Source organism: Rana temporaria, chromosome 3 (assembly GCF_905171775.1).
Source record: "Rana temporaria chromosome 3, aRanTem1.1, whole genome shotgun sequence".
Taxonomy (NCBI): domain Eukaryota; kingdom Metazoa; phylum Chordata; class Amphibia; order Anura; family Ranidae; genus Rana; species Rana temporaria.
Window position 1 is genome coordinate 112,950,901 of NC_053491.1, and position 288,358 is coordinate 113,239,258.

The 288,358-nt window shown below is 44.9% G+C and overlaps 2 protein-coding genes and 1 pseudogene across 9 annotated transcripts in view; 1 reads left to right on the forward strand and 2 right to left on the reverse strand.

Moving 5' to 3' along the window:
* Positions 1 to 109,143: 109,143 nt before the first annotated feature.
* Positions 109,144 to 228,705, reverse strand: PFKFB3 (6-phosphofructo-2-kinase/fructose-2,6-biphosphatase 3). Of its 5 annotated transcripts, none has more exons than XM_040343265.1 (16): positions 130,812 to 131,138; positions 122,454 to 122,579; positions 119,988 to 120,084; positions 119,802 to 119,868; positions 119,642 to 119,716; positions 118,481 to 118,537; positions 118,252 to 118,376; positions 117,157 to 117,364; positions 116,918 to 117,064; positions 115,634 to 115,738; positions 115,398 to 115,527; positions 114,983 to 115,045; positions 114,735 to 114,799; positions 113,756 to 113,914; positions 113,469 to 113,491; positions 109,144 to 111,530 (listed from the first exon to the last, which is right to left on the reverse strand). In XM_040343265.1, exons 1-16 carry the CDS (start codon positions 130,888 to 130,890, stop codon positions 111,524 to 111,526), a joined length of 1,533 nt encoding a protein of 510 aa, XP_040199199.1. In that variant the 5' UTR covers positions 130,891 to 131,138; the 3' UTR covers positions 109,144 to 111,523. The 5 variants fall into 5 exon arrangements, with proteins under 5 accessions (XP_040199199.1, XP_040199200.1, XP_040199202.1 ...); XM_040343268.1 differs by lacking the exons at positions 109,144 to 111,530; positions 130,812 to 131,138 and adding exons at positions 112,442 to 112,728; positions 228,588 to 228,705; XM_040343264.1 differs by lacking the exon at positions 109,144 to 111,530 and adding an exon at positions 112,442 to 112,728 and having other exon boundaries at positions 130,812 to 131,139.
* LOC120933972 lies at positions 219,957 to 220,092 on the forward strand (annotated as a pseudogene).
* A 25,958-nt stretch (positions 228,706 to 254,663) lies between the features above and the next one.
* Positions 254,664 to 288,358, reverse strand: part of RBM17 (RNA binding motif protein 17) — a 59,497-nt gene continuing 25,802 nt past the window's right edge. For all 4 annotated transcript variants that reach the window (XM_040343270.1, XM_040343269.1, XM_040343273.1 and 1 more), the window contains 6 exons: positions 283,473 to 283,611; positions 281,351 to 281,502; positions 279,789 to 279,868; positions 279,582 to 279,680; positions 261,954 to 262,026; positions 254,664 to 255,181 (listed from right to left, as the gene is read on the reverse strand). In XM_040343270.1, coding sequence (XP_040199204.1) covers positions 255,084 to 255,181; positions 261,954 to 262,026; positions 279,582 to 279,680; positions 279,789 to 279,868; positions 281,351 to 281,502; positions 283,473 to 283,611 — 641 coding nt within the window. In that variant the 3' untranslated portion in view covers positions 254,664 to 255,083. The remainder of the gene's footprint in view (positions 255,182 to 261,953; positions 262,027 to 279,581; positions 279,681 to 279,788; positions 279,869 to 281,350; positions 281,503 to 283,472; positions 283,612 to 288,358) is intronic.

The window sequence follows — 288,358 nt, forward strand, 5'->3', positions numbered from 1 at the left end:
GCCAGTGCCATATTGTATCCCTGGACATCCAGGTTTTCATGTCTTAAAGTAATTCTACCTCCCCTAGTCTACCTACGGCTTTATAGTTATAAAGGCCACCCCACGGCTCCTGTCTGACATTCCTCCAATAACTGTACACTGACGTTCTCCTTTCTCCTTTTGTATTCATACATGACTGTCTGGAGGCCCACCCAACCACCACCTGAAGAAACAACGACAACCAAGTCATTTTTTTTTTAAGACAAACGTGCCATGAATAAGACACTCTGAAACCCTTCTTCATCATGCTGAAAAAGTGCGGTCTCGCAGTCCGATCCAATGGTGAAAATCAGAACACCATCTTTCCAAGATACAGGACTAAATATATAAGGATCCCGCCATCAATGTTGGAATTCCACTCCTCCAATGCAGAGGGGCGATGAAACATTGCAGTACAGACACTCAGGGTTCGGATCGGAAGTCTCAAAGGCACCAGGACTGTCTCAAGTCTACCTTGATGAGTTACGGCGAGTTCAAGAAAGGAAGAGGCCGCAGTGGTGGTGGGGGAAGGGTCGGGGCTTCTGGGCCGTTGTGGGTGGGTACCGAATCATTGAAGAAGGACATAAGTTCAAGGATGAACTTCAGGGGGAACTGTGGTAGAGATTTTTCATATCCATATTTCTAAGATTTGTATGAAGAGGTATATGTCGTTCGGTTACAAGATCTTTTATTAATATGACTGGGACAGGTTTCTTTGTCAACAGCGTGACCCAGTGTTAAAGTTCACCAAACAACAGGCTTTTGAACCTACGTTAGCATAAGGATGTTATCTCAATGGGGGGGGGGGGAATCTGATAGGAATTGTCCCTCATTGAATTAAGAGAATTTCCTGCAACCTCCTGATTGAAGACCACATTTAGTTGGACTGTGTTAATTAGATAATAATACCAGGTGTGTGTATATATTAAATGAGGTTCCTTTCATCTCTGGTCCGATCAAAAGCCACAATAGGCCCTGTGTTAGGTAAAGGGCTGGGCCAACCAGGAACTATCCAGGTGTTGTATAAGATACTAATTGTAGGAACTAGATGTCAGCAAATTACCCCCCATGAGGTCCTTAAGTGTCATTTCAAAGGACACATATTCAACCAATCATATTAGAGAGGTTTTTTTTAATTCTTAGAGGGTATAAAAAAACAGTGCTAGCTTGACTGAGAGGCAGACTGGATCATGAGCTGATTGGGAAAACTTGGTGAAGTACTCTGTAAATATATTTTCTCTTTCTCTCTCTCTCTCTCTCTCTCTCTCTCTCTCTCTGTCTCTCTCTCTCTCTGTCTCTCTGTCTCTCTGTCTCTCTGTCTCTCTGTCTCTCTCTCCCTCCCCCTTAGCTTAATCTCTGTAACTTTTCCTTTCCTATGAATTGTCTTGAGATACTGATTTAGCCATCTTATTGTTTGTATAATTGTGTGCCTGGGATATCATCTTGGTTTATGTTATAGTTGTAAATATTAGAGTAATACAAGTTTCTTCTCTGTATCAATAAATGTAATACTTTTCTCTTCTTAGCAGAGCTATACTTTGTTATAATTTTTATATAGACAAAAAGGTTTTCATAGCTTACTTTAATTAGTTACGTGCGATATTAATATTTTTATGAATCGCTGATTATTAATTATGTACGTGCGTTATTAATTTTTCTATGACAAGGGGTAGTGGCAAAGTGGCCGGGATAAATTGTACTACTAAATTATAACAGCACCGCATATGTGGCCAGGATAAATTGTACTACTAAATTATAACAGCACCGATGTGTGTTCCTCTGTACTGGGAACACACATCGGTCTCCTCACCTGACAGGACCGTGGATCTGTGTGTTTACACACACAGATCCACAGACCTGTCGAGATTGCGGGCAATCGCGGGTGCCCGGAGGACTAGATGGCCGGGAAGCCCAGGACGTCATATGACGTCCACCCACAGATGGGATTTCCCATCCTGGACGTCATATGTCTATTGGCGGTAGGGAAGTGATTAATATGCTTCACAATACAGTGCTCATTTCCATCTGACTTTTTTATTGACAAAATCGGAAAGATTCGGGCAACAATTCAACAGAAAAAAAACACAAACCCCATTCAGATGAAGCAAGAAGAAGCAACTAACACAAAAAGTCCACAATCAACAAATTTTGCGCTGGTCCCAATTACCATCGACACCACAAAAAACATCATCAGAAGCCTCCGAGACAACACATCTCCGAATGACATCATTCCTACAAAACTCTTGAAAGAATGCACCGACATCTTGGCACCCACCATAACGCACATCATAAACCAATCGTTCAGGGAAGGGATTGTCCTGATCACCCTCAAGCAAGGCATAATTAAACCCCTCTTAAAAAAACACAACCTCGACCCCAAAGACCCCAACCATCGCAGACCGGTAACAAGCCTGAACACCATCTCCAAGATCATGGAGAAAGCAGTAGTACAACAACTACAGCCCCATCTGGACAACCACAAACTCCTAGATCCACTACAATTGGGTTTTCGCCCATGCCACGGGACAGAAACCGCTCTTCTGAAGATATGGGATGATGCCCTCGAAGCAGCAGATGACGGAGAATCCTGTCTCCTAGTGCTGCTGGACCTCAGTGCAGCCTTCGACACGGTAGACCACAACACATTGCTCACGCGACTCAAAGAAGTAGCCGGAGTCTCAGACTCGGCCCTACCATGGTTCACATCTTTTCAAGAAAATCGCACTCATACCGTGAAACTTGGAGGCCTCACGTCAGAAACACGGACCATTAAATGTGGAGTCCCGCAAGGATCACCCCTTTCACCTGCACTCTTCAACATCTACATCCGCCCGCTACTCAAAATCATCAGCAAACAGGACCTGCGCTACCATTCCTATGCTGACGACACGCAGCTTTACTTTCGAATCACCAACAAAAAAGACCAATATCATGAACTAGGAAAATGCCTCACTCTGATCGATAATTGGATGACTGAAAGCTCCCTCAAACTCAACGGATCCAAAACGGAACTACTCATCCTTCACGCAAATCGGAAATCTAATTCTAGGACCACTTGGACACCACCCACCATCCTCGGACAAACCATCACGCCAAGCAACAAAGTCAAAAGTCTTGGAGTCGTCTTTGACTCAGACATGACTATGAATGCACAAATAGGATCAGTCATCAGCGGTTCTCATCATCTTCTCCGTATGCTAGGTAGACTCATCACATTGAATGAATGAAAAACTTATATAGCGCAGCACATGCGAACTAAATCGCCTCTGCTTTGTCCGGAAGAGGACAAAGCAGTAGTGGTTAAAACCACCATCAACTCACGACTCGACTACGCAAACTCCCTCTACTTAGGACTACCGAAATACCAGATTTCACGTCTACAAGTCGTCCAGAACACGGCAGCCAGACTGGTAACAGGTAAAAAAAACGTGGGAATCTATCTCTCCGGGTCCCTCCATTGGCTGCCCGTACAGGACCGGGTGACTTTCAAGAAGCTCTTCCTCACCCACAAATGTACATAAGGAAACGCTCCTCAATACTTAAGCGAGAAAATAAAACCTTACGTCACCAAGCGCGTGCTCCGGTCAACCAACCAAAACCTTCTCCAAATCCCTAAATCACGCTACAAATCTAAGGGAGAACGTAGATTTGCAGTTCAAGGACCCCGGCTTTGGAATGCTCTACCCATGACCATCCGCTTGGAAGAAAACCATTGGGCTTTTAGGAAAAAACTAAAGACCCACCTCTTCTAATGGATCAGGACAACACTGGATGCAAAGCGCCTTGAGGCGATTAAGTTCGCATTTGTTGCGCTATACAAGTTTCTCACTCATAAGTCCCATAAACTAAAATAAAGTGCTACAGTGCATTAATTACAACACATAATTAGATTGCAAAGTGCATTCACCATACTATGATAACACTATCCAATCATGTGCTAAAAAACTGTGCTTCAAAGAATGTCCATTCAAAAAAAATATTATACTCCGAAACAGACCATATCAGTATAATGTGTGGGTTCCACTCTATAAAGTGCTCAGTGCTTCATGTGCAAGAATAGTCCCTAAAATAATGACTCCTTCTATGCTTCATACCAACCACCGTGAATCATCACCACCACCACACTGGAGAACTACCAGATAGCCATGACCTCTCATTTAGGAGTAAGGTCTCAATGCACTTTATCCTTCAAGGATAGGGGTGAGCCGAACACCCCCCCGTTCGGTTCGCACCAGAACCTTCGAACCCCATTAACGTCAATGGGACTCGAACGTTCGAATTCAAAAGTGCTAATTTTAAAGCCTAATATGCAAGTTATTGTCAGAAAACGGGTTTGGGGACCCGGGTCTTGCCCCAGGGAACATCAATGGATGTTCCCTGGGGATGTATCAATGGAAAACAAAGTTTTAAAAACGGTCCTTTTTTCTGGAGCAGAGATTTTAATGATGCTTAAAGTGAAAAAAAAAATGAAAAATTCCTTTAAATATCGTACCTGCTGGGTGTCTATAGTAGTGGCACGTGTTTAGAACTGTCCCTGCACAAAATGAGATTACAATAAGAAAAAAGTAATTTAAGACTGCTTGCGGCTTTAATGTAATGTTTGGTCCCTGTAATATGGATGAAAATCACTGAGAAAAATAGCATGGGTTTCCCCCCACTCCCCCCAGGTCATTACAAGCCCCTTTGGCCCTATATATTTTAAACAGCAGTATACAGGCGGTCAGGGCTGGACCGGGACAAAAATTTGGCCCTGGACTTCATCCAGACTGGCCCACTTCACCCACCACCCAGGCCACCCAAGCCCCCTCTCCCCCTTCACTAGCTACTAGCCATTCTACTTTATTAGAGTAGACCAGCTGGTACTGGTACTCTTATAGGCAGTACCATTGGGGAAGCTAGACATTATTTCACCCAGGGCAAAGAATCAGTTCGGTGCCCCCCCTTATGGGACAGGATTAGGCAGAAGTGAGAAACTCCCAGGCCATAACTGTTGAGTCAGCTGTCTGTCCCCTCCCCCATGCTCCTCTGTCGTCCCCCCTGCTCCTCTGGTCCTCCCCAGGCTTCTCTGTTCCCCCCAGGTGAGCGCTGCGGGAAGGGAGAGACAGAGGAGTGGAGGGAATAGGTGGTCCACTGTCACTGAAGCCGGCCCACTGAGCCATCGGCCCACCGGGAAACTCCCTGTAGTCTCAATGGCCAGTCCATCCCTGCAGGCGGTGCAAACAAGACAGGGACTGTAGGTTTGTTGTTAAGTAGAATCTGTTTGTAATATTCAACTGGTACTTCTTTAAAGTGTAGCTTCAGCCATAAAATCTTTTTTTAAGCTTTTCTGAAAACATAGAGAAGGGTTATCACCCCTGTAACATTTGTTTTGCTGTCTGTGTGCATCTGTTCAGAAGATTGCACCTCACTGTCTGTCCCAATGACAAATGATTTTTTGAAAATTCGTTTTTTTTTTGTGAAACAAGGATTGTGATAAAGCATCAGTGGACAGGAGACACCTTTTACAGAAGAGAATTTCCCTTCCTAGGGGTGGATTTCCTCTCACTTCCTGTTGTCTCCTTCCGTTTGCAAGTAGGAGTCGTTTGTAAGTTGGATGTTTGAAAGTAGGGGCCTGCCGTATATACTCTGCATAAATTTGGGCCCTAGGTGTTGGTGTTGCCACAACACTGTAAGCCCTCACAGTTAGTCTTGGTGGGCACTGGAACGCCCTGCTGTGAAATATTAGATCAAGAATTGTAATTACATGCCCCTGTTAAACAGGGGCAGAAAAATTGGGCCTTAGGCACTGGTGCTGGTGCCACAACACTGCAACCCTTCACAGATACTCTAGTTGGAGCGCAGCAATGAGCCCGCTGCAAAGTATTGCATCAAAAATTGTAATTACACGCCCCTGTTAAACAGGGGCAGAAAAATTGGGCCTTGAACCAACAATGTTCTTACAAGCTATCAGCAGGATCATTGAGGAGGAAAAGGATATTCACTCAGCAGAACAGGATAGTCACTCAGCATCAGCATAGGCAGTCTTGAAGGGATCTGACATTTAAAAAAAAAAAAATCTCAGTTACATCAGCATCAGGTACTTGGTAGCTGGTGGTGATCCAAGCCTGATTCATTTTTATGAAGGTCAGTCGATCGACCGAGTCGGTGGAGAGGCGCACCCTGTGATCGGTTACAAAGCCTCCAGCAGCACTAAATGTGCGTTCTGAAAGAACGCTGGATGCAGGACAAGCCAGTAGCTCAATTGCATACTGTGCAAGCTCTGGCCAATGATCCATCCTCAAGACCCAGTAAGCCAGAGGATTTTCGGTGGGAAAGGTGTCCAAGTCTGATCTTGCCCCTAGGTATTCCGGCACCATGTAAAACAGACGCTGGCGATGGTTGCTGGAACCGGTCATACCTTGGGGCTGCGGACTAAAAAATTGTCTGAACGCATCAGTCAGACGGCCACCTTCTCCACCGCTCCTTCTCTGACTGACCGAGGCCTCAGCAACATGTTGTCCAGGACCAGAAATTTGTAACCCCCAGTCTCTGGGAACGCGTTGCACAGACCTTTCTGCAAGGCCTCCCGAAGATGTTTCATCTTCTGCTCCCTCTGCGCCGGCAAGATAAGGTCCGCAACCTTATTCTTGTAACGTGGATCAAGGAGAGTTGCCAGCCAATAATGATCCCTCTCCTTGATAGCACGAATATGAGGATCCTTCCGCAGGCTTTGCAGGATCTGGGAGGCCATGCAGTGTAGGTTTGCTGAGGCATTCGGTGTGGAGTTGTCACGTACCTGGTACAGAGCAGAGCCTGGCGTGCAGGGAATGGCAACTCTTGCTCCTCTGACTCCGGAACCCCTGGTAGAGCAGACAGGGAGCGCTAGAGTTCAGAGTCGCACAAGCGCCAGGAAGGTGCCGTGCAGGTCTGCGGTGGTCTCCTGAAGACTCCACAGATGCTGTGCAGGAACTGCAGAGATGCTGGAGGGAGACAGCAGACAACAGGAGCTTGGTGCAGATGGCTGGAACAGGCAGCAGGTGGGAGGTGTGTTGTAGTACAGATGCTGGCAGAGTCAGGCAGGCCGGGTCAAACACAGGCAGGCGGATCAGGTACAGGGGGAAGCCAAAGCAGAGTCGTAGTTCAAGCCGGATCAGTAACAGGCGGGCAGCAGGCCGTTTGGAAGGAGCAGGCGGAAGCGAAGTCAGACAAGCCAGGGATCAGGGCAGGCGGAGAACAGCAGGGTCAATGGTAAGCCAAGGTCACAGGTAACAGGAGCCAATCAGGTAACAGGTGTCAGGTAGGGTAAACAGGAACGCTGTTGACTGAGCAGCAGGGAGCTATGGGGAGAGCCCCATTAAATAGCCTAAGTGGCGCCAAAATGGCGTCAGCACGTGCCCGCGCGCGCCGCTATTGCGCGTGCGCGCGCGCGCCGCTATTGCGCGCACCCGTGCGCGCCGACGTGCCGCGAGCGCGCGCTCCCGTGCGCGCTAATGCGCTATTGCCGCTATTGCGCGCCGGTGCGCGATTAGCGCCACCTAGTGGTCGACCAAGTCCATGACATTGCCCCCCCCCAATGGGCAGCCTCCGGATGCCCAACTGAGACATCTTGAGTGGATGAGCGTTCTTGAAGGACCGAATCAAGCTTTTAGCATGGATGTTGCGTTCAGGTTCCCAGGAGTTTTCCTCAGGGCCATAGCCCTTCCACTTCACCAGGAACTGAACCTGATTGCGCCTTTTTCTGCAGTCAAGGATAGACTCAATCTCGAATTCCTCCTCACCGTTAACCAAGACCGGTTCGGGTGGATCAGTGCTTCGCCCAGGAAAGGGATTAGCAACGTCAGGCTTCAGGAGGGTGACATGAAAGACCGGATGGATGCGGAAAGACTCTGGTAATTCGAGTTCATAGGCCACACTGTTGATCTTCCTTCTGATTGGAAATGGCCCCATAAACTTAGGCCCCAGTTTCTTAGACGGACAGGCAAGTCTCAGGTTCACAGTAGACAACCATACCAGATCCCCAGGTTCCAGGTTCAGTTCTCCTCTTCGCCTTTTATCAAATACCTCCTTATTATGCTCCTGAGTCTTTGCCATAGTTTCCTGGAGAAGCCTGTTGTTAACGCTGAAGAAGTCTAATGTCTCTTGGACGGCGGGCACCGTACATTCCGGGACACGATTAGACAAAAATAGCGGGTGGTAGCCGTAATTCGCAAAGAAAGGGGTTTGTTTGGTAGCAGAGTGAATTGAATTATTATATGCGAATTCAGCCAGTGGAAGTAGAGAGACCCAATCTTCCTGGGAGAACGACGAGAAACAGCGTAGGTATTGTTCTAATGTTTGGTTTGTCCTCTCAGTTTGGCCATTTGATTGTGGGTGATAAGCAGATGAGAACGACAGCTCAATCTTGAGGGACTCGCAGAGCGTTCTCCAGAACCTGGAAGTAAACTGTACTCCACGATCCGACACGATATTTGCGGGGATGCCGTGTAACCGCACAATTTCCTTAATGAAGATTTTAGCCGTTTCGGGAGCAGAAGGCGTACCCCTCATGGGCAGAAAGTGTGCCATCTTGGATAGTCTGTCCACTGTCACAAAAATGGTGGTGAAACCCTCAGAAGGAGGGAGCTCAACAATAAAATCCATGGAGATCATTCTCCATGGTCTCTCTGGTACGGGCAAAGGCTTCAACAGTCCCCAGGCTCTGGATTTGCTCCCTTTACTTCGGATGCACGTGGTGCACGACTCCACATAACTCTTACAGTCTTTCATAAGCTGGGGCCACCAAAATGTGCGCTGCAAGAGTTCCGAGGTCTTCTGTACCCCAAAATGGCCAGCCAGCTCATGGTCATGACAGAGACTCAGGACACTGACCCGTAAGTCTTCCGGCACAAAAATCCTGTCCTCATGCCACAACAAGCCATCTCTGAGTTGCAAATTTGTATCCGAAGAGGAGGCCAATCCTGCAGAGGCCTGTTTGATCCGTGACAATAGGTCATCCTGAAGCAGCAGAAAATTTCCCGGAGATAAGATAGTGTCCGGAGGAGCAGGGTTTTCAGAGTCGCTGTACATCCGGGAAAGAGCATCGGGCTTGGTATTCTTGGACCCTGGCCTGTACGTTATGTGGAAAGTGAACCTGGTAAAAAAAAGCGCCCATCTGGCTTGACGTGGTCTTAGTCTCTTGGCTACTCTCAGGTATTCTAAGTTCTTGTGATCTGTATAGATCAAAATTGGGTGCGCTGCACCTTCCAATAAGTACCGCCACTCCTCCAGCGCTGCCTTGATCGCTAAAAGTTCTCGGTCACCCACATCATAGTTCCGTTCCGCGTCAGATAATTTGCGGGAAAAAAAAGCAACCGGGTGGAGAAGGGCCTTTGGCCCCTGTCTTTGGGAAAGCACCGCCCCGACTGCCGTCTCCGAAGCGTCCACCTCCAAGATATAGGGCAGGCTGGCATCTGGGTGTCTAAGGACCGGTGCAGACGTAAACAGTTTCTTCAACGCCTCAAAAGCTCCTTGGGCTTCAGGGGACCAACGGAACCGGACAGTTTGTTTGGTTAGGCCGGTTATGGGAGCGATGATGTTGGAAAACCCCCTAATGAACTTTCTGTAGAAATTGGCGAACCCGATAAAGCGTTGGATGCCCTTTTTATCTGTGGGCGCAGGCCACTCAAGGATTGCCGTAACTTTCTGCGGGTCCATCTCAATGCCGTTGACTGAAATAACAAGTCCCAGGAACTGTATGCTTTCACATTCAAACTCACATTTTTCAGGTTTGGCGTATAATCCGTGTATTCGGAGTCGCTTAAGTACGCTTTTGACGTGTTCCCGATGTTTGACAACAGAAGGGGAAAAAATGAGGATGTCGTCAAGGTAGACCACGACAAAGAGGTCAAGGTAGTCTTTAAAGATGTCATTCACGAAGTGCTGGAATGTGGCAGGCGCGTTGCAGAGCCCGAAGGGCATCACCAAGTACTCGAAGTGGCCGAAGCGGGTGCGGAAGGCAGTCTTCCATTCGTCGCCGTCCCGTATTCGTACCAAGTTATAGGCCCCCCGTAAGTCCAGTTTCGTGAAAATGACCGCTGCTCCCAGTCTTTGGAATAGTTCCGGCACCAGCGGGAGAGGGTATCGATTTTTTATTGTTACCTTATTAAGCTCGCGGTAATCCACGCAGGGGCGGAGAGAATGGTCCTTCTTCTCGACGAAGAAAATTCCTGCCCCTGCTGGTGAGGTAGAGGGGCGGATAAACCCCTTCTTGAGGTTATCGTCGACATAAGTCTTTAGATTTCCAAGTTCTAGTTCAGTTAGGGGAAAAATTCTTCCGAAAGGGATTTCGGCCCCGGGGAGGAGCTCAATCGGGCAGTCGTATGGTCGGTGAGGGGGAAGGGTGTCAGCCCCCTTTTTGCTGAAGACGTCCAGGAACTCGTGGTACACCTCGGGGACAGATTGGCGGATTTCAATGTCGGAGTCCATGCAAAGCAAAGAGGGGGGAGATGAGATTGCCTGCAAGCAGTGTTGTTGACAGTAGGTGGAACAAAAGCAAATCTCACCGGTAGTCCAGTTTATCTGAGGGTTGTGAGCCTGGAGCCAGGGTATGCCCAGGATTATAGGGAACAGAGGGGATTCAATAACATCCAGGCATAAAAGTTCTCGATGACTGTCCGAGATGGTAGTGGCAATGGGCAGGGTTTCTTGGGTGACTGGCCCGGATTTCAAGATAGACCCATCGGCCAAGTGTACAGACAGTCCAACAGCCCTTGGGCGTAACGGAATATGGTGATGAGTGGCAAAGGCAGAGTCCAGAAAACAGCTGCAGGCCCCGGAATCAAGTATGGCGCTGGTCCGTATATCCCTTCCTGGAAGCTGCAATAAAACGGGGACAGCCAGATGAGCAGATTTGTTGAAGACAATGGGTGAGGGGACAGATGACATGAAGGTGCACTTACGGAATTTTGCTGGGCAGGTCCTCACGTAATGGCCGGACTCTCCGCAGTAGAGGCAAAGGTTGTTTGTCCGGCGTCGAAGTCTTTCCTCAGCAGTGAGAGAAGGGCGGATCAAACCCAGCTGCATGGGTTCTGGAATGTCTCTAAAGGCAGTGGTCGGAGCTGGAGGAATCGGGTTAGGGTACGCGGGTACCCGGGGTAGCATCCATGTTGGGCGATTCAGACCGGTGGCACGTTCAGTCCTGCGTTCCCTCAAGCGTCTGTCAATCTGGATGGTTAGGTTGATAAGAGCCTCCAGAGTGTCAGGGACCCCTACACGTGCGAGTTCATCCTTAAGTGCTTCGGCGAGGCCCAAGCGGAACTGATAACAAAGGGCCGAATTGTTCCAGGTAGTGTCCGCACTCCACCTTCTGAACTCGGCTACATAGTCCTCAACGGGTCTGCGACCTTGCAGGAGGGCATGCAAAGCGGCTTCAGCGGTAGCGGCCTGATGAGGGTCCTCATACAACAAGGACATAGCCTGAAAGAACGTGTCCAACCGGTCAAGGGATAAGTCCTTTTGCTCCATCAGACGGTGGGCCCACGCCTGCGGTTCACCCGATAGGAGGGCCATAACAAAACCTACTTTGGTAGCTTCTAGTGAGAAAGTTCGTGGCTGAAGCGCAAAGTAGAGCTCACAAGCATTCCGGAACGCTCTAAACTTGCTTCGTTCTCCTGCAAATCTTTCAGGCATGGGCACTTTAGGTTCAGGGGGCAGCATAATAACTGAAGGTGACGCGGATGCGCCAGACGAAGAAGAAGTGGATGGAGTAGACAGTTCCTGGACACGATTTTCAAGTCGGGTATAGCCTTCCTGCAGGGCCCTGACTGCTTGGGTAAGGCCATCCAGATGGCGACAAAGTTCCGTCATAGGGTCCATTCCCTGCGCAGGCTCAGACATGGCTGCTCAGTACTGTCACGTACCTGGTACAGAGCAGAGCCTGGCGTGCAGGGAATGGCAACTCTTGCTCCTCTGACTCCGGAACCCCTGGTAGAGCAGACAGGGAGCGCTAGAGTTCAGAGTCGCACAAGCGCCAGGAAGGTGCCGTGCAGGTCTGCGGTGGTCTCCTGAAGACTCCACAGATGCTGTGCAGGAACTGCAGAGATGCTGGAGGGAGACAGCAGACAACAGGAGCTTGGTGCAGATGGCTGGAACAGGCAGCAGGTGGGAGGTGTGTTGTAGTACAGATGCTGGCAGAGTCAGGCAGGCCGGGTCAAACACAGGCAGGCGGATCAGGTACAGGGGGAAGCCAAAGCAGAGTCGTAGTTCAAGCCGGATCAGTAACAGGCGGGCAGCAGGCCGTTTGGAAGGAGCAGGCGGAAGCGAAGTCAGACAAGCCAGGGATCAGGGCAGGCGGAGAACAGCAGGGTCAATGGTAAGCCAAGGTCACAGGTAACAGGAGCCAATCAGGTAACAGGTGTCAGGTAGGGTAAACAGGAACGCTGTTGACTGAGCAGCAGGGAGCTATGGGGAGAGCCCCATTAAATAGCCTAAGTGGCGCCAAAATGGCGTCAGCACGTGCCCGCGCGCGCCGCTATTGCGCGTGCGCGCGCGCGCCGCTATTGCGCGCACCCGTGCGCGCCGACGTGCCGCGAGCGCGCGCTCCCGTGCGCGCTAATGCGCTATTGCCGCTATTGCGCGCCGGTGCGCGATTAGCGCCACCTAGTGGTCGACCAAGTCCATGACAGGAGTCCTCTGGGTCACCGAGGACGACATGATCCGCAGCCACCTCATCCCAGCCACGTACAAGTCCATGGGTTCCTTGGGACTGTAATTGATCCCTTGAGGACTGCTGCTGATGCTGAGTGCTAGGCTCCACCTCCATGCTGACACAATCCTCCTCCTCGTCCTCTTCCTGTGTGATAGGCGGGCAAGCAGGAACACTGTCTGGATAAAGGGGGCCTTGAGAGGTAAGGAAGTCCTCCTCTTCCTCCCTCTGTTCTGCCTCAAGGGCCCTGTCCATTATTCCACGCAGCGTGTGCTACAACATCTGAATAAGAGGGACAGTCTCACTGATGCATGCACTGTCACTGCTCACCATCCTCGTGGCCTCCTCAAATGGTGACAGGACAGTGCATGCATCGCTGATCAAGGCCCACTGGCGTGGGGAAAAAAACAAGCTCCCCTGACCCAGTTCTGCTGCCATATTGGCACAGATACTCATTGATGGCCCTCTTCTGCGTGTGAAGCCGCTGCAGCATGGCCAACGTAGAGTTCCACCTGGTGGGCATGTCACAGATTAGGCGGTTCTTGGGCAGGTTGTATTCCCTTTGGAGGTCTGCCAGCTGAGCACTGGCATTATATGACCGTCGGAAATGCACATAGACTTTCCTGGCCTGCTTCAGGACATCCTGTAAGCCCGGGTACCTGCCAAGAACCGCTGCACCACCAAATTAGGGACATGAGCAAAACAGGGCACATGGGTCAGTTGTCCCTGTCGCAGGGCGAAGAGGAGGTTGGTGCCATTGTCGCAAACCACCATTCCTGGCTTAAGCTGGCGTGGCGTCAACCACCTCTGAGCCTGTAGAGCTGACAGAACCTCTGCCCCAGTGTGGCTCCTGTCTCCCAAGCACACCAGCTCAAGCACCGCATGGCATCTCTTTGCCTGCGTACCTGCGTAGCCCCTTGAACGCCTACGGAGCACCGCTGGTTCCGAGGACACATCAGGAAGAGGCCACAGAGGAAGAAGAAGAGGAGGGGGTGGAGGAGAGAGGTGTGTCACAACCAGTAGTAGCATTTTGGAGGCGTGGTGGCGGAACAACCTCCAACACTACTGTACCTTGTCCTGCGTCCTTCCCAGCTGCCAGCAGTCACCTAATGCGCCGTGAAAGATAGGTAACGTCCCTGTCCATGCCTGCTGGACCATGAGTCAGCGGTAATATGCACCTTACCACTGACTGCCCTGTCCAGCGAGGCATGGACATTGCCTTCCACATGGCGGTAGAGAGCCGAAATCACCTTCCGTGAGAAAAAGTGGCATTTGGGAACTTGCCACTGAGGTACCGCACATTCCACAAACTCACGGAAGGGGGCAGAATCTACCAACTGAAAAGGCAGCAGTTGAAGTGCTAGCAATTTAGCTAAGCTAGCATTCAACCGCTGGGCATGTGGATGGCTGGGAGAGAACTTCTTTCGGCGCTGCAGCAGCTGGGGCAGGTAAATTTGCCTGGTACAATCTGCCATCAGTGTACCGATAGAAGATTGCCCGCATGTACTAGGCTGTGACACACCTATTTCTACACCTTCAGTCCCATCAGTGCAAGCTTCAGAGAGGACTGAGGGTATAGTGGGGGTTGGAGATTCCAGCTGATGAGGAGCAAGGGGAGGTCCACTTTGTTCTTTGGTGTGGGTCTTTGAGGTACGCTTGCCAACGAACTGCATGGCAGGTCGACATATGTCTGGTCAAGCATGTGGTGCCCAAGCGGGTGATGTTTTGGCCACGCGAGATACGCTTGAGACATATGTTGCAAATAGCAGCGGTGCGATCTGATGCACTCGTCTCAAAAAAGGCCCACACCAAAGAACTTTTGGAATAACGCTGAGACACAGCAGCACCCTGCACATGTGTAGCTCTACGTTGTGATGCAGTCGGTGTGCTGCCCTTAAGCTGTCCCCTGGAGGGCATCCTGCCTCATTGTAGATGTGTCTGTGCCTCCTCCTCCTCTCTCCTATCAGACACCCATGTAGAGTCAGTGACCTCATCATCCCCTCCCTCCTCATCACTGTAGAAAACCTGGCAGTATGCTGCAGCTGGGGGAACATGACTGCCAGATTGCTGTCCTTCTTGGACACCCCCTCTCTCTGGGCTCACGTTACTGCCTTCCTCTGTGTACCATCATCGGAGCCTTCAAAACGCTGCGCATCCTCATGCAGCATGTACCTAACACTGTGGTCAAACAGTTCAGGGGACTCCTCAGGAGGACATGGTGGGGCCAGGGAAGGAGTGAGTGATGCCATTGAGCAGAGGACGCCTTGGCAGCTACTTTACCAGACAAAGTACCCTGAGCCTGAGTGAGAGAGGATGAGGAGGATGAGGACGGCTTGGTCATCCACTCTATCAAGTCTTCGGCATGTTGCGGCTCAACACGGCCAGCTGCCGAAACCAAGGACGAGCGTGTCCAACGGCCACGTGCTGATGAGGATGCACCGTGTCCATGACCAGCACTGTTGCCTCTAGACGCAGAGCCTGCTTGCCCTCATGACTCTCTGCCTCTCCTTGTTGTCCTTCCAGACATACTAATGGCCTGCAGAGGACAAAGGCAGTACACACACCTCGTAGCTTTAGGTGCAAACTGCAGAGGACACGGGCAGTACACACCAAGTAGCTTTAGGTGCAAACTACAGAGGACACGTGCAGTACACACCAAATAGTTTCAGGTGCAAACTACAGAGGACACGTGCAGTACACACCAAGTAGCTTTAGGTGCAAACTACAGAGGACACGGGCAATACACACCAAGTAGCTTTAGGTGCAAACTACAGAGGACACGGCCAGTACACACCAAGTAGCTTTAGGTGCAAACTACAGAGGACACGGCCAGAACACACCAAGTAGCTTTAGGTGCAAACTATAGAGGACACGTGCAGTACACACAAAGTAGCTTTAGGTGCAAACTACAGAGGACATGGGCAATACACCACGTGAGAATACTGCAGCTAGCACAATCAACTGCCTGGCAGTAAATTAGGAAGAACTGATCTAGCTAAAGTACTATACAGTGTATAAATATATGTACAACGCCTGGGATGTATATACAGTTGTGTTCAAAATTATTCAACCCCCCAATGCTGTAAAGGGTTTTAGGGAATTTAGTGTACATTTGTAATTGTATTCAGAATGAAATCCTACAAGGACTTCTTAAAGAAGCATATGCAACTAAAATGACATCAATCGGTTTTGTAATACAGTAGTAAATATTTATTTTGTGACTTCTTCATTTACACAATTATTCAACCCCTTAAAGACTACCACTCTGAGGAACAGAGGTTCATTGAAGTTCAATTTCAATCAGGTATTGAAAACACCTGTGGATGTCAGGGAGCAGCAATAAAGCCTAATAAGCATTAATTAGGCAGCTTTAAAATGACTGTGATACTCAGCTCCTTCTAGACATTTACTGGTGTGGTTACAAACATGGTGAGGTCAAGGGAATGGTCCAGGAAGACAAGAGAAGAGGTGATTACTCTTCACAGGAAGGGCAATGGCTATAAGAAGATTGCAAAGATGTTAAACATACCAAAAGACACCATAGGAAGCATCATTCACAAATTCAAGGCAAAGGGCACTGTTGAAACGCTACCTGGTCGTGGCAGAAAGAAGATGCTGACTTCGACTGCTGTGCGCTACCTGAAGCGTAGAGTGGAGAAAAGTCCCCGTGTGACTGCTGAGGAACTGAGAAAATATTTGTCAGATGTGGGTACTGAAGTTTCTGCTCAGACAATACGGCGCACACTGCGTAATGAAGGCCTCCATGCCAGAACTCCCAGGCGCACCCCCTTGCTGTCTCTAAAGAATAAGAAGAGTCGACTGCAGTATGCCAAAAGTCATGTGGACAAACCACAGAAGTTTTGGGATTGTGTTCTGTGGACTGATGAAACTGTTTGGGCCCATGGATCAACGCTATGTTTGGAGGAGGAAGAACAAGGCCTATGATGAAAAGAACACCTTGCCTACTGTGAAGCATGGCGGGGGTTCAATCATGCTTTGTGGCTGTTTTGCTTCTGCAGGTACAGGGAAGCTTCAGCGTGTGCAAGGTACCATGAATTCTCTTCAGTACCAGGAGATAGTGGATAACAATGTGATGCAGTCCGTCACAAACCTGAGGCTTGGGAGACGTTGGACCTTTCAACAGGACAATGATCCCAAGCATACCTCCAAGTCCACTAGAGCATGGTTGCAGATTAAAGGCTGGAACATTTTGGAGTGGCCATCGCAGTCACCAGACTTAAATCCGATTGAGAACCTCTGGTGGGACTTAAAGAAAGCAGTTGCAGTGCGCAAGCCTAAGAATGTGACTGAACTGGAGGCTTTTGCCCATGACGAACGGGCGAAGATACCCGTAGATCGCTGCAAGACACTTGTCTCAAGCTATGCTTCAAGTTTAAAAGCTGTTCTAACTGTAAAAGGATGTTGTACTAAGTACTAAGATTGAATGTCACTTGGGGGTTGAATAAAACTGATAATGATGTAAGCACAGAAAAGACATTTGTGGTTATTTTATTATAAATGTTATGTTATATGTATCTGACCTACACGTGCCTCTTTGATTTAATTGTAAGCAGGATGACTGAATGATCAAAATCAATGTCAAACTGGCCAAAACAATCAATTTCAGTGGGGGGTTGAATAATTTTGAACACAACTGTATATCCTCTACACACTGTGGGCCAGATTCACATAGGTTAGTGGATCTTTAGATCCGCGTAACCTATCTGATTTAGGATCCGCCACCGCAAGTTTTTGAGGCAAGTGGGTAATTCACAAAGCACTTACCTCAAAACATGCGGCGGCGTATCGTAAATCCCCCGGCGGAATTCAAATTCCGCGGCTAGGGGGAGTGTACTATTCAAATCAGGCGCGTTCCCGCGCCGATCGAATAGCGCATGCCCCGTCCGCAAATTTACCCAGTGTGCATTGCGCTAAATGACGTCGCAAGGACGTCATTGGTTTCGGCGTCCAGCCCCATTCACGGACGAGTTACGCAAACGACGTAACATTTTTAAATCGCGACATGGGAACGACGGCCATACTTAACATTGGCTGCGCCTCATAGACCCAGGGGTAACTATCCGCCGGAAAAAGCCGAACGCAAACGACGTAAAAAAAAGCACCGGGCGGTCGTTCGTTTCTGAATCGGCGTATATCCTCATTTGCATATTAGTCGCGTAAATAAACCGAAACCCCACCTAGCGGCCGGCCTGGAAATTGCAGCCTAAGATCCGACGGTGTAACACAGTTACACCTGTCGGATCTTAGGCATATCTATGCGTAACTGATTCTATGAATCAGTGGCATAGATAGCCTGCCTGCTCTATCTACCTAGAAAAAAAGACACTCTCTCTCTCAGACAGATCTCTAACCACCGCCGCAACACACTACACAAGGCCAACCTGCAGGTGGCCTTTTATAGTGTGGGGCGTGTACTAAACCCCCTGAGCCATAATTGGCAAAGCCACCCTGGCTTTGGCCAATTATGGCTCTCCGTTTTTTGCACCTTGTGATTGGCAATGCCGCAGTGAATTATGGGCCGTGACGCACCACTTGAATTTGGAGCGAACGGCCCGTAACGTTCAAATTTCGACGAATGGTCGAACATACGATGTTCGAGTCGAACATGGGTTTGACTCGAACACGAAGCTCATCCCTATTCAAGGGGGTATGACATCAAAGGTGTTACCCTTTCTCATTTTCTATTTCAAAGCGTGGTAGCCAGTACCAAGTGGAGAAAGACTCTGATAGTGTAAAACCTTTTATTACTTCAATGGGTTACATAAAACATAAATAAATGCGCTCACATTGTACTGTGCATTCTGCCCTGCGCTTGGGTTGAATAGCTGTTCATTATTGCCGGCGAGCTTCACTATACACAGTGCAAGCATGGTCCATAATCCGTGCTTAATACCTCAACGCTTCCGGGTGTCTCCACACAAAAGGAAAGACTCTGCTTCCTGTAGCTCTGCCCCGACATACGTTTTGTAGTAATGACACGTTCAGGAGGTGTTACAGGACTTCCTGTAACACCTCCTGAAGACGTCATTATGACTTTCTGTAACGCTTCCTGAAGATGTCATTATGACAAAACGTACGTTGAGGTGGAGACACCTGGAAGCGGTGAGGTATCAAGCATGGACCACGCTTACATCATCTTGCGTCATCAGTAGGCACGCCGATTGAACCCAAAACAGTCGGTAACCTATCAATTACATCACAGGAAAACATGATGGCGTGAGACTGAACGCTGCGAGAAGAGAAGAGGATATCAACTGGACAACTCTGGATCCACTGGATGGGTGAGTATCTAAAATGTGTTGATCTCAACACCAGGTAAGCAGCAGTTTAAAAGAAAAATATGGGTGGGAGGACGAAACTCTGCATTAAGTATCTTAATACTGCCCACTGAAAGTAACCCATTCAACTCAATAGCGCTGCACAGCAACCATGTGGTGCAGGTTTTTAGGGTTTGAAACAGGTAGTGAGGAGGCGACATAACACCTCCTCACCTACCCTGTAACTGTCTAAAGCCCTCTTCAGAGGGAAACACAAGTGTAAACAAGCCCTACCTCAGCTAAACACTCTTTACTTCTGTTGTGTGCAGTCTCAGAATGCATAGGGCATGAAACGTCGAGGCAGATGCGATACAACAGCAGAATACCACATCAAGTTCCACACCTGTTGGCTAAGAACAGAAATCTGAGGCTGCAGTAGGCACTGGCTCACCAAAATGGACAGTTGTAGACTGGAAAAAGGTAGCCTGGTCTGATCCGATTTCTGTAAAAGCATGCAGATGGCAGCTTTAGAATTGGTCAACGGCATAGATCTTTTGACCCAACCTACTTTTTGTCAACAGTCCAGGCTGGTGGTATAATGGTATGGAATGTTCTCTTATATATTTGATCCATTAAAACCAATCATTTCTCAGTATTATTGCTTACCACATGTACGCCTTTATGGACAAAATGTAGTATACTTTAGCATTCCTAATAAGTATTTTGTCAGTGTATGTTTATCTGCTAAAGCACTGTAAAGTGCAAAGAAGATGTACAAAGCGCCTATTGCAACCAATCATGTATAGTGCACATTCCAAGTGATGGGACTTCAGGTTCCGTGCTTCCCACTGAATGGGCCCATTTATGCTTTTTTATACACCATAAAAATGGATCGGCAGAAGACACGCATACTTTTTGTTAATGTATTTTGGGTGTTTAAAACCAGTAATCCTTGTCGGATTCTAAGCAAAAACTAAGATGTTAGACATGCTAGAAGCTTGGCAATTCAAATTTGGAATTTAAAATGCACACTTCCATCCAAAACCACATACACAGCTAAATTCCAGCAGACAGATAGTCCTATTGGAGTAGAATGAACGAAGTACGTGTCTTCTGTCACATCACCATTGGAGAGCTCACAGAGAATGCTGAGTAGTGCTGCCCTATGTTTATTAAATCAGACCTGGCCGGTGCTTCTGAAGAGAGTCTGTGGGGGAATGTGAGAGATTTACTGCAGTCAGACATTTGGCTTTATATACGTATACAGTTCAGTGGGTATTCTGGAACTCAGCAGCGATGCTGTTTTAGTATTGAGAGGAATGATGGAATGAAAGATCCCATATTAATCCTCATTTAATAAGCCGTATTGTGGTTGATTTCAACAAGATCTCTGATGTGTTGTATTGTAGTTGGAATGATAAGGCCTGACATTGTAATGCGTGGCGTATTTGAAGATACTGATAGAAGTTGCTATTTGATAGTTGGAAGCGCTCGCTCAGTTTATTAAAGGGCAATAGGATGTCCCCTTCAAATAACTGGTAGAGACAAGTTAGCCCAGCTTTTTTCCATTCCCATAATTCTGGTATTTTTTTCAACTCGGGTAGACAATAATTGTCCCATATTGGCATATGTCTTGTATAGCCCTTATGATGAGTAATAATACGTGTTGTTTCCCATAATTTATGGATTTTTTTGTGCTGAAAAATTATTTGCATCAGGTGCAGTGGCGGCCTGTCCATACAGGGCGCAGGGGCCTGAGGCTCCAATTGGCTTCCAAAAAGGGTGTGCTTAGGGTGCAGAGCACTGCGCCATGAACCCACCCAGTTGTGGGACAATAGCTAATTAATATTCGCTATTGTCTTCCTGACTCTCCTCCCGGCCAATCAGGAAGTGGGTCCTGAGACCCAATAGGGTCTCAGGACCCACTTCCTATTCAGCCGGGAGGAGAAGCAATGCCCCGGCTCTTCCTTCCCCCTGCCTCCTAAGGTAAGGTCTATCTCCCGTGGAGGGGAGGGAGTGGTGGTGGATCGCCACCACCTTCTCGTCCATCTAACGCCGGGGGGTGCTTGTGACAATCGCCACCGTCCGTCTCCCACTGTGCTTTCGGCAATTGCTGCCTTCCTATCCGTCTCCCTCCGCGGGGGGGTTGCATTCGTTTGCCGCCGCCCCCCCCCCCCCAAATATTTAGCGCCAGCCACCACTGATCAGGTGTCAAACTCAACGGGCTAGATTCACAAAGACTTTACGCTGGCGTATCTATTGATACGCCGCGTAAGTTAAAAGATGCGCCGTCATATCTATGCGCGCTATTCAGGGAACAAGATACACCTGAATTTCTGCTTCATCCGACCCCATTAGTACGCCATCGTATCAAGGGTGCATATTTACGCTGGCCGCTAGGGGCGCTTCCGTAGATTTACACGTAGAATATGTAAATGAGCTAGATACGCAGATTCACGTACGTACTTGCGCCCCTACGCCGTTTACGTAAGGCTTACGTCCGGCGTAAAGTTATCCCTGCTATATCTGGCGCAGCCAATTTTAAGGTATGGACGTCTGAACAGCCGTCGAATTTTACGTCATTTACGTAAGTCGTACGTGAATGGGGCTGTGCGTAGGTTACGTTCACGTCGAAAGCATTGAGCCGACGTATCTTAGGGAGTATATGCAACGTGATTCTGAGCATGCGCGCGCATGCGCCGTTCGTTGTTGAAGTCATTTACATGGGGTCACGGCTATTTTTTAATACAACATGCCCACTACCTTCCGAATTTGAATTAAGCGGGCTTACGCCGGCACATTTACACTACGCCGGCGCAACGTACGGCGCAAGATCTTTCAGAATACTGTTCTGGGCTCCCTGTTTTAAGATGCCAAAAGATGCGCCAAACCACCTGAATCTAGCCCAACATGTCTGCAAATACTGTGTATTCTACAATTGTCCTGTCAATGCTTTGCTTTCCCTGGATTCTCATTTGCAAGCTCAGCAGTGTTACATACATACATATTCTAAGGAATACTAATAATCTGTTGCACATAAACGGATGTAGGGTTTTGAAAAGTCAGTAAAATCTGTACTATGTCTGCTAATAGAAAAAGAAACTCAATTTGCATAAGCATTAGTCAGTGCTGGAACACATGTTCAGGAATAGTACACAGGGCCGCTGATAGAATTCATGGGGCCCCGTACAGCCTACCTGACGGGGCCCCCTTCAACTCCACCCCTGGTCCCGCCTTTAGCTCCACCCCTGGCCCCGCCTTGAAACTGTCTCTGCAGCACGTTACGGGATTGGCGGCATTGGTAGGCATATATATATACACACATATATAAAGGAATAAAAAGACAAAAAAAATTAAATAAAATATGAAAAAAAAAGGATTTATAAAAAAAGGGGAATTGCCATCCGGGGCCCTGGGGACCTTTAATAATAATAATAATAATAATAATAATAATAATAATAATTATATATATATATATATATATATATATATATATATATATATATATATATATATATATAAATAATAAAAAAATATATAAAAATGTATTTATTTTTTTATAAAAAAAAGGGGTGTTTTCATCCCGGGCCCCTGGGGACCCCCGTACCCCTAAGAAAAATTTTTTTTCCCTTTAATAAAAAATAAAAAAAATATATATATTAGAAAAAATATAGTTTTTTTTATAAAAAATAAATAAAAAAAAGGGGGGTTGCCATCCAGGGCCCCGGGGGCCTTCGGACCCCTGGGGACCCCCGGACCTCTAAAAAAAAAATAAAAAAAAATGGCCCTTTAATAAAAATTAAAATAAAAATATATTAAAAAAAATATATATTTTTTTTTATAAAAAATAAATAAAAAAAAGGGGAGTTGTCATCTGGGACCCTGTGGGCCTCTGGGCCCCTGGGGACCTCCGGACCCCTAAAAAAAAAAAAATGTTTTTTTTTTTTTTAAAGGGGGTTGCCATCCGGGCCCCTGCTGGCCCGGGGCCCCCTACAACAGGGCCAGTTGTACTGGCTTATCAGCGGCCCTGATAGTACATGTGTTGTGTATAATATTGGTACTATCTGCAATCAGTTCAGCAAGTATATAGTATATTTTGGCTTTGTATTACCTTGATAGGTGAGTGACAGTCTGAGAGCAGTGGGTGTTCCTAGGCAGACTGCCTTTATGGTGCAGAGCGCCCTGGGTAGTGCCCACATGCGATGCTGAACCTCAATGATTGAAAAAACAGGAATCCAATGCACAGTTAGGTTGGGGAGAAAAGAACTGGATGACACTGGGCATCCCCGAGCCAGGAAGGAATACTGGCTCTGTATGACTTAGTGCAGCTTCTGAAGAAGCTTACAGTGTTTAGTAAAATGAGAAATTTGCCAGGTACACATAATGGCCCGGATTCACAAAGCACTTGCGCTGACGTATCTCGAGATACGCCGCGTAAGTGCAAATATGCGCCGTCGTATCTATGCGCCGTGCCCACAAACTGAGATACGCCTAAAAATAGGCTTCATCCGACCAACGTAACTTGCCTACGCCGGCGTATCGTGGGCGCAAATTTACGCTGGACGCATGTGGCGCTCCCATTGATTTCCTATTCAAATATGGAAATGAGGGAGCTACGTCGATTCACGAACGTACTTGCGCCCGGCGCATAATATACACGGTTTGCGTAAGTCGTAGGTCCGGCGTAAAGTTATTCCCCATATATGAGGCGCAACCCATGCAAAGTTATGGACCAGGGAACACAAGCCGTCGTATCTTTTGTCGTTTACGTTGTACGTGAATATGACTAGGCATAGGTTACGTTCGCGTCGTAGGCAGTGATCCGGCGTATCTTAGGGAGTAGTTCTGACGTGATTCTGAGCATGTGCACTGGGATGCGTCCACGGGACGGCACATGCGCCGTTCGTTATTCGTATCTTTATGGCGCTCGGCCCATCATTTGCATGGGGTCACGCCTCATTTGCATGGCTCACGCCAACTTCCACTTACGACGACTTAGTGCTTTGGGAATTCGGTGCTTGCCTCTCTGCGCTGCGTCGGTGTAGCGTAAAGAAGATACGATACGGCGGCATAAATATGCGCCGATGTATGTGAATCCGGGCCTATGAGTTTATCGGACGAATGATCATCCGTTTTTTTTTTGCATGCTAATCTCATATCGAAAATGAAGCATTTACTAAAGTTCTGAAATTTTCGCACGACAGAATAAAAATTTGGAAATTATGTAATGTGTTCTAGTGTATTTGTATTGTATTATTGAACGACAACTGTACTGATTAAATGAAAAATCGTATGATCTGGAATGTTACGAGAAAAATATTTGTGCTTGTCCCATCGGATAATTTCGGATGAACTGTTTCTAGATTGTAAGCTCTAACGAGCAGGGCCCTCTGATCGCTTCTGTATTGATCTGTATTGTGACTGTACTGTCTTCCCTGATGTAAAGCGCTGCGCAAACTGTTGGCGCTATATAAATCCTGTATAATAATAATAATAATATTGGCTCTTGAAAGCTGTGTACTAATGATCACATTATCGTACGATCGCTTCGAAAGCAGTATTTTTTGTACGATTTTCTGATCATGTGTATGGGCCATAAGCATTTCAGTACAGGCGATGAGCCTATGTAACCATGGAAGGCTAAAAGTAGGGCCAGGCTCTAAAACAGTGGTCTCAAAGTACCGGCCCGCGGGCCATTTGCGGCCCGCGGACCAGTTATAAATGGCCCGCAGGCAGGGTGGAAGTGGGGGGAGCAAAGAGTAAAAAAAAAAAAAAAAATTTTTTTTTTTTTTTTTTTGAGCTGGTGCTATCTGGTGATGAGCCGTTGGTATTACAAGTTATTACCACCAGATGTGAGCTGGCGCCATCTGGTGGTGGCCGTTGGTATTACAAGTTAAGCATTACAAGTTAAAGCGGGGGTTCACCCTTAGAGGGCACTTTTCCCCCTTAGATTCCTGCTCGTTTTTACTAGGGGAATCGGCTATTTATTTTAAAATATGTGCAGTACTTACCCGTTTACGAGATGCATCCTCTCCGTCGCTTCCGGGTATGGGCTTCGGGAATGGGCGTTCCTTCTTGATTGACAGTCTTCCGAGAGGCTTCCGACGGTCGCATCCATCGCGTCACGATTTTCCGAAAGAAGCCGAACGTCGGTGCGCAGGCGCAGTATAGAGCCGCACCGACGTTCGGCTTCTTTCGGCTACGAGTGACGCGATGGATGCGACCGTCGGAAGCCTCTCGGAAGGCTGTCACTCAAGAAGGAACGCCCGCTCCCGAAGACCCATACCCGGAAGCGACGGAAGAAGATGCAGCTCGAAAACGGGTAAGTACTGCTCATATTTTAATACAAATAGCCGATTCCCCTAGACAAAACGAGCAGGAAGCTAAGGGGAGAAATTTTTTTTTTTTACAAATGGGTGAACTCCCGCTTTAAACAGCAATTCTAATGTCATTTTACACTATTTTCACTGCCATCTTCTTCCCTCTAATTAGAACCCCCAAACATTATATATATTTTTTATCCTAACACCCCAGAGAATAAAATGGCGATCGTTGCAATACTTTCTGTTATGCCATATTTGCGCAGCGGTCTTACAAGCGCACTTTTTTGGGAAAAATTTACACTTTTTTAAATTAAAAAATAAGACAACAGTAAAGTTATCCCCATTTTTTTTTTAATATTTTGAAAGATAATGTTACCCTGAGTAAATTCATACCCAACATGTCACGCTTCAAAATTGCGTCCGCTTGTGGAATGCCGACAAACTTTTTTACCCTTTAAAATCTTCATAGGTGACGTTTAAAAAAATCTACAGGTTGCATGTTTTAAGTTACAGAGGAGGTCTAGTGCTAGAATTATTGCTCTCACTCTACCAATCGCAGCGATACCTCACATGTGTGGTTTGAACACTGTTTACATATGCAGGCGCTGCTCGCGTATGTGTTCGCTTCTGCGCGCAAGCCCGTCGGGACGGGGTGCGTTTGCTGGCTCCTAGATTCCAAGCAAATTTGTCAAACCCTGCCTTACACCAGTGCTGGTGGTAATAATGCGCTCGCTGACACCAGTGCTGGGGGTTAATAATGTGTTCGCTGACACCAGTACTGTTGTTTTTGAAGTTTGAAAGTTTGCATGCGGCCCCCCATGGCATATGAAAACTTGTCTTGTGGCCCTCAGGTAATTTGAGTTTGAGACCCCTGCTCTAAAATGTATCTATCAATTACTGAAACGTCAAAGATATTTAGCAGTGTGGTATCTTCCAAATTTCACAATTCAAAATATACACCTGGTCAACGGTGGACAGACCTTGGACATTCTATTCAAAACTGTCACATGATACTAATCTGTCCTCATATTATCATGCGGATCACGCTGCTCATACAAGAACTGAATTATGCAATCATTATTCTAGTTTACATTTTGCAATGTGCAGATCACATGGATTTGTTTTGAAATAAGTATAGTGAGAAGCGACTACAAAATCTGGTGGCAGAAAAATGGTCATTGGACACAGGGGCACAATCTGACCTTCAATTCGTTTTTTTTTTTTTTTTATGCAAACAGTAATGAACTCAGTGTCTGAATGCCCATTTGTAAATAATATCGTGGATGACTGACAATCTGAAAGCCAACACTTCAGTTGCTCTCTATTTCTATTTCTCTTTCTTTCTTTCTCTCTCTCTCTCTCTCTCTCTCTCTCTGTCTATTTGCACACTAAACATAAAATAAATAAATAACCCATCAGTACTATGCTGCAAACGCGTCTATGCTAATGTACCGTATATATATATTGTAAGGGGTTAGCTTGGTAGCGGGGTGTGTGACCCCCTGGATGGGTTCACTACACACTGAAATTATACAGCCAGGCAGTCAAAGACGGTTGAAAACAAAGATTTTGGTTTATTCTTCCATCTTGCTGGAAACAAGTGCAAGCATCCAAACAGCATAAACAAAATCAAACATAAAATAAACCCTGGCCACTTGGGGAGTCTATCTTCACCACACAGGAACCTATCTATGGAGTCTGGCACAGCCTAGTGCTGGGCAGACACTGCTGGTCATACAGCAGAAAAACAATAGTGTTTTGATTTTTATCACACAGAAAAATCAATCCTCTCCTCACCTCCTCAGAAGACTTTCAGTACACTGCTCTCCTTCCTCACAAAGCCTCAGGATGCAGCAAATCAGTGGTAATCCTCTGGATTTCTTTTAGAGGCCTTAATTGCCTCATTCTGAACAGCTGAAGTTTTCCAACGCCCTTAGACCTTTTCTGGCTACTGTTGCAGCCGAAGCCTAATAACAATTGGTGTATTGTCTAAACAAGGCAGAAATGTATGTCCCGTCTGTGACAACACCCACAGATTTACCTGACTTCTTGTCACAATATATATTACCAGTGGCGACCCCTCATGTGGAGCGCAAGGGCGCTGCCCCCCTAATCCATGGGCCTGCCCCCTAATATACATGCAGGTCGCCGGACACATGGATTCTTACGTTTTTTTTTAAAAGGCACATGATTAGAGCCTGAGCCTTCAAAAAGCCCCGAGCCCACCCAGTTGTGTGACATTAGTGAATTAATATTCGCTAATATCTTCCTGTTTCCCCTCCCAGACAATCAGGGAGCGGGTCTGTTAGGTATAGCGCGTACCTGGTAGTAGAGCCTGACTTGCAGGAGGAGACCTCTCTTACAGCCCTGACTCAGGAGTCACTGGAGTGGGGACAGTGAGCTCAGGAGTGCCTGGGGTAGTTGGAGTAGCCTGGCACAGTGGCAGGATGAGGATCCTCCAGAGATGTCTGGGAAATGTAGGCAGCAGTAGAGATGGTTGTAGGTCAGCGACCCAGGAGCTGGCGAGTACAGAAACAGCAGGAAGCTGGAGCAGGGTGAGACAAGCCCGGTTAGATGTAACAGAGAGCAGCAGACAGTAGCAGGGTCAGACAGGCCAGGTCGGAGCAGGTAATCAGACGGTTGGAAACAGGAGACTAAGCGTAGTCAGAGGTACAGGCAAGGTCTGGCAGCAGGTAGGCAAATGGAAGACTGAGCAGGGTCTTCTATTTGTGTGCAATTGGCGCGAGCATTGGACGCGCCGGCGCACGTCTCATGCTCATTACAAAACAGTACCAGGGATTTTGATTCATGAATATCTGCAATGACCTCTCATGGCCCAATAGTAAAATCAGCATACATGCTTTGCCTGCTACTAGTGAATGACCATGGGTCAGAAGATCAAAAGTTATGAAAACAGACACGTTAATGGGGTGAAAGACAATTAACCCCTTGAGCTTCATAATACCAGCTGGTCTCCCACAATGGTGTCCATTACTGTGTTCCTGCGGTGGGCAGTGATCCCTAAAGCCCTGTACACACGATAGATAGATAGATAGATAGATAGATAGATAGATATATAGATAGATAGATAGATAGATAGATAGATAGATAGATAGATAGATAGATAGATAGATAGACCGATTTCATTGGTTAACCGATGAAGCTGACTGATGGTCCGTCACGCCTACACACCATCAGTTAAAAAAACGATCGTGTCAGAACGCGGTGATGTAAAACATAACGACGTGCTGAAAAAAACGAAGTTCAATGCTTCCAAGCATGCGTCGACTTGATTCTGAGCATGCGTGGATTTTTAACCGATGGACGTGCCTACAAACGATCGTTTTTTTTCTATCGGTTAGGTATCCATCGGTTAAATTTAAAACAAGATTGCTTTTTTTTAACCTATGGATAAATAACCGATGGCGCCCACACACGATCGGTTTGGTCCGATGAAAACGGTCCATCAGACCATTGTCTTCGGTTTAACCGATCGTGTGTACGCGGCCTTATTATTTGCTCTGCCATTTTTTTTCAGGGTAAATAATAAAAACATTGAGCCAGATTGCTAGTCTATCCTTTCTCAGAAAACGGTCTGTTGGGTGTGCTGGTGCATCGATATAATTGTTGCCTGATGTGACCAAAATAATCCAAACACCTACAGGTACATTTACAATGTGATGTTTCTTTTTTATTGCTCATAAATACATGACTCACGCCGCAACACACAGAGCTGCCTTTTTTTTTTTTACACTGAGCTGTCGTCATTGAGAAAAGAAGATTGAAAAATAATTCCGGGCTTAGCCAAGGGTGAAATATACATTTTCATGAGCATGCTGGAAATATAAGCTTTCAAAACGAATTCGAATTTTTCATCGTGACTCAACAAGTAACCTTGCACTTGTTAAAGCATTTATTTTCATTATTTTAAAGAATTGTGCTTGTAGCGGTTGTCTCTCTTGACTTTTGTGAGTATCTGATGTTATTTAACCACTTATTTACTGGGCACATATACCCCCTTCCTGCCCAGGCGAAATTTCTGCTTTCAGCACTGTCGCGCTTTGAATGACAATTGCGCAGTTGTGCGACGTGGCTCCCAAACAAAATTGATGTCCTTTTTTTCCCACAAATAGAGCTTTCTTTTGGTGGTATTTTATCATCTCTGCGGTTTTTATTTTTTGTGCTATAAACAAAAAAAGACCGACAATTTTGAAAAAGAACACAATATTTTTAACTTTTTGTTATAATAAATATCCCATTATTTTTTTTAAAAACTATTTTTTTTCTCAGTTTAGGCCGATGCATATTCTTCTACATATTTTTGGTTAAAAAAAAATTGCAAGAGGTGTATAGTGATTGGTTTGCGCAAACGTTATAGCGCCTACAAAATAGGGGATAGAATTATGAAATTTGTTTTAGTATAATTTTTTTTTACTAGTAATGGCGGCGATCTGCGATTTTTGTCAGGACTGCGATATTACGGCGGACACTTTTCACACATTTTTGGGACCATTCACATTTATACAGCGAACAGTGCTATAAATATGCACTGATTACTGTATAAATGTGACTGGCAGAGAAGGGGTTAACACTAGGGGGCGATCGAGGGGTTAAATGTGTTCCCTGCTAGGCGATTCTTACTGTGGGGGGAGGGGACTGACTGGGGGAGGTGGTCTCCGCTCCCTGACAGGATGTGGATCTCTGTGTTTACAGAGATCCACGTCCCTGGGCTCTGTGACTGCCGATCGCGGGTGCCTGGTGGACATCGCGGCCGCCAGGCATGCGCGCACCCCCCAGCGTCGGGAGGCCAGAGGTTGTATATTGATGGCCTCCCGGCGTTGTAGAGCCACCTTGTGGCCGTCAATTGTCGATGGCCAGATACGAAGTGGTTAAATAAACAGTACACTATTGTGACATTTTTATCTTCTTTTTTATGTAGCACTGTGGATTGATTTTTGTCATCTGTTAAGTACATCCCCATTGTCAGTGATTTCAACCCGGATGCTAATACATTACAATGCGCTGTTGCCCTCTTATGATAAGGGGGTATTAGAGTCCGGTATGGGAAAACATTTGGTGGCCTTATATTCAAAAGATAGTTTGGGCACCTACATTTTTGCAGTTGGACTTTGGCACTTTATATTTATGGACTATATTTTTACTTTAACGTTACAACATATTTTTTATAATATTTCTTTTTATTACAGGTACTGTAATAGCACCGTCAATTTACACAGCACTTTACATATACAGTGCCTTGAAAAAGCATTCATACCCCTTGAAATTATACACATCTTGTCATGTTACAACTAAAAACTTAAATGTATTTTATTGGAATTTTATGTGCTAGCTAGACCAACACAAAGTGGCACATAATTGTGAAGTGGAATGGAAATGATAAATGGTTTTCCAATTTTTTTACAATTAAATATCTGATGTTGTGATTAGACATGTGCACAGCAAAAATTTTCGTTTATTTCTGTTTCGTTTCTGTTCGTTTATCGTGATTCGTAACGAGTCGTAATTTCGTAAGACGTTGGTTATCGTATTCGTACTCTTTAGTATTTTCGTAACACTCTTTTTTCCGTTTCCGTTTTTTTCTGTTAGTTTATTTTTCGTTGAATCGAGATTCGTATTTTCGTTATATTTTGTAATCTGCCGCATTCGTATTTTTAAAATGATTTTATTTGTTCCTTCGTTTTTACGTTAGTTTAATTTTCGTTGTTTTGCTATTCGTATTTACATTATATTTTCCATCATGCCGCATTCGTATTTTCGTAAGAAATATATTTTCGTTGCTTTATGATCATTCGTATTTTCGTGTCTAATTTCCTTTGATTGTAAAAACGTACTTTTGTAGATTTTATTGCATTCGTAATTCTGTTAGAATACATTTTACGTTTATTCGACACACTACTCGTCGTAATTTTGTAATTCGTACTTTACTGTGATTGACTTGACTGTCTTAGTTAGCACACACACCCTGTGTAGAATGAAGTCTGACGTAGAAGAAAACTAAAATATGTCAGATATTACAAATACAAATCTAGAAATTAGATGCACTGCAGTCTAACACAGAAAAAGACACAAGGAGCCAGGAGGTAATGAGAAAGAAGCTCATTGGGGGAAGGAACAAACCTCTTCAGAGGAAAGGGACAGCGCTCAGTGGCTATTGGTCAATGTCCAGAAATATTTCAGTACTAACGAAAGCTAATTTACATTATTTCGTATTTTCGTTGTTTTCATTTCCGTTTTCCGAAGATTCGTAATTTAAGTTAGTTTTGATTTTCGTTTTTTATTCTTTGTTCGGCATTTCGGTTGTTTTTGAGTCGACTGTATTTATAGCGCCGAGTAATTCGCTTCGCCCGCCCTCCGCATGACGTCAGCTATACTCTCGATGTATCGTAAGGGGCTCCGTGTGTCAACTGCAACAGCTGATAGGACGTAGTAAACAAACCGTCCACAGCTGTTTGATCACGCTGCACGGTCATCCATAGTCCATCGCAGTTAGACAATGGATGACCGTGCAGCGTGATCAAACAGCTGTGGACGGTTTGTTTACTACGTCCTATCAGCTGTTGCAGTTGACACACGGAGCCCCTTACGATACATCGAGAGTATAGCTGACGTCATGCGGAGGGCGGGCGAAGCGAATTACTCGGCGCTATAAATACAGTCGACTCACGATACGTGGCCACGCCCTCTGAAGACGTGACATCCAATCACGAAACGCGTCAGGGCGTGGCCACGTGATCCGACTGTCCAATCAGGCGAGCGGTTTCCCGGGACTCACGGCGTCAGGAGGAGGAATCCCCAGGCAGCAGCAAAGAGTGAGAGCCAGCAAGCTTTTTGATTGTGACACAAGCGACATATTTGAAAGTTTTAAATGTAAGCACAACATTGAAGAGTTCTTCACCTTTTGGTAATAAACAGTTATACACTATGTGGAGTCTCTTTATGTCATTTCATGATTGCATCCATCTGAGCACTACCTGAACCCACCAGACGGCAGCAGAAGGAAGGGGAGAGATCCAGCTGAACCATCATACACTCCAGTCATAGAGCCAGCATTCCATGCCTGTTTTGACATCCATCTGATGAGTGAGGTTTTAAGGGGGATCCCTACGTGTCAATGTATGCAACAGCACAGCCATAACAGAATTATCTTTGAAAGATTTAGCCTGGTTTTTGGATTTAGGGCTGTCAAGAGTTGCTGCAAGTTCTAGAGCTGCAGAGTGAAATTAACTACCATTTTTTAAAGGACTATAGAAGCAATTCTTTTCTATCTTAATTTATTTTGCATCTTTTTCTGTTACGATTAATTTAATCTTAATAAAGACTATTGAGAGGGTTTTAACCCTTGGAGGTTTTATTTGAGGTGCATTGTTGTGGTGGTTCATACAAGTGTTACTCCAATAGAAACCATTACTGAGCAGGATGTGGTAACACATTCATATTCTAGCACGTTCAGCTTGAATCAAGCGCTGTTAATGTTTATACTTTTTAATGTAAGAGATCATTGAAAAAATAGGCATATTTGAATAAGTATCGACTAAAATAACGAAAGTTGACGGAAAACGTATTCGTAACTTAAAAAATTGAACATGCCTAGTTGTGATGTTCATTTGTGTTCAGCCCCCTTTACTCTGTCACTCCTCACTAAAATCGAGTGGAACCAATTGCCTTCAGAAGTCACCTAATTAGTAGATGAAGTCCACCTCTGTGTAATTTAATTTCAGTATAAATACAGCTGTTCTGTGAAGCCCTCATAGGTTTGTTAGAAAACCTTAGTGAACAAACAGAATCATGAAGGCCAAGGAACATACCAGACAGGCCAGGGATAATGTCATGGAGAAGTTTAAAGCAGGGTTAGGTTATAAACAACATCCCAAGCTTTAAACATCTCACAGAGCACTGTTCAATCCATCACCTGAAAATGGAAAGAGTATGGCACAACTGCAACCCTACCAAGACATGACCGTCTACCTAAACTGACAGGCCGGGCAAGGGGAGCATTAATCAGAGAAGCAGTCAAGAGGCCCATGGTAACTCTGGAGGTGCCGCAGAGATCCACAGCTCAGGTGGGAGAATCTGTCCACAGGACATCTATTAGTCATGTACTCCACAAATCTCCACTTAATGGAAGGGTGGGAAGAAGTTGCAGTTTGTGAGAAGCCATGTGGGGGAAACAACAAACATGTGGAAGAAGGTGCTCTGGTCAAAGCAGACAAAAATTTCGATTTTTGCCCCAAAAGCAAAAGTTATGTGTGGTGGAAAACTAACACTGCACATCACCCCGAATACACTATCCCCACTGTGAAACATGGTGGTGGCAGCATCATGTTGTGGGGGTGCTGGCCTTCCCAGTGAATGATTTGAGGGGGTGGTGTCAGCACAAGTCTGATCATTGGAGGCGAGCAGACTGAGAACTGACCATGATGTGCTGTCTTGCCTAGTGTGGTCAGTTTTTCATAGGAAAGCAGAGGGCCTGGCAGGACCTACTAGCACGTTATGAAATACTCAACTTGGAACAAAGCCCATCAAAGCGCTGTAAAGTCACTGCTGAGAAGGCTGACATGTTCCCCCTGTCTGTCTTCTGGGTTTGTGCGCTCCAGCTATGTGATTGGCCGTGAGCAACAATGACGTCACTCTCGCGCTTGAGTGTGGGAACTGCCATTTCTGGCACTGTAAGCCAGACCTTCAGAGCGCATGCGCCGATCATGTCATCAGCTGCGTGCAGTCTGAATATCTCTTGACCTGGTCCGAAGCTCCGCGGCCGCGGAACCCGTGGACCCAATCGCCGCCGGTGTCCCGTGATCGGTCACAGGAGCTGAAGAACGGGGAGAGGTGTGTATAAACACACCTTCCCCGTTCTTCACAGTGGCAGTGTCACTGATCGTCTGTTCCCTAACATAGGGAAAGACGATCAATGACGTCACAAGTGCAGCCCCGCCCCCTACAGTTAGAAACACATATGAGGTCCCACTTAACCCCTACAGCGCCCCCTAGTGGTTAACTCCTAAACTGCAATTGTCATTTTCACAGTAATCAATGCATTTTTATAGCACTTTTTGCTGTGAAAATGACAATGGTCCCAAAAATGTGTAAAAATTGTCCACCATAATGTCGCAGTCACGAAAAAAAACGCTGATCGCCGCCATTAGTAGTAAGAAAAAAAATATTAATAAAAATGCCATAAAACTATCCCCTATTTTGTAAACGCTATAACTTTTGCGCAAACCAATCGTTAAAAGCTTATTGCGATTTTTTTTTACCAAAAATAGGTAGAAGAATAGGTATCGGCCTAAACTGAGGAAAAAAACATTTTTTTATATATTTTTTGGGGATATTTATTATAGCAAAAAGTAAAAAATATTGAATTTTTTTCAGAAATGTCGCTCTATTTTTGTTCATAGCGCAAAAAATAAAGACCGCAGAGATGATCAAATACCACCAAAAGAAAGCTCTATTTGTGGGGAAAAAAGGACGCCAATTTTGTTTGGGAGCCACGTCACACGACCGCGCAATCATCAGTTAAAGCGACGTAGTGCCGATTTGCAAAAAGGGACAAGGTCCTTTAGCTGCATATTGGTCTGGGTCTTAAGTGGTTAAATAGTGCAAGTTTCGGAGCTATTCACAGTACCTACAGGTAATCCTTATTATAGGCTTACCTTATTATAGGCTTACCTGTAGTTACAAGTGGTAGTACAGAGTTTACTACCACTTTAAGGGCAGATAGATTCCAGGAAGTAAATGCTACGTGAATCATCTGCCCTTACTCAACAAGGTGGTAGCTAAAAATGCTAGGGGTATTCTTCAAAGTGATTTCTCAACAATATAAAACATGGAGACATGAATGGATGGGTGAGTTTGCTATGACTATTCAAAATTAAATATCATTTTTAGTTTGTGCTGCTCTGATACAGTTAATTTCCACTTTAAACTACCCGATATTATGCAATAAGCAACAAAGTCATATTAGAGAATAACGTGTATGACTAGTTTATACATCAGATTTACAACCGTCCATAACTTCAATATATTATTTTAAAATCTGTGAAATGTAATGAATAAAATAAATTATTTTAGCACCCTGATCAATTGTTAGAGATATATAGGTAGATTCAGGTAGAGTTAGGCCGGCTTATCAGTAGGTAAGCCGACCTAACTCAGAATCTACGCCGACTTATGTTTAAGCGTATGCTCAGAGATACGCTTAAACATATCTAAGATAAGACGGCTAGTGCCGTCCTATCTTAGGTTGCAATTTTTCAGATGGCCGCTAGGTGGCGCTTCCATTGCGGTCGGCGTAGAATATGTAAATTAGGTGATACGCCGATTCACTAACGTACGCCCGGCCGCCGCAGTCGATTTACGCCATTTCCGTAAGGCATTTACAGGCCTAAAGTTATTCCATCTATTAGGTGGAATAACAATGTTAAAGTATGGCCGCCGTTCCCGCCGCGAGATTCAAATTTTTTACGTCGTTTGCGTAAGTCGTCCGCGAATCGGGATTTACGTTGTTTACGTCCACGTCAAAATCAATAGGCCCGTGCGGCATACTTAGCCGCAATGCACACTGGGAAATGTAGGCGCCCGGCGCATGCGCAGTTAAAAAAAACGTCAAAAACTTGAGGTCAAGCCTCATTACCATAAAACACGCCCCTCTCCAACACATTTGAATTAGGCGCCCTTACGCCCGCCGCATTTACGCTACGCCGCCCTAAGTAAGGAAGCAAGTACTTTGAGAATACAGTACTTGCCTCTCTTACTTAAGGCGGCGTAGCGTAAACACGCTAGGCTACGCCGCCTTACATTTGCGCTCCCGTACCTGAATCTACCTAATATTAATTTCTCCCTAAGCTTGGCCTGGTTGTGCTTTTCTTTTTTACCACTAGGTGGCTGGGCACTTGGTGGTACTAGATATGAGAAGGACAACTTAAGGTCAAGTTATGGGTATATGGGTTATCTCAGCCAATGGGCAGGGATTTTCTTAAATGCCGGGAGAGCCTAAATATTCGGGTGGCGTCAGATGATCTATGTTCTGTGCCACTCGGATGGTTGTCTGGGTGGACATGTGTCGTGTGCCCCAGGCTGCTATGCCAGAGATTGGGCCTTTTCCGGGGGCATCTGGCTGCTAGGCTGTGTGAGGGCCTGCCGGAGAACCTGTCAGTGGTCGAAGGTAGAAGGTAAGCTGTCGCCACAAAGGGACAGACCCAGGGCTGTCTTTTCCATTGGGCACGCTGGGAAGTTGCCCGGGGGCCCCACTTGCCTGGGGGGCCCCCATCGGCTGCCCAGCAACCCCAGTAAAAAAATGGTGGAGAGCAGCGGGTCAGAACTGTAGAACTGTATCGTGTCTACAGTCTCTGAGGAAGAGTCTGAAGAGGAGTCAAGAGTGGGAGCGCCTCCGGGATGGGGGTCACGGGAGAAGTCAGAGATGAGGAGACAGTAGGATAAAACCAGAGCAGCCAAGCTGGAGCCATCTGGCTGAGCCGTGCATGTTGCACCTGAGAGATCAGTGATAGCGCCGCCAGGCCAGTCTAAGGGGCAGGTGGTTGCTGATGTAAGGGGGGAGTGAATACAAAAATATTAGTGACCCCCCCTTACCTTAGTGTATTTACTCTTCAGAAGGTGGTCTCTGGTCACCAGAGTGCCCCACACATCAGAGTTCCTGGTGTTCCCCTTTACATCAGAGTCTGCATGATTCCCCCTTACAGTGCAAGGACCCTGATGTAAGTGGAAACTCTGATGTAAAGAGAAAGCAGTGAACTCTGATATAAGGTAGTCTCTGGTCACCAGAATCCCCCTCCACATCAGAGTTCCCCCTTACATCAAGATCTGCATGATCTTTACATAAGAGTTCCCTTTCACTGTAAGGGGGAATCCTGCAGACTCTGATGTAAGAGGAAACTCTGAGAAGGCTGGGTTAAAGTGACCTAACCTTCAAGTTAATGAAGAAATTTGTAAAACTGTAATTTTAGGCACTTTTTTTTGCAGATAAATAAATGTGATTCTGCCAGTAAATTTCATGATTTTTGTCAGTAAATTCTCGTGCACGATTGTGTAGACAAGGCCCCAGTGCACTGTATTGCCCGGGGGCCTATAATTCTCTTAAGATGCCACTGGACAGACCACCTTATTTCCAGGGACCACAGTGAGTAACTGAAGCAAGTACCGGAGCTGCATTCTCACTGAACAGGCACGGTGGAGAATCAGGAAACTTCAGGCGGTGATCAAGTCAGGGACCCAACCAGTGGAGGTGACTCTTACAGAGAAGCTTTGTGTGTCAAGCCAGGGACCGAGCCGGTCAGCAGGGGTTAAGCTTGAGAAGTATCTGGAGTGCCAAGCTAGGGACATGGCAGGGAAGCATGGGTGATGCTTGAGGGAGATACCACCGCAAAGATTGGAGGACCTCAAGGGATTCAATGTCAGTGAATCAGTGGGTCTAGTGAGAGACCGGGAGCTCAGTGTTGAGGCAGTTGTAGTGAAGCTGAAGGAACTGTTATGTTTGAGTTAGGAACTGTTGTGTTTGAGTTAGGAACTGTGATGTTTGAGTTAGGAACTGTTGTGTTTGAGTTAGGAACTGTGATGTTTGAGTTAGGAACTGTTAAAGACTGTTGCCATAGGAGACATAATTCCTGCATGTGCAGATGTGGCACCTTGCTGGGGCCTTTCCCTGCACGGCTGTCCCCCTATTGAAGTTTCAGTGTCTGCCAATTGAATCTACAACTACTTAAGGGTGTCCTGGCCCTAACCCTCTTTCCCCCAAAAATATAAAAAGGACTGTTAAGAGAAATAAAAGCTCTTTTACATCCAAGAAGTGTCTGGCGCCCAATAACTTTGTCCACCTTGCACCCACTATGCCTCACAGCCCACCACATACAGAAGGATGTCAGCTATCTTTGGCCTGGAAAGTTCTCATTGGACTGGACAAGGCCAGAGACCTTGCTACATTATAAAGGAAGATATTCAAGAATTGATATACTAAAGCAGCAATGAAATGAAATAAGGAGGCTTGAGCTGATAATGCAGACTCCATTCCACAGCCTGATCTGGCAGCACTAATGTAATAAACTCCGTTCATTGTTTCAATCAGGTCAATTGTTAAAGCTAATTTCTGAAATGAATAGTCTAGACGGCTGCTGCTGTAAATGCCAAGTGCTATTCCTTCTCCCTTGCTGCAAGTGTCTGTGTTTTCTGAAATAATTCATATCGTATATAATGACTTTACAGTGCAAAAAAAATTACACAATCATCTCTGTATAATTAGAGATCGCTATAGATATGAGAGGGGCAGACATCGGGGCATAAATTAAAAATTTCAGATGTGTTCAAGAACATGCATGCTAATTTTTATCAAAATGTGGATGTTTATGCGATTTCCACCACAATCACTTTTTGGCCCCCAGAAGCAACTTTAAAGTCCGAGTACAGGCAAAATAATAATTTTCATTTGTGATACATTCTGTCAGTAGCATTAGGACAGCCATTTCCCCAGGGGCGTTGCTTGGTGGCAAAAAGACCAGGGGCTTCAGCCCGAAGTCGGAGTCTGGCACCGGGGGGTGTTACCTGCCTGACCTACACCTGACATACACTGACCTACACTGACCTACACTGACCCACACTGACCTACACTGACCCACCTGACATACACTGACCCACACTGACCTACCTGACCAGATATCAGGTGACGTGACCTCCTCCTGCAGCTCAGCCATAGTGTGCGGCGCGCCCATCACAGTAGAGTAGACAGCAGGGCCTGCCGAGCAGGCAGCTTCAGTCAGAGCCAGAGCCATGACAGGACACAGGACAGTAGAGGACAGCCGTGCCCATGACAGGACAGGAGAGCCTTCTCACAGTGACGCGGCGTGGCAGCCGCATTGTAATTCCCACCTTCTGAAACCTGCAGCGCCTATGATGGACGTCCCGCGGTCCCGGCACGGGGTCCCCCTTACAGTACACCTGTAAGGGGTCCGGAGGTCCCCAGGGGCCCAGATTTTTTTTTTATATATTTATATTTAATTTTTTTATTAAAGGGCCAATTTATTTTTTATTTATTTTAGAGGTCCCCAGGGGCCCGAAGGCCCCCAGGGCCTTTTTTTTATTTATTTTTTAAAAAAAATATATATTTTTTCTAATATATTTTTATTTTATTTTTTATTAAAGGGCCAATTTTTTTTTAGGGGTACGGGGGTCCCCAGGGGCCCGGAGAACCCCAGGGCCCCCGGATGACAACCCCCCTATTTTTATACAAATAAAAAAAAATTATGTTATTGTATTTATATATATATATATATATATATATATATATTTTTAAAGGGCATTGCTTTTCTTATTGTCCAAACAGGAAGTGGGTCCTGAGACCCGATTGGCCAGGAGTCCCCCCACAGTTAGAACATACAGGGAGGGAACACATTTAACCCCTTGATCTCCACCCTAGTGTTAACCCCTTCCCTGCCACTGACGTTTATACAGTAATCAGTGGCTATTTTTTAGCTCTGATCGCTGTATAAATATCACTGATTCCAAAAGAGAATCAAAAGTGTCTAATCTGTTCACCGCAATGTTGCAGTCCCAATAAAAATCACAGATTGCCGCCATTACTAGTAAAAAAAAAAAAATAGTAAAAATAAATGCCATAAATAAATCCCCTATTTTGTAGACGCTATAATTTTTGCGCAAACCAATCAATATACGCTTATTGCGATTTTTTTTTACCAAAAATATGTAGAAGGATCAGCCTAAACGGATGAATACATTTTATTTCTTCTTTTTTTTTGTGGGATATTTATTATAGCAAAAAGTACAAAATATATATATTTTTTTGAAATTTACGCTTTTTTTTTTGTTTATAGCGCAAAAAATAAAAAAACACAGAGGTGATCAAATACCACCAAAAGAAAGCTCTATTTGTGGGGAAAAAAGGACATAAATTTTGTTTGGGTGCAACGTCGCACAACCGCGCAATTGTCAGTTAAAGCGATGCCGTGCCGTATCGCAAAAAATGGCCTGGTCATTTAAATCCTTCCGGGGCTGAAGTGGTTAAACCCCACTAAAACACACTGCACTTTATTTATCTTTATTTTATTTTATTTTATTTATTTTACACTTTTTTGTTTACAATCTTCCCCTTCAGCAAGGAGAAAAGGCTACACTGTATCTTTTTCTCCTTTTAAGAGAAGAAAGATTGCAGGGGTGGACTGTACAGTGACCATTGTGGTAGACAACCACAGCAGTCATGTGATCAAGACTACACCTGACTTCCAATTGTTAATATGAAAACAGGAGCTGTCAGTGACAGCTTTGTAGCTCTCCTGAGTCCACTAACACACAGCTCCTTTCTCTATCTGCAACGTAGACTGAGCGTCCTGACCCTCCTGTATTCCAAGGCAGGGGGCACGACACTCCACACCAGGGAGAAAGCCTCACATTACTGTGTGGAGTTACAGACAGAAGAACAGGAAGTGAGGATTTCTCAGAAGAAATAAGGACATTTAAAAGCAAAATGGAAGGATGAGGTAAGTGAAGGAGGACTGCACTAAGGTAAAGGAGAAAACAAATTGTACCTTTACAACCCCTTAATGAAAGCTGTAAATTTAAAAAGATTGAAAACATCATATGAAATTACATTAGCATGTTATTAAAGTGCAGCGCTACCCCCGAAGGAGCCGCTGGTTAGTTTGGGATCGGCTTACTGAGTTACCTTCTTTGCTTGGTTTAGGGGTGACATCCATGAGTGTAGATGAAGAGCAAGTGTCCAGACACAAAATTAGTTTTCAATGCTTTATTCCAAGGCCCCAACATGGCCAACATCAACATGGCACACAATAGAGAAAGGTTGATGAGCGTAGAGAAACTTTAGTATCAGGCCTTGGATATGAAAACGAGCAAGACTGCTCTTAGCAATAGTGTAACTCGATTCTTCGCCACCCCGATCAGGGTGGGTAAAGTGCCCCCGGACAGGCGACTATCAAATGCCTGGCAGCCGGAGCGCCACTTAAAGATCACTGGGAGGAACAGGCCTGTAGCACCGGCCTGACTCAGAGCCTCTGATACAGGCTTTATCAATTGGAGGCATGTGAGATCAGGATGAGAGAATCCTCCCAGTCAATTCAGATTTTTGTGTCACCAACTGACAGCTTAAGCATACCTGTCATGCGGTGTGGTGACCGGATCCCCGATGGTTCATCTAGGCCTCCTGGCCTCCTGGACTTGAGCCTATCCCCCATCGCACAGCTCCCAGCTTAGGATCCTTACAGCAGAAGGTTGGGACCCAGTAAGTCGCTGGGGCCCCTCTCAATATTAGGGTGAGGCTCCGCATGGTGTGTAACCTCAGTGAAGCAGGCCACGGTGGCGGGGCCCATGGATGCGCGTACCCTGAAGGTGGATACCGCACCTGGAACTGGGGCCCCGCACAGAACAGAAAACAACGGCGGTTGCCACAGATATATCTCCCCCCAGCATGCCCAATGAGTGCAGAACTCCTCTGATTGGCTGCTGGGGAAGGTGGGTCTGTCAGAACCCCTCTAGCGCCACATGCCGCCCGGGGGTAATAACGCACCCCCGGAGCGCAGACTGACCTACAGGACAGATTCTGAAATTGGCAACAACCCAAATGTCCACAAATTATGAATAGGAGTAAACTAATCGTCCCATTCCCCACTAATTTTAGCGTAACACCCATACTGAAAGTAAGGGGGCGCTACAAAAGGTTATATGAAATTTTAATGATTGGGTTTATCTACATTAACAATAAATTGTTTGATGAAACTGCACACCAGACTCAACACTGGAAGAAATACCAGTAAATACAGAAGTGCAATAGCACTACACCTGATAGATGGCAAACATAAAATAAACATAGTCTAATGTCTAATTTGGCTGACCTGCAGCGTGCATGACCTGATTTCATTTCACCTCATGTCATGTGTCAGGCTGTTTGTAGAAATGCAATCCAATAAATCAATTATGGCAAATTTGCTGAAGGCCATGTGATTCAGGACAATCTGTCTGAACAAAGATTATATCGCAACACAGTCCACTGCACTTTTGTCCCATGACTAGATGAAGATTGGTAGAATCTGGTTTATACGGGGAGAAAAGTGTAGCAGTCTGTCTCACAAGATATACACATAATTATAGTATTATGCATGAGGCCTTACATACCACATTTTTCAGTTCAGCTCTTATGTAACCATTTCAGCCCCGGAGGATTTGGCTGCCCAATGACGGGCCATTTTTTGCGATTCAGCACTGCTTTACTTTAACTGAAAATTGCGCGGTCGTGCGACGTTGTACCCAAACAAAATTGACGTCCTTTTTTTCCCACAAATAGACCTCTGCGGTTTTTATTTTTTGCGCTATAAACCAAAAAAGAGCGCCAATTTTGAAAAAAAGCAATATTTTTTAATTTTTGCTATAATAAATATCCCCAAAAATATATATATATATAAAACAAATTTTAGGCCGATATGTATTCTTCTACATATTTTTTGTAAAAAAAAAAAATCGCAATAAGCATATATTGATTGGTTTGCGCAAAAGTTATAGCGTCTACAAAATAGGGGATAGATTTATGGCATTTTTATTAATTTAAAATTTTTTACTTACTAGTAATGGCGGCGATCTGTGATTTTTATCGTGACTGCGACATTATGACAGACACATCGGACACTTTTGATGCTACTTTGCGACCATTGTCATTTATACAGCCATCAGTGCTATAACATATACTGATTACTGTGTAAATGACACTGGCATTAAAGGGGTTAACCACTAGGGAGCGAGGAAGGGGTTAAGTGTGTCCTAAGGAGTGATTCTAACTGTAGGGGGGCTGGGCTACAAGTGACAGGATAGTGATCACTGCTCCCGATGACAGGGAGCAGTAGATCACTGTCCTGTCACTAGGCAGAACAGGGAAATCCCTTATTTACATAGGCATCTCCCTGTTCTGTAGCTCTGTGACACGAGTCAGCGGACACGGTCACTGAACTCACGGCAGGGGCATGCGCGCACGGCCCAAATTTAAAGCAATGTACAGATATGTTGCTTTGCGCAGCCATGCCATTCTACCGACGTATATCTACAGGCGGCGATCGGCAAGCGGTTAACAATTAACCCATGGAAGATTTGTTTAGATGGTTTACATTTAACATTTTCTAAGGCCTTCATTTATATCCAACATGCAACCTGAATAATAGTGAAGAAAGCAGAGTACATGTAGGCAATAATATATGGCCATATTCAACATCCATCAGACACATTGTGGGGGAAACCAGCAATTTTCTGTGCTGGATCATTTCAACGGATTGCTATTTTTTTCCCTGAGATAAACTGGACTCTTGTTGAGTCTACTCTTCTGTCTTCATAAGCCAATATATGCACCTACGAATCCAACCCCCTCTACTTAATATGACCAGCATTCCTGCCAGCAGTTCTGGAATTAGAGCGGAACTAAACCCTTCAATTCTTTACAGCCAAGGAGGCTGCCATCTTGGCTTCTAATCTGCAATTGCCATGGTGCTGCACATTTGATCAGCTAAGACACGAGGCACACTAGTAACTGTAACAGTTATCATTGAAGGCCTGCCTTGAATTTAAAGTGATGTCTAATAATAACAAACATGTTGTCACGGAAGCATGAATCAGACGTACAACAACAGATAAATGAAATAGGAAGGCTTTATTAAAAACCAAACAGCAAGGTTAAAGTCCAAACGGATGATCAAACAGTCAGCAGAGTTTTCCACCGGAGCCAGGGTCGATAGCCAGGAATGGGAGTCAGCCAAGCCGGAGTCCGTAGTCAGAGAGCCGCAGGGTGTGGGAAGTTATAAGAACCCCAAGAAGCAAGATGGCTGCCAGCACATGTCAGTGATAAGAAGCCTGCAAGGAGGTAAGACCATGACATTACCTCCCCCTCAAGGGCCCCTCCTCTGCTGCGCAAAAAACGGTTTCTGGGGGAAGCGCGCGTGGAAGGCTCGGAGCAAGACAGGAGCATGGACATCTGCGGAGGGAACCCAGGAACGCTCCTCTGGACCATAACCGCGCCAGTGGACCAAAAAATGCACCCGACCGCGGACCAAGCGTGCGTCCAGGATATCGCTCACCTCATATTCTTCATGATCGCCCACCTGGACCGGACAAGGCCGAGGAACCGAGGAGGTGAAGCGATTGCACACCAGTGGTTTCAACAGGGAAACGTGAAACACATTGGAGACCCGCATACCAGGTGGGAGTGCAAGGGCATAGGCAACCGGGTTTACCCTGCAGAGCACTCGGAAGGGACCAACAAAGCGAGGAGCCAGCTTAGGAGTGGGCACTCAAAGGTTAAGGTTGTGAGTGGACAACCATACACGGTCTCCGACCTGGTAGGAAGGAGCAGGCGCCCCCGTCTGCGATCAGCCTGGAGTTTCTGGCGCTGCGCAGAGACCTCGAGGGACCTCTGGATCTGTACCCAAGAAGCACGTAGAGCGGAAAGGTGATCCTCCACAGCCGGAATATCTTGGGGAGAGAATGACTCGGTAACACGGCAGGTTGGAACCCATAATTGGCCATGAAGGGAGACGTCCCAGAGGAAGAGTTAACCGCCGTGTTCCTGGCAAACTCAGCCCATGGCAGAAGGTCAACCCAATTGTCCTGATGATCGGAGTCATAGCAACGAAGAAACTGCACCAGGGCCTGATTGGATTGTTCTTCGGCCCCATTGGACTGAGGGTGGTAGGCAGAGGAGAAGGAGAGTCGAATCCCCAACTGGGAGCAAAAGGCGCGCCAGAACCTGGACACAAACTGACTTCCCCGATCCGACACTATCTCTTTGGGCAAACCGTGCAACCGGAAGACCTCCCTGGCGAAAACCGTGGCCAACTCTTGTGCAGAAGGTAATTTCTTGAGTGGAACACAGTGGCACATTTTGGAAAACCGATCCACAATCATGAGAATGACCGTATGGCCTTGGGACGCAGGAAGGTCCACAATGAAGTCCATCCCAAGGTGTGACCATGGGCACTCCCCAGTGGTAATGGGTTGTAGAAGGCCCAACGGAAGGTGCCGAGGGGACTTATTCTGGGCACAAACAGAGCATGCCGCTACATATGCGGCAATGTCAGAACGTAGAGAAGGCCACCAGAACAAATGTGAAACAGCCCAGGACAGCTGATTCTTTCCCGGATGCCCCGCGGTTTTGGAGTTATGGTAGGTTCGCAACAACTGAGTGCGCAACTTTTCAGGCACGAAACATCTGCCGTTGGGTCTCCCAGAGGGAGCACCAGATTGGGCCGCCAAAATCTGCTCTCCAAGGGGAGAGGTCAGGCTGGTGCGAATGGCGGCCAGGATCTGATTTGGAGGTATGACCGAAGTCGGTAACGATTCCTCCCTGGACAGCTCAGAGTATTGACGTGATAAGACATCCGCCCTGACGTTCTTGGAACCGGGTAAATAGGAGACCACATAATTAAAACGTGATAGGAACAGAGACCATCTGGCCTGACGGGGTGTCAATCTCTTAGCCTCCGAAAGGTAAGTCAGATTCTTGTGGTCCGTCAGGATGAGAACCGGAACCACCGAACCCTCGAGCAAGTGCCTCCACTCTTTGAGAGCCTGCACGATGGCCAACAACTCTCTGCTACCAATCTGGTAGTTGCACTCTGCGGGAGACAGTTTCCTGGAGAAAAACCCACAGGGAAGCAGAGGACCCTCTGGTGTCCGACGCTGAGACAGAAGGGCGCCTACTCCCGTCTCAGACGCGTCCACCTCGAGAACAAAGGGCAACCCAGGGTTGGGATGAGACAGTATTGGAGCCGACACAAAAGCAGATTTTAGAGCCTCAAAAGCCCGGGTGGCCTCGGCCGGCCAGACATGGGAATTACTGCCCTTCCTGGTCAGATCTGTGAGAGGCTTGGCCAGCATGGAGAAGTCCCTGATGACCTTTAGATAATAATTGGCGAAGCCCAAAAAGCGCTGCAGGGAACGAAGACCACTGGGCTGGGGCCACTGTAAAACTTCTAAGGGTCCATGGAGAACCCCTCCGCGGAAATGATGTAACCTAAGAAGGTTACCTGGGACCGGTGAAATTCGCATTTCTCAAGCTTACCGAAAAGCTTGTTCTCTCGTAACCGTTGCAACACTCGCTTGATATCCAGAATGTGGGCCTCCATGGATTCAGAGTATACCAAGATATCATCCAAATAGACCACCACACACTGCTGCAGCAGGTCACGGAAAACATTGTTGATAAATTCCTGAAAGACTGCGGGTGCATTGCACAACCCAAAGGGCATAACCAGGGATTCATAATGACCGGTCCTGGTGTTGAACGCGGTCTTCCACTCGTCACCAGCCTTGATCCTTACAAAGTTATATGCCGCCCTCAGGTCGAGTTTGGTAAAGACCGTGGCCCCCTTGAGGCGGTCGAACAACTCGGAAATCAACGGAATCGGGTATGCATTCTTAATCGTGATGCGATTTAGGCCCCTATAGTCGATGCAAGGCCTCAATTCTCCGCCCTTCTTTTTTACAAAGAAAAATCCAGCACCTGCCGGGGAAGAGGATTTGCGAATGTGCCCCCGGGAAAGCGCCTCCATCACGTACTCCTCCATGGCCTCATTCTCCGCAACCGACAGTGGATAGACCCTGCCACGAGGAGGAATGGCACCAGGTTGTAAATCTATGGCACAATCGTATGGGCGGTGCGGAGGTAGGAACCCAGCGCGCACCTTATCGAATACATCCCAGTACCCCTCCTATTCAGGAGGCAACACAGAGTCTGATGAGGTACACAACAACTTGACAGGCCCATGGATGCAACTAGCCCCACACTGTGGTGACCATGAGAGGATCTCGGCCGATCTCCAATCGGATTATGCTTCTGGAGCCAGGGGTACCCCAAGACCACCGAGTAGTGTGGAGACGAAATGACCTGAAGACAGGCCGACTCCCTGTGAATGGCCCCAATGGCTATCTCCACTGGAAGGGTCTCATGAGTCACCTGAGACGGCTGGAGGGGTCTGCCGTCTATCGCCTCGAGAACCAGCGGGGAAACTCGAGCCTGCAGAGGAATGGAGTTAGCGGCAGCAAATTTACTATCGATGAAAAATCCACCAGCACCAGAGTCCACCAACGCCTGGGTCGTCACCGAGCCCCCGACCCAGGAGAGAACAACGGTGATCAGTGGTTTATCAGCACGGGAAACCGGGGACGATGAGACTCCACCCAAGATCTGCCCCCGACAGGATCTCAGGTGCGAGCGTTTCCCGGACGGTTCGGACATGACAACCGAAAATGCCCGCTGAGACCACAGTACATGCATCGGCCCTCGCGTCTCCGGGATGCCCTCTCCCCCTCGGACAGGCGAGCAAACCCCAGCTGCATGGGCTCACCTCCAGGCAAGTCAACCCCAGGAGGCATGGGAGGAGAGGGAGGCACGGGTGGGACAGCAAACGTAGGCGCCAATCTGTTAGGAGGCCTCCGCAGGCTCTCCTTAAAGGAAGGTCTCTCCCTGAGTCTGGTGTCAATCAATATCAGGAAAGAAATAGGAGCCTCGAGCTCCACTGGTAGGTCCTTAGCCGCAACCTCATCTTTTAAGGCATCCGAGAGACCATGGGAGAAAGCAGCGATCAGAGCCTCATTATTCCAGCCCACCTCTGCTGCCAGGGTACGAAACTCAATGGTGTATTCGGCTACCGTCTTGAACCCTGTCTGACGGACATAAGGAGCTTCGCAGCAGAGGCAGAGCGAGCCGGTACATCGAACATCTTCCGAAGAGAAGCAACAAAACCGGAAAACTCGGCAACCACCAGATTGTTGTTCTCCCATAAGGGGCTTGCCCAGGCCAAGGCCTTGTCCGAGAGCAGCGAGATCAGGAAGCCCACCTTCGATCTCTCAGTGAGAAAGGCATGTGGCAGCAACTCAAAATAAATGCCCACTTGGTTAAGGAAACCTCGGCACTGAGTTGGTTCTCCCCCAAAGCGCTGCGGGAGGGGGGCAGAGCCAGTCATACCCCGAGACACCGCAGGCACAACAACAGGTGTCGGGGTAGACTCTGGCGCAACAACCGGAGCGGCAGTAGGAGCGGACCCAGGAGCGACAACCGGCCTATCGGCAATGGGAGCGAGATGATCCGTGCGTGCAAGCAGAGTTTGCAACGCCTGAGCGAACTGACCCAGCAGGTGATCCTGCTGATCCAGTCTGGCAACCAGCATGGGTATCGAAGTTGGCCCTGTACCGTCAGAATTCATGGCTTGGGCCTAATGTCACGGAAGCATGAATCAGACGTACAACAACAGATAAATGAAATAGGAAGGCTTTATTAAAAACCAAACAGCAAGGTTAAAGTCCAAACGGATGATCAAACAGTCAGCAGAGTCTTCCACCGGAGCCAGGGTCGATAGCCAGGAATGGGAGTCAGCCAAGCCGGAGTCCGTAGTCAGAGAGAGGTGGTGAAACGAAGCCGGGGATCAGGAGCCAAAAGGATAGTCCGAACGAAGCCGGGGATCAGGAGCCAGAAGGATAGTCCGTGGAAGCCGGGTTGGTAACCAAGAGCAAGCAGCACAATCACAGGAGAGTGTAGACGAGAGGCCCAAGCAAGGGAATGCTGCAGCAGCCCTCATATATATATGCTGAGCATCCAGCTCCTCCCAGTGGGAAGGAGGAGCCGCAGGGTGTGGTAAGTTATAAGAACCCCAAGAAGCAAGATGGCTGCCAGCACATGTCAGTAATAAGAAGCCTGCAGGGAGGTAAGACCATGACACATGTTATACTTGCCTGCTCTGTGTAGTAGTTTTGCACAGAGCAGCCCAGATTCTCCTTTTCTTGGGTCCCTCTTCGGTGCTCCTGGCCCCACCCTCCTGTGGAGTGCCCCCACAGCAAGCAGCTTGCTATGGGGGCACCCGAGCTGAGTCACAGCTCCTTATGTCCATTCAGACACAAAACTGTAGCCCAGCCCCACCTAGCCCCGCCCCCTCTCTCTCCTGATTGGCTGACTGACTTTGACAGCAGCGGGAGTCAATCGCGCTGCTATGTCTCAGCCAATCAGGAGGGAGAGTCTCGGATGGCAGAGAGATTCGTGGACATCGCTGGACAGAGATGGGGCTCAGGTAAATATTAGGGGCGCCGAGGGGGGCTGCTGTACACAGAAGGCTTTTTATCTTAAGGCATAGAATCCTTAAGATAAAAAAAAACTTCTGATGTTACAACTCCTTTAACTGGTATGGGAAAAGGGTCAAATCAGTGACATTAGTTGTGCTTAAAGTGGAACTAAACCTATGCTTTGTAAAACTGTGAGCAGGCAGCTTTTTTATTGCAGAAGAGACATGCTTTGTCTCTTCCAATAACACAAATGTACCTGCTTGCTCTCAGTTTTCTACTGAATGTACAATGAGCTAGCTGCACGTGCGCAGCTCAGCATGCATTCTGTGTGACGACATTATCCCCAAAGGACTGCCCAAAAAACTGGCGAAGATGACAGCAACCACCAAGGGATGTAACTGCTGCATTGCTGGATTTGGAGGTGAGTGTACTGCAGTGTTTAGTTCTTCTTTAAAAAAGAATTATGGGTTTCAGAAAAAAAAAGAATTATACTCACCTAGGTGGATGCAGCATCAATCAAAATGCTGCATCTTTCCCCCTGCTACTTCTACGACTGAGAACTAAGCGTTCAAAGACCACTGATTGCTCAGTTCTCACCCTTCAGTGAGCAGAGAGCCGGTGACTGTCAGTCACCGGCTCTCTTCTCTGCCCCTCTGCTCACTGGAGTGCTGGGCTGTGGAGGGGGCGGAAGCTACTGGCTCAGGTTCTCAGCACCTCACTGAGAGGCTGAGCCAGCTGCTGGTCCAGGCATCTGGGTGAATCCGGATTGTAAAGTTGGGATCTGTCCCAAGCATGGACTGGTTGGGCTTTAGTCTGCTGTCGGCTGAAAACGAACTGCACTCCTGTGACCTACAGGAGAAGTATAGCCAAAACAGCATCTCCTGTAAGTGTGGATAACCTATTGCACAGGTCACCATGCAATGGAGACCTGCCTACAAAACTATTATAATGATAGAAACCATGTTATCTCTGTAAAAACCATAGAAAACAGCTACCATGTATAGAAAATGATTTTTAAAAAGGTGACAGGTTTTCTTTAAGGAACTCTCAACAGAAGGAAAAAAGGATTGGTAAATCCCTCAGGGGGCACAGCGCACTTGTAATTTTTATTTCTGTCAGTGCTGGCTGTAGCTACACCCCAGGCAGAAACCCAATATATGGGCGTTCCCATGGGGGAGGTAACAGCAGCCAGGGCCAATCCTCGCTATAGGCTCACTATGCAAGCCGCTTAGGGCCCCGCAAAGCTGCAAAGGGCCCCCCAAATTACTAGAGGCCCCGCCTGGTGAGAAGTCATTTTCGCACCCTCACCCCGCTTCTAAACTCGCTGGCTAAATCATTTACGACAGCAGAACACCCCCTCCCCCCGCTTCTCAACTTTCTTTAATGTGACATGTCACTGTCATAAGCGCCCCCCGATTCTCATTTTTAATGTGCCATGTCATTGTGCCATTTTGCTTAGGGCCCCAGGGAGGTCAGGATCGGCACTGACAGCAGCACTGTGTCTGTTTGTAAGTTGAAATCATAAAAGTACATTAAGGAAAACAACAGACTCTGCTGTCTCTAATGATGTGAAACAACCACAATATTTCTGGAAGTCAAGACCATATGATTTGACCATATGGGGGCACTTAGGAAGAGGAAATACTTTAATATTTTTGATTGGGTCATGCTGACTTGCCCAATTTTATGTAATTTTAGTAATAGATCCACTTTAATAGTGTGTCTTTATTGACTATTATGGCTAAAATAAAGATCTAGTTTTGCTCTCACTACATATTACAAGCAGAAAAAAAAATCACAAAGCAATTAGGTCAAGTGATTTCAGTGAGTTACTTCAGAAATGTGTTGCATCAGCTGGAGGACTGAAAGGAAGGGCTGTTTGGAATTCCTTTGAGTGCACATGTCACACGGCCTTTATAGACATGAAAGCATGCTGTGGCTTTGTCACACTCACAATAAAGATAACTACCACCCACATTGCTGTGGTGTTAAACAGATGTGGAAGATACGTACAGACTGTATGAATGGCTGGGTTAATCAGTGAACCAGGGTTACTCCAATCACTTTAGTGGTTACCATTAGGGATGAGCCGAACATACCCGGGTTTGGTTCGCATCAGAACGTTCGAACAGACCGCGGGTTCGCGCGAACATTTAGAACCCCATTGAAGTCTATGGGACTCGAACGTTCGAATTCAAAAACGATCATTTTAAAGACCAATATTCAATTTAATGTTGGTAAACGTCTTTCAGAACCCGGGTCTTGCCCCAGGGAACATGTATCAATCGAAAAAAATATTTTAAAAACGGACGTTTTTGCGGAGCAGCGATTTTAATGATGTTTAAAGTGAAAAAAAAAAAATGAAAAATTCCTTCAAATATCAAACCTGCTGTGTGTCTCTAGTAGTGGCACATGTTTAGAAATGTCCCTGCACAACATTAAATTATTATAAGAACAAAGTAATTTAATACTGGTTGCGCACGTGCTGTGTGGGAACAATATCTCGATTATTTTAGGGGTGGTGGGGGGGTGGCATTATCTTTTTGGGAAAGCAAAATTGTAGAAAAAAGGGCACCCCTCAAACATACTGTAATTGTAGCGCAACAAAGAGCCACGTGCAAAGTATTGCATCAAAAATTGTTATTAGGCGCCCTTGTTACACAGGGGCATAAAAATGTGTCCGTAGGCGCAACATAACACTGCAACCCCTCCCAATATCTGTAATTGGAGCGCAACAAGGAGCCACGTGCAAAGTATTGCATCAAAAATTGTTATTAGGCGCCCTTGTTACACAGGGGCATAAAAATGTGTCCGTAGGCGCAACATAACACTGCAACCCCTCCCAATATCTGTAATTGGAGCGCAACAAGGAGCCACGTGCAAAGTATTGCATCAAAAATTGTTATTAGGTGCCCCTGTTACACAGGGGCATAAAAATGTGTCCATAGGCGCAACATAACACTGCAACCCCTCCCAATATCTGTAATTGGAGCGCAACAAGGAGCCACGTGCAAAGTATTGCATCAAAAATTGTTATTAGGTGCCCCTGTTACACAGGGGCATAAAAATGTGTCCATAGGCGCAACATAACACTGCAACCCCTCCCAATATCTGTAATTGGAGCGCAACAAGGAGCCACGTGCAAAGTATTGCATCAAAAATTGTTATTAGGTGCCCCTGTTACACAGGGGCATAAAAATGTGTCCATAGGCGCAACATAACACTGCAACCCCTCCCAATATCTGTAATTGGAGCGCAACAAGGAGCCACGTGCAAAGTATTGCATAAAAAATTGTTATTAGGTGCCCCTGTTACACAGGGGCATAAAAATGTGTCCATAGGCGCAACATAACACTGCAACCCCTCCCAATATCTGTAATTGGAGCGCAACAAGGAGCCACGTGCAAAGTATTGCATCAAAAATTGTTATTAGGTGCCCCTGTTACACAGGGGCATAAAAATGTGTCCGTAGGCGCAACATAACACTGCAACCCCTCCCAATATTTGTAATTGGAGCGCAACAAGGAGCCACGTGCAAAGTATTGCATCAAAAATTGTTATTAGGCGCCCCTGTTACACAGGGGCACAAAAATTGTGCCTTAGGCCACGTGCAAAGTATTGCATCAAAAATTGTTATTAGACGCCCCTGTTACACAGGGGCACAAAAATTGTGCCTTAGGCCTTAGGCCACATGCAAAGTATTGCATCAAAAATTGTTATTAGACGCCCCTGTTACACAGGGGCACAAAAATTGTGCCTTAGACCTTAGGCCACATGCAAAGTATTGCATCAAAAATTGTTATTAGACACCCCTGTTACACAGGGGCAGAAAAATTAGGCCTTAGGCCTTAGGCCACGTGCAAAGTATTGCATCCAAAATTGTTATTAGGCGCAACATAACACTGCAACCCCTCCCAATATCTGTAATTGGAGCGCAACAAGGAGCCACGTGCAAAGTATTGCATCAAAAATTGTTATTAGACACCCCTGTTACACAGGGGCAGAAAAATTAGGCCTTAGGCCACGTGCAAAGTATTGCATCCAAAATTGTTATTAGGCGCAACATAACACTGCAACCCCTCCCAATATCTGTAATTGGAGCACAACAAGGAGCCACGTGCAAAGTATTGCATCAAAAATTGTTATTAGGCGCCCCTGTTACACAGGGGCACAAAAATTAGGCCTTAGGCCACGTGCAAAGTATTGCATCAAAAATTGTTATTAGACGCCCCTGTTACACAGGGGCACAAAAATTAGGCCTTAGGCCACGTGCAAAGTATTGCATCAAAAATTGTTATTAGACGCCCCTGTTACACAGGGGCACAAAAATTAGGCCTTAGGCCACGTGCAAAGTATTGCATCAAAAATTGTTATTAGACGCCCCTGTTACACAGGGGCACAAAAATTAGGCCTTAGGCCACGTGCAAAGTATTGCATCAAAAATTGTTATTAGACGCCCCTGTTACACAGGGGCACAAAAATTAGGCCTTAGGCCACGTGCAAAGTATTGCATCAAAAATTGTTATTAGACGCCCCTGTTACACAGGGGCACAAAAATTAGGCCTTAGGCCACGTGCAAAGTATTGCATCAAAAATTGTTATTAGGCGCCCCTGTTAAACAGGGGCAGAAAAATTAGGCCTTAGGCACTGGTGGCGGAGCACAGAAAAACAAAATTTCTTACTAGCTAACAGCATGAAAAGTGAGGAGGAGAAGGATATTCCATCAGCAGCACAACAGGACAGTCACTCAGCATCAGCAGTCTCAAAGGGATCTGATATTTCAACACAAAATTCTTATTCAGTAACATCAGCATCAGGTGCTTGGTAGCCGGTGTTGATCCAAGCCTGATTCATTTTGATGAAGGTCAGTCGATCAACAGAGTCGGTGGAGAGGCGTACCCTGTGATCGGTCACAAAGCCTCCAGCAGCACTGAATGTACGTTCTGAAAGAACACTGGATGCAGGGCAAGCCAGTAGCTCAATTGCGTACTGTGCAAGCTCTGGCCAGTGATCCATCCTCAAGACCCAGTAAGCCAGAGGATTTTCCGTGGGGAAGGTGTCCAAGTCGGATCTTGCCGCTAGGTATTCCCGGACCATGTAAACCAGACGCTGGCGATGGTTGCTGGAACCGGTCAGACCTTGGGGCTGCGGACTAAAAAATTGTCTGAACGCATCGGTCAGACGGCCACCTTCTCCACCGCTCCTTCTCTGACTCACCGAAGCCTCAGCAAGACGTTGTCCAGGGCCAGGTTTTGGTAATCCCCCCGGTTCTGGGAACGCATTGCACAGACCCTTCTGCAAGGCCTCCCGCAGTAGTTTCATCTTCTGCTCCCTCTGCGATGGCAACATAAGATCCGTTACCTTACTCTTGTAACGTGGATCAAGGAGAGTTGCCAGCCAGTAATGATCCCTCTCCTTGATAGCACGTACACGAGGATCCTTACGCAGGCTTTGCAGAATCAGGGAGGCCATGCAGCGTAGGTTTGCAGAGGCATTCGGGGCACAGTCCTCTGGGTCACTGAGGACGACAGGATCCTCAGCCACCTCATCCCAGCCACGTAAAAGTCCACGTGTTCCTTGGGACTGTAAATGATCCCTTGAAGACTGCTGCTGTTGATGCTGAGTGCTAGGCTCCACCTCCATGCTGCTGATACAATCCTCCTCCTCCTCCTCTTCCTCATCCTCCTCCTCCTCTTCCTGTGTTCCAGGTGGGCAAGCAGGAACAGTGTCTGGATAAAGGGGGCCTTGAGAGGTAAGGAAGTCCTCCTCTTCCTCCCTCTGTTCTGCCTCAAGGGCCCTGTCCATTATTCCACGTAGGGTGTGCTCCAACATGTGAATAAGCGGGACAGTCTCACTGATGCATGCACTGTCACTGCTCACCATCCTCGTGGCCTCCTCAAATGGTGACAGGACAGTGCATGCATCCCTGATCAAGGCCCACTGGCGTGGTGAAAAAAACCCAAGCTCCCCTGAGCCAGTTCTGCTGCCATATTGGCACAGGTACTCATTGATGGCCCTCTGCTGCGTGTGCAGCCGCTGCAGCATGGCCAACGTAGAGTTCCATCTGGTGGGCATGTCACAGATTAGGCGGTTCTTGGGCAGGTTGTATTCCCTCTGGAGGTCTGTCAGCCGAGCAGTGGCATTATATGACCTCCGGAAATGCACACAGACTTTCCTGGCCTGCCTCAGGACATCCTGTAAGCCAGGGTACCTGCCCAAGAACCGCTGCACCACCAAATTGAGAACATGCGCAAAACAGGGCACATGGGTGAGTTTTCCACGTCGCAGGGCAGAGAGGAGGTTGGTGCCATTATCGCTGACCACCATTCCAGGCTTCAGCTGGCGTGGCGTCAACCACCTCTGAGCCTGCCCCTGCAGAGCTGAAAGAACCTCTTCCCCAGTGTGGCTCCTGTCTCCCAAGCACACCAGCTCTAGGACCGCATGGCATCTCTTGGCCTGCATTCCTGCGTAGCCCGTCGTACGCCTACGGAGCACGGCTGGTTCTGAGCCAACATCACCACAGGAAGAGGCCACAGAGGAAGAAGAAGACTAGGGGGTGGAGGAGAGAGGTGTGTCACAAGCAGTTGTAGTGTTTTGGAGGCGTGGTGGTGGAACAACCTCCAAAACTACTGTGCCTTGACCTGCGTCCTTCCCAGCTGCCAGCAGAGTCACCCAATGGGCCGTAAAAGACAGGTAACGTCCCTGTCCATGCCTGCTGGACCATGAGTCAGCGGTAAGATGCACCTTACCACTGACCGCCCTGTCCAGCGAGGTATGGACATTGCCTTCCACATGCCGGTAGAGAGCCGGAATCGCCTTCCGTGAAAAAAAGTGGCGTTTGGGTACTTGCCACTGAGGTACTGCACATTCCACAAACTCACGGAAGGGGGCAGAATCTACCAACTGAAAAGGTAGCAGTTGAAGTGCTAGCAATTTTGCTAAGCTAGCATTCAACCGCTGGGCATGTGGATGGCTGGGAGCGTACTTCTTTCGGCGCTGCAGCAGCTGGGGCAGGGAAATTTGTCTGGTAATATCAGTAGATTGGCCGGATGTACTACCACTACTACGTTGTGACACACCTATTTCTACACCTTCGGTGCAGGCTGCAGAGAGGACTAGGGGTCTAGTGGGGTTTGAGGTCACAGAAGGGCAAGGGGAGGACCGCTTTGGTCTTTGGTGTGGGTCTTTCTGGTATGCCTGCCAACGAGCTGCATGGCAGGTCGACATATGTCTGGACAAGCATGTGGTGCCCAAGCGGGTGATGTTTTGGCCACGCGAGATACGCTTGAGACATATGTTGCAAACAGCAAAGGTAGCATCTGATGGACAGGTTTCAAAAAAGGCCCACACCAAAGAACTTTTGCTGTACCGTTGAGACACAGCAGCGCCACGTAATGCAGTTGGTGTACTGCCCTTAAGCTGACCCCTGGAGGGCTTCCTGCCTCTTTGAAGATGTGCCTGTGCCTCGTCCTCTTCCTCCTCCTCCTCTCTCCTACCAGGCACCCAGGTAGAGTCAATGACCTCATCATCCCCTCCCTCCTCATCATCACTGGCGACAACCTGGCAGTATGCTCCAGCTGGGGGAACATCACTCCCAGATTGTTGTCCCTCTCGGCCACCCCCTCTCCCTGGGCTCACATCAATGCCTTCCTCTATCAGTGTTCCGTCATCGGAGTCTTCAAAACGCTGTGCATCTTCAGCTAGCATGTACCCAACACTGTGTTGAAACAGTTCGGGGGACTCCTCAGGAGGACACGGTGGGACTAGGGAAGGATTGTGTGATCCCATTGTGCAGAGGGTAGAGGACGCCTTGGCAGCTGCTTTGCCAGACAAACTATAATCAGTCTGTGTGAGAGAGGATGAGGAGGATGAGGACGGCTTGGTCATCCACTCAACTAATTTCTCAGCATGTTGAGGCTCAACACGGCCAGCTCCCGAAAAGAAGGACGAGCGGCCACGGCCACGTGCTGAAGAGGATGCACCACATCCATCACCAGCGTTACCTCTAGATGCAGAGCCTGCTTGCCCTCGTGACTCTCTGCCTCTCTTTGTCCTTCCAGCCATAGTTATGCGTTCAGGTGTTATGTAACAAAATAGTCGCTGTCACACCAACTGCGTTCAGATGGTATTAAACAGCAACCACACAGTAAGAGCGACTTGGCTCAAGTGTAAAGTAACAAAATAGTCGCTGTCACACCGACTGCGTTCAGATGGTATTAAACAGCAATCACACAGTAAGAGCGACTTGGTTCAAGTGTAAAGTAACAAAATAGTCGCTGTCACACCAACTGCTTTCAGATGGTATTAAACAGCAACCACACAGTAAGAGCGACTTGGCTCAAGTGTGAAGTAACAAAATAGTCGCTGTCACACCAACTGCGTTCAGATGGTATTAAACAGCAACCACACAGTAAGAGCGACTTGGCTCAAGTGTAAAGTAACAAAATAGTCGCTGTCACACCGACTGCGTTTAGATGGTATTAAACAGCAACCACACAGTAAGAGCGACTTGGCTCAAGTGTGAAGTAACAAAATAGTCGCTGTCACACCAACTGCGTTCAGATGGTATTAAACAGCAACCACACAGTAAGAGCGACTTGGCTCAAGTGTAAAGTAACAAAATAGTCGCTGTCACACCAACTGCTTTCAGATGGTATTAAACAGCAACCACACAGTAAGAGAGACTTGGCTCAAGTGTAAAGTAACAAAATAGCCGCAGTGACACCAACTGCCTTTAGTTGCTATTAAACAGCACGCACGCAGTAATAGCGACTGCGGTCAAATGCGATTTAACAGCACGCACGCAGTGACACCAACTGCCTTTAGTTGCTATTAAACAGCACGCACGCAGTAATAGCGACTGCGGTCAAATGCGATTTAACAGCACGCACGCAGTGACACCAACTGCCTTTAGTTGCTATTAAACAGCACGCACGCAGTAATAGCGACTGTGGTCAAATGCGATTTAACAGCACGCACGCAGTGACACCAACTGCCTTTAGTTGCTATTAAACAGCACGCACGCAGTAATAGCGACTGCGGTCAAATGCGATTTAACAGCACGCACGCAGTGACACCAACTGCCTTTAGTTGCTATTAAACAGCACGCACGCAGTAATAGCGACTGCGGTCAAATGCGATTTAACAGCACGCACGCAGTGACACCAACTGCCTTTAGTTGCTATTAAACAGCACGCACGCAGTAATAGCGACTGCGGTCAAATGCGATTTAACAGCACGCACGCAGTGACACCAACTGCCTTTAGTTGCTATTAAACAGCACGCACGCAGTAATAGCGACTGCGGTCAAATGCGATTTAACAGCACGCACGCAGTGACACCAACTGCCTTTAGTTGCTATTAAACAGCACGCACGCAGTAATAGCGACTGCGGTCAAATGCGATTTAACAGCACGCACGCAGTGACACCAACTGCCTTTAGTTGCTATTAAACAGCACGCACGCAGTAATAGCGACTGCGGTCAAATGCGATTTAACAGCACGGACGCAGTGACACCAACTGCCTTTAGTTGCTATTAAACAGCACGCACGCAGTAATAGCGACTGCGGTCAAATGCGATTTAACAGCACGCACGCAGTGACACCAACTGCCTTTAGTTGCTATTAAACAGCACGCACGCAGTAATAGCGACTGCGTTTCTGTGCAATTCAATAGCCCAGTTGCATTAACAGCGACTGCGCTTCTGTGCAAATAAATTGCACACGTGCAGTAACAGGTAATGCGTCTGTGTGTGCAATTAACTAGCACACGTTAAATAACACAGAATAATTATATTTAAAGTAAATCCCTAATGCAGGCAATACAACACGTTAGAGCGCTGCATGTAGAACAATCTCCTGCCTGATAGATAAACTAGCTGAGCTGTACAGTTTATAAATATATTGACAACGCCTAAGGATGTGAATATATTCTCTACAAACTGTACTTTTAACTATACTGACTACACTTCCTACTCTATCTATCTTTCTATCTATCTATCTATCTATCTATCTAGTTAAGACACTGTGTCTCTATCTCTCTATCTCTCTCTGTCTGACTGACTGATCTTCTCTAGAACCGCCAACACACTACACTAGGCAGCCGTGCAGGCTGCCTTTTATAGTGGGGGGCGTGTCTAATCCCCCTGAGCCATAATTGGCCAAAGCCACCCTGGCTTTGGCCAATTATGGCTCTTCGTTTTTTGAGCGCTGTGATTGGCCAAGCATGCGGGACATACAGCATGCTTGGCCAATCATCAGCGCTCAACGCCCCAGTGAATTATGGGACGTTTTGCGTCACTCGAATTTGGCGCGAACGACCCGTTTTGTTCGAGTTTCGACGAACGATCGAACGACCGATGTTCGAGTCGAACATACGTTCGAATCGAACGCGGAGCTCATCCCTAGTTACCATCAAGGAATCCATAGACGTTACAATTGTCCCACACTAGTTATTTTAACAAGTTTGGTAAATAGGCAGTTTAGTGTATGATATAAACAAATACAAAAGATATTTTGCACCGGCTACCCGTCAGGTTTCACATAGACTTTAAGATCCTCTGCTCACCTATAAGGCCCCTTTCACACGGTCGGACCGTTCAGATCCGCCTGTCCGTTTTGACGGCGGACCTGAATAGCCACTCCATGCAATCCTATGGAGCGTCGGATGTCAGCGGCGACATGACGGCGCTGAAGACGGGGGGGTGCACCCCCCCGCAGAAACCGACGAAGCAAGGGACCCTCCCCCAAAGGCAAGGAGCCTCACTGGTGAAGGGGGTCCCGGTGAAAGATGGCGCTGAAGACAGGGGGTGCAGCCCCCCGCAGAAACCGACGAAGCCCGGGACCCTCCCCCAAAGGCAAGGAGCCTCACTGGTGAAGGGGGTCCCGGTGAAAGACGGCGCTGAAGACGGGGGGGTAGGTGAACCCCCCGCAGAAAGCGACGGAGCCCTCCCCCATAGGCAGGAGCCTCATGGTGAAGGGGGCTCCGGCAGAAGACGGCGAAGCCCGGGGCCTAATGGGGTGGTGGTGGGGGGCCCCGGCAGAAGACGGCGAAGCCCGGGGCCTAATGGGGTGGTGGTGGGGGGCCCCGGCAGAAGACCCCCGGCAGACTAATAAATTAATTTATTAATGTGTGTTGTGTTTTATTTCTTTACATTTTTTTTCCCCAGGTGAATGGGTAGGGGTACAATGTACCCCATACTCCTTTACATAGGGTGGGGGGCCGGAATCTGGGGGCCACCTTATTAAAGGGGCCTCTCAGATTCTGATAAGCCCCCCGCCCGCATACCCCGACAACCACGGCCAGGGTTGTCGGGAAGAGGCTCTTGTCCCTATCGACATGGGGACAAGAGTGCTTTGGGGTGGGGGGGCAGTGCCCCCCTCCCCCACAGCACACACTCCCCCATGTTGAGGGCATGCGGTCTGGTATGGCTCAGGAGGGGGGGGGGCGCTCGCTCGTCCCCGCCCCCATTCCTGTCCGGCCAGACTGCGTGCCTGGGATAAGGGCTTGGTCTGCATCTTGGGGGTAGACCCCACGCTGGTTTTCGGCGCGGGTTTAACCCCTTATGTTCCAGACCAAGCCTAAGAGCCTGGTATGCACCTGAAGGGGAACCCACATTTATTTATTTTTGGTCTGGAGTTCCCCTTCATGAACAGCGATCTGTAATTTACCCATGTCAGTCCCACCCCCCCTTCAGTTAGAACACACCCAGGGAACATATTTAACCCCTCCCTCGCACCTAGTGTTAACCCCTTCCCTGCCAGTGGCATTTTTATAGTAAGCAATGCATTTTTACAGCACTGATCGCTAGAAAAATGCCAATGGTTCCAAAAAAGTGTCCGATGTGTCCGCCATAATGTCGCAGTACCGATAAAAATCGCTGATCGCCGCAATAACTAGAGACTTTTGCCAAAACCAATCAATAAACGCTAATTGCGATTTTTTTGGAACCAAAAAGATGTAGAATATGTATCGGCCTAAACTGAGGGATTTATTTATTTTTTAGAATATATATTTTTGGGGATATTTATTATAGCAAAAAGTCAAAATTATTCTTTTTTTTTTTTTTAAATTGTCGCTCTATTTTTGGTTATAGCTCTAAAAATTCAAAAAACGCAGAGGTGATCAAATACCACCAAAATAAAGCTCTCTTTGTGGGAAAAAAAAGGTTGCCAATTTTGTTTGGGAGCCACGTCGCACGACTGCGCAATTGTCAGTTAAAGCGACGCCGTGCCGAATCACAAAAACTGGCCCGGTCATTGACCAGCAATATGGTCCGGGGCTCAAGTGGTTAAAAATTCACAAAACACTAAAGTTAGCCCAATTTTTGGTGATAATGTGAAAGATGATGTTACGCAGAGTAAATAGATACCTTACATGTCACGCTTTACTATTGAAAACACTCCTGGAATGGGGCCAAAATTCAGTAATTAAAATTCCCCATAGGCGACGTTTTTTTTTTTTCAGGTTACCAGTTTATAGCTACAGAGAAAGTCTAGTGCTAAAAGTATTACTCTCGCTCTAACGCACGCGACAATACCTCACATGTGTGGTTTGAACGGTGTTTACATATGTGGGCGGGACTTACGTAAGTCCCGCCCACATATATAAACATCGTTCAAACCACACATGTGAGGTATTGACGCGTGTGTTAGAGCTAGAGCAAGACTTTTAGCACTAGACCTTCTTTGTAACTATAAACTGGTAACCTGAAAAAAAAAAAGGTCGCCTATGGGGAATTTCAAGTACTGAATTTTGGCCCCATTGCAGGAGTGTTTTCAATAGTAAAGCGTGACATGTAAGGTATCTATTTACTCGGTGTAACATCATCTTTCACATTATCACCAAAAATTGGGCTAACTTTAGTGTTTTGTGAATTTTTAACCACTTGAGCCCGGACCATATTGCTGGTCAATGACCGGGCCAGTTTTTGTGATTCGGCACGGCGTCGCTTTAACTGACAATTGCGCAGTCGTGCGACGTGGCTCCCAAACAAAATTGGCAACCTTTTTTTTCCCACAAATAGATTATTAAATGTGCGTGTTCACTTCTGTCTTTAACACCTCCCCTTCAGGCTGGAAAGCATCAGATCAGGGGGAAAAAAAAAGCTCTCGTGCCATTGCAGCTTTGTTCCTACATGTGTGATGAACTGAGTCTGCTCAGACACTCAGAAAAAAATTATCCTTTCTTTTTAAAAGGTGAAAATCACTTGGATGCTCATAGAGCGTGGTTTGGGTTAATACCAGGTGTGCGCAATTACAAGCTCACCCAAACTAGAGACTGCAATTTGTTCATGTGATTTCAATTGCTTCATTACTAGCACTGTTATAAAAAGCATGGATCGATCATTCCTCAGCTGCCCTCAGAAGGGGCAGACTGGCAGAAATGCTGTTGCTAAACACAAATGTGGTTTGTTGCATTTTTTTTTATTTTGCCAATGGTTTTTGTTTATTTTTAAATGATGTTCACTTTGATGTATTTGTCTATGCGGCCTTATTTTATGAAAAATTTGTCAAGATGTTGTGACGTTAAAACTATGTTTATTTTGATTTTTGAAATGTATTTTTGTTTGTGTTTGTTTGTCTTTTTTTGCTTTCCTTGTTTTGTTGACCAATAAAAATTACTTTAAAATTTGGAAGTTTGTTTTTTGTTACTTTTTCATGCTATATTTTGACAGCTGCAGCTGAAATAGGTTTGGGCCTAACAAATTATGTGTGATTTTTGTCTAAGCTTCTTTCCTGGTGTGTAGGCATGAAATGTTTGCCATGTTTAATCTCGAGGAAATTAAAGACAAACTGGTAAGTATTTTCTTTTTTCTGCAGTGGTCCTCAGCCCTCAAGTACCCCCGACAGGACATGTTTTGTGGATTTCTCTTATCAAGAATTGCTGTCCAGACTGTCTTTTAAAGCACATGTGCAAGATGAAGTAAAACCTGCAAACATGGCCTGTGGGGGGGGGGGGGGGGTTTGCTATTGGTGGAGAGGCTTGACGTGCTGATTTACAGCACTGTGCTTAAATCTAGCGCAAGGCAATCCTATTCTAATTGTGGGTGTTTGAGGGAAGCCAAGTGAGTGTTAGAACCCCTGCTTTGTGTTTTTTTTTGGGTTGAGCTTTGTGTCCCTTTTCTTAAAATTGGCTTCACTTCCTGTCACACAGCTGAACAGGAAGTGAGGTTAAAACCCTACCAGTGTCTTTTCTTGGGGACACAGGTCAATCTAACTAGTGTCCCCATTAAGCAAATTGCACTCCAGCACTGCTGTGTACACCCCAAATCATGGGTCTTCAAACTATGGCCCTCCAGTTGTTCAGGAACTACAATTCCCATCATGCCTAGTCATGTCTGTGAATGTCAGTGCATTACAAGGCCTCATGGGATGTGTAGTTCTACAACAGCTGGAGGGCCGTAGTTTGAGGATCCCTGCCCCAAATGATTATTTAGTTTGGGGTTTAGTAAAGGCAAAGCCACTCTGCAGTACAAGCATAGTTGCTGAAAATCAGAGAGGAAGCACTGATGGTTTTAACATCCAATCCTGTAGAAGCAAAGTTGTTTTGTTTTCTTCCTTGCTTTGCACTTGTAGTGCAAAGTGGATTTGCCTTTAGTAAATGGACCCCAAAGTCCAAGATCCCTAATAATTTGGGGTGTACACAGCAAAATGCTAGAGTGCAATTTACATAATGGGAAACTATTTAGATTGATCTCTGTGTCCCCAAGAAAAGATATTAGTAAGGTTTTACCCTCACTTCCTGTTTGGCTATGTGACAGGAAGTGAATGAATTAGAAAGGGTGAAGACACCTCACAAATGTTGTCACTATCAGGGGTGCAGACATCCCCAAAAAAATGAGCAGATAATACTTATTTGCAAATTAATAATTTTTTAGTTAACATTGGGTGGGGTGCTCTAACACACACATTCATACATATTAGCCACGCTGTATCCTGGCCTATTGGCATGGTTATATTTTCTTAGGCCTCTCAATAAAACTCTATGAAATTTGTGCTTAAACTAGAACCAGGGGCGGACTGACAACTCATGGGGCCCCCGGGCAATAGAAAATTATTGGGGCCCCTCTGGCTTACAGATGGCCACCACGCCAGGAGGCAGTGCAGAGGCGGGGCAGCTAAAATCTTGGGATATTCACATTAAAAGCATGTCATTTTCGGACATATCAGGGACAGATCTAAAAAAATAAAAGATTTTTACATACTGTCCCTGGTTTTACTGAGCCTAGCAACCCTGATGGGGGCCCCCTAGTGGCATGTGGCCCTCGGGCAGTGCCCGAGTGACTCAATGGTCAGTTCGCCCCTGACTAGAACTATAATCAACACTTTTTATTTTCTTTAATTTTGGATAGTGAGGGAGGGTTATAGGCCCTGTCAGTTTATTTTGTATTATCTGTGTCCAATTGGGGAGATTTGCCTTCACTTCCTGCCCCATAGCCAAACAGGAAGTGAGAGAAAAACTATGCAAATTAAGGGAGTCCAGTAACCCCCCCCCAGAACTAGTGTGTGTGTGTGCCCTGAAAATTCCTGGGCGGGTGATACAAAAACAGGGTGTGGCTTTGACAGGAAGGGGTGGGTCATTTTTCTATTAGGAGGTGCAGAAATGTAGTCAGGCCTAGGGCAGCACAAAACCTAAATATACTACTGCATATTAGGGCTTATTTAGACCGGATCCGATGTACAGCATGTTTTTATATTGTGGGAGGAAACCCACACAGGCACAGGGAGAACATGCAAACTCCATGCAGATGCTGTCACGGGCGGGATTCGAACCAACGACTCTTTTGCTACTAGGTCAAAGTGCTATACACTACACCACTCTGCTGAACGAACATGATTGCAGCTGAAAGCATGAGATCTTTTTTTTTTCCCAATACCATGCTTTCCAGCCTTATTGACCCCGCCTCTCTCCATAAAGAGGACCTGTCACACACTAGTCCTATTACAAGGGATGTTTACATTCCTTGTAATAGGAAGAAAAGTGATCCGAAATAAAAAAAAGTGAAAAAAAAGTGAAAGAAGAAAAATAGGAGCTAAAAACACAAAAAAATAAACGGCCCTGTCCCTAGAAGCTCACACTCAGAAGCGAATATGCATGTAAGTCCCCACATATGTAAACACCATGTGAGGTATTGACGCATGCGTTAGAGCGAGAGCAATAATTCTAGCCCTAGACCTCCTCTGTAACTCTGAACTGGTCACCTGTAAAAAAAAAAACAAGCATCGCCTATGGATATTTTTATGTCCCGAAGTTTGGCGCCATTCCATGATTGTGTGACAAGTCGGTATCTATTTACTCGGTGTAACATCATCTTTCACATTATCCATAAAAATTTGGGCCAACTTTACTGTTTGGTTATTTTTAACGTGTTTTTTTTTTGGGCAAAAAAAAAAGGCGTTAGAATAATTATTGCGCAAATGCCGTTGGAAATCAAATAAAAAATGTCCGCCACTTTATTCCCTAGGGTGTCTGCTAAAAAATTATATATAATGTTTGGGGGTCCTGAGTAATTTCCCAGGAACAAAATATAATTTTTACATGAAGGAGAGAAGTGCCAGAATAGGCGCGGTATGGAAGTGGTTAAAGTGAAATAATAAAAGTGAAATATTCCTTTAAATTTCATACAGGGGGGAGGGGGTTTACACGCATGTTTCCCGTGCTTAGAACTGTCCCTGTACAAGATGTAATTTCTGAAGTGAAAAAAAAGTAAGTTTAAAGTACTCATGGCTATAAAGAATACAGTCATTGCTCATTAAAACAACAAAAAAAAATGTATGGGGGTCACCCCAAATATCCATACCAGGCCCTTCAGGTCTGGTGTGGATTTTAAGGGGAACTCCACCCCAAATTAAAAAAAAAAAAAATGGCGTGGAGTCCCCCTAAAAATCCACACCAGACCCTTATCCGAGCACGTTAACCTGGCCGGCCGCAGAAAAGAGGGGGGACAGAGTGCGGCCCCCCCCCTCTCCTGAACCGTACCAGGCCACATGCCCTCAACATGGGGAGGATGTCCCCATGTTGATGGGGACAAGGGCCTCATCCCCACAACCCTTGCCCGGTGGTTGTGGGGGTCTGCGGGCGGGGGGCTTATCAGAATCTGGAAGACCCCTTTAACAAAGGGGACCCCCAGATCCTGGCCCCCCCTGTGTGAAATGGTAATGAGGTACATTGTACCTCTACCATTTTACAAAAAAAAAGTGACAAAAGTGTGAAAAATGACAGTAGCCGGTTTTTGACAATTCCTTTAATAAAATCTTCTTTCCGCGGTTCCTTCTTCTTCTTTCATTCGGGTTTCTTCCTCTGCTTCTTTCTTGGGTCTTCTCGTCCACATCTTGCCGTCTTGCCGTCTTCTCCCATCTTCTTCTCTGTCCGTCGACCTTCTCGTCCCGCATCTTCTTCATCTTCTGGGCGCTGCGCTTGAAATTGTAGATCCCGCCGTGGGACCCGCCCCCCTCTGACGCCACAGGTTAACTCATCTGAAAGTCCGCGTGTGGCATATGTGCGTCAGAGGGGGGCGGGGTCACATGAGTGCGGGAACTTCAATTGGAAGCTGCGGCGGCTTCTTCTCCGGACAGCGCGCTTGAAATTGAATTCCCCCGCCGTGTGACGCTCTGTGACCCCGCCCCCCTCTGACGCACATGACCTTCTAAGGAGTTTACTTGTGGCGTCAGAGGGGGGCGGGTCCCAGGAGCGGAACACGGCGGCCAAATCAAATTCAAGCGCTGGGTCCGGGGAAGAAAAAGATGTGGACGAGAAGGCTGGCGGACGGACGGAGAAGAAGATGGGAGAAGACAGCGGGCAAGATGTGGACGAGAAGGCTGAAGGACGGACGGAGAAGATAGAAGAACACGTCGGGCAAGATGTGGACGAGAAGACCCAAGAAAGAAGCAGCGGAAGAAACCCGAATGGAAGAAGAAAAGAAGATTTTAATAAAAGATTTGTCAAAAACCGGCTACTGTCATTTTTAACACTTTTGACATTTTTTTGGGGTAAAATGGTAGAGGTACAATGTACCCCATTACCATTTCACATAGGGGGGGGCAGGATCTAGGGGTCCCCTTTGTTAAAGGGGTCTTCCAGATTCTGATAAGCCCCCCACCCGCAGACCCCCACAACCACCGGGCAAGGGTTGTGGGGATGAGGCCCTTGTCCCCATCAACATGGGGACATCCTCCCCATGTTGAGGGCATGTGGCCTGGTGCGGTTCAGGAGAGGGGGGGGGCGCACTCTGTCCCCCCCTCTTTTCTGCGGCCGGCCAGGTCAACGTGCTCGGATAAGGGTCTGGTGTGGATTTTTAGGGGGACTCCACGCCATTTTTTTTTTACATTTGGGGTGGAGTTCCCCTTAATATCCATTCCAGACCTGAAGGGCCTGGTAATTTAATTTGGGGGAACCCCTACACATTTTTTTTTTTGTTTTATGAATTAATCCTGTCAGAATTGTCAGAGCCGACAATTCATTATAGCCGCGTGTGAATTTTAAATGGCTTTTTTTCCTTCTGAATGTCACTTTGTGCAGGGGCAGTTCTAAGTGCGGGAAAAATGCGCTATTTCACATGCTGACATTACACCCCCCCTAGGTACGAAATTTAAAGGAATATTTCACTTTTATTGTTTCACTTTAAGAATTATTAATTTCACTGCTCCCGAAAAAACGGCCGTTTAAAAAAAAAAAAAAAAACATTGATACATGTCCCCTGGGGCAGGACTGAGGTCCCCAAACACTTTTTAGGACAAAACTTGCAGATTAGCCTTTAATAATAACACTTTTGATTTCTCCCATAGACTTCTATAGGGAGATCGGCGCGGCTTTACATATTACTTTCAATGCGCCGGCTTCTACGCTGGTTCATGCGCCTAATTAAGGCTTCACCCGGAGTACTAATTAACGCATGAACCAGCGCAACGCACAGAGCATAGTAAATCAGCCCCAAGGTGTCACCCCCCCCAGCAGGATAGGCAGTAGAGCATTACGTGCCTCTCATGCCGTCGTCCCCCAGCCTGCCGCAGTGCTAATTGATAGTGTCACCCAGGGCATTCTTCTCGGGGAAAAGGTGCAGGAATTCAACCTTACATAGTTACATAGTTAGTCAGGTTGAAAAAAAGACACAAGTCCATCCAGTTCAACCACAAAAAATAAAAAATAAAAATAAAAAACACAGTAAAATCCTATACACCCAACTCCATACCCACAGTTGATCCAGAGGAAGGCAAAAAAAACCAGCAGAGCATGATCCAATTTGCTACAGCAGGGGAAAAAATTCCTTCCTGATCCCCCGAGAGGCAATCGGATTTACCCTGGATCAACTTTACCTACAAATCTTAGTACTCAGTTATATTCTGTACATTTAGGAAAGAATCCAGGCCTTTCTTAAAGCAATCTACTGAGCTGGCCAGAACCACCTCTGGAGGGAGTCTGTTCCACATTTTCACAGCTCTTACTGTGAAAAAACCTTTCCATATTTGGAGGTGAAATCTCTTTTCCTCTAGACGTAAAGAGTGCCCCCTTGTCCTCAGTGTTGACCGTAAAGTGAATAACTCAACACCAAGTTCACCACACCTTCCCCCAAAGTAGGGGGGGGTGAGCGTGCCACAGCAACTGGGTGTGGGAGGGTCCTAAAGGGTCGTTAAATACCATGAGGATGCTACATACAGAGTGCAGAGTTCAGGTGGGTGCAGGGTACAGAGTGCAGGTAGGTGCAGGTGGGTACAGAGTGCCGGGTGCAGGTAGGTGCAGGGGGGTACAGAGGGCAGGGTGCAGGTTGCAGGTGTGGTACAGAGGACAGGGTTCAGGTGAGTGCAGGGTGCAGAGTGCAGGTGGGTACAGAGTGCAGGTAGGTGGTGGGTGCAGGGTGCAAGTGGGTGCAGGTGGGTAGAGAGTGCAGGGTGCAGGTGGGTACAGGGTGCAGGGTCAAGAATGCAGGTGGGTGCAGGAGGGTGCAGGGGGGTACAGAGGGATGGGTGCACAGTGCAGGTGGGTGGTAGATTCAGGTGGGTGGTGGGTGCATGAGGGTACAGAGGGATGGGTGCACATTGCAGGTGGGTGGTAGATGCAGGTGGGTGGTGGGTGCAGGGGGGTGCAGGTGGGTGCAGGGGGGTACAGAGGGATGGGTGCACAGTGCAGGGGGGTGCAGGTGGGTACAGAGTGCAGGTGGGTGGTGGGTTCAGGGTGCAAGTGGGTGCAGGTGGATACAGAGTGCAGGTGGGTTCAGGGTGCAGGTGGGTACAGGGTGCAGGGTGAAGAATGCAGGTGGGTGCAGAGGGGTACAGAGGGATGGGTGCACAGTGCAGGTGGGTGGTAGATGCAGGTGGTGGTGGGTGCAGGGGGGTACAGAGGGATGGGTGCACAGTGCAGGTGGGTGGTAGATGCAGGTGGGTGGTGGGTGCAGGTGGGTACAGAGTGCAGGTGGGTACAGAGTGCAGATGGGTACAGAGTGCAGGTGGGTACCGAGTGCAGGTGGGTTCAGGGTGCAGGTGGGTAGAGGGTGCAGGGTGAAGAATGCAGGTGGGTGCAGGGGGTACAGAGGGATGGGTGCACAGTGCAGGTGGGTGGTAGATGCAGGTGGGTGGTGGGTGCAGGTGGGTACAGAGTGCAGGTGGGTACAGAGTGCAGGTGGGTGGTGGGTTCAGGGTGCAAGTGGGTGCAGGTGGGTACAGAGTGCAGGTGGGTTCAGGGTGCAGGTGGGTACAGGGTGCAGGGTGAAGAATGCAGGTGGGTGCAGGGGGGTACAGAGGGATGGGTGCACAGTGCAGGTGGGTGAGAGGGGGTGAGACAGAGATGGAGGGGGTGGGGTGAGACAGAGAGGGGGTGACAGAGAGGGAGGGGGTGGGGGTGTGACAGAGAGGGAGGAAGTGGGGGTAAGACAGAGATGGAGGGGGTGGGGGTAAGACAGAGATGGAGGGGGTGGGGGTGTGACAGAGATGGAGGGGGTGGGGGTGTGACAGAGAGGGAGGAGGGGGTAAGACAGAGATGGAGGGGGTGGGGGTCTGACAGAGATGGAGGGGGTGGGGTGAGACAGAGAGAGGGGTGACAGAAAGGGAGGGGGTGGGGGTAAGACAGAGATGGAGGGGGTGGGGGTGTGACAGAGAGGGGGGGTGACAGAAAGGGAGGGGGTGAGGGTGTGACAGAGAGGGGGGTGACAAAGGAAGGGGGTGAGACAGAGATGGAGGGGGTGTGTGACAGAAGGGGGGGGTGACAGAGAGGGAGGGCGTGAGACAGAGAGAGAGGGGGTGGGGGGGTGAGACATTCTTCTCACTGGTGGCACACAGTGGATACCCCCCCCCGCACCTGTTCGTATTATGCCTGCCGCGGCCGGCGATGGACACCCCCCTCGCACCTGTTGTTACTCGGTGGACACGCACCTGTTTCTATGCCGCGCCCGATTCTGGAGACAGAGCGAGGACTGATGTGGGCATCAAGTCAGCAGGTCACAGGTGCAGAAGTTGAGCCGCGCCGCCCGCGCGGAGAAACTGAAAGTACTGTGTGTGACGTGACTGACGTCACATCATCACACAGTGCAGTGTGACAGGCACAGACTGAGCTCTGCTGAGGCTCGCTGCTCGCAGGTGGCTGGCTCAGTAGGGGAGCGGAGGAAGACACACACGTGGCGGCGCTGGGCATGTCGGCAAAAAAAAAAATTCTAAATTATTTTTATTTTTTTTAAATCCTTAATGTCGGGATGGTGTCACCCCTTTAGCGGGTGTCACCCTGGTGCAGACCGCACCCCCCGCACCACCCTAGCAACGCCTCTGCGTTCAGGCTCCAGAAGGCTGGGCCGTTCAGGCTCCAGAAGGGTGGGCCGTTCAGGCTCCAGAAGGTGGGCCTTTTAGGCTCCAGAAGGGTGGGCCTTTCAGGTTCCAGCAGAATGGGCCATTAAGGCTCCAGAAGGGTAAGCCATTCAGGCTCCAGAAGGGGGGCCGTTCATGCCCCAGAAGGGTGGGCTGTTCATGCCCCAGAAGGGTGGGCTGTTCAGGCTCCAGAAGGGTGGGCCATTCAGGCCCCAGAAGGGGGAGGTTGGAGGCTGATACTTTTTAGGCGTGTGTTGGACTGGCTATAAGGGGAGGTTGGAAGCCAGTTTTTTTTTATTATCTGGTACTGTCGAATCGGCAATAAAACAGTGGCTGGAATAATATGAAATTTTTTCACAATAAGTGGAAATAATGTTTTCGAGTGCTAGAGACTTTCTAAACCCAACGTTAGTATCCCTACGAGCATCCGAGACTTAGAGGGGTAACAGGCATGTACCTTGGAAACATTACATTAGAGGGACACAGAAATCCCAATCATACAAGGTCTCACTGTGACCAAGTACAAACTATAAGGAAGATCCAATGGGATCCCTGGGAGCTCTATGTAGCTTCACTTATGAATGCAAATATATGCAACAAAAACCTGTGTTTTAACATTTGTGGACTAGTTTAGACACTCAATTTATTTCTTGCTATATATTTCTCAATTTGGAAATTGCATTAGAGTAGAGTTAGGGACTTGCAGAGGGGCCTTGACATGGCAGTGCGGCTCCACATATATTTGCATTAGGACTGTGCAAATTAACTTTTAATTAATCGATTAATCTTTAATTTTTTTGATCGATCAAAATCTTTTTGATCGATTAAAATTCTTTTGATTAGTACTCACCTCTCCCCCGGCTTCTGGGCCTTCAGGGAGTTCCGTCGGAGATCCAGTAACGTCACGGACATCGGCAGGGTTTGCCGTGTCCATCTGAAGGGCTCCTTTGCTGTGCCTTCATATCTGCATGCCGGCGGGACCTTACTATCTGCCACACGCAAGGGGTGTTACACTTCCCTCTATCAACCTGGGATTCTACAACCATCCACTGGGAGTTGTGATAGTTCCCTTCACAGGACATCTACATGCCGACGGACTGATGTTAACTTCTCATCTGGATTCAGCAGTGGTATCGTTGTACACATTTTTATACCAGTATCATACTTAGCTACATGTTTTTATGACTGCTTTTTGGTACCGTTTGGTATTACTCGCACCATTTTTACAGTTTATGTAGCTACATCGATTTTATCTCCAGTGCAATATTTATTTTGTTACCTACTTGAAGACTATAAAAGTTTTAATGCTATTCCCATTGAGCGCTGCCTTTGTGTGTTTTTTGTATCCTGCTATCCATTTCTCCAGTGGTTGGTAGCTGTACTGGGAATCAGCCTGCACGGAGGAGATCAGCTAAAAGTAGTTGGATCTGTATGTGCGTTATAATTAATCGAAATTAGTCGATTAATCGATTTAAAAAAAAAAACGATTAATCGAACAAAAAATTTGTAACAGCCCTACTTTGCATCAAATGTAAATTGTGGAAACAGTTTAGACTTTGTTCTTTATATTATGCTGGCTAGCTGGTAAGTATGCTGTGTTTTGGATTGTTCTGTGAATTGCCATGCTTAGTGCCAAATCCCACCTTTGTGTTGTGGTAAATGTGGATTACTGCAACCTATGTTAATACACGTTACAAGCAGTGGCGGTGCGTCCATAGAGGGCGCCGGAGCGCCGCCCCCTCTGGCTCTCGCACCGCCACTGATACAATACATAGATTCATGCATTGCATGAATCTATGTATTGTTGCCGCTGCCGCCGACTATTCAGATGGCCGGCCCCCTGGCAAGCGCCGGCCATCTGAATTACGGCAGCTGGTTGGCTGTGGAAGTGCCTATCAGAGCCAGCGGCTGCGTTTGATGGCATGGCACAGTGGCTGCGTTTGATGGCATGGCACAGTGGCTGTGTTTGATGGCATGGCATAGTGGTGACAATTGCTGGGCACAGTGGTAACAATTGATGGCACAGTGGTAACAATTGATGGCACAGTGGCTGCGTTTGATGGCACAGTAGCTGCGTTTGATGGTATGGCACAGTGGCTGCGTTTGATGGCCCAGTGGCTGCGTTTGGCGTGGCACAGTTGTGACAAGTGATGGGCACAGTGGTGACTGATGGGCACAGTGGCGACAATTGATGGCACAGTGGTGACAATGGGCACAGTGGCGACAATTGATGGCACAGTGGCTGCGTTTGATGGCATGGCACAGTGGTGGCAATTGATGGGCACAGTGGCGATAAATGATGGCACAGTAGCTGCGTTTGATGGCATGGCACAGTGGTTGCATTTAATGGCACAGTGGTGACAATTGATGGCACAGTGGCTGCATTTGATGGGTACAGTGGCTGCATTTAATGGGCACAGTGGTTGCAATTGATGGGCACAGTAGCTGCATTTGATGGGCACAGTGAGACTGCAATTGTGTTTTTTTTTTTTTTCGTTTTTTTTTTGCGCCCCCCCCCCAAAAAAAAATTTGACCACCAGCCGCCACTGTTCACATCATAGCTTAAGTCTGCAAACAATAGGCTTTTGTCTTACATTTCTGACTTTTACTACCATGAAATATGGTTCCAGATCCTGGTTCGGCTATTCCCCAAGGCTATAAAAAAGCCGACTGTTGATTTTTGCCAGACATCAGTCAGTCTGCGTTTAAAAATAGTACAGGATTAGAAATCTTTTAATCTGAGTCAGAGAGGCTCACCTGAAGTATTTGTCTTTGCAGACGGTATGACATTAGGTGCTTTGCTGAGTACATGCCGAGAGTCACATACTCGCATACCAAGGGAAGCATGCTGACTATTACTATACAAACACAGATGCTTTCATTAGGAAGGGTCTGGAGGGAAGTGCCACCTTCTGTTTTTGGTGTGAGTTTATTGCAACAATTTGCACATTATTTGCACACTGCAACTCACCACTGGTGTGGCCTCATTCAATTGAAGTGATAGCATGGAGAATTTGTGCTGCAATGTAAAGAAACTTCAGAGTTGCATATCGACACCAGTCTGCTCCCGTTGCAGCTTAACCACTTCCATACCAGGCACTTACGCACCTTCCCACCCAAGCCAATTTTCAGCTTTCAGCACTGTCGCACTTTGAATGGCAATTGCGCGGTCGTGCGACATGGCTCCCAAACAAAATTGGCGTCCTTTTTTCCCCACAAATAGAGCTTTCTTTTGGTGGTATTTGATCACCTCTGCGATTTTTTTTTTGCGCAACAACTAAAAAAAGACTGAAAATTTTGAAAAAAAAATTACGTTTTTATTTTTTTCTGTTAATTTTTTTGTAAATAAGTAAGTTTTCTCTTTCAATTACGGGCACTGATATGGCGGCACTGATGGGCACCGATGAGATGGCACTGATGGACATCGATGAGGTAGTACTGATGGGCACAGATGAGGTGGCACTGATTGGTGGCGCTGGTATGCGGCACTGATGGGCACACATAGGTGGCACTGATGGGCACTCATGGGCGGCACTGATGGGCACTCATGGGCGGCACTTATGGGTGGCACTGATGGATACTTATGGGTGGCACAGATGGGCACTGATAGCTGGGCATGGATGGGCACTGTGGGGTGGCACTGATGGACACTGTGGGGTGGCACTGATGGACACTTGGGGTGGCACTGATGGACATTGTGGGGCAGCACTGATCTACCCATGTTGCCAGTCAGTGCCCATTTGTGGGCACTGATTGGCATCTTTTTTTTTTTTTAAAAAGCTTTTTTTTTTTTTTTTTCAATGCTTTTTTTTTTTTTTTTTGGCCCACCCTGGTGGTCCAGGGTGGGCTTACCTGGTGATCCAGTGTGGCGATCCGAGGGGGGGCTGCGCTGATAAACAATCAGCGCGAACCCCCCCTGTCAGGAGAGCCGCCGATCGGCTCTCCTATACTCGCGTCTGTCAGACGCGAGTGAGGAAGAGCCATCAACGGCTCTTCCTGTTTACATCGTGATCAGCCGTGATTGGACACGGCTGATCACGTGGTAAAGAGTCTCCGCCGGAGGCTCTTTACCGAGATCGGAGATGTGGGGTGTCAGACTGACACCCCGCATCACCGATCGCCGCGCTGCGCGGCATGAAATCCTGCAGGACGTCCATGGACGTCCTGTCAGGATTTCAGAACCACTTCCCGGACGTAAATCGGCCATAGGCCGGGCGGGAAGTGGTTAAGGAGGACCCGTAAAACTGTGGCTCAGCACTGAGTTTTTAAGCTGGCCAAAGATGCACTATATTGTCAAAAGTATTGGGACGCCCGCCTTTACACACACATGAACTTTAATGGCGTCCCAGTCTTAGTACGTAGAGTTCAATATTGAGTTGGCCCACCCTTTGCACCTATATAACATCTTCAGCTCTTCTGGGAAGGCTGTCCACAAGAACTTCCTGTTCTTCTGTCTGTAACTCCACACAGCAATGCAAGGCTTTCTCCCTGGTGTGGAGTGTTGTTCTCGCCCCCTCCCTTGAGGGGGAGGGCTCGAGCAGGAGGGTCAGGATGCTCTCTACGTTGCAGATAGAGAAAGGAGCTGTGTGTTAGTGGGCGTCCTGACTCTCCTGTAGTCCAAGGGAGGGGGCGGGCACGACACTCCACACCAGGGAGAAAGCCTTGCATTACTGTGTGGAGTTACAGACAGAAGAACAGGAAGTGAGGATTTCTCAGAAGAAATGAGGACATTTAAAAGCAAAATGGAAGGATGAGGTAAGTGAAGGAGGACTGCACTACGGTAAAGGAAGCTATTCAGGGGATTATTTTTGTACCTTTACATCCCCTTAAGGCCCCTTTCACACGGACAGATAGAATGGTGCTTTTAGCTGCGGATTTTCTAGTTTTCTACTTCAGCTAAAAGCACACAATGCTTTCCTATGGCCCCATTCACAAACAGCGTTTAGCTGCGATTTTGTTGCATGCGGTTTGGTGCGAATAGAAAGAATAGAATTGAATGCGTCCAGGTGTGATTTAGCGTAGCTATATGCACATAACCCCAGGTAATCGCAGTCTTTTGTGTCAACTGCGGGTCGCAGCATGAGAAAAAAAAAGGACAGGAAGCACATCATAATCAAAAAAAAAAGGGTTGCTATGGGAATGAGATTGACTACCGCAGCTAAACGCAGCCGCATGTAACCGCACGTAATCGCAATGTACAAATACAGCTAATCGCACTGCCTGGAGCCTTAAATTTCACAGAACATTAATACATGCTTTTAAATGCGGCAAAACAGCCGTCCGTGTAAAAGGCACCTAAGGCCGCGTACACACGGTCGGTCCAAACCGATGAAAACGGCCTTAAGTCCAGTGTGTAAGGCCCATCGGTCCGTTGTCCTTCAGTCCAAAATTTAAAACTTGCTTTAAAATCGAACCGATGGACCGCTGCCCGATCGGTCCAAACCGATGGTTAGTACAGAAAGCATCGGTTCAAAACCCGCGCATGCTTTAGAATCAAGTCGACGCATGCTTGGAAGCATTGAACTTTGTTTTTTTTTAGCACGTTGTGTGTTTTACGTCACCGCGTTGGACTCGATCGGATTTTGGAACGATGGTGTGTACGCACATCAGACAATCAGGCCACTTCAGCGGTGAACCGATGGAAATGGCCCTTCGGACCATTCTAATTGGTTTGGAAGTTTCCTTCACTATATCTAAGAGGCCAAGCCCAACCTCTGAAAAACAACCCTACACCATAAACCCCCCTCCACCAAATGATTTGGACCAGTGCACAAAGCAAGATCCATAAAGACATGGATGAGTGTGTTTGGGGTGGAGGAACTTGACTGGCCTGCACAGAGTCCTGACCTCAACCTGATAGAACACCTTTGGGATGAATTAGAGCGGAGACTGCAAGACAGGCTTTTTCATCCAACATAAGTGCCTGACCTCACAAATGCGCTTCTGGAAGAATGGTCAAACATTCCCATAGACACACTCCTAAACCTTGTGGACAGCCGTCCCAGAAGAGTTGAAGCTGTTATAGATGCAAAGGGTGGGCAAACTCAATATTCAACCCTACGGACTAAGACTGGAATGCCATTAAAGTTCATGTGCGTGTAAAGGCAGGTGTCCCAATACTTTTAAAAATATACTGTAGATCAAATCTCGGCCCGTTCAGCAGGGACCAGCCAAGATTCGATCCATCTATGGGCAGGCTAATTGTACCGTCGATCCATTGACCCCTGCTGGGAGAACACAATAGGTCAGTGGGAGGGATTCCATATAAACACTGTCAGTGATGGGGGAATCGAGCGATTTTTTTTCATGCAACCATAGGAAGAAAATTGCATAATCCTTAGTGTATATGAGGCCTATATGGTATGAGAAGCAGCTTATGAATGTTTGCTGCAACAATAAAATACTAAGGGTTAGATTTAGAAAGAATTTACGCCGGTGTATCTATAGATACGCCGCGTAAATTCAAAGCTGCGCCGGCGTATCATCTTTCTGTATTCAGAAAGCAAGATACGCCGAAATTAGGCTAAGATCTGACTGGCGTAAGTCTCTTACGCCGTCGTATCTTAGTTGCATATTTACGCTGGCCGCTAGGTGGCGCTGCCATAGATTTCAGTGTAGAATATGCAAATGAGCTGGATACGCTGATTCAGAAACGTACGTGCGCCCGGCGGATTTTTTACGTCGTTTGCGTAAGGCTTTTTCCGGCGTAACGTTACTCCTGCTATATGAGGCATAGCCAATGTTAAAGCGGGAGTTCACCCGAAATTTTTTTTTTAACATTAGATTGATGCTCATTTTGTCTAGGGGAATCGGGTGTTTTTTTTTAAAATCAAAGCAGTACTTACCGTTTTAGAGAGCGATCTTCTCCGCCGCTTCCGGGTATGGTCTTCGGGACTGGGCGTTCCTATTTGATTGACAGGCTTCCGACGGTCGCATACATCGCGTCACGAGTATCCGAAAGAAGCCGAACGTCCGTGCGGCTCTATACGGCACCTGCGCACCGATGTTCGGCTACTTTAGGAAAATCGTGACGCGATGTATGCGACCGTCGGAAACCTGTCAATCAAATAGGAATGCCCAGTCCCGCAGCCCATACCCGGAAGCGGCGGAGAAGATCGCTCTCTAAAACGGTAAGTACTGCTTCGATTTTAAAAAAACTACCCGATTACCCTGGACAAAATGAGCATCAATCTAATGTTAAAATTAACTTTTCGGGTGAACCTCCACTTTAAGTATGGACGTCGTTCCCGCGTCGATTTTTTTAAATTTTACGTCGTTTGCGTAAGTCGTTCGCGAATAGGGCTTTGCGTAAATTACGTTCATGTCGAAAGCATTGACTATTTGCGACGTGATTAGGAGCATGCGCACTGGGATACGTTCACGGCCGGCGCATGCGCCGTTCGTGAGAAACGTCATTTACGTGGGGTCATGTTTTATTTGCATAAAACACGCCCACCTCTTGACAATTTGATTTTGGCGCGCTTACGCCGGCAGATTTACGATACGCCGCCGCAACTTACGGAGCAAGTGCTTTGTGAATACTGCACTTGCCTCTGTAAATTGCGGCGGCGTAGCGTAAATAACATACGCTGCGCCCGCACAAACTTACGTGCCCCTACCTGAATCTAGCCCTAAAACTGCTGCCAACTACCAGAAATAGTTTTCTAAAATTGAACTGTAACTCCAGCCAACACTTTTTTTTGTTTTGGATAGATATGGGAATAAAACCTCAGTCATATCTGTACTGACATTTTTTGTCACTGCTGGTTAAATTTACCCCACCAGTGACAATGTTGTCACCTAGACAGGAAGTGATAAAATCTTCAACAGGATAATGTGGCTCAGATGCCACTGGTTTGTTTACACAGGACTACACAGAATGCTAATCTATTTCTTGGTTTCAGCCAGACACATCCTTATTTGGGCACAACGCTGTCACAAAGTAAATAGTGATCATATGTAAATTTGCATGTTATCTAATCACTAAATCCTGTCACAGTCACATGACCAGAATTGTCTGTAAATTGTCATCTAATCTCATTCTGTTTTATGATTTGCAACCTGTAATGAAATATGTCTGACGACTCCTGAGTCAGAGGTGTGAAGTGCAGGAAACTCTCAGCACACTTATGTAACATCTGAGAAACAGGATGATATGTTGTGTATGTTGCATTTCCATTTCACCTTCTTCTACTTGCAAATGAATGAGGCTAAATTCGTGTTTCTCAACCTTTTATCAGTCAAGGCACCCTTTACAATTACATTGCCTTGAAAAAGTATCCATACCCCTTGAAATTGTCCGCATGTTGTCAACTTACAACCTAAAAATTTAAATATTGGGAATGTGTATGTGATAGCAGGGGAGGGCTGGCAGCCTTAGGCCTGGGGGGCAAGTCCCGTCAAGTGGCCCATAGAGCGTGGAAAACAGTCTAAGATTTTTCATGATCACAAGAGTCCGCACAGAGTCTCCCCTTACATCAGAGTCCACACAGAGCCCCCCTTACATCAGAGTCCGCACAGAGGCCCCCCTTACATCAGAGTCCGCACAGATTCCCCCCTTTACATCAGAGTCTGCACAGAGGCCCCCTTTACATCAGAGTCTGCACAGAGGCCCCCCTTACATCAGAGTCCGCACAGACCCCATATACATCAGATCTGATGTAAGGGGTGTTCTGGGAAACTTGATTTAAAGCGGGAGTTCACCCATTTGTAAAAAAAAAAAAATTCTCCCCTTAGATTCCTGCTCGTTCGGTCTAGGGGAATCGGCTATTTGTATTAAAATATGAGCAGTACTTACCCGTTTTCGAGCTGCATCTTCTTCCGTCGCTTCCGGGTATGGGTCTTCGGGAGCGGGCGTTCCTTCTTGATTGACAGCCTTCCGAGAGGCTTCCGACGGTCGCATCCATCGCGTCACTCGTAGCCGAAAGAAGCCGAACGTCGGTGCGGCTCTATACTGCGCCTGCGCACCGACGTTCGGCTTCTTTCGGAAAATCGTGACGCGATGGATGCGACCGTCGGAAGCCTCTCGGAAGACTGTCAATCAAGAAGGAACGCCCATTCCCGAAGCCCATACCCGGAAGCGACGGAGAGGATGCATCTCGTAAACGGGTAAGTACTGCACATATTTTAAAATAAATAGCCGATTCCCCTAGTAAAAACGAGCAGGAATCTAAGGCGGAAAAGTGCCCTCTAAGGGTGAACCCCCGCTTTAAGGGTGCATGCTGTGGACTATTGTGTAAAGAGGGTCTCTGCTCACCAAAGCCTGCCCCCCCCTTTAACAAAGTCCACAGAGCACCCCTTTTTATTCACTGGGAGGCAGGAGAGACTAGAGAGGGTGAGCATACCAGGATGGAGGCTGAGGCGCAGGGAGGCTGTCTAATGCTTTTTTGGGTTCAAACTTCCTGTTCAGTGCCCACACATGCCCGGGGAGTGTGGGCAGGGCAGACTCAGAAGGAGGAGGAGCAGATGAGCTCTATCTCTCCTCTTGTCTGTGCAGAGAGAGAAGGGGATGTCAGCGCTGGTGTGCGCTGAGGCTGAGCTATGTGCGAGACGAGACATAGCTCAGCTCTGCAGCCATCTACCTCGGAGCTGACACAGGCACGTCTGCACAGTGGGAGGTGAGCATCGGCCGTGACCTGTGTTAACAGAGCTCCAGCAGGCATATTCCTGCTCTGCAAAAATAGCATTTGGAAGTGGCGGCTGGTGGCTGTGCATAGTGTCACCAGCCCGGGGGGAGATTTCCACCCTGCCCCCCTGCCAGCCCTCCCCTGTGTGATAGACTAACACAAAGTGGCACATAATTGTGAAGTGGAAGAAAAATTATAGATGGTTTTCCAATTTTTTTCCAAATAAATATGTGAAAAGTGTGGGGTGCGTTTGTATTCAGCCCCCTTTACCCTGATACCCATAACTAAAATCTAGTGGAACCAACTTCCTTCAGACGTCACCTAATTAGCCAATAGAGTCCACCTGTGTGTAATTTTATCTCAGTATAAATACAGTTGTTCTGTGAAGCCCTCAGAGGTTTGTTAGAGAAGCTTAGGCACCTTTCATATTGGAGCGGGAGCCGCGGTGTCAGTATAGCGCCGCTAAAAATAGCGGCGCTATACTGCCGGGATTGCCGCAGGAATCGGCCGCTAGTGGTGCGGTATTAATCCCCACTAGCGGCCGATAAATGGTATTGCCGCGGTTTTCCATTGTTTTAAATGGGAAGGAGCGGTGAAGGAGCGGTATACATGCCGCTCCTCTCACCACTCCAAAGATGCTGCTGACAGGAGATTTTTTTCTCTCCCGCCAGCGCATCGCCTCAGTGTGAAAGCCCTCGGGCTTTCACATTGAGTAGGCAGTGAAGGAGTATTTCAGGCGGTATAGCAGCGCTATTTTTAGCGCTGTACCGCCTGAAAACTCCTCAGTGTGAAAGGTGTCTAAGTGTGCAAACAGCATCACGAAGGCCAAGGAACACACCAGACAGGTCAGGGATAAAGTTGTGGAGAAGTTTAAAGCAGGGTTAGGTTATAAAAAAATATCTCAAGCTTTGAACATCTCACAGAGCACTGTTCAATCCATCATCTGAAAATGGAAAGAGTATGGCACAACTGCAAACCTACCAAGACATGGCCGTCCACCTAAACTGACAGGCTGGGCAAGGAGAACATTAATTAGGACATCTATTAGTCGTGCACTCCACAAATCTGGCCCTCATGGAAGAGTGGCAAGAAGAAAGCCATTGGTGAAAGAAAGCCATAAGAAGTCCCGTTTTCAAAAAGTAAAAAATATTGAATTTTTTTCAAAATTGTCGCTCTATTTATGTTTATAGCGCAAAAAATAAAAACCGCAGAGGTGATCAAATACCACCAAAAGAAAGCTCTATGTGTGGGAAAAAAAGGACGCCAATTTTGTTTTGGAGCCACATCGCACGTCCGCGCAATTGTCGGTTAAAGCGACGCAGTCCCGATTTGCAAAAAGGGGCTTGGTCCTTTAGCTGCATTTTGGTCCGGGGCTTAAGTGGTTAAAAAATCCTGACTCGGTTTGCGAGTGTTGTCTCGCAAAATTAGCAGGATTCAAGCCAAAGCAGTGTGCAATACCACGTTTGGCCTGAGGTGGGGGGTACCAGAGCCGAGCAGAGCCGAATGGCACCGTTCGTAAATGCTCGGAAAATCTCTGAAATACTCAGTTCCCGAGCCTTTCCGAAGTTTTCTGAGTTCAGCCGAGGTGACCATGGCCCTTTCCGAGTGTTTACGAGGCTCTCCGGTGCCCCCTCACCTCCGGCCGCATGCGGTATTGCATGTCATTCAAGTCAATGCGGAACTCATTTTTTTCTTTTCCATTGACTTCAATGGGGAAACTCACTTTGATATGCGAGTACTTTGGATTACGAGCATTCTCCTGGAATGGATTATGCTCGTAATCCAAGGTTCCACTGTATTTGGGGTTTCATTCGAGAGATTTACCCTTATTTTCTGCCCTGCCCTGCTAACAGTTTTATCAGAAAAGAAGTTAGGGGAAATAGCAATCGCAGCATAGAGGAAAAAAGAAGAGTAAAGGTTAGAATTCCATCTTTATTGTCATCTGCATCATTTTAGCAGGTTGTCCCTCACTTCCTGTCTGGTTAAACCATTGTCAACATGACAGGAAGTGAGGAGAAATCAAACGGAGACCCAGATAGTGGTATAAACCAGACAGAGGTTCTAGCTCTTCGCTCTATACAAAAGAAAAAACAGTTTTGGCCGGACATACATTTTAGCTTTGTTACAGGTGGTGTATTTGCATAGAAATTATTAAATCAATGTATTTTTTGAGAGAAGGCTTAGCCACATTTGGCTTTGAGATTTGCCTTCTTGTTCTGTTATGTGAACTACCATAGAGAGGAGTCAGTCACTTTGCTCTGTAGCTCTGGCTTTTTACTTCCTTTTAGTATGACTCATATAGTAAACTCCACTGGAAAGGTGTCTGGCTTGCTGCTTCCTCTTGGCATGGACAACTTTTTCTTTATTCCTTTGGAAAAGTATTAGACTTTTAAATTAGCTGGACTGGATAATCACAGTATATCTTAACTGATCCATACATCTTGTGAGATCTTAAACAGGATGAGAAACAGTGGCAGCTGGTGCTCAAAATTTTTGGGGGGCGAAAAAAACAAAACAAAAAAAAACATCAATCGCAGCCACTGTGCCTATCAAGCGCAGCCACTGTGCCCATCAAGCGCAGCCACTGTGCCCATCAAGCGCAGCCACTCAAACGTAGCCACTGTGCCCATAAATTGCTGCCACTGTGCCATTAAACGCAGCTACTGTACCCATTAATTGCTGCTAGTGTGCATATCAATTGCTGCCAGTGTGCCCCATCAATTGCCGCCAGTGTGCCCCATTAATTGCCACCAGTGTGCCCCATCAATTGCTACCAGTGTGCCCCATCAATTGCCATTACTGTGCCCCATCAAATGCTGCCAGTGTGCCCCCCTGCCCTGCAATTACCTGTCTCGGGGCTGCCCTCCACGCTCCGAGTCCTCCATGTCTTCTCCCATCCTCTTCCCGTCATCTCTGCTATGATTGGACGCCTGATAGGCATCCAATCACAGCGCCTGTCGCTTCAACCAATCAGTTGACAGGGTAACCAGACCCGAGCACCTGATTGGCTAAGAGGCGGGTCAGTGTTAGCGATTTATTCACTTCCCTAACACAACACTGTGTAAACAGCGAACGCACTGCATTGCGCCCGCTGTTTACCAATTTGGAAGCCTATAAGAGCCTAAAAAAGCTAGTAATGTTGCAATGCATGAATCTATCTATTGGTGATAGACAGGTGCAGGAGAGAGGGGGTAGCGCTCCTGCGCCCTTTATGGACGCACTGCCACTGATGAGAAAAGCACTGTATCCAGTGACCCTCCACTGCTGAAGTCATGATGGTGGTGAAGGTTGTGTTTAATGGGAAACTTCTGAATTGGGGATGGGTGGGAGTGATATTTTCAGGAGCACCACCTGTTAAGTATTAAGCCTGGCTATATGCAGATTGAAAGAACCATCTGAATTCCAATCCATCTATGGGCAAGCTGGCTGTACTGAAGTTGATCTTTCAATCAACTTTACTGAAACCACCCTGTTGTGTTTTTTTTTTTGTGCGATCACTGCTGGTGGCTATAGCTGCCAACAATGATCATTGTATTCTAATGGCAGGGAAACCTCCTGCTGTCAGAATACAATAGCAATTTCCTTCAACCTATGGCTGAAATCAAGAAAATTACATATTTTGTGGCCTTCTAGTATACACACTATTAGTTTTTTCCGTTCAACCCGTCGAACGAAATAAAACTGTCAGCTCCGGTCAGAGGCGCTATACTCACTTTGCAAAGTAAGTTCAGCGCTCCCCCCTGCTGGGCTGTTGTGTTCTATTGTGTGTCCCCCGCGCCAACAGAACACTGCGATCAGTGTTCTCTGCCATTGGCTGAAAGCATTGATTGGGAGTCGGTTGGCTGAAGGTCTTCCAGCAAGCTCGTCTGATGTACACACGGGCTGTATGCCCGCCATTGTTTTTTAAAGGTAAAAGTCTCCTGTCATTTGGCCCGTGTGTACCCGGCTTAAGGTAGATAAAGTGAGAAGTAGAAGAATAATGGGATGAAGGCTTGGGTACATTTCCAGGGAGGCTGTGCTACTGAACTTGCAATGGTTCTTTCAGGACAATGGAATTGTGATGAGGATACAGTGACTTTCAGGTGCCGCCTTACTGAGCCAGGATTGGAGGAACACAGAACTTTCCACTGTGGAGTTAAGTGGGAAAATGTAGAAGCGAAAAAAGTCCTACCAAAAAGCCAGTGATTATATATATCAGAGCTTTTTTTCTCATAAAATAGGTGCAGGAACTCAACCACGACCCCGTTCAGATTTCGCAAACAGTAGAAGGGTCTTAAAGGGGCAATAAATACCAGGATTGCATTACATACAGAGTGCAGAGTTCAGGGGGGTTACACACAGAGTGCAGAGCTGTCACTTGTAAACACAGAAACCAGACTTATGTGTTTACAAGTGATTGTGGTGAGCAGGCACCAAAGGGTCTCAGCCAAAGGTGGTGGAACTGAGTTCCCCCTGAAAAAAAGCCCTGATATATATATATATATATATATATATATATAAAACCAAAAATATATATGTGATTATTTGGTTATATGCAAGCACACTTTTGTTTGTTTCTTTCCTTTTACAGGTACATGCATTGGTCTACTAGTAGATTTAACTAGTGTAAAGGGGTTGTAAAGGTTTTTCTTTTTTCTAAATGGGTTCCTTTAAGCTAGTGCACCTTTTCCTTCTATTTCCATTCTAAATGTTTTTTTTCTTTGTGTGAATTTCTCACTTCCTGTTCCTCCTCAGTAAGCTTGCACCCATCATCCGAGCCGTTCTGGCTGGGGGTTAGTCAGCGTGCTCGCCCCCTCCCTTGGGACTACATCCCTGCGAGGAGACGCTGTGAACACTCAGAAATTCAGACAAAGAAAAAACATTTAGAAGGGAAATGGAAGGAAAAGGTAAGTGAACCAACAATGCACTAGCTTAACCACTTAAGGACCCCTTCGCGCCAATATATGTCGGCAGAATGGCACATCTGGGCACATCCACGTACATGTCCGTGGCTCTTTAAGCCCAGCCGTGCAATTGTCATTTTCACAGTAAACAATGCATTTTTAATGCATTTTTTGCTGTGAAAATGACAATGGTCCCAAAAATGTGTCAAAATTGTCCGAAGTGTCTGCCACGTCACGAAAAAAATCGCTGATCGCCGCCATTAGTAGTTAAAAAAAAATGCAATAAAACTATCCCCTTTTTTGTAAACGCTATAAATGTTGCGCAAATCAATCGATAAACGCTTATTGCGATTCTTTTTTCCAAAAATAGGTAGAAGAATACGTATCGGCCTAAACTGAGGAAAAAAAATAATGTTTTATATATTTTTGGGGGATATTTATTATAGAAAAAAGTAAAAGATATTGCATTTTTTTCAAAATTGTCGCTCTATTTTTGTTTATAGCGCAAAAAATAAAAACCGCAGAGGTGATCAAATACCACCAAAAGAAAGCTCTATTTGTGGGGAAAAAAGGACGCCAATTTTGTTTGGGAGCCACGTCGCACGACTGCGCAATTGTCAGTTAAAGCGACGCAGTGCCGAATCGCAAAAACTGTCCGGGTCCTTTAGCTGCCTAAAGGTCCGGGTCTTAAGTGGTTAAAGGAACCTATTTAGAAAATAAAAACAAACCTTTACAACCCCTTTAAATTGCCTATCCAAGCAGACATAGGGGGTGATTTACTAGGGGCAAAAAGCTGTTCACTTTGCAAGGGGATTTTCCCTTAGCTTATTGAATGCAGTGACGCTTTGCTAACTTCCATCTTTTAATCATGTGCGGCAAAAATATATATATTTTTTATTTCCCTTGCATGTGAAAAGATGTTCTTTGCAAAGTAAAATGTTACCACATTCAATAAGCTAAGGAATCATTCCCTTTGCAAAGTGAAAATTATCCTGCAAAGGCAACAGTCTGCTTGCCTTAAAGTTTAAACCAACCGCATACTGCTTTGGTACTGTGATCAGATCAAAAGGCCAAGCAAAGGGCTAAAAAGTGTAAATGTGACCAACGTAGAACATGATATTGTCAGTAAAAGTATTAAAAAATGAAATTCTTCCATAAAACAAGGCATTTGTAAGCCAAACCACACAATCTTATGTTGCGGCTAAATATTACAGCGGGTTTGGTCTCAGCAGAGTTAACGTCACGTCTCCAGTGTGAAGCCTGGACCACATTGCCAATAATGTAGCACAGCTGAGCTCACAAAAAAGGTGCAATTTATAGCCAAGGGTCTGTGTTTACCCAGTCACTTTGCTTCTAAAACCCTGATGTAATGTTATTCAGTGTTAAACCTGACTGCAGTCACATAGGCAATTTTCCACACTTTCCTAGCTGCCACATATGAAAGGGAAGAGGCAGGATGCCTTTTTTTTCTGGACTCAGTTTGGAAGATGTTGGCGTTACTGGACATTAAATGCCAGTTCATATTATGTTTACCGACATCAATTCTTGTTATTCCAGCTTTATTTTCTTTAACCACTTGCTTACAGGGCACATATACCCCCCTCCTGCCCAGGTGAAATTTCAGCTTCCGGCACTGCGTCGCTTTAACTAACAATTGCGCGGTCGTGCGACGTGGCTCCCGAACAAAATTTACGTCCTTTTTTCCCCACAAATAGAACTTTCTTTTGGTGGTATTTGATCGCCTGTGCGGTTTTTATTTTTTGCGCTATAAACAAAAAAGAGCGACAATTTTGAAAAAAATACAATATGTTTTACTTGTTGCTATAATAAATATCCCAATTTAAAAAAAAAAAACACATTTTTTTTCTCAGTTTAGGCCGATACGTATTCTTCTACATATTTTTGGTAAAAAAAAAAAAAATCACAATAAGCGACTGGTTTGCGCAAAAGTTATAGCGCCTACAAAATAGGGGACAGAATTATTATTTTTTATTATTATTTTTTTTTTTTTACTAGAAATGGCGTCGATCTGCGATTTTTATTGGGACTGCGACGTTATGGCGGACACATCAGACACTTTTGACACATTTTTGGCGCCATTCACATTTATACTGCGATCAGTGCTATAAATATGCACTAATTACAGTATAAATGTGACTGGCATTGAAGGGGTTAACACTAGGGGGTGAGGAAGGGGTTAAATGTATCCCTGCATTGTGTTCTAACTGTAGGTGGAGGGGGGGTGACCGATCTATGTCCCTATGTACAAGGGACACAGATCGGTCTCCTCTCCAGAGACAGCACCGCTGTCTCTGTGTAAAACGGCAATGAGAGATGATCTCATATGTTTACATATGAGATCATCTCTCATTGGCCGCACAGATCGCATCGCAAACGGCCACTCTGATTGGCCGTTCGCGGCGATCTGTAATTGGCTGTGTCCCTTGGACACGGCCAACACAGAGTTTCCCCGCTGCGCGTTCTGGAGCGCGCGCGGGGAACGCCCAAAGGGGCGGACGTCTATTGACGTCCTGTTGGATTTTGGGATCCGCGCTGTAGCCGTCATTTGACTATAGCACGGGTCCCAGGAGGTTAAGATGAGAATACAACATTTTCTGCCATTTTGAAATACTGCTATATTGCTAAACTCAGGCTGCAAAAGTAAGCCAACCCTACCCTAACTGGAACTATACTCCACTCAGTTCAGTTTACATGCTAGATACTAAATGATGGGTACCCCCTCCCCATCTCATAATAACTCCATTTGCAGAAAGCAGAAATTGTTATCTTGCATTTGTGGATTTCCCATATTAAAAGCTGCCCTACCCAGAATAAGACCCCTTTTACACTGGAGGCGTTTTTCAGGTGCTTTAGCGCCAAAAATACCGCCTGTAAAGCGCCTGAGAAATGCCTCCGCTGCAATCCCAGTGTGAAAGCCAGGGTGCTGGCCGGAGCGTCAAAAAAAGTCCTGCCAGCAGCTTCTTTGCAGCGCTTTAGGAGTGGTGAATACACCGCTCCTAAAGCGCCCCTGCCCATTGAAATCAATGGGCAAGGGCACTTTAGGAGTGGTGAAATCAATGGGCAGCGCCACCAAACCGCCGGCAACCCTTTTCTGGCTGCTAGCAGGGGTTAAAAGCGCCCTGCTTGCGGCCGAAAAGTGCCGCAAAAACTACGGTAAAGCGCCACTAAAAATAGCAGCGTTTTACCACCGATGCCCGGGCGCTTTCAGTGTGAAAGCACTCTAACATACTTACCTTATATACTATGATCCAATTTGTATTAACATAGAAAAAAACGCCATCTTGGAAGAAAGGGAGGAGAGTGACATAACCCAGAAGTAACAGGTATTGCATTTTTTTTTTAGGCAGGTGACAACAAGGAGGATTCCTCCATCCTCCGCGAATGTGTGGATGGGGGAATCCGTTCTTTCTTTTTTTGCTCAGCCGGCTCCATCTATGGCCAGTTTAGGTCTCTGCAGCGCACAATTGTACCCTAATTCATAACTGTTGAGTAGAGTGTCTGGCAGGGGCGGACTGACAACCTAATGGGGCCCCCGGGCAATAGAAGATTATGGGGCCCCTGGGCTTACAGATGGCCACCACGCCAGGAGGCAGTGCAGAGGTGGGGCAGCTAAAATCTCTGGATTTTCACATCAAAAGCATGTCGGTTTCAGACATATCAGGGACAGATGTAAAAAAAAACACACATTTTTACATAGTGTCTCTGGTTTTACTGAGCCTGGCAACCCTGATGGGGCCCCTTAGTGGCATGGGGCCCTCGGGCAGTGCCCGAGAGCCTCAATTGTCAGTCCACCCCTGGTGTCTGGGTATGATCATCAGGCATATGCATTAGTCAGTTTTTTTTGTTCAGCCAGTAGATTGAGCAAGAAATAAGAACTGACCTGATTCCTCTATCCACACTTTCGAGGTGGATGGAGGAATCCTCCCCACTGGACTATTGTATTCTGACAGCAGGGGGGCCTTGCCATCTGAATACACTGATTAGCACTGCAGGCTATAGCCTGCAGCTCTGATCATTTAACTAAAATCCTAAAGGGTGGTTGTACAGAAGTCGATTGGTAGATCAACTTCTGCCCATACATGGATCAAAATGCTATCCACAGCTTTAGTCTGTTTGCTCATGCCTTGAATAGAGGTCTTTGTGACTCTGACATCTGTCTGACTGTTCAGCTTCTTTGTGCTTATCTTGATTATCAGATGGTATCTCTGCTATTATCTCTCATGGCTTCATTGACTGGAACAGTCAACTGATTTAACCATCAACCTGCAAACTCTGCTACTGTTTGATGTCTGCTCTTATCATTGATCTAAGAACTTCTAACACATTGGTATCTATTCTACACATTAATCAGCTACTGATGACAAACACACACAACCTATCATCATTTAGGACCCTTGCTGATTTCAAAAAGTTATTTTTATTGGGTTTAAGACAAACCAACATACATAAGAAAAACAAAAACAAGATCAACTTGGTCACGCATTGGTATACAGCATCATACATTGTGCTTGTGTAAGAAAAGAAAAACAGACAGTATTGCAATGGTTATAAAGCAGTCACAGAGGAAAAAAATTTCAAGAATACTGCTGGGGCATAGCAAAAGTAGAGATCTTCGAGACACGGCCCATCGGTGGCCAGCAAAGGATGGTACATTTAGTGCGGAGAGAGGGTCAAGAGGCTTGCCAACCATCTACCCCAGATTTTGTGGAATGTTTTACTTTGTTTCCGTAGTTCAAAGGTAAGTTTGTATACTGGGATAGAATCATTAACGAGCTTTAACCAGAGGGATTTCAGAAAGGTCTGTACATCCTTCCAGGACAGCAAAATAGCTTTCTTGACATAGAAATAAACTATGCAGAGCAGTCTCTTAGCATGTGACGATATGTGCAGGTCATCAAAAATGCACAATAGACAATTCTTGGGGTGGACAATGTTTGGGAGGCCTAAAGCTGATGAGAGAAAAGCACCCACCTCCTCCCAGAAGTCTCAAACTATCGGGCATGACCAGAAGCAGTGCAGGAAATCGGCGTCTTGGCCATACCCGCGAAAACATCCAGCCGAAGGCAAGAGACCCATCTTGTGCAACCTAGCTAGGGTGAGATGGGATTGATGGAAAATTTTCACCTGTATGATACGGTCTCGTGAAGCAATAACTGATTTTTTGTATGTATCACTAAATTCAGACCAGTCCTCTTCTACAAGGGGAATGTCCATAGAGGTCCATTTCACCTGAGCCTTCTGAAATCTAGGGTTAAAGTCAGACATTAGGGCTACATAATAGGTAAAGACAAGTTTAGTGGGGTTGGGGTGTCTCAGCAGTTTCTCCAGTGGAGGCAGATCGGTGGGGTCATCTAGGGAGCCCAACTGGGCACGGATAGCATGCCTAAGCTGATAATAATAGAATAGGTACGATCGTGGCAGGTCAAAATCTAGGTGTAACTGATAGAAAGTTTTAAAGCCCTGAGCATTGTATAGATGACATAAATATTTAACCCCTTTGGAGAACCAGCGATTGGGGTCAGGTAAGTAGTACAATTCCAGCAGATTGGGGTTGAACCACAGCGGGTTATCGGGGGACTTGAGCCAGGTATGCTTGAATATCTTTGTGATAATATAGCGGAATAATGAAAGGGAGGTGGCCAGCAGGGAGGTTTCGGGGCGAACAGGGACCCGGTCTCTATAGATAATGTTATGAAAGGGTTTCCAGGGAAGAGGCAATGGCTCCCTCCGTAGAGGTAAAGGCATTTGCCGAAGCCGGGCATAGCCAATCGTGAATGTGCACCAACTGAGACGCTAAGTAATATAAGAAGGAGTTAAAAAACGCCAAGCCCGCCATATGTGTGGGCAGCCTTAGCGTTTCAAGTGGAACCCTGGGGTATCCACCCTTCCACAAAAAAGTGGTAGATAGTTGATTTCCCTTTTTGGCTACTTAGGGAGTTTAAACCTTTCTGAAAGATATTTTCAACAAACACTTTTGTTGACGTTACCTGGTGCAAAGGCATCCCCCTGTTCTGTCTTTGACGACCGCAATCACGGACCGCCCGGGAACATCGAGTTCCCAAGACCCGCGAGCACACTCGTGAGGCACGCAAATTTAACCCTTTCCCTACCGAGTCATTGTAAAATGACGTCGGCGGGAACCCTCCCTCCGGGTGGACGTCATATGACGTCCTTGGCCTCCCGGGTGGCTAGGGGGCGCGCCGGCGGCGGGACGCGCGCACCCCCGCCACATTGCTCGGGACCCGGCGCGTGTGCCCAGCAGCCGCGATGTTCGCCGGGCACCCGCGATTGCCTGCAATCATGGCAGGACCATGGATCTGTGTGTGTAAACACACAGATCCATGTCCTGTCACTGGTGTGGAGACCAATGTGTATTTCCAGTACAGAGGAACACACATCGCTCTCCTCCCCTTGTGAGTCCCCTCCCCCCTACAGTTAGAACTGGATGGGGTAAGTGTGGGGCTGGCAAGCAAGCGAGTGGGCGGGGGGTGGTTTAAAATTTCTGAAATTCAGAAAATCGATATTCAAAAATTTGAAAATCTGAAAATCCGTCAATTCGGAAATTCTAACATTCAGAAATTCTAACATTCAGAAATTCCGGAAATCTGAAAATCCGGAAATTCGAAAGTCCAGAAATTCGGAAATCCAAAAATAAGTATGAAAATCCAAAAAATTTGAAACAATAACTAAGAATAACTAAACTATTCTGTTAAAAAAAAAAGAATAACTAAACTATTACTAACTAATAAATTCTAGGTATTGAAATTTCCTTTAAAATTTTGTGAACGTAACAAATACAAATTTATCCTAAGTTACAAATTATTCGTAATAACGAATGCCGTATCTAAACGAATGGCCCATAACAAATTAATAACAATAATAAAAACGTATTTTTATTATTTATTATTATTTTGTTCCGTTCCATTTGTTTAGATGCAGCATTCTTTATTTTGGATAATTTGTAACTTCAGATGAATTTGTTACATTCACTAATAGCCTAATTAGAAAGGAAATTCCAATACCTATAATGTATTAGTTAGTTATTATTAGTTAGTTAGTTATTATTTAGAATTTTTGGATTTTCGTTCTTCCAAATTTTTGGATATTCCTTTGTTATTTTCAAATTTCCGCATTTCCGAATTTTCTAATTTCCGAATTTTTTAATTTCTGAATTTCAAAAGTTTTGAATTCCAAATTTTCTAATTTGCAAATTTTTTAATTTTCACATTTTCAAATTTCTGAATTTTCCGAATTCTTGAATTCCGAATAAAACGAAAAAGGAATGATACGAAAACAAACAAATTTTTCTGCGGTGCACATGTCTACTGGACATATCTATTAATGCACACATGGCATTATCAATAGTCTATTTGATCCAAAAGATTAAAAAATAAGTTTGACTTACTGTAAAATCTGTTTCTTGAAATACATTATGGGAAATTGGATGAGTATTCAGATAAATTGGGTTATGCTGCTGCTTTCAGGAGATTGGGCACTAGCAAAACAAAGCTGTAAGGAAAGCCCAGTATAATTTCTTCTACTCCCAGAATGCCTCAGTTTTGTTGGCAAGCAATTGTAGGAATAGATCATTATAAAAGGGGAAGGGCCTGTATTCTAAGAAAAGGATTTTATATCAAGTCAAAAATTCTATTGTCTTAAAGCAGAGCTCCACCAAGAAAAGAAAAAATGCTGCAAAAAAAAAAAAAGATTGTTCTGATCTGCCACTTCCTAATCCGCGGTCTGTCTTCTTTCTTCTCCTCCTCTGCTGTCTCCTGGGGAGTGGGGGAGCGGTGTCTTCTGGGACCTTGTGTGTGTCCCAGGAGACATCACCCATTCACGTCACGCAGCGCGGCTTGCGGATGCGCAGTAGGGAATCGGGCGGTGAAGCCGAAAGGAGATTGGGCACTAGCCACACCCTAATTTCCTCACCGAGGATGGCGGCGGGCAACCGAGACCCGAGCATTTGCTCGGCTTCGGCTGCCGTCATCGCGGGCCCCCTGGACAGGTAAGTTTCCTTATTCAGCAGCTACAGTGTTAGTAGCTGCTGACTTTTAATTTTTTTTTTTTTAAACCGGACCTCCGCTTTAATTGAACATTACAGAACACAGGATGAGCATTTAGGTACATTGGGATTTCCAAAAGCAGTTCAACTCAGGGGTGGGTAACAGAGACTAACCGACCTACGAAAAACGACTAATTAACAGAAGAAACATAACACAACAGAGCCACCTGCAGAACCTTACAACTGAAACCGGTATCAGGCCTGAACATCCACCTGGTAAAACTTAAAGTGTATGTAAACGCTAACAATAAATTGATTATTTCCTTCCTTGTGGTCTATTAACTATAACACTGAAAGCATGTTGCTATATCTGTTCGACAAGTGCAAAAATAAAAATAGCTGTTCATCCTGCCAACAGAGGACAGCAAGAGAACACTGTCGGGCAAGTCTCCAGGAGTTCCACAGAGGCAGCCAAGAGGGCTGGTGAGTGTTCACACCATCGGAAGGACTGGGATGCAGCAGAGTGGGATGGGCGCTGCAGCCAGGAGGGCTGGCAGTGCTTGAGGAGGTGGTATTAGGAGCAGTAGCCATAGGGACAGCTAGCACTGGGACTGTTCTACACATTTTTTGCTACACCATAGGGGTCAGCCATCCCTGCCTGTAAAGGGCACCTGCTTTCGGCCTGGCTGAGCCAGTGTCAGGCCTACCGAATCAGTGCTAGCCAGTCCGGAGAGTGCAAGAAAAGAAGTGATGTGCTGGAAGGGTGAGGAGTTTCAATCAGAAAGGAAGTGATGTTCTGGAGAAGAGAAGTGTATATACTGTGATCTATATAGGAGTCTTGTCTTTTGGGGTCCCTTTTCGGCTGCATTGGCTCCTGCCTGCAAGAGCTAACCCCTCTCTGGGAAGCGCTCTCCCAAGGGGGTTAGCTTGCAGGCGCGCTCCCGTGTGATACAGTCAGCAACCATAGCCGCCGAGTGTATCGCTCGGCCCTGCCCCCTCATTGATTTCATTGACAGCAGCGGGAGCCAACGGCTGCACTGCTATCAATCATCCAATGAAGAGCTGCCTCAAGCTGGGGGATAGCATCGCGGAATCATGCCCACGGAGATTTATGGCTCAGGTAAGTAAAATGGGGGGGCTGGGGGGCCAGAGAGTGCAAGGTGTTTTTTCACTTTAATGCATAGGATGCATTAAGGTGAAAAAACATGAAGCTTTACAACCCCTTTAACCACTTCCAGACCTTAGGTGTTTTTCAGATTCGGTGTTTGCAAGACTAAAACATTTTTTTCTGCTAGAAAATTACTTAAAACCCCCAAACATTATATATATTTTTTTCTAACACCCTAGAGAATAAAATAGTGGTCATTCCAATACTTTTTGTCACACCGTATTTGCGCAGCGGTCTTACAAGCGCACTTTTTTTGGAAAAAATTCACTTTTTTGAATTAAAAAATAAGACAACAATAAATTTGGCCCAATTGTTTTATATATTTTGAAAGATAATGTTACGCCGAGTAAAATGATGCCCAACATGTCACGCTTAAAAATTGCGCCCGCTCGTGGCATGGCGTCAAACTTTTACCCTTAAAAATCTTGATAGGCGACGTTTAAAAAATTCTACAGGTTGCATTTTTTGAGTTACAGAGTAGGCCTAAGGCTAAAATTATTGCTCTCGCTCTAACGATCGCGGCGATACCTCACTTGTGTGGTTTGAATACCGTTTTCATATGTCGGCGCTACACGCGTATGCGTTCGCTTCTACGCGCGAGCTCGTCGGGACGGGGCGCTTTAAAAAAATTTTTTTTTGCTTTTCGCATTTATTTTTATTTATTTTAGAATTTTTAACACTGAAAAAAAAAAAAAAAAAATTATCACTTTTATTCCTATTACAAGGAATGTAAACATCCCTTGTAATAGAAAAAAGCATGACAGGTCCTCTTAAATATGAGATCTGGGGTCAAAAAGACCTCAGATCTCATATTTGGGCTTAAATGCAAAAAATAGAAAAAAAATAAAAAATGTCATTTTTTCAAATGACCAAAAAAAAAATTTGTCTCTTTAAGAGGCTGGGCGGGACTGACGTTTTGACGTCACTTCCGCCCAGCCGAGCTATGGGGACGGCCGAAGGAGATTTTTCCTTCAGTCTCGTTCCCGCTCACCAGCCGACAGCATCCGATCGCCTCCGCCGCTACCGACGGCTCCGGTAAGTGGCGGAGGGCGCGGGAGAGCGGCGGGAGGGGGGGGGGCCCCTCTCCCGCCACCGATAACGGCGATCTCGCGGTGAATCCGCCGCGGAGACCGCCATTATCGGATTCCAGAACGCGCACACTAAAGATGGATACCTCGGTTGTGACAGCAGCTGCTGCCGTTACCGAGATATCCGTCTTTAAAAATAGGACGTACATCGTCGTGCGCAGGTCTGGAAGTGGTTAAGACCCCTTTCACACTGAGGCGCTTTGCAGGCGCTATAACGCTAAAAATAGCACCATGCAAAGTGCTTCTGCTGTCTCTCCAATCACACTGGAGCGGTGTGCTAGCAGAATGGTAAAAAAAGTCCTGCTAGCCGCATCTTTGGAGCAGTTAAGGAGCGGTGTGTGTATACCGCTCCTCCACCGCTCCTGCCAATTGAAATCAATGGGCACCGCGGCTATACTGCCAGCAAAGCGATGCTGCAGCGGCGCTTTGCTGTGGTTTTAACCCTTTCTCGGCACTAGCGGGGGATAAAAGCGCCCTGCTAGCGGCCGAATAGCGCCGTGAAATTGACAGAAAAGCGGCGCTAAAAACAGCAGCGCTTTACCGCCGACGCAGCCACCGCCCCAGTGTGAAAGGGGCCTAACTGTTAATTACCTGGGTATCTCATAAGTTTCCTATCCAAGTTGATATCCCCTCAATAAAAATACAAAAACAAGTGCAAGGACTTTTTCACTTCTCTTGATGCTTGAGATGTGTGTGCCTGGCTGGGCAGGGTAACAGTCGGACTACTACATTCAACAGCACCTACGGGGGTACCACTACACATATGCTGCAGCCTGATGCTGAAAAGCTGATGAAGCACTAAGGCTGGCCATACATGGGTCGAATTTCGAAATGATTTTCTTTTGAAAATCAGAAAATGTGTGCGTTTTGTGATCTGATGGTGCCACCATTGATTTCGAATGTCAACCAACCAAAACCTAATTTTCACCTCATGTTCCTACAGAAAATAATTTTTGTGTCTGGGAATCTTGTTTTCTTTCTGGGAATTTTATTTTCTCGCACATGCACATTTCTTTTTTCAATTACATTTCTCGCACAATTCTAAAATCATTGATTAGAAAATCGTTTGTTTTTCCAAAAATTTCCAACATGTCTGATTATTAAAATTCAATGGCCGCACGAAAATCGGCTGTTGCTGTAGCCCACTAATGGTGCGAAATATGAACGAAGATTCTTAGATACGATTTTTGTGGAAAAAAAATATTTCGAAATTTGACCCGTGTATGGCCTGCCTAAGTTTTCTAGCTCAGTGCACGAGAAAAAAAAGGAAATCTTGCTCTTGAAGTCATGACTAGCTTTTGAATCTTCCTAGCAATAGTGGAACAAGAAGCAGGCTGTTCACTACGGTGACCTTCAGGATTGAAAAAAATAGTTAAACTGTTGAAAGGGAGCTGTAGTGTAGAAATAAACTAGGACAGAACACACCACATCCAGACAATGGAGGGATTAGAATGCTCAGAATCAGGGCCAAAAAGATGGTAGAACAATGTCCTGGTTGAGTTGAAAGAAACCACTTTGGAAAGAAAAGAGGCCCTAGGTCTCAAAACAATCTTTTCCTTGTGCAGCACAACAAAAAGGTTCTGTACAGGTTAAAGCTGCCAACTCAGAAATTTGGCTTGCAGAAGTAAAGGGTAATGTGAAAAGCAACATTGCAAGTAAGGATTAACAGAGGGGGGATTTTTTCCGTGGATGGATGGTGGATGGATATAGGGCGAGGAAAATAGAACGAGCGGAGAGAAGGATGGGGGAAAGGGCAGTGATGTATTTAGGTTTTGTGCTGCCCTAGGCCTGACTTAACTCGTGCACCCCTAATTTAAATATGACCCACCCCTTCCTGTCAAGGCCACACCCCTTGCTGTTAAATACCTGCCCTTCCCTTACCCTTAGGCCCGGTACACACGAGCAAACATGTACGATGAAACCGGTCCGTCGGACCGTTTTCACCGTACATGCCTGCCTGAGGGCTTCTGTACGATGGTTGTACTAACCATCGTACAGATGTCCGCGCGTAAACAATACGCGGGGCGTGTCCGCGTCGTCGCCGCGACGATGACGCGGCGATGACGCAGAGACGTGGGCGGGCCTGCCATTTAAAGGCTTCCACGCATGCGTCGAAGTCATTCGACGCATGCGAGGGACGGCGGGCGCTCGGACATGTACGGTAGGTCTGTACTGACGACCGTACATGTCCGAGCGGGCAGGATTCCAGCGGACGGTTTTAAAACACGTCCAGGAATATTTGCCCGCTGGGAAAAGGCCCGGCGGGCAAATGTTTGCTGGAATTCGGCCCGCTCGCGACTACACACGACCGAACATGTATGCTAAAACTGGCCCGCGGACCAATTTCAGCATACATGTTTGGTCGTGTGTACGGGGCCTTACTCTATCCAAAATGGAAAACAAAAGTGTTCCTATAGTTCTACTTTAGGCACAGAATTCTGATAATTTTATGGAGAAGACTAAAAAGATATAACCATGCCAATGGTACAGCAGAAAATATGTAGCACAGTGAGGAAGGTTTGTGGTCCAGGATGATAGGACAGTCAAAATTAGAAGCTCCGCCCCCCCCACTTCAGTTACAGGATGCTTGCCTCTCTGCCCAGTCCGCCCCATAAGACTGGTGCTACACTAACAGTGCTACACTAATAGCGAAAACCCGCGGGGACTCTTTCCGTGCTGCCCCTCTGCAACGTGCTGCCCTAGGCCTAGTCCTTGTTGGCCTAGGCCAGGATACAGCCCCGGGAAAGGGACAAGTTATTTACATGAAAACTAGTGTTGATGTAATAAAGGCCGCAGAAGCGCATTGCCGGCGTCATAGCCGCGGTGTCCCATTGATTTCAATGGGCAGGGGCAGTGGAGGAGCGGTATACACACCACTCCTTCACCGCTCCAAAGATGCGGCTAGCAGGACTTTTTCTATCGTCCTGCTAGCTCACCACTCCAGTGTGAAAGCCCTCGGGCTTTCACACTGGAGACACAGCAGCAGCTGTTTAGGGTCGGTTTGCAGGGACTATTTTTTTATGTACTTAGTTGTTTTTGTTCCAAAAAAAAATAAAAAGGATAGACAGAGGACAATTCCTGGTAGGTTCAAAAGGTGGTCTTTGAAGAGTCAACAGAAGCAGACTGAGCCAGGGACGTACAGGAAAAATAGTGTGAGCAACAACTTCACTAAGGAGTGAGAGGCAAGTGGTCATAAACCGCTAAGGCAAAGATTTGAACCTTGATAGATTCCAATGGAAGGATTCGTCCCATAGAGAACTTCCTGGGATGAAATTTCGTTCTCTCGCACTGAGAGAGATACGCTTTCTAGGTGTGATGGTAGACTTTGCAAGAAGCCTATTTTTTTTAGCTTTCAAGAGTGTAGTGATGACTGAATCCTGTTCCTCAGGGCCTGGGCTTCAACAGCCAATTTGTTAAAGCCTGCAACCATGAAGGACAGAATATTCATACTATCTGGCAAGGCCAAAAGTCTGCCAGGAGTCTGCTATGGGATAAGTACCATGTCCTCCTGGGTCAGTTTGATGCTGTAAGAATCAGCAGAATGCCCTTTATCTTGATTCTGCAGCAGTAGCAGCCTGTCAATAGGGGGCACACGGACACACAGCAGTCCATGGGAAGCCTTCACAGCTTGCAATCACCTGAATGCAACTGGGAAGCTCATTTGCCCATGTTTAGGGAGTGTTCAGGGTGCAAGCGATGCGCCCGCGAACACCCACTCTACAATGATTTGTCTCTTTCTCCTGCCCTTTTTCTTTTATTGGCAGGGACTGGAGGACGACTGGGCGGTGCTTTTTGCGTTACAGCGGCGTCATTTCCAGTTTCCCGGCTGGCTCACCGTGCTGTGAAGCAGACTCTGAGACTGACTGTACGACCGACATGTGATGGAAGCTGGCCTGAGCTGAGTGACGTGGTGACAGTAGGTAAAGCTAATGCTAATGGTGCCGCAGGCCTCAGGCTCAGTCTCCTTCTCCTCTCCTCCTAGTCCTAGCTGAGTAAGCTGACTACTTGACTCTGCCCCACATACACTTCTCCCAGTCCATTCCCTGCACTTCTCTGCTCAATGAGGTCTCCGCACTCAATGAGTGCCGACTGGGCCCAGGCCAGGGAGGATATCCTGGCAGTGGTTACTGGATGAGGATAGCGATGATGCCCGGTGTATTATACAATGTGATGTGCCATAAAATATAAATTAAATAACATAAAAGATGAAATTAAACAATCACTCCAATAGTGGAATTGAGGTGCTCAGAAAAAGGGCATATCCACAACTGATGAAAGAAGATGGGTACTCTTACCAGAATAGTAGGACACACATACCATACAGCAGCGAGTCAAAAGGGCTTAGGATGACCGGTACCCATCTTCTTTCATCAGTTGTGGATATGCCCCCTTTCAGAACCTGTGAACCTGATTGGCTGAGACACCTGTCAGTGTTAACTAGGGAACGAACCCCCCGTGCGTCCCCTGGTTAACTCTTTGGAAGCAGGAACAAAAATTGTCTCTGGACAGCCGCACTCTGAACAAATTGTAGCCTTTATTAAAAGGACAGCACTACTAGTCACAGCAAAATAAAAACTTGACTGTTGACGCGTTTCGCACTGAAACTAGTGTTTAGTCATAGCCAATGTGACTAAGCACTAGTTTCAGTGCGAAACGCATCAGCAGTCGGATTTTTATTTTGCTGTGACTTGTAGTGCTGTCCTTTTAATAAAGGCTACAATTTGTTCAGAGTGTGGCCGTCCAGAGACAATTTTTGTTCCTGCTTCCAAAGAGTTAACCAGGGGACGCACGGGGTGCGTTCCCTAGTTAATACTGACAGGCGTCTCAGCCAATCAGGTTCACCGGTTCTGGTTACCTGTAACCCGATTGGCTGAAGCGTCATCGAGGGTGGGAGGAGACATCGAGGGACCGTGGAAGGAGGATGGCTGACCCCAGAAAGGTAAGTGCCGGGCGGGGGGGGGGCAATCTGGCAGCATTTTACAGGGCACAGTGGCGACAATTGATGGCATGGCATAGTGGTGACAATTCATGGGCACAGTGGCGACAATTGATGGCACAGTGGATGCGTTTGATGGGCACAGTTAGGCTGCAATATTTTTTTTTTCATTTGTTTGCACCCCCCAAACATTTTGAGCACCAGCTGCCACTGGTAACAGTGATCACAGTATAATGACGTTTGCTGTAAATTACAGGAAGTTAGAAACATGTAGATAAGGCTAGACACCAGCTAATCCAGTTTTTATATTCTTCATAGGGTGTACAGGACATTTGTGTGCTATAGGGTTAATACCTGTTCCAGATGTGGCAATTCAGGGTCTCCGATACACCTGGAGCAGTGCCACAATAGAGGTATTGGACGGAGGTTGTGGGCATGCTTAATGGACTTTTTAGATGTTAACCTTTTAATGGATCCACTTACATGGTTACATTGACTTTTCTGTGTTTAAGCCACCAGTGCGGGTCACTGTTCATGCGCTGTTCATGGGCCAAAGGTAAAATTGACCTTAAGTGAACTTTCCCACACCCTCCAACTGGATACTTGATCTCACTCAGGCCCCGTACACACGACCAAACATGTATGCTGTAACTGGTCCGCGGACCAGTTTCAGCATACATGTTTGGTCGTGTGTAGGCACGAGCGGGCCGAATTCCAGTAAACATTTGCCCGCCGGGCCTTTTCCCAGCAGACAAATATTCCTGGACGTGTTTTAAAACCGTCCGCTGGAATCCTGCCCGCTCGGACATGTACGGTCGTCAGTACAGACCTACCGTACATGTCCGAGTGCCCGCCGTCCCTCGCATGCGTCGAATGACTTCGACGCATGCGTGGAAGCCTTTAAATGGCAGGCCCGCCCACGTCTCCGCGTCATCGCCGCGGCGACGACGCGGACACCCCCTGCGTATTGTTTACCTGCGGACTTCTGTACGATGGTTAGTACAGCCATCGTACAGAAGCCCTCTGGCAGACATGTACGGTGAAAACGGTCCGACGGACCAGTTTCATCGTACATGTTTGCTCGTTAGTACCCGGCCTCAGTGTATTTCTTATGAGAGACATTCTCTCCCCCCCTAATTGAAGAGGTTTCATACAATTTGGTCACCTTGGTTAGATCATAAGAGATTGGATTCAAGTTAGTTTTCAAGCATTTGCTACCCCAACACTTCATATTCCCGATATGTGGCTGCTGTACCATGTACTGGTATGAAGAAGTCTACAGTTCTTTTTATATTGCTTCCTTTATGTGAAATCCCTGGTGTTCCTGCCAGCCCCTCTGCTTTCCTATTAATAACTGACACACTGTGGTCAGTTCCCTAGCTATGCTCTCCAATGAACAGTCTTGTCCTGACACACCGGCTGCACAGCCATTCACTGAGATCAGTGTGCTGCTATCTCCCCCCCCCCCCCCCCAGCTCATATACAGCCGAGAACAGAGGGATTGTGACCACTTATTTATGTTTTTTTCTTTTTTTATATCTATACAGAAAATATGTTTTGCCTTTCATTTCCATTTTAAACTGAATGGGTTGGTTTATAAGGTGATCGTTTACAATCACTTTAAGTATTGCTCTAAAAGAAGGCACATATATAGAAGTAGGCTTTTTTGTAAGCTTTTATTAAGCCATTAAACTTTGTGTTGTCATTTAGGTATGCCATGTACTGTATTTTGTCTGCTTTGTGCATGTTTTTAAAATATTATAAAAAAGGGGGCGTGTCACCATGTGAGCAGCGGGAGACATGCTTCAGGAGAGCTCCAGTGATCCTATCTCCATCCTGTGCCATCCGTGCATCTGCCAACTCAGGGAGCACCGCCACAGCCTTGGGATTGTTCCCATTCCTCTCCTGCCCTGGCCGAACATTGAGCGGAGGACCGTTCGCTGGAGGAGACATTTACCCGGCCTGTACTCGCGGCCGCCATCTTCCCGGCCAGAGCCTTCCACCATCCGGGTTCATCCTCGCTGCTGCCGTCTCGGGGGGCGCCGCCACAACACCAGGTGTGTTCCCCTACCGCTCTGCCCGGGCCGTGTATTGTACGGAGGAGCCGCTCACTGGAAAGGACGTCCGCCCTGCCATAGCCGGCCTGTAATCGCGGCCGGAGTTTCCCATCCATCGGGCCCTGACCATCTGCGGCTCCGGTGCTCTGTCAGGCCATCCTGGTGTCTCCCCCTTGCCTCCTTGCTTTCCTGCTCTGTGTCGGGGGGCCGCTGGGCTGACGATCCCAGTGGAGGCCTGCTGAGGCCTAGCTGACAGCGGCCATCTTGCCGGACCTGGGCCTCGCGGCTGTGAAATCCCCATCCAGGGCTCCGAAGTACGGACAGGCCTGCCATCCCAGTACATCCCATCCCTTCCTCATCTCCTGCTGGGATCTGGGCGGCTGCTGGGCCTGTCGGGGCCTGGTGACGGCTGCCATTTTCCCGGGCCCCATCCTGCTGACCTGCTGGGGCCTCCGCATATTCTGGGCCTGGGCGCACAGCTCCCACATCTCTGGCTTCCTCTTCTTCATGCTGGAGGATATTGCCTACCCCCTTGCAACCACCACCCAGGGCACGGGCGCTGTGGATTCCCCCTCTCTGTGCCTTCCCCTGCGCAGATGCCAACAAAAAAGGCACGTCTTAGGTCGGCTGGGTCCACTCCGCAGCAGAAACCGCTAGCCCCCCCTCGTCACGTCCAGACGCTGTTTTGGTCAGGAGGCTACAGGCCCTACTGGCCGATTTGGAGATGGAGCCCGGGGACGCTCCGGTGGCGACATCAGCTCCCATACCACAAGATAGTACCGCCACGATCCTTGCAGCCATTAAACAGAGCAGAACCTCATTGCTGATGCGCATAGATCACCTTGCTGAGGGATGCAACCTGATAAGGAACGACTTAGACAAAATCAGGGGGAGGATGACGGAGTCTGAATCCAGGATCTCGGCTACCGAGGATCTCACCGCTACCCACGTCACTTCCATTGCTTAGTTGCAGTGCACAGTGCAGGCCTTCGTTGCCAAGTCTGACGATGCTGAAAACCGGCTCAGGCGGAACAATATTAGAGTCCTTGGCCTACCTGAGGGGGAACATCCGGCGGAATTTGCGGAGGAGTTCTTTAAAGACCTGCTGGGTATTACCGCTGTTACTGCTATGTGGTTAAAAGAGCCCATCGCGTGCCCACGGGCCAAAACGTCCCAGGGAGCCTCCCCAGACCCTTCCTGGTCCGCTTTCTGAATTACCGAGACAAGGACAGGATTTTGGCTGAAGCTCGTAAACATCCCACACTTAAACACGGCAATACCTCTGTCCTCCTCTTCCCTGACTTCTCGGCTGAGTTGCAGAGGAAGAGAAAACCCTTCAACGATGTCCGTAAATGGCTTAGAGCAAAAAATATAAAATAAGGCATGCTTTACCCTAGCCGACTCCGGGTCCAACATGACAGCAAAGTTTGTTTTTTTGACACCCCTTCGGAGGCTGACGGCTGGCTGGCCACTCTGGGATGATGGTCTCCTTTTGCTTCAACATTATTTGATGCACGGTTCATACATATCCTGGACGGCCTATCCTATTATCCTCCTTTTCACACATGCCGGAGCTACAGCAAGCACACCCTTACGCTGGATACGCATTTACCCCTTGCAGCTTGACTCTGCTTAGATCACCAGACGTTCCCTGACCTGTTACTCCTACACCTGTTTGGAGAAACCTTATCATAGGGATGAGCCTGCAGCTTAGTTTAGTGCTGCAGAGGACTGTATTGTGGCCTAATTCTCAGGTTAGCTATACAGGTACTGTGTTTTTGTTTTTGTGTTAAGACCGCTTCCTGACCTCCATGATGTTCTGGGGGGATAGGTAGGATAAGCACCTGGTGCTTGGGAAGTTATAGTTTTGTTACTGTGATAGTTTACATGTGCGTTTTGTGTTTCACGTACAATGGCTCATGCTCCACTGCTGCTCACCAGGTGCCACCTGCTCGACGACTATTAGTCTCCTCTAATTATTTTGGCCGAAGCTCCTATGGCATCACGTGATCAGGATTCCTTTTCCGTGGTATCCTGGAACGTGCGTGGCCTTAACTCTATGTTTAAGAGGGTGCTTATTTTTCAATATATCAAACAATACAATCCAGCTGTCCTGGTCCTGCAGGAGACACACCTGGTGGGCAGTAAACTCATGGCTTTGAAAAGGCCCTGGGTACAGAAAGCCTTACATGCCTCCTACTCAACCTTTGCGAGGGGAGTTTCCATCTTGGTACATAAGTCTCTCCCATTTTTATAGAAGCGGTTCACATGGGCCCGCTGGGTAAATTTGTTATATTGGTACTTGCACTATGGCAGCAGAGGTATGTTCTTGCAGGTATATATGTGCCCCCACCCTTTAAATCTGAAGTTCTGTATACTATACTGGAGAGGATCACACCCTACTGTCCTGCACAATTTTTACTACTGGGCGACTTTAATGCCATCCTCTCCCCTGATTTGGATAGACCCTTGCCACCTAAGTCCTTCACCGGGGAGTTGTCTAATTGGGCATTATCTGCAGGTCTTACGGAAGTCTGGAGGTGGAAATTCCCATCCACTAAAATCTTTTCATGTTTTTCTACCACTTACAAAACCGCCTCCAGAATTGATTATGCTTTTGCTAAACCCTCCATGCTGATAGACGTTCTAGATGCATCTTATTTGTCCAGTGGTCTCGCTGAACACAGCCCCCTGCAGATCACCCTGCGCATCTCCTCCTCTCGTAGTGGCTCTATGTGGCGGCTTGGTGCGCAGTGGATTTCCCAACCTGATATAGCAGAACAGGTCCCCCTACCCCTACGTGCTTACTGGGGTTAGGGTACAGCAAACTGCTGCCACGGTGGCATTGGAGAATGGAGTGGAGTTGGCTTCCGCCCACTATGGATTGGATCCCTCCACCTCAAACTTTGATGCGTTGCAGGCATCTAAACACAGCCTTCACCTTCACGTAACAGAGGTTACCAGATTAGAACTGTTCGATACGAAGCAAACATTTTTCGAACAGGGGGACAGGAATGGCAGACTGTTGGCAACGATGTCCCACCATGACACCGAGTACAGTGATTCCTGAGCTCACCTCTCCCATGGGTAAGGCCATATTTCCCAAGGCCATTTTGCTAGCGTTCCGTGACTTTTACCAATCCCTATACGCCACATTGCCCACGGGTTTAGACCCAGAGGAACTGGAACTCCTCCTAGATCCAATAGCCCTTGGTTGGCTCTCCGATTCAGAGAGATCACATCTATTTGCCCCAATAACCGCCAAGGAGGTTCTTGCTGTGATTAATTCCCTGTCCACTGGCAAGGCTCCTGGCCCTTATGGTCTTCCGGTTGATTTTTATGTAACACATGCAGGCTTGTTGGCTCCCCGACTGGCTGCCCTGTTTTCTCATTGCCTGAAGCGGGGCTCTCTCCCACCTTCCATGGCGCACACGCATGTTGTTATTCTCATTCCCAAGTCTGATAAAGATCCCAAGTTATGTGCCTCCTATAGACACATAGCGCTTCTTAACAACAACCTCAAAATTCAAACTAAGCTCCTCACTGCTAGACTTAACATTTTACTTCCCTCCGTCATAGACTCGGATCAGACCGGTTTCATGACCCAAAAGTCCACAGATATTAACCTGCGTAGACTGTTCACTAATCTTTATGCACAACATGACAATCAGGGTACCAGAGTAGTTGCCTCTCTTGATATTGAGAAGGCATTTGTCTCAATAGAATGGCCATTCCTGTGGGAGATTCTACGGAGAATGGGATTCCCCCTGGTGTTTATACAATGATTGCAGACTATATATCACTCGCCGACGGCTGCCATTTGTTTAGGGGGCAGGCTATCTCCAATTTTTAAGCTTGCTAGGGGTACGCATCAGGGCTGTCCTCTCTCTCCAGCCCTCTTTGCCATTGCCATGGACCCAGTGGCTAAGGCACTGCGTGTCTCGCCACACATTAAAGGACTCAGTCTGGCCTGGCTGAAGGAGAGGGTGGCCCTGTACGCAGATGACCTCCTTTTTCTAAATGATGCCAGCCCTTCTCTACAAGGGGCACTGCAGGTCCTAGAGGTGACAGGGCTTAAAGTCAATTGGTCAAAGTCGCAATTGCTTGCTATAGATGAGAATGCTAGGAGGGGGGGGGGCTTCGACTTCTCTTCAGCTACAATGGGTGGATGAATTTACATACTTAGGGGTACGTATCTCGAGGAATGTGACTGACTTCATTCCACTGAACTTGACCCCAGTAGCCAACTCAGTCAGGGCCAAGCTGAAGGCATGGGAGAACCTTCCTCTATCCCTGTTGGGGCGTGTCAAATCTTATCAAAATGAAAATCCTTCCCAAGTTTACATATTTGTTTCGTAACTCCCCCATAGTGGATCCCCAAATCGTTTTTTTCCCCCACCTAAATCAAATTTTCTCCTCCTTCTATGGGGCCCACGCCCTCCCCGCTTCAAGTTAGCCACTCTCATGCGCCCTTGTTCGCAGGAGGGCCTAGCGTTCCCGGACTGCCACAAATATTTCATTGCGACTCAATTAGTCACTGCATTCTGGTGGCTTGTTCCGGATAGATCCAACTCGGCCTGGGCCACTGAAGCGGCGGCGTTACGGTCTGCGGAGGCATTGTCAAACCTCCTATTGCGGGGTCCGAAGGCTCCGTACAACCTGACCCCCTCTATGTGCACCACCCTTGGGGCCTGGCCTGTGAAAAATATCCTGACAGCAGTATCCCCGAACGCCCCCTCTGGAACAATCACACACTACGTCACTTTCTCAACATCCCAGATCCGGTGGTGTGAACAAAGTATCATATCAAAAAATTCTCTCGGATATCACCTCAGACCTCTCGATTTTCTCCTTTGATCATTTAATGTCTACTCACAATGCCCCGCCCTCACATGGATTCAGATATCTTCAGTTGTCCCATGCTTTCAGGGCCCAGTTTCCACCTGGCGAGGGACAGCTGGTGCAGTCCGACTTGCAAAACTGTGCAAACAAACCCACCTCCGTGTTATACGCACATCACCTCCGAGTCTCCTCTCCTGAGTTGTCCAGGCTTCGTCAGCAATGGGGCTGGGATGTTCCGGAGCTGGACTCTGAGGACTGGGTGGATGTATGGGACTTCCCATTTAAAATACTGGTCTCCCTGAGAGATCGCCTCATTCAATACAAGATTGTCCATAGAGCGTATCTCACTCCCGCCCGGGTGCACCGGATGAGGTCTTCCCTTTCCCCGGAGTGCTGGCTTTGTGACCATGCTCAGGGGGACTACATTCATATTCACTTCGTCATCAGTGCCGAAATGCTGACCGCCGAGAAATTCTTTATTTGCAATTTCACAACAGGTTATGTGTCGATTATCCAGTATCAGGTGTTCCACATGCTGAATGTTCACAGGAATGACGGCTGTGGGCTGGGATCGTCACTGATGGACATATGGCAAGGGTCCGGTGCGTCTCCGTTCAGTTTCAGGTCCAATTTCTGCCAGAATATTCAGCTGAATTCGGACCTGAAGACGCACAGGACTCCCGTGCAATTTGGATGCGGTGGAAACCTGCACCTAATTCGCAATAGCGTGAACCCAGCCTGAAATCCTTACACCTTTCAAATGTCTTACTGCATCCGAGCGTCTCATTACTGTACTGGAAGTCTTCTGTAGATATCTGCTATCCGTTTTACGCCTCAGACTTCATCACCACACCCTGTTCCATGCACGCACTAACACTGTTGTCTGCCGTCTTGATTAACAGTCTCTAGACTAGCCTGTGACATGTGCGTCACCTATCAGTAATAGGACACTTGCCACTTACTACTGCATGCATTACCGCCACACTAGTGTCCCCTTTTTATACCTGTACAATTAAAATTCCTGATTTGACTTCAATGCCCCTTGTATTTTTAAGTAGATTTTACATTTTTACAGTGTTCCAACTTTAGATTTGGGTTGCAAAATAATTAACTAGCTAGAAAAAAAAAAAAAAAAAACACAGCATGCCCATTTATCAGATCTCATCCGATCTACCAAGACGGATGGCAAACATATCACCATACATCCGTTTTGAGCGGATTGGACAGTAGACGGGTGTCAGACGACACATCTCTGCTGACATCCACCATGGGTCAATGGGTGGAAGAGGGGGAGGAAAAAAAAAAAAAAAAAAAAACACACACCACACACACACCACACAATACAAGCATAAATAGATACAAAAGATCAATTCTACAAGAATTTTTTTTATTGGTCCAGCAACTGCAAAATATACAATTTTTCAAAAGGCATATTATCCTGTATAAGCTGGTGAAGCTTTTACTTTAGGCAATTTTACCAGACAAATACACACATGAAAATACAATTAACAAGTCAAATGTAATGGAAAAAAAATTACACTGAACCTACAACATTAAATAAATAAATATGCACACCTAAAATAAAAACAATCCAGTCTTACAGACAAAAAAAATTAAAATAAACTATTGGCCTTTTTAGATCGTTTCACCAGTTAGGAAAGGTGCCATTCTAACCCATCCCAGTAAGACCAAACACAAGCTGTTACCAAGAGCACCCAAAAGCACAATAGTTTGCACCAACACAATAAATGATAACCTCTCTGAATAGCGATACTAAATATTTCACTTTTTAGTATGTTGGTTTGATTTTAGATACTGTGCACATGATTTTATTACATGACTATTCTGTTCCTATAGGGGGGGTGCGCTTGGTTCCAAACATGAATAGTGAGCATTGGACCCATATAAATCAAAGACTAAGGCAAGATACCTAGTGCAAAGGTAAAATGAATAAACCTTTATCAGCATCTCGAGCCAAAGTCTATATATGCATGCACATATATTACCCAACAATTTGTATGAAGCTTCTAAAGTGACAGAACTGATTTTTTTTTTATTATTATAATTACTATACAACATTAAAACAGCAGATTCAAAAAAAATTAAAACTATTCCAAAAACAAAATATAAAAAAAAACAAAGATCCAAAACATTGTTTCTTTCAAATACAATCACTCAAAAAATAATAATCACAAGCAATCTTAGTCTTCAAGTCTGCAACACTCAAATGTGGTTACCGGTATCTTAAATCCCACAGTGCCACCATGGGATAACCGTAGTCCCGCTGTGCAACCTGATGAACCCATCTCCACACAGCCGAAAATTGAGGTCGACTTGTTTAACCGTCAAATCCACATCCGATAACCACAAAGCTGCCCTCTCTATCCACACATCAGACACATCCAGACTTTTTGAATAAAATATAATCTCTTACACCTTTCTGGAGCTCATATCAGTCCATACCAAGAAATCTGAGCAAATCTGCTTCTCACAACCCTGCCCTAACCTTTGTATTAAAGTGCAAACATGCATCTTTGAGATAAAAAGTAAAATTATACAAAAATATATTCCCACCCACCCCAAGTATTAGGTTCCTCAGTTTATGAAAGTCACTGGAGGAACAACGAAATGGCCAATTTTTGCACATCACACCCATAAAGTGAATACGTGCTCAAGGAGATAATACGAGAAGGCGTTTACAGCAGAAGCAGCTTAAGAAAAATTCAAGTTACAGAAAGCAGGACAATACTGTTCTAGCAGCTTCTTGAAAAAAATAAGCAGAAGAGTCTGTTTTATCTACTGCACACAGAATGACAGTTACATTGCTGCATTTGAAGATACGGACAGGCTTTTTCAATACAGCAGTGCAAAGAGAAATGGTGTCATGCACAGTGCAGTTATCCACATCAGCTAGATGCCAATTAAGAATCAATAAAAAGGAAGAATTATCATAGCTTGATATTGGGTAAACACTTTAATTCCTGGTAAATGGACTTGATTAACCCCTTCTCAATGCCTCAACACCATGACGGGGGGGTTAACTTAGGATGCAGCCATGACACAAGAGACATTTTAGCATGTTGCACAACCAAGAGTAGACAGTCTGATGGAAGTTCAGAACAAATGTATACATGACAACCAGAGCCCACGAGAGACATTTAGATCTATGTACACATCAAACAAAGAAAAGCACCAAACCTAAACATATAAAAAACACCAGAAGTAGCATAGACCACAGTGTAAACATTACACCAAATTTTGTGGTGACAGACTGGCAAGTATACTCTAAACCTCAGCTTCAGGACTTGGTACCTTGGAGAAACAAAAGGTGTATGGGGGGGGAACATTGGAAGGTAGCATGTTATCTACATTAATTAGTCTTTTTTTGCCGTTTTGGTTAACACTTTCTAAAATAGAATAAAACAAACTGTACTAAGTCTACAAAAAATAGTAATAAAAAACAAAGTAAAATTAGGATTTGGCGGCGTACAATCAGCTCCAGCTGTGCACCCCACTGCTGAAATGACCGGAGGCTTCTTCATTTCCTAGAGATGTAGCAAATGCGCTTTGGTGTCTCTCCATTTCTGAATTTAAATTTAAATTTGTTCAGACATACAAGCAGCTACAGGCTCAAATATTCGAGTCCAGTGAAAAAGGAGAATGGAAAATGGAATGCAGCGGAAAGGGGAATCAGATGTTATTTGATCGTGGTTTTGTCCTTTAAGAACTGTCAGTGCTGCTCCGGAGGATTCACACCCTGCAATATAGAAAATATAGGCATGTTAAACATGGTGGTAAACCAATAGGTGCTAAATATGAGGAACGTGCGGGTGATGCATGAAGGCTTATAGCATGGCACAGGACAGAAACAGGCAAACACAAAACACAATTATGGACTAATGAGACTACAAGTAGCTAATATACTAGTTACTTAAACCAAATCATTGCTGGGAAATGTTATAACCCAAGTAAAAAAAACAAGGATATGATGCAACAAATAGACCCAAAATCAGAAACCAAAGGGTCTACCTGTCTCCCCATATGACTGTGTTCCATAAAAGATGAAAACAGCACCCACTTACTTCCCTGCGACACCAACCCCCCCCCCCCCCCCCCTCACAGGTGCAGTTTTTAGCATTACAAAAAACAGTCAGCATGGGAAGAGAGGTTAATCCCCAAGCCAATTTCCGACTTTAGGTCAGTTTTTACATAAATCGTGACAAGCGCTAAAAATACACACTGTACAAATGTTTAAACTTTTGCAAAGGTCGATTCAGTAGCCAATATTTGGGGGCATCCCGATACCAGGGGGCTTATAATGTGCCTTAGATAAAGACAAAAAAAAAAAAAAAAAAACACCCCACACAGCAATTACATGACTGGAAAGATACATAATCATCCAAAAAGTCATCAAAAGAATGCTACGCAACACATTGACAGCGTTTTATTCCTGCTAAACCTGTTGGGGGGAGGGGGAAACTGTACTTCAAAAAGACTGTCATTTTCCTGTTGCCTTAAATGTGATGATTGCAGACGTGACAAAAAAAAAGGATACTTCACATCTATCTATATCTCTCTCAGATATCTATCTCTATCTCTATCTCTATCTCTATCTATATATATATAGATATAAAAAATTCTATATCCATTGCTCTCCATCTATATTTTACACGCACAAGAGTGACCCTAAATTTCTTAATTCATATTTATCTGCACATCATTTCTTGGAAAATTATTAAAAACAACCTCTGCTGTGAACTGCACAAAGCATGCCAACTGTACATATAAAATGGTGATGACTGAAGTGGAAAACCCATACACCTGTGAAAGGGCACAATCTGCCATCCTTCATCATTGAGACAGAGGGAGGGGGCACAGAAGGAGTGACTGGCATGCACCTAAACAATTACCTTTGCAATAAAAACAAGGCACTGATGTAATGGACAATTGATAGCCTTTAAAAAGGAGGGGGAAGAGAAGGGAAATTTAATTCAGTGGGTGTGCCTTCACCCAAACAATTGTCCATGTATAATCAGTGAACTACAAGAACTCTTTGTACAGACATTAGACACACCTGGTGGCACCTATTCCACACAAAGCCCAACATATACCACCAATCAATAATGGAGACAACATAGACGTGCATCAACATTCCACTGGTTGCATGCACTTTTCTTAAAGAGGTTTTCTCCACTAACAGCAAGACAGAACGCTCCTCCAACTTTGAGCTGGAGCCACCAACTAGCTTCAAAAGCTCAAGCTATAGCGAGTGCTACCAAAAAGGTGCTCCAGCAGCCTTGTATCTCATTTTACATTATCAGATTTTTTTATCAAATTGTTTAATCAACAGTAGTTTTTAATTTCCCCCCCCCCAAAAAAACTGAGAACCCTTCCAGGTTATGGTAGTTACGGTGCCGCGTCATGAAAATGGTCTAAAAGAAAAAATGAGCACAACATTGGAACTGGTGCCCTTAGCATTCTTTCATTTTCTGCAAAAAAATACTCACAACAGCCCCATGCCCATTTTCTTTTTTATAAACCAGCTGCTGAATTTTATTATGGCTCACAAGACATTTGCACAGTGTTCTAAGAAATAAGGTTAGTAAGGACTCTCAAACTGGTGATTAATTGTATGGTCAACGCTTTAGTATTAACCATTAAAGCACAAAACAGAAGTAAAGGCAGAAATACTTACAGACAAGCCTTTCCTAGCAAAGGCTGTAAGGTAAAAGAAAAAAGCAGGGTAAGTGCAGATCAGAGGATAGAAGTATGAATAAACTTAAATTATGGCAGATTAACTGGAAAGAGAAATGTGAATAGATAGAACAGCAAGTCCAGAGAGATTTTTCTACATTCCCTGGGACTTGTGAAAATTAATACAGCGAGCAAAAGAAAGGCCTGCTATTCAAATTATAAACTTCCATTCTCAAATCACTTCTAAATTGGGTACCAAAAAGGAAACCAGTCCTAGAATGCACTGACCTGTGTAGCCTGTACAGTAGGAGGCTCCTGAGATGAACAACCCGAAAAAGAGCCAAGATCCTCAAAACTATTGATACGTGCTTTCTTGGTTGGTTCAGGACTGGTGAGAGGAGTAACGCTGTTGCGTCTCATCAGCGGGGCAGGGGCTTTCTTGCTCTCCTGTAAAAATGAAAGCGACAACAAAGGTGAATAAAAATTCTTATATTTAAAATTTTTAAAAAAAAATCTAAATTTTCTTCAAGACTTATTTTTCCAAAACAGATAATAGTGTCATACACAGGTTACATTTTAAGCTATATAACAAGAGCATCAAGTTACCGCACACAAGACTTTAATAGGTTTGAAAACATTTGAGATATATATATATATATATATATATATATATATATATATATATATATATATATATATATATATATATATATATATAAAAAATAAATAAATAAAAAAAGGGGGGGGGGGGTGTTCTAGTGCCCTGGGATTTGAACACAGTCACACTAATCTGTCACTGTCCCATTCGGTCAATGAAAAATCTGTCCCATTCATTACATGCTTCAGAGGAAAACACTACCCCAATACAAAAACGTTGACACGTTTCAGGCTTGGTAGACTGGTACACCTAGTTATTTCAGCCTTGGTATGACTAAAGCCTACCAAGGCTGAAACGCATCAACATTTTGTATTAGGGCAGTTTATTCCTCTGGAGCATGTAATAAAGAAGATTCTATTAAGCATAGCATGGAGTTTTTGATCCCTTTTTTGGATTTATCCTCTGCGAATATAAATGCCCATGGACAACTAGACCAACATAGGGAGAGGAAAAAAAAAAAAAAAAAAAAAACACCACACACAAAACACAGCCAAATGCCAATACAAGTATGTATATATAATTTTTTTTTTATGCATGAACCCAAAATTGTGGTTTGATTAGTCATCAGTACCCAAGAAGAAAATTGTTCGACAAAAATACACGACTTACTTCTGGTCTTTCAAAATGAGTGTTAACTGCATCCACACTGAATGTGACCGGCTCCACGTGGCAGCCTAAGGAAATAAAACAGCTGTGAGATAGATGCAAGTTTGTGCGTCCTATCAGTTCTGGTAGTGATGTATTGTATTACACACCAGTTTGGATTTTTTAGTTTCATGTTCATCAAAAAGGACTGATAAAGTCTTTATTACAAAAAATCTATATTAAAAAAAAAAAAAAAAAAAAAAAACATTTACCATAGGCATATGGAGTCAATTTAAGCAGTGTATGCAGCGGACATTCCAGATACGGCATTTCATCTGTGGAAAAAAAATATATATATATATTTTTTGGAAAAATAATAAAGAAGGAGTGATAATTGTAAAGTGTAAGGCTCTTTTCACACTAGCTGACTCCAAAGTTGCGCTGACTTCAGTGAAAATTTGAAGTGACTTTAATAAGACTTTTACACTCTCTGGCATTGAAGTTGTGTCAAGGCCAGATTAAAGTAAGTGCAAGAAACTTTTCTGAAGTAGCAGCGACTGCAGTAGTGTCAATTGGAACGTCTCTCAGACTTGTCCTGCGACTTGGGGTCTCACAAATTGCACAAGTGTGAAAGCAGCCCAATACAGTGTTTAATTTTATTACAGATAAAAATAGATGCTCCATTACCTGCAGATTTATCCAGAAAATAAGACAGAAGGCATCGCATAATAGCCTGATGACAAACAACTAGGATATTCCCCTGTCGCTCAAGTTCCATTATGACAGGTTCCAGGCGCTGGACAAGATCTTGATAAGACTAAAAATAAAAAACAAAACATTTATCAGTACTGTATTGCGATTCTTTTTTGCATCTCCAAAATAATATATTTTATTACACACACAAACACACAAAAGCCACTCACCTCGCCTGACGGGTAGCGATAATAGTATTTATCTTGTGCACGAAGTGCATATTCCTCAGGAAACTGTTCTTTGATTTCCTCATAGGTCTTATCTTCACACACTCCCTGTAAAGAGGATTAAATTCATTATCATTTACGAAAGAAACCATAAAATGATGAATCACACTATCCACCTCAAGCGTGTGCCTTGACTAAAAAGGTATGCAACTTAAAAGATACCATGACATACCAAAGCTGTAGGAGTTGCCACAAATCACTAAAAAGATGCAGAGGGATCACAGATCAAAAGGTCTGAAAGTAGAATGACTGGTGCTGTCGCATTGCAAATAACCAGATTTTATTCTACAGTGTCAATTAAAAAGTTGGAAGACAAAAAAAAATAAAAGTCAGCTGCTCTAAAGCAAAGGGAACACTTTCAGAGATTTGAGACTGCTTAACAAATAAAATTTCTATGGACAAAACAAAAGCCTATATTGGTTGTTGTATATTAAAAGGGTTTGCAAATTATAAATTACTGCCAGCCCCTCTATTAGTCAAGCACAGCACACTGTATATGTCCTTTATAAAAACGAGGCATGTGAATATCTTCAGGCCGGTCACGCGACTCGGACTTGCACCCACTTTACATCCGATACATGGCTTCTGCAGGAGGGGCCAAGATCAGCTTCCCACAGAAGCCATGTATCGGCTTCTGTGGGAAGACACACAGCATGGTATGCCTGCCTATAAAAGAGGGGCTGGCAGTGACCATTGAAAATTTATATTAGCTGTTGGGGACACAGAACATGGAGCCGACCGGCAGGAAGGAGGGGGCGAGGAGAGCAGTGGAGGACGGAGGGACGTACGTTGACCACGGTGGTCAGGGCTCAGCAGCCCTGATTATCATGGTCAGTGCAGAGAAGAATAAGAAGACACAGGAAGTGGCAGGACCAGGCATGTTTTTACATTTTAGAGAGGGGCAGATTACACAGCACAGGCCCTGTGCTTTTTAAATTTGCTTTAAAGGGAACAGGATTGATTTTTTTTATAAATATATATATATATATATATATATATATATATATATATTAATAAAACCCACACAACTTACAGAAGGATCTGCATTAAAAGATTTTAGCAACTGGACTTTTCATATGGTTGAACAAAACCCAATGCCCACCAAGTGTAACTCATTGCGATAGATACAGAGCTGTATATGCGATTATATAAATTTAACTGCTGTGTCATGTTTACAAGTTAATTATTAGGAGAAGCATTTGTAGAGAATTCAAATGGTCTACTTACTGAATCCAGTTCATTTAAAGCCTTCCACTGCTCATAAGGCACTTTTAGAGCTTCTGCAGTCTGGATGGTTCTCTTGAGTTGACTGGTCCACACTTTAAGCTCCTTTAGGTTCTGTTCCTCAATATATTTCTTGAGGGCAATGGAAAACTAAGACAAAATAAAATACCATTATAACCATCAGTTATACATTTTAATGGAATTGACACTTTTATTAGAAAAGCGATAGCTCCAATATTTACCTTTTTGCCTCGCTGGGACAACCCAGTATCCCCACCAATTTTCCCTTTGATGTTGCTCTCACTTTCTCCGGCTCGGCACAAATAGATGCAGCGAGGCTGGACATGAATGTTCATTAGATAATATACAATCTTGCTCTGGATATGATCCTGAACTTTGTTTGCCAAAAATCTTCGGCCAACATCAATGACAATGATCATAGAGAGATCCCTGCCAGAGAAAAACAAAGGAACGCATTAACCCTAATGAGTCATTTAGCATTACAGAACTAAGAGGTTGGTTTACTAGAACTGGAGAGTGCAACACGTGGTGCGGTGGTGCATGGAAACCAATCAGCTTGCAGGACTTTTGTCAAAGCTTAAAGGGGTTATAACGTTTTTATTTTCTAAATAGGTTCCTTTAAGCTAGTGCATTGTTGGTTCACTTACCATTTCCTTGGGATTTCTCTCCCCCCCCCCCCCCACCTTTTCCTTGGGATTTCTCTCCCCCCCTTTGTCTGAATTTCTCACTTCCCGTTTCTCAGTAAGCTTGCCCCCATTTTCTGGCTGGGGGTTAGTCAGCCAGAACAACTTACTGAGGAGGAACAGGAAGTGAGACATTTAGACAAAAAAAAAACATTTAGAAGGGAAATCGAAGGGAAAAGGTAAGTGAACCAACAAATGCACTAGCTTATTTAGAAAATAAAAACAAACCTTTACAACCCCTTTAATTGAAGAATCTGAATTTAGAAGCCAATTGGCTACCATACACAGTTGCATCAGATTTTGCACTCTCCAGTTGTGTGCATTACCTACAGCAACTCAGAATCAGTCTTGCACTATTCTGGCTTCAATATAGTGGATACTGTCTAGCTGCTATGGGCTGAAGCACTCACATTGGTTAAATAATCCAAGGTCATTTTCTTTATTGGGAAGTATTTTTTACAGTTTATATGACATTCCTACAAAGTGGAAAATGTATATTTAAAGTCGCTCTTATAAATCAGTGTGGCAAATGCAAGGAATCTTCTACGCGATTTATAGGTGAAGTTGTTTTTTGAATGAAGTATTGCATTATTGTGCCTCAGCTAATACAAGCAGGCAGGATTCAGGCCTTACCTGTCATGACCATCTGGATCAAGAGGCTCATACATGTTCTTGTAGCAGTTTATTCTCTTCATAAAGTCATCCAGTGCTTCTTTTGATGAACATCCTTTGTAGTCTGGGCTGGACAGTTTTACATCCTACAATTGTAACAAAGCATTACAGTTACAATAATCCCCAACACGCTTTAATAGGGCATCTAAGGAAACTGCTAGCTATCAGACAATATTAATTTGATACTTACCAAAACATTGCTGGCAACAACTGATGGATCATCGCAGACAGATTCAATAAAGAACACCTGAAAAATAAAATCAAAAAACTTACTTGCTTGGCAAATTACCATTTTTTTTTTTTTTTTTTTTTAATGGCAGGACTGTCAGTTGCTTCCCCCTGCCTTGCATCACTTTTTTCTATTACGCCAAGCCACGCACGTGCAGCACAGTGTACTGTCTTGTCACAATTCTGTACAGGGACGAAGTTACTCCTGTGCACATGATTGGATTATACAAGTCATCCAAGCCTAGCCAATCAAGAGGCCAATGACTCAGAACCCTAAAGACAAGAGGTAAAAAATGGAGGCGACTGAGGGGAGCATTGGAAGGAGTCACTTTGCTAGGCAGGTCTGCCTTAAATATGTAAATTAGGGCCCAAAATGCCAAATCTCGTCTGGAGGTTTACTGTAGCTTTAACAATTTAAAGGGTATCAGAATTTTTTTTTTTAAAGGGTTAAAAATCTATCAATTTCTTATTGTCGTGGTGAACATTGTCAGACAGCAATTGTTCTGATTCCAACTCTAAAGTTCTGCCATCACAACAGGAGGAGTGGAAAAATATAATGAGAATACCAGTTCTGGCAACACCAGTTTTAGAAGGAAATCTCCCTGCCCTCCCAACTTCCTGTTGTGTGATTGGAACAGGAAGTGAAGAAGAAAAAAAAAAAAAAAAACACACACAAAACCTTGACTAGGGCATGCAACTTCCCCCTCAGTCTCGCCCCTCCCCCCAAATACTTATCTAAGCCTGATCTCGAACCTCTCCCGGGTCTCTTCCTAGAAATTGACTGAGACACAGCAGCAGAAGCCATTGGCTCCCACTGCTGTCAATTACAGATAGCGTGGTTGTCCATTTCTTATGCTTGCAGAGAGTCAGCATTCAGCAAGGGGAGCGGCCCAGAGCACCAGCAAGGGGAGCGGCCCAGAGCACCAGGAAGGGGACCCCAGAAGAGGAAGATCGGGGCTGCTCTGTGCAAAAACCACCTTTACAGAGCAGGCAAGTATAACACGTTTGTTTTGATTTAAAAAAATAAAAAATTCTTTACAATGACTATAAAACAAAATCTCAGCAATGGCTCACTACTAGCAAGCATTAACAGAATTCCCATGATCCATTTCTGTCAACTAACCTTAAAGTCATTCTCTTTGGCGAAATCAACAATCAGTGATCTTCTGTCTCTGGTTGTATTTGTGGCATCAAAGACCTGGAACACACAAAGCCCAAATTTAGTCATGTGCCATTTCAAAACAGCTACACAGAGGGAAAGAATGAAGAGAACCAGAACTTACAGCAATCTGTCCACCTTCCTCTGTCAGGTAGGATTTCACATCTGCTAAAGCGGCTAAGGCACAATTTCTGGTAAAAAATAAATACAATTACATTTAAAAAAAAAGAACAAAAAAAAAGGAACAAGCAACACTGCTAGGGACAATCTCTTAACATACGCCCATTTAAAAAAAAAAAGTCCCACCAACCTTCTGACTTTCATGGCTTCTTGGTTGTCCGAGCGGAAAAAGTCAAAAGAACTAAATTCTCTTACACATTCACGTCTGTACTCCCCAACATTGAACACTGCAAAAATCAGAAGAAATTGGTATGCATTGTTAATAGATTCAGTACAGAGAAGGTTATAAGTGCTATAAATACAAAGTTTCAGATGCCCATATCATGCTGTCATTTTCATAAAGCAATAGTTAAATAAAATAAAATAAATGGTCAATGAGGAAAAAGATGAAAGTGACACAAAACACTAAGGGTCCTTTCACACGTGCGGACCGTTTTTTTAGATCAGTTTTTTATCATCAGTTGATCAGTTTTTTCATCCGTTTTTTTTTGGTTAGCTCATCCGCTAACGTACGCTATCCCATTGGAAAGCATTGCAGTCCGTAAACGGACGTATGAAAAAACAGGCAAACGGTCCGCACGTGTGAAAGGACCCTTACAGTGGTTTAAAAGTCCAACAAGTTAAAAATCAATAATTCCCATAACTTTTATTAACCCAACCTATGCTTTCCCCCCCCATTTAGTCCCCAATTCCTTCGCTCACCTGTTGCTGCATTCAACTGCCTGCAGCAAAGAAATATTTCTGCATCCAAAAATATATATATATATATATATATATATATATATATATATATATATATATATATATATATATATATACACACACACACACACACCTCTGTGCAAGCTACGGCCTGAGCAGCTCTAGCTTACACAGGGTGGCCATTCCTGTTCCAAGCCTGGGGGTGGAGTATGTGCTACTAGGGACTGGGAAAAATGCTGAATGTGTTGCCTTGGCAAAGTAAATGTTAATTTCTGTGTCATAAATTGGCTACAGTGAACTGTATTAGAATTGCAAAAAAAAATAATTTGCATAATGAGCTATTCAAAATCACCATTTATGCACTCCTGAGCATTTTTACTCATAATCATAGCATGCCTATGCAACTCATTACTAATGTTTGGGTCTGGTTCACACCACAATTTCTGTGTTCCTGGATGAGTTGCTGCATTACTTTTTTTGATGCATTCTGGTGCGTTATTTACCCTCATCTCAATTGAGGACAAGTGCGTTCTGGTGTGTTTTTAATGCATTTTGCTGCATTCCATATAAAAAGAAAAACATGTGCAAAATGTTCTAATTTTGAAGAATGCACTTGTAAACACTCTCCTTGTATTTTTAAAGCAGAAAAATAAAAATATAAAATTGATAAACACACTGGACTGCATCTGGTATGAACCAGCCCCTACTAGTAAATAGTTAAAGTCTCAAAAAAAAAAAAAAAAAAAAAACCCCACCACACAATTTTGTCTTAAGAGCTCATGCATATACAGTAAAACCTTGGTTTGCTAGCATAAGTCGTTCCATAAAATGATTTTAATCCAAAGCACTTGTATATCAAAGCACAGGGTATAAAAGAAGAGAGGCACCTCTAATGCCGCGTACACACCATCACTTTATGTGATGAAAAAAAACGACATTTTCTGTGAAGTAAAAAATGACGTTTTTGAAACTTCAATTTTCAAAGACGAAGTTGCCTACACACCTTCGTTTTTCTCACAATGTTCTAGCAAAGCGAGGTTACGTTCCACCACGTTTTACCATTGAAGCTTGCTTCATAAGTAGCTTCTGGGCATGCGCGGGTGAAAAAAACGTCGTTTTAAATGACGTTTTTGCTACACACGGTCAATTTCTGTGAAGTAAAAGTTGACGTTTTGAAAAACGACACATAAAATTGAAGCATGCTTCAATTTTTTTTGGTCGTTTTTTAGAAGACATAAAACGACGTTTTCCCCCACACACAGTCAATTAAAGTGACGTTTTTAAAAACGTCATTTTTTTTCATCACATAAAGTGATGGCGTGTACGGGGCATTAGTGTAGCAATAAGTTGCCAAATGTTGTACCTTCATTAAATGTAACCATATTGCTACACTTAGAGGCTCCTCTCTTATCTTTTATACTCAATTGTGACAGAACGCTACTCTTATATCAAGACATCGCAGGTATAGCAAAGCAAAATTTATTAAAACATATTGCTTGTCTTGCAAAATGCTATCAAACTAAGTTACTCTCAAACCAAGGTTTTACTGTAACCAATTGGGGTAGTTCACTGCACAGATCACCACATTTCTATGCCGCGTACAGCCAGGTGTTTTTGATCAACTACGGACAGAAGTCTGTAAAAACCAATGACAGGCTGATGATGTTTGCACATTGAGCGATGAGCTGCAGTAAGGAATGACTGTGCGACTCCTGGACGCAGACAGTTTGCACATCGGTACCCAAGGTAATCGATCCTTGTGGGATTACAGGCAAACAGCTGCCCTAATGTAGAAAATAAAAAAGGAGCCGCTAACTCTGCTATAGGCAAGTTAAGGATCTTTCCCCGAGATGAAGGAGCAGAGGAAGGTACATTGAAGAAAAACGCAGCTCACCTTTTGTAGGTACTCCACTCCAGTTGAGGTAACGCGTCAGCTTCTTGGATATGTAAGTCTTCCCCCGGGCTGGTAGTCCAACCATTACAATCACAGTAGGGGAGTTGGCAAGCTGAGGTCCACCAACTGAAAAAGAAGAAGTAGAAAAACATCCATAAGTTTCAGGTGCATCTAAATGTATATTTGCAATAACAGGGTGGTAACGTGCAAACATGAAGCCCATGATGGTAAAACTGATTGCTGCCAACTGTACAATAAGCTGCTCCACTGGGTTTGAGAATCAGCTGACTAAACTCCCTGGTAGGATATAAAAGAAACCAGAGAACCATTGACTTAGCTATTGGGACAGATAATTGGTTTATCCCAGACAGCACATATCGTCCATTCTATGCCAGGATGTTGGCACCAAATCAACATTCCTGGCGCATTTGATTAACACAAAACAAAAGAAGGCTGGTCAGCAACAAGTAGTGTTCAGGGAAACCGTTTCTACTACTTTTGTCTCCTAATTACATCGTTCACAGCTTCATGAGTCACTGGTTTTCATCAAGACGCGATTGCCATGTTAATAAATTCTAGTTCGGTTTGTAATTACGTGACCATTTCTATAAATAGGTCACACACCCATTTATAGAAACAGTCACATAATTACAAGCCAAACTAGGCCCTACAAGTAAATATAAAAAGTCTAATTTTACAACTTTACTCACAGATCTGTAAACCTCCCTGTTAAAAAAAAGGGGGGGGGGGGTACGGCACCAGTTTGGTGCAATTTGAACCATGCAAATCCATGGCACCACAGAGACACAGGAATGTATTGCAATTGCTGTGAAAAATACATCCAGTGTCTGCACCGCAGTAGTGTGAACCCGGGCTTTAAAGGGGCTATTGAGATTTACTTGGTAGTAAAATAAGTTTGTCTTATCTCAGGAACACAAAACATTAGGACTGAAGACAAAGAAACACACACTGATCCAACTTTTGGCTCTTCCTTTTGTTTGTTAATTAGATCTGTCCAGCTAATTACAATGAAAGAGTCTTCCAAGTATCTCACTCATAGCCCAAGGCATATAAACCTAGCAGGTGCAGACCATGAATCTCCATTAACCCACCCAACCGTAAACCACAAGCCAAACCTTCAATTGCAACCTAAAAAGGACACGTTAAGACTCCTTTCCTAGACAAATGGGCAATTACAGAAATTGCCAAAAAAGGGACACCCCCCCCCCCAATGACAAAAATTTCTTTTATTCCCCCCCCCCCCATACAACACAAAATTGTGTTGAAAATTTGAGAAAAATAATCGTTACCCAACTTACTATTGAGTAGCCCCTGCATTTCTTCCAATCTGGTCTGATGGCCAAGCGAGAAGGACGTCGGGCAGCTCAGACTAATATTTACTAGACTGGGACAGGATGATCATGCATATACAAGAATTAGCATGTAATCTGATAATAGGCTAGTGGATATAAGCCCGTCACCCATAACTCGTGTGAATGACAAAGAATAGGGGGGTTAAGTCGTTCTGCGAGCAGTAGACAGGCGTCATGGCTGCACGTGAACAACGAATGGGCATATTCTCAACGCAACTGTTGGGTCTATTGAACGTAAGAAAACTGTATGGGTGCAGCCAGATACAAAGTCATGCAAAAAAAGTGGAATGAAATGAGTAATTTAAGAGTCACGGGAGAAAGCTCTTCTTGATGACTCTTTGGATGGCCATAAGTGGATGGAGGTCTCACCAGGACAAGGCGTTTTAAGATATCAGCCCATCCTCCAATGAGTTGCGCATTGCTTAGACAAATAGCAACCTTCTTACTAATGCAACCATTCGAGATGATCATTTCCGGGCCGCTTTATGGCCCAATTACCAAACACTAATGCTAGAATCAGCCGATATGCAGAAATTTTGGGTTGCCCGCACTTCGTTATTACGGAAAGTATAATTTTCTTGGATAAAATCCATGCACAGATCCCAAGTATAGGCCAATAGCAGATACAAGGTAAATGCAGGAAGCGCTTAGTCATAAGGTTAGGACAACAAAAGTTTATACTTTACGTAATATCGGAGTGTGGTCAACCAAGTTGAGTGCCACGATCACGGATCGGACCAGCACCCGATTGGGTGGTGTGGAGCCTTAAATTGGAAGAGCTCATCTGGCACAATATTTGATCTACAACTTTGGATATTTCTAGAATCCGCGGCATCCCTTGCTTATATCCGGCCATTTTTTGGGAAGCACTTCTCCCATCTATGGGGAAGATTTACTAAAACTGGTGCAGCTGTGCATAGTAAGCAACCAGGTATTAAATGTTAGGGATACACCAATACCATTTTTGTTTTTTAATTTGCAAGTTCCGATACAAAATGAATGGGCTCAAATCACACATGATTTAAATAAAAATGGGAGTACGATTTCTGTCCAAATTGCATAAGGTTTCCTGCACCGCTCCTGTGTGAACCCAGGCTGAAGTCACTATAACAAGCCTAGGTTCACACAAGAGCGGTGGGGGAAACGATTCAGACAGGAATCGCACCCCATTCTGTTCAAATCCAAAAGCGATTACTTGCATTGGTGCAACCCTATTTGTTGCCAAATCTTAAAGTGGTTGTATACCCTCATATACTACTTGCACCTACAGGTAAGCCTACAATAAGGCTTACCTGTAGGTGCTTGCAATATCTCCTTAACCGATGTCTACGGCGCATGCACACCGTAGACAACGGCGCAGGTGCACTGAGTGCGCCGGGTCTTGAATGGAAGCCTGCCGGAAACGCGCAGGGATCGTGCCGGTTCCGCGCCCGGGAGTGACGTCAGCACCGCACGGAGTGGTGATACCCGGACGTCACTCCAGGTATCATGGCGGAGGAGAGGAACATGGGTCGGTGCGGGTTCTTTGATCTAAGGCAAGTAATTGATAATGAGCTAGTACGCTACTCATTATTTCTTTGCCTTGGAGTTTTTTTTTTTTTTTTTAGGGTATACAACCGCTTTAATTGGACAAGCTCAAGTAAGAAGCCAATTGGTTACTATGCACAGCTGCATTAGTGAAATCTCCCCCTATTTGTAGAAAAGGGAAACATTTGTCAATACAGGTACGGCCACGGCACACAATTCAGAATGGATTAATCTAGTCCATGGAGGATTCAGCCATCTGCTGAGTCACTCTCCATGCATGGACCATCGATTGTGTTGCCCCAAGGGACACAGCTGTCAGTGTCAGGAGAGTGGAATCCACATCCATTCTAATTACAGCTTTGCATTGATCACATCGAGAGTGATTTTTGTCCTCCATACTTCTGAAAAAGGTGCAAAGGCTTAAAAAAAAAAAAAAAAAAAATATATATATATATATATATATGTATATATAATTTCAAGCCCTGCCCATGTTCGATTACACATGACAAAATACAGTCATGGCACATTGGTATTGCATTGCTATGCAGAACAGCTGGTGTCCAGCACAAGCAGAAGAGTGCAATGTTTGTCCAATACCTCCAGCTTCCTTTCAGTGATAAAACAGCTAGCATCAAACAGAACACGCTAGCATGCTTAGTCACGGGACCTGTGGAGTGGATTGAAGAGAACAAATATCTGACGCAGCCATTTACATAGGTAAAATATGTAGCTGGAGGGAAGAAAGCCGGGGTTATGTAGGCAAAAACAAACAGGATACACCGCCGACATCTAAAGTCAACGTAGATCAGTTTCCATGCAAAGCAGTCCGAAGTGTTTATTTTATTACCTTGTAATAACCAAAATTAAAAATGAAAAGAAGTGGTGGCACGTTGGCAGGATGGTGAATGGAGTATAGACTTCCTAATCCCGAATAAACCTTTGCAGAGGACGCAGCCTAAACGACTTTAGGATTACTAATCTGGACAAAATGTCTACCTGCCAAATTTGACTTCTACGGGACATCATTCAGCTACACGTGATGGAGGCTTAGCTGGCCGTCTCACTACCTGACTTCTAAATTAAAAAAAAAAAAAAATTCTACCAAATATGCGCCTTCATTTACTGTTCGAGATCGTTGTGCTGACCCTTATTTTAAAAGAAACCTGCGAGTATAGAAATATGAACCAATGTTAAGAGTTCCAGATCCTGACTTTTATACTTTTATGGAGCGACCGAAAGAACAAATCAGCAGTGGCAGCTCCTAGAAGTCGATCCCAACAGGCTTTTTTTTTGGTGCCCCCACCACTCATTTTGGCCCAGGCATGAGACATCAGATATCTCTGGCTGTTGGCAGAAGCTGAACATTGCAGGGAGCAATGCCACATAATATGACATCACTACTCTACATTTCCCTGGTAGCCTTGTGAACATCTAAGGCCAAGGTCATGTCTGGGATGGACAGAGCCTATGCTCCCCAGGGGTGTACAGATCCTACACCCCCAGTTGTTGGGTATTTGACCCTTTGGTTTCATAGGAAGTGAAATGAACAATGCTGAGCAAGGAAGACTGGTGGTGGATAATCGAGCAGAAATATGTAGGGGACAACTTCAGATATTTGGGGAGAATTACAGCAACAGGTTTTTTTTTTTTTTTAAAGTTTGGGGGTTTGATATGTCTTGGGAGGCAGGTTTGAAACGCTGCTGGGTCTTTTTTTTATCAAATTTGTAAAGGACAAAGCCAACCTCCAAGTCACAGAAATATGCGACACAAAGTAATAAAAATACAAAGCAGAACTGATAAAGTCCAAATTCCAGTGCCGTAATCTATGTTAGAGGACTCTAATGCAAAGGCCAGGCTTTCCTGTCCAAGAACATAAGAGATTTAAGACCCCTTTCACACTGGGGCGATTTTCAGGCGCTTTGGCGTTAAAAAAAAAAAAAAAAAGCGCATGAAAAATCCTCATCTGCAATTCCTATGTGAAAGCCTGAGTGCTTTCAGAGCCCTTTCACACTGCCAGTGTCCAAAAAAACTCTGGTAAAGCTCCACTAAGACCCCTTTCACACTGGGGCGTTTTTCAGGCGTTAAATTGCCTCAATGGGAAAGGGCACTTTAGGAGCAGTGTATTCACCGCTCCTAAAGCGCTGCAAAGAAGCTGCTTGCAGGACTTTGACGCCTTGCCAGCGCAGCGCCCCAGTGTGAAAGCACTGCAGATGAGTCTTCTTTCAAGCGCTTTTTCTAACGCCAAGACCCCTTTCACACTGGGGCGTTTTTCAGGCGCTTAAAGGAACACTAAAAAGGCAAACTTTCTTTTTTTTTTTTAACAAACATGTTATACTTCTCTCCACTGTGCAGCTCGTTTTGCACAGAGTGTCCCCTAACCCGGTCTTCTGGGGTCCCTCTGCGGCTGTCTCGGCTCCTCCTCGCAAAAGCTTTCCACCCTTATGCGAGCAAGCTCGCATGGTGGAAAGCTTTAGCGAGCACGCACCCGTGATACAGCGGCGGGCATAGCCGCCGACTGTATCACTCGGCCCCGCCCCCCCGGCGTGCCGTGTCATCCGCTGTGATTGACAGCGGCGCCAGCCAATGGCTGCGCTGCTATCAATTCATCCAGCCTAGCCAATAAACGGCCAGGCACCGAAGAGGATCATGTGGACGCGCGCAGGACTTTCGAGGGGTCAGGTAAGTAAAACGGGGGTTCGGGGGGGGGATGCATTAAGGTGAAAAAACATTCCTTTACAACCCCTTTAAGTGTGAAAGCAGTCAGGCTTTCACATTGGGATTGCAGATGCAGCTTCTTTTTCAGGCAGCTAAAGCGCCTGAAAAACGCCCCAGTGTGAAAGGGGGTCTAAAAGAAATGTATAGAAGGCCTACTATAGAACCCCCCAGCCCCTGAAAAGGCAATGGAAACATAAGCAGTCATGCATCTAGGGCCGAAACAACTAATCGATTATGAAATTAATTGATTACAATTTTCATAATCGATTAATCGGCCAGTAACATAATGGGGTTAAAAAACTAAAATTACCCCTTTATAGTACAAAAAAGAGCAAATCACTACTGTAAATATTACTTTCACTGTCCCACAGTAAAAAAAATGACCCCTTACAGTAGCGATTATTTGCTCTTTTTGTACTTATTTGTTTTTTTAAACCCCATTATGTTACTAAACATCTCATGCCTGGGTCACACCTCCTGTTTTTTGGTGCTTTTTGCAGAAACACACTACAGTTCATTTACATGTTTTCCTATGGGAAACGTTCACATCCATGATTTTTTTTTTCAGCTGCTGCGTATTTGGAACGGGCAAGGACTTTTTAATGCAAAACGGTGCTATTTTGTTTTTTTTTTTGGTTCAATTTACTTCAATGGAGAAGCTGCAGAAAAGCATGCAATGTGTTTTTGCGGCAATTTGTGTTTTGTAATCTGCCCAATAAAAAAATTGGCCCCAAAAAAATTTAAAAATGCTATTTTTTTTTTTTAAGGCCATTATCCGATTAATCGAAACAATAATTGGCCAACTAATCGACTATGAAAATAATCTTTAGTTGCAGCTCTACATGCATCTGTCTGACCAATCGGAGGGAGATCCCAGGTAGGGAACCCTCTGCTGGGTCTTTATTGCCGTCTCTTACTCCTACCGTGACAGACCTTCCTGGTAGCTGAATGCTATAGACTGGCATCGCACTACATGGTATCACACGTGTGAACCGGCCCATATAATTTCCCTTTAATATCATAGTGCACAGATGTGAGGCAGACACAGGAAATTATCAAATTTCTGCTTGTAATGCGTTCCCATGCAGCAAAGCAGACAAGTGCCCCTTAAAGAATCTACAAGTCCCAGGACTGAAAGGGACATTAAAAATGATGGCGTCACCAAACCTCTCTGGATTTTTAGAACAGATGCGGATTACAAGCTCTCTGAACCAAGAGCTCCATCCCTAGCACAGCCACATATCAGGATCAGCAAAAAGAGAGAACTGGACATCGAATTCTCATTTTACACAAAATGTGAAAAAAAAAAAAATAAAAAAAAAATTCCAATACCTGAACCCATAAATAAGATTAATGAAGATTTGTAACATCAGTACTAGAGGGACAATCTGCTAAATAATCCCAAAATGACAAGACAGAGCGATCAATGTTTTATTACCCTCCGAAATGTCGTCATAGGAAAGTCACATAATCTTCACAATACGTCACCAGCAATTAAATCCAATGACCGCGGCACTGGCCAAACAATTACGTGGCTACATTTTCTGACAGATAAAACAGCAGCAAACCACGAAATTTATATATATATATATATATATATATATATATATATATATATATATATATATCTCTATCTATATATCCAAACTCCTTTTTTCTTGGATAAGGTATAGAAGGGTTAACCCCCGAAGTAAATTTTCTTTAGTGTGCAAATGTCTATTCACTCTCCTGAAAGGGAATTCCCCATCTCAGTGTCCCCATTGGAAGACTTCCCCCACCTCTTGTTCTGGGGACAACGCCAACGCTTTGGATTTCCGCTCACATACGGCAACAAAAGACCGCAAAAAAATAAATAGAGGGGTGAACCTCCTCAATGGGGGGACACAGACAGCAACAAAAAACCTGGCAGCAGATCGAACGCTACCACTCAATCCTTCGGCCCTTTGCACACGGGCATTAAAACCCCAATTTATTTGGGCATTTTTTCTTTACTGATCTAAATACAGCCCGTTGTTTTAAATAAACACATTTTTTTATCATCTATTAGACATCTGTGTTGCTGTGCAGAATTTGACAATTTTTTTTAAAATATTATTATTATCATTAATAATATTATTATATTATATATATATATATATATATATATATATATATATATATATATATATATATATATATATATATATTTTAAAAACAAACAAGAAAAGCCAGAAGAGTTTCTACGCATGCACATATATTATACAACTATTGTGCAGGAATAAGTAATCCTCCCCCTCCTGTGACATCTGCACCCCCTCCCCCCCCCCCTCTCTATAGTGAATGATGTTGGAATGTCTGAGTCACCAGCTGATCACTGCATTGATGCTTCCATCACCATCTCCTCCCCCAATCAGTATGGATGGGCTGAGGATGAGCACAGCTGATGTGACAACACAAAGCTCCCCATCCCCGAAATGTAACCCAGGGGGTCTCCCCTCCAATCATCCCTCCCGAAGCTCTATACAGGTGAACGAATGTCTTCGTCCTGCAGCGCACTGTGACGTAAATGAACGGCGGCCGCTGCGATGATCCTGCAGCTCGCTCTGTATGCCGGCTACGTACATCGCAATGACGACACCGGGCGGTGTGCTGCATCCTAATCCGCCCTGTCCTTCAGGATTATTGGGCGAATCTTGTCCGATCTCCTTCCCGGTACACCGATCTCCCCCTCCCTGGTACGCCGATCCCTCCCCGGTCCTCCTACCATTGATGGGCACGGTGGGCTCCTCATCCTTGGGCAGCCAAATTTTCTTCATCCGGTTCTGCATGAGCTCCATAGGCATAGTCCCGGTGTGGCGATAGACGATGGTGTATATGGGGTGATTAATCAGGACAAGGCGCACATGGCCGACACGGCTCTCCTATAGAAAATGATAATCTGTGTAGTGCGGGTGGCGATGGTGGCAGTCCCCTGTGATTGGTCAGTCGCGGAGTTCTCTCTCTCGGAGTCTCTTCCAGTAAATGATGAGGACACGGGCTCTGCTCGCTCTACAAAATCCCGGCCGGCAAAAGGAGAAACGTGATCCCCGTGACGTCACCCGCCCACTTTCTTCACCTGCTGCTCGGTGCTGCCTACTCGCGGCCAAATGCCGCAACTGCACGGCGGAGGTAGCGCTGCGCGCTGCACTCTGCACGTACCCATTAACCCCTTACAGGCGGAGGGGGGGAGGGGAAGGGGTTTCCCAAATTCTCTGCTTTCTCAAAAAGCACCGCTGTGTGTTCATGATTTCCTAGAACTTGCATGGACACAGGTTTCTTTATGATAACGAGGCGGGGCACTGTAGAAGAAATTCACTTCATTTCATCAAATATCCCAAAAATAAAAGGATAAAACCAATCAGAAAATCGGACAAAAAAAATACCGCTTTCAGAGCGATCGGACAATAATCTGATCCTTAGTACGCAACTTTCATGAGCTGATTACTAAGGTTTACCTGGAATTACGGCTACACAATCAGAAAATCGTACGACAAATACCGCTTCCAGAACGATTGTGCGATAATCTGATCATTAGTACGCAACTTTCATGAGCTGATTACAAAGGTTTATCTGGAATTACGGCTCATATACACAATCAGAAAATCGTACGAAAAATACCGCTTTCAGAACGATTGTGCGATAATCTGATCATTAGTACGCAACTTTCATGAGCTGATTACAAAGGTTTATCTGGAATTAGGGCTACACAATCAGAAAATCGTACGACAAATACCGCTTTCAGAACGATTGTGTGATAATCTGATCATTAGTAAGAATGAGCTCTGGCGTGTTCGCATGGCACACGTGCAGAGCCCGCCAGGAAGTGTGCACGGCGCTGCGCTAATCACAGCCAGGGAGACATTTCCTGATGTCTGCAGCCGAGCATCAGAACAATGTCTCCCTGGCTGTGATTAGCGCAGCGCCGTGCACACTTCCTGGCGGGCTCTGCACGTGCGCCATGCGAACACGCTGGAGCTCATCCTTAATCGTTAGTACACAGCTTTCGAGAGCCGATCACGACAATTCGTGCAATATTTTCCGATGGGACAAACACAAAAATGTTTTTCATACAATGTCAGATTGTACGATTTTCGTTTAGTCAGTACAGTTATCATTCAACATACAAAACAAAATACACTACAACACAACATCACTTCCCATTTTTATTTTGTGAATTTTCGTAAACTCATCATTTTCAATATGAAATTAGCATGCAAAAAAAAAAACGGGCGATCATTCGTTGTGTGTACCAGGCATTACCTGATAGGACAAACACGGAAATGTTTCTTGTGCAATTTCATATCATATGACGTCGCCCCAGAATGGCGCGCTCTGACAGAGTGCGTGGCGAGGAGAGCCGATCAGCGGCATCTGCTTGCAGGGGACACCAAGACAGTAAAGCTCCAGCAGAGCCCAATCAATGCCACCCATCAGTGCTGCCCATCAATGCCCACCAGTGCCACTTATCAGTGCAGCCTATCAGTACTCATCAGTGCCACCTATTAGTGCCCATAACTACTGCCTCACCAGTGACCATAAGTGCCACCTCATCAATGCCCATCAGTGAAGGAGAAAAATTACTTATTTACAAAATTTACTGACAGAAACTTAGAAAAACTAAAACCTTTTTTATTTTTCAAAATCTGAAATCTATGGTCTGCCTTATGCTGGCCATACACTATACCAGAGGTCTCCAAACTGCGGCCCGAGGGCCAGATGTGGCCCTTTGCTATTCTTTATCCAGCCCTTGGGGCACGATTCCTCCCACTGACATGAGGCACTATTCCTCCCATTGACACCAACAATGGGGCACTATATTATCCACTGATACCAATGATAGGATACTATTCCTCCATGTATGCTCAGAAACGAAAGAATACATTACAACACATTACATCACTTTAAAAGTTGTATTCTGTCACACGAGAATTTTCGTAACTTTAGTAGCCTCTTCATTTTCGATATGAGACTAGCATGCAAAAAAAAAAAAAACAGACGATCATTCGTCTGATAATCTCATTGGGGTAGATCCACGTACCTGCAACCTATTATTTTTTTTCGAATCCTGAAAGACTTCGCGCCTTAAGTTACGTTGGCGTAGTGTATCTTTGGCGGCGTAATGACGCGGAATTCAAATGGATGTAATGGGGGCATGTTTTATGTCAATACGTCGTGACCCGACGTAAACAAAGTTTTTTTTTAACTGCGCATGCGCCGTCCGTGGGGGTATCCCAGTGCGCATGCTCGAAATTAACCCGGAACAAGCCAATGCTCACGACGGTGACGTCATTCTACGCAAATCCCTATTCGCGAACGACTTACGCAAACAACGTAAAAAATTCAAAATTGGACGCGGGAACGCCGGCCATACTTAACATTGAGTACGCCTCATAACAGCAGCTTTAACTATACGCCGGAAAAAGCCGAACGCAAACGACGTAAAAAAATCCGCCGGACGTACGTTCGTGGATCGCCGTAACTAGCTAATTTACATACTCAACGTGGAATTTAACGGAAACGCCACCTTGCGGCCGCCGAAAAATTGCATCTAAGATCCGACGGCGTACTAAGTCGGATCGATCCCAGATGCCGTCGTATCTTGTTTTGTAGATACAAAACAAAGATACGACGCGGGAAATTTAAAATGACGCCGGCGTATCAATAGATACGCCGGCGTAATTCTTTTGTGGATCTGCCCCATTGTGTGTACCAGACTTTAGTCCTCATTTCAGGACAGGAGGCAGAGCCAGGAAAACCATTGTTACCTCCGCTGTGTAGAGCAGATCCAGTCTAATATAGATGGAATGTTCACAGTGCGATAATAATCAAATAATAATATAATAATATAATGATTAATTATTATTAATGATAATAATCAAATACTAATATAATAATAATAATAATAATAATAATAATAATAATAATAATAATAATATAATGATGAGCCACAAGGTTCTTGCTATGCCTTGTACCTAATACTACGTTACTATAGTCCCCTCTTCTGCAATTAGCGGACCTCCAGCTGTTGCAAAACTACAAGTCCCATCATGCCTCTGCCTCTGGGTGTCATGCTTGGGGCTGTCAGAGTCTTGCTATGCCTCATGGGACTTGTAGTTCTGCAACAGGCTGTATTGATGAATCTCTTCCTGTCTTCTATTCTAATTCAAAATGTATTAAAAAAATAAATAATAAAAAGCAATAAATAATAATGAGCCATCTAGAGAGGTGACTGTCAAACGTCACTTATAAATCCCAACCGCTGAGATGAAAGTGACTTTTATATTAGAAGAGCCCTAATGAGGTGTACAGATCAGTAGATGTGATCGATATCTTGTTCACGCATTTCACAGACAATTTGTAACCACAAATGTAAGCCGATATTACTCATTCACTGATCATCACTGATTGCTGTTATCGCTTTCAGCGCACCATTTGACAGGCGATATCACATGTCAAATCGCAGCCTATTGCCAGCAACGGCACTGTCCCAATCGGCGCACCCATTTTCAAAAGCAGTTTCTGCACTACTTTTGGCGACTTCGGGGACGATATCAATAGACACCCGTGCATGATCCCGCAGAGATGTCTTTCAAATCACCCCCGAAATCGCACTGAAATGCGGGTCTGAACCTGCGTTCAGTGTGAACGAGGGCTAAGCTGGCCATACACTGTACAATCTAATGCCGGCCATATGGTCAGTAGGGATTGGCGGAATTTCGATCCATTTATGGGCAGGGAGGTTGTACAGATCTCTGCAGAGCCTTGTCTGATATTCCCATCTCAATCATCACTAGCTATAGCCTGCAGCACTGATCAGTGTATTCTAATGGCGGGGGAAGTCTCTACAATAGCTCAGCGGGGAGGAGGATTCCCCAATTCACATTGTGTGTGGATCAGGGAATCGAGTCATTGTTTTTTGTTTTTCATTAAGCCTGCTGGTAGAACAAAAAAAAATGACCCATCTATGGTCTGCCTTAGAGCACTTTCACAGGGGTAGTTCCACAGAGCGAGTACGCCGGTGTATCTACTGATACGCCGGCGTACTTTCAAATTTCCCGCGCCGTATCGTTGTTTTAAATCCTCAAACCAAGATACGACGGCTTCTGGGTTAGATCCGACAGGTGTACGTGTTCGTACGCCTTCGGATCTAAGATGCAATACTTCGGCGTCCGCTGGGTGGCGTTCACGTCGTTTTCCGCGTCAGGTATGCAAATGAGCTATTTCCGACGATCCACGAACATACGCGCGGCCGTCGCATTCTCTTACGTCGTCTCTAGTCGGCTTTTTCCGGCGTATAGTTAAAGCTGCTTTTTTGCGGCGTATAGTTAGATTTGCCATGTTATGGCCGTCGTTCCCGCGTCGAAATTTGAATTTTTTCTATTTTTTGCGTAAGTCGTCCGTGAATCGGGATGGACGTAAGTCACGTCTAAGTTTAAAAAATGACGTCCTTGCGACGTCATTTTGCGCAATGCACGGCGGGAAATTTAGAAACGGAGCATGCGCAGTTCATTCGGCGCGGGGACGCGCTTCATTTAAATGAAACACGCCCCTTAATTGCCGATTTGAATTCCGCGCCGTTACGCCGCTTGAGATACACTACGCCGCCGTAACTTACGGCGCAAATTCTTTGGGGATTCGAACCAGCAAAAAGTAAGTTACAGCGGCGTAGCGTATCTCACATACAATGCGCCGATGTATTTGTATGTGGATCTACCGCACACTGTCTGCGCCCGGGTGTCGTCGATAAAGCGCCGCTATATTTATATATAGCAGCGCTTTACCGTCGTTTTTGTGGCAGGGTCGCTTTAGGAGCGATGTATTCACCACTTTTAAGGCTACTTTCAAACTGGGGCGCTTTGCAGGCGGTAAAGAGCTAAAAACAGCGCCTGTAATGCGCCCTGAAAGAGCCGCTCGTCTCACTCCAGTGTGAAAGCCCGAGGGCGGTATGCTGGCAGGACGGTCAAAAATGTCCCGCCAGCTGCATCTTTGAGGCGCTGTAGGAGCGTTATATACACCGTTCCTAAAGCGCCCCTGCCCGTTGAAATCAATGGGCAGGGCCGCTTAACCGATGGCAAAGCGCAGCTGCAACGGTGCTTTGCAGGTGGTTTTAACCCTTTTTTGGCCGTTAGCAGGGGTTAAAAAGAAAACGCTAACGGCCGAATAGCGCCGCAAAATTTCAATGGGCAGGGGCCCTCCAGGAGTGGCTGGCAGGAATTTTTTTAGCGTCAGCGCAACGCTCCTGTGTGAAAGCCCAGCCTTCACATTGGATAGAAATGAGCGTCTCTTTCAGGGCGCATTGCAGGCGCTATTTTTAGCGCAATAGCACCTGCAAAGCGCCTCAGTGTGAAAGCAGCCTTAAAGGAATTAAAGTCAATTGGAAGGGACATTTTTGGATCATTCTGATTAGATAATAAAATTGGAGTGTGTATGGCCACCATTAAGGCCGGATTCACATATTAGCAGTCCTGGGTCTGCTGCGTTTCTGTTCACTGGTTCAGGTGCGATTCAGGTCAGTGTCAATTTTTCCCTGAATTCACACCTGAACTGGACCCAAAAACGCACCGGGCGCTTTTTGAACCTGCACCACGGCCGCCCCACACGTGTGACTAAGCTCCATTGAAAGCCGGTCACATTCACGTCACGCAAATTGGTTGCAGTTTAAAATGCATTCCAATTCGCAAATATGTAAACCCAGCCTTAATGATTATTTCGATGATCTGAATGTATTTTTCCCCTGACAAGAAATCGATTGACAATATGAAATCGTTGTGTGTATGGTCAGTATATGGGGAGAATGTACAGTCTATGGCTGATCCCATCAGCACTGTCCTGGGCTTTGATGATATAACAGCAGAGTTGTGTCATCCCAGTGATGAGTGTGTGTAGTCTGTTACCATGATGATTGAGATTGCTCATTGATCCCATCACAGGGGATTGTCTCTTCTTCTATTGCAATGTACAGGAAGGGGGGAGGGGAGGGGGGATTCAGTTGGAAATTGTGGTGATGAGCTGTGATTGGTCGGAGAGGAGAGTATACAGCAGACAGGTGGTCAGCACCTGAGGACCCCTCCCTTCTCAGCCATACATATGCTGTGCTACTCTCTTCATTGTCTATGACAACTCCTCCTGAGTGCCCAGCATGATATTAACCCCTACCTCCCCGCCATGTGAAGTAGGCTGGCAGTGAGGAGGTCGGCTAACAGGAGGGGTCCTCCTCACCCCGGCCAGAGCTCTGCATGGTTCCTGCACGTCCCTCACGTTCCCCCCATAGAGAGAGAAAGGGGAGGGCTCCTCGGTGCTGCCCCTCCCCCTCATCACCCTGCCCGACTCCCTCAGCATCCTTCCCTCACACAGAGTACAGTCCCATCACTTCCCTCCCAACCCCCCCTCATACACCGCCCTGCATTGGTCTTAATGACTTCTCCCAGTTTGGGTGATAATAGTTCCTCCCAGCAGTGGGGGTCGTCCAGTATCAGGGGGGGGGTGCAATGTTTAAAGAGTTACTTTTACTAACCCCCCCCCCCCCCCCCCATGTCATTAGCATTTCGCTGCCTGTTAGGTGTTGCTAAGCAGTGAGGGAATGAAGTATGAGAGGAACTCACCACCATTTACCACCAATGTATCAAACTATCACTAATTATATATATCTACACACACATACACAAAGTGCATATTACCATATCCTATGTCCTATATATTCTATAGAAATTACACGCAAAATATACAAATACATGATATTATATGTGTTATATATTCTATAATATATGAAAATTATCCAACTACATTATACCACATATATACATTGTCTATACAAGATACATACAATATTCACACGCATTTTACCATATTATATGTGTTGCATATTCTACAGTATATGTACAATATAGAAATACTTTATCATATGGGTTGTATATTCTTTAAAATATATATAAAATATACAAATACATTATTCCTTATCATATGTGTTATATATTGTATACAAAATGCGTAAAATATCCAAATACATTACTATATCTTATGTGTAATATATTGTATACATATACAAATAGTATTTAGCATATCATACTGTATGTATTATATATTTTATACATAATATGTGTAAAATATCCAAATAAATGATACTATATCTTATGTGTTATGTATATTCTAAAATATATATACAATATACAAATACAATATACCATATCATATGTGTTATATATTCTGTAATATATATAAAATATACAATACAATATCACATGTGTTGTATATTCTATGATATACAGTATGTACAATATACAAATACACTATCATATGTGTTATATAATTTATAATATATGTGCAATATACAATACATTATTCTTTATTATATATTTTATACCATGTGTAAAATATCCAAATACATATACTATATCTTATGTGTTATATATTCTATACGTATACAAATAGATTCTAGCATATCATACCATATGTATTATATCTTTATACATAATATGTGTAAAATATCCAAATGCATTATACTATATCTTTTGTGTTACATATTCAATACCATATAGATAAGATATACAAAATCATATGTGTTATACTGTATACTGTATATTCCACATATAATATATACAAAATTTACAAATACATAATATCATATACCATATCGTATATATTATACACAGGAGCATGCAGTCACCTCAGACAGCTGTTTTTGCTGCTCACCCCTCCCTGTATGACCACCCCCCATGCCACCCCATTGTCACTGCCCCCCTTTGGTTGCCAGAATGCTGGCACAGCAAGCAATGATGATGTGTCCTTTCCACTATCCTAGCAACCGATGACTCTGCATCATTGGTTACTGGGACTCAGGTAATTTGGACATACATTATCACTTGTTATGGAGAGGGTCCTGGCAACCTGCTCAGTAACATTACTGAGTGTATACAGGGTGACATTACTGAGCTGCAGTGGGGATGAAGTGTCTGCTATGGATGGACCAGCCTCAGCGGGGCCACCCACCTCACTCGCCTTATTGGCAGTACGTTCCTGATTATATAACATATATCTAAAATATACAAGTGTATATTATGCGTCTCAGTTATTGTGCAGATTCGCTCTAATGACCATGTTCAGTGGTGGTGTGTCCATAAGGGCGCACGGGTGCCGCCCCCTCTCTCCAGCCACCCCTCTATCACCAATAGATAGATTCATGCATTTCATGAATCTATCTATTACCGCCGCTGCCATCCCCTACTCAGGCGCCCGCCCCCTTTTCGGGTGCTGCGCGCTTGAATTACAGTGGCAGTTTTTTTTTTTTTTTAGGCACCTGATTAGAGCCATAGGCTCTAATAAGCATTAAAAAAGGTGACCTGGGCGCTTGCAGGTCACTCAGCTGTGTTAGAAAAACAAATGAATATTCACTTTCCTAACACTAAACCGCCTCTCCGCCAATCAGGTGCTCGGATCTGTTACCCGTCACCTGATTGGCTGAAACGTCAGGTGCCGTGATTGGATGCCTATCAGGTGTCCAATCATAGGAGAGGATGGGAATAGAGAAGACATAGAGGAGCATCGAGGACATTGATCGCTGTCACCTGCTGCCCCATTGAGACAGGGAAAGTGCAGGCGGGGGGCACACTGGCAGCATTTGATATGGCACAGTATCTGCGTTTCATGGGGCACACTGGCAGCATTTGATAAGGCACAGTAGCTGTGTTTCATGGGGCACAGTGGGAGCATTTGATGGGGCACACTGTCAGAATTAAATGTGGCACAGTAGCTTTGTTTGATGGCACAGTGGCTGCGTTTGATGGGCACAATGGCTGCATTTGATGGCACAGTGGCGGCAATTTATGGGCACAGTGGCGGCATTTGATGGCACAGTGGCTGCGTTTGTTGGCATAGTGTCTGCATTTGATGGCACAGTGGCGGCAATTGATGGGCACAGTGGCTGCGTTTGATGGCACAGTGGCTGTGTTTGATGGCACAGTGCCAGTGGCGGCAATTGATGGGCACAGTGGCTGCGTTTGATGAGCACAATGGCTGCGTTTGAAGGCACAGTGGCGGCAATTTATGGGCACAGTGGTGGCATTTGATGGCACAGTGGCTGCGTTTGTTGGCACAGTGTCTGCATTTGATGGCACAGTGGCGGCAATTGATGGGCACAGTGGCTGCGTTTGATGGCACAGTGGCTGTGTTTGATGGCACAGTGCCAGTGGCGGCAATTGATGGGCACAGTGGCTGCCTTTGATGGCACAGTATCTGCGTTTGATAGCACAGTGGCGGCAATTGATGGGCACAGTGGTTGCGTTTGATGGTACAGTGAGGCTGCAATTAATGGGGTTTTTTTTTCAGAATTTTTCAGTTTGTTTGCACCTCCCCAAAAACTTTGAGCACCAGCAGCCACTGACCATGTTAGGTAATCAGAAATAATGCCTTCAGTTGATCTCCAGAGCAACATCTCGTCTAATAGCCCATACACACAATCAGAAAATCGTAGAAAAATATGTGGAAAAATAAAGAATTTATAAAAAAATTAGAATGGAGAAGATAAGAAAAATAAGGTATGCACAGAATGAAAGGGAAATAAAAGGGGAAAACGGGTTTTAAAGTGACACTAAACTCTGCATTGAAGAAGGTGTTTATAACTTTAAAACAAACAAAAAATTCCCAGCACACATAACATTTAAAAGTCCATTCTATTGCTTTAAGTCACCTCCAAATCTTGCTGTAATCTGACTTCCTGTTATGTAGGTCCTATGAACAAGAAACAGGGGCGTATGTATAGGGGTCGCTGGGGTTGCAATTGCGACCCAGACCCATGCTGCCCCCTGTACACCTGGATAGGAAGGGCAGCATGGGCGGCATATAGAGGAACTAATTCCCTTAATTTTCCTCCTGCAGCTGCTGAAAGGCAGCCGCTCCAGGGTCTGGAAGGATCCTGACAATAATGTTGGGATCTGCCCAGATGCCTGACAGCCAGCTGGCTCAGCCTCTCAGCACGCCTCTGAGAGCCTGAGCCAGCCGCTCCCACCCCCTCCACGGCCCAGTGCTCCAGTGAGCGCTGGAGGGGTAGAGCAAAGAGCTCTGACAGTGGTCATGTGATCACTCAGTTCTTGAGCTTAGAGCCGCGGGGGGACAGCTGCAGCATCAGACCGATACTACAGCCACATAAACGAGTATGGCCCGGATTCAGATACATTTTCGTATCTTTCGGTGGGCGTAGTGTATCTCAGATACACTACGCCGCCGTAACTTAGGGCGCAAGTTCCGTATTCAGAAAGAACTTGCGCCCTAAGTTACGGCGGCGTAGTGTATATGGGCGGGCGTAAGCCGGCGCATCCTAGAAGTTACGTGGAGTATCAATAGATACGCCAGCGTAACTTCTTTATGAATCCGGGCCTGTATGTTTTTTTAATATCCCACACTTCTCCTTTACCTGAATAGTTCTTAGTGTTTAATTTTAAACCAATTATAAACGGATATGGCCAATTACTATCCAGTAACAAGTTGTCTGTTATATTTATTTTCTGATTGCATATATTGTTTGTTGCCTACTGCCTACAATCCCATAAAAATACTGCAATTATCTATAAGTATCTGCTTGTTGCCAATACTAAACATTCCTAAGGCCAGATTCACACTTGAATTTCAGCTCTCTTATCTCTGCAGAGAGATAAGAGAACTGTTCAGCAGATCAGCTCAGTTTTAGTTGCGAATTTGGAGACATGGGAGAGGGGAGGGGGGGAAGTGTATTGAGTAAAATGAGAGAAATCCTGAAGAGAAATTAACACATCTGCTAACCAGATGCGTTCCCATAGAAGATAATGGGCCTGAATTCGCACCTGAGCCGCACCGCAATGCCTAGAAAACGCACACGTTTTTTCGGCAATGCGCAGTGCGAATGCATCGCACATATGTGAACCAGCCTCATTTGAAAAACAATGTATTTAGAAATGTTCTGCAAATTGGATGCGGTTTGAGCCGCACTCAATTCGCATAGGTGTGAACCTGGCCTCAAGGTGCCTTTGTTGTGATTGGGATTAGAGGAGGGCTCCACAAAACATCCTGGAAATGAGAGCAAAAGGAAAATGTAATCTGTTAATTACATGTATCTCTGTGCTTTCCTTCCCAAGCAGTGATAAGCTCGGGCGTGTTCAGTCTAGGATCTGAGCTCACATGTCAATTATCTATATGTGCCCCTTGTATACTGTACATGCAGCTACGATGCGGGGAGTGCCCCAGCTGCAGATGATTGGACCATACAGATGGCAGCTTCCTGGAGGCTTTAGACTCCATTCACACCTGAGCGACAGCCGCGTTCGGCGGTAGCGGCGTATTTTGCCGCGAGTGTGAAACTTTCAATTTTTTATTTTTTTTTCAAAGTCTTCCCATTGCTGTCAATGGGCAAACGCCAATGTCGCCTGAAAAAAAGGGTCCGGGACTTTTTTTCAGGCGACAGGCGTTCGGCGTCTATGAGATGTGAACCATCTCCATAGACAGCAATGGGAATTCTCCCCTCTAGCGGCAGAAGCGTCCGGCGTCGGGCGTTTTGTCGCTCAGGTGTGAATGCAGCCTGGGGGCTCTTTCACACGTCAGCTCAGTTTTTTAGATCAGTTTTTTTTTCATCAGTTGATCCGTTTTTCCATCAGTTTTTCGTCCGTTTTTCCATCAGTTTTTCCATCCGTTTTTTCATCCATTTTTTTTTTTTTTTTTTTTTTGGGGGGGCTTTTTACATATTTTGATGAAAAACGGATGTTAGCGGATCGGATGGTAAACGGATCATCCGCTAACGTCCGTTTTTCGTCCGTTCCTTTGACGGAAGAAAAATAGGGTTTTCTTCCGTCCAAAAAAATGGAACTTAACGCAGACGGATGCTAACGGACGTTAGCGGATGCTCATCCGCTAACGGACGTTAACCCATAGGGAAGCATTGCGGTCCGTTAACGGACGTCCAAAAAACGGACGAAAGGACGTGTGAAAGAGCCCTAACTGTGTGGGTTCGGATCCTAGTCCAAACACACCAGAGCTCATCAACCTTCCTAAGTTAGGCTGATACGACATGAAAGTCGTACGAATTCCGATCTGACTTTACCCTGCAACTTCATGTCCGACTTCCATGCGACATCAATGAACAGGATCCGACTTTGAGATGATTGTGACTTGTCCTTTGACCAATCAAAACAATTCATTTACTTCTGGAATGGAGTAAACCTCATGCCGGATTCATATATATATATATATATATATATATATATATATATATATATAAAAGCGACGTGGGGTCCCCCTTTGATTCATACCAGGAACCCCCACTTTTTTTTTTTTTATGTAGGGTTTTCCCTCAAAACCCATACCTAACTAAAGAGATTGGTATGGTCTTGGGGGGGGGGGCAGTGGACCCCCAGGCTGTTTTTTATTTCAATTTTGGCGTGGGGGTTCCCCCTCAAGATCTTCAGAGCACAAGTCACATCAGTTAAGATGATGATCCCAACTTCCATTCAAATCAATGGGCTGAAATCGTGCCCGAGTTGGACCAAAGTAGTGCAGGAAGCAATTTCAAAGTCAGACCCGCACAACTCGGACCAGTTAAGACGGCTCTCATAGAGAACCATTCATTTCTGACATGTCATGTGACTTGTGCTCTAGAAGTCAGGGCGTATGTGGGGCCCAGTGTGAACACTTACAGCTCTATGAAAATGAATGTTGCAGGTGTCTAGCAGTACCCTTTCCTCCACATGTACGGCTGGAATAAATTAATCACTGTAATTGAAGTTTAAAGTGATTGTAAAGCTTCCTTTTAAAAAAAAATAACAAACATGTCATACTTACCTCCACCGTGCAGCTCGTTTTGCACAGAGTGGCCCCAACCCTCGACTTCTGGGGTCCCTTAATGGCTCTCGTGGCTCCTCCCCACATCAGATAACCCCCCTAGGAGAAGCGCTTTACCAGGGGGTTACCTTGCGGGCACGCTCATGAGTCCAGCATTTGCGTCCATAGACACAAATGCCAGACTCAGCCCCAGTGCCCGCATCATTGGATTTGATTGACTGCAGCGGGAGCCAAGAGCCGAATGCAGTGCAGAGAGGGACAGCTCGTCCCCGCCAAAGGAAATATGGGACTAAGGTAACTAAAACGGGGGGGGGGGGGGCCGGTCACTACCAGAAGTTTTTCTTAATAGGCATTAAAGTGGATGTAAACCCACATTTTTTTTTCTGTCACAATGTACAGTATACGATTTCCTATCATCTTTGCCCAGTCTTGCCACACAGAGTTAAAGGGGTGGTTCCCCTAAAAATATTCTTTTAACATTGCATTTCCCACATTAATGACAATTAGAACCGGCTGGTTTTATAAAAAAAAAAACGTCCGTAAGTACCGTTTGCTGTAGGCGTTCTCACCGCCACTTCCGGGTACGATGGTGGGGATGGGCGTTCCTAATTGATGGACAGGCATCCGACCGACGCATACATCGCGTCACGAGATGCCGAAAGAAGCCGAACGTCGGTGCGCATGCGCCGTATAGAGCCGCACCGACGTTCGGCTTTTTTCGGCATCTCATGATGCGATGTATGCGTCGGTCGGATGCCTGGCAATCAATTAGGAACGCCCATCCCCACCATCGTACCCGGAAGTGGCGGTGAGAACGCCTATAGCAAACGGTACTTACGGACGTTTTTTTTTTAAATAAAACCAGCCGATTCTAATTGTCATTAATGTGGGAAATGCAATGTTAAAAGTTTATTTTTAGGGGAACCACCCCTTTAATCCAGCTCTGAGCAATCCTCTTTTATTGTTCAGTGAAATAAAACAGACTTACAGAGAAAAACCTTAGTCCGTTCCGCCCCCTTGCTGTGAGTGACAGGTTATTTACATATCTCATGCACTAGCCTGAAAACAGGCATTCTTTTTTAATTCCCACCCCACTCCTTTTCTGAAGTCATGTGGTTACTTTTCTGGATTTTGACTGGATGTTAGTGATCATAGCAGAATTTAGTGTAAGGAATACACAGGAAAAAAATGCATGTTGACAAGGTGAGTGTAGAGGAGGGCGGGGAGTCTACTGACATCACGACTCCACCCACAGAGCTCCAGACAACAGATCCACCCCCAGAATCTGCAGTTTTTCAGTTCTTATAACAGACAGTAGGGAGACATTTGACAGGTAAGGAGACATGTATATCCTTATAGATCAGCACTATGGCAGTAGTTTAGAAAGGATGAGAGTGGCTTTACATTCACTTTAAGGTGAAAAAACAGGAGGGTTTACAACCCCTTTGAGGTCAAGTAAGAAGACTAGAGAAGGCTGCTGGAAGCCTTGACTGTACACAAGTTGCCACACATGATGATATTGGATACATTGTCCAACTCACTGTTTGGCTAAACTGTTACTTTTTTGCTACTGAAATAAATTCCTGAATTGCAGACTGTATGACTGGAATGCTCACAGTCAGGACAGATCTTCCTAAGCCCTATTCACACTTTATTATTATTATTATTATTATTATTATTATTATTATTATAATACAGGATTTATATAGTGCCAACAGTTTGCAAAGCGCTTTACAATAGCATCTTGGAATGTGTTTTTGTGCAATTAAGATCCGCCAGTGTAAGTGACTTACAGATGGCGGATCTTAAGTGTATCTATGCGAAAATGATTCTAAGAATCAGTCGCATAGATACACTGGCCAAAAAAGGGAGATACGATGGAGTATCCTGAGATACTCCATCGTAACTTCTATGAGAATATGGCCCTATTTGTTTACAAGTTTAAATCAGTATTTTTTTGCTGGAAAATTACTTATAACCCCAAAACATTATATATATATATATATATATATATATATATATATATATATATATATATATATATATATATATATATATATATATATATATATATATTAGCAGAGACCCTAGGGAATAAAATGGTGATTGTTGAAATTTTTTATGTCACAGCAGTTTTTCAAATGCAATTTTTTGGGGAACATTTTTATTTGAATGAATTAAATAAAAACAAAATATACCCCAATTTTTTTGGGAGAATATGAAAGATGATGTTACGTTGAGTAAATAGATACCGAACATGTCACGCTTTAAAATTGTGCATGCTCGTGGAATGGCGACAAATTACGGTACTTAAAAAACGTAAAAATAGGCGACATTTTAAACGCCTTCACAGGTTACTTGTTTAGAGTTAAAGAGGAGGTCTAACACTAGAATTATTTCTCTCGCTCTAATGTTCGCGGTCATACTGTGTTGCGCACACCATTTACATATGCGTGCGTGATTTATGTATGTGTTCGCTTCTGTGCATGAGCATGGAGGGATGGAGGGGTGCTTTACATTTTTTTCTCATCTATTGTATTTTTTATTTGAACACTGTCCCTTAAATTTATTTATTTTTGATCACGTTTATTCCTAGTACAAGGAATGTAAACATCCCTCGTAATTGAAATAAGGATGACTTGTCTTCTTAATGAAGAGATCTGGGATTGAAAATACCCCAAATTTCTTCTTTACCTTAAAAAGCAACATTTTTTTTGATCCTTTACTTTCTTTTTTTTCTTTTTTTAATCGTTTACTTTCACCCTGAACCGGAAGTGACATCATGACGTTTTTCCAGTCCTCCAGGCCATAGAGGTGATCAAAGACGATCTACTCTTTATCACCTCTGTGTCCAGCTGGCAGCACTGTCAGATCGTTTCTCGAGCGAGCCGGCGGAAATGGAAAGCTCGAGAAACACCGGCAAGAGGCGGAAGGGGCTTCTGAAGGTGTTCCAGTGGCTCATGAGCCACTCTGAAAGCTTGCAAGAGAAAGCCAGCCACTGGCTGTAAAAAACAATACCAGGGTTATGCAGGGATGTATTTAGGTTTTGTGCTGCCCTAGGCCTGACTAAACTTGTGCACCTCCTAATTTAAATATGACCCACCCCTTCCTGTCAAGGCCACACCCCTTGCGGTTTAAGACCCACCCTGAAATTTTCAAGTGAGGACACTAGTTCTGATGGCCTGGGGGGTGGGGGTGGGGGGCAATGAATTCCCTTAATTTGCATAGATTTCCTCTCACTTCCTGTTTGGCTATGGGACAGGAAGTGAAGGGAAAACTCTGCAATGGGACAGGGATGGTAAAAAATTTGAAGCAACGCCCCCCCCCCCCCCACAGTTGCAGAATGCCAACCGCCCACATACTGGAAGCAGTGCGGCCGATTTATGGGGGCGCTAAACTAATTTGCCTAACAGTGTAGCGCAAGCCAGCGGATACACTGTCCGTGGTGCCCCCCTGCAAAGTGCTGCCCTAGGCCTTGGCCTTGTAGGCCTAGGCCAGGATACAGCATTGGGGTTATGACTGATATCGTCAGCCATAATCCTGGTAAACCACTTGTGGTCATCAAGTGGCTAGTGCTGCCAGGCATAAGTTCTAACCATGTAGTCACCATGCTGCCAAAAATGTACAAAAACGTGAAAAAAAAAGCTTCAAAGTTGCCTAAAATATACTCAGCTCCAGTGAATAAGGCCTAAAGACATAACTAGATTTATCCATTACAGTGGGGGCCTGGGGAGAAGACCAATAATCTCCTGTACAGCGGAGCTCTCTATGCCCCATCTGCCATGCACATACATACAGGGTTGTGAGTTTTTGGATCCACGTGTTTCTGCTCAATGCCTCCTAGAGAGCAAGTCTGAAAAGAGGCGATCCAGTGCAGCAACAGGATCTTCATCTGCTATGTATAGTTCTGTCAGCAGAATATAATACATGAGATGGGGACAACACATGCATGCTAACTGTTTCCCATTCAAAGTGAATTCTCATGCCGCGTACACACGATCAGTCCATCCGATGAGAACGGAACGATGGACCGTTTTCATCGGTTAACCGATGAAGCTGACTGATGGTCCGTCGCGCCTACACACCATCGGTTAAAAAAACGATCGTGTCCAACGCGGTGATGTAAAACACAATGACGTGCTGAGAAAAATGAAGTTCAATGCTTCCGAGCATGCGTCGACTTGATTCTGAGCATGCATGGATTTTTAACTGATGGTTGTGCCCAGAGCTTTTTTTCTCAGAAAATAGGTGCAGGAACTCAACCACGACCCGTTCAGATTTCACAAACAGTAGAAGGGTCTTAAAGGAGCATTAAATACCAGGATTGCATTACATACAGACTGCAGAGTTCATGGGGGTTACACACAGAGTGCAGGGCTGTCACTTGTAAACACTGAACCCAGACTTTGGTGTTTACAAGTGATTGTGGTGAGCAGGCACCAAAGGGTCTGAGCTAAAGGTGTTGGAACTGAGTTCCCCCAAGTTCCCCCTGAAAAAAAGCCCTGGTTGTGCCTACTAACGATCGTTTTTTTTACCATCGGTTAGGAATCCATCGGTTAAATTTAAAACAAGTTGGCTTTTTTTTAACCGATGGTTAAATAACCGATGGCGCCCACACACGATCGGTTTGGACCGATGAAAACGGTCCATCAGACCATTCTCATCAGTTTAACCGATCGTGTGTACGCGGCATTCTATTAACCCCCCTGACGGTAAACCCGAGCGTGACTCGGGGTTGGTTTTACATGTTAGGATCGGCAAACCCGAGTCACGCTCGGGCTGGACGGGCTTACCTTTCGCTGGATCCATAGGCTTGGTTTACTCACCTTGTCCCTGGATCCAGCGATGCCACCCGCTGTGTGAGCGAGCGGGACCTCCTCGCTCGATTCACAGTCCCCGTGTGACGCCGATCTCCGTTCCCTGCGACGTTACGACGCACGGGGACGGAGAACGGCGCCAAATTCAAAAAAGTAAACGAACACATTACATACAGTATACTGTAATCTTATAGATTACAGTACTGTATGTAAAAAATACACACCCCCCTTGTCCCTAGTGGTCTGCCCAGTGTCCTACATGTACTTTTATATAATAAAAAATGTAATTTCTGCCTAAAAACTGTAGATTGTCCAAAAGTGTCCCTTTATGTCAAAAATGGTTTTAGATCAGCTAGAAAACAGCGATAATAAATTATAATCACTTGCAGAAATGTGCGATAGCGATTTGCGGGGAAATTCGTCATAAAAAAAATAAAATAATGACAGCGACAATTCTGCAACTGCAAATTTCAGTGATTTTGAGTTGATTACATTATTGAATAATTTTTATTATAATTATATTATTATTTGTTATAATTATTTATAATTATTTATTATATTATAATTTATAGTTTTGTTTTAAAAAAAAAAATCATACCCGGGATGCCTACAAGACTCTTGCTTGGTCAGATTTAAGTGAGTTATTTCTAAAAATTACAGGCCTACAGTATAAAACGCCAATTTCCTTGCAAAATAAATGTACCGCTTTTGGTACATAATTCCAGACAGAATCATACCGCCAGGGAGGTTAAAAACGTTACCCTGATTTTCAGCTAGACCCACTTTAAAATATTAATATTGAATCATATGTTTAGAACATCTTTGATGTTGGTTACGTTATGTGACACTATGACAGCATGGCTTAATAAAGTGACTGTGATATCTAGAACACATTCTTAGTAACCTAAGTGGCACTGTTAGTTGTACTGTAATTGTGCGAATATCGTTTAATAAAATAGCCTGAGTCGATCCTGAGAAAGGAGGACATCCAGAGACAGAAGAAAGTCAAACACATTAGTCTTTGTAAGATTAGTGACAATACACAGGTCAGTGCTAAGTGATGTTGGCTAGCTAGGTGTATTCCAGAGAGTCATCTGATTGGAATACAATGGTATGCTAAGAATGAAACTCATCCTATGTCGATGAAACCAGTGCAAACTAGAAAATACTAAGCACTAATAAGTTTCTTATATAATCAAACAGAAACCTGAAGGAACCAAATCCCAGCTGCACCTTGTAGGTTATCAGTAATCATTTTATACTGGAGCAAATAGATGTATAGGGCCAGATTCACGTAGAATTCCGGCGGCGTAACGTATTGCATTTACGTTACACCGCCACAAGTTTTATGGGCAAGTGCTTGATTCACAAAGCACTTGCCTGTAAACTTGCGGCGGCGTAGCGTAAATCCATCCGGCGCAAGCCCGCCTAATTCAAATGGGGCGTGTATCATTTAAATTAGGCACGTTCCCGCGCCGAACGTACTGCGCATGCTCCGTTTTGAAATTTCCCGCCGTGCTTTGTGCGAAATGACGTCGCACCGACGTCATTTTTTGAACGTCGACGTGAGTTACGTCCTTTCCTATTCACGGACGACTTACGCAAAAAAAAATTGAAATTCGACGCGGGAACGACGGCCATACTTTAACATGGCAAGTCTAAAGATAGGCCACGAAATACCAGCTTTAACTATACGCCGGGAAAAGCCGACAAGCGACGACGTAAGAGAATGCGACGGCCGCGCGTACCTTCGTGAATCGCCTTAAACAGCTAATTAGCATACCCGATGAGGAAAACGACGCAAACTCCACCCAGCAGGCGCCGAAGTATTACACCTACGATCCGAAGGCGTACGAAGCCGTACGCCTGTCGGATCGAAGCCAGAAGCCATCGTATCTTGGTTTGAGGATTCAAACTAAAGATACGACGCAGCAAATTTGAAAGTACGCCGGAGTATCAGCAGATACTCTGGCGTACTTCTTCTCTGAATCTGGCCCATAGATTCTACCAAAAATTATTCAGATAAATAAAATGCCACAAGGAAGCTTTCAGGTAAAGCTTTCTCAACCAGGGTTCCTCCAACAGTTCATAGGGGTTCCCTGAGCAATGATGGCTCTCCCACCGACACTGACTATCAATGTACACTATAAGGCCCTTTTCACATGAGATGTCCGATCAGGTCCGCCTGTCAGTTTTTTAACTGAACCTGATCGGACACTCTATTCACCTCCATGGAGCTGCGAATGTCCATTTACACCCCTGCTATTCGATCCGATCCTCTCCGCCAAAACCAGAGGGATGGAAGTCCCGTTTTCCATCCATCTGGTGAATCGGATGGGATTGGTTGAAAATGGACATGCGGTCAGTTTTCATTCAATCTACCCATAGAGGAAAGCAGGACTCTGTCCATCTCTGCTCTGCTCAGTATTGCCCCGTGCACACGAGCGGTTTTCCCATCGGAAAAAGTCAGATGGGAGATTTTGGCCGGGAATCCCGACCGTGTGTATGCTCCATCGGACTTTTTTCAACAGAAAAAACTGCAGGAAAAAAAAAGAGAGAGCAGGATCTCTTTTTTCCCGTCAGGAAAAAATCCTAACGGGAAAACCGCTCGTGTGTACAGGGCATATGTGAAGATGGACCTGTCATCTGCCTGATCAGCAAGGACCAGCAGAGCGATCTTCTGCTGAGCAAGCGGATCTCGCAGAATGGAGGCGCCCATGTGAAAGGGGCCTGATTAGCAATAAACTGATTAATATTTGTCCGGTTCAGCAAGGACTGGCCGAATTCCGACCAGTGTGTGTCAGTCCTCGGTCAACAGAATTATTTGATCGTCTTCTGTCGAAGGGACATGCTGGAAAAACATTTGACAATCAGCGGATTCAGCCAACTGGTTGCAGCTGCTGATTAGTGTATTATTACAGCCGCGGTCTCCGTTGTCAGAATACAGTGTTCCAGAGGAGGGAATTCCTCCATCCAACCTGTTTGTGTGGATGAAGGAATCATTCACACTTGTGTGACTTGTCATGCGCCTGTGGACACTAAGGTCACACCCAATGTTTTTCAGGGACAACCATTCCTATATGCACGACTTATGCCTCGTACACACGGTCGGACTTTTAACCGTGCAAAAGTCTGCCGTGACCCCATCGGAAGTCCGACGGACAAAAAGAGGATAGGTTCTCTATCTAAGGTCCGTCGAACTTTCGACAAAAAAAGTCTGATGGAGGCTACACACGGCCGAACTTTCTGAGAAAAAAAGCCTGTCTGACTTTTTTTCTCAGAAAGTCCAGCCGTGTGTACAAGGCATTAAAGTCGCTTCAATATTAAAAAGGTTCCTGCACTACTTTGGTCCGACTTTCATGCGTTAGACTGCAATGTAAACCCTCAAAAGTCATTGTGCAACAGTTGTCCATTATCCTTGGTCAAAGTCGCATGCAAGTCGTATCTGTCCATGGCCAGCTTTCCATTGACATGCAATATAAGGAATGTATTTCTTCTTTAGATGAACTATAGGCTCCTGAGTCCTGAAGAAGCGACTAGGTCGCAAAACATGTAGAGCTAGAGCTATCCATGATTGTGTAGTGGAACCCCAGCACCTGGAGGAATCTGAATTAGACGTTTCGCATCCAGACATGCGCATAAGCATCCATATGTCCGGTATAAATTTACCTAGAGGAATCACACAATGCCTGCGATATGTAGTGCCTAGCAGCATTTTAGAAGTTTTACTATAGTTTTACTAAATGTCCTTTCTGCAGATTTATTAAAGCACGGCCCATAGTAAATAAATATAAAATAAATCTTATTTCATCCCTTTTTAATTTTTTTTCCTTTTTCTGGGAATCACGGGGCTGCTGAACTGATACAGGCTGGTGAATCATGTCAAATATCGTTTACAGTATGATGTATTACTAAAGCCCCGTACACACGATCGGACCTTTGTCCGATCAAAATCACATCGGAATTCCATTGGAGTAAAAGAGAACATGTTCTCTATGTAAACTCTGACGGAATTCATAGGAATTTCCGATGGAAATAATCCGATGGGGCACACACACGGTCGGAATTTCCGATGGAAAAAGTCCATCTGACTTTTTCCATCGGAAATTCCGATCGTGTGTACGGGGCATAACTGATAAGTAATTAATTAAATAAGTAACAAGCCTTCAGGTAAAATAATGAACTTGAGTCTAGACAACATGAAATACTGATAATGATTAAGACCCCTTTCACGCTGAAGCGTTGCTAAAACACAGTCGTTTTTGCGGTGCTTATCGGGCGCTAGCAGGTTGCTTTTTTAACCAATTGCTTACTGGGCACATATACCCCCTTCCTGCCCAGGCGAAATTTCAGCTTCCAGCACTGCGTCGCTTTAACTGACAATTGCGCAGTCGTGTGACGTGGCTCCCAAACAAAATTAACATCCTTTTTTTCCCACAAATAGAGCTTTCTTTTGGGGGTATTTGATCACCTCTGCGGTTTTTATTTTTTGTGCTATAAACAAAAAAAGAGCGACACTTTTGAAAAAAAAACACAATATTTTTTACTTTTTGCTATAATAAATATCCCAATTTAAAAAAAAAAAAAATCCTTTTTTTTTTCTCAGTTTAGGCCAATACGTATTCCTATACCTATTTTTGGTATACAAATTGCAATAAGCGTATAGTGACTGGTTTGCGTGAAAGTTATAGCGCCTACAAAATAGGGGACATAATTATGATTTTATTTTTTATTTTATTTTTTACTAGTAATGGCGGCGATCTGCAATTTTTTTTGGGACTGCAACATTATGGCAGACGCATCGGACACCTTTGGCACATTTTTGGGACCATTCACATTTATACAGTGATCAAATGCTATAAATATGCACTGATTACTGTATAAATGTGACTGGCAGTGAAGGGGTTAACACTAGGGGGCGAGGAAGGGGTTAAATGTGTAACCTGGGAGTGATTCTTACTGTGGGGGGAGGGGACTGACTGGGGGAGGTGACCGATTTGTGTCCCTATGTACAAGGGACACAGCATCGGTCTCCTCTCCCTGACAGGACGTGGAGCTCTGTATTTACACACAGAGCTCCACGTCCCTGCTCAGTTACTGGGCAATCGCGGCCGCCGGGCACGCGCATCGTGTTCCCAGTAACACTACGGGTGCCCCCTAGCGGCTGTGAAAGACAAGGACGTCATATGACGTCCTGTCAGAACAATAGGACTATCGTGCCGCCGTCAATTGACGGCGGCCGGTAGTGTAGTGGTTAAAGGTGACGTGACAACGTGACCTTAAAATAAAATACCCATTTTGCGGTGCTTTCAAGGCGCTTTGGAAGCGCTGCCCATTCATTTAAATGGGCAGGGGCATTTTTGGAACGCTTTTTACAGCGTTCCAAAGATGCTGCTTGCATCTATGGCCCCGCAAGCGCACCGCCCCAGTGTGAAAGCACCCATTCAAATGAATGGGAGGCAGTTTTCAGGTGCTAAAATTAGGGTTGTCCCGATACCACTTTTTTAGGACTGAGTACAAGTACCGATACTTTTTTTCAAGTAGTCGCCCGATACCGAATACCGATACTTTTTTTTAATGTCATGTGACCATTTTCAAACCACAATACAGACCAAAGATATTTTCTTTAGAATTATGAAGAACTGGTACATCATGGTGTGGGGCTGTTTTTTAGCATACGGTACTGGAAAACTACATATCATTGAAGGAGTGATCACTGTCAGTGCAGCTCATCGGTGCCAGTGCCCAAAAGTGCAGCTAGCCAGTGCCACCTATCAGTGCAGATCAGTGCCCATTAGTGCATCAGTGCAGGGAGGCAGCTTATTAGTGCATCTCATCAGTGCCACCCAATCAATGCCAGTGCCACCTATCAGTGCCATCCATTTATGAGTGCCATTCAATCAATGCCAGTGCCACCTATCAGTGCCATCCAATGGTGCCATCCAATTTGTGTTTGATGTCACAAAAAAAAAAAAAAAAAAAGTATTCTATTTTGGTATCGGGAGTATTTGCGCGAGTACGAGTACTAGCGCAAATACTCGGTATCGGTCCCGATACCGATACTGGTACCGGTATCTGGACAACCCTAGCTAAAATGCCTGAAAACGACCTCGGTGTGAAAGGGGTCTAATACACGTCAGTTCATGTTGTCACTCATGTACGCATGTAGTGAATAAGATCAATATATTTTGACTAGCAAAAGTGTGTCCAGTCAGTGAATGGGCTGAAATTCTGCCTTAATAGAAACATTTCTAGTGGTAATAATTGCACAAGATAGACCATGCTTAACAGTGAAAAAGTAAGTCCTTCCTTGCAGTGGCGCTGTGCCCATATGGCAAGGGTTAACTATTCATTTATGTCTAGGGGACTAGATAGAGCAGTTTTACTTAGCTGATCCTACCCTCCTGCAGGCTCCTTTGTGCTGCTAGACTGGTCCCTGCACTCTGCCAGTTGCATGCCATCAAGTTTGATGCCAGGACCATAGCCTTGCTTTGGACGTGAGGACGCTGAGTAGCAACTCACTGCAGGAGCAACATTGGGGGAATAGAGGATCAAGTAAGTTAAAGTTACTCTACTGTTACCCTAGTAGTGCAGTTGCAGCCCAACTGCAATGGGAACCTTTACTTTTCCCAGAGTTGAGAATTAACCCCCCCCCCCCCCCAGCAGAGCATATATGTGGCCTGAGGCCTCGTACAAACGATAGGTTAACCAGAGGACAACGGTCTGACGGCCCGTTTTCATCGGTCAAAACCGATCGTGTGTGGGCCCCATAGGTTACTTAACCTTCGTTTAAAAAAAGCCAACTTGCTTTCAAATTTAACCGATGAACTGCTAACCGATAGGTCAAAACCGATCGTTAGTATGCAAAACCATTTGTTAAAAACCTGCGCATGCTCAGAATCAAGTCGACGCATGCTTGGAAGCATTGAACTTGTTTTTTTTCAGCACGTCGTTGTGTTTTACGTCACCGCGTTCTGACACGATCGTTTTTTTTAACTGAGTGGGCTAGATTCAGATAGGTTAGCGGATCTTTAGATCCGCGTAATCTATCTGATTTACGATCCGCAAGTTTTTGAGGCAAGTGCTGTATACAGAAATCACTTGCCTCTAAAGTTGCGCCGGCGGATCGTAAATCCCCCGGCGGAATTCAAATTCTGCGGCTAGGGGGAGTTTACTATTTAAATCAGGCGCGTCCCCGCGCCGATCGAACTGAGCATGCGCCGCCGGCTAAATTTCCCAGCGTGCATTGCTCCAAATGACGTCATTGGTTTCGACGTGAACGTAAATGACGTCCATCCGTATTCGTGACCGACTTACGCAAACGACGTAAAAAATTAAAAATTCGACCCGGGAACAAAGGCCATACTTAACATAGGATACGCCGCATATGGCAGGGGTAACTATCCGAAAGCCGAACGCAAACAACGTAAAGAAAAAGCGCCGGGCGGGCGTTCGTTTCTGAATCGGCGGAACTCCTCATTTGCATATTCCTCGCGTACAAAAAACGAAACGCCACCTAGCGGCCAGCGTGAGATTGCAGCCTAAGATCCGACGGTGTAAGTCACTTACACCTGTCGGATCTTAGGGAGATCTATGCGGAACCTGATTCTATGAATCAGGCGCATAGATACGACGGACGGAACTCAGAGATACGACGGCGTATCAGGAGATACGACTGCGTATCAGGAGATACGCCGTTGTATCTCTGTCTGAATCCGGGCCATGGTGTGTAGGCACGACAGACCATCAGTCAGCTTCATCGGTTAACCTATGACAACGGTCCTTCAGACCTTTGTCCTCTGGTTAACCTATCGTGTGTACGAGGCCTTATGGAAATGGGGCTGCATGTATGTGCTGCTGTGTTTGTGCTCAGCACACTCCTAGCAAACAGACCGAGCTGTCAGTGTCCCCTCCAGGTCTCATACTAATGATTGAGAGCTGGGAGGCCAGATTCTCAATAATCTGATTGCTCTCTTCACAGTGATCGGTCATTGTACAGCCCACCCCGGTGTTGCTTTTCTCCTCTTGAATGTAGAAAAAGAAACATTGGCCCGGATTCACATACCTCGGCGCATATTTATGCCGGCGCAGCACACAGAGGCAAGTACTGGATTCACAAAGCACTCGCTCCCACTACCTTTTAAAGATACGCTGGGTTTCCTCGGCGTAAGCCAGCGTAGGTGGAAGTGGGCGTGAGCCATGCTAATGAGGCTTGATCCCATGCAAATGATGGGCCAAGCGTCATAGAAGTACTTAAAATGAACGGCGCATGCGCCGTCCCGTGGCCGCACCCCAGTGCGCATGCTCAGAATCACGTCGAAACAACTGCCTAAGATACGTCGAATCACTGCCTACGACGTGAACGTAACCTACGCCTAGTCATATTCACGTACAACGTAAACGACAAAAGATACGACGGCTTGTTTTCCTGGTCCATACCTTTGCATGAGTTGCGCCTCCTATACAGGGAATAACTTTACGCCGGACGTACGACTTACGCAAACCGCGTATATTATGCGCCGGGCGCAACTACGTTCGTGAATTGGCGTATCTCCCTCATTTGCATATGTGCATAGAAAATCAATGGGAGCGCCACCTGCGGCCAGCGTAAATATGCGCCCACGATACGCCGGCGTAGGAAAGTTACGTCGGTCGGATGAAGCCTATTTTCAGGCGTATCTAGTTTTGTGGGCACGGCGCATAGATACGACAGCACATATTTACACTTACGCGGCGTATCTCGAGATACGTCGGCGTAAGTGCTTTGTGAATCCGGCCCATTGTATCTTTTTCTCCTTTGTAGAGGAGAGCAGAGTAAACCAAAAATTGTGCGTGAAAAAACAAAAGGAACAAAAAGGGGCTTGATCCAGGTCAGGGCTAGGCTTAGGACCAAGTTTAGGGTCAAAGGTATAAACAAGCAGGAAACAATTGAACTTGCTCTGATTGCTATTCATCCCCATAAATGCCAGATCCTGGTCTGCTCCTTTTCATTGTCAAACCCAAAATCAAACCTCTTGCCAGGTCCAACAGCCACCTTTAAAATGTATGTAAAACCAATCACTAAAATCTCATATAATTAACACGTTTATCTAATTTTCAATGTCATTTTAATTCTGCAGGTTCCATTCAAATACCTGGTCATCCTGCTATACAGGTCTTTGTTTGGGCACTTCCTGTTATAAGGTGACAATGTGCTGTCCTTTTCTCACATATGTGCTCCTACATTGTCACCCTGCCACATGGGCTTCCAGCGGAGACAAGTGGCCATTCTAACACATATTGGGCCAGATTCAGGTAGGGCCGCGCACTCATACGGCGGCGCAGCGTATCATTTTTACGCTACGCCGCCATAAATTACAGGAGCAACGCTGTATTCACGAAGCACTTGCTCCGTAATTTGCGGCGGCGTTGCGTAAAAGGGGCCGGCGTAAGCGCGCGTAATTCAAATGATCCCGTAGGGGGCGTGGATCATTTAAATTAGGCGCGTTCCCGCGCCGAATGTACCGCGCATGCGCCGTCCCTAAATTTTCCCGATGTTCATTGCGGTAAATGACGTCGCAAGGACGTCATTGGCTTCGACGTGAACGTAAATGGCGTCCAGTGCCATTCACGGACGACTTACGCAAACAACGTAAAATTTGAAAATCGCGACGCGGGAACAACGTTCATACTTACCATTGGCTGCGCCTCCTAATAGCAGGAGCAGCCTTACGACGAAACCGACTTACGCAAACGATGTAAAAAACTACCGTCGGGCGCGCGTACGTTTGTGAATCGGCGTAAGTATGCAATTTGCATACTCTACGCTGACAACTACGGGAACGCCACCTAGCGGCCAGCGTCAGAATGCACCCTAAGATGCGACGGCATAAGAGACTTATGCCAGTCGTATCTTAGGCTAAAGTCGGCGTATCTAGCTTTCTGAATACAGAAAGTAGATACGCCGGCGCTACTTAGCAATTACGCTGCGTATCTATGGATACGCAGGTGTAATTGCTCTCTGAATCTACCCCATTATTAGGAATGGTTCACTGTTGTCACCATTAGAAAAATCCACTTCTGGAGTGCATGCATGCAGACAGGAAGCAGGGGAAAAAAGACTGTAGGAGATCAGCAGCACTCCATGCAACATATGATTATAAAAAGATGTAAGAAAAAGGTGTAATTTACTTAAATTTGAATCCGTACACACTAGTGTGATTTCAGATGTGACTTGAGTCCCAGAATCCCATGACAATGGCAATCCCATGACAATAGAAATCTCATTGCTTTCTGTCCTGCAATTACCCCATCAATACAGTGATAATGGGGCAATGCCTCCCATGGAGATAATTGTGTTCTCCTAGCTGGGGGGGATGGAAGCCGTTCCTGCAGAGAGAACACAGAGGTTATTGCTAGCGGCTATAGCCATTGGCAATATTTGCATCCTGAAAATCTGACATGCTGGTTGCGCCCAAGACAGTCAATGGGTACAAACAGCCTGCCCATACATGGTTTATAATCTCAGCCGGACTCTGCTGAACTGCCTGTGATTCGAACCGTTTATGGCCAACTTACACACCATACGATTGTTGGCAGGGGATTGTCTGTTGACAGACTGTTGTCCTAAAATCTGACCGTTAGTACGCTCCGTTTGACAATTGTTGTCCAAACTTTCTGACAACAAATGTTGGGTGACTTGCTAGTAAATTTTCTTTGTTTTATCAAAGTTCCTTATATGATGCAAATGGCTTAGCTGATGATTTGGTTAATAAAGACTGGTCCAAATTTGAAGCAACATCTCCGAAAGCTCCACTACTATACTGGGTATCTAATGGAGCCAAAACTACAATAGCCATTGTTTTGAGGGGCGGTCTCTATTTCATGACTCATTATTCTTTCCAATGAGTCAAATCAAATCTCCAAGAGGGTCAACAATGCCTATTTGCAGCTTCACTGTGCCCATTTGCACGCCTCACTGTGCCCATTGCATCCTCACTGTGCCCATTTGCACGCCTCACTGTGCCCAACCTCACTGTGCCCATTGCAACCTCATGTGCCCATTGTAACCTCAGTGCCCATTGTAACCTCACTGTGCCCATTGTAACCTCACTGTGCCCATTGTAACCTCACTGTGCCCAACTTCACTGTGCCCATTGCAGCCTCCCTGTGCCAGAATCAGTGTACCTGACAGGCTGCGAGCGTCCATTCATTGTTTAAAAGTCGCGGTCTTCATCCTCGGACAAGAGAACGTCCATGATTGGCGGAACACTGAACACGCTGGGCTAGATTCAGGTAGGGGCGCGCATAGTTACGGCGGTGCAGCGTATTGTATTTACGCTACGCCGACGCAACTTACAGGAGCTAGTGCAGTATTCACAAAGCACTTGCTCCGGAAGTTGCGGCGGCGTAGCGTAAAAGGGGCCGGCGTAAGCGAGCGTAATTCAAATGTGGAAGGGGGGGGCGTGTTTTATGTAAATCTATGATGACCTGACGTGATTGACGCATGCGCCGTCCGTGTACATATCCCAGTGTGCATTGCTCCCAAGTACGGCGCAACGACGTATTGGTTTCAACGTGAACGTAAATTACGTCCAGCCCTATTCGCGAACGACGTAAAAAATTCAAATTTTGAAGCGGGAACGACGTCCATACTTAACATTGGCCCCACCTCCTAATAGCAGGAACAACCTTACGCCGAAAAAGTCTAACGTAAACAACATAAATAAATTGCGCCGGCCGTACGTACGTTTGTGAATCGGCGTATATAGGTAATTTGCATATTCTACGCCGAAAACAACGGAAGCGCCCCTAGCGGCCAACGTAATATTGCACACAATTATACGCCGCCGCATTCAAGTTACATCGGCGGAGGAAGCCTATTTTTGGAGCGTATCTGCCTTTGAGAATCGGCGTAACGACACGCCGGCGCAGATTTGAAATTACGGCGGCGTATCTCCAGATGCTACATGAATCTAGCCCAGTGTCAGCTGGGAAACTGAGTCCGAGGATGAGAGAACGTCCTGATAGTCGAAACTGTGTCTGCTGGGAAACGCCTATCACGGAAGGGATCAGGAGGAGACCGCGACTTTTAAACAATGGACGCCCGCAGCCTGTCAAGAATTACAGATACACTGACTCAAGTATAAGCCGAGGGGGGTATTTTCAGCCTTAGAAAAAGGACTGAAAAACTTGGCTTATACTCGAGTATATACGGTAAGTTTTATACATGTCCAAGAGGCAACTGAGGAAATACCCCCCCCCCTCCCCCACACACACCCACCTCTTCCCTTCAATACGGTTTTATAACTTTGCATTTCTCCCTAATTTGAAGAAGAATGCCATCACAGACAATCAGATTATCAGCTGATTAAGGTTTCAGTTTGCAGGAAAACAGGAACCTCTTTTTTGTTTGTTTTTGCTGTTTTATCACGTGCTGCAGATTAGTTCTTTTATGAGCATACAGTAGGAAATGAGAGCCATTTTGGCCCTGCTGATACTACCCAGTGTTCTGTTGAGAAGTACCCCCCCATCAAATAGTGCCCGGGATGAACGGCACTGGACCATCAGCACACTGTAAAGCCGCCCCCGCTGTTTGTATAGGTTTCAATTGTGCCCATGAAATGGTATCTCCCATCGAGAGATACTTCCTACGATGTGCGCTTGCGCCCTGGTCACGTCACTCCAGCTGATCGGCAACTCAGCTGGAGTGCGGCTCCGTCCTGCGGGTGTGCGGGCACTATTCTATGGGGGGCACTTCTCGACAGAACACCAGCTTAACAAACTTCACTTGAGAAATTGAAGGAAATAGGCAGACAAAAAGTCTGAAAAGTCACTGCAGCCAATCAGATGCAGTCACTGTTGGGGTATTCTGACAGCTGTAGGTGATGGCTGTCAGAATGCAATCGCTTGCAGCGGGAGATTCATCCATCCACAGTTTTTGGCGTGGTTGGGGAATCTATGGATCTTTATGTATGTATTTATGGATGTATGGGCAGATTAAAGCGGTAGTAAACTGCAGACAATTTATTTTTATTTTTGCAAGGCAAAGTTATAATGTGCTAGTATGCATCATTACCTTAGAACGAAGCCCTTCAGCAGCGAGCGGTCACCGCCAGGGCCGGCCCTAGGTGTTCAGGCGCCCTGTGCGAGATAATTCTGTGGCGCCCCCCCAAATGGCCCCTGTAAATTAAAGTATAGGGTGGTATTGGGACGGCTGGGGCGATATAGGGCAGGTTGGGGTAATATAAGGCAGGTTGGGGTGATATAGGGCAGGCTGGGGTGGCATAGGGCAGGATGGGGTGGTATGGAGCAGGGTGTGGTGGCATAGGACAGGTTGCGGTAGCATAGGGCAGGTTGGGGTGGTATAGAGCAGGTTGCGGTGGCATAGGGCAGGTTGCAGTGGCATATGGAAGGTTGCGGTGGCATAGGGAAGGTTGGGGTGGTATATGGCAGGCTGGGGTGTTATAGAGCAGATTGCGGTGGTATAGGGCAGGCTGGGGTGGTAAAGGGCAGGTTGCGGTGGTATAGGGCAGGCTGAGGTGGTATAGGGCAGGTTGTGGTGATATAGGGCAGGCTGGGGTGGTATAGGGCAGGTTGCGGTGGCATAGGGCAGGTTGGGGTGATATAGGGCAGACTGATGTGGCATAGGGCAGGCTGAGGTAGCATAGGCCACCTCTGTGGCGCCTGGGTGAACTGCACCCCATCTAGGATCGGCCCTGATGTGACTCACATTCTGTGAGCTGTGTGTGCCGCACGGCGCCCCCTGTTGCCCATGGCACCCTGTGCAGCCGCACGGCTCACACACCCCCAAAGGCCGGCCCTGGTCACCGCTAACAGGGCTTCCATCTTCACCTGTCTTCCTTCCTGGTTTGCAGACTCCGGCTGTGAGTGGCCAGAGTCGCTATGACATCACTCCCGCGCATGCAGGTGGCTGTTCCTTCAGAGCGCATGCGCTGGTGATGTCACCGGCTGCATGTATAGTAAATATCTTCTAAATGGTGCAAGTTTAAGAGATATTTACATTACCCATAAGTAAGCCTTATTATAAGCTTATCTATAGGTGAAATTCATGTATGGGAGTTTACTCCCACTTTAATCCCACTTTTTTCCGTTCAACCCAAGGCTGAATGAGAAAAAAAACGTACAGATCGCCGTAAGGTCGGCCATAAACGGAGCAACTTTATTTCCCAATGGGTGGGCGAGGGAAGCCATCCATACCGGGGGAACACAGTGATTATTGCCAGCATCTATAACAGCCGCTAGAAATAATCGCATGTAAAATCTAGCTGGCTGGTTGTACCCAAGTTGATCAATCGATCAACTTGGTTACATTCAGCCTGCCCATACATGGTTCGAATCAGCGGGAACCGGCCAAGATTGGACGGTTTAACACATCAGATGTTAGTGTGTCAATCTCCCCACTGAACTATTGTGTTCTGACAGGGGACTGCCCCCGTCGGAACACAGTGATCGGCTGAATGTCGGCCAGTAACTACCAAAAAACGGACTGTTTTTGGCGTGTGTACCTAGCTTAAGTGTGCAATTTGTCCAAGATGTGTTCTATGCATGTTTCAATATAAATGCAGTGTACACTATGGATTTGATTTAGGCTCATTTCACAAATGTCAGTTATTGCATGTGATTCGCACCGCATTGCTGTGCAGATCACATGCAATGTCTGTGCGATGCGAATTCAGACATACAGATTGTATGGCTGAATTTGCATCGCACCCTTTTTTTGGTCCGCACTGCAATTGGATCGCATGGGTGTGAACTAGGGTTGCCACCTCATCCCTTTAACCCTCCTAGCGGTATTCCCGAGTCTGACTCTGGGTGAGATTTTTTGGCTACGATCGGTAACCCCGAGTCAGACTCGGGCTCGCCTCGCTGCAGCCACAGGCTTGGTTTACTTACCTTGTCCCTGGATCCAGCGATGCCACCGCGCTGTGTGAGCGAGCAGGACCTTGCTCGATTCACACAGTGTCCTCCTGTGCCGCCGATCTCCATTCCCTGCAACGTTACGACGCACAGGGGGCGGAGAACGGCGCCAAATTCAAAAAGGTAAACAAACACCTTACATACAGTATACTGTAATCTTAGAAATTACAGTACTGTATGTAAAAAATACACACACCCCTTGTCCCTAGTGGTCTGCCCAGTGTCCTACATGTACTTTTATATAATAAAAACTCTTCTTTCTCCCTGCAAACTGTAGATTGTCCATAGCAACCAAAAGTGTCCCTTTATGTCAAAAATGGTTTTAGAGCCGCTAGAAAACAGCGATAATAAATTATAATCACTTGCAGAATTGTGCGATAGCGATTTGTGGGGAAATTCGTCATATAAAAATAAAAGTAATGACAGCGACAATTCTGCAACTGAGCAAATTTCAGTGATTTTGATTTGATTACATTATTGAATAATTTTTATTATAATTATATTATTATTTGTTATAATTATTTATTATATTATAATTTATCATTTTGTTTTTAAAAAAATGTCATACCCGGGATGCCTACTAGACTCTTGTTTGGTCAGATTTAAGTGAGTTATTCCTAAAAATTACAGGCCTACAGTATAAAACGCCAAATTTCCTTGCAAATAATGGTACCGCTTTCAGCACCTTTTTTCTGAAATAATCATACCGCCAGGGAGGTTACAGTAAACCCCAACACATATTAATTACACAGGTTCTGGGGCTAATTTAATGCAAATAAGTGAGTTTAAATACCACCTTAATCAGCCACAGAACCTGTGTAAGTGTTTGCATGTTCTCCCTGTGTCTGCGTGGGCTTCCTCTGAGTACTCCGGTTTCCTCTCACACTCCAAAGACATGCTGATAGGTTAATTGGATCCTGTGCAAATTGGCCCAGTATATCTGTATACGTCTGTGTGTCCCAAGCGTGTCGAGATCCTACGGGGTAAATGACCGCACCAGCCAGGAAGACACTGGCTGCAAAAAGTGCCTAGAGGCAATTCAGTTTGCATGTGTAGCGCTATACAAGTCACTCACTCATTCATTCAATATGTGTTCGGTTTTAAAGGGATGAGGTGGTAACCCTAGTGCGAACACCCATGCAATCTGATTCCTGCACCATTTCATAGTTCACATTGTGAACCGATCTGGGGGTGTCATTAACTTTGTATTGACAACCGCAGTGGTTCGCATAGGGCAGTGTGAACCGCCTGTGAGAGACATGAGATGCGGGAACCCGCACAGAAATTGCGCTGGTTCCTGCAGCATTGCATATTTGTGAACCCAGCCTTACTAAAACTGGAGAGTGCAAAATCTGGTGCAGCTCTGCATAGAAACCAATCAGCTTCCAGTTTTTTTTTTGTTGTCAAAGCTTAATTGAACAAGCAGAAATTAGAAGCCGATTGGCTACCAACAGCTACTATGGCTGCATCAGATTTTGTACTCTCCAGTTTTGGTAAATCAACCCCTATATGTCCTCTGCCATTATATAGAATCCATGTTAGGTGAAAGTATAATGTATTTGGAGTAAATTAACATTTTAAACTTTTTTTTTATGTATTTTTTTACACGCTTGCTCTTCAATATTTTTGTCAGTGTATTAAATATATATTTTTAAATGGGCTTTCTTAAAGCGGAGTTCCACCTAAAAATGGAACTTCCGCTTTATCCACTCCTTGCCCCCTTACATGCCACATTTGGCATGTAATTTTTTTTGGGGGGGAGTGGGGGCTTCAGGAGAAGGGGACTTACTGTCCCACTTCCTCCTTCCGCCGAGGGGCTGGTAAGGCGAATAGCTTAATCGCCTTATTGCAGCCCCTCCCTGTAGGCGAGCGCCTGTCCAATCGGACGGCGCCACGCCGCTCGCGTATGCGCAGTGCCGCTCGCGCATGCGCAGTGGGTGCCCAGCCGTGAAGCCGAAAGCTGTCACTGCCGGGTGCCCACACTAGGACTGAAGACGTGGGGGGGCGAGGAGCGGAGCCCCAGCCGGCGCGTCGCTGGAACCGTGGAGCAGGTAAGTGTCTGTTTATTAAAAGCCAGCAGCTACACTTTTTGTAGCTGCTGACTTTTAAAAAACTTAAAAAAAGGCTGGAACACCCCTTTAAGCTGGCCATAGATGGATCGAAATTGGTTTAGCATGGACTGGCCAAATATTAGTCCATTTATGGCTGTTTACATTGGAAAGGAGCTTACCTAGTGATCAACTCCTTCTGAACAGGAGTGCGATCAGCACGTGTAGCCAATTGGATCAGTATATTCTGACAGTGGAAGAATCCCACTTTCAGAATACAATAGCATAGTGGGCAGTGGTGGCCCGCAATGCAGAGCGCAGGGGTGCCACCCCCCCTAATCCATGCGTCTGGCCCCCTTATTTAAATGCGGGGCGCCAGACGCATGGATTCCAATGGGGAATTTTTTTTTTGAGCATGTGATTAGAGCCAGAGGCTCTGATAGGCTTAAAAAAAGGGTGGGATTGTGGCGCAGAGCACTGCGCCCCAAGCCAACCCAGTTGTGTGGCAATAGCGAATCAATATTTGCTATTGTCTTGCTGATTCTCCTCCCAGCCAATCAGGAAGCAGGTCCCGAGACCCATCACCTGATTGGCCAAGAGGAGATAAGCCACCGATTAGGAGAAGATAGGGGAAGCCCCCGTGAAGCACAAGGAGGGGGGAGATGCCGCCAGGGGGAAGCAATGTCTGTGACCTAGATGGGTTAAGTGCGGGGCTGGTGGCCAACCGACTGACCGGGGGATTGTTTGCCACCCCCTACCCCAAAAAAATATATCACCAGCCGCCACTGGTAGCGGGGAAGATTTCCCCATCCACCTTCATTGTGTGGATTAGGCAATCCACTGGCTGATTAAACACGGCTGAATAACACATGGCCGACTTTAGCTGCAATCTACATTTGTTGGGTAAGAAAATCCAGAAATCAGCCCGGGAAAATCTGGCCCAGTCAATCATTTTGTCCTCCAAGCCTGTTGAGCGAGGCTCAGTGAGGACATGTAGGTAATGGAATACGGATATATAAACGTTTCATGATCTGATTATTAACAGGTATGTCTGGGGCAGCAATTATACATCATCTGATGTGTTATGGATTGGGCAGGATTCATCCAGCTCTTCATTAACTGATTTCTCATCTCATTGCCTGTTGAAAGAAAAGTAAATATTTACTATTTACTGTTTAATTGAATGGCTTTCGGCGTACCACTTAACACCACCCTATAGCATTTAACACAAATAAGACAAATAAACATTGTGGCACGGAGGTTAGATTTCCTTTGAGGAGGTGAATGGGATTGTGTAAGATTAGAATGTTAATGTCTTTATGTGTCATTGCTTCCTGTTGGATCCAGAGCTTCACATTGACGTCGCATAGAGAGTGCTTTGCTAGGTCAATCTGTGACTTCATTGTACTACTTGTCTTAACACTTTGTACAATGCCAAGTGATTTAAGATGCTACACAAGATTCCACTTTTAGGAACATTCAAGTCAACCTTGAAGAAGACACTCACAGAGATCTAACTCATGATTGACTGACAATTAGTTGTTTCCCTATTGGCCCATACACACAATGAGATTATCGAACAAATGATCGTACGTTTTTTTTTTTTGCATGCTAATCTCAGATCGAAACTGAAGAGTTTACTAAAGTGCCAAAAATTTGCGTACGACAGAATACAAATTTGGGAGTGATGTAATGTGTTGCAGTGTATTTGTATTGTATTTTCAGATGACAACTGTACTGATTAACCCCTTCTTGACCGCCCCACGCAGGTATACTGCAGCAGGGCGGCTCTCCTGTATGAAATCACATACCTGTACGTGATTTTGTGCACTGGGTCTGGGGCGTGCACCGCCGGTTACCCGCTCCCAGGGCCGGATTCCAGACAAGGCCACCGAGGCCAGGCCTTGGGGCGGCAGTGGGTGCAGGGGTGGCGCCGCAGCAACAGGGGGTGAAAAAATCCTGTCATCCCGGCCTATTATTGTCTAAGCTAAGGAACCAACCGCACACTTCTTAGGGGCAGAGTTTTACTCTTACGAACGTCCATCCAATCACATAGTAAAAACACATTAGGCTCCACCGGGGAGAGAGATTGGCTGCTGCGTGCGGCGGGCATTTCGAATATTGCATTATGGAAGTGTGATCAGAGCGGAGCTGAGCTGTGTGTCCGGAGAGAGCGAGGTGAGCCCAGGGAAATATATATCACCCCGATCATCAGAGGACCGACCTATCAGGGAGAAAGAGAGGGGGGGGGCACACTTGGAATGGGAAGGACATTGTATGGAGGAGATAGTGCTGGAGGAGGAGGACATGACATGGAGGAGAGGGGGAGGAGATGGGACTGAAGGAGGGGAGGAGAACATGACATGGAGGAGATGGGACTGGAGGAGGAGGACATGACATGGAGGAGATGGGACTGGAGGAGGAGGACATGACATTGAGGAGGACATGACATGGAGGAGATGGGACTGGAGGGAGCAGGAGGTGGACATGACATGGAGGAGATGGGACTGGAGGGAGGAGGAGGACATGACATGGAGGAGATGGGACTGGAGGTAGTAGGAGAAGGAGGACATGACATGGAGGAGATGGGACTGGAGGGAGGAGGAGAAGGAAGACATGACATGGAGGAGATGGGACTGGAGGAAGGAGGAGGAGGAAGACATGACATGGAGGAGATGGGATTGGAGGGAGGAGGAGGACATGACATGGAGGAGATGGGACTGGAGGAGGAGGACATGACATGGAGGAGATGGGACTGGAGGGAGCAGAAGGTGGACATGACATGGAGGAGATGGGACTGGAGGGAGGAGGAGGAGGACATGACATGGAGGATATGGGACTGGAGGGAGGAGGAGAAGGAGGACATGACATGGAGGAGATGGGATTGGAGGGAGGAGGAGGAGGAGGACATGGCATGGAGGAGATGGGACTGGAGGGAGGAGGAGGACATGACATGGAGGAGATGGGACTGGAGGGAGGAGGAGAAGGAGGACATGACATGGAGGAGATGGGATTGGAGGGAGGAGGAGGAGGAGGACATGGCATGGAGGAGATGGGACTGGAGGGAGGAGGAGAAGGAGGACTTGACATGGAGGAGATGGGACTGGAGGGAGGAGGACATGACTTGGAGGAGATGGGACTGTAGGGGAAGGAGGAGGAAATGCAGAGCTGATAACTTGGCCGTGCTTTTAGTCCAATTTTCATCTCCACATCTTCCAGGCAGCTATGATTCTCCCATCACCACTGCTCTGCCTCTGGGCCCCCTCCAGGACAAGATTACAGTGCCAAGCAGAATATTTTACTCAAAGGTATTTAATTCCTTGCTGTGTATGCTGCATAATGCATATATTTATAGTTATTATTGTATAAAAACAGTGCACAAATACACATGTCTTCAATAACACAATATGCAAATCACAAGTACTTTCAGTTTAATTTGGCGGTGGGGGGGGGGGGGGGGGGGCGACGGCATTGAAGGACCCGGCCTTGGGGCGGCAAAGGGAGTAAATCTGGGCCTGCCCGCTCCCGGTGTGATTGGACACAACAAGAGCCAAGCAGGGGTGCCTCAGGAGAGGCAGAACAGCAGTCTGCCTATGTAAAAAAGGCAGACCGCCGTTCTGGGAAAGGGGAAGATGGAGATCTTGTGTTTCTGCTAGGCAGGGACACAGATCCCTGTCTTCCCCCAGTCAAAGCCATCCCTAGGAGCACATTTAACCCTTTGATCGCCCCTGATGTTAACCCCTTCCCTGCCAGTTTCATTAGTACGGTGACAGCACTGATCACTGTATTGGTGTCACTGGTCCCCAAAAAGTGTCACTTAGGCCCCTTTCACACTGGGGCGGGAGGTGCAGTGGCGGTAAAGCGCCGCTATTTTTAGTGGAGCTTTACCGCTAATTTTGCGGCGCTATTCGGCCGCTAGCGGGCGGTTTTACCCCAGTCAATCATTTTGTCCTCCAAGCCTGTTGAGCGAGGCTCAGTGAGGACATGTAGGTAATGGAATACAGATATATAAACGTTCCAAGATCTGATTATTAACAGGTATGTCTGGGGCAGCAATTATACATCATCTGATGTGTTATGGATTGGGCTGGATTCATCCAGCTCTTCATTAACTGATTTCTCATCTCATTGCCTGTTGAAAGAAAAGTAAACTATTTACTGTTTAATTGAATGGCTTTCGGCATGCCACTTAACCCCTCCCTTTACCCCCCCTCCCCCCCGCTAGTGGCCGAAAAAGGGTTAAAAACCACTGCAAAGCACTTCTGCAGAGGCGCTTTTCCGGCCAGATAGCCGCTGTGTCCCATTGCTTTCAATGGGCAGGAGCCGTGGAGGAGCGGTGGAGGAGCGGTATACACACTGCTCCTTCACCGCTCCAAAGATGAGGCTAGCAGGACTTTTTTTTTCGTCCTGCCACTGCACCGCTCCAGTGTGAAAGCCCTCAGGCTTTCATACTGGAGAAACAGCAGCCGTTGTTTCAGGTCGGTTTGCAGGTGCTATTTTTAGCACAATAGCGCCTGCAAACCGCACCAGTGTGAAAGGGGTCTTAGTTTCAGATTTATCCGCCGCAATGTCGCAGTCCTGCTAAAAATCGCTGCCATTACTAGTAAAAACAATAAAAAACAAAATTCCATAAATATATCCCATAATTTTGTAGACGCTATAATATTTGCTCAAACCAATCAATATACGCTTATTGGGATTTTTATTTTATTTTTTTTACCAAAAGCATGTAGCATAATACACATTGGCCTAAATTGATGAATAAATTTGATTTTTTTAATTAATTTATTGAACATGTTTTATAGCATAACGTAAAACAAATATTCTTTTTTTTTTATTGTCTGTCTTTTTTTGTTTGTTTATAGTGCAAAAAATAAAAACCGCAGAGGTGATCAAATAGCACCAAAAGAAAGCTCTATTTGTGGGAAAAAAGGACATCAATTTTATTTGTGTACAGCGTCGCACGGCCGCGCAGGTTGTCAGTTGAAATAACACAGTCCTGTATTGCAAAAAATGGCTTGTTCATGAAGGGGTTCTGGGGCTGAAGATATTTAACTAAAATCATACGATCTGGTATCGTACAAGGACATTTTTCGTGCTTGTACCATCGGATAACATCGAATAAACTCTTATCGAAAGTTCTGTACTAATGATCAGATTATCCTACGATCGCATCAAAATTGTTATTTTTCATAAGACTTTTGGATCGTGTGTATGAGGCCCCGTACACACGGCCGAGGAACTCAACGTGCCAAACACATCGAGTTCCTCGGCGTGTTCAGTCCTGGAGCCGCCGAGGAGCTCGGCGGGCCGAGTTCTCCCATAGAACAACGAGGAAATAGAGAACATGTTCTCTATTTCCTCGCCGAGGTCCTCGTCGGCTTCCTCGGCCAAAAGTGTACACACGGCCGGGTTTCTCGGCAGAATTCAGCTCTGAACCGAGTTTCTGGCTGAATTCTGCTGAGAAACTCGGTCGTGTGTACGGGGCCTGAGTCCTCTGGATCCTTGCTGTATTTGGTATGCAGAGAAAGGCCTGGACATTTCTCTTACCAGACTAGGCTTTCAAATTTTGGACAGTCCTGGAATTTAGTAAATGAAAAGAAAATGTCTGGACAACTGTTATTAGTATTTTATGTAAAACACTTAATTAGGATGAAGAAATACTAATCTCAGCTGAAAATCTATTGACCACTGTGTCTGCCTCTCTAAGAACCGGATCATTGCTCTTTATGACTGTTGACACTAAACGTATAACTTGTATGTGCTTCATTCTTTCTACAGATTACCTTTGCGGTAGTGATTGGCACAAGACAATTCTTGGCTGAACCTGTTCATTTCAGTAGGGATATGCATTGATCATGATGCATATGAACACCTTTACAGAAGAAGACACACTTAACCACTTGACCTCTGAAAGGTTTTACCCCCTTCAGCCCTGCTTCACATTGATGCGATTTGAAATGTCAAATCGCATGACAAATCAGGGGCAATTGCCGGAAATGGCAGCATCCGAAACGGTGTGACCCCACACTTGCGGTGCGGCACCAATTCCCAAAAGAAGTTTCTGTACTACTTTTGGCTATTTCGGGGTGCGATTTCCATTGACATCTGTGCAAAAACCCACACCGATGTCTCTGAAATCGCCCCTGAATTCGGGAGTGACATGCGGGAATGAAATCGTGCGAGTTCAGTGAGTGAGCCAATGAGAAGGGAGAGGGGGCAGGGCCGAACCACGGCCCTGTGTCTGAATGGACACACAGAGCAGCAGCTCGGCTCAGGTGCCCCCATAGCAAGCTGCTTGCTGTGGGGGCACTCAGCAGGGGGGATGGGCCAGAAACGCCACCGAGAGACCCAAGAAGAGGAGGATCTGGGCTTCTGTGTGCAAAACCACTACACAGAGCAGGTAAATATGACATGTTTGTTATTTTTAAAGAAAAAAAAACTGAGACATTAGGATCACTTTAATGCATTATATGCACTAAGATAAAAAAAAAAAAACGAACCTCTACATGCAGCAGCCACCCCAGCCCCCCTAATACCTGAGACCCCTCGCAATCCATGAATGTGTAGAAGAGTCTCGGCTCTCTGGGGACTCTCCTTCCATAATTTGCTAAGACAACAGTGCGGTGCCACTGAGGAGAGAGAGGGGCTCTGTGTGTGAATGGACACTCAGCAGGAGGGAGGAGCCAGGAGCACTGGCAGGGGACCCAAGAAGAGGAGGATTGGGGCTTCTCTGTATAAAACCACTGCACAGAGCAGGTAAGTATAACATGTTTTGTAAAAAAAAAAGCCAAGCCTTTAGTATCATTTTACAGTAACTGGCAAATTCTTGGTCATGCAATAATGTACACAAATGAAATTGATATTGCATCCCTGGAAAAAGATTTTTCGATATGTTGGACTCTCCCAGGAAATGGTTACTGTTGAGAATGAGCTAAAATAGCATTCCCTTTAAAAGGAAGGTGCTTTTTAATGTTTAAACATTACATTATTTTCCAAACAAAACCACAATTGTTGGAGGTATAACAAAAAGACATTTAGGATCTCGGAAATGCTGTACAAGTAAGACTCAAACTAAAAGAGAAAGAGAGAAAGAGAAAGAGAGAAAGAACGAGAAAGAGAAAAAGAGAAAGAACGAGAAAGAAAGAACGAGAAAGAGAGAAAGAGAAAGAGAGAAAGAACGAGAAAGAGAGAAAGAGAGAAAGAGAGAAAGAACGAGAAAGAGAGAAAGAAAGAGAGAAAGAACGAGAAAGAGAGAAAGAGAAAGAGAGAAAGAGAAAGAGAGAAAGAGAAAGAGAGAAAGAGAAAGAGAGAAAGAACGAGAAAGAGAGAACGAGAAAGAGAGAAAGAACGAGAAAGAGAGAAAGAACGAGAAAGAGAGAAAGAACGAGAAAGAGAAAGGAAGAAAGAGAAAGGATAGAAAGAGAAAGGAAGAAAGAAAGAAAGAAAGAAAGAAAGAAAGAAAGAAAGAAAGAAAGAAAGAAAGAAAGAAAGAAAGAAAGAGAAAGAAAGAAAGAAAGAAAGAAAGAAAGAAAGAGAGAAAGGGAAAGGAAGAAAGAGAAAGAAAGAGAAAGAGAGAGAGAAAGAACGAGAAAGGAAGAAAGAGAAGGAGAATGGAAGAAAGAGAAAGAGAGGAAGGAAGGAAAGAAAGGAAGAAAGAGAGAAAGAAAGAAAGAAAGGAGAAAGAGAAAGGAAGAAAGAGAGAAAGAAAGAGAGAGAAATAAAAAGAGAGAAAGAGAAAGGAAGAAAGAAAGAGAGAAAGGGAAAGAGAGAAAGAGAAAGAAAGTAAGAAAAAGAGAGAGAAAGAGAGAAAAGAAGAAAAAAAAAAGAAAGAAAGATGCTTTAGTCATTTACTAGCAAGCGTGTGCCCATTTGTTGAACAGGGTGAATATGAAAAGGGCACATCACTGCAGTGGCAGAGTGCATAGATGAGGGCATTGGTACAGTGGAAGAGGTAATGAAAGCAGGGGAGAGCACTGGGTCAAGGATAGTAGTGAGTGTGGGGGTTGGTGTACAAACCTGCCGCAGGGACCACCTTGGTTATGGCTGTTGTGGATAGCATTGGTCCACAATTGAACATTCATGCTTGTGCCAGGTATTGGCGCTATTTTGGCTTATCCAAAAGACTCTGCAATACCCCAGTGTGAACCTGACATTTATTGACACAGCTCATGATCTTCCCCAATCTGCAGCAAACTTTGTAGATACCAACAATCAGCTCCCCTTTTAAAGCATATCATTCCCTTTAATATGACCAGGGCTTCGTAATGCCTAAACAGTCTATTATGTTCCAAAGAAAACTACATGCAATATGTTGGGAGTCTAACAAGAAGACATTTAGGATCTCAGACATGTGCACAAGTAAAGCCAAAGCAAAAAAGAAAAAATAGACAGCAAAGGCAAGCCAGTGGCAGTGATTGATGCTGGGGCATGTGTTGGTGCAGTGGCAGCAGGTGCCATGGTGGGTGTGGGTGAAGTGGGGGCATGTGGTTGAGGTGGTGAGAGCAGGGGGAGAGGATAGGGGTCAGGATCTCAGCCGCTGCTGCTAAAGGGAGAGAGCGCACTGCGCAAGGGCAAAGTTTGAATTTGTCTAGGGCAGGCGCTGGGGCCCACTTCTAACTTTTGGCCTATCCTGTTCTTTAGTCAGGACAGAGAAAGGTCCACCACCAAGAACGTTTTTCAGACAGGCCATATAAGTATGCATAAGAAAGTAGTAGCTTTTTAAAACCTGAACAGTGCTTTGCAATATGCTGTGGGAGATGGAATGCATGGGGATTTTTTTTTTTATAGAAAAAGTGCAGAAAGGTGAACCAACCCTTAATAAGCTGGATACTTCTTAAAACATATGGAATACATGTACTGTACCACCTACCATTACGGGATGCCCCTTCTAATAGTCCACATGTTACATGGCCAGCAGAAAAGATCAGAATATTAGGTTCCATATCATACTATGTTGTTCCTTTGCTGTGCGCTAACATGTGTTCAGGTGCACTAAAGTGTGGCTCTACTGGCACCAAATGGCACAGCACAGAATGCCTTGTTTATATGTTACCATTGCAGTAAAATGCACATTACCGCTACACATAGGTTTGAAGGAGGTCTGAAGTCTATCTATATCTAAAAATAAATTAATTATAATGACTCCCCATCCCATGCCAAACTAAACCCCCCTTTTACTTACCCCAGTAGACAATGAGGTCAAGGAGCCTCACTATATTAGTTGGCACTCAGTCAAAGAAGCCCCCCTTCAGGCTCACATGTAGACAGATTTTGTATTTGGGCATAGGAAGGACTTACTATTTCTGGCAGTCTGTACCCTGACATCTCCCTGTCACCCAGCACCCATACCATTATAACCCATACCTGCCTCCCAGAACTTCTGTCACTGAGCCCCAGCATCTCAGACACTGCACTTTTCCGCCAGATGGCAACTTGGTAGGGGGAAGCTGAGCCTGGAGTTTTTTGGCTCTCTGCCTTCCTCTTATTCTTCTGGCACTATCACCTTCTCCCCAGTGCAGCATGTAGGAGGTAGTCAGTTATTTTGGCCTCTGGGGGTGCTGTGCACATTGTATGCATTACAATCAAATGGTAACCACCCTAACCTATAACTGGCCTTTGCAGCAAGGGGCACATGGAAGGGTAAAGCATGTAAAAAAAACAACAAACAAAAATTCCCAGCTCACTTACTAGCCAGCCTGCAACAAACCGAATTGCCCTTGTCTAACAGTTCACGTTAAAGTTTGCACACATTTGCAAATACATGTGTAAGCTGCATCGGCCACATTGCGGCACCTTAGTGTACTGCAGTCCTAACCAGGGTCGGACTGACCATTCGGGCACTGCCCGAGGGCCCCATGCCACTAGGGTGCCCCATCAGGGTTGCCAGCCTCAGTAAAAACAGGGACAGTATGTAAAAATCTGTGTTTTTTTAAATCTGTCCCTTACCGACATCCTTTTGGTCTAAAAATCCCAAGATTATAGCTACCCGCCTCTCCAGTACCTTCTCAGTGTATGTATGTATATTGTGTGTGTGTGTGTACTGTGTGTCTGTATGTGTATTCTGTGTGTATGTATACTGTGTGTGTATATTGTGTGTGTGTGTGTATACTGTGTATGTATACTGTATGTGTTTACAGTACTGTGTGGCCCCATAATCTATTTCCTGGGGGCCCCATAATCTCCTGTTGCCCAAGGACCCCATGAGTTGTTCCCTCACCAATTACAAACTAATGGCAACCCCCTCAACCTATACCTGGCCTTTTCAGCAAGGAGCACATGGAAGGGTGACCGACACATGTCAAAAAACAACAAACAAAAATTCCCAGCTCACTTACCAGCCAGCCTGCAACTCACCAAATTGACATTTTGTGCATTCCCAGGGGACGGGGCAGGAAGTGCACACATCTAGGATGAGAGGAAGAGGGAAGCCAAACACTGAGGCACCCTCTACCACCATTACTATGAAACCCTTCCAATGCACCAACCATTTTCTAGAAGTCCAACATCAAATTGTATTCTTTATTTCTTTTTACTTTCAAGGCAATTTATTTGAAATACAACCCCACTATGTTATACTCCTCCCTCCAAAACTATTGAACCTTCTATATTATTATTTTAAACATGCAGTCTCTATAACTAAGGAAAAACTAAAACGCCATTTTACTTCCTATATTCTTGTTTTTCAGTAAGTATAGGAAAGGATAAGAAAGGATGGGATACATTCCATGGTAAGCTTTGAAAAACAGAAACATGCTCACTATAAATAACCCAGGTTAAGAAATATTTTTATTTTTCATTCATATGTTCTTTACTGAGTACAGGGCACATATTTAGAAAACTTTGGCTCTCGGCCACATTTGGTAATTTGAGTCATGTTTGTCGGCAGCACTGCCCACAAAACGCAACAAGGGGGTTTAAGTTTTGCTGCAGCTATTAAGCAAGGCATCATGGCTGTGACAGCCCTGAGTGGCTGCATGTCCATCCATAGGTAGGTCAATTTTGGGGGGGGGGGGGGTTGTTAGTAAAACTGCAGCCCTTGTTATACCACCACTTTTTCTCCTATGTGACAGAGCACTTATTGTTGCGTTTTTAATTTGGTAAACAATCTGCAGAACTCCTTGTCCCCCACTGTGCTCATTGGTTCAATTAGCAGGTCCCTACGTCAGTACAGTATCCTGGAACCGCAGCGTGTGGCGCGGGATTGGGAAGGGGTCGCAGGATTTTCAGCTGTTGCTTTTTCCTCACTTATTCTACACTTTGTATTACTGGCATAGGCAGCAGGAGAAGGTGAAGACCCCACAATTTCTTTGCAGGGGCAACCTTGACTTTAGTAAGTCACTTTAGGGGGAAACTATTATGACTTTGGGCCTTTTTTTACATTTTTCAACATTTTGTTTTGTACTTTTTATGTTAAATCTTTATTTTACAAAGAAACATTAAACATTCAATTGCCATCTGGACAAAGGTAGGTTAGGTGATGTGGTGTATCTGGGTTTTTCAAAAGCATTTGATACAGTCCACATAGATGCTTAAAGCGGGTTTCCATGCATAATTTATTTTTTTGCAAGCTAAAATGTATTACATTAAACATTCCATTAAACATATTAATAGCTCCCCAATCGATCAGGAAATCATTGTGATCACTTGCCTCATATCCTCCAGCTCATTTTATGGCCGTTTCCATCTCATGTGTGGGCATCTGAAGCCCAGTTCCTGTTTCTTCCTTGTTTTTGTGGAGAGGTGCATTCTGGGTGATTTTTAGGCACAGTAATGCCTAGAGACTCCTGGGAAATGAGTGTCCTCATTTCCCAGGAGGCAATGGGGTCTAATGACTGGAAGTTGAACCACAGAGGACTAGGGACTAGGCAGATTCTGAAATCATTGACTCAACCAATGTCATCTGGCTATAGCAGTGTGTACCTGTTCTCTATTAGTTGAGATAGGATTGGATTTTAATTCACTTTTCCGTACACACGACCGAATCGATCCGCTGGGATTGATCCGCGGATCAGTTCCAGCAGATAGATCCGGTCGTGTGTACGGCCTAGCGGACATTTTCAGGCAGATAAAAATCCAGCCGACGGATTTTCAGCGGATAAAAATTTCTTAGCATGCTAAGAAATCTATCCGCTGGAATCCTGTCCGCCGGACTTATCCGGTCGTCTGTACAGACTCACCGGATAAGTCCGTCCGATCCCATCCCTCGCATGTGTCGTAATGATTCGATGCATGCGTGAAAGTATTTACCTTCCAGGGTCGCGCACGTTTCAGGAATTGACTTTATCTTGTGTACAGCCATCAGATCAAAATCCGCCCGTGTGTACAAGGCCTAAGACATTTTTTGGTCTTTTCTGTTGTGCTTATGATTGTGAATCTGTTCTAATGGTGGCATTATGGGCCTTCTATTGGGAAATTGTGGAGGATACTAAGGCCCCTTTCAAACTGGGGCGGGAGGTGTGGTAGCGGTATAGCGCCGCTATTTTTAGCGGTGCTATACCGTCGGAATAGCAGCGGTATTCGGACGATAGCGGTGTGGTTTTATCCCCTGCTAGCGGCCGAAGAAGGGTTAATACCACACGCAATGTGCCTCTGCAGAGGCGCATTGCCGACGGTATAGCCGCGGTTTCCCATTGCTTTAAATGGGAAGGAGCGGTAAACACCGCTCCTATCACCGCTCCAAAGATGCTGTTAGCAGGACTTTTGGAGCGGCTTTTAGAGGCCCTCTGGCTTTCACACTGGAGAAACAGCAGCCGCTGTTTAGGGTCGGTTTGCAGGTGCTATTTTTAGCGCAATAGCGCCTGCAAACCGCCCCAGTGTGAAAGGGGCCTTAGTTACAGTGACTATGTTTTATTAAAGTGTATACCCAGCTAAAATTGTAATACTACAATGATTTTCGGCTTCCTTGCAGTGCATTAGGTTTGAGTAATGTGTACTTCCATTGTGCCAAGCCGGACTAATGTAAATGTGCAATACAAATAATTCCTGAAATTCATCCTTCAACTGCCACTGACCACTGATAATTTGTTAATTCCAAAGATTGTGATCACTTCTGTAGCAGTAAAATCTTTTCACAGCACAATATGACCAGAAGTGCATGCGTCATCTCATAGCAGTACTGGATAACCTGCTGATGAACTATTTTTCCCTTCTCTTGAAATATTTCAGCACCCTAAGCAAACTTGAGATGAAATAAGAAAGAGCGTATAAAGCACACACTGTACTCTGAGCTCGTGTTCACCTTATCTAAAATCATTCCAACATCCATATGGGAGGAAAATATAGTGCAAACTTTCTGGATGATTCTGTCACAGAACAATAAAGGTGAAGTGGAAGCAACTGCTACCGGGCCCAATCCTGGGTGATCCTTCTACAATCGCAATTCATCAGGGCTGGTCGGTTTGCCTTTCTTTGTACCAATAGATGAGTAGAAAAAATAAATATATATATTTGAACAAAAATCTAATATATATATATATATATTCGATCAAAGATTGTAGCATTCAATGTCCCAGCCATTGTATTGGAAAATTTCCAGTGAACGTCAACATTTTTAAGATTATTAAAGGGGAGTTCCACCCACAATTTCACTTTTTAAATATAAATACCCCTGTAATACACAAGCTTAATGTAGTCTAGTAAAGTTAGTCTGTAAACTAAGGTCTGTTTTGTTAGGTTGTTACAGCATTTAGTTTGTTTATAATCTAGAAATAGACCGTGGCCATCTTAAGTGTGGGCATCATGAAGCCAGCCTGTATGACTTCCTGGATTTCAGCCTTGCAGATCTCGTACAAGCGATGTAATAGGTTTCAGTCAGGTTTCCATAGCAACGGGACTGTCAGAGGAAGTTGCCGCCCCTTCTCTATGCAAATAGGCTATTTGCAAGGACTACTGGGATACATGATGCCTATCCCAGAAACCCTTGTGACTTAATAGCCTAGGCCAGTGATGGTGAACCTTGGCACCCCAGATGTTTTGGAACTACATTTCCCATGAGGCACAACTACACTGCAGAGTGCATGAGCATCATGGGAAATGTAGTTCTAAAACATCTGGGGTGCCAAGGTTCGCCATCACTGGCCTAGGCTAATAAGGAGGAGGAAGTAATGAAGGACTACAAAATAAAGGTATTTACAAGCAACAAAATAAATAAAAATTGTCCATTCTGAACACTATGAGATTAGGGCATGCAGCACAGACAAACATAAAAAAATGGGTGGAACTCCACTTTAATAACATTTAAAGTAAAGGAGCTGCGGTGGCTTAACGCGATTGGCACTGCGCTGACAAGCCATTCACCTCTGCAGCCAGGGGTTCGGATCCCGGTCTTGGCTACATGTGAATTGAGTTTGGTGGTCTCAGCCCGGCTCCCGGTGGGTGTGCTATGCGAGGTAAGCCACCCCCCTCCCACTAAAACCACCACACTTACACGCATTCGAAATTGGGTTAACATGCACGCACTTTGACCACGCGGTCTCTAAAAAGAGAGGCGAAGGACTAACGGGGCTGGTTGAGCGGGCTAGATCCTCTCACTCCCTTATAGGGAGTCCCTCTGCCCCGTTGGGCTTCAAAGCGGAGCAGGTAGGGCGGCTGTGTAGGAGGACCCCCTCACACACCCGCCATTGCCACCCGGGGCATGGAGAAAGGTGGCAGAATGCCTCTGGGGGAGGCCTGCCTACTCCCAACTCCAGCAGTCCGGCTCCTCTCTCGAGTACACGCACAAAATACACTTTAAAAAAAAAAGGCAACCTCCCTTTAAAAAAAAAAAAACATTTAAAGTGGAGATCCACCCAAAAAAAAAAAATACACCAAAATCCTGCAAAAAAAAAATAGACATTCAAGTTCATATGCGGATCTTCCTAATTTTCCTCTTCCTAGTCCGCGGCAGGTCTTCTTCCTCGTCCTCTTCGCGTTGTCTTCTGGCAAATGGGGCGTGCTGCCTTCAGGGAACTGTGTGTATCCCAGAAAGCAGCCGCTCATTCACAAAGCTGCGCAGTAGGAAGCGGGCAGTGAAGCCGCAAGGCCCCACTACCTGTTTCCGTTAGTGAGGATGGCGGCACCGGGAGCTGCCAGGCTTGAGGGATCGGCCTCGGAGGGCCGACATCGCGGGCGCCTAGGACAGGCAGTGTTTGTAGTTGCTGACTTAAAATAATTAAATAAATAAATATTAAAGTCTTGTGTTTTTTGTTTTGTTTGTTTTTTAATAACAAACATGTTATACTTATGCTGGCCATACACTCCACGAAAAATCGTACGAACGAATTTTCGAAAAACGAAAGTTCTGTCGTGAGCGCAAACGATAGTGCCATCATGTAATGACCGATAAATCGTTCAGTGGACATAAATAAAAAAAAAATTTTTTTTTTTTATTTTTTTTTACATATACCTAGTGCAGAAAGTTTGGACGGGAAACACATTGACCTTTCCGATTTATCGTTCGTTCAGCAGAAAATTTCCAAACTTGTCCTTCGTTTTTTTGGCTCAAAAACGTCCCAACAATTATCGATTTTGTGCCCATTAACTGTTCGAAAAATGAAAGCTCTTTCGTAACGGCCGAATTTTCGTATAGTGTATGGCCAGCATTACCTGCTCTGTATAGTGTTTTTGCACAGAGTAGCCCAGGTCCTCCCCTTCCCGGGTCCCCCTCTGGCGCTCCTGGCCCCTCCAGTCAGGTGCCCCCACAGCAAGCAGCTTTCTCTGGGGGCACCCAAGCAGGCGCACTCCCAAACCATGGCTCTGTGTCCATTCACACAGGAAGCCATGGCTCAACCCTGCCCCCTCCATCTCCAATGGCTTCTGCTACTGCCAAAAGCCAATCAGGAGTGTGAGTCCTTGGAGAGCCAAGGCTCTCATCGACATTGCTGGATCGAGAAGGGGCTCAGGTAAGTATTAGGGGAGCAGCTACACACAGAAGGTTTTTTACCTTCATGCATAGACTGCACGAAAGCAAAAAAAACCTTGTGCCTTTACAACCACTTTACACATCGTTAATTTTTTCTGATCGATTTCTACTACTACTACTGTTGATGTGCATTTCACTTTTTTCAAACAATTGACCTACAAATGATTAGAAAATAGTTTGTTCAAAAAAAATCATTTCTGTTTGTTCATTGGTTGATTTTTGATCTTTAAACGGAAAGAGTCTGCCGTAGTAACCAAAATAACAATGTGAAAATCAAACGGCTTACCAACCTAATTTTTGGTTCGCTTGTCTATCCATTTATGGACAGCTTTATATAGGCTTTCATGGGTTTATCGTGTTTGCATACCTCATAACTGTCAGAGGAACACATTATAGCACAAAGTATATAGGTAAATGTCATGCCCCTGCCATGCCACCAGTAACATAGAGAGTCATTTATAAAAATTACTGGTTTGATCCAATTTTTATTTCACTTTTTCTTTCTTGCGGTTCGTCCAAAAACAAATAGAATAAATTAAATGCTCATTAAAAGGTTTAGCGCAGTAAAATATTTTGATAGTTAAAAAAGTTTTTATATAATTGATCCTTACATCAGGCCAAAAAGAGGGCATTGTTGGGCACAGTGGCAGCAATTGATGGGCACACTGGCAATTGTTGGGCACTGTAGCGGCAATTGATGGGCACACTGGCAGCAATTGATGGGTACAGTAGCTGCGTTTGATGGCACAGTGGCAGCAATTTATGGGCAAAGTGGCTACATTTTATGGCACAGTGGCGGCAATTGATGGCACAGTGGCTGTGTTTGATGAGACAATGGCTATGTTTGATGGGCACAGTGGCTGAGTTTGATGGGCACAGTGGCTGCGTTTGATGGCACCGTGGCTGCGTTTTTAGGTAAATGTCATGCCCCTGCCATGCCCCCAGTAACAAGGAGAGTAATTTACAAAAATTACTGGTTTGATACAATTTTTATTTCACTTTTGGGGTTTTTCCAAAAACAAATAGAATAAATTAAATGTTCATCAAAAGGTTTAGCGCAGTAAAATATTTTGATAGTTAAAAAAAGTTTTTCTATAATAGATCCTTACATCAGGCCAAAAAGATGGTCCGAAAATGAAACACAGACCGCAATAAAACAAATCTGTCAATCCCTTCCCTACTCTACTCAAAACTAGAAACATTTACGGTTAGTTAACACTGCAAAAAAATCCTCCAGATCCGGTTTGGATGCGTTTCTGCATGCGCATTTTTGACACGTTTCCAGATGCTTTTTTTCACTGTACTGGGGTCCAGTGCATTTTTTAATGTGTGTAGGTGCATTTTTGATGCATCTTACAGCATTCCAGTACAGTTATGTGCAGGAAAAAAAACAGCTTGTACTTTTTTTTTTTTTTAATCAGGGCGCACTGGAACTGCAAGCACTGATGTGAACTATACCCTTCAAAAACCATGCATTTTATGCATTTTGGATGCAGAAAAAAAAAGCACTGGAACACATGTGGTGGGAACTAACCCTAAAGTCTAGCAAAATGTGTATCAGGATGTGTCATCATATATTGCATCTCTGTTGATAACAGGGATATGATGATAATTGGTAAAAAAAAAGGAAGAGGAACCTTTGTGTTGCTAAATATTATTTTACATCAGTGACAGTAAAATAAAGAAATTAGGTATTATGAACGTGCCAGACAAAAGGATTTCACAAACAGTATATGTGTCATTAGACAATGGGGGAATTGCAAAATATGTTACCTACAAGTGACCCTTAAACTTAAAGTGATTGCAAGCTTGTTTTTTTTTTATTACAAACATGTTATACTTACCTCCTGTGTGCACCCGCAGCGCTCTTGGCTCCTCCTCTTCTCGAGTTCCTCCCACGGAGAGCCGCTTTCCATGGGGGCACTCATGCAGGCACGTTCCCGAATGCTGCTGCTGCGTTCATTGACACAGACAGCAGCTCCGGTGTCACTGAATTTGATTGACACCAGTGGGGGCCAATGACTCCCACTGCTATCAATCTATCCAATGAGGACCCGAGACAGCAGCTGAAGCTGCTGTGCCTGTCCCTATCACTGGAACTATCCGACTCAGGTAAGAAAAAAAGGGGGGGGTCTGGGGGGGTGCTGCCACACGAAAGGTTTTTCACCTTAATTCAAAGACTGCATTAAGGTGAAAAACCATGAGGGTTTACAACCCTTTTAATCTCTGGTATAAGGCTGCACTAATATAGATATTTAGCCACAGTGAGAATACCAATGACAGTAATCTACTGATTCCTGCTGCTGGGGGTTGACAACTGAGTGCAAGACTGTACACTGTATTGACAGGCTGTCAGAGGCCATAGCTATTCAGGCCTGTTCGCAGAGCCAGTGAGCACCTGCAGTTGACAGCCTGTCATTACAGTGCACAGGCACGGCTATTCGCACACAGCTGTCAATCTAGTGATTCCTGCTGCTCGATTTGCACTGTGGCTACATGCCTGTGTGAATGGGGCCTAACAGTTGAATTGAGCTGGAGTTCACTAACATCTTTAATAAAAATCAAATTGCGCCTGCGCTGGAACTTCCACGATAGCTGGAACCAGCTCGGCAGATCACCGGCAGCTCCAAATCCATATGAAACATATTTATTGGCACATGTTAAAAGAGCACAAGGGGCAGACGCATTTCGGCAAACCGCCATGGTCAGTTAGGGTAGAAAATGTCCCATTCCAACATTAGTAAGAATAAACATGACCTCAAGGTTGGTGGTCAGTAGGAGGAGGAGTAAGTACTCCATTACTGTTAAAAGTGGGAGGAATGGTACTGCATTGTTGGTGCGATTGGGAGGACTTGTGTACTATCATTGAAATTAGTGGGAGGAATAGTGTCCCATCATTAGTGTAAGTGACAGGAAATATGTCCCACTGTTGGTATTGGGGGGGGGGGGGTGTTGTCTCATATCAGGGATAGTGGGGGCTGGTTAAAGGCCAGCAAAGGGCCAGAGTTTGGAGACCACTGCCTTATACTAAAACACATAGGGGCAGATCCACATACATCTGCGCCGGGCGCAGCGTATCTAAGATACGCTACGCTGCTGTAACTTACTTTTGTTTGGTTTGAATCCTCAGCGAATTCGCTCCGTAAGTTACAGCGGCGTAGGGTATCTGTTGCGGCGCAAGGGCACGGAATTTAAATGGAAGCGATGGGGCCGTGTTTTATGTTAATACGTCGTGACCCGACGTAAACAACGTTTTTTTGGAACTGCGCATGCGCCGACTCTGGGGGTATCCCAGTGCGCATGCTCGAAAATAATCCGGAACCAGCCAATGCTTATGACGGTGACGTCATTCTACGCAAATTCCTATTCGCGAACGACTTACACAAACGATGCAAAAAATTCAAAATTGTACGCGGGAAGGACGACCATACTTAAAGGAGTTGTAAAGGAAAACATTTTTTTGCCTAAAATTAATGTCTGCAAGGTAGACAGACAAAATAATGTAATGATTCAGTTAAAAAACGAGTAAATACCTATTAAATTCCTTCATCTATATCACCTCCGGCATTCTAGTTTCTGTTCTTTCATTCACTTCCTGGTTTGCGTCGCTCGTTCATGTAAGAACTACATTTCCCAGTATGAATTGCGGCACGCCCAGTAATTCACACCTCCTTGATGTCTCTAAGGCCGGGTACTCACGACCAAACATGTATGGTGAAAGCGGTCCGTCGGACCGTTTCCACCATACATGTCTGCCAGAGGGCTTCTGTACGATGGTTGTACACACCATCGTACAGAAGTCCGCGCGTAAACAATACGCGGGGCGTGTCCGCGGTGTCGCCGCGTCGATGACGCGGTGTCGCCGCGACAATGACGCGGCGACGTGGGCGGCCCGCCTTTAAAATGCTTCCACGCATGCGTCGAAGTCATTCGACGCATGCGAGGGACGGCGGGCGCCTGGACATGTACGGTAGGTCTGTACTGACGACCGTACATGTCCGAGCGGGCAGAATTCCAGCGGACTGTTTTAAAACAAGTCCAGGAATATTTGTCTGCTGGGAAAAGGCCCGGCGGGCAAATGTTTGCTGGAATTCGGCCCGCTCGCGCCCACACACGACCAAACATGTCTGCTGAAACTGGCCTGCGGGCCAGTTTCAGCAGACATGTTTGCTCGTGAGTATGGGGCCTAACACGTAGAGAGCGTCCTGTCGCACAGATGTAGTTCCCAGGAGGGGGTGAGCACGTTACTGACCACCGCAGTAAAGCCTCCCGTCACGGTGGTCAGTAAAATCAGACAAGCAGGAAGTGAACAGAACAGAGAAGAAATAGAGCAACTTCTGAGCAAAAACGAACAATGAGGAAGTGAAAAGAGGAATGTCTGCAGGTAAAGGATGCTTATTATGAAAACATTGTTTTTCCTTTACAACCCCTTTAACATTGAGTACGCCTCAGAACAGCAGCTTTAACTATACGCCGGAAAAAGCCGAACGCAAACGATGGAAAAAAATGCGCCAGGCCGACGTACGTTCGTGGATCGCCGTAAATAGCTAATTTGCATACTCAACGCGGATTTCGACGGAAACGGCACCTATCGGCCGCTGAAAAATTGCATCTAAGATCCGAAGGCGTACGAAGACGTACGCCTGTCGGATCAAGCCGAGATGCTGTCGTATCTTGTTTTGAGGATTCAAAACAAAGATACGACGCGGGAATTTTGAAATTACGCCGGCGTATCAATAGATACGCCGGCGTAATTTCTTTGTGGATCTGCCCCATACAGTTCATATTTTTCTTATTTTTTTTTTCTTATATGAAGGGTATCATCACCTGGCCATACAAGGACTGAAATTCGACTGACGGAAATCTCCGAACCTCGGCCGGCATCCAGGGTGACGTGGATTTCGAGGTAAGTGGCCAGTCGGCCTCAAGTCCTCGCTTCGCTCGGCCTCCTGGCTCTTTTTTTAACATCCTCCAATCCACGGGGATGTTAAAGAATGAGCCTGGATGCCGGGCGAGGTTCGGAGATTTCCGTCGGCAAGTTTGCGCCTGCGCAGTCATTGAAGGAACTTCCCCGTTAGGGGAACATTAAGGACAAGTCACCGGCTTTTCCTACTGAATTCCACTGGCCACAATCTGGCCCCCTAAAGTTTAAAGGACAGTAAAGCTATATTTGAAAAGTTTGGGGACCCCTGGTGTAAGGTCACGGTCATCACTAATTTATTGCTCGAAATATAAAGCAATTTGTTTGGTAATTGCTTCTTACATATTGTGCATGAATGGCTAAACGTAATAATTCAGTAGATCCCAAGATCAATATTTGTCTTTATATTTTGTTCAAATCATGTTACAGTTCCTAGAAGCAAACTATTCAATGTCTTCATCTATTTCTTGGTATTGGGTGACAGATTGTTCCACTCACTGTAGCATACCGGTACTTTACTGGCATCATAATATTTGTATTTCTCTTCACAATCTCTTAACATTCTTCTTGCAGGATATACAGTTCCAAGAATTCTGTGCTAGATGATTCGGGATGGTCGGAAAACATGTTTTCTTCCTTGCTCGTAGCACCCCCAACTTGTTTTGACTGTTATGAAAGTTCCTAGAAGGTTCAGCCAAAGTCGTGCAGAGCACGAGGAAGTTGTTGTGGTTTGTAGGGGGTGTGCATGCACTGTGCACGAGGAGGAGCAGCTGTTTTCAAGCCAAGAATACTGTACATGAGCATAGGGTTTCCTCCAATCTGCAACCTCGGCCCATGATGAGATCACGCACTGATTTACTTAGCTTGCAGTCTATGTGTAGCCTGCTTCGTTAATAGACTTGTAAGGTTGGGTACAGTCAAGCTGACTTTTCATAAGATTCATAAACAAATATCCTTCATCTGCTCCTTTTCCAGCAGGCTAAACTCCAAGCACCAGGAGTCAAGCCATATGAGGCTCTGTTAAAGTAGAGGCTGAAAACTCTCCCCCCGTTCCAACAATCAATAGCCTAAAAATATTTTTTTATTAACTACATTACATTTTTTTTCCTTTTTTGCCTAACTGAGTTTATCAGCTTCCTATGTGATAGCATTGTGTGTGTGTGACAGGTCTTCTTTATGGAGCATGAGGGGTCCGTTATATCCCTAATGTCTCTGGTGTACTCTGCCTCAGTGATGCCAACCGTCAGTATTTTTACTGGCAGCCAGTAAAAAACAGGCAATTTTCTCCTGCCAGTAAAAGGAAAAGATTGCCAGTAAAAAATATGGCTGTGACACTGGGATAGGTCCAGACCATCCGAATGCCAGCTATAGTGTGTTTGGCCAGCCCTGGCGGAGGCGGTGCCTGAGCATGTCCTGTGATGTCATAGTGCAAGGGAGCCGACCAGAGCCTTGTGTACGGGTCGGGAGCAAGGCAGGATGGGAGCAGGACTGTCAGTGCTGTTTAGACAGAAGTGGACTGGAGAGATCACCTGGCGTGGAGAGTTCCTGTCGCTGTGACTCAGGGGGGGACATGTTGTGTCGGTGATCTGTGCTCCTGCACACTGCTGTCATTGTCACTTTAAAGTGGAGTTCCACCCATAAATATAACATTACATCAGTAGTTTAAAAAAAATGTCATTAGTCCTTTAAGAATTTTTTTTTTTTTTTTTTTAGATGCCTTCAAAGTGTTGTTGCTAGGCAGAATAGTTAATCTTCCCTCTTCCTGCACCTAGGTGCTTAAGCTTCCTAACCTACACCGCACAGACTCCTGGGAATGTAGTGGGTGTAACTTTCCAGGAGTCTGTACACTCCCCAGTCTCAAAGAATCATGTGACTTGGACAGTACAGGTGCTGAAACCCTGATCTGAAACCTATTACACTGCTTGTGCAGCACTGAGCATGTGCAAGATCTGCAAGGCTGAAATCCAAGAAGTCATACAGTCTGGCTTCATGATGCCCACACTTAAGATGGCTCCAGTCAATTTCTATTTTATAAAGTGTCTAAATGCTGTAACAACCTAACAAAACGGACCTTAGTTTACAGACTAACTTTACTAGAATACATTAAGCTTGTGTATTACAGGGGTATTTATATTTAAAAAGTGAAATTGTGGCCGGAACTCCGCTTTAAGAGTTAGCTTCATATGTGTGTGCCTGAGTAATTTCTTACCCTCCTGAGTCCTGTCCCTGAGCTACTTACTTACTATATTTAAAATAAAATAAGAAATATATTATGCATCTTAAATCATATTGCTAATTGGATATCGTACTTGTTTGTAGCGTAAATACCGAAAGTTTCACTTAAAACTGTAATATTTTTACTTTTGGAAATGCCAGTAAAAACTTGGCTGTGCCAGTAAGTTTTGGGTGGTTTGTCAGTAAATTTCAATCTGATAGGTTGGCAACGCTGCTCTGCCTTAGTATATCAACTACATCTACGGTTTAGAGTGACCAAAGTCCACCAGCATTGGACATCCGTGAACCTGGAAGTGCTCAAAGCACAGCTTAGCGCACTAGGGTTCACACTATGGAGGAGAGTTTGGGTTTTGAATCTCTTATACAGGAGCATTGCTTGCCATCCTAAAGCAGGAGGGTCTTGAAACCACCACTGGCGAGGGGTAGAACCTGCACTTCCACCTGATAAACAAGCTCATAACCGCTGCTTGTTCATTACTATGACCTGTTGCAGTGAACCGGTAAAAGGATAACTATGTTTTTTGTATAGCTAGCCTTTAACCACTTGACCTCCGGAAGGTTTAACCCTATTCGTGGCCAGAGCATTTTTTTGCGATTCAGCATCGTGCTACTTTAACTGGCAATTGCTCGGTCATGCACGACAACGCTGACATTTATATCATTTTTTAAACACAAATAGAGATTTATTTTGGTGGTGTTTGATAACCATGTTTTATTATATAAATGAAAAAAAACACAGAAAATTTTGAAAAAAAAGGCCAATATTTTCATAAATTTAGGTCAAAATGTATTCTGCTACTTGTCTTTGGTAAAAAAAAAAAAAAAAATTCTAATACAGTAAAACCTTGGATTGCGAGCATAATTTGTTCCAGAAACATGCTTGTAATCCAAAGCACTTGTATATCAAAGCAAATTTCCCCATAAGAAATAATGGAAACGCAAATGATTTGTTCCACAACCGTTTATTCATAAGTCCTTCAGTTTATAGTCCATATAAAAAGATTATAGCAATGTGACCAGGTTGTGTAACCATAAAATGTCCATCCACAAAAGGAAGCCTCCACAAAGGGATTAGAAGTAAAATCCAGCATGAGCTACAGAGTATAAAAGAGATGAGAGGCGCCTCCAAGTGTAGCAATATGTTTCTAAATGTTGTACCTTCATTAACCACTTAACACCCGCCCACCGTCATTTGTCGAATGCTCTATTGTTCTGACAGGACGTCATATGACGTCCTGTCATTTAAAGCCTCTAGGGCGGCGTGCGCGCACCCGTCGCGTCACTGGGAACACAGTGCGCGTGCCCAGCGGCCGCGATGGCCGCTGGGCACCCGCGATTGCCCAGTAACTGAGCAGGGACATGGAGCTCTGTGTGTAAACACAGAGCTCCACGTCCTGTCAGGGAGAGAGGAGACCGATCTGTGTCTCTGTACATAGGGACACAGATCGGTCACCTCCCCCAGTCACCCCCCTCCCCCTACAGTTAGAACACACCCAGGATACACATTCAACCCCTTCCCCGCCCCCTAGTGGTTAACCCCTTCCCTGCCAGTCACATTTATACAGTAATCAATGCATATTTATAGCACTGTTGACTGTATAAATGTGAATGAAAAACCAACGATTTTCCCCCTGATTTTAAGGGGGAAAAAGTGCGCGTTTTCTCGTTAAATTGGTCCGGTAACTAAAGGTTTAAATCAAAGCCTGTGAAAATGCAGATCAAGTGTCCTTTGGTTCCAAGCCATATTTTCCTCTGGGTCCTGTAGCCTTTCCCACTCTATGGGGGATGAGTACGTGGAAAAAGTGCGCAGGCCTACCCAGCAGCATTGGGAAAATATATAAAAATAGCAACACTGGATGATGTAAAATTCTCATTAAAGCTTTGTGACTGTAACAGTTACAATATTTCCTGGATATTATTATTATAGAATTATTATTTTTTCTACTGAATCCCATTACATGCCTTTGTGGTGTGCATTCATTCAGGTATGTTTTACATAAAAAAAAATTGCACTACAATTGTGTAAACTAGGCTCATTGAAAAATAAATGATCATACATATGCACTTGTATTGTGTTTAAAAACACATTTAACTGAATCTGTTATAAACGAGCCCTAATCCTGACCCACCTATAATACACACATCCAGGGGCGGACTGACAACTCATGGGGCCCCCAGGCAATAGAAGATTATGGGGCCCCTGGGCTTACAGATGGCCACCAAGCCAGGAGGCATTACAGAGGCGGGGCAGCTAAAATCTCAGGATTTTCACAATCATAGCATGTCGGTTTTGGACATATCAGAGACAGATGTAAAAAAAAAACACAGATTTTTACATACTGTCCCTGGTTTTAATGAGCCTGGCAACCCTGATGGGGCCCCCTAGTGGCATGGGGCCCTCGGGCAGTGCCCGAGTGCCTCAATGGTCAGTCCGCCCCTGCACACATCTATAATATTTTATCCAATCACAGTAAACCAGTTATTTACTTGAGATCCGTCAGTCCATTAATGCTCTAGTCTATTTGAACATACTGTTCATGCTGCCATGCACCTGCTATCAGAGGCTATTACTGCACTTACTGCTTTGCTCAAGCACAGGCTTGCTTTAGTCATTTGTTACTATGTAAGAGAGAACAGTGCGTAAATCAGGCTTAGTTCCTCATCAGCAGCTCGTGCTGCTCACATGCACAGTGAGAGGAACCGCTAATGACTAAGTACGCCACAACCTGAAAATTGTTTAATTACAGGGTTGGATATACTCGAGATAAATGCAGCACAATGTATTATGTAAATAATCTGATCAAAGATAAAAAAAAAAAAAAAAAAGGAATTTCTTTTTCATCATAGACATGAATATTGAAGATACACTATATTGCCAAAAGTATTGTGACGCATGCCTATACACTCACATGAACATTAAAGCGGGATTCCACCCGCAATTTATTTTTTATTTTTTTAAAGTCAGCAGCTACTAACACTGTAGCTGCCGACTTTTAATAAGGACACTTACCTGTCCTAGTCGCCCGCGATGTCGGTGCCCCAACGGCGATCGCTCGATCCTGGCGCCTCCATCCTTACTAAGGGAAACAGGCAGTGAAGCATTACGGCTTCACTGCCCGTTTCCTACTGCGCATGCGCGGCGCTTTGTGAATGGGCGGCTGCCTCCTGGGATACACACAGTTCCCAGAAGGCAGCGCGGCTCATTCACCAGAAGACACGGCAACGTAGGACGAGCCAGAAGATCCACCGCGGTGGAAGAAGAGGCAGAAGAGCTACTTCCGCATAGCAACCGCCCTTTCAGGTGAATATAAAATTATTATTTTTTTTCAATATTTTTATTTGATTTATTTTAAGATTTTTAGGGATAACAAAAAAAAACTGGTGGAACTCCACTTTAATGGCATCTCAGTCTTCATCCGTAGGGTTCAATATTGAGTTGGTCCACCCTTTGTATCTATATAAGCTTCAACTCTTCTGGGAAGGCTGTCCACACGGTTTAGGAGTGTGTCTAAAGGAATATTTGGCCATTCTTCCAAAGGCGCATTTGTGAGGTCAGGCACTGATGTCAGACAAGAAGGCCTGGCTCGCAGTCTCCGCTCTAATTCATCCCAAGGGCGTGCTGTTGGGTTGAGGTCAGGACTCTGTTTAGGCCAGTCAAGTTCCTCCACCCCAAACTCACTCATCCACACTATATTGCCAAAAGTATTAGGCCACCCCTCCAAATCATTTGGTGGAGGGGGGATTATGGTGTGGGGTTGTTTTTCAGGGTTTTGATCTGGACTCTTAGTTCCAGTGAAGGGAGCTCTTAATCACTTAAAGGAACACTAAAGGTTCATTTTTTATTAGATCAATTGATTGCTGTAAGCAAGAGCATTTAAATATCACTTACCTCGTTTTTCCTTTTGACCTCCAAAATACAGTAATCCAGGTTTGAAAATGCCATTTCCTGTCTCTCCTCTTCTTGCTTTCCACCAGCATCTGAGCTGTTTTGCATGGTGGAAAGCAGAATGTGCTCACCCCCTCCCTATGACTACAGCCCTGCGTGAAGATGCTCTCTTATCCCTCACAGGCATGGAGGCTAAGCCTAATGGGAACTGTAGTTCTCATTAGGCCGTGATGTAGCAAGAATGAATGCGCACCGCAAACCAGGAAGTCAGTGAGAATAATGATTCAGGAGTGACGGAGGTGAATAAAACAGCTCGATTTCAACAGGTATCAAACTTGTTATAATGCAAAACATTACTTTTTACTTTATCAGCTACTGTCAGACTTTAATTTAAGAGGAAAATATTTTTGTCTTTACAACCCCTTTAAGGACCGGACCAATATGCTGCTAAATGACCCAAGGGGTTTTTACAATTCGGCACTGCGTCGCTTTAACAGACAATTGTGCGGTCGTGCGACGTGGCTCCCAAACAAAATTGGCGTCCTTTTTTCCCCACAAATAGAGCTTTCTTTTGGTGGTATTTGATCTCCTCTGCGGTTTTTATTTTTTGCGCTATAAACAAAAATAGAGCGACAATTTTGAAAAAAATGCAATATTTTTTACTTTTTGCTATAATAAATATCACCCAAAAACATATATAAAAAACTTTTTTTTCCTCAGTTTAGGCCGATACGTATTCTTCTACCTATTTTTGGTAAAAAAAAAATCGCAATAAGCGTTTATCGATTGGTTTGCGCAAAATTTCTACTAATGGCGGCGATCAGCGATTTTTTTCGTGACTGCGACATTATGGCGGACACTTCAGACAATTTTGACACATTTTTGGGACCATTGTCATTTTCACAGCAAAAAATGCATTTAAATTGCATTCTTTATTGTGAAAATGACAGTTGCAGTTTGGGAGTTAACCACAGGGGGCGCTGTAGGAGATAGGGTTCACCTAGTGTGTGTTTACAACTGTAGGGGGGTGTGGCTGTAGGTCTGACGTCATCGATCGAGTCTCCCTATAAAAGGGATCACTCGATCGATGCAGCTGCCACAGTGAAGCACGGGGAAGCCGTGTTTACATACGGCTCTCCCCGTTCTTCAGCTCCGGGGAGCGATCGCAAGGGGGCGGCTAGAAACGAATAGCCGCGCCCTCGTCCCGGATCGCTCCTGAAGCCACGGGAACCGCCGCATGTACGGGGGGGTCCCGATCGGACCCCCGACCCACGTCTAGGCAGGGACGTACAGGTACGCCAATGTGCCTGTCCGTGCCATTCTGCCGACGTAAATGTACATGCGGCGGTCCGGAAGTGTTAAAGGAATCAGAGATTTTGGAAAATTTGTAGTAACAGTTTAGGGAAGGCTCCTTCCTGTTCCAACATGACTGCACACCAGTGCACAAACAAGGTCCATTAAGACATGGATGAGCGAGTTTGGGGTAGAGGAACTTGACTGGCCTGCACAGAGTCATGACCTCAACCCAACAGAACACCTTTAGGATGAATTAGAGTGGAGACTGCGAGCCAGGCCTTCTCGTCCAACATAAGTGCCTGACCTCATAAATGCGCTTCTGGAAAAATGGTCAAACATTCACATAGACACACTCCTAAACATCATGGACAGCCTTCCCAGAAGAGTTGAAGCTGTTATAGCTGCAAAGGGTGGGCCAACTCAGACTAAGAATGAGATGCCATTAAAGTTCATGTTAGTGAAAAGGCAGGTGTCAATACTTTTGGCAATATAGTGTATATTAGGCCTTTTAATAAGAAAATCGATGTTTTTGTAGATACATTATTTAAATTTTGGGCGAAACTGCTGCACATGCAGTATATCTGATCCCAGTGATATTATTTTGCATCACATTGAATAGTGATCTTGAGGAACCAAACATGTCACCAGTTACTTCTTAGCTTGTTTTTCATACAGCCACAAAAAAAACAGGTTATAAATACATATCAACAATCAAATCGATTTATATATATATTATATATATATATATATATATATATATATATATATATATATATATATAAAAAAAAAAAGTTGTTGCCAACTGCTGGTTAAGGTTGCATGGGGTTTCTAATGCAAGTTGCACCCTATCTCTTGTCCTCTGGTGAAGAAAAGCAGACAAATGCCCCCAAACTGAGGCCCATAGGATGAGCGCTGCATCCAATGAGGGGATTTCTCACTTGTATACTGAATGTATACAACAACAATTCTGCCCATGGGCCGCTCTTACTGGCATTCCCCACTTCAAGTTGTTTTTGTGCATTTATCATCATCACATGTCCAGGAATTTCCTAATGAAATCATCTTGAAGACTTCCACTTTCAGGTTCTGGTATTTACCACATCGGCAGGGTCAATGCTGACTTACATGTCAGCAGCTCAAGAAAATATTTATTCTATCCATTAATGACTGAATGATGGCTACAGTGCAGACCCCAAATGCCGGGAGGACGTCAAAAGATGTCCTCCCCTTCCCGAGTCACCGAGACGCGTGAGGAGAAAAAAAAGCCGATCACCGGCTTATGTGTGAGGGACATCGGTCCCAAAGAGGAAGGAGGCACATCTGCCTCATCAATGCAGTCAGTACCCCCTGCCATTGCCACCTGCAAGTGCCCACAGTGCCACCTATCAATACCCATGAGTGCCACCTATCAATGCCCACAAGTGCCACCTATCAATGCCCACCAGTGGTGCCTAGCAGTGCTGCCTATCAGAGTAAGTTACTAGTGCCGATCAGTGCCCATTACTGCCACCCATCAGTGCCCATCACTGCCACCCATCAGTTCCCATCACTGCCACCTATTAGTGCCACTTCTCAGTGCCCACCAGTGCCACCTATCAATGCCATTCAGTGCCACCTCTCAGTGCCCACCAGTGCCATCTAATCGGTGCCCATCATTGCAGCCCATCGGTGCCCATCATTGCAGCCCATCGGTGCCCATTAATGCAGCCCATCGGTGCCCATCATTGCAGCCCATCGGTGCCCATCCGTGCAGCCCATCGGTGCCCATCAGTGCAGCCCATCGATGCCTATCAGTGCCCATCAGTACAGCCTCATCAGAGTACATCAATGAAGGAGAAAAAATACCCGTTTGCAAAATTGTATAACAAAATATAAAAAAAATATAATTTCTTTTTTTTACTTCGGTATTTACATTTTTTTTAACAAGAAAATAAAAACCGCATAGGTGTGATCAAATACCACCAAAAGAAAGCTCTATTTGTGGGGAAAAAACTGATGAAAATGTTATTTGGGTACAGTGTTGTATGACCGCGTAATTGTCATTCAAACTGCATGAGCGCTGAAAATTTATCTGGGCAGGAGGGGGTTTAAGTGCCCAGTAAGGAAGCGGTCAAACAAGTCAGGTTTATTGAACGAGGTACTGCAAACAGTAATGAAGAGGTGTTAAGTACAATAAAGGATAACAAATTGTATTTCCAATGATAATTAAGATCATATCTCTTGGTTGTTAGAGGTAAGCTAATTGCATTATTGGCGTACTATTTCTACAAGCATTTAATTTCATAACTATCTTTCCATTATGCTGTCGCTGTAGTAGTAGGCCCTTTAAGCCTGATAGTAAGTAGCAATTAAAGCTTCTGTATTACCCATCCTCAAATATTATCGGATAACGTAAGGAACGTGACATCAATATGAGGGTCAACACAAGACACAAGTTCAAGCAAGCTGGAAAATCTATAAACTGTTTTAAAGGTTGGTAGATCTCCTAGTTGTGGTGTGAAGAATAAAATATTGTCAGTGAAACGTTAAAGCCAAGATACATCAAACTGGGCAAACTCAAGAAGAAGACCAGACTTGCCTTCTTCAGATGCACATTATAGATACGAGAGTCGTGTCTAATGTAAATAGTCCAATAAACCAATAACTATATTTTTTAACAATTTTGGCTAGATGAATCTACCTGCTCTTTACCTTTGTCATGTACAGTATGAGCACCATTCCCCCCATAGACACCAATGATGGGGCACCATTCCCCCCATAGACACCAATGATGGAGCACCATTCCCCCCATAGACACCAATGATGGAGCACCATTCCTCCCATAGACACCAATGATGGAGCACCATTCCTCCCATAGACACCAATGATGGAGCACCATTCCTCCCATAGACACCAATGATGGAGCACCATTCCTCCCATAGACACCAATGATGGAGCACTATTCCTCCCATAGACACCAATGATGGAGCACCATTCCTCCCATAGACACCAATGATGGAGCACCATTCCTCCCATAGACACCAATGATGGAGCACCATTCCTCCCATAGACACCAATGATGGAGCACTATTCCTCCCATAGACACCAATGATGGAGCACTATTCCTGCCATAGACACCAATGATGGAGCACCATTCCTCCCTTAGACACCAATGATGGAGCACTATTCCTCCCATAGACACCAATGATGGAGCACTATTCCTCCCATAGACACCAAATATGGAGCATCATTCCTCCCATAGACACCAATGATGGAGCACCATTCCTCCCATAGACACCAATGATGGAGCACCATTCCTCCCATAGACACCAATGATGGAGCACCATTCCCCCCATAGACACCAAAGATGAAGCACTATTCCCCCCATAGACACCAATGATGGAGCACCATTCCTCCCATAGACACCAATGATGGAGCACCATTCCTCCCATAGACACCAATGATGGAGCACCATTCCTCCCATAGACACCAATGATGGAGCACCATTCCTCCCATAGACACCAATGATGGAGCACTATTCCTCCCATAGACACCAATGATGGGGCACCATTCCTTGCATAGACACCAATGATGGAGCACCATTCCTCCCATAGACACCAATGATGGAGCACCATTCCTCCCATAGACACCAATGATGGAGCACCATTCCTCCCATAGACACCAATGATGGAGCACCATTCCTCCCATAGACACCAATGATGGAGCACTATTCCTCCCATAGACACCAATGCTGGAGCACTATTCCTCCCATAGACACCAATGATGGAGCACCATTCCTCCCATAGACACCAATGATGGAGCACCATTCCTCCCATTGACACCAATGATGGAGAACCATTCCTCCCATAGACACAAATGATAGAGCACCATTCCTCCCATAGACACCAATGATGGAGCACCATTCCCCCCATAGACACCAATAATGGAGCACCATTCCCCCCATAGACACCAATGATGGAGCACCATTCCCCCCATAGACACCAATGATGGAGAACCATTCCTCCCATAGACACCAATGATGGAGAACCATTCCCCCCATAGACACCAATGATGAAGCACCATTCCCCCCATAGACACCAATGATGGAGCACCATTCCCCCCATAGACACCAATGATGGGGCACCATTCCCCCCATAGACACCAATGATGGAGCACCATTCCCCCCATAGACACCAATGATGGAGCACCATTCCCCCCATAGACACCAATGATGAAGCACCATTCCCCCCATAGACACCAATGATGAAGCACCATTCCCCCCATAGACACCAATGATGGAGCACTATTCCTCCCATAGACACCAATGATGGAGCACCATTCCTCCCATTGACACCAATGATGGAGCACCATTCCCCCCATAGACACCAATAATGGAGCACCATTCCTCCCAAAGACACCAATGATGGAGAACCATTTCTCCCATAGACACCAATGATGGAGCACCATTCCTCCCATAGACACCAATGATGGAGCACTATTCCTCCCATAGACACCAATGCTGGAGCACTATTCCTCCCATAGACACCAATGATGGAGCACCATTCCTCCCATAGACACCAATGATGGAGCACTATTCCTCCCATAGCCACCAATGATGAAGCACTATTCCTCCCATAGACACCAATGATGGAGAACCATTACTCCCATAGACACCAATGATAGAGCACTAGTCTTCCTACAGACACCATTGACAAGGTATTAATCCTCCCACTGACACTGACAGGGTTGGCGTAGAGCCAATGTGGTGCCTATATTAAAAAAGGGAAAAAAGACTTTACCAAGTAACTATAGACCTGTTAGTTTAACTTCTATAGTTAGGAAGATACTGGAACGTTTAATAAAAGACCACATGGATGAGTTCTTGCTGGAAAAAAACTATTTAAGCAGCAGACAACATGGATTCATGAAAGACAGAAGTTGTCAGACAAACCTGATTTCCTTTTATGAAGAGGTAAGTAAAACCCTGGACAGAGGCGTGGCAGTGGACGTGATATACTTGGATTTTGCAAAAGCGTTCGATACAGTTCCGCACACACGGCTCATGTGTAAGGTAAAGACTACAGGATTGGATATATCAGTCTGTAAATGGATAGAAAACTGGCTAAAAGACAGAAATCAGAAAGTCGTTGTTAAAGCGGGGGTTCACCCAAAAAATAATTTCTAACATCACATCCAGCATACTGCCGACATGAACAGTATGCTGGTCTTTTTTTATTTTCTCGGTACATACCGCTTAATTGTTATTTTCGCCCAGGCTTCCGGGTTCTGATTCCCGCGGGACTGGGCGTTCCTATTGAAAGCTTAGCTGATTGACGTCTGGTGAAAATCTTCCCATGGCGCATAAAGCGCGTCACCAGTTTTCCGTAAATAGCCGACCTGCAAGTTGGCGCTATACGGCGCCTGCGCCTGCCGTGTAGAGCTGACTGCGCAGGCGCCATATAGAGCCAGCATACTGTTCATGTCGGCTGTATGCTTGATGTAATGTTAGAATTTGTTTTTAGGGTGAACCCCCGCTTTAATGATTCATACTCTGAATGGTCGAAGGTTATCAGTGGTGTACCCCAAGGTTCAGTGTTGGGACCCTTACTTTTTAATAACTTTATAAATGATATAAAAGTAACATTTCTGTCTTTGCAGATGACACCAAGCTATGCAGTGGAATAACGTCCTTACAGGATGTCTCCAATTTACAAGCCAACCTCAATGCTCAGACAAAGAAAAAAAACATTTAGAAGGGAAATGGAAGGAAAAGGTAAGTGAACCAACAATGCACTAGCCTAAAGGAACCCATTTAATAAATAAAAAACGAACCTTTACAACCCCTTTAAAGTGGAGGTTCACCCGGAAATGAAAATTTTTAAGATTAGATTCATGCTCATTTTGTCAAGGGGAAATCGGGTAGTTTTTTTTAAATCAAAGCAGTACTTACCGTTTTAGAGATACATCTTCTCCGCCGCTTCCGGGTATGGTCTTCGGGACTGGGCGTTCCTTCTTGATTGACAGTCTTCCGACAGGCTTCCGACGGTCGCGATTTTCCGAAAGTAACCGAACGTCGGTGCGCAGGCGCCGTATAGAGCCGCACCGACGTTCGTCTTCTTTCGGCTACTCATGACGCGATAGATGCGACCGTCGGAAGCCTGTCGGAAGACTGTCAATCAAGAAGGAACGCCCAGTCCCGAAGACCATATCCGGAAGCTGCGGAGAAGATCGCTCTCTAAAACTGTAAGTACTGCTTCGTTTTAAAAAAAAACTACCCGATTCCCCTAGACAAAATGAGCATGAATCTAATCTTAAATTTTTTTTTTTAGGGTGAACTCCCGCTTTAAGAACTAAAATATTGTAAATTTGTTATGATATAAACATGGGCGCTGCCATGGATGACCTCCTTTAAAAAATTACAGCTACAAATACACATTGTACTGCCTGCCAGGCTCTGCCTGTGCCTATGCTCCACCAGCTTCATCATTGTGATGTACAGTTTATAGATAAGCAAGAGAGTAATCACTGCGACAAGGAAAGCAGACTTTTATTCTGACTTCTGGCCAATTCAGCTCTGAAATTCAAAGATTTCTAAAGCCTCGTACATGCAATGAGACTATCAGACAAATTATCTTTTTTTTGTTTTGCATGCTAGTCTCATATCGAAAACCAACAGGTTACTAAAGTTATGAAAATTCTCATATGACCAAGGCTTTTTTTCTCAGAAAATAGGTGCAGAGACTCCCCCCTTCTGGGTCACCCCTTGTCTCTGCCCACTGCCCACCTCCTAGCAATTTCCCTTGGTCCCACGCCCTTTAGGGAATACAGAACCAATTATCATTTTTTTGATACCGATGCCGCGTACACACCATCACTTTATGTGATGAAAAAAAACGACATTTTCTGTGAAGTAAAAAACAATTCAAACTTCAATTTTCAAAGACGAAGTTGCCTACACACCATCGTTTTTCTCACAATGTTCTAGCAAAGTGAGGTTACGTTCACCACGTTTTTCCATTGAAGCTCGCTTCATAACTAGCTTCTGGGCATGCGCGGGTGTAAAAACGTTGTTTTAAACGTCGTTTTTTGCTACACACGGTCAATTTCTGTGAAGTAAAAAACAACGTTTTGAAAAACGACACATAAAATTGAAGCATGCTTCAATTTTTTTTTGTCGTTTTTCACAAGACATAAAACGACGTTTTCCCCCACACACGGTCATTTAAAGTGACGTTTTTAAAAACGTAGTTTTTTTTCATCACATAAAGTGATGGTGTGTACGCGGCATAAGTAGTTTGTGTGGAATTTGCTAACGAAAGGCAGTTAAATAGGTCCTCTGCAGCCAGCAACAATAGACCCCCTCCAGCAAGAATACCCCCCCCCAGCAACAATAGATCCCCCAGAAATAGATCTGCCCAGCAACAAGAAAATCCACCCCACAAACAAAAGATCCCCCAGCTAAAATAAGTCCCCCAGCAACAATAGATTTCCTCATTAACAACAGACCCCCCCCCCCCCCCAAGCAACAATATGAACTCCCAGCACCCAAAAAGCTACAATAGAACCCCTAGTAACAATAGACTGCTCACAACAAAATACCCCCCCCCAGCAACAATAATGTAGATCCACCCTAGCAACATTAGTTTCCAACAGCAACAACAGATCTCCTAAAAGCATTAAAGTGGATGTAAATCCTACATGCATCCAGTGAAGTGAACAGCCTCAGATGATGCACAGGGATGAACCAAATCTCCCTACATACGTTTTACATGCATATCTGCTGCCTTTACATGTATATACTGTTTACAAAGTTCAGATTGTGAAAGGAAATTTTCCCTTCTTGTTTAACACAGAGTGTGATGTCTGGGCATACAGCCAAGATAGCTAAAATTGCTGATTGGAGGAAAGGCACACACCCCCTCTCATCATAGGCTGAGACTCTCAAAGGTGTTTAGTAACAGGACCAGCTTCCTGCTAATCTATTTATAGCAACCTCCCCTGACAGAAATGTCAAGCTGCTTTTATCTGATGTGTCCGAGAATTTGTCAGGGGTTATTAGGCTGATAACAGAGTAACAGGTCAGGAGAGAGCTATGGGACTTGGCTCTTTGAAGAGAGATAACAAAATACAGCAGAAATATGTGCCCAGCTCAAGTTTAATTAATTGGGTTTCCATCCACTTTAATAGACCCTTCCCTCAACAGTAGATCTCTCCCATCAACAACTGACCCCCCCAGCAACAAAAAATCCCCCTGAGCAACAATAGAATCCCCTCACCGGCAGCAATAGACCTCTCCAGCAACAATAGATCCCCAAGCACATCATAGTACCGCTTGGCATTATATACACCCATTGCTAAAGGTACTGAAACTGCATCCCCCCCCCCCCCCCATGTTCCCGCTGAAAAAAAAGCCCTGCGTATGACAGAATACCACTTTCGAAGTGATGTAATGTATTCTATTGTATTGTAATGTAATATTTAATTTCCGAGTATGCGTGATCTTAGTTAGATGATTTTTTTCAGACAAATACTGTACTAATTAAAACGAAAATCCTTCGTTCTTGTATCGTAAAAGAACGATTTTCGTGTTTGTTCCTTTGGATCATTTCACAGGAACTGTCATAATTGGCTCTCGAAAGCTGTGTACTAACGATCGGATTATCGCACGATCACGTCAAAAGCGGTATTTTTCATCCAATTTTCTGATTTTGTTTACTAGGCTTAATGCCGCGTACCGACGGTCGTTTTTTTTTAATGACAAAAAACTACATTTTTTGTGAAGTAAAAAAACGACGTTTTTGAAACTTCATTTTCAAAAACGACGTTGCCTACACACCATTGTTTTTTCAAAATGCTCTAGCAAAGCGCGGTTACAATCAGCACTCTTTTCCATTGAAGCTCGCTTCATAACTTGCTTCTGAGCATGCGCGGGTTTAAAAACGTCGTTTTAAACGTCGTTTTAGCTACACACTGTGAATTTTTGTGACACAAAAAACGACGTTTTGAAAAACGACACAAAAAATTGAAGCATGCTCGAATTTTTTTTTTGTCGTTTTTCAGAAGACATAAAACAACGTTTTCCCCCACACACGGTCATTTAAAATGACGTTTTTAAAAACGTCGTTTTTTTTCATCACATGTACGCGGCATTACAGTTAGTATTGTAGGAATGCTATATAAGGATTTTTCACAGAACAATGTTTTATTCTGAGAAGGCAAATATTTAGAGAATGACTCCATGCATAATATGAGGTAAATATTACATTGATACACTCATGAAGACCTGAGCATATTATAGATATGTTCTGCCATGTACATTTATTTCAGTGGAAGGTATTTTAAATCCAAATGAGCATGCATGCTACTATAACCACTTAACCCCCGGACCAATATGCAGCCTAAAGACCCAAGGTGTTTTTACAGTTCGGGACTGCGTCGCTTTAACAGACAATTGCGCGGTCGTGCGACGTGGCTCCCAAACAAAATTGGCGTCCTTTTTTCCCCACAAATAGAGCTTTCTTTTGGTGGTATTTGATCACATCTGTGGTTTTTAGTTTTTGCGCTATAAACAAAAATAGAGCGACAATTTTGAAAAAAAAGCAATATTTTTTACTTTTTGCTGTAATAAATATCCCCCAAAAACATATATAAAAACATTTTTTTTCCTCAGTTTAGGCCGATACGTATTCTTCTACCTATTTTTAGTAAAAAAAATCGCAATAAGCGTTTATCGATTGGTTTGCGCAAAATTTATAGTGTTTACAAAATAGGGGATAGTTTTATTGCATTTTTATTTTTTATTTTTTTTTTACTACTAATGGCGGCGATCAGCAATTTTTTTCGTGACTGCGACATTATGGCGGACACTTCGGACAATTTTGACACATTTTTGGGACCATTGTCATTTTCACAGCAAAAAATGCATTTAAATTGCATTCTTTATTGTGAAAATGACAGTTGCAGTTTGGGAGTTAACCACAGGTGGCGCTGTAGGAGTTAGGGTGCACCTAGTATGTGTTTACAACTGTTTGGGGGTGTGGCTGTAGGAATGACGTCATCGATCGTGTCTTCCCTATAAAGGGAATGACGCGATCGATGCGCCGCCATAGTGAAGGACGGGGAAGCCGTGTTTACACACGGCTCTCCTCGTTCTTCAGCTCCGGGGAGCGATCGCGACGGAGCGGCTATAAACAAATAGCCGCGCCGTGGTCCCGGATCGCTCCCCGAGCGGACCCGACCTCCGCATGTAGCGGGGGGGGTCCCGATCGGACCCCCCACCCGCTAATAGGCGAGGACGTACGTGTACGCCCATGTGCCTGTACGTGCCATATTGTGGACGTATATGTACATGCGGGGGTCGGGAACTGGATAATGACAGCTGTCTTCACGGACCTCTTAAACGTCTCATCCTGTTCTAGTGTTTACCACTGTACATTCGATCAATATAAACAGCCATAAGGAATCTCCTCAGTTACATAATAGAGTACATTTCCTCTTTGCTGCGTCAGCCTTGGGCTCATTGACAAGCAGCTGAGGTGATGCCTGTGGGAAGAACATTACTAATGTGCTCATGTTTCTTCAGGACAGTACAGAATGTATTATACATGCACTATACTCAGGGTTAAATTTAGACCTTGGGTGGGCCCAGACCACTTCAGGTTTGGTGGGCCTCTCATACAAAGGTATTAAAATACTTGGCAAATCCCCAAAGTTACATATCAAAGTCAGTTTAATGCACGTCATTGGACTTTGACAAGTTTACATGCATAGAAATGTTAAATGATTTATATAACAGAAGTAAATACATGCCAGCAAAACTCTAAGTAGATTTATAGGTAAGACAAATTACAAGGAACATAGCTAAGCTGCTTTGTACTTCATAGATAACAAAGTCTGACTCAAGAATTAACATAACAAAATGAAAGTAGAACTATGGGCAAAATATATATTTTTTTCATTTTGGATAGAGTACGGGAGGGTTATAACCCCCTGTCAGACTTTTTTTTTTTTTTCGCCATCTGTGTCCCATTGCAAGGATTTCCCTTTACTTCCTGTCCCATAGCCAAACAGGAAGTGAGAGGAAATTCCTTGGGACCCCCCAGGTCACCAGAACTAGTTTTCCCATCTGAAGATTTTCCCGTTATTACTTTTCTGGGGATAACCCAAAATTTGGAGTTTTCTTTACTTTCACTTTCAATGATAATGGTAAACAGGACAAATAGAGAGGGTCACTCTCCCTAATGGGGGCACAGACAGCAATAAAAAGTGACAGGTGTTCTGATTCGTCTCCACTCCACAACGTTTTCAAGCAGAGTTAGCGGTGCACGTTTTAAAGGTCACCTCACTCAAAAAACTGCTGCAAGAACCATTTTGAGGCGCCTTTGAAGTGCTTTTTAAGTGCTTTCCCTTAATTTCAAAGGAGAGGGGTACTTTTGCTCCAATTTGCTCCAGCAAAATTCCTTCTTGATCCCCTGAGAGGCAAAATCGGATCAATCAATCAACTTGGGTACATTCAGCCGGGTATGAATCTTGGCCGGTTTAGCAGGGATTCGAATCGTCTATGGCCGGCTTACCTGTCACTTTTGCTGGACAGATTGATATGTTAAAGCAAGCTGAAAATGATGGCCAGTTTACCAGGTGTAAATAAAGGAAGCCAAAAGAAAAGAAAAAAAAATGCAGCAACCATAAGAATATGTAAGCCGCAATATAATAAATTTGTGTCTTTGCAATTATATACGCTTAAAGTCTAGTACACGCCGCCAGCTTCTGTTGAATGGGGTCGACCAAAAAAAGTTTGCTGATTGGCTCCCAATCCCTCGCTCTCAACACAATAGCACATCGGAGGAGATCACTGTACTAACATTGCATAGTTAGTACAGCAGCTCCTCCAGAGCTGTCAGTTTTTGTTTTTTTCCGTTCAGCCTGCTGGATTGAACGAAAAAAAAGTAGCTGTGTATGCCAGGCTTTAAGCTAAGAACAGTACATTTTATCAACTTACAGCTAAGTAAATGCATCACACTTCAATACCAATAAAACGTCTTTCTATCTACACTTGGCATCCAAAAAATCCTAAAGGAGAAGTCCAGCCTGAGCTTGTTTGGGTCACAGGAATGTAATTTGTTTTGCAGTCCTATGACCCGTTTTCAGTGGAGAGCGGTCTGAAGTCCGCTCTTCGCTGATGTCACCAAGTTCAGTCGAAGAAGCGCATTATGCCAACTTACGAAGTCTGGATCCGCCAGCTGAATTGACTGATGGCAGTCTCAGCAAGACACTGAGGTGGCCGCTCCCTGCCCCTCCACAACTCAGTGCTCCAATGGGCATAGGGGAGCAGAGTAGGAGAGATGCTGATTGACAGCCAGCATCTCTCTGCTCGGGGATGAGAGAGAACCGAGCCATTAGCGGTGTTCAGTGGCTCGGTTCACAGTGAAGAGGCGGCAGCTGCCGCATCGATTTCATGCTCCATTCACATAGGTAAGTATGAATATATAAAAAAAATTAAAAACATACTTCTCTTTTAACCACTTCTATACAGGGCATTTTCACCCCCTTCCTGCTCAGACCAATTTTTAGCTTTCAGCGCTGTTGCACTTTGAATGACAATTGCGCGGTCATGCAACACTGTACCCAAATGAAATCTTTATGTCCCCCCCCCACACACACAAATAGAGCTTTCGTTTGGTGGTATTTGATCATCTCTGCGGTTTTTATTTTTTGCGCTATAAACAAAAGAAGAGCAACAATTTTGAAAAAACACCATATTTTTTACTTTTTGATTTAATAAATATCAAAATTTAATTTAAATTATTTAAAATTGTTAAAAAAAAAAATCGCAATAAGCGTATATTGATTGGTTTGCGCAAAAGTTATAGCGTCTACAAGATAGGGCATAGATTTATGGCATTTTATTTTTTTTACTAGTAATGGCAGCGATCTGTGATTTTTATTGTGACATTGCGGCGGACATATCGGACACTTATCGGACACTTTTGACACGTTTTTGGGACCATTAACATTTACACAGCGATTAGTGCTATAAAACTGCACCGATTACTGTGTAAATGTGACCGGCAGTGAAGGGGTTAACACTAGGGGCCGCTGAAAGGGTTAATATGTTCCCTGGGAGTGATTCTAACTGTAGAGGCAGGGGGACTCACAAGGGGAGGAGACCGATCTGTGTTCCTCTGTACCGGGAACACACGTCGGTCTCCTCACCTCTGACAGGAGGTGGATCTGTGTGTTTACACACACAGATCCACACTCCTGCCGTGATTTCCGGCAATCCCGGGTGCCCGGCGGACATTGCGACCGCAGGGCACGCACACCAGGTCGTGAGCTTTGCCGCGGCCGCGATGCAAAGGACGTCATATGACGTCCACTCTGAGGGACAGACAGTTCTTGCCGACGTCATATTATTATGGCTCGGTAGGGAACTGGTTAAATGAACGCCTTAAACTGTATCATCTTTAGAATACTGCTCTCTACATCCAGTTGACAGAGAGAAAAGTCCTTCATGGGTCATTATGGGCCTCAAAAAGAATCTTTATAGGTAGCAATACGCAGAGTTATCTCTCTCTTGAACAACTAGTGACCGTTATGCCTAAATATACTGTGAGAATTCCATTAGTACGTGAAAAGGTGTCAGCGAGTTCCTCAATATATAGGAAAACTACCTGTTAGATGGATTGAGACAGGACCTGAGCTTGGCAAACGCTACAATTGAGACAATGTTGTCTATGAACACCTTACTAAATTCACTGGCAAAACAGAGATACATTTTGAAGCTTTGGTTCTTATCTCTGCATCAGGTAGACCGCCTACAGCTGACCATAGATCAGCCATTTTTTTGTGTTCAACCAGCGTGTTCAACTAACCTGATTTCCCCATCCACACACTCAATGTGGATAGAGCAGTACTCCCTGCTGTGTCTCCATATTCTGACAGCAGGAGATTCCTCCATTGTCACAATACACTGATTGGTGCTGCAGGCTGATTGAGTGGAAATCTTCCAATGGGGCAGTTGAACCGAAGTCAGTTGGAAGATTGACTTCAGTTCAGCCACAGTGCCCATAAATGGATCGAAATTTGGCCAGTCTCTGCTGAACCATCCAAATTTTGATCCATGTTCTGCTGAACTACCCAAATTTTGATCAATGTATGGTTAGTTTACGTTAAAGCATTTGTTACTCTAACATTTCATATTCCTGATATTTGCCTACTGTACCATGTACTTGTATGAGAAAGTATCCCGTTTCCTTTGTATTGCTTCCTTAATGTAAAATCCCTGGTGATCCTGCCAGACCCTCTGCTTTTCTATTAAAAAATGACCACGCTAAGCAGAAAAACACACTGGCCTAGATTCACGTAGGGCGGCGTAAGTGTGGGCGGGCGTAGCGTACCGTATCGTATTTACGTTACGCCGCCGCAACTTAGAGAGGCAAGTGCTGTATTCACAAAGCACTTGCGTCCTAAGTTACGGCGGCGTAACGTAAATGTGCCGGCGTAAGCGCGCCTAATTCAAATTGGGAAGAGGTGGGCGTGTTTTATGTAAATAAAGCATGACCCCACGTAAATGACGTTTTGAACGTACGGCGCATGCGCCGTCCGTGGACGTATCCCAGTGCGCATGCGTCGGATAGATTGCCTAAGATACGTCGAACACTGCCTACGACGTGAACGTAACTTACGCACAACCCTATTCGCGTACGACTTACGCAAACGACGTAAAAAGATACGATTGTTTAGACGTCCATACTTTGCATGGGCTGCGCCACCTAGAGACCTGCTTTATCTTTATGCCGGCGTATGTCTTACGTAAACGGCGTAACTAATTGCGACGGGCGTACGTACGTTCGTGAATCGGCGTATCTTGCTCATTTGCATATTCGACGCGGAAAAACAACGGAAGCGCCACCTAGCGGCCAGCGTAAACATGCACCCTAAGAAACGACGGCGTAGGAGGTTTACGCCGCTCGTATCTTAGCCAAATTTAAGCGTATCTAGTTTCCAGAATACGCTTAAAGATACGACGGCGCAGATTCTGACTTACGACGGCGTATCTACTGATACGCCAACGTAAGTCTTTGAGAATCTGGCCCACTGTGGTCAGTTCTCTAGCTATGCTGGGAACTCAGTGTGCTCTCCTCCAATGATCAGACCTGTTCTGACAGGCCCCGCTGCACAGCCATTCACCGGGAAGCTGAGTGTGCTGCTGCTTCTCCTCACCCAGCTCTTCTGCAGCTGAGAACAGAGGCAATGTGATCACTTATAAAAAAGTGAAAAAAGGTATTTACTGTATAATGTTTCATTCTGGCAGGCCTTGACTGTATTACTTTCTTTTGCTGGAGGCAGAGGTATCACTATAGATTTCTGTACCCTGGGTATAACATGTCCATACCACATGTTATAATACCACAAGCAGTGGAAATGGTCACAATGTACACCTACAGTATAAGTCAGATTTCTTGGTTAGCCCCATATATACAATTAGTTTAATTAGATTTTTACCGTGGGATGTGGCAGCCATGTTTGTTTTTGTCCTGACAGGTGTCTCTGCCCTTTTTCCCCTAGTTACAGCTCTGGCAAGCACTAAAACATGATTATAAGTACATGCTTGCAGGTAGCGCAAAAGCAATGATGTATAAAGTACAGTTAGCCCCGGCAACTAATAGCTCTGTTTACTGAAGGTAGATAAGTGGAAAGTAAATTCCCATTGGTTATATACATTAATGCACTTTGCAGATTGCTGTCTGCCTCATTAAAATGATTATGTTGAAAATTGTAAATAGGGCATCATGTATAAGTACAATAATAATATTTGCTTACTTAATATTTACTAGATAAAAGGATTCTCTGCTATCCTGGCTGTGAGAAAGTTAAAACCTAAGTACAGCCATAACAAAAAACAGAAACAAAAAAATCAGCACAAGGGACATTACCTACAGTCAGCAGGATGTGTCCCATGTCCTGATGCCTCTTCTTTTAGGTGAGATCCTCTCGGCGCCGGCCGTACGCAAACATGCGGCCTCTCGGCGCCTGGTCCTTAGCGCCAAGGGGCCAAATATTTTTGTGAATTGCTGCCCATACACCTGTGCCGAGAGTGTGCACACTGCACGCCCGCCGTCTAATGAAAAGCTCCCGAACGCTGCTAGGGATCGCGTTTCTGCCGTGACAGCCAATCACAGCAGTCACATTGGCTCAAGCCCCTCCCTGCCCTCCGGCGCCATAAACTGTTTAAAGGGTGGCGAGGTTCTGGCGCTAAGAGGTTAAACACTTCCCTCCTTCTAGGGTCAGTAACTTCACTAGGAGTTCCAGTCTCCTGTGAAAAAAATAAAAGTAAGCAGCTACAAAAACTGTAGCTGCTGACTTTTAAAAAACAGCCACTCGCCTGTCCCACGATCCAGGAGTGTGCTCACCCCACTGTCTACTTTCCTTGGTGCCGGCATCTTAACTATGGGCGACGGGCTGTGACAGCTTGTGGCCTCACAGCCGGGTGCCCACTGTGCATACACGAGCAGCGCTGCACATTGTGAATGGTCAAGCAGTCTTCTGGGACTTGTCACATGTCCCAGGCGACTGCAGGGGGAGGGAGGGTGGTAGGAGAACTTCTGGTTCTGATTGCCTAGGTGGTCGGAGCAGAAGTGGGAGTGGATACCTGTCAAAATTGGGTACCCGCCCCCCCCCTTTCCCACTTTGCTCCTCAAAAGTGCCAATTCTTCCAGGGGAGAGGGGGACAAGTCCTTAAAGCAGAACTTCCCATTTTGGTTGGAGCTCCGATCTGATTTTTTCCTGACGAGAAAAAAGAGAACCTGCTTTCTATCTTTTTCCAGCAGTTTTTCCGCTGGAAAAAGTCTGATGAAGCATAGACACGGTCGGGATTTCCGACCAAAAGCGCTCATCTGACTTTTTCCAACGGGAAAACCGATCGTGTGTCGGGGCATTAGTATTGCAAAACATACTGGTGGCATTGGTTACAGAAGGATTTCTAAACTTTGAAATGTTCCAGTGAGCACTGTTGGAGCCATTATCCGGAAGTGGAAAGAACATAATTTCACCATAAAGCGGCCTGGACCAGGTGCTCCTCACTAGTTTTCTGACATAGATGTAAAAATAATTATCAGCAGAGTTGTCCAAGAGTTGGACCACTCGTGGAGAGTTTCAGAAAGACTTGGAACTAGCAGGTACAACTGTTTCAAAGAAAACAATAAGTAATGCACTCAGCCGCCATGGACTGCATGCTCACCAGTCACCACGCAAGACTCCATTGCTGAAGAAAAAACATGTTGAAGTTAAAGTTTGCTGCACAACATTTAGGTAAGCCTGTGAAATACTCAGAGAATATAATCTGGTCAGTTGAGACCAAAATTGAACTCCTTGGATGCCATCATACACACCATGGCACTGAACATCACCCCAAAAACACCCACATACCAACAGTGAAGTTTGGAGGTGGGAACATCATGGTGTGGGGCAGTTTTTCAGAATACGGTACTGGCAAACTTCATATCATTGAAGGAAGGATGAATGGAAAAAGGCTTTCTTGATAAAAATCTACTGCTATCTACCAGGATGATGAAAAGGAAATGAGCGTGGGTATTTCAGCAAGACAATGATCCCAAACACAAAGCCAAGGAAATGGTCAACTGGTTTCAAAGAAAGAAAGAAAATAAAGCTGCTAGAATGGCCCAGCCAATCCCCTAACTTGCATCCAATAGAAAATCTATGGAAAGAACTAAAGGTCAAAGTTCATAGAAGAGGCTCACAGAACCTTCAAGATTTGAGGACTGTTGGTGTGGAAGAATGGGCCAAAATCACACGCATGTGACTAGTTTCCCCATACAGGAGGAGTCTTGAAGCTGTCATTACCAACAAAGGATTTTGTATGAAGCATTAAATACATTTCAGTTAGCGTGTTCAATACTTTTTCCCTACATCATTCCATTTTATTACACACTTCATTTCTTCATTTCTGAACTTATTTGTTTTGGTTTCTTTGTATGTTGGGTCACAACCCAACTGCATGGGTTGTTACCGACATGTGGGGAAAATTTCATGTCACTAGCACCTTTAGAAATATATTTGTCTTAAAAAATGGTGACACATTCAATACTTATTTTACTCGCTGTATTTACACGCACACACCTAACAACAGTACTTTATTTTACTCCATCTGCTCATCCCCCCCCCCTACAGTTATTACCTTTTGTATCACTTGACCCTCCCTCCTAGATCGTAATCTCTAACAAGCAGGGGGCCCTCTAATTCCTACTGTATTAAATAGTATTGTAATTGCCCTCATGTTGTAAAGTGCTGCGCAAACTGTTGGCGCTATATAAATCCTGAATAATAATAATAAGTGTGTGTATATATATATATATATACACACACACACACAAACACACAGAGTACATTGACGTGCATGTTTGTGAAAAGATCTTTGGTAAAGAAGATCTTTTGGGATTTGGATTTTCCAATGAATATCTCATATCTTTTACTACGCTATTTATAAAAATATTACCACTAATTTTATTGTAATAGTTAAATACACCACAAATTATAAATATGAGCTCATACTATTGTAGCACCCTCTAGGTAGGTAGGTGCTAGTGTAGGATTTTTGTAGGTTAGGTAAATTTAGACAAGCTTGGCTGGCAAACAGGCCTGCTTGTTTTTGATTTGGTCTGGGCTGGGAGTGGCTCAGGGTAGCAGCTGGTGACTCACAGGCAGCATCACTAGGACCTCCCTTTTCTTTTGATACGCTTCCAGAAGAGGAGGAGAGGAGAGGTGGAGCTGTCTGGGGTATTCTGAGGAGCCCTGACCAATCCCCAACTTGGATTGGCAGGGGCAGGCCTCCTTAAATACCCAGCTGGGGAGGAGTTGGAGTTGTTCAGAGCTTGGAGAAGGAATGCTAGGCTGTCGGGGGCCTTTGAGGGAGCCTTCCAGTCTGGGGGGGGGGTGACATTGGGCCTGGGGTTTGGGTGCAGACGGGGCAATTCAAGAAATCGTGAAGGTGTTCTGGACAGAAGGCACAGGAGGAGCAACAGAGGACAGCAGGAGAGAGCATTTCCTGGGAAAATCTCCAAGGAGAGGAACAACTAGTCGCAGCCAGGAGGCTGGTAAGTGACATGTACAGTTAGGAGGACTGGGGAGGCACGTCTGAGAGGACTGGGAGCATGCAGTTTGGGATGGGTGAAGAGCCAGCAGAGTGGGCTGTGGTGTCATGGGCAGTGGAGGAGGGCAGCTGCAGCCAGGAGGGCTGGCAGGGGCTGAAGATGGGTTACTGGGCTTAGTTACCAAAGTTAGGGCAGCTAGCACCAGGAACTTTCTATTGCTACACTAAATGGGCCGGTGGTCCCTGCCTGAAAAAGGCAATTGTTAAGGCCTGACTGAGCCAGTGTCAGGCCTAACCACTTTTTGCTAGCTGTGCCTGAACATTAGAGAGGAAGCAATGTGCAGGAGGAGAAATTGAGTGTATATACCAGAGTGTATATAGTTGTCCCAGCAAGTTCTGCAAAATTCCATTGGGCATCTCATACTTCCTATACCCCATTCAAGTTCAAATCCCTCAATAAAACATAAAAACAAGCCCATGGACTGTTTTCTGTCTGAAAAGTGAACTCCAGGCTGGGCGGGGTGACAGGTGGGCCACATCACTTAGCATCCCCTACGGGGGTACCGCTACACTATACATTACCCGTGCATTGTGAGCACAAAAAATGTAAAAAGGGTTGCATACACTTAAAGACAATATTTAGGCTACCATTGCTGAATTCTTCATCTGTAAATCCTGGTAGCCTGGCTATCACACTAATGCAATGAATTCATTACTTTGTGATTCACTGCTCAGCTCAGGACTTTTCACTCCACTCTGACTTCACTGCTTGCATGCTTAATCAGGGTCAGGGATGGAGAACATACTGAAGCCAGAAACGGGAAGGCCACCAGCAGAAGCAGGTCAGCGAAGGCAGCCTACAGATCTCTCTCAAGAGAAATGTCCTTTAAGTATATTTAATCACATATGCAGGAAAAGTCATTTGTCAAAAAAACAGCTCCAACTAAACAAGCAGATTTGAATTAGTCACTATATGTTTCATCTATTTATACTGCTGCTTATTGGCAGCGTGACAACGTTACACATAAGAAATTTCTGGTGATTAAAATGATGAGGCATTCTATGTCTTTTCATGTAAACTGGGGGTTTGTGCACCGCACTCTGCTATTACTAAGTGGCGTTCACCAGGCGATAAAATAAAAGCAATATGCTTATATTGCCAAAATTTAACTACTTGCCGCCTGCGCTATAGCCAAAAGACGGCTACAGCACGTGCCTTAATTGCCGAGAGGGCATCCATGGACGTCCTCCCGAGCAAACGATGTCTGCGCGTCCATGCGGGTCGCACACGGCGCTTTCTGTGATCACCAAGTCTATGAGACTCGTGATCACAGATCAGAGTAAGGGGTTGATTCCGACCCCTTACCATGTGATCTGCTGTCAGCCAATGACGGCTCATCACGTGATGTAAACAGAAGCTCGGTAATCGGTATTCTTTTTTCCCGATCACCGGCTTCTCTCAGAGGGACATCAGTCCCTCACACAAAATCACCCATCATGGATCATCAGTGCCCATCAGTGCCATCTATCAATGCTGCTTATTAGTGCCACCTATCAGTGCCCTTCAGTGCCACCTATCAGTGCTCTTGAGTGCCAGCCATCAGTGCTCTTGAGTGCCCGCCATCAGTGCTCTTGAGTGCCAGCCATCAGTGCTCTTGAGTGCCAGCCATCAGTGCTCTTGAGTGCCAGCCATCAGTGCTCTTGAGTGCCAGCCATCAGTGCCAGCCATCAGTGCCAGCCATCAGTGCTTATTAGTGCCGCCTATCAGTGCCCATCAATGCTGCCTCACCAGCGCACATCAGTGAAGGAGAAAAAATACCTGTTTTCAAAATTTTATAACACACTATGAAACAGATTTGTTTTTGTTTTTTCATTTTCTGACATTTTTTATTTTATTTAGCAAAAAATAAAAAACCCAGCAGCAATTAAATACCACCAGAAGAAAGCTCTATTTGTGTGAAAAAAATATATAAAAATGTCATTTGGGTACAGTGTAGCATGAGTGACAGTGCTGAAAGCTGAAAATCGGTCTGGGCAGGAAGGGGGTTTAAGTGCCCAGTAAGCAACTGGTTAACCACCTCCTGCCGGGCTGATGGCTTTCTACGGCCGCAATGTGGATCCTAATTGCCGGGAGGCCGTCTATATACGGCCTCCAGCCACTGGGGCGCGCGCCTGCCACATCACTGAGTTCTCGATGTGCATGCCTGGCGGCCGCGATGTCCGCCAGACACCCGCGATCGGCGGTTACACAGACAAGGAAGTGGATCTGTGTGTGTAAACACACAGATCCACGTCCTGTCAGGGAGAGAGGAGACCGATGCTGTGTCCCTTGCACATAGGGACACAGATCGGTCACCTCCCCCAGTCAGTCCCCTTCCCCCACAGTTAGAAACACTATGCAGGGTACACATTTAACCCCTTCCTCGCCCCCTAGTGTTAACCTCTTCCCTGCCAGTCACATTTATACAGTAATTAGTGCATATTTATAGCACTGATCGCTGTATAAATGTGAATGGTGCCAAAAATGTGTCAAAAGTGTCCGATGTGTCCGCCATAATGTTGCAGTCCCAAAAAAAATCGCAGATCGCCATTACTAGTAAAAAAAAAAAAAAAAAATAATAAAAAAAATAATAATTCTGTCCCCTATTTTGTAGGTGCTATAACTTTTGCGCTTATTGCAATTTTTTTTTATTTTTTACCAAACATATGTAGAAGAATACGTATCGGCCTAAACTGTGAAAAAAACGTTTTTTAAAAAAAAATTGGGATATTTATTATTGCAACAAGTAAAAAATATAGGTTTTTTTTTCAAAATTGTCGCTCTTTTTTTGTTTATAGTTGTGAGGGGGTCAGCCCGTCAGCGGGTGTGAGTGACCCCCTGGACGGGTTCAGCACAAAAAAACAAGTAGGCACAGCAGACGATGGTAGGAGGAAAACAAAAAGGTGCAGATTTTATTTGAACTATATACAAAACAAATGTGACAGAAACAAAAGAAATACAAAAATAAATCCTGGTCACTTGACCGCTTACTAAACACATTGGTGTCCCTAACTAACGCCTGGGTACAGCCTAGTGCTGCCCCAGTCCCTAACTCTCTGCTGGTCAGAGTTTTGGTAATAGTAGCCACACAGGCTTTGTCTCACCGCACAAAGATCACTCCCCAGTAAGGATGAGCTCCGGCGTGTTCGCATAGAACACGTGCAGAGCCCGCCAGGAAGTCGGCACCCACGCTGCTCTAATCACAGCCAGGCAGACATTTCCCGATGCTCGGCTGCAGCGCGGGTGCCGACTTCCTGGCGGGCTCCGCACGTGTTCTATGCGAACACGCCGGAGCTCATCCTTACTCCCCAGACTGTTCACACAGGTCTGGTTCCAGGTTGGAGCATATCTCTTAGCATGCTGGGAGTTTTTGTAGAGGACCTAACGAGCCCACCTGATACAGCTGGGCTCATCAAGTCCTCCCAGCACTCCCCCTAGAGGTACAAACTGGCATTAAGCCTGAACCTAGGAGAAATATATACAGCATCTTGGATGCAACCAGGGGATTTAACCTGCCTACTGTCACATAGGGCAAAAAAGAAAAACCGCAGAGATGATCAAATACCACCAAAAGAAAGTTCTATTTGTGGGGAAAAAAGGACGTTAATTTTGTTTGGGAGCCACATCGCACGACCGCGCAATTGTCAGTTAAAGTGACGCAGTGCCGGAAGCTGAAATTTCGCCTGGGCAGGAGGGGGGTATATGTGCCCAGTAAGCAAGTGGTTAAAGCAATTCAGTATTTACATTCAGTGCATCTTGCCTATGGTTTCCTGTAAGCATCTATCCAGCCAGTGTATTTGGAAAAACCTTCAACTCCTCTTATTATTTTGAAGCAGTCTTCTGGAGAAATCCTATGAAATCCGTTCCCAGGAAACGCAGTCCACTGAGATGTTTTGTCAATCTTTCCTGTGTCAGTTCTGCCTAGCAGAGTTTATGAGAAATATCTGCAGCACAAATATAGACATTTTAAGAGAAGTTCTGGGGAAGCTCATTTATTTTTTATTTTTTTTTGGAATAGCTTTAAAGTCACACTAATCTCTAGTTTAAAACAATATTCTGTTTAGGTATGAATTCTTAAAGTGGAGGCCCACTCCAAAAAAAAAAAAAAATACACCAAAATCCTGTAAAAAAATGAATTTTGACTTACCAGAAATGGCAGTTGCTATGCGGAAGTTCCTAATCTGCCTCTTCTGAATACCGCGGCAGATCTTCTTCCATGTCCTCCCCGCGTTGTCTTCTGGGGAATGGGGCGCACTGCCTTCTGGGAACTGTGTGTATCCCAGAAAGTAGAAGCCCATTCACAAAAGCGCTGCGTGACAACTCGCGCATGCGCAGTAGGAAATGGGCAGTGAAGCCGCAAGACATTGCCGGCGCCTAGGACAGGTAAGTGTCCTTATTAAAAGTCAGCAGCTACAGTGTTTGTAGCTGCTGACTTTTAAAAGAAAAAAAAATCGCGGGTGGAACCGCGCTTTAACTCAAAAAATTCCTTCTAGTGCTCTCAACCTTTTCCAAATGTATTTTTTCTGCTGCTGTGATGCAGTGGCATCACTAGGGTTGGTGTGACCTGGTGCAGCAAGACATGGTGTCACCCCTCCACCAATAATTTTTTTCCCATTTTCTGAAAGTACGCCAAAGATGCAGCATGCGGAATTTTGGGTGCTCTTTCAGAAAATGCAGAAAAAAACATGCAAACTAAAAGCAATCTATAGGACTGCGGCTATAACTGCAGGTAAAGCATAGGATTACACCCTTCACATTAAATAGCCCCTGAATCTCTGGCCCCTTTACATTACACATACCCTGCACCTCTGGCCCCCTTTACATTACACAACCCACTGTACCTCTGCCCCCTTTACATTACACAGCTTCCTGTACCTCAGGCCTCTTTTAAATTACACAGCCCCCTTTAGCTCTGGCCCCTTTTATATTACACAGCCCCCAGTACCTCAGGCCCCCTTTAATCCCTCTCGTGGCACTTATGTGTTCTGCCAGTGGGGAGCCTTCCCTATTGGCAGAACACAGTGATTAGTGTTGCCGGCTATAGTCAGTGTGACTAAGGCAAGCCATAGATTATGTGTTTTTCTTTCCTGCAACCACAGATTGCAGGAAAGAAAATCTCTTGATTCCACCATCAGCGTTGGGGGAGCATTAGTGTTGATGGACAGAATCCCTCCTGTGGAGCTATTGTGTTCTCCCAGCAGGGGGGTTGTTGGGAGCAGTCCCTGCCAGGAGAACATGGCTGGCAATAATCGGATGTGAAAATCTGACAACTGCCCATAGATGGATTGACTCCCAGCTGGTCCCTGCTTAACTGGCTCTGAGATTCAGATATTAGTGGATCTCCATATCAAATTTATCCACGTTCGCAACCCTGGATATCTTACGCCCAGTCATCTGGGTTCACACTAGTCATATGCCACCACATTGCTGTGCACATCACAATTGATGTCTGTGCGATGCAAATTTAGCCATACAAACTGTATGGCTGAAATCGCATTGCATTCGCACCAAAATAGTGCGGAACACTTTTTTTGGTCTGCACTGGAATCTGATTGCACAGTTTGCACTGTGATCTGCAAACCGATTTGGGGGTGTCGTTAACTTTGCATTGACACCTGTAGCAGTTCGCAGATGTCAATGTGGACTGCCTGCGATTCAGGTGCGATGCGGGAACACCCACGGGATTCATAGGGGTTTTTTGCATTGCACCAGTGTGAACAGGTTAGATAATGAGCCCCCTGGGACCCCCAATCTCCTACCTCTATTTTTTCTCTTTGTTTTATCCTCTCCCTTTTCTCTATAAGCTCTAACTACATCTTTCTTTCTAGCTTGACATATAAGGATCTCACTATACTCTTACTGGTACCATTTTTGGTGAGTTATCTAACGTTATGCCTAAAGTAGTATCAAATTCTCTTTTTATACTGTCCTATTGTGTACATGATGTAGTCTTTTAAGTCCTTCCTGAGAATGTATTTAACCATTGTACCTGTGCTCATATGTTTATTGCACGATTGATATATGTGTATCTATGCAAACAGTGAGATTTACTAAAACTGGAGCACTCACAATCTGGTGCAACTGTGCATGATAGCCAATCAGCTTTTAACTTCGGCTTGTTCCAGCCTTTTTTTTATGTTTATTAAAAGTCAGCAGCTACAAAAAGTGTAGCTGCTGGCTTTTACCGTGTTTCCCCGAAAATAAGCCCGGGTCTTATATTAATTTTGGCAACAAAAGACACAGTAGGGCTTATTTTCGGGGTAGGTCTTACCATGTAATGTGCTGTCTTCTCTCCCCCTCTCTCTCCCTGCCTGACAGGAATCCCCAGTGTAAACTGAGTTAAAATGCTTGTAAAATCCTATAATCCACTCTATTACAGTAGTATATAATGTACAATGTGTGTGTTTCTGTAATATAATTGTGCCAAATACCTTCTGTGACCCGCCGGAGCTCTCTTCCCCGCAATTATATTACAGAAACACACACATTGTACATTATATACTACTATAATAGAGTGGATTATAGGATGTTACAAACATTTTAAACTAGGGCTTATTTTCGGGGTAGGGCTTATATTGCAGCCCTCCTGGAAAATAACGCTAGGTCTTATTTTCGGGGTAGGTTTTATTTTTGGGAAAACACGGTAATAAACATACATTTACCTGTTCCACGGTCCAGCAAAGTACTGCCGGGAGCTTCGTTTTCGATTCCCCCCCCTTCACCGCCGGCGCCTCCATTGCAACTGTGGGCACCCGGCCATGACAGCTTTCGGCTTCACAGCCGGGCACTCACTGCGCATTGCGCAAATGGCGCAGCGCTCCCTGAGTGGACAGGTGTCACGTGTCCCAGGTGATCGCCTACAGGGAGGGGCCGCTAAAAGGCGATATGACGTATTGCCTAAGTGGTCCCTGATCTTAGCCAAAAGGCTTCTCGGCCTTTTGGCTAAGATCAAGTGTAGTATCTGTTCTTATCAGTTGCCAGTAAGTGGTGCTATGCTAACCGTCCTGAGTACACGGCGAGGTGGAAAGGGATGGCGGTTGGCAGATGATAAACCAGCTGGCGTGGAGGTGGAGGCCTTCTGATTTGGACGGAGAAACATGAGGTTGAAGCTGAGGGGCCGGGCCTGGATTTTGTGGTGCCTGCCCAGGTCAGTTGTTCAGGAGAGAACACTAGCTCCTCCTTCCCCTTGGGGGGAGTGGTTAGTATTTCCCGAACGTGATTAGGTGGGAGTGATGGGAGTAGCCTATTGGCGTGGGCTCTCCCCAATCTCTCAGAGCTCCTACCTTCCTGGCTAGGATGGGTGCTGCTGGTCCGGGCCGGGGGTCAGGGTCCATTGAAAAGCCTGTGGAGATAGTGCCCCTGGAGTGGCAGTCCAGGGGTGCCATACATTGCACGAGTATTTGAGAGGGCACTTACTCGTATGGCACCAGGGCCACGTCTCCACAAACACCCTTTTCACACCTGCCTCTAGGGCCGGGCCTTTTGGCTGGGACCAGAGGAATTTTTGTTTCCTGGCCGGATGGCCGGCCATCATATTGCACGATTGTCACTTTCCACTCACTCTCCCACCTTCCTTCTCACCCACTTTCTTTTTTATTTTACCCCCGTGTTTGTCACTTTATGTCTTTTTTTGTTTGGTGCACGTTTTGTACACCTTGTGTGTGACAAGTAGGGTGCCGGTCCTCGGGCCAGCCCTGAACGTCTTGGGAGTGGGTGGACATGGCCTTCTGGCTTAGTTCGCCTGCTCTCATGGGGTCTCCCTTCGGGGGAGCCCCACCTGGGAGGGTTCTGTTTCGGCAGACCCTCCAAGGAAGTTGGGTCCAATGTCGGCTTCAGCTGCATGGGCCACAGATTACTCTAGTCCCCGTCTGGAGCCTAACGCCCCGGGGGATCAGGGTTGGGTCCTCCTCACAGAGGACCATTTGACGTAGCACCCGTCTGCACGTTTTTGTGAACACTCTTTATGTGTGTGCACATTTTTTCTGCACCGGGTGGAGTTTTTTAGGTTGTGTTATGCACGCCACAGGCTTTTCAATTAAAAAAAAAGTGGTCCCTGGGCAGAAGAACGAAGTGGGACAAGAAATCCCACTCCAAATGAAGCCCCCAATCCCCCCCAAGACAAATTACATGCCAAATGTAAGGGAGCGAGGAGTGGATTAAGCGGAAGTTCCACTTTTGGGTGGAAATCCGCTTTAAGCGTTGACAATAAAACCTGGAAGCTGATTGGTTTTTATGCAGAGCTGCACCACATTTTGCAATTTCTAGTTTTAATAAATCTCCCCTAGTGCATCGTTATTATTTTTTCTGATACTTTCTTACTTGGATTTTCCAAAAAAGACTTGTAAAATACATGCTTTGTCTAGGTAAACTTGCAGATGTCTGAAGCTTAAACACATGATCTGTTAGAACTGACTGATGACTGAAATGGTAATAAACTGTAATTAAAAGAAAAAAAAATTCCATCTTAGAAAGGAAAAAGCTCTAGTGCCATCTAGTGGATACATAGAGGTATTCCCGTCCAGGTTATTACAAATCTGTACTATGTGCAACGGGGCAGTCCAAAGCTGTTTTTAATTTTACATTTTTATAAAGCTAGAGCTAACCTTATCCTAAAATGTAACTCCTATTGCCTAACCTGATACATAAAAATAAACACAGAACCTAAACCCTAAACCTGTGCTTGAAGTTCCTGATCCTGTGCCAAGAACTGGGAACTAGAAATCAACTGGTTTGTTAAATCAGTGGTACCATTATGAAGATGTACTCTGTAGAACTACACTATATGATACCAGAAGGGGTCAAAAAAGTGGTGGGTATCCCCATCCAACCTACTGTCAGTATAAGCCCATACGCCAAACTGGCCAGATCACAGCATTGGGCTAGCTCATACTGTATATCCCATATATCCCATCATGGTGTATGACGGATTCTAAACTTGAGCTGTGCCCCCTGGAGAATCTTGGAAGGATATTACGGATACCCGTATCTGTATCCACACAAGCTTTATTGCTGCACAGTCACCTGGCAGCAAATGCAACAGTGAGTGCGCAATACATGTGGGTGGAGGTTGGTGTTCTGGTTACCACAGTTTTTCACGTTTTTCCCCATTTTTGTTTGGAGTGGCGTAATGCAAACAAAAATGTGGAAAAACGTAAAAAAAAACTGTAGAGCAGATCCTCAGAGTTTTTTGTTTCTTTTTTTTATTAGTTTGACAGCAATACAAAACAATACCACTATACAAATGAAGAACGATATTAGAGCTTTATTTAGGAGGTGTAAAATATCTTAGATTTGCATTAATAGTTGTAGACAGAGCTTTTTTTCTCAGAAAATAGGTGCAGGAACTCAACCACGACCCCATTCATAATTCACAAACAGTAGAAGGGTCTTAAAGGGGCATTAAAGCGGGGGTTCACCCAAAAAAAAATCTTTAACATTACATTCAGCCGAGTTGTCAGAATGACAATCGGCTGTTTTTTTTTTATTTTATCCCTGTACATACCGTATTTTCACCGCCGCTTCCGGGTATGTCTTCTACGGGACTGGGCGTTCCTAATTGATTGACAGGCTTCCGACCGTCGCATACAGCGCGTCACGAGTTGCCAAAGGAAGCCGGACTGCGAGTCGGCTCTATACGGCGCCTGCGCACCGACGTTCGGGCTTCTTTCGGCAACTCGTGACGCGCAGTATGCGACGGTCGGAAGCATGTCAATCAATTAGGAACGCCCAGTCCCGCAGAAGACATACCCAGAAGCGGCGGTGAAAATACGGTATGTACGGGGATAGAATAAAAAAAAACAGCCAATTGTCATTCTGACAACTCGGCTGAATGTAATGTTAAAGATTTTTTTTTTTGGGTGAACCCCCACTTTAAATACCAGGATTGCATTACATACAGAGTGTAGAGTTCAGGGGGTTACACACAGAGTGCAGAGCTGTCACTTGTAAACACAGAAACCAGACTTCTGTGTTTACAAGTGATTGTCGTGAGCGGACACCAAAGGGTTTGAGCCAGAGGTGGTGGAACTGAGTTCCCCCAAGTTCCCTCTGAAAAAAAGCCCTAGTTGTAGATAATTGCATGGCTTATATTCCTGAGAGTAGTAACCATATATGAGTGGGAGGTAAGATGTAATGAATCCATGGGGGCATCATCTTAACCACTTTAGTACAGTACACAAACAAAAAAAGACAAACAATTGTGAAAAAAAAATTTTTTTTCCCTAGTTTCTGTTGTACAATTTTGTAAATAAGTAATTTTTCTCCTTCACCGATGTGCGCTGGTGAGGCTGCACTAATGGGCACTGATAGGTGCCACTGATTGGCATTACTAGTGGGCATGGACAGGCATCACTGATTGGATTGCCCTGATTTTCAGGGCACTGATAATCAGTGCAGATCTCCCATGTGAGGAAAGCTGCTTATCGGCTCTCCTCTCCACACCCACTGTCAACGTCATAGCCGGCATTTCCTATTTACACTGTTATCAGCTGTGGTTGGACACAGCTGATCACATGATAAAGAGCCTACATCATGGGCCCTTTACCGAGATTGGTGATGTGGTGTGTCCTAGAGACACACCGCACCACGGATCGCCACTCTGTGCGCACCTGGGGGAGTGCATGACCGGGTGGGAAGTGGTCAAGCTGCCCACAGATTCTTTTTTTTTCTTGGTTCAGCCAGCAGGCCGAATGAAAAAAGATGAATAGAGTCCTCTATCCACACAAGTAATGTGGATGGAATAATCTTCCCCACTGTGCCATTGTATTCCAACAACTTGACTCCTCCCTCCGTTAGACTACACTGATCAGTGGCTGCAGCTGCTGATCAGCAAAAGTTTTCCGGCATCCCTGTTTGTCAGAAGTCAACTGTTAGATTGAGAATTGCCATAGATGTATCAAATCCATCTATTTTGATCTGTCTATGGCCAGCTTTAAAGGTGTTCAAGCTGTTGAAAGTGTATGTAAAAAAAAATATTGGGGAGATGGTACCAATGATGTGGAGGTTAAAGATGACCTGGAGGTAGATTCTGCATAGTTGGATGGAGCTTGTAATATAGTCTTCAATCTAATGGTGTAAGGGAAGGTGGGTATTAGGCTTGAAAGGTGCAGGAAGAATGGGAAGATGGGAAGCAGGTAGGGAGGGGTCAGTCAGGGAAGGTGGGTATTAGGCTTGAAAGGTGCAGGAAGAATGGGAAGATGGGAAGCAGGTAGGGAGGGGTCAGTCAGGGAAGGTGGGTATTAGGCTTGAAAGGTGCAGGAAGAATGGGAAGATGGGAAGCAGGTAGGGAGGGGTCAGTCAGGGAAGGGGGTATTAGGAGTGAAAGGTGCAGGAAGAGTGGGAAGATGGGAAGCAGGTAGGGAGGGGTCAGTCAGGGAAGGGGGGCATTAGGTATGAAGGGTGCAGGAAGAAGTGGAAGATGGGAAACAGGTAGGGGGGGTCAATCAGGGAAGAGGGGCATTAGGTGTGAAAGGTGCAGGAAGAAGGAGAAGATGGGAAGCAGGTAGGAAGGGGTCAGTCAAGGAAGAGGGGTATTAGAAGGGAAACATGCAGGAAGAAGAGGAAGATGAGAAGCAGGTAGAGAGGGGTCGCCAGAGAAGGGGGTATTAGGAGTGAAAGGAGCATGAAAGAAGGGGAAGATGGAAAACAGGTAGGGAGGGGTCAGTCAGTGAAGGGGGGTATTAAGTGTGAAAGGTGCAGGGAGATGGGGAAAATGGGAAGCAGGTAGGGAGGGGTCAGTCAGGGAAGGGGGGGATTAGAAGTGAAAGATTCAGGAAGAAGGGAGGGATGGGTCAGTCCAGGAAGGCGGGTAGCAGGTTATCTAGGCAGGAGCCACAGGAAAGTCATTAGAGTAATGCCACATACACACGATCCGAAAATCGGACGACAGATCGTCCGACTTTTTTTGTTTACTAGTCGCAAGTAGAAATTGAATAGGTTACTAAAGTCACGAAAATTCTCGTAAGACAGAAAAAAAAATCGGAAGAGATGTCATGTGTTGTAATGTATTTGTGTAGTATTTTCGGACGACAACTGTACTGACCAAACGAAAATCGTACGATCTGGTATCGTACGAGGAAAATTTTCGTGCATGTCCGATAAAATAATATCGGATGAACTAAAATGATCGGCTCGTCCAGCCCTGTACTAACGAGCCGATTATCGGACGATTCTTCCTCGGACGACATTTTTCGTACAATATTCGGATCGTGTGTACGTGGCTTATGAGGTCTCTCTTAGTGAGATGTGTTTGTGGGTCCTTCAGGCAGGTGTGAGTTTGAATCTTGTTGGGATGGGTAAAAGATGTCTTCACTGCAATGTTTTACACTATTAAAGTGGAGGTTCACCCGGAAATTACAATTTTTAACCTTAGATTGATGCTCATTTTGTCAAGGGGAATTGGCTAGTTTTTTTTAAATTGAAGCTGTACTTACCGTTTTAGAGAGCGATCTTCTCCGCCGCTTCCGGGTATGGGCTGCGGGACTGGGCGTTCCTATTTTGATTGACAGTCTTCCGACAGGCTTCCGACGGTCGCATCTATCGCGCCACGATTTTCCGAAAGTAGCCGAACGACGGTGTGCAGGCGCCGTATAGAGCCGCACCGACCTTCGGCTTCTTTCGGCTACTCGTGACGCGATGGATGCGACCGTCGGAAGCTTGTCGGAAGACTGTCAATCAAAATAGGAACGCCCAGTCCCGAAGACCATACCCGGAAGCGGCGGAGAAGATCGCTCTCTAAAACGGTAAGTACGGCTTCGATTTTAAAACAACTAGCCGATTTCCCTTAGACAAAATGAGCATCAATCTAAGGTTAAAAAATTTTTTTTAGGGTAAACTCCCGCTTTAAGTTTGTAACAAATGTACATTTTATATTTGAATACTAAAAAAAAAAATGACAACATATACTGTTTGCATACAATACAGCCCATAAAACGACATAAAATCTGCTTGTCCATCATGTTCTGCTTTATTTAAATTGAAGATGCAATATTTCCTGTCCTTGTAGTATTATGTAACCAGCCAAGAACACATGCAATTACAAAAGTGCAATACACAAGAAATTCCATGGAATGCAGCTTGGGCCCCTCCCTGCCTGCCTGGGTTAAAGTATAGAGTTACACATTATGTGGCAACATGTCTGCAACATACTACTGTAGTCTCCTGGGATAGAAAATGAGTCACTGACCAAAAATGCATTCATTCTTTACAAACTGACTTCCTCTTAAAATGGTGGCTCTACACAAAAGAAAGTATTCTGTTAGCATAGCAGTCATGCATGTGACTCTGGGCACATTGAACTGAGAATGTTATCCATCATCAACCCTGCTTATCTATGTAAATAACTAAAAGGAAGATGATGAGACAATGTGGAAACAGACATGTGACATGGTTCATGAAGAATACCTATCCTACTACAGACATTGAAAATGGATGAAAAATTTATTAAATGTACAATTAAAACCCGACTCTTTTAGCTGCCATATAGTGATTTTGTTTTTTTCGATCCTGAGAGTTATGACTCATACACACAATTGGATTTCCATCAGACAAAGCCGAGGAATTTTGTGTGAAGGGCGTTGACCGTGAACTTGTATTGCATACAAACTGCAAAACATTGTTGGCCAACAAACATGAAATAACGTGGTTTTTCAGCTCTTTAGCGCCACCCTTTGGGCAACCTCTGCTAATTTTGTCTTATGGTTAGAAATGGTTTGGAGCATGTGTGTTTGTACTTTGGATTTTTACACAAGATCCGATAATCCGACATCACACATTTGTTGTCGAAAATGTTTAACGCATGCTATCCCACATTTTTTGTCAGAAATTCTGATCGTGTGTACAAGTCAATGCATAGCCCTACCAGACAGCAAAGCCAGGTCTTCACTTTTCTTTACTACAGTTAAACTTTAATGAGAGTTTCTTTTTTATCTTCTTGGCTCCTGTAAGGGTCCCTAGTGGGGGCCTCATAGGATAGTGTAAGGGCGCATTCACACCTGCGAATGCATCAGCACTCCAATTAGATGATAGTAAGGCCTCGTACACACGCATGGTTTTCTCTGGAAGAAAGCTGCTGGGAGAGCTTTTTGACGAGAAAACCGTGCGCGTGTATGGTCTCTCGTCGAGAAAACTTCCGGGAATCTCGATGAGAAAAATAGAGAACCTGCTCTCTATTTTCTCGTCTGGATTCTCGGCAGGAAACCTGCCGAGAAACCTGAGCTTGTGTATGCTTACCTGCCTCCATGGAAACCCATGCATGCTCGATGAGACTTCGACGCATACGCGGTAGCTTCCAAGGCATAGGTAGGGTGAAGCAAGATGGCGGCGACGGCATCATAACTAAAAAGACGATTTTACAGCAAAATACAGGGGTGATGGTGAATACACTTTCACAAGCAGCGATCATCTGTCTGTGTTAAAGGCCAATTCTTAAAATAATCTTGTCTCCGAGGGTTTACAACAGTGGCGGCTCCCACTTCTTGTAAGCCACACCCCTTATAGACTCCACCTACTCTGTCCCCTGTATTCCACTTGCTTTCACTCATAGTTTCAGGAGTAGACAGCTCAGCATCACAGGACAGAGTATATAGCCTAAGCATCACAGGACAGAGTATATAGCCCAAGCATCATGGTATATAGTGCAGCCAAACCCACTTTAATTCAGCCAACAATTGTTTGATGGAGCATATACATGGTCGGATTATCCGACACAACCTGTCAATCAGACAATTGTGGCCATAAAATTGGATCGTGTGTGCGAGCCTTAAACTTCACAAGGTGCCTGTATTGCAGCAGAATTGTCCATACTTTTATTAGCCCCCCTCTGCAGGATGGTGAACCATTTCATAAATTAATCCTCAGGCCCCGTACACACGACCGAGTTTCTCGGCAGAATTCAGCCAGAAACTCGATCGGAGCCGTATTCTGCCGAGAAACCCGGCCGTGTATACACTTTCGGCCGGGGAAACCGACGAGGATCTCGTCGGGCCAAATAGAGAACATGTTCTCTATTTCCTCGTTAGTCAACGGGGAAACTTGGCTCGCCAAGATCCTCGGCGGCTTCACAATGAACTCGGACGTGTGTACGGGGCCTCAGTGTGCAGTTGCATGGAAATAGTTTTTCTCCAGACATAATTCCTGTCTTGCTTTAATTTTCATTAGTCACCTATAAAACTGACCTTTAAACATAGGGACTGCGGAGCGGTTTAGAACACAACAGCGATTTGTAAAGACACGAAGATCAATTGCATGCATGAAAAGACGCTTGTTGTTTACAGCTAATTATACATTTTTCATAATTATCTAATTCACCAAGTAAATACAAATGCATTTCTTTTCCAGTGTAAGCAAAATCATCATGAGAGCATGTTTAAAAGAAACCTTTTGTAGATGAAAAATAACCGTCCTGAAAGCTCTGCAAGAAATAGCATGCATTCCAGGGTTGGCTGTACACCCATTTTAGAAGTAAACATGACAGTTGATGTCTCTGCTGCTTCCTTCTCTCTCTCTCTCTATATATATATATATGAAAGGTAGGGCATGCTGTTTGTGATCTTACCTCTTCTGCAGGCCATGGCTATGGTCAGGGATTTTGTAAGCTTGGTTGAAGGGCAGAGGGCCAGGAATCCTGCTGCAGCTTGGTCAGTGGGATTCTCGGAGAAGGCAGGAAACTGTCATATATGGTAATACAATCCTTGGTCACGTCACTTCTAGGAAGGGCTCTTAATGAAGAGAATAGAAGGAAGTTAGACTCTGTCTCCATACACAGGTTTATGTGCAATTACAGCTTTCACTCTCTACGCAGAACACAGAGGTTTTGTTATAGAGAAGTAGTAGAAGAAATATAAAACTCCTATATTAAAGTATAACTAAAGTCAAAACTTTTTTGTTTTAGATAGAGAGGTATTAGAACATCTGTCAGTTTTTATTGCGGTCTGTGTCCCCATTAGAGAAATTCACCCTCTCTATTTGTTCTGTACTGTTGTTAGTGAAGGTGAATGTTTCCCAAATTGTGGGTTGTCCCCAGAAAAGTAATAGAGGGAAAATCTTTCAATGGGGACACTAGTTCTTTGACCTGGGGGGTCCCACAGAGATTCCCCTCATTTTTAAGGATTTCCTCTCACTTCCTGTTTTGGATATAGGACAGGAAGTGACAAAAAAGAGCAAAAATAAACCTAACAGGGGTATAACCCTCCCCTAAGCCTAGTATACACGGGCTGAATGTCTGGCGGCATCGGAAGGTTCAAGAGAAACCGTCTGACTTTCAGTGTACAGCAGCAGGTTTCTGTCGAAGGCTCATGACCGAAAAAGATCTGCCGACCAGCTCCCAATCAGCGCCCGAGTCCCCGATGATCACCAGGCACTAGCTCTGGCAGTGGCCGGTCCCTCCATTACAGACCATTCGACGTCCGTCCTGGAGAGTGGATCAGGGAGCTGCTCAGCCGCCACGCTCTGCACATTGCAGGAGATATGCAGATAGGGTGACCACTTGTCCCAGGTTGCCCGGGACAGTCCCGCATTTTGCAGGTCTGTCCTGGGCACCTTCATTCCAGGACAATACAGTGTCCCAGAATTAAACTGACACAGCTACCCCCCCCCCCCCCCCGGGCCAATCTGATGCCCCTAAAAATGCCCCCAATGCCCCCAAAAATGGCCATCACATCACTGCTTTACTCACTGACAGTACTTGCCCTGGCCTGGAATGCCTGGAGGAGCACATACCCCGCCCCCTGCTTGGGATTGGAGAAATCATAAATGCCGCCACAGTGTCCAATCACTGTGCTGTGATTCGTTACAGATAAAGCTGAATTTTGGGAAGAGGGGGTGTCCCTGAATGGTAGTTTGAAAATGTGGTCACCCTATATGCAAAGCGCGGCAGAAGGGGAGGAGCCGGAGGAGGGGAGTACTGTACATGGAGCCACAATGCACTGAACATGGGATCTTGGGCGGGAAATTATTAAGTGGGCAGTCTGCCCCCTGGCTGGGGAAAACGATTTGTTTTCATAAACACGGCTCTGGGGACACCGACCAGGGGACATTTGCAATCCACTCCCACACACATTCGGCAAATTAGGCAGCCACGAGGCCCCTGGGAGCGTGAGGCCTTAGGCGGCGGCCTAATTTGCCTAGTTAGAGAGCCGCCTCTGCTCACAGCCAATGGCTCAGAGCGCTAACTAGAGTGTTCTGGCGGGGGGCTGCCCCCCTGTCAGAACACAGTAGCTCAGCAGGGGAGATCACTGAACTAACATTGCATAGTTAGTACACTGGCTTCGACCTAAGCTGTAATTTTTTTTCACTTAACCTTTTTGTTGTGTGTATGAGGCATGACTCTATCCAAAATGAAAAAATCAGCTTTTGTAGGTTGCAGCAAAATTAGCAAAATTAAGACTAAATGAGGGTTATTTACTAAAACTGGAGAGTGAAAAATCTGGTGCATAGAGTATAGAGAAATCAGCTTAGTGTTTTTTTTGGTTTTGTTTTTTGACAAAGCTTAATTGAACAAGCTAAAGTTAGGAGCCGATTGGCTTCCATGGATAGCTGCACCAGATTTGACACTATTTGTTTTTAGCCCCCTGTTCACATGGGGCCGATTTGACATGTCAAATCACCGCCTATTGCCAGGAACTGCACCATTCGAATCGGTGAGATGCCGACTTTGCGGGCAGCACCGATTCCCAAAAGTTTGTTCCTGCGCTACTTTTGGCAACTTCGGGGCGATCTGTACATAAACCCGCACAGACGTCTCTGAAATCGTTCCCGAAGTTGGACTGAAATGCAGGTTTGAAATTGTGCGAGTTCAGCTGAACCCAGGCTTAAGGCTCTTTCACACAGGGGTTGAAAATAGGTAATTGAGTCGCATTTTTAACAAACGCCTATTTATGCCACTCTAAATTGTTATAATAGGGAGCAGATGCCGGCTTTCACACTGCAGTGCTAGTGTTGCTTTGCATTGCTACAAGGCAAAAATAGCGCTGCCTGCAGGGTTTGGCAGGCATTGACACTTTGCAACTGCCTTTATCCACTTCTATTGAAACGCACCACAACCGCACCTTAAATGCACTGTAGATGCGCCTATGGTGTTTACAGTATGTTTATGGTGCGGTTGCAAAGTGGCAAAAGTGATTATTTCCATTTTAGCCTTGTACCACACATTAAATTTGAGAAGTGTTACCTGACCCAACATGAATGCCTGTATAACACATCCTAAATGCTAATACTATAGGTGTGTTAATTTTAGGCTACTTTAAACTGTAATGCAATTGTGAAAGAGCCCTTAGTTAACCAAACCCAAGGTGTCCTAAATGACTGCTCAAATAAAAAATATGGCAATCACACAGATAAATTTAAATCTAGCACATGAAAGGTGCACATGTCAATACACTGATCAATGCAAAAATCATGCAGCACTCACAATGTATTCTTTGCTATATACAGTGGGCCAGATTCACATAGGTTAGCGGATCTTTAGATCCGCGTAACCTATCTGATTTAAGATCCGCCGCCGCAAGTTTTTGAGGCAAGTGGGTAATTCACAAAGCACTTACCTCAAAACTTGCGGCGACGTATCGTAAATCCCCCGGCGGAATTCAAATTCCGCGGCTAGGGGGAGTGTACTATTCAAATCAGGCGCGTTCCCGCGCCGATCGAACAGCGCATGCGCCGTCCGCAAATTTACCAAGCGTGCATTGCGCTAAATGACGTCGCAAGGACGTCATTGGTTTCGACGTGAACGTAAATGGCGTCCAGCCCCATTCACGGACGAGTTACGCAAACAACGTAAAATTTTTAACGACGGCCATACTTAACATTGGCTGTGCCTCATAGACCCAGGGGTAACTATCCGCCGGAAAAAGCCGAACGCAAACGACGTAAAAAAAAACGCCGGGCGGTCGTTCGTTTCTGAATCGGCGTATCTCCTCATTTGCATATTCGTTGCGTAAATAAACTGAAACGCCACTTAGCGGCCGGCCTGGAATTGCAGCCTAAGATCCGACGGTGTAACACAGTTACACCTGTCGGATCTTAAGGATATCTATGCGTAACCTGATTCTATGAATCAGTCGCATGGATACGACCGGCACAACTCAGAGATACAACGGTGTATCGGGAGATACACCGTCGTATCTCTTTGTGAATCTGGCCCAGTATATGCACCAGGTTCTGAGCACAAATTGTTTGGAGTAGAGCTGGCCATACACTGTTTGATTTCCGCTAGTTCCTGATGAAATCTCCTGCCCGACATCCCTTTATAGAAAAATCGAAGCAGCTGGGTAGAAAAATTGTCAGCCAAACAGCACCTAAGATCAAACAGATGCAACTACTGTTTGGGTATTTTGACAGCTGGTGTGGCTAGCTGTCAAAATACAATAGACACCGCAGGCGATTGGCCATTGGCTGAGTTATTGGGAGTTGGTCAACTGCTGGTTTTCCAGCATGCTCGTCTGACACAAGCCGGCCGAACAGTCGGCTTCTATCGGACTGGCTGCCATATACACTGGCTGAATGTCAGACAGTTTTTATTGAACCGGCCGTTGTCACCCGACATTCGGCCCATGTGTACTAGGTTTTATGATGACCATACACCTAACGATCTGAATGATTGATTCTTTACAGAATTGGATAAGATCTCTGAATTACCAAATTTACTAAAGGCAAAAAGACTGCACTTTTCAAGTGCAGTTGCATTCATTTTCCTCAGAGCTTAGTAAATGTGGTAAAGCTTCACTTATAAAGAACACCCAATCAAGTGCAAAGAAAATAAAATAAAATTGTTGCTTGCATGTGATGGATAATGGAAATTAGCAGAGCTTTACAACATTTACTAAGCTCTGGGGAAATTGAGAACTGCACTTGCAAAGTGCACAGTCCGTTTGACTTTCGTAAATCCACCACACTGTGTCATCGATATTAGGGACCCCACTTTCCAGAAGTGCCTTGGCTCAACAGCGTGGCTTATGTGTATTTGTAAATGTGTGTAACAAAAACCTTTATTTGTATAAATATTGAAACAGTTTGGGTCTTTTTGGGCTGGTCAGCTGGAGTGCATTTGTTCAATCAGACATTCATTGTTCAATCAGACATTCATTCATAGCCTCTAACTTGTCCATATTCCAGAAAAGGAGTGAACAGCTGGAAACATCGGCATACAGAGATTATCATATGTAGTACCCTTGTCCTTAGAATAGGGCTATAGGTAAATTTAATTGTGCTGGGTGGTAGAAAGCCTAGCTAATTTGTAGTGTTTAGTGATTACATGACTATTGTCCCAAGTTGTGGCTTCTTCCTTCTGTCAGTGGGTGGTGCTGTTGTCTTTGACATTAGTATGATGAGCTACAGTACATTTCAGTTATGGATAAACATAATTTTCTCAGTTAATCATATTTTCTGCAAGGGACAGTTGAGAGCTATGAGTAAAGTTCAGTTACTATAGGAGACAGCCTGTCCTACAAAGTACAGTTGTGCTGGTTCAGCTTAAGCCCAGGTTCACACTGGGCTGCGGGAGTGAAGCTGAACTTGCACGATTGCACTCCCGCTGGCAGTCCCGATTTCGGCCGCGATTTAAGAGACATCTGTGCAGGTTTCTGCAAATATGTCAATGTAAACCGTGGCCCGAAATCGCAAAAAGTAGTACAGGAACTACTTTTTGAAATCGGTGCAGCACCGCAGATGCGGCGTCGCACCGATTAGGACGGTGTCATTGCCGACAAATGCCGCCGATTTGAGATGAGATTTAACATGTGAAATCGCATCTCAAATCGTACCCAGTGTCAACCTGGGCTAAAGGTCCTTTTTTCTGTACTGCTGTCTAACTTATCTCACCTATTTTTTTCTAAATCTTCCAATCTGCCTGTTGCTGATCATTATTAAGGGTGTCCTGTGCCCAATCCCCTCTCTCCCACATTTTTACTGTTTAAGAAATAAACTTCTCTCTTGTTTAAAGCATAAAAGTGACTGACGCCCAATTTTTTTTTGTTCATCACCCACCATGCCGACAAAGCTGCACCCTGAGAATGTATGTAAGTCAGCCATCCCTACCCCTGGTAGTCACCATCAGGCTCCCAGAAAATCGGGGTAGGCGCTACACATATATATGTGTTGCATTTGTGAACATCGTATATATTGACGTACTCGACTACTCATCTGGGTCAAAGACTTTGAAAGTACTTCAAAGGTATAGCATCAACTTGACAACCAGAGGGCAACTAGTATTTTCAGAATGCAACCTGGATAATTCATTCCCTACAGAGAGCTGCAAGGAACCAGAAAGACCGCCACTAAATGACCGTAAGGTACAGCATTGCTTTCATGTTCATTCCCCTAATGTGTAAAGCACTGACATATTAAACTGAATTTGACAGAATAGATTGTAAGCTGATTGAGGAAAAGAAACTAACATGAATATTCCTATAAACTCAATTTGCCAAGAAGCATACAATCCAATGTAAATGCGCTCACTTTATAAATAAGAAGTGATGGGCTTGATGTTCGACTCGAACTAAAAATAAATGAAAATTTCGGAAAAAAAATAAGTTTTGGTTAGTTCCCGTTATAAAATGTTCTAAATAAGTAATTTCTCTTTTACTGATGTGTGCTGATGAGACTACACTGATAGGCGGCATTGACAGGCATCACTGATGGGCACTGATTGGCAGCATCTTGTTTACACTGTGATTGGACACATCTGGTCACATGGTAAAGAGCCGCTGTGATTGGTTCTTTACCTCCGTAACACAGCGATCACAGATCCCTGCCGATGCACGCCACAGGAAGAGGTTAAACCCCAAAAGATCTTTTCCCTGAACAAGATTTTCACAGACATTGACTTTGTGAGATCCCATGACTCTCATTTTCTCGCTCACTTCTGTTTGTGATAAGCAGTGTGTGTTACTTGCGCTCTATGCACTCTACAAATCCCATAGTCCATTACGGGAGCCAGCAAGGGATGGTGGGCTACAGACAGTGGGGCCATTGACAATAAAGGTAGCCACCCTCTAACAAGAAGTCAGATTACAGCAGCAGAAAAAAGAAATTTGGAGGAGACATAGCAATAGAAGTTTTTTTATTTTTAGTTTAAATGCGTACTTGAATAGATATTTTTTTAAAACCAGGGGTTAGTGTCACTTTCATGAAAGACAAGGCTTTAAAAATGGATTAGCCAGGTACATAGTGTTTCCGGGTTCTGAAACAGTAACAAGGCATGGCCATGATAAAGTGAACAGCAAAGACTTGAACATAATGTTCTATCATTTTTTATAGTTAAAGAAACACCTCTGGCGGAAAGTGTCTCTACTGGGAATAAGTGGCAGTAAAATAAAATAAAATTCCCCACTTTAGCACAGAATAGATTGTACTTACAAATTTATCTGGTTTATCACAGTTTACAGTGATGGCATGATCACTCTCGGTGTCTGTGATGTCATCGAGATTAATGGTGCTGTCGCTCTCAATGGCACCATACGAGAAGTCGTTTTTCAAGTGTTTTCTTTTATACACATGTAAAATTCATACACTTATAGCTATATAGCTTTTATAAATGGGGCAGAGACCTTTGCTCATTGCATATGCAGGCTAAGCGTTCTGAGCGCCGGTCTCTGCTGTGTTTGGTACCCCCCAAAATGTCTGAGGGGCTCATTATCAGAAGTAGCCCGATGAGCACTACGTGCCTGGAGTTTGCATGATCTCCCTGTTTACTCAGGGTACTCTGGTTTCCTCCCACACTTCAAAGACATGCTGGTAAGTTAATTGTCTAAATTGGCCCTAGTAGTATGTGTATGTATGTATGTATGAACGTGAGTTAGGGACCTTAGATTGTGAGCTTATTTGGGGCAGGGACTGATGTGAACCTATATGTAAAGCACTGTGTAAATTGTCAGCGTTTTATAAGTACCTGAAATAAATAGGATTTTTTGTACTCACCGTAAAATCCTTTTCTCTGTCGTCCATGGACAGACACAGCTCCTTAAATCTTGACAAGTGGGTTATGTTCCTGTTCACAGGAGAGGACTAGGCAGAAACATGTTAGATAATTAAATACATGTTACTTTAACAGAGCTGAACAGCCCCGCCCCGGGGGGCGGTCCCTCCGGACATAACCCTCCTCCCTGCAGCCTCAGTTCGTAACAAGCAGTACAAACCTAAAAGGGAGGGGTGGGTGCTGTGTCCGTCCATGGACGACAGAGAAAAGGATTTTACGGTGAGTACAAAAAATCCTATTTTCTCTTATCGTCCATGGACGGACAAAGCTCCTTAAATCTTGACAAGTGGGACGTCCCCTAACAGTGTAAAAAAAAAACGAGGGCTGGAAACAATATCAGTAAAATCAATTTAATTTCACCCAAAAACATGCAGAGCTCCTCAACAGAGGAGTTGCAACCCTAAACAGCCGCCTGCAAAATCTTGCGGCCGAAGGAAGCATCAGAAGATGCACTTACACCATCCTTGTAGAATTAGGAAAAAGTGTGAATGGATGACCAAGTCGCTTGTGAGACAAACGCTTGATGTCGGAAAACCCAGGAAGCACCAATTGCCCTGGTTGAATGTGCCGTGACCGGAAAGGTGGGGCGCCCGCCCCCTAAGAGCATATGCCCGTACGTTGGTCTGCCTGATCCACCGAGAAATGATGGCTGACTAGACCGCCAGGCCCTTTTGTGGACCAGACACAGACACAAAAATTTAGTCGGATTTCCGAAACGGAGCCTTAGCAGATAGGTACACCCGCAAAGCGCGTACCACTTCTAAAGAATGAAGAAGGAGAGGGGTTCATATATTCCTGAACTGGGGGAGTGGCCACATCCCTGGTAGTTTAGACAAAAAGAAAACGATTACCCCCAGACGGGACTTTTAAGGCCAGACTCCAGTAAGTATGTAAAATTTAATTTATTAGATGTTTTCACCAAAATGGGTTGACAACCCAAGAGGCGGGGATTGGGACAAATTACTGCTGCAGCGAGAAACCCGCTGGATAGTGGCCTTGAATGCCACCTCTCCCCCGGGTTTGAACAACAACATCAGCTACAGACCTTTCCTTGAGGGATACAAATCGGGTGTATGGGAGGGGGAGGGTTAACCAACATATTAACCTCTCTATCTCTACCCGAACCTATGGGATATAAAACGCCAATTGCCCCGTTTCCCTCCTCTCCTCCCACTATCCTATTTTATTCTACTCTAGCATGAACCATTTATCATGATGTACTAACTGTCTGATTATTGCCTAATCTAATCAATGTTGTGCTCTCTGACTATATCGATATAAATGTGGATAAGGATATTCTATATATATTTGTCCATCAGGACACTTCCTGCATTGATCCATTATTATGCCTATTGTTCAGCTGATCTATCTATGATAGACCCGAAAAATGTAATCCTTTCAATATTCCCTTGTATATTATCTAGAATTCTTCTTTTAAAAAAACTCTATGATCAATAGACCTTTATTCGTCAATTTCTAATTGTGGCCAAGATTTGGGTGTTGTGGCTCCTCCTGCTCACTCTGCATCTCGATTTCCTCTCTTCTCCTTCTGTCTTTACTTGTTCTATATATACCTTACATCATAATTTTTTCTTTATTGCTTTGGGCTATAGTCACCATCAACATTTTTCTATTATTCTTTTTTATTTATTTCTCCTTTTCCATACATATTTCCATCTATCTTTATCTCTATTATTACTTTCTATATATTTTCTCTCTTTTTCTCTTTTTCCTCAACTTTATTTTCCAACTTATTCCACTTCATTTTCATCTCACCCCTGGCCGCCCACACTTAACTCTTTACTCCCGCTGTGGGGTGCCATGCGTTCATCCTTTCTGCCACTTGGCACTTGGCTCATCACGATACTAGTGGACAGTTTGTCCATGCGAGGAACCGGGGCAATGTCACTAGCACTGTTTTCCCCGCCGTGTGTAATTTGTTGCGACACGCCGGGCGTGACGTCACCAACAGGGGGATGTGGCCACGCTCGTCAGAGGGCTTCCCTGCTTCATGCGATGTGACGCGGCTTTGCCGGGTCACGTGGCCTTGGCATCAGCGTCATCACCATGGTGACGCGGCCGGGCTCGCCAGAGGGTTCCCCCGCTGTTTATGGTGTGACGCGAGGCGCAGGGTCACATGGCCCGTGACGCCAGCGTCATCACCATAGCGATATGATAATGCCGAGAAGAAGGCATTCCTCCCCAGCTAGGGGCGTATTACTTCGCCCACTAGTTTTGTCCCGCCCCCCTAGTAAAATGAGTGCACACAGCAGATGGCCATTCCATCTGATTAATGTCCCTGGGAGGTGCCGAGTTACACGGCCCTCCCAGGTCCTGTCCACCCTATAAATAGAGCCATTCTATGACCAGTTCCCTCAGCACCCTGTGAGCTGAAGGGAGTAACGCTGGTATTACAATACCCCAACCACGGTGAGTGCCATTTACACCTTACACCCATACATTCCTTTTTGCAATTAACCTGACTTCACTCTAGCATGTACCTCTCCTCTACAATGCATACCTTATCCTTAATCTATATATGTCTGCTCTCCAGGCATTTGGCATCAGGTTCCCCTCTATACACCCAGCTCGGGATTCACCCGAGCAACGACAAGAGGATCGTCCGCATTGGACTCAGTGAACCCCCTGACCTGCTGCACTCTTGCCCTAATAAGCCCTATACTTGGGTAATTATTATTTCTCTATTTTCTATCATGAATACGAGCAGTATGACCAGGCATTTATGCACTAGATCAGTTATCATGCTTTTTCTTTTTCTTTTTCTTTTTTCTTTTATTTCTTTCTTTTCTTTCTTTTCTCTGTTTCTTGTATCCTTAAATTCTAATAGGACACCGTGTGTTTGAGATCAGTCGGAGCCATCCCTCCCCTTTCTCTTTCTACCCATAGGACCCCATAAGTCGGCTCTGGGGACATCCAAAGCCGAAAACTTGAGGGTCAATTTTCAAACCTTTATTTACCACAAACGGTATGTTGATCATATACATTACATTAGAGGCATCTCTAAAAACAATTGTAAAAAAATGGATTTATATACACCTGATGATATGACATAATATAATGATGTGTGTTTTATTTTTAGAGAGAAAAAAAGCTTGTAACCATACACTCATGTGGCCCCTGATGAAGGTCTGTTGCTCCATCAATAGACCAGAAACGCGTCGGGCATTTCTCCACTGCTCTCTACAGAGTGTTTTTTAATCTATTTGTATTGTGTCGTCACGAGGTTTAATTTTTATTATTATTTTTTGTTCTTTGTTTCTCCTGGGTCCACACACGGGACGTGTGCCCCAGGTGTCACTTTATCACTATTCCTTTATATGTTTTTTATTCTTATTATATATATTTTTTTGACTGTTCCAGAAGATTTTTGTAATCTAACATCCAGAATTTTTCTGTAAACAAGTGTCAACCCATTTTGGTGAAAACATCTAATAAATTAAATTTTACATACTTACTGGAGTCTGGCCTTAAAAGTCCCGTCTGGGGGTAATCGTTTTCTTTTTGTCTATACTTCTAAAGAATGAAGCGCAACCTTCCTAGGATGCGCCGGTCGAGGACATAAGGATGGAAGAACAATGTTCTCATTCAGGTGAAAGGCCGAAACCACCCTCAGAAGAAAGGAAGGTTGCGGGCGCAAAATTGCCTTATTCTTATGGAGGATCAAGAATAGCGACCTGCAAGACAAGGCCTCCAATTCAGAAACCCTTCTGACAGAAGTAATAGCTGCCAAAAAGGCCACCTTCTGAGATAGTGTCAAGAGAGGAAACTCTCTGATATTTCCAAAGGGAGGTTCCCTAAGAACCGAGAGCACCAGAGTCAAAACCCATGGGGGAAGAGGTGGTTCAAGAAGGGGAAGTAAATGACGAACCCCCTGCACTAAGGTACCCACCAGAGAATGGGCCGCCAAAGGCCGCTGAAAGAACACAGCCAAGGCTGGAATCTGTCCCTTAATGATGCTTAAGGCAAGTTTCTGATCCACTCCATGCTGTAAAAACAGCATGACCCTGGAAACCGAATACGTCCGTGGACGCCATCCCATCTCTTTGCACAAAGAGACATAGGCCTTCCAGGAGCGATAGTAGATCTTCAAGGAAGAAGACCTCCGGTCCTTTAATCCCTGGCTTTCAATAGCCATGACGTTAAAGCCAGCAACTGTAAAGCAGGATGAAGTATGGGACCTTGAGACAGAAGGTCCTCCCGCATTGGCAGCCACCAGGCGCCTGAGATCGGCACACCCAGGATGCCAAGGCCAATCTGGAGCGATTAGAATCATCGGGATCCCCTCTGCCTCCACTCTGCGGAGCAGCCGAGGAAGCAACTTCAATGGGGAAAAAGGCATAAAGTAGCCAATACTGACCCCACGGGGCCACCAACGCGTCTGACACGTCAGCCCAGGGATCTCTTGACATGGCCATGAAATTCGACACCTTGCGGTTGAGACGAGATGCCAGGAGATCCACGTCTGGTGTGTCCCACCTCCTGCAAGGGAGTTGAAACACCTCCGGATGCAATGACCATTCCCCCTGGTCCAGCATCTGGCGACTCAGGTAGTCTGCCTGCCAGTTTTCCATGCCCAAAATGTAGACGGCCGACAGAGCCGGCACGCTTCTTTCCGCACATCTTAGGATGTGAGCGACCTTGGATGCTGCAGTCGAGCTCCGTGTTCCCCCCTGATGGTTGACATAAGCCACCGTCATGGCGTTGTCCGACTGAATCCTGATTGGGCGACCTTGCAACCTCCTCGACCACGAGAAGAGGCATAGTCTGAACGCCAGGACTTGCATGTAAAAACAGAGAGACGACCATTTGCAAGATGCCAACATCGTCACTGCAGACTGAAGAGTCAGCAACTCCTCCAGGGGAAGAAAGACCTTTGCTTCCAAAGATCCAGAATCAACCCTAGGAACTCCAAACACTGTGTCGGTACCAGGACTGACTTCTGATGATTAACATCCACCTGAATTCTTGGAGGGTCTGGCTAGCTATAGACACATCTTCCCCTAATTCTGAGCCCGAAGCTGCTCTCAGAAGAAGGTCGTCTTAGTAGCCCACAAGGGCAAAGCCTCGCTGTCTCAGCAAAGCTAGGATCGGTGAGAGCTAACTGGTGACAACTCACGATGCTGACGCTAAACCAAAAGGAAGGGCCACAAACTGATAGTGGTCTTCCCCTATCGCGAAGCGCAGAAACCTCTGGTGACTTGCGCATATTGGGACATGCAAGTATGCGGCCTTGATGTCCAAGGATGCCAGAAAGTCCCCCTGATGGAACACAGCTACCACCGAATGAATGGATTCCATGCGGAACTTCCTTACTCTCACAAAGGCATTTAGGGCTTTGGGGTTCAAAATTGGACGGACCCCGTCATTTTTCGGGACCACAAACAGATTCGAATAAAGACCCTGAAACCTCTTGTCCTGCGGAATGGGTAAAATTACCCCGCAACTAAGCAAGTCCTGCACCGCCCCAGACAGGGCAGACCGACGAGCCAGAAGGAGAGGGAAACTTGAGGGAAAGAATCTGTTCGGTGGAGAGGAAAGAAACTCTATGTCAGGGGTGTCCAAACTTTTTTCAAAGAGGGCCAGATTTGATTAAGTGAACATGCGTGAGGGCCGACTATTTTGTCTGACATTCTTTGAACCATTAAAATTCGGTCTAAGTGTGTTCGTCTGAGCACTAATACACGGCCCAACAAGAATTCTCTAGCCTTTGTGGCTGTGTGTGGTGAAGAGATGAGCTTGGGCGTGTTATTTGGATCTACTGTATATATTTTATTTGTGGCCCCAACGAATCCCAGAGCGCTGCTTAGGACTAAGGATGAGCTTGTTATTTGGATATACCGTATTTATCGGCGTATAACACTCACAGGCTTACCATTGCCATGAATGCAGCCTCACCATTGCCATGAATGCAGCCTTACAATTGCCATGAATGCAGCCTTACAATTGCCATGAATGCAGCCTTACCATTGCCATGAATGCAGCCTTACCATTGCCATGAATGCAGCCTTACCATTGCCATTAATGCAGCCTTACCATTGCAACCTCACATGTGCCATAAATGCAGCCTCACATGTGCCATAAATGCAGCCTCACATGTGCCATAAATGCAGCCTCACATGTGCCATAAATGCAGCCTCACATGTGCCATAAATGCAGCCTGAACGATGCCCATCTGCAGCCTCGGAGGGCAGAGGGAGGGGGCGGGACGAGTGCCAACAGATTACAAACAGGAGAATGCCTTGTTTATCCTGTGGCCTCTTTAATAGACAGAACAGTCGTCCAATGGCATCCCAGGAGACGGGACTTACAATAGAGATGCTGCTGAGTAAACAGGAGATTCTCTTCATGTAATCTGACGGCGCTCGTCCTGCCCCCTCCAAGGCAGCGCCAATAAATACAGTATATATCTTTTGTGGCCCTGGGGGCCACAAACAATATATACATCCAAATCCCCAGGGGGGCCATGTTAAATCAACAGGGGGGCCGCATTTGGCCCCCGGGCCTGACTTTGGACATGCCTGCTCTATGTTGTACCCCCGAAGAGATCACCTCGCAGACCCACTGATCGGAGAGAGCAGGGAGGTCAACCGAGCTGTGAACCTGCAAAGCCATCCCCCCACCCATGAGTCGGGGGGGCAAGACTTCATGCATTGGCGGATTTTGGTGCCAGTTTGTTGGGCTTACGCACCCAGGGACGTTTCTATCCCCCAGCAGAGCCTGGGAGGGTGTACCCGCAGGCCCTGACTGACGAAAAATACAGTTTCTGAGTGGGAAAAGAAGGACCCGACTAACGGCAGGGCTCCTTACCCCTGGTGGACTGAGGGAGGAGAGTACTCTCACCCCCAGTCCTTTAGGCTTACCTGTAGGTGCAAGTTTTAAGCTTTAAGAATAAGTGGATATCATATGCAGTTTGACCGCTGACGGTCCAATTCCTTTGTGTGGATGGGGGAAGCTCTCTGAATGGAAAAATGCTAATCATCTATGGCCAGCTTTAGGAGTTCAAAGTCTTTTATTACTACCACAGGTGACAAGATAAAAGATAGCCAACACATTTCAGGGGCAACAAATTTCCTTTCCTCAGGGCTTATGACAACGGAGGAAAATAATTAAGTCAACAAAAGCACAGCCAGAAAGATAGAATTGGATTGGTTGCTATGGGAACAGCACAAGTTAAAGTGTTACTAAACCCACAACAGTAAAATCAGTCTGTATATGCAGTAAAGAATGCTTCTTATACTCACTGTGAAACCTATGCTGATCCTCCTCTTCTTCCACTATCTCCAATCCATTTCCTGATAAAAAATAGAGCCTGGGGGGGGGGGGGGCACTCTGCACATGCCCAGTTTGGTGTGTATTGCTAGTTTTTTTTTTTTCCTCAACTTGTTACATGGATTTTAATCGCTTGCTGACCAGCCACCGGCATCACACTGCGGCAGGCCAGCATACGTAGCTATACATCGGCTCATGACCACCGCTGGCCAGGCACGAGAGGCAGAACAGGGATGCGTGTGTGTAAACACATCCCAGTTCTGAGAGGAGATGCAGATCGCGAGTTCCTATTAGCTAGGAACCACGATCTGTCATCCCCTATAGTCAGTCCCCTCTCCCCACAGTTAGAACACACATTAGGGAACACAGTTAACCCCTTGATCGCCCCCTAGTGTTAACCCATTCCCTGCCAGTGACATTTACACAGTAATCTGTGCATTTTTATAGCACTGATCGCTGTATAATTGTTAATGGTCCCAAAAATGTCTGAAAAGTGTCCGATCTGTCCGCCATGGCACAGTCCCGATAGAAATCGCAGATTACCGCCATTACTAGTAAAAAAAAAAAAAAAAAAAAAAAAAAAAAAAAAAAAAAAAAATTTCCCCTATTTTGTAGACGCTATGGCCCAGATTCACGTAGGGCGGCGTAACTATGTGCGGGCGTAGCGTATCTTATTTACGCTACGCCGCCGCAACTTAGAGAGGCAAGTGCTGTATTCACAAAGCACTTGCGTCCTAAGTTACGGCGGCGTAGCGTAAATGGGCCGGCTTAAGCGCGCGTATTTCAAAGTAGGCAGGTCGTGGGCGTGTTGTATTTAAATTAAACTTGACCCCATGTAAATGCATGGCCGAACGAACGGCGCATGCTCAGTATCACGTCATATTTACGCCCAAAGATACGCCGGCTCAATGCCTGTGACGTGAACGTAACCTACGCACAGCCCCATTCACGTACAACTTACGTAACCGACTAAAAAGAAACGCTTGTTCCGACGTCCATACCTTGCATGGGCTGCGCCACCTAGAGACCAGCTTTATCTTTACGCCGGCGTATGTTTTACGTAAACGGCATAACTAATTGCGACGGGCGTACGTACGTACGTACGTACGTTCGTGAATCGGCGTATCTTGCTCATTTACATATTTGACGCAGAAATCAACGGAAGCGCCACCTAGCGGCCAGCGTAAATATCCACCCAAGATACGACGGCGTAGGAGACTTACGCCGCTCGTATCTTGGTAGAATTTATGCGTAACTGATTCTATGAATCAGGCTCATAGATACGACAGGCTCATAGATAATTTGGACTTACGACGGCGTATCTGGAGATACGCCGTCGTAAGTCTTTGAGAATCTGGGCCTATAACTTTAGGGCAAACCAATCAATATACGCTTATTGCGATTTTTATTAACAAAAATATGTAGAATACATATCGGCCTAAACTGAGGAAAAAATATGCTTTTTTTTTTAAATAAATAAAAAGTGGGAATATTATAGCAAAAAGTACAAAATATTGTTTTTTTTTCTTCAAAATCGTCGCTCTTTTTAGTTTATAACGCAAAAAATAAAAACCGCATAGATGATCAAATACCACCAAAAGAAAGCTCTATTTGTGTGAAAAAAGACATACATTTTGTTTGGTTACAGCGTCGCACGACTGCACAATTGTCGGTTAAAACTACGCAGTGCCATATGGCAAAAATAGCCTGGTCATTGAGCAGCCAAATCTTCCAGGGCTGAAGTGGTTAAAACACACAGGGCTAGATTCAGATAGCCCTGCGTAATGTTGTGCGGGCGTTGCGTATCTCCGATACGTTACGCCGCCGTAAATTAGGGCGCAAGTTCCCTATTCTGAAAGAACTTGCGCCCTAAGTTACGGCGTAATGTATGTGCTCAGGCGTAAGCCCGCCTAATTCAAATTTGGATGATGTGGGCGTGTTTTATTTAAATTTAGTGTAACCCCACGTAGTTGACGTTTTTTACGAACGGCGCATGCCGCAAGCCTAACGTAAACGACGTAAAAAAATGCGCCGGGCGTACGTACGTTTGAGAATCGGCTTATCTACCTAATTAGCATATTCCTTGCGTAAATCGACGGAAGCGCCACCTAGCGGCCAGCTTAAAATTGCAACTAAGATACGACGGCGTAAGAGACTTATGCCGGTCGGATCTTAGTCAAATCTATGCGTAACTGATTCTAAGACCCCTTTCACACTGGGGCGTTTTTCGGGCGTTTTTTAGGCGCTTTGGCGTTTAAAAAAAGCCTGTAAAGCGCCTGAAAGAAGCCTCATCTGCAATCCCAATGTGAAAGCCCAAGTGCTTTCAGAGGCCTTTCACACTGCCAGCGCCCGAAAAACGCTGGTAAAGCGCTGCTAAGACCCCTTTCACACTGAGGCGCTTTTCAGGCGCTTTGGCGTTAAAAAAAGCTTCCTCAATGGGAAGGGGGCTTTAGGAGCGGTGTATTAACCGCTCCTAAAGCGCTGCAAAGAAGCTGCATGCAGGACTTTTTTTGACGCCCTGCCAGCTCAGCGCCTCAGTGTGAAAGCACTCAGGCTTTCACATTGGGATTGCAGATGCAGCTTCTTTCAGGCGCTTTTTTTTAACGCTAAGACCATTTTCACACTGGGGTGTTTTTCAGGCGCTTTAGTGTGAAAGCACTCGAGCTTTCACATTGGGATTGCAGATGCAGCTTCTTTCAGGCGTTTTACAGGCGCTTTTTTTAACGCTAAAGCGCTTGAAAAATGCCCCAGTGTGAAAGGGCCCTAAGAATCAGGCGCATAGATACGACGCCGCAACTTGGAGATACGCCGTCATATCTCCTTACTGAATCTGGCCCAGTTCTTGGGCAAACAAATCTATACTATAGCAGGAGACATTCAGAGCCACAGACAATGAATGTGCCAATATTAGGGTTAGAATATTTCAACACGGATATTGGCACAGTTTAACTGACAGACTGTTGCCTTTTGTTTTCTTGTCATCACTTGTGGAAGTTATAAAAGACTTTGGACACCCAAGACATTTGTTTGTCATTGATTTTGACTCAACTAAACATGCGAGTGTTAAGCCAGACAAAAGGTTCAAATTTCAGCATGTATGGGCAGGGTGATTGTACCCAACGTGATTGATCAATTTGGGCACAACCAGAGGGCAGGAGAAGACATCGTGGGATGTGGAAGGAGGATGGCCGACCCCAGAAAGGTAAGTGCCGGGCGGGGGGAGGGGCATTTTACAGGGCACAGTGGCGACAATTGGCACAGGCACAGTGGCGACAATGGGCACAGTGGCATCAATTGGCAGTGTCGACAATGGGCACAGTGGCGACATTTGGCACAGTGGCATCAATTGGCACAGTGGCAAAAATGGGCACAGTGGCGACAATTAAAGGGCACAATGGCATCAATAGGCACAGTGGTTACAATAAAAGGGCACAGTGGCGACAATTAAAGGGCACTGTGGCGACAATTGATAAACACAGTGGCTGCGTTTGATGGCATGGCACAATGGTGACAGTTGATGGCACAGTGGCTGCGTTTGATGGTATGGCACAGTGGCGACAATTGATGGCACAGTGGCCGAGTTTGATGGCATGGCACAGTGACTACGTTTGATGGCATGGCACAGTGGCTGCATTTGATGGGCACAGTGAGGCTGCAATTGTTTTTTTGTTTTTTCGGCTGAGTGGGCGGCCGCAGGCCTCAGGAACTGCCCAGGTTTTGGGGACCCCTGCCAAATCCTCAATTGACCCCCAAGTTGAGAACCACTGCCTTAGTGGAACCCTCAGACTTATTATGATTCATTCATATTATTAACATTGCAATGTTGGCAGACACCATAGTGACATTTAGTCCTTGTAAATGTTACAGGTGTTATCACAAATTACACAATTCATTAACCACTTGCCGACCGCTGCCTCTGTGTGTGTGTGTGTGTGAATTTTATATATATATATATATATATATATATATATATATATATATATATATATATATATATATATATACAGAATGGCAGATCCGCGGACTCTATGTCCGCCGGTGTCCCCCAATCGTGTCACGGAGCTGTAAACAAGGCATTTCCCTGTTCTAAATAGTGACAGGACAGTGATCTACTGCTCCCTGTCATCGGGAGCAGTGACCAGGGTCGTGTCACTCATAGCCCAGCCCCCCCACCGTTAGAATCATTCCCTAGGACACACTTAACCCCTTCCCTGCCAGAGTCAGTTACACAGTAATCAGTGCATTTTTATAGCACTCATCGCTGTATATATGACAATGGTCCCAAAATAGCGTCAAAAGTGACTGATGTGTCCGCCCTAATGTCGCTCACGATAAAAATCACAGATCGCCGCCATTACTAGTTAAAAAAATAAAAATGCCATAAATCTATCCCCTATACTGCAGACGCGATAACTTTTGCACAAACCAAATCAATAAACAGTTATTGCGATTTTTTTTTTAACAAAAATATGTAGAAGAATAGAGATTGGCCTAAACTGAGAAAGAATTTATGGGCCAGATTCAGGTACATTTGCGGCGGTCTAATGTATCCCATTTACGTTACACCGCCGCAAGTTTTAAGCGCAAGTGCTTGATTCACAAAGCACTTGCCTGTAATCTTGCGGCGGCGTAGCGTAAATGCGTCCGGTGCAAGCCCGCCTAATTAAAATGGGGCGTGTATCATTTAAATTAGGCGCGTTCCCGCGCCGAACGTACTGCGCATGCTCCGTTTTGAAATTTCCCGCCGTGCTTTGCGCGAAATGACGTCGCACCGACGTAATCTTTTGAACGGCGTCGTGCGTTACGTCCATTCCTATTCACGGACAACTAACGCAAAAAAAATATATATATTTTTTAAATTCGACGTGGGAACGATGGCCATACTTTAACACGGGCAGTCCAAATATAAGCCTTGAAATAGCAGCCGCAACTATACGCCGGGAAAAGCCGACTAGCGACGACGTAAGAGAATGCGACGAACGCGCGTACCTTCGTGGATCGCCGTAAACAGCTAATTAGCATACCCGACGCAGAAAACGACACAAACTCCACCCAGCGGGCGCCTAAGTATTACACCTACGATCCGAAGCCGTACGCCTGTCGGATCGAAGCCTAAAGCCGTCGTATCTTGGTTTGAGGATTCAAACTAAAGATACGACGCGGCAAATTTGAAAATACGCCGGAGTATCAGTAGATATGCCGGCGTATTTCTACTGTGAATCTGGCCTCATTTTTTTTTTTTATATTTTTTGGGAATATGTATTATAGCAAAACATTTTTTTTTCCATAATTTACACTATTTTTTTGTTTTTAGCGCAAAAAATAAAACGCAGAGGTGATAAAATACCACCTCCATAGAGAGACGGTCACATTCTCCTGCTGCACCAAATTTGCATAGGAGTGAACCCAGACTCAATGGTCCTGTTAAACCTGAATGTTGGGCCATATATTAATCAGACCAAGCATCAGAACTTCTGGGAGTGCCAAAACGTGCCTGTCCCCTTAGGCCTTTAATAAATAAACGCCCATCAGAGTAATAGCCATGTATGAGGACCAGTAGAAACAAATGAAGAAAAAGCTCAGTCAAGGCCATGGCATAAAAAAAGAGAAGCAGCTCTCACTGGCAGTGTTTACAAATAAAGCCATGTGATTACCATCTAATAGCCAACACGGTTATTGGACCATCAGGATCCAAAAGGATTGTTTCCTGATCGCTATTCTGCCCAGAGGACACTGCTTGTTCCCCAAATAGAACGATGATTAACATTTCCGCAGCTTGGCACATTTGTAGAAGGGAATGTTAATCTAGAGATTGGAGACACAAAGGGGTTGAATCGGTAGCTGTAAAAAACAAAAAAACAACAAAGCACAGAAAAGTGCCAGTACTAACCTTCTGATATCATCATGAGCACCCTGCCAGCCCTGAGCAATCAATTACAAATAAATATTAGTTCAGGGTGATAACATTCTACAAATGATGGCCAGATCTGTACACATACTAATCAGATGACACCACTGTATGGCCCTCCCCACACACACGAGGAGTTGTGTTTTCCAGGGAAGGTCCACATATCACATTTGTAGGACATTGATCTTTCAGTAGCGCAGGTAAAACAAATTGTTAGAATAGATGGACAACTGCGTATTTGTCATGAATGTCACCAGGTACCTGGTTCGCACCCCCGGGATCCAGAATACCACCAAGGTCTGGACTAGCCCCCTTCCAATTTGAAAAGCCTCATTATCTGCCCCAATACTATCATAGACAGCCTAATGGGCTTATAGTGAGACTTAGGAGATGGGAAGAGGTGAGGCTAGGATTTAGACCCCCTGATAAGGACAGTAAAGGATTGATTTAATAAAGGCCAACAGAATTATTATTATACAGGATTTATATAGCGCCAACAGTTTGCACAGCGTTTTACAAAGTACAGTGGCACTAATTTTCCCCAGAGCCAAGTCAATGTGGTCATGCTTCACTTTGTAAAGAATATTCAATCACGAGCAAGAAGGAAGAAGAGAGAGAAAAAAAAAAAAGCATTTTTTGCTTGCACATGATTGGATAATGGAAATCAGCAGAGCTTCACCACAGTCACTGAGCTCTGGGGAAAATTGGTGCAACTGCACTTGCAAAGTGCAGTCTATTTGACTTTAGTAGATCAACCTGGCATCATAGGCCTAGGGTTGTTTACACTGAAGAAGAATTAGGCAAATTGATGGTTTAAAAGAGGAACTTAAAGTGGAGGTTCCGGCCATAATTTTTTTTTTGCAAGCTAAAATTAATCACATTAACCACTTCCAGACCTTAGGTGTTTTTCAGATTTGGTGTTTGCAAGACTAAAACCATTTTTTCTGCTAGAAAATTACTTAAAACCCCCAAACATTATATATATATTTTTTTTCTATCACCCTAGAGAATAAAATAGTGGTCATTGCAATACTTTTTGTCACACCGTATTTGCGCAGCGGTCTTACAAGCGCACTTTTTTTGGAAAAAAAATCACTTTTTTGAATTAAAAAATAAGACAACAATAAATTTGGCCCAATTTTTTTATATATTGTGAAAGATAATGTAATGTAATGTAGTAATCAATGCATTTTTATAGCAGTGATCGCTATAAAAATGCCAATGGTCCCAAAAATGTGTCAAAAGTGTCTGCCGTAAGGTCACAGTACCGATAAAAAAAAAAACGCTGATCGCCGCCATTACTAGAAAAAATATATTTTTTTATAAAAATGACATAAAACTATGCCCTATTTTGTAGACGCTATAACTTTTGCGCTAACCAAACGCTTATAGCGATTTTTTTTACAAAAAAATATGTAGAACAACACGTATCGGCCTAAACTGAGAAAAAAAATCTATAGTGCAATACATGCGAACTGAATCGCCTCTGGGCGCAAAAAATAAAAACCGCAGGAGGTGACCAAATACCACCAAAAGAAAGCTCTATTTGTGGGAAAAAAGAACACCAATTTTGTTTGGGAGCCACATTGCAATTGTCAGTTAAAGCGACGCAGTGCCGAATCGCAAAAAGTGGCCCGGTCATTGACCAGCAATATGGTCCGGGGCTGAAGTGGTTAATAGCTTCCCAATCGTTCCAGAAATAATTGCAAACACTTGCCTTATATGCTCTGGCTCATATTGTGGCCGTATCCATCATACGTGTGGGCATGTGAAGCCCAGATTCTTTTTTTCTTCCTGGTTTTCAGGGAGAGAAGCACGCTAAGCGATTTTTAAGGAACAGTAATGCCCAGAGACTCCAGGGAAATTCGTGTCATGTACCAGGACAAGAAGTTAAACCACCTAGAACCAGGAGCTAGGCAGATTACAAAATCTGCCTAGCAACAGCCAGATAGAAGGCACAATAAAGGCAAGCTGTTAATAGAAAGTTCATTTTTAGGGTGGAACTCCGCTTTAACTCTAAAAAATGTGGCAAAAAAAAAAAAAAAAGGCAGTGGACAAAAAATACACAAGAGTAAAAACTTCCATGCAACAAATCTCACTACATACAGCAGTGTAGGGTGGTAATAGTTACATAGTTAGTCAGGTTGAAAAAAGACAAGTCCATCCAGTTAAAAAAAAAAAAAAAAATCCTTCCTGAGGGGCAATCAGATTTTCCCCGGATCAACTTTACTGATCAAGGATGGTGCCCAGTTATATCTATGTTAACCACTTAAGGACCGAGCCTATGAGATTTGGTGTTTACAAGTTTAAAAAAAAAAAAATTGTTGCTAGAAAATTACTTAGACCCCCCCGAAAACATTATAATTTTTTTTCCCAACACCCTAGAGAATAAAATGGTGGTCATTGCAATACTTTGTCACACCGTATTTGTGCAGAAGTCTTACAAGCGCACTTTTTTTTGGAAAAAACATACTTTTTCTAATTAACCACTTAAGACCCGGACCATTATGCAGGTTAAGGACCTTGCCCCTTCTTACGATTCGGCACTGCGTCGCTTTAACTGACAATTGCACGGTCGTGCGATGTGGCTCCCAAACAAAATTGGCGTCCTTTTTTCCCCACAAATAGATCTTTCTTTTGGTGGTATTTGATCACCTTTGCGTTTTTTTATTTTTTGCGCTATAAACAAAAATAGAGCATCAATTTTGAAAAAACAATTCAATATTTTTTACTTTTTGCTATAAGTAAAAAAATCGCAATAAGCGTTTATCGATTGGTTTGCGCAAAATTTATAGCGTTTACAAAATAGGGGATCGTTTTATGGCTTTTTTATAATTGTTTTTTTTTTTTTACTACCAATGGCGGCGATCAGCGATTATTTTCGTGACCACGACATTATGGCGGACACATCGGACAATTTTGACACATTTTTGGGACTATTGCCATTTTCACAGCAAAAATTGCAATAAAAATGCACTGATTACGGTGAAAATTACAATTGCAGTTTAGGAGTTAACCACTAGGGGGCGCTGAAGGGTTGAGTGTGACCTCATATGTGTTTCTAACTGTAGGAGGGCGGGGCTGGACGTGTGACGTATATCAGGTAACAGACGATCACTGACACTGCCACAATGAAGAACAGGGAAGGTGTGTTTACACCTCTCCCTGTTTCTTCAGCTCCGGTGACCGATCGCGGGACGCCGGCAGCGATCGGGTCCGCGGAGCTTAGGGCCTTAAAGAGACAGGTACGTGCTTGTGCCCAGCCTTGCCATTCTGCCGACGTATATCGGCGTGAAGGGGTCCTTAAGTGGTTAAAAAAAAAACAGTAAAGTTAGCCCAATTTTTTTTTATATTGTGAAAGATGTTATGCTGAGTAAAGCGACACCCAACATGTCACGCTTCAAAATTGTGCCTGCTCGTGGAATGGCGACAAACTTTCACCTTAAAAATCTCCACAGGCAGCGTTTAAAAAAAAATTTGTTACAGAGGTCTAGGGCTAGAATTCTTGCACTCGCTCTACCGATTGCCGCAATACCTCTCGTGGTATGAACACAGTTTTCATACGAGCTTGCTTCTGCACGCAAGCTCGGCAGGATGAGGCGCGTTTAAAAAACATTTTTTTTTCCCCCTTTCTGATTTATTTTTACACTATTCTTTAACCACTTCCATACAGGGCACTTATACACCTTCCTGCCCAGACCAATTTTTAGCTTTCAGCGCTGTTGCACTTTGAATGACAATTGCGCGGTCATACAACACTGTACCCAAACTACATTTTTATCATTCTGTACCCACAAAGAGAGCTTTCTTTTGGTGGTATTTGATCACCTCTGGTATATTTATTTTCTGTAAAAAGAATTACTGAAAATTTAGAAAAAAAAAGTTATTTTTTTGTTTCTGTTATAAAACATTGTAAATAAGTATGTTTTCTCCTTCACTTATGGGCACTGATGGTACTGCACTGATGTGGTGGCATTGATGGGCACTGATAGGCGGCACGGACGGGCACTGATAGGCGGCACGGACGGGCACTGATAGGCGGCACGGACGGGCACTGATAGGCGGCACGGACGGGCACTATTGTATGTGTTGTACTAATGGATGCCAATCAGTGCTAAACAATGCCTGCCAATCAGTGATGCCCATTGTGGGCACAGATTGTCATTCATTGCGGCACTGATTGGCATCCATTTTCTGTGTCCTCCTCATCCCTGGTGGTCTAGGGTGGCATCCTTTATTTTTATTTTTTTTAATTTCTGGTGGTCTATATGGCCATCCCTGGTGGTCCAGTGGGCATCCCCCCCCCTGTCACAGGAGCAGCCGATCGGCTCTCCTCTACTCGCGTCTGACAGACGCGAGTGAGGAAAAGCCGATTACCAGCTTTTCCCATTTACTTTGTGATCAGCCGTGATTGGACACGGCTGTCATTGGCGGGCAGCAAGTGGTTAAAAAAAAAAAAAATTATCACTTTTATTCCTATTACGAGGAATGTAAGCATCCCTTGTAATAGAAAAAAAAAAACACACATGGGAGGCTAAATTTACCCAAGTTGAGCGAGCAACTTGGGTACAACCAGCCTGTCTGATTTTACATGTGATTATTGCTAGCAGCTATTGTAGCCACTAGCAATAATCAGTGTTCTCCTAGTGGAAACAGCTTCCCCACCATGAGAATACAATGGCTGCATGGGAGGGATTACTCCCTCAACACAACCCTGCACGGTTTCCGTATAAAGGTGGCCATATGGGTACATGAAAAGCTTTGCATCCTCAGGTCAGAGGCTCTAGCAAGAGCAGCACAGTAGTAATATCCCCAATTATTACCACAAATCTCCCGAGACCAACAGAGGCAGCAGTGTCCTAAATCTCATACTACAGAAATGGAGCTGTTGGCACAGGAATGCCTAGGTATCGTCATATGAGGAAGTGCATCGCTCTTTTCAGAAGGAATTCCAGATAAAAAAGGGGAAGATATTTTTTTTTATGGTGCTGCTTAGGTATAATAAACATTTTCCTATATCATAGCAAATCTACACTTTATGAATTCGATTCCACTTAAGGCTGGGTTCACACAAGCACGGAGCGGCTCACAGCAGGGTGCGGTCCCCATTCAGAGTTTCAGGCTTGATTTCAGCCCAAATTTCAGACCAGAAGACACACAGGACTGCAGTGCAATTTCCATCCGACTGTCAACGGATCTGATCTGACAGACGGATGGGGAATCCATCTGTTTTTGGCAGAAAGGATTGGATCGGATGCCAGCGAGTGTCAGTGGACATGTCCGTTGACATTCGCCGCTCCATAGAGAGCAATGGCTGGTTCCGATCAGGACCACCTGAAAAACTAAGAAGCGGACCTGCACATGTGAAACCAGCCATAGAATGAAATACTGAAAAAAATAAAAAAAAAATAAAAAAATTAACCAAATCTGTATTTTAGGAACATATAGTCATCACACAGGGCTACATTCACAGAGTCAATCCAGCAGAAAAGAACACTGTATTTTAATTACATCAAAATTTACAGTATTTTCACCAATATTGTATAATTACATCAGTATGAAATTGTTTCGAAGGCAATGTGTGTAAAAAAACAAAAAACAAAAAAACACAAGACCATAAATGACAGCTTGGCAGAAATCTGAAAGGTCTGAAGAAAATAAGAATGTTTTCCATTTGTCCTAGGACATTGACACAAACACTGTTTGAATGAAGGGAACAGTATCCATTCCATAGAGGACAATTTTAAAAATGTCATTATCCTATTAAAAAAACAAAAACCTTTATATAGCAATAAAAAAACAAAATGTTCATCACAGTAAACGTGATAAATTTGGGATACTTTATCCATATAGAGCATATAAGACACTCTGACGAGACTACACTATTCTCCAAGATCCAGTGTTCGGAATTTATCCAGGTTGTAGAAGCATGCCTTGACAATGCGGCCACCAAAATATCTCCCATTCAGGTCCACAACAGCTGAAATATAAGAAAATGTTCATAGTGATGACATCAAAGAAGATATATTTCTATAAAGACACAGCATCTTCCCAGGAAAGAGTTGGGACGTTCTACCAATGCTCTGGCCATTTTGGGTTAGACTGGTGATGCTACAGAGAAACTGTGAAAAGGAATTTAAGGCACTTAAAAAAAATAAAAATAAAAATTATTGGACAATTCATCTCGCATCGTTTAACTGCTGCCATGGATGTATGTCATACATTAGCCGCAAGAGCAAGGAGTTTTACCGAATCTGGCAAGCCAAATGTTGGCTGTCGGGCAGAAGCTATCCAGTGGCGGTACAGCTAAACCACCCCTGCCATGTTTACTGGGCTCTGCTGTCCCACCTGCAAGCCAGCAACCCCCATGGCAGGAGTCACTGGGTAGAGGAAGACCAGCGGCCATCAATTCATTCATCTTTCCTGGCTAGACATGCATTATGCCTCTTCTAGGTTCAACTACCACTTTTCTGGCTAATGGCCCGTGATCTGTGCAAGGCCTGGCACATTCATATTTTTGGGTCAGTTTATAAAAGACTTAGTTAGACTTACCGGTGACGGTATTTCTAAGAGCCTTTCAGGACAACCTTGGAGAGAGCGCAGCTCCGCCTCTTCATTAGGAAACACATGCTAATCTTTAAAAGCCCTCCTCTTCCACCATGGCCTCAGTTATTGTGGTCCGACTCTCTGGAAGACAAAGCACAGAAAACCACAACACCATGATAGATTTTATAACTTATTACTTTAACATTTAGGGAGGGAAACAGCGGTTGTCCTGAAAGGCTCTTAGAAATACCGTCACCGGTAAGTCTAACTAAGTCTTTCTCCAGTCGCCTTTCAGGACAACCTTGGAGAGGATAAACAAGTAACTTACCCTAGGGTGGGACTACTGCTTGCAGAACCTTTCTGCCAAAGGCTTGGTCTGCGGCAGACAATAGATCCAACCTGTAGTGCCTTAGGAACGTTGAGTAGTTGCTCCAAGTGGCGGCTTTGCAGATCTGCTCAGGTGTAGCGCCGGCCCTTTCGGCCCAGGAGACTGCAGTTGACCTTGTTGAGTGTGCCACAATACCCGAGGGAGGCACTACTCCTTTGGCTTTATAGGCTTCTGTAATAGCAAGTTTAAGCCATCTGGCTAAAGTACTTTTGGATGCTTTTTCCCCCCTTGCAGGGACCTGAGAAAGCTACAAAGAGAGCATTTGACTTTCTGAAATCTCTGGTGACAGAAAGAAACTGTAAAAGACACCTTTTCACGTCTAGTGTATGGAATGCTTCTTCTCCAGCATTAGAAGGGTTTAAAGCAAAAGTGGGTAACACTATTTCCTGTGACCGGTGAAATTTTGAAGACACTTTCGGAAGAAATTAAGGATCCGTCTGAAGGATCACTCGGTCTGGAAAAATTCTTAGGAAGGGTTCAGTGATGGCCAGAGCTTGGAGCTCACTGATTCGTCTTGCTGACGTAATAGCCACCAAAAAAACTGTTTTGAGGATTAAGTTTTTCAAAGAAATATTCTCCAATGGTTCGAACGGAACTCCCGTCAAACCTTGTAGTACTACCGATAAGTCCCAACTGGGAAAACTTTTGAGGGTCACTGGCCTATTTCGAGCTAGTGCCCTAAAAAACCTGGAAATTAAAGGTTCTCCGGACAGAGTCTTTTCTAAGTAAACAGAAAGAGCCGCTACCTGTGTCTTTAAGGTACTGGCTGCAAGTCCTTTTTCCATTCCTTCATGGAGAAATTCTAGTACTGAGACCACCCTTTTAGTTTGAAAGGTCTTGGAAGAACACCATGAGTTATACTTCTTCCACACTTTGAGATAAATTGATCTTGTTACCTCCTTCCTACTGGACAGAAGAGTTTTTACAACCTTGTCAGACAAGCCTTTGTTTTTCAAAATGTCTTCCTCAGAAACCAAGCGCTTAGAGGTAACCTGTCTGTTTCTGGGTGACACACAGATCCCTGCGTTAGAAGGTCCTTCTTGGGAGGCAACTTCCATGGAGGTTTTGCGGCTAGGTTCAGTATGGTTGCGAACCAAGGCCTCTTTGGCCAAAAGGGAGCAATCAGAATTAGGTCTGTTTTCTCTTCTCTGAATTTCCTTAGGACCAATGGAATCAAGGGAAAGGGGGGAAAGGCGTAGCACAGATGGTAATCCCAGGGATGAGCTAGAGCATCTATGCCTATCGCCTGGTCTTCTCTGTGGAGAGAAAAGAAGTCTTTAACTTTCGTGTTTTGCTGACTGGCAAAAAGGTATACTTGGGGATGTCCCCATTCCTTGGAGATCATGTTGAAAATCTCCTGATTTAGACTCCATTCTGCTTCTAATACTTTCCTTCTGCTCAGAAGATCTGCCAGCAGATTTTGAGATCCTTTTAGGTGGATTGCTGACAAAGAGGCCACATTTTTCTCCGCCCAAGTCAGTAACTGATTGGCCAGTTCCATCAATCCCTGGCTCCTGGTCCCGCCTTGTCTGGTCACATAGGCCACTGCTGTAGTGTTGTCCGATAAAATTTGAACATGACAGTCCTTCAGCATTTGTTGAAAAGCCAGGAGACCCATGAAAATGGCTTTTAGCTCTCGCCAATTTGATGATCTCCTTGCCTCCACTTTGGTCCATGACCCTTGTGCGGTCTGTCCATCCAGGTGGGCTCCCCATCCCCACGAACTCGCGTCTGTTGTCAGACGTTTGTCCGAGGGAAGGACCCATGCAAGACCTTTTGTGAGATTGGAAGGATCTCGCCACCACCAGAGGGACCGTTTTACCTTTGATGTTAGAGAGAAGGTTTTCTCCAGAGACTCCTGGTGAGACCACTCCTGAAGGATGTTCCTCTGTAGGGGTCTGGAATGAAGCCTTGCCCATTGAATGGCAGGAATCGAGGCCGTGAGTTGACCTAGGACTGCCATGGCAGAACGTACTGACACTGAGAGATTCGTTTGAATCTGGCTCACTGCAGAAACTACTTTTTCTACTTTTTCTTGAGGGAGAAACACCTTCTGTAGAACTGAATTGATGGTGTAACCGAGGAACCTCATCTCCTGTGAGGGGTCTAGGTTTGATTTTTCTAGATTCAATATCCACCCCAGGCTCTCGAGATGAGCCTGGGACGTCTGGAGATTTGAAACCAGCTGATCCCTTGAACCTGCAAAGAATAAGAGGTCGTCCAGATAAGGAACAACTGAGACCCCTCTCAGTTTTAGAGGCTCCAAGGCTTCCGCCATCACTTTTGTAAAGATCCTTGGTGAGGATGAGAGGCCGAACGGCAGAGCTCTGAATTGGAGGTGCCATATTGAAGTTCCCAAGTTTATTGCCAAGCGTAGAAACTTTTGTGAGGCCTGCGCTATTGGCACGTGTAGATACGCATCCCTTAGATCCAGAGAAGCCATGAAGCACTCTGGTGTTAATAACTTTGTGATGGAATAAATGGTGTCCATCCGGAAGTGCTTGTACCTTATAGTTTTGTTCAGGATCTTCAAGTTCAAAATTAGGCGATATTTGCCTGAAGGCTTTTTTAATAAAATATGTGGGAGTAAAACCCTCTTCCCTCCTGATCTTTTGGGACTTGGACAATCACTTCCTGTTGGATCAGATCCTTTAGAAGGTTCATCATTGCGGAAGCTTTTTCCTGATCCCTTGGTAGGGCTGTCACATAAAACCTGCAAGGAGGGCACTCTGAAAACTCCAGATTGTATCCTTGTGTGACTATGTTTTTCACAAAGGGGCTCTTGGTCAGAAGACTCCACTGAGAAGAGAAAGCGGACAGTCTTCCCCCCACAGGAGTCAGATTGTCACTTGTCTTTTGATGACTGATCTTGGGGTGACTTAAAGAGGATACCTCCTCTTCCCCTACCTCTTTGAGGAAACCAGCACTTTGTTTTCTTCTTTTTTGGAGGTTTGTGGAAAAGAACGAAAATTATTTTTAACAGGTTGTTTCTTAGCCGGAAAAGCCTTCTTTTTGTCGGCTGTTCTATCCAGAATTTTTTCAAGATCCGGCCCAAACAGTAAGTCCCCTGAGAAGGGTAACCCGCAGAGTTTGACTTTAGAGGCTGTGTCCCCTGTCCAGGTTTTCAGCCATACTGCACGTCTGGCTGAATTCACCAGGGCAGAAGATCTAGCTGACAACTTAATTGATTCAGCTGACGCATCAGCCATGTACCTGATTGATTTTAAAATCAATGGAAAGGATTCCAAGATATCCTTCCTTGGTGTACCAGCTTCTACATGGTTCATCAGCTTTTCCACCCAACACTCCAAGTTTCTTGCCACCACTGTGGAGGCCATTGCAGGTTTTAGACTAAGAGAAGTAGAGTCCCAAGCTTTCTTTAACAGGGAGTCCGCTCTTTTGTCCATGGGATCTTTTAGTATCCCCATGTCTTAGAACGCCAGATCCGTGCGTCGAGACACCTGGGAAAAAGCAGCATCTACTTTTGGCTTTTTATTCCAGGCTTCAGAGTCTTTATCTTCAAAGGGAAATCTTTTCCTTAGACTTTTAGAAAAGAAGGGGCCCCTTTCTGGATCTTTCCACTCTTTTCTAATAGTATCTGATACTACTTTGTGAACTGGAAAAACCTTGTGTTTGGAGGCATCCAGACCCTGGTACATTTTGTCATGAAGAGATAATTGTACCTCCTCTTCTTGAATATCAAGTGTAGTATAAATTGCTTCAAGAAGATCATCTACTTCATCTAGAGAGACTTTGTATCTGGAACTTCTGTACTCTCCTTCCTCTTCCTCCTCATCTGAATCCCTGAGTGAGCGAAGAGTACTTGTCCCTTCATCCCCTGAATCCACAACCTCTGACCTCGAGGTGGAAGCTTTTGGGCTGGGTGGTAAATGTTGGGGTTCAGCTTGCACTGCTGGAGTCTGAACCAACATAGATTTGACCGAGTTCAAAGAACTTGCAAGTTCTTGTACTGAAGAAAATAACACTTTATATTGCTGGGATGTCTCTTCTTCTACTAAATCCTTAATACAGGATTTACACATTGCCTTCTGCCATGAATCTCTAAGAGGGTTTTTGCAGGAAGGACATTTCCCTTGAGTTGGTGGCTTTTTAGTTTTTTGTTTCTCCTAAAAACACAAAAAAGGGTATTTTACCATTGGAGAAACAATAGGTTTTTTACAAACAAGGAAAAAACCGCCACCACTTTAAAAGGAAGAAGTGATAGAAAAAGATCCACAGCTAACCAAACACCACCCAGTGCAAACTGCCAGGGACCGAGAGAAGTTACCTCTGACCCTGCAGTACAGGCTCCCTAAAGGATGACAAATAACAGAAACCACATAAGCCCAATAGTAAGGATAGAGGCACCGCTGTACCCCCCTACCTGGACCTGAGCAGCGTCTGAGGCGCCTGTCTCCGCCATGGCTGTTGGGTCTTCCATCGCTGAGAGAACCACAGCCGGGACTGAATGGTTTTTAAATCTTTCCCGGGTCCGCGCGTCATCAAAGACGGCCGGAACCGGAAGACGCCGCTCTTAGGCCTGTCCCCTGACCTCTGCGTTACTAGGCGACTGGACCACGCGTCGCCACGCCTCTACAGGAAACTACGCCGCTGTGCATGACGTCACCCGCCCGCCAGGACCCGGGACCGTCATGCGGCGTTTCAAAAATAAACACCGCCAATGCGGTAGTGTGCCGCCCGGCCACCTGAGCCAAAAACAGCGGACCCCTGGGCACTCAGCGCCGCTTCCTGTAGAGCCTTCACTCCACTGAGCAGGGAGAGGCTAGAGACTCCGGAGGACTCCCCCCACCCTTAGGGGAGCCTGGGATGGCCACTGCACACCAAACAGATAAGGTAAGGCTTACCCCTCCAACCTTGGAAAGAGCGCAGCACCCCTGGTCCACAAGCATGCGCTTCCACCATGGAGGAGGAAACACAATAACTGAGGCCATGGTGGAAGAGGAGGGCTTTTAAAGATTAGCATGTGTTTCCTAATGAAGAGGCGGAGCTGCGCTCTCTCCAAGGTTGTCCTGAAAGGCGACTGGAGAAATATGAAGTTTTATAAGCCAGTACCCGGCACATGAAAAATGTATTTTATGCAATGAGAAAAAAAAATGCATAGGACTTCACTTTATAAATGCCTTCCTGGCAAATTTGTGTAAACCAGCATCTTTAACAGAAAGCCTGCTTGGATTCCTTCAGAGTGATATTAAAAAAAAATAAAAAAAAATAAAGGTTTTGCACAGAACCGCCTCAATCTTCTTGTCAAAACCCGCTGGCACTCCTTGCTCCTCCCCTTGAACAGCCCCCCCCCAATAGCAAGCTGCTTGCTATGGGAGCACTGCTGCGTACTCGCTCGAGTCCCGCTCTATATGTTTATAAGACAGAGCCACAGCTCAGCCCCACCTTCCGCTCTCTCCTCATTGGCTCACTGGCTGTGATTGACAACAGCTCAGTCAATGAAGAGAGAACCAGGACATCTGAGGCTCCCGTGCACATCACTGGATCGAGAGGAGGCTCAGGTAAGTATTATGGGGGAAGCGGCACAGGTTTTTTTTTTTTACCTTCATGCATTGAATGCATGAAAGTAAAAAAAAAAAAACTTTAGCCTTTACAACCACTTTAATATTGGAAAAAATATTTTTAATTAAGAGCACTCATCTAATAATGCAGATAACGTTTTTTTTTTTTACAATGTAAACAGCACCTGATAATTGGGTTTATAATTACTAGGCACTGCTCTTACACAGAGGTGTTCTATCCCTCCCAAGAGACAACCTTCACAAATTACCATCTTACCACAAGCTACACAATTTACCTTTAATAGCCGATTCTACTCGTTCAAATTCCAAAAATATCCGCACTGCATCTTCATCTGGAGTACCAGGGATCTAGAGACAAAACATAATTACTATACATAAGCTATAAAAATAGAGTGTGTATGTCTACGTGAGAAGCCAGCAAAGCTATAGGACCACATTAATGCCGATTCACAAATGAGAAGCGAGTGTTTATTAAGTGTGTCATTAAGGATTAAAAAAAAATAAAAGCTCAACTCCAGAGGCAAACTTGCAAGGCTCCCAAGCCTCCCGCTCCCCAAGCTCAATCCATACCCTAGAGTTTCAATCAAATAATTGCTTATGCAACTAAACAGAATTTAATTACCAGTGACATTGCAAAGGGCAGTTGAAATCCACTCTGTGGCCAGGTACAGAAAGGAGCGTCCTGGGTAGCGTGCACATTCATAATGAGCAAAATCACAGCTTGTCCAGTTGTAGTAAAAATCATCTAAATTGCACCTCGTAGACAGTTGCTCTGTCTGAGACAGAGCATTGAAGGGTCATGGTCAGCTAATAAAAATACAATGCCCATCAGTCTGTGGGCATGGGTGGAGATACAGCAGAACTCCACCCTCTACAGTGATTGATGAAACATGGATACCAGCAAGGGGAAGACTAAAGCTAATGGGCTGACTGGTTGTGTAAAACTGAACTAATTACCCTGACACTACCAGACTCCAGCATTTCAGAGGGAATTCTACGGTTTATACTACTTGCTGAGGAAAACAAGGCCAGGCTCTGGTAAAGTAAGACATTTGGGAGAATTCATGAAAGCATTACCAACAGTTTTCTGGTGCTATGGCCCTTTAAAATGGCCTGTGCAAGATTCAAAAATCCCTACCATCTGTTTTGGTAACTTTACGGACACATGCGGTACACAGATGGTTTTTAAAAGCTACTGAAGTGGTATTAAACTCCTCCCAAAAAACAAAGTGCCTCTTGCAGGTTTATGCCATAATGCGCCACATATTAACATATTATGACAGACTTGTGAGCGCCTGTCAAACGAAGCCCCCCAGCCGTGCAGTGTCACCACTCCTGCTGGCCCCAGCACTTCCATCTTCAACCAGTCTTCCTTTTGGGTTCCATCTCTGACTGCTGGAATGGCTGGGCAGCGATGATACGACTCCCGTACTTGCGCATGGGGAAACCGAGACACTAGTTCCCCATCAGGTACGCTCTCACCTTGTAGTTAAAAGCAAGCAGTGGGCGGATTCTAAAGCCAATAGCAGGCTAAACTATAATGAATATTGATATCAAACTATGTATATGTAGAAAGAGGTAGAATGAGGTCACTACAAATGATATTGTAGAATATAACGAAGAAGGCAGTACTGCTTCCTTACACTGCTATGCCTGCTTTAATTTCAGATTACAGGAAACCTTTCAGAACACAAACGGGAACTGCTATTGTTGATTTAATAAACAGTCCAATATTTGGCGAGTCAGTGACCGGTGAACAAATAAGCAGCCAGTAAAGTACTGGAACACCAAACATGCATTATATGGTCAGTGACCCTTAAAGTAGTAAAGGTTAAAGGATGACAATGAGTTCGGAGAGGTGTCAGGGGTCCCACTCACATTCCAGGGCTGAAGTTAGAGTGGAGGAAAGCACCACTTGCCAGGAGTGGGGAATAAGGGAAGTATTCCTCTCGGTTAAAGCCCAGCTCCACAAAGCAGAAAAGTTATCCTCACCATGGAACCCCTGTTTTGGGCTGGGGTGGGGGGTTAAGGATAAGCTTTAATCAGTGCCTATCCTGACCTCCCTGGGGCCCTAAGCAAAATGACACGTCAGATTAAAGTTGAGAAGCGGGGAGAAGAGGTGTTCTGCTGTCTGAAATTACATCTTACTTTAGAGTGAGAAACGGGGGGGGTTCTGACTTCTTACCTCTTCTCCCATGCAGCCAGCGAGTTGAGGGGCTGAAAATTACCGTATTTATCGGTGTATAACACGCACAGGCGTATAACACGCACCCTAACTTTAAGAGGGAAATTTCAGGGAAAAAAACTATCCACGGCACCCTGCGTATAACACGCAGGCATAGATTACCCTCTATTTTCAGGGTAAAAAAAGTGAGCGTTATACGCCAATAAATACAGTACTTCTCGCCAGACAGAGAGACGGGGCCTCTAGTAATTTGGGGGGCCCTCTGCAGCTTTGCGGTGCCCTAATCGGCTTGCATAGTGAGCCTATAGGGCGGATCGGCCCTGGCTTTAATACTTACCTTCTTCCTTCCTCAGGCTTCCTCCTAGCTGCTTCTCATCACCACTTCTCTGGTCGCATTCTATTTTATGCCGTTATGTAAAATGCAGGACTAGCGATGCAGCTCGAGGGTTATTTTTATAGCCAATTGGAGTTCAACTTGAATTCCCATAGACTACATGAGCATTCAAGCTCTAATTTGAGGGAAGGGGCTACCAAAGTTGTTTGCCTTTCTTAAAGTGGTTCTGAAGGCAGAAGGTTTTTATCCCAATGCATTGGTTCCCGTTGCTGTCAAATTCAGTGAGCAGTGAGGAGATGGAGGGGACAGGGCCAGGTCTCTGAATGGGCACACAGAACAGCAAATCGGCTCAGGTGCCCCTAAAGCCACTTGCTGTGGGGGCACTCGGCAGGAGGGAGAGGCCAGAAGTGCAGGCTAGTGATGAGAGAAGAGGAAGATCTGGGCTGCAAAACCACTGCCCAGAGCAGGCAAGTATAACATGTTTGCGATCTTTAAAACAAACCAAAAAAAAAATACAAGACTATTACTTTAAGTGTCCTGGCATTTGCTTTTACTACCCACCCGTGCAATGTTTCATTTTCAAACATGGCCTTCCAGTAACCGGTTTTAGTGCATCATACTCTACAAATTATAGCAACGGTGAGTATCCAAGTAGTGCAATATATATGGAAAAAATTGTGGGAGCAACTGCGCTAATATATAAAAATGAACAAACTAATGCTCTTAAAAAATACACGTGTGTAAACAAAATCAATGTAAATAAAGCTGCACCTTCCTGTAAATATTGTACAGTAAAACATAAATGGAAAAAACAAGATGCGCTATATAAAAAGAAACAAACTTTTTCTAAATAATCATGACATAGATCAATGTCCATATATGATCTAAAAACAAAAAGAAAGTCCAGATCCCCAGTGAAGTGAAGGAAACGGAAAAATTAGTCCATAAGTGCTTGATCTAAAACTGTAGTGACGATCCAATGAATAGCAAAACCTCCACCATGAATCAAGATGTCTGCTTACCAGATGACCAGCGGTCTCTTAATTAAAAGAAGACCAGAGAAGGCGTGTAGATAAACACTATGGCAGTTGGATTGTAGAAAAGCTGTATAGCAAGTACACCTCCGTCTCAAGCCAATCGATGGAAAATTGGGGTCCCGATAATCATGGAAGACACATAAGGGCCACAATAGTGTAGTAACGTAGGTAACATTTATTAAAAAGAAGAAAAAAAACGCACTTACATATAAACGGTAAAATTTAGGCATGTCAAAATTTGGAGCTCCGGCCGGAAGCCAACCAAAAAAGACCCGTCCAGGTAGGTAGGGAAAGGTGAAGTCAACGGGGGGTGATCCGGTACAACACTCGTTCCGCCCGACCGGTTTCGCGAAAACTCGCTTCCTCATAGGGCACGGGTAACATACCAGATCACCCCCCTTAAATAACACAAGAAATTAGAATGGCCACTGGGCGTCATCGTACTCACGTGAACGCGCATGCGCGCGCACCGGAAACAATCCAGGTCAGACCAAGTCTGACTCTAGTGTCCTCAGCGCCAGTGCGCATGCGCCCACGCCCAGCGGAGCCCAGGGTAGCAAAAATACGGGAAAATACCCGATCCGGATAAGCAGGCATCAGATCCAGAGGTCTGAAGCCGGATACCACGAAAACGGGACCCGTGACAGGAGTATGCCCGACCCCAAGACCGCACCGTGACGATCAGGGTGACCTCCGCATCACGTGACCGGAACGTCGACGTCACACGTCGGCGTGCAGCCGTAGTGACCCCGAGCCACCAGGAAGCACGGCACGGACCAGAAACTACAGGGCCAGGCCTCGTTATGAATTACAGGCTCCGCCTCCCTGACGCACTGATTGGTCAGAGAAGCCAAGCCTCGTTCTGGGTGTGATGAAAATGCCGTACAGTCACAATAGCATCCCCAGGAAACAAATAGGGAGAATAAATGCATGGATCCGCAGAGCACATTAATACTCTAGCGGACCAAAATTATAGCTATATAACTGACACAGCTGTACATCACAAGACCCAAACTGATAAAAAATGTAACAAAATTAATAAAAGCATTAATAATGTTTAAAAAGTGCTGTCATATTTCAAACATATATTAACCCTCACTGGCATGACCAGCATGCATACAGCGAAAGTTCAACACTATTACCTAGCCCATATAGTAGAAATATATATATATAAAATATCCTTCTTATAATATTATAAGCACAAAAATATAAAATTACATCAAACTGTGACTAAAAAGATAAATACAATCTACTACATTCACTGAATTAATCAAAACAGCTGGGCACTGCAGATAGAACTGAAGGACCCACTAAACACAATATCTCTAAATCGCATATTCCCAAAGAATCTCTCCAGATTAGGCACATATGGATATGATAGAAAAAAAACATTTTTAAAAATCTTCTTAAAAAACCCTTCAAAAAAATTTTTTTCAAAAAAATTTCTTTTTCCCTTTATGAATTATTAATGAAAGCATTAATATCCGTATCAATATTAAGCCCAAACGGCGTATAGGTTTTGACCCGGTGAATCCAGGCCATTTCCTGTCTCGAAATCTCACGGACTAGGTTACTGCCTCTCCAGTGCGGACGATATTTATCGATTCCGATGAACAAAATATTGGATGGATCTCTATTGTGCTTTAAGTCAAAATGTCTAGAGACAGAATGTTTGTCAAAACCACTTCTGATTTTGGCAATATGCTCATTGAGCCTAACTGACAGGGCCCTCTTAGTGCGGCCGATGTACTGAAGGCCACAAGGGCACTGGATAAGGTATATCACACCTTTCGTCGAACAGGTTATGAAAGGTTCAACATCAAATGTTTGTTGAGTGGCTGTGGACTGGAAGGAACAAATTTTCCTCTCCCTGCACCTATTCAGGGTACAGACCTGACAACGTTTACATCTGTAATATCCTGTAAGATTCTCAAGGAAAGTCCTTGATGCCTTCGGAGGGTCATGTACACTGGGAGCAATACGACTCCCAATTGTAGATGCACCCCTGAACACCACACTAGGCCTCGCTGGGAGAATTGGAGCCAACACCTGGTCAGTAGTGAGAATATGCCAGTGTTTCTGGATTAATTTCTTAACATTAAAGTGCTGTGCAGAAAATGTTGTAATAAAAGGTAGAGAGAATCTATCACCTTGATCTCCCTTGATTTTGTCTACAAGGAGTGATGCTCTGTCAATGCTCCTAACCTTCTCCATTGATTGGAGTAGACTGTTACCATCATATCCCTTCTCCTCGAATCTTTTGGAAAGAATCGAGGCCTGTCTCTCGAATGTCAGGGGATTGGTGCAGTTTCGTTTAATGCGCATAAACTGTCCCAAAGGAACAGATTTTAACCAAGTTGGTAAATGGCAACTGTCTAGGGGTATATAGGCGTTGCGATCAGTTGGTTTGAAAAAAGTAGACGTAACAAATCTGCCATCCTCAATAGTAATCTGGAGGTCCAAAAAGTGAATGGAGTGTTGACTAGTCTCAAAATTAAATTTAATTCCCCTAGTGTTCTGATTCAACTCAGCCATAAAGCTGAGGAGATCTGCCTCACTACCATCCCAGAGGAGGAGGACATCGTCGATATACCTCGACCAGAGTAGAATCTCGGGTCTGCGGTGATCATCAACGACGTCCTCCTCCCACTTGGCCATGAAGAGGTTGGCCAGGCTGGGGGCATATTTAGCCCCCATGGCCACACCCCTATCCTGGCGGTAAAACATGTTATCAAACATGAAATAATTATGGGAGGCCGCGTAAGTTAACAAGACCATAATAAAACCTATTTGAGCTTGTGCAAGGTCAGACTGTCTAGCTAAGAACATCTGCACCGCCTCAAACCCCAAATGATGGGGAATAATAGTGTACAAGGAGGTCACATCTGCTGTGACCATCCATATACCGGTCTTGGGGAAAATATTAGCGAGTGTATTAATAACCTGCTTCGTGTCCTTGATATACGAAGGAATCTTTTGTACGAGTGGCTGTAGAAAAGAGTCTATATACTTGCCCACCCGGGACGTGATAGAATCAATACCACTGACGATAGGTCGTCCCGGGGGGCAAGTCAAGCTCTTATGGATCTTAGGTAGGTAATAGATCACAGGTGTCCGTGGGGCGCTGGGCACCAAATAAAGGGCCTCCTTGTTGGTCAAGATGCCACTTTGGAGCCCCTGTTTGACCAAAACCTCTAGTTCCTTTTTGTATCCACTTATTGGATCCCTAGCAAGAGGGGTATAAGTGTCAACATCATCAACGAGCCTATGCAATTCTTTAAAGTAGTCACACTGGTCTAGAACAACTATACCGCCCCCCTTATCCGCGGGTCGGATGACCAAAGCCTTATTCTGACATAGTGATTCCAAACCCATTGTAAGGTCTCTACTCATTCTGGATTTGCTCACTTTAAGTTTATCCAGGTCACTGAGCACCACGTCCCTGAAGACTTTGATGCTTGGAGCTAGTGATCCTGGTGGATTAAAGAGCGAAGCATTAGACAAGGACGAATGTTTATATTCGGTAGTTGCCTGTTGTGCAGAGATGGGGTTAGAAAGAAAATGGCGTTTAATACTGAGACGTCTAGTAAATTTATGCACATCCATATACGTTTGGAATTTACTTAGATTTCTAGGGGGGGCATATTTCAGTCCCTTGTCTAGAAGTTTTTTTTCCTGGTCAGTCTGGACTTGTTGGCTAAGATTGTAGATGCCTACTCCTAGATTCTTTTTCTCTTTGGCCGACTGGGCCCGCCTCCCCCCCCTGGTCCCTCTCTTCGTTTTGAGATGTTTCCCTGACCAGCGGGGGCCCTGCGAAAATCCCAATTCTGATTATAGGCATTTCCAGGTGGATTCGGAGGGAAATTGACATTAGTCTGTCCTCCAAGTGCATCCGGATAGCCCAGAGGGTACGTAAAAGGATTGCTAACTGTATTAGTGGGTCTAAAGTCACCTCTGATAGGTGCGTGACCTCCATTGTTACCAAAATCAGAGATAGGGTTGAACCTATTTTGGGTTGGGATATTGAAACCGAACCCGGCCTGGCCAACATCCTGTTGGGGACCATAACTAGATCCACCAAACCCCATCAGAGGAGGTGGAAAGCGATAGTCAAAGCCTCTATTCCATAGCCGAGGGCATGAAGCCTGGTCGTAATAAACTGCATCATTACTGCGATTAGCCCCCTTAGGGGTTCCACTAGAAGCGTACCCCTTCTGGGTCGGTCCCCTTTGGGGTCCCTTCCCTTTATTGGTATTCTTCTTGGGAATGCGAGTAGTGGCCCCTTGAAAAGATGGATATGAGGTCACTACTCGTGGTTGTGCTGAAAAAGATGAAAGTGATAGGGGATCAGCACCTTCTAAGGGCTGGGGTGTAGTATCCATTCCAAAGTCCCCATCATTAGTAGGGGAAAGCTTCTTTTGCCATAAAAAAACAAGATTGGATTTATAATCCTCACTGTCTCTGATAAATTTCTTTTTCTTTTTGGCTTTCTGATCCTTTTCCTCTTTATCTAAAGTTTTTAGTAAAGAGGTAGAATGATTAGTATACTCCTCACTGTTCTTGAAGGGAGTGAGCAAATCTTTAACAGATCCGATTTCATCATCTAATCGGGACAGTTTGTCAGTCCTCCTGGTTAAAAGAAAACGCAAAAAGGACACCCCTGAATCATTGAAATACTTAAACCAACCAACAAGGTCAGTGTCCCCTTGTTGGGGGGACACTTCCCATCTCAAACTCCTTGGTACCATGGACCCCTTGATATAGGTCTCTAAAAATGCGATGTCCCACTGGGTATGTATTTCAGTAACCAATAGATTCTTTAATCGCATAAAAAGACCACCTACATCGGTCCCAGGCACCGAGGGGGTAGAATCAAAAACCCCGTCTAGATTGACTTTTCGCTTGGAACGGAAGTCAAATATATCCATAGTGACACAGAAAAAAAGCAGCAATTGAAAATATACGTAGAAGTGGAAAAAATTGTGGGAGCAACTGCGCTAATATATAAAAATGAACAAACTAATGCTCTTAAAAAATACACGTGTGTAAACAAAATCAATGTAAATAAAGCTGCACCTTCCTGTAAATATTGTACAGTAAAACATAAATGGAAAAAACAAGATGCGCTATATAAAAAGAAACAAACTTTTTCTAAATAATCATGACATAGATCAATGTCCATATATGATCTAAAAACAAAAAGAAAGTCCAGATCCCCAGTGAAGTGAAGGAAACGGAAAAATTAGTCCATAAGTGCTTGATCTAAAACTGTAGTGACGATCCAATGAATAGCAAAACCTCCACCATGAATCAAGATGTCTGCTTACCAGATGACCAGCGGTCTCTTAATTAAAAGAAGACCAGAGAAGGCGTGTAGATAAACACTATGGCAGTTGGATTGTAGAAAAGCTGTATAGCAAGTACACCTCCGTCTCAAGCCAATCGATGGAAAATTGGGGTCCCGATAATCATGGAAGACACATAAGGGCCACAATAGTGTAGTAACGTAGGTAACATTTATTAAAAAGAAGAAAAAAACGCACTTACATATAAACGGTAAAATTTAGGCATGTCAAAATTTGGAGCTCCGGCCGGAAGCCAACCAAAAAAGACCCGTCCAGGTAGGTAGGGAAAGGTGAAGTCAACGGGGGGTGATCCGGTACAACACTCGTTCCGCCCGACCGGTTTCGCGAAAACTCGCTTCCTCATAGGGCACGGGTAACATACCAGATCACCCCCCTTAAATAACACAAGAAATTAGAATGGCCACTGGGCGTCATCGTACTCACGTGAACGCGCATGCGCGCGCACCGGAAACAATCCAGGTCAGACCAAGTCTGACTCTAGTGTCCTCAGCGCCAGTGCGCATGCGCCCACGCCCAGCGGAGCCCAGGGTAGCAAAAATACGGGAAAATACCCGATCCGGATAAGCAGGCATCAGATCCAGAGGTCTGAAGCCGGATACCACGAAAACGGGACCCGTGACAGGAGTATGCCCGACCCCAAGACCGCACCGTGACGATCAGGGTGACCTCCGCATCACGTGACCGGAACGTCGACGTCACACGTCGGCGTGCAGCCGTAGTGACCCCGAGCCACCAGGAAGCACGGCACGGACCAGAAACTACAGGGCCAGGCCTCGTTATGAATTACAGGCTCCGCCTCCCTGACGCACTGATTGGTCAGAGAAGCCAAGCCTCGTTCTGGGTGTGATGAAAATGCCGTACAGTCACAATAGCATCCCCAGGAAACAAATAGGGAGAATAAATGCATGGATCCGCAGAGCACATTAATACTCTAGCGGACCAAAATTATAGCTATATAACTGACACAGCTGTACATCACAAGACCCAAACTGATAAAAAATGTAACAAAATTAATAAAAGCATTAATAATGTTTAAAAAGTGCTGTCATATTTCAAACATATATTAACCCTCACTGGCATGACCAGCATGCATACAGCGAAAGTTCAACACTATTACCTAGCCCATATAGTAGAAATATATATATATAAAATATCCTTCTTATAATATTATAAGCACAAAAATATAAAATTACATCAAACTGTGACTAAAAAGATAAATACAATCTACTACATTCACTGAATTAATCAAAACAGCTGGGCACTGCAGATAGAACTGAAGGACCCACTAAACACAATATCTCTAAATCGCATATTCCCAAAGAATCTCTCCAGATTAGGCACATATGGATATGATAGAAAAAAAACATTTTTAAAAATCTTCTTAAAAAACCCTTCAAAAAAATTTTTTTCAAAAAAATTTCTTTTTCCCTTTATGAATTATTAATGAAAGCATTAATATCCGTATCAATATTAAGCCCTAACGGCGTATAGGTTTTGACCCGGTGAATCCAGGCCATTTCCTGTCTCGAAATCTCACGGACTAGGTTACTGCCTCTCCAGTGCGGACGATATTTATCGATTCCGATGAACAAAATATTGGATGGATCTCTATTGTGCTTTAAGTCAAAATGTCTAGAGACAGAATGTTTGTCAAAACCACTTCTGATTTTGGCAATATGCTCATTGAGCCTAACTGACAGGGCCCTCTTAGTGCGGCCGATGTACTGAAGGCCACAAGGGCACTGGATAAGGTATATCACACCTTTCGTCGAACAGGTTATGAAAGGTTCAACATCAAATGTTTGTTGAGTGGCTGTGGACTGGAAGGAACAAATTTTCCTCTCCCTGCACCTATTCAGGGTACAGACCTGACAACGTTTACATCTGTAATATCCTGTAAGATTCTCAAGGAAAGTCCTTGATGCCTTCGGAGGGTCATGTACACTGGGAGCAATACGACTCCCAATTGTAGATGCACCCCTGAACACCACACTAGGCCTCGCTGGGAGAATTGGAGCCAACACCTGGTCAGTAGTGAGAATATGCCAGTGTTTCTGGATTAATTTCTTAACATTAAAGTGCTGTGCAGAAAATGTTGTAATAAAAGGTAGAGAGAATCTATCACCTTGATCTCCCTTGATTTTGTCTACAAGGAGTGATGCTCTGTCAATGCTCCTAACCTTCTCCATTGATTGGAGTACTGACCTTGTTGGTTGGTTTAAGTATTTCAATGATTCAGGGGTGTCCTTTTTGCGTTTTCTTTTAACCAGGAGGACTGACAAACTGTCCCGATTAGATGATGAAATCGGATCTGTTAAAGATTTGCTCACTCCCTTCAAGAACAGTGAGGAGTATACTAATCATTCTACCTCTTTACTAAAAACTTTAGATAAAGAGGAAAAGGATCAGAAAGCCAAAAAGAAAAAGAAATTTATCAGAGACAGTGAGGATTATAAATCCAATCTTGTTTTTTTATGGCAAAAGAAGCTTTCCCCTACTAATGATGGGGACTTTGGAATGGATACTACACCCCAGCCCTTAGAAGGTGCTGATCCCCTATCACTTTCATCTTTTTCAGCACAACCACGAGTAGTGACCTCATATCCATCTTTTCAAGGGGCCACTACTCGCATTCCCAAGAAGAATACCAATAAAGGGAAGGGACCCCAAAGGGGACCGACCCAGAAGGGGTACGCTTCTAGTGGAACCCCTAAGGGGGCTAATCGCAGTAATGATGCAGTTTATTACGACCAGGCTTCATGCCCTCGGCTATGGAATAGAGGCTTTGACTATCGCTTTCCACCTCCTCTGATGGGGTTTGGTGGATCTAGTTATGGTCCCCAACAGGATGTTGGCCAGGCCGGGTTCGGTTTCAATATCCCAACCCAAAATAGGTTCAACCCTATCTCTGATTTTGGTAACAATGGAGGTCACGCACCTATCAGAGGTGACTTTAGACCCACTAATACAGTTAGCAATCCTTTTACGTACCCTCTGGGCTATCCGGATGCACTTGGAGGACAGACTAATGTCAATTTCCCTCCGAATCCACCTGGAAATGCCTATAATCAGAATTGGGATTTTCGCAGGGCCCCCGCTGGTCAGGGAAACATCTCAAAACGAAGAGAGGGACCAGGGGGGGGAGGCGGGCCCAGTCGGCCAAAGAGAAAAAGAATCTAGGAGTAGGCATCTACAATCTTAGCCAACAAGTCCTGACTGACCAGGAAAAAAAACTTCTAGACAAGGGACTGAAATATGCCCCCCCTAGAAATCTAAGTAAATTCCAAACGTATATGGATGTGCATAAATTTACTAGACGTCTCAGTATTAAACGCCATTTTCTTTCTAACCCCATCTCTGCACAACAGGCAACTACCGAATATAAACATTCGTCCTTGTCTAATGCTTCGCTCTTTAATCCACCAGGATCACTAGCTCCAAGCATCAAAGTCTTCAGGGACGTGGTGCTCAGTGACCTGGATAAACTTAAAGTGAGCAAATCCAGAATGAGTAGAGACCTTACAATGGGTTTGGAATCACTATGTCAGAATAAGGCTTTGGTCATCCGACCCGCGGATAAGGGGGGCGGTATAGTTGTTCTAGACCAGTGTGACTACTTTAAAGAATTGCATAGGCTCGTTGATGATGTTGACACTTATACCCCTCTTGCTAGGGATCCAATAAGTGGATACAAAAAGGAACTAGAGGTTTTGGTCAAACAGGGGCTCCAAAGTGGCATCTTGACCAACAAGGAGGCCCTTTATTTGGTGCCCAGCGCCCCACGGACACCTGTGATCTATTACCTACCTAAGATCCATAAGAGCTTGACTTGCCCCCCGGGACGACCTATCGTCAGTGGTATTGATTCTATCACGTCCCGGGTGGGCAAGTATATAGACTCTTTTCTACAGCCACTCGTACAAAAGATTCCTTCGTATATCAAGGACACGAAGCAGGTTATTAATACACTCGCTAATATTTTCCCCAAGACCGGTATATGGATGGTCACAGCAGATGTGACCTCCTTGTACACTATTATTCCCCATCATTTGGGGTTTGAGGCGGTGCAGATGTTCTTAGCTAGACAGTCTGACCTTGCACAAGCTCAAATAGGTTTTATTATGGTCTTGTTAACTTACGCGGCCTCCCATAATTATTTCATGTTTGATAACATGTTTTACCGCCAGGATAGGGGTGTGGCCATGGGGGCTAAATATGCCCCCAGCCTGGCCAACCTCTTCATGGCCAAGTGGGAGGAGGACGTCGTTGATGATCACCGCAGACCCGAGATTCTACTCTGGTCGAGGTATATCGACGATGTCCTCCTCCTCTGGGATGGTAGTGAGGCAGATCTCCTCAGCTTTATGGCTGAGTTGAATCAGAACACTAGGGGAATTAAATTTAATTTTGAGACTAGTCAACACTCCATTCACTTTTTGGACCTCCAGATTACTATTGAGGATGGCAGATTTGTTACGTCTACTTTTTTCAAACCAACTGATCGCAACGCCTATATACCCCTAGACAGTTGCCATTTACCAACTTGGTTAAAATCTGTTCCTTTGGGACAGTTTATGCGCATTAAACGAAACTGCACCAATCCCCTGACATTCGAGAGACAGGCCTCGATTCTTTCCAAAAGATTCGAGGAGAAGGGATATGATGGTAACAGTCTACTCCAATCAATGGAGAAGGTTAGGAGCATTGACAGAGCATCACTCCTTGTAGACAAAATCAAGGGAGATCAAGGTGATAGATTCTCTCTACCTTTTATTACAACATTTTCTGCACAGCACTTTAATGTTAAGAAATTAATCCAGAAACACTGGCATATTCTCACTACTGACCAGGTGTTGGCTCCAATTCTCCCAGCGAGGCCTAGTGTGGTGTTCAGGGGTGCATCTACAATTGGGAGTCGTATTGCTCCCAGTGTACATGACCCTCCGAAGGCATCAAGGACTTTCCTTGAGAATCTTACAGGATATTACAGATGTAAACGTTGTCAGGTCTGTACCCTGAATAGGTGCAGGGAGAGGAAAATTTGTTCCTTCCAGTCCACAGCCACTCAACAAACATTTGATGTTGAACCTTTCATAACCTGTTCGACGAAAGGTGTGATATACCTTATCCAGTGCCCTTGTGGCCTTCAGTACATCGGCCGCACTAAGAGGGCCCTGTCAGTTAGGCTCAATGAGCATATTGCCAAAATCAGAAGTGGTTTTGACAAACATTCTGTCTCTAGACATTTTGACTTAAAGCACAATAGAGATCCATCCAATATTTTGTTCATCGGAATCGATAAATATCGTCCGCACTGGAGAGGCAGTAACCTAGTCCGTGAGATTTCGAGACAGGAAATGGCCTGGATTCACCGGGTCAAAACCTATACGCCGTTTGGGCTTAATATTGATACGGATATTAATGCTTTCATTAATAATTCATAAAGGGAAAAAGAAATTTTTTTGAAAAAAATTTTTTTGAAGGGTTTTTTAAGAAGATTTTTAAAAATGTTTTTTTTCTATCATATCCATATGTGCCTAATCTGGAGAGATTCTTTGGGAATATGCGATTTAGAGATATTGTGTTTAGTGGGTCCTTCAGTTCTATCTGCAGTGCCCAGCTGTTTTGATTAATTCAGTGAATGTAGTAGATTGTATTTATCTTTTTAGTCACAGTTTGATGTAATTTTATATTTTTGTGCTTATAATATTATAAGAAGGATATTTTATATATATATATTTCTACTATATGGGCTAGGTAATAGTGTTGAACTTTCGCTGTATGCATGCTGGTCATGCCAGTGAGGGTTAATATATGTTTGAAATATGACAGCACTTTTTAAACATTATTAATGCTTTTATTAATTTTGTTACATTTTTTATCAGTTTGGGTCTTGTGATGTACAGCTGTGTCAGTTATATAGCTATAATTTTGGTCCGCTAGAGTATTAATGTGCTCTGCGGATCCATGCATTTATTCTCCCTATTTGTTTCCTGGGGATGCTATTGTGACTGTACGGCATTTTCATCACACCCAGAACGAGGCTTGGCTTCTCTGACCAATCAGTGCGTCAGGGAGGCGGAGCCTGTAATTCATAACGAGGCCTGGCCCTGTAGTTTCTGGTCCGTGCCGTGCTTCCTGGTGGCTCGGGGTCACTACGGCTGCACGCCGACGTGTGACGTCGACGTTCCGGTCACGTGATGCGGAGGTCACCCTGATCGTCACGGTGCGGTCTTGGGGTCGGGCATACTCCTGTCACGGGTCCCGTTTTCGTGGTATCCGGCTTCAGACCTCTGGATCTGATGCCTGCTTATCCGGATCGGGTATTTTCCCGTATTTTTGCTACCCTGGGCTCCGCTGGGCGTGGGCGCATGCGCACTGGCGCTGAGGACACTAGAGTCAGACTTGGTCTGACCTGGATTGTTTCCGGTGCGCGCGCATGCGCGTTCACGTGAGTACGATGACGCCCAGTGGCCATTCTAATTTCTTGTGTTATTTAAGGGGGGTGATCTGGTATGTTACCCGTGCCCTATGAGGAAGCGAGTTTTCGCGAAACCGGTCGGGCGGAACGAGTGTTGTACCGGATCACCCCCCGTTGACTTCACCTTTCCCTACCTACCTGGACGGGTCTTTTTTGGTTGGCTTCCGGCCGGAGCTCCAAATTTTGACATGCCTAAATTTTACCGTTTATATGTAAGTGCGTTTTTTTCTTCTTTTTAATAAATGTTACCTACGTTACTACACTATTGTGGCCCTTATGTGTCTTCCATGATTATCGGGACCCCAATTTTCCATCGATTGGCTTGAGACGGAGGTGTACTTGCTATACAGCTTTTCTACAATCCAACTGCCATAGTGTTTATCTACACGCCTTCTCTGGTCTTCTTTTAATTAAGAGACCGCTGGTCATCTGGTAAGCAGACATCTTGATTCATGGTGGAGGTTTTGCTATTCATTGGATCGTCACTACAGTTTTAGATCAAGCACTTATGGACTAATTTTTCCGTTTCCTTCACTTCACTGGGGATCTGGACTTTCTTTTTGTTTTTAGATCATATATGGACATTGATCTATGTCATGATTATTTAGAAAAAGTTTGTTTCTTTTTATATAGCGCATCTTGTTTTTTCCATCAGTGCAATATATATATTTGGAAAAATAGGTTCATAAACCCTCACTACTGTATTTAGAAAGTATCGATAATCCCAAACATCACAACATCCTATAACATTGGTCTTTTCTTGTAATACGGAGTCTGGGTACTATTTTTTTTTTTACATTTCTGGAAATACTGTATAGACAAGTAAGAATGTAAGCCACCACCCCCCATTCTTTGGGATAAAGTTAAAAACACACAATCCACCTAGTAACCAAAGAGCATTTTAAAGTGGTAGTAAAGTTTTTTTTTTCTTCTTTACTTGTACCCACAGACAAGCCGATAATAAAGCTTACCTGTAGTTACAGTGAATATCTCATAAACTTGCACTGGTTAGGAGATATTCACACTGCATGCAGTCGGTAACGTCACTGGCGCATGGGCTCTGAAGGGACAGCATACCCATCCATGCGACTCCTGTGGGAGTGATATCATTGCGGCTCAGCCAATCAGATGACCGAAGCACACAAACCCAGATGGAAGAACGGGTGAAGATGGTAGCCCTGCCAGTGGTGACAGAGCGCCATAGGAGGGCTTTGTTCTAAGGCAGGGATATGCAATTAGCGGACCTCCAGCTGTTACAAAACTACAAGTCCCATCATGCCTCTGGGTTACAAAGTTAGTCAGGTTGAAAAAAGACACAAGTCCATCAAGTTCAACCACAAGAAATAAAACAATAATATCGTACAATCACATATACCCAATTCTATACCCACAGTTGATCCAGAGGAAGGCAAAAAAAAAACAGCAAAGCATGATCCAATTTGCTACAGCAGGGGAAAAAAATTATTTCCTGATCCCCCATGAGGCAATCGGATATTCCCCAGATCAACTTTACCTATAAATGTTAGTACCCAGTTATATTATGTACATTTAGGAAAGAATCCAGGCCTTTCTTAAAAGCAATCTACTGAGCTGGCCAGAACCACCTCTGGAGGGAGTCTGTTCCACATTTTCACAGCTCTTACTGTGAAGAAACCTTTCCGTATTTGGAGGTGAAATCTCTTTTCCTCTAGACGTAAAGAGTGCCCCCTTGTCCTCAGTGTTGACCGTAAAGTGAATAACTCAACACCAAGTTCACTATATGGACCCCTTTTCTAGATTTGTACATGTGGATCATATCCCCCCCTTAATCTCCTCTTCTCAAGAGTGAATAAATTCAGTTCCTCTAATCTTTCCTCATAGCTGAGCTCCTCCATGCCTCTTATCAGTTTGGTTGCCCTTCTCTGCACTTTCTCCAGTTCCCTGATATCCTTCTTGAGAACTGGAACCCAAAACTGAACGGCATATTCCAGATGAGGTCTTACTAATGATTTGTACAGGGGCAAAATTATATCTCTGTCTCTGGAGTCCATACCTCTCTTAATACAAGAAAGGACTTTGCTCGCTTTGGAAACCGCAGCTTGGCATTGCATGCCATTATTGAGCTTATTATTGGGTGTCATGCTTGTGGTTGTCAGAGTCTTGCTATGCCTCATGGGAATTGTAGTTCTGCAACAGCTGGAGGTCCGCTAATTGCATAGCCCTGCTCTAAGGCAAGTATATCATAATGTGCTAGTATGTGACGTATACTGGCACATTATGCCATGGTCTTGCAGGGTGTTTTTTTTTTTTTTTTTTTTTTTTAAGAAAGACTTTAGTTTACTCCCACTTTAACTTTGCTTGGGTTGTGCCATGATGTTTAAAACAGAGTGGAATTTGTTTATCCATAGCAAGCAAGTGTCAAATCTGCTATAAGAAGCTCATTACATTACGTGTCAAGTGAAATATAAAAGCAGGAAATGTATGAACAATACAAGCACATTGATCCATCTTTTCCACTGACCTCAAAGATGACGCATTTTGCCACTTTGCCATATTTTTCACACTCCTCCTTTGTTTCGCCTTCTAGATCTTCATCCACTTCCCCTGCACCAACCATATTCTGAGAGGGGGGGGGGGGGGGGAACAAAACAAAAAGTAATTAGCAATTAAAAATCGAGTTGCTCAACAAAACCATCAAACCTAAAAGATTGTAATTACTTATTCTCACCCGTAATAAAACCACCTTCGTGGGACACTTCAGTATTTCTGTTAAAGGGTTGGGATCCGTTCCTTTCTTTGCAGCTTCAGCTGTAGGACAGAAATGCAACGATTAAGATTTCCACTGGAATCTTACATGTAAATACACAAAGTATTAATATTTCAAGCTATAGAATTTTTTATTTTTCTTAAACTTCCAAAGTCCCTGCTGATCTGGGTTAAACTAGCAGCACTTAATATGGGGTGCAGAGGTGCCAGGAATATCACTTGGTCATTAACATGATTTCATCATCTTTCCTGTGATCTAAAGAGCTATACTCTCTATGCATGTTTTTCAACCCCTTCATGACACCTCCTGAAAGCCCTTTAAAGGTATAGCTAAAAGGGAAAACCACTTGTCCTGTTTACAGGCATCAAAATAAAATCCTACAATCCACAATAGTTCTGGTGACCCCAGTAGCAACCAGGGATTCCCTCATGCAAGAGCGATTTCCTCTCACTTCCTGTTTGGGCTATGGGAAAGGAAGTAAAGAGAAATCTCCCCAATAGGACACGGGAAAAAAAAAGAAAAAAAAAGGGACCCCAACTTCATCCAAAATGAAAAATATATATTGCCTTTAGTTCTACTTTAAGTGGGAGGCAGCACAGCTTCACTAACACATGATCGCTGTAAATAGCCCTCACAGCAGTCACATGATCAGGAATCCGTCCATGGATGCTGACCAGAAGCCGCGATCAAGAGTTATCGGTAAGAGCTGTCGGTGTGCTGTGACCTCAGGCCGACGTGGGCGCATATGTGCAGCAGCTGGGTGTTCAAACCTATTATTCCAGTAGCCGCGTATGTGTGTTACACAGTTGGCAAGAAGTTAAGGTAAAATAATTGCTTCTTATTAAAGCGGACATTTAGTTTTAAAAAAATAAAATAATTTGGGTAGAATTTTTTTTATTCCTTTGTGGTCCTCTGACATCCCCCCCCCCCCATCCATGATCGCCTGCCAGTGTGGCAGAGGTCAATATCACTATGGGAGTTGTCAGAGGCCCGCATCAACTACTCCTGTCCTTTTCCACCCAGCACAGCCATCCACAGAAGCCATACTACAGCTTCTATGAATGAAGCTTAGTCTACGATTGAAGAAGGCAGACCCTTTCAATCATTCGTCTGTCCTCCATTCATTGATCATCTTTGATTCATAAAAGCTGTAGTACATCTTCTATGCATGGAGGAGCTGGGCAGACACTCTTGATAAGTGCATGAGACAGCTCCCTTAGGTCTAATAACCTCGGTCTCACTGGAAGATTACAGCAGAAGGGGTAGTGGGGCATCAAAGGAGGAAGATTCCTGCTAAACAAGTACACAGCAGGACAAGGGACACAGCTCGCTGAAGGTAAGCAATGTCCCATGTGCTTATTTGTAAACCTAGGCTTTAAAACCCTACACAAAAAGATACCTTCTATATTAACAGACACTGATAGAAATGTTAGCAAATTAACTGTGGATTTATATTTAAAAGAAATGCCTACATCCCAACTTATGTATAGGAAAGATAAAAACATTAAAACATAGCAACACACCTTTGTCTGCTAAATCACCAATGATAATTTTGCCTCCTCTCTTACTGGTTTTCTCAACAGACAATGCAGTACTGAGGCCCTGTTCATGTTTTCCCAACCCTTGTCCTTCCCGGAAGCCATACTTCTGCATGATTTTGTGAGCCACAGTTCCACTGCGAATCAGAAAGAAACAAATATAATTAAATCAAGGAAAATTCATTACTTCACCTCAAGCTTACAGAGCAACTCTCTCCAATTAATATTCTTTATTTTTGTTGTGTTGAATACTTGTTGTAAAGAAATTCAAAGGGGTTGGGAATAACTTACACATACATATTTTAACTGTGCATTTAAAATTGCCTTAATCAAATATTAAAAATTGTATACGCATCTGACAAGAATAAAAAAGTTGGTGTGGATAAAACCCTACTAATTGTTACTTATCATTCCCTTGCATAAGTTCGAGACAATTGGAAGGAGAACAAGTGGGAATGGGGTTTGTTTGTACTGAATTTCTTTTAATAAAAGAAATAAAATAAAATAAAAGTATATGTCTGTCTGTCCACACACATACACACACATACATACTCCTCTAACTCAAAACATGCAACCTCTAGAATTTTTTTAAACGTCGCCTATGGAGATTTTAAAGGGTAAAAGTTTGTCGCCATTCCACGAGCGGACGCAATTTTGAAGCCTGACATGTTGGGTATCAATTTACTCGGTGTAACATTATCTTTCACAATATAAATAAAATTGAACTGGTGTCTTTTTTTTTTTATTAAAAAAAAAAAAAAGGTGTATTTTTTCCCAAAAAAGTGTGACAAAGTATTGCAACGACCACCATTTTATTCTCTAGGGTGTTAGACTAAAAAATATATATAATGTTTGGGGGTTCTAATTAGAGGGAAGGAGATGGCAGTGAAAACAGACAGGGAAAGCTATATTAGCATTGCTGGTTGTCTTGTCATACCAACGGCCACCACAAGATGGCGCCAGATCACAGAAGGAACCATAGGCCTGCAGAAGGCCGCAAAGCTGCGGCCTCAATTACCGGATCGCGCGGCAGGGGCACACGGATACCCCAGCTGTGCAGCTCCAGGTCGCCAATTCTAGTCGCAATTGCGACCTGGTGCCCGGGTTTCGTTGAACTCTAATGATATAGACACACACAAATATATATATATATATATATATATATATATATATATATATATACATATATATATATACATACATATATATATATATATATATATATATATATATATATATATATACATACATACATACATATATATATATATATATATATATATATATATATACATACACACACACATACATATATATATATATATATATATATATATATATATATATATATATATATATATATATATATATATATATATACATACATATATATACACATACATACATACATACATACATACATACATACATACATACATACATACACATATACACACATACATATTTTTTTTTAACTGAATTACTGAAATAAATTAACTTTGTGATGATATTTCAATTTTTGGAGAAGCACCTGTATATGTGTGCAAAGCGAACCTTATGATTTCAGTTTAAAGTGGAAATTCACACGAAAAGTCAACCTCCGCTTTTTGGATCCCTCCCCCCTCTGGTGTCACATTTGACACCTTTTAGGGGGGAGGGGGGTGCAGATACCTGTCTGAGACAGGTATTTGCACCACTTCTGGGTTCGGATCCCCGCAGGGAATCCAGCTAGGCACGTCACCCCCCGGCCCTGCTGTCTTCTGGGAAACACTGTTCCCAGGAGGGAGCGGGGACCAATGACGGCGCGCCGCGATCCTCGCGCATGCGCAGTAAGGAATCGGGCAGTGAAGCCGCAAGGCTTCACTTCTTGATTCCCTCACCGAGGATGGCGGCGGAAGCAGCCAAGGACCGAGCGATTGCTCAGCCTCGGCTGCTGACATTGCGGGCGCGCTGGACAGGTAAGTGTCCATTTTTTAAAAGTCAGCAGCTGCCGGCTTTTAAAAAATAAAATTTGTCCGAACCTCCGCTTTAACTTAAAAAAATACCCACTAAAATAAAATAAAAAATGCAGAAAAGAGAATCAAGCATGTCATGTCTTTATCCTTACCCCATGTTTGCTAAAAAGGAATTACTAGGTCCAGTTGGAGACCGCGGTCGCTCTGGTTCATCATACATGGGGGGAGGAATAGCAGCCTTAGGCGCGGGTGGTCGGTGCCTGGGCTCTTCATCGTATGCTGGCACTATAGCTAATATAAAAGAAAGAACAGATGCAATAACGAAAACTGCACAAAGAAAATGGGTTGCACCAAGGCTTGTACCATCAGTACTCCCCACCTTAAAATTTACATCACATCAAAAGAGTCAAAGATGGAGACGAAGGATGGCCTTTTTTTGGTTCAATCTGGAGACTGAACGAAAAAAATAAACACTGTTTGCGCCATTCCAGTTTATACCGCATAGATTGATCAATCTGCCTGCTGGGCTAAATGTCTGACTGGATGCAGCTACTATTAAACCGACACATTTCCACTGGTTCCCTTGATTTTTCAGACCTAAGGATGTTAGGCAGCAGTTGGCCAACTGGGCTTTCAGCCAGTTTATTAAATGCACTCTGAAAAGCAATCATGGATCACTCTTCAGAAGGCAACACTAGTGTAAATGATCCCTAACAAAAGGCTCACCATGGAGTGTTTCATCACATTAGCACTCCAACATTTGTGATGCAACACAGGAAATGGAGGCCATACTTTGGACGCTGTGTGACTAAGAGCAAGGAGTTGCCTGTTCCAAGGACAAGCTAGCTGAATACATGTAGATAAGGTTATTGATCAAACATGACAACATTCAGCCCCACAAGAAATAGAACTACACTAATGCCTAGTATTAAAATAAAATAAAAAACACACCCACACATTTGAAAGCGTACTACGCCATTTAACCACTTAAAAGGGGAGTTCCAGACTTTTTTTTAATGTTTTTTAAAAGTCAGCAGCTACAAAAAGTGTAGCTGCTGGCTTTTAATAAACATACACTTACCTGTTCCACGGTCCAGCGCCGCGCCGCCCGGAGCTTCACTCCTCTCCGCCGGCGCCTCCATTGTAACTGTGGGCACCCGGCCGTGACAGCTTCCGACTTCACGGCCAGGCACTCAATGTGCGTGTGCGAACGGCGCAGCGCTCCCTGAGTGGACAGTGTCCCAGGTGATTGCCTACAGGGAGGGCCCGCCAAAAGGCGATATTACGTATCGCCTAAGCGGTCCCTGGGTGGAAGGAGGAAGTGGCACAGGAAGTCCCACTCCTACTGAAGACACCCCCCCCGGAAAAAATGACATGCCAAATGTGGCATGTAAGGGGGCGAGGAGTGGTTTAAGCGGAAGTTCCACTTTTGGGTGGAACTCTGCTTTAAGCCCTGGACCATTTGGCTGGCCAAAGACCATAGCACTTTTTGCGGTTCGGCACTGCGTCGCTTTAACTGTCAATTGCGCGTCGCACGACGTGGCTCCCGAACAAAATTGACATCCTTTTTTTTATTGGTATTTGATCACCTCTGCGGTTTTTATTTTTGCGCCATCAACAAAAATAGAGCGACAATTTTGAAAAAAAAAAAAAAAAAAAAAAAAAAGCAATATTTTTTACTATAATATCCCCCCCCCCCACCAAAAAATTATATATATATATATATATATATATATATATATATATATATATATATATATATATATATATATATATATATATATATATATACACACACACACACACACACACACACACACACACACACACACACACATATACATATACACATCCGGCACTTGATGCCATTTTGGGACCATTGTCATTGATGCAGTGCTCAGTGCTATAAAAATGCACCGATTACTGTAAAAATTACACCGGCAGTGAACAGGTTAACCACTAGTGGGCTAGGAAGGTGTTAAATGTGTCCTATGGAGTGATTCTAACTGTTAGGGGGCGTGGCTACGAGTGGCACGTCACTGATCGCTGTTCCCGATGGAGAGGGAACAGACAATCGGTTGCATGTCATTAGGAAGAACAGGCAACGCTGCGTTACTAGGAACCCGATGCGCGTGCCCGGCGGACGCAATTTCAGCTGGGCACCCGCAATTGCCCAGTAACTGAGCAGGACCGTGGATCTCTGTGCAAACACAGAGATCCACGTCCTGTCAGGGAGAGGAGACCGATGCCGTGTCCCTTGTACATAGGGACACAGATCGGTCACCTCCCCCACTCAGTCCCCTCCCCCTACAGTTAGAATCACTCACTAGGGTACACATTTAACCCCTTGATTGCCCCCTAGTGGTTAACCCCTTTCCTGCCAGTCACATTTACACAGTAAGCAGTGCATATTTATAGCACTGTTGGCTGTATAAATGTGAATGGTCCCAAAATTGTGTCAAAAGTGTGCGATGTATCCGCCACAATATCGCAGTCACGATAAAAAAAAAAAAAAAAAAAAAAAATAATCACTGATCGCAGCCATTACTAGTAAAAAAAAAAAAAAAAATGCTATAAATCTATCCACTATTTTGTAGCAAACCAATCAATATATGCTTATTGCAATTTTTCTACCAAAAATATGTAGAAAAATACGCATCGGCCTAAACGGAGAATATATATATATATATATATATATATATATATATATATATATATATATATATATATATATATATATATATATATATATATATATATATATATATTTTTTTTTTTTTTTGGGTTATTAATTATAGCTTTTTTTTCCCCAAAACTGTCGCTCTTTTGTTTATAGCGGGAAAAAAAATAAAGACTGCAGAGGTGATCAAACACCACCAAAACAAAGCTCTATTTGTAGGGGAAATACAATTACAAATTAATTTGGGCAAAGTGTTGCATGACCGCGCAATCATTCAAATTGTGACAGCGCTGAAAGCTGAAAAATGGCTTGGGCAGGAAGGGGGTGAAAGTGCCCAGTATTGATGTACTTAACCACTTAAGGACCCGACCAATATGCTGCTAAATGACCCAAGGGGTTTTTACAATTCGGCACTGCGTCGCTTTAACAGACAATTGCGCGGTCGTGCGACGTGGCTCCCAAACGAAATTGGCGTCCTTTTTTTCCCACAAATAGAGCTTTCTTTTGGTGGTATTTGATCACCTCTGCGGTTTTTATTTTTTGCGCTATAAACAAAAATAGAGCGTCAATTTTTAAAAAAATGCAATATTTTTTACTTTTTGCTATAATAAAACCAATAGCTGTCGTTGTCGGGGAATAAAGGAATAATGATGGCGCTATGTAGCCACGCCCTCAGTCGAAGTCGGAAGTGACGAAACGCGTCAGGGCGTGGCTACATCGGCGCAACACGGAAGTCTTACTGCGCTCCACAGCTGACCACCAGTTCCCCAGCGTTACCAGCACTTGGGCGGCCTCTTGTGCCTAAAGAACGGCGGTGACAGCAGGAGTTCACAGGCTTGCATTTTTGGTTCATTTACTTTGTTATTTCTGTACGGGCATTTGCATAGGGGGTTTGCTCTCCTTTACAATCTGTGGGTCATTGCTTAAAGCGGTACTTCACCATATAGTACTTTCTTTTTGTTTTATGTGCCTGCAATGGAATGACCGTGACTGACTCAGAGAATAGAGGAAGGTGTGCCTGAGAGTACTGACATTAACACGCCAGTCCTCTTGTATATTGTGGTAAGGTCACATCCCAGAGGGGGATGCCATCACATTACCTGGTGAATCTAGAGATAAGGTGTAGGGTGCACTAACACCTGGTCTCTTTTTGGTCACCGAGCACACCACCTACATTCTCATTTAAAGCTCTTATTTTGGGCTAGATATTATCAATCTCATAGCGCTGTTTATATCATTGAACCACGGTTCCATAACTATTCTGATACTTTGTTTTATAATAAATATCCCCCAAAAACATATATAAAATAATTTTTTCCTCAGTTTAGGCCGATACGTATTCTTCGACCTATTTTTGGTAAAAAAAAAAAAAAAAAAAAAAAAAATCGCAATAAGCGTTTATCGATTGGTTTGTGCAAAATTTATAGCGTTTACAAAATAGGGGATAGTTTTATTATTATTTTTTTTTACTACTAATGGCGGCGATCAGCGATTTTTTTCATGACTGCGACATTGTGGCGGATACTTTTGACACATTTTTGGGACCATTGTAATTTTCACAGCAAAAAATGCATTTAAATTGCATTGTTTATTGTGAAAATGACAGTTGCAGTTTGGGAGTTAACCACAGGGGGCGCTGTAGGAGTTAGGGTTCACCTAGTGTGTGTTTACAACTGTAGGGGGGTGTGGCTGTAGGTCTGATGTCATCGATCGAGTCTCCCTATAAAAGGGATCACTCAATCGATGCAGCCGCCACAGTGAAGCACGGGGAAGCCGTGTTTACATACGGCTCTCCCCGTTCTTCAGCTCCGGGGAGCGATCGCGACGGAGCGGTATAAACGAATAGCCGCGCCCTCGTCCCGGATCGCTCCTGAAGCCACAGGAACCGCCGCATGTATGGGGGGGGGGGGGTCCCGATAGGACCCCCGACCCACGTCTAGGCAGGAACGTACAGGTACGCCAATGTGCCTGTCCGTGCCATTCTGCTGACGTAAATGTACATGCGGCGGTCCGGAAGTGGTTAAAGACAAGATGCAGATGATAAAAAAAAAAAAAAAAAAATATATAGATTTTACTGTGCTTATGGTGCATTTTCATAGGTCATGTGACTCAAAAAGATGCATCAAAAACGTAACATGGGTGGGTTCTTGCTGTGTATTTAATGCATTTCAATTTGGGAGGGGTGTTTTTTTTAACTGACCAAAAAACGCACGATTTTTAACACCACAGTGAAAATGCAAAGGACCAGTGTGAAGACATACATAGAATTTTAAGGGATGCATTTTTCTTACGTTTTTCTTGCACCAAAAAGGTGCTGACAAATTCTTATTCATTGAAATTTATGATATTAATTAAAAA

Bases quoted from the DNA above. Each gene is read 5' to 3' on its own strand.
- PFKFB3 (XM_040343264.1), bottom strand. From the start codon at position 130,890: ATGCCTATGGAGCTCATGCAGAACCGGATGAAGAAAATTTGGCTGCCC. The intron at 122,580-130,811 runs GTAGGAGGACCG...CTTCTTTTTCAG, and splicing joins GCCCACCGTGCCCATCAATG to TTGGTGGACCTCAGCTTGCC. The intron at 118,538-119,641 runs GTTAGTTGACAG...TTTATTTTTCAG, and splicing joins CCAAAGAGAATGACTTTAAG to GTGTTCTTTATTGAATCTGT.